This window comes from Pristis pectinata, chromosome 21 (genome assembly GCF_009764475.1).
Source record: "Pristis pectinata isolate sPriPec2 chromosome 21, sPriPec2.1.pri, whole genome shotgun sequence".
NCBI classification, from domain to species: domain Eukaryota; kingdom Metazoa; phylum Chordata; class Chondrichthyes; order Rhinopristiformes; family Pristidae; genus Pristis; species Pristis pectinata.
The window spans coordinates 2,567,014-2,849,131 of NC_067425.1; the positions used below are offsets into that span (position 1 = coordinate 2,567,014).

At 53.8% G+C, this 282,118-nt stretch overlaps 12 protein-coding genes across 19 annotated transcripts in view; 4 read left to right on the forward strand and 8 right to left on the reverse strand.

Moving 5' to 3' along the window:
* Positions 1 to 24,529: 24,529 nt before the first annotated feature.
* On the reverse strand, positions 24,530 to 52,362 carry scarf1 (scavenger receptor class F, member 1). Its single transcript, XM_052035458.1, has 11 exons — positions 52,171 to 52,362; positions 48,207 to 48,268; positions 43,653 to 43,754; positions 41,580 to 42,102; positions 38,175 to 38,393; positions 36,177 to 36,305; positions 34,138 to 34,241; positions 33,544 to 33,646; positions 27,775 to 27,899; positions 26,033 to 26,167; positions 24,530 to 25,535 (listed from the first exon to the last, which is right to left on the reverse strand). The coding sequence occupies exons 1-11, from the start codon at positions 52,269 to 52,271 to the stop codon at positions 24,631 to 24,633; spliced, it is 2,508 nt and encodes an 835-aa protein (XP_051891418.1). The 5' UTR covers positions 52,272 to 52,362; the 3' UTR covers positions 24,530 to 24,630.
* Positions 52,363 to 55,691: 3,329 nt separating this feature from the next.
* Positions 55,692 to 58,508, reverse strand: LOC127581476 (basic proline-rich protein-like). The gene is made up of 2 exons (XM_052035935.1): positions 57,824 to 58,508; positions 55,692 to 56,059 (listed from the first exon to the last, which is right to left on the reverse strand). The coding sequence occupies exons 1-2, from the start codon at positions 58,506 to 58,508 to the stop codon at positions 55,692 to 55,694; spliced, it is 1,053 nt and encodes a 350-aa protein (XP_051891895.1).
* On the forward strand, positions 58,486 to 60,502 carry LOC127581273 (thiosulfate sulfurtransferase GlpE-like). 2 transcript variants are annotated; one of them, XM_052035492.1, is made up of 3 exons: positions 58,486 to 58,617; positions 59,280 to 59,388; positions 60,066 to 60,502. In XM_052035492.1, the coding sequence occupies exons 1-3, from the start codon at positions 58,507 to 58,509 to the stop codon at positions 60,335 to 60,337; spliced, it is 492 nt and encodes a 163-aa protein (XP_051891452.1). In that variant the 5' UTR covers positions 58,486 to 58,506; the 3' UTR covers positions 60,338 to 60,502. The 2 variants fall into 2 exon arrangements, with proteins under 2 accessions (XP_051891452.1, XP_051891453.1); XM_052035493.1 differs by having other exon boundaries at positions 58,489 to 58,617; positions 60,069 to 60,502.
* Positions 60,503 to 72,580: 12,078 nt separating this feature from the next.
* Positions 72,581 to 77,081, reverse strand: LOC127581272 (tRNA uridine(34) hydroxylase-like). The gene is made up of 3 exons (XM_052035491.1): positions 76,950 to 77,081; positions 76,182 to 76,290; positions 72,581 to 73,069 (listed from the first exon to the last, which is right to left on the reverse strand). Exons 1-3 carry the CDS (start codon positions 77,058 to 77,060, stop codon positions 72,798 to 72,800), a joined length of 492 nt encoding a protein of 163 aa, XP_051891451.1. The 5' UTR covers positions 77,061 to 77,081; the 3' UTR covers positions 72,581 to 72,797.
* A 1,822-nt stretch (positions 77,082 to 78,903) lies between these two features.
* On the forward strand, positions 78,904 to 91,796 carry LOC127581477 (uncharacterized). The gene is made up of 5 exons (XM_052035936.1): positions 78,904 to 78,971; positions 83,555 to 83,706; positions 85,359 to 85,519; positions 89,280 to 89,388; positions 90,036 to 91,796. The coding sequence occupies exons 1-5, from the start codon at positions 78,904 to 78,906 to the stop codon at positions 90,305 to 90,307; spliced, it is 762 nt and encodes a 253-aa protein (XP_051891896.1). The 3' UTR covers positions 90,308 to 91,796.
* Positions 79,283 to 83,803, reverse strand: med31 (mediator complex subunit 31). Its single transcript, XM_052035494.1, has 4 exons — positions 83,594 to 83,803; positions 81,153 to 81,227; positions 80,564 to 80,660; positions 79,283 to 80,467 (listed from the first exon to the last, which is right to left on the reverse strand). The coding sequence occupies exons 1-4, from the start codon at positions 83,622 to 83,624 to the stop codon at positions 80,275 to 80,277; spliced, it is 396 nt and encodes a 131-aa protein (XP_051891454.1). The 5' UTR covers positions 83,625 to 83,803; the 3' UTR covers positions 79,283 to 80,274.
* Positions 91,797 to 94,116: 2,320 nt separating the features above from the next.
* On the reverse strand, positions 94,117 to 127,875 carry LOC127581259 (Na(+)/citrate cotransporter-like). The gene is made up of 12 exons (XM_052035463.1): positions 127,657 to 127,875; positions 122,952 to 123,080; positions 120,901 to 121,037; positions 119,536 to 119,735; positions 117,589 to 117,781; positions 116,073 to 116,195; positions 114,000 to 114,215; positions 105,009 to 105,130; positions 101,686 to 101,807; positions 98,700 to 98,861; positions 97,013 to 97,150; positions 94,117 to 94,447 (listed from the first exon to the last, which is right to left on the reverse strand). Exons 1-12 carry the CDS (start codon positions 127,756 to 127,758, stop codon positions 94,319 to 94,321), a joined length of 1,773 nt encoding a protein of 590 aa, XP_051891423.1. The 5' UTR covers positions 127,759 to 127,875; the 3' UTR covers positions 94,117 to 94,318.
* A 16,869-nt stretch (positions 127,876 to 144,744) lies between these two features.
* Positions 144,745 to 165,585, reverse strand: LOC127581258 (solute carrier family 13 member 2-like). Its single transcript, XM_052035462.1, has 12 exons — positions 165,463 to 165,585; positions 163,168 to 163,296; positions 160,360 to 160,496; positions 159,446 to 159,714; positions 156,929 to 157,115; positions 155,100 to 155,222; positions 151,764 to 151,979; positions 151,545 to 151,666; positions 148,335 to 148,459; positions 148,096 to 148,257; positions 146,321 to 146,458; positions 144,745 to 145,538 (listed from the first exon to the last, which is right to left on the reverse strand). The coding sequence occupies exons 1-12, from the start codon at positions 165,562 to 165,564 to the stop codon at positions 145,410 to 145,412; spliced, it is 1,839 nt and encodes a 612-aa protein (XP_051891422.1). The 5' UTR covers positions 165,565 to 165,585; the 3' UTR covers positions 144,745 to 145,409.
* Positions 165,586 to 183,039: 17,454 nt separating this feature from the next.
* On the forward strand, positions 183,040 to 196,700 carry LOC127581262 (proton-coupled folate transporter-like). Its single transcript, XM_052035469.1, has 5 exons — positions 183,040 to 183,333; positions 187,370 to 188,207; positions 190,472 to 190,555; positions 194,496 to 194,652; positions 195,631 to 196,700. The coding sequence occupies exons 1-5, from the start codon at positions 183,058 to 183,060 to the stop codon at positions 195,734 to 195,736; spliced, it is 1,461 nt and encodes a 486-aa protein (XP_051891429.1). The 5' UTR covers positions 183,040 to 183,057; the 3' UTR covers positions 195,737 to 196,700.
* A 139-nt stretch (positions 196,701 to 196,839) lies between these two features.
* Positions 196,840 to 222,350, reverse strand: sarm1 (sterile alpha and TIR motif containing 1). 2 transcript variants are annotated; one of them, XM_052035460.1, is made up of 9 exons: positions 221,580 to 222,350; positions 217,960 to 218,575; positions 213,371 to 213,583; positions 212,027 to 212,118; positions 211,021 to 211,256; positions 208,975 to 209,074; positions 207,538 to 207,727; positions 204,982 to 205,103; positions 196,840 to 199,638 (listed from the first exon to the last, which is right to left on the reverse strand). In XM_052035460.1, the coding sequence occupies exons 1-9, from the start codon at positions 221,903 to 221,905 to the stop codon at positions 199,530 to 199,532; spliced, it is 2,004 nt and encodes a 667-aa protein (XP_051891420.1). In that variant the 5' UTR covers positions 221,906 to 222,350; the 3' UTR covers positions 196,840 to 199,529. The 2 variants fall into 2 exon arrangements, with proteins under 2 accessions (XP_051891420.1, XP_051891419.1); XM_052035459.1 differs by having other exon boundaries at positions 210,991 to 211,256.
* Positions 222,351 to 233,602: 11,252 nt separating this feature from the next.
* On the reverse strand, positions 233,603 to 247,874 carry vtna (vitronectin a). Its single transcript, XM_052035470.1, has 8 exons — positions 247,713 to 247,874; positions 244,851 to 244,967; positions 242,647 to 243,114; positions 240,640 to 240,779; positions 239,069 to 239,225; positions 238,828 to 238,980; positions 234,643 to 234,882; positions 233,603 to 233,839 (listed from the first exon to the last, which is right to left on the reverse strand). The coding sequence occupies exons 1-8, from the start codon at positions 247,771 to 247,773 to the stop codon at positions 233,730 to 233,732; spliced, it is 1,446 nt and encodes a 481-aa protein (XP_051891430.1). The 5' UTR covers positions 247,774 to 247,874; the 3' UTR covers positions 233,603 to 233,729.
* Positions 247,875 to 249,099: 1,225 nt separating this feature from the next.
* LOC127581462 (ribosomal protein S6 kinase-related protein-like) overlaps positions 249,100 to 282,118 on the forward strand; it is a 35,345-nt gene continuing 2,326 nt past the window's right edge. Inside the window, exons 1-14 of one of the 6 annotated variants that reach the window (XM_052035913.1) lie at positions 249,142 to 249,214; positions 249,455 to 249,730; positions 250,872 to 253,730; positions 253,911 to 254,125; positions 256,655 to 256,906; positions 263,982 to 264,065; positions 264,822 to 264,890; positions 268,005 to 268,074; positions 271,155 to 271,262; positions 271,928 to 271,968; positions 272,501 to 272,528; positions 273,279 to 273,368; positions 273,590 to 273,678; positions 274,626 to 274,736. In XM_052035913.1, coding sequence (XP_051891873.1) covers positions 254,099 to 254,125; positions 256,655 to 256,906; positions 263,982 to 264,065; positions 264,822 to 264,890; positions 268,005 to 268,074; positions 271,155 to 271,262; positions 271,928 to 271,968; positions 272,501 to 272,528; positions 273,279 to 273,368; positions 273,590 to 273,678; positions 274,626 to 274,736 — 969 coding nt within the window. In that variant the 5' untranslated portion in view covers positions 249,142 to 249,214; positions 249,455 to 249,730; positions 250,872 to 253,730; positions 253,911 to 254,098. Of the gene's footprint in view, positions 249,215 to 249,270; positions 249,731 to 250,166; positions 253,731 to 253,910; positions 254,126 to 256,654; positions 256,907 to 263,981; positions 264,066 to 264,821; positions 264,891 to 268,004; positions 268,075 to 271,154; positions 271,263 to 271,927; positions 271,969 to 272,500; positions 272,529 to 273,278; positions 273,369 to 273,589; positions 273,679 to 274,625; positions 274,737 to 282,118 lie in introns of those variants that run through there. The other 5 variants (XM_052035912.1, XM_052035915.1, XM_052035916.1 and 2 more) reach the window with 5 other exon arrangements.

Genomic DNA, 282,118 nt, shown 5'->3' on the forward strand with positions numbered 1-282,118 from the left:
CACCCCCTCCGTGGCAGGTCTAGGAGCCTGGATCTGCACCCGGTGGTCCGGGGTGGTCTCACCAAGGCCCTATACAGCTGCAGCGAGATGTCCTGCTCCTGCCCTCAATCCTCTGCCATGAAGGACAATGTGCCGGCTGCCTCCCGGACTGCTCGCTGTCCGTGTGTGCTTCCCACCAGTGACTGGTGGACACAGACCCTGGTCCTGTGGTACATCACCGTCCCTCCACCTCTCTCCATTTAACGACCCCCTGCCTTTCTACCCGTGGATAACTCCACATCTGGCCGCGACACACCGCATCTGCCGTGTGTTTGCTGCCCACCACTTGTCCACGTCACCTGAAGCCTCTCTACACCTCCTCACAACTCACGGCCCCGCCCGGTTTTGTGTCGACAGCAAACTCAGAAATTCAGTCCCCTCCCCACACCGTTGTGTACACTGTGGGGTCCCAGCGCTGATCCCTGCCGTGTCCCACCCCTCACCTCCCACCACCAGGATAGAGTCCTGTTTCGTCCCATTCGTGTCTGTCGACGTTCTTGGTCCATGCTGGTGTATCCCCCGATCACGTTACACACCACCCACCCCATATGGCACAGCACCTGACACTCCATCCGCTCGCTCTCCCTCATCCATTCTGACAGTTACATCCTCAAAAACCCCCAGAAGGTTTATCAAACACCATTTACCTTCCTTAAATCCATGTTGACTTTATTTACCCCACTGATATTTTCTACCCGTCCTGTTATCACAGACAGACATTTGGTGAATAATCTGCAGTTTGCTGTTTCAAACCTTGGGGTCACACTTGCCACTCTCCGATCTGCAGGAACCGTTCCACAGGGGACATGGCCCCATGGCTCCCTCCTCCACTACTCTGGGATGCAGACTATCAGGCGCTGGGGATTTACTGGAACTCAGCCCCATCCATTCCTCCAGGACCGTTTTATAGTTAACTCTTCCTTTTCTTGGTTCTCTCGCATTTCTGGGAAGTTCTTTGTGTTCCCTTCTGTGAAAGCAGAACCAAGGTATCTGTTGAATTGCTCTGTTAGTTCATTGTTCCCCATTATAACTTCTCCCATTACTGACAGAAAGACACCCACACTTGTCCTCACTAGTCGTGTCGAAGCTTTAAAATCCCACTTTTATGTTCCTTGCAAGTTTACTCCTTATTTTTGCCGTCTGAATCAACCTCTTTGTCCATCGCGGGATGGAGGACAATTTGCTTCCTTGTCGGGTCGGTGACTGACGGGACACGCAGAGTTTGTCACGGTGAGGTGGGCTGGGGCTACTTCTCCACTGTCAGCACCCATGGGCAAGGATTCCCATCCCCTTGGATGTTGGCCAACTAGATGGATTTCTACAACAACCCAGTGGTTTTGTTACCATTAGCTAGTTCAGGATTATGAACTGAATTTAAATCTGACAGCTGCTGGGGTGGGATTTGAACTCAGGTCATAGTCACAGAGACATACAGCACGGAAACAGGTCCTTCGGCCCAACTGGTCCATGCCGACTGTGTTGGCCAGCGAGTTGGTCCCATCTGTCCGTGCTTGCCCCGCAGCCCTCTGAACCTCTCCTATCCATGTATCTATATAGATGGCTTTTAAACGTTGCTAATATGCCCGCCTCAACCATCATTTCTGGCAGCTCATTCCAAATACACACCACCCTTTGTGTAAAGAAGCTGCCCCTGATGTCCCTTTTAAATTTCTCGCCTCTGATCTTAAACCTATGCCCTCTTTGTTTTTAGCACCCCCTCCCTGGGAAAAAGACTCTGTGCTTTCTCCCTGTCTATGCCCCCCATGTTAGGTGTCTGGGTTGTTAGCCCAGGCCTCTGGGTTAACCAGTGTGGTAATTTAACCTCTGCACCACCAGCACACCTCGATAGCTCAGAGTGTTGTTCACTAATCTGAGGGACACTTCCCCCTGTTTAGGCCCAGATCCCAGATTTCCATGAGGGAACCTTGCCCTTGCACCTTTGACTTGGATGGGCTTGATATTTGATCATTCGTGGAATCATGGGATCATACAGCAGGGAAACAGGCCATTCAGCCCAACTCATCCATGCCAGCCAGTGGGCCCGTATTAATCCCATCTCCCAACACTTGGCCGTAACATTCAATGCTTTGGGGATTCAAATTCTCATCTAGGCATTTCTGAAATGCCATCAGTGTCCCAGCCTCCAGCACTGTCTCAGCAGTGTGCTCCAGGTATTCCCCACTCTCTGGGTGAAGAGGGTCCCCCTCAGATCCCCTCTTCCCCCTTCCTCTAAATCCATGTCCTCTAATTTGATCTACCTCTGATATGGGGAAAAGTCTCCTGCAGTCTACCCCACCTATACTCCTCGTAGTTTTATATCTCAATTACATCCCCTTCTAACCCCCTCCACCCCAGGGAGAACAGCCCCCGCCTCTCTAGCCTCTCCTCATCACTGACCCGCTCCATCCCAGGCTACACTCTGGTGAATCCCCTCCACACCCTCTCCAGTGCAGTCACATCCTTCCTGTAGTGTGGTGACCAGAACTGCACACAGCACTCCAGCTGACATCTGAATCTGAACACACAGAATCTGAATAAATGTTGTTTATTTAAATACAATAAATTATCACAAATATATAAATATAGGTCAAGTATACCAAAAATGTGTGAATCTTTGCATTGCTTCCTGATGTGCTGGGGAGGGAGGTGCAGGGTCAGTTGTAGGAGCATCAGTTGGTCTTGGTCTTCAGTACTTGCTCTGTAGGAGGGTGAAGTCTCGGATGACTTTGTTCAGGTAGGTCTCCAGGTCCCGGAAGATGATGTACCCTTGCAGATTGCTGAGCCAGTCACTTTCAGTGCTCGGGGCCCTGAGGGAGTGGCTGATGTTGGAGGAATCCAGCACGGTAGCAGCATTCAGCGCCAGGATCTGGAGGCAGAGGGAACAGAGAGGCTGAGAGGACAGCAGGACAGAGGAGAAGCTCACGTACCCATGGGCAGCACGGGTGACGGGGCTCATTACCAGAGGGAGAGAGACGTGGACCAGAGTTTGGTCACCCACCTAGAGACTGTGGGACAGTTCTGGCCGTGTCACAGGCAGGACACTGAGGGAGTCGAGAGATGTGGAAAACACCAGGCAGAATGAACCCAATCCTCAAAGTTACGTCCACCAAATCTGAGGGGCAGGGTCTCTCCCTCAGAAGGGGAAGAGCTGAGGGCTGAGTGAAGGGCAGTTCACTTGGCAAGACACACAAGGAGGTAACAAAACAAAGGAGGCACCAGTGACCGCAGACGCTGGGATCTGGAGCAACAAACCACCTGCTGGAGGAACTCAGTGGGTCGGGCAGTGTCTGTGGGGGGAAAGGAACAGTCGACGTCTCGGGTAGGGCAGAAGGTCGAGGGAGGGGGAGGAGCACAGGCTGGCAGGTGATAGGTGAGTCCAGGTGAGAGGGGGAAGGTAGGTGGGTGTGGGGGGGTGATGTGAACAGATGGATCAAGGTGCGGGGAGGGAGGTGTGAAGATAGGAGACAGTTGCTGGATGAAGATAAAAGAAGTCCCTTCTCACAACTGTAGGTGAATTTGGATCCTCTTTAAGCAATCCATTTTCTTGTTCTATAATGTGCATCAGGATGGTAGAGAAGGAGTCCACCTATCGGAGTGTCCAGGCCATCCCACACCACCACCCTTTCCTCGTGGCCCTCACATTACTCTCAGTCCTGTTCTAGCCATTCCCTTCGGAAGGGCCCTGACTGGTTCCGTTTCCAGTGAGAGATCAAGTATCCTCACATCTGACATCGGAGTTATGGACACAGCTCAGCACATCATGGAAACCAGTCTCCCCTCCTTGGACTCTGTCTTTACTTCTCGCTGTCTTGGTGAAGCAGCCGGCATCGTCAAAGACCCCACCCACCTGGGTCATTCTCTCTTCTCTCCTCTTCCATCAGGTAGAAGATACAGGAGCCTGAGGGCACGTACCACCAGACTTAAGGACAGCTTCTACCCCACTGTGATAAGACTATTGAACGGTTCCCTTATACAATGAGATGGACTCTGACCTCACGATCTTCCTTGTTGTGACCTTGCACCTTATTGCACTGCACTTTCTCTGTAGCTGTGACACTTTACTCTGTACTGTTATTGTTTTTACCTGTACTACATAAATGCACTCTGTACTGACTCAAGGTAATTGCACTGTGTAATGAATTGACCTGTACGATCGGTTTGTAAGACAAGTTTTTCACTGTACTTTGGAACAAGTGACAATAGTAAACCAATACCAATACCAATACATCCCCCTAAATCATCAGTTCCAAACCTCAAACCTGTGTCCCCCGTCCCTGGTTCCTGGTTCTTGGACCATCTGCCACTAACTGTGTGATCTAAACCAGTCATCGTCTATTTTTTTATATTTTCTTACAGCAGAGACGGAGGCAGTTCGGCCCCGAGAACAATCCCATCGGTCCCACATTTAACCGCCTCTCTCTCTCACACGGCCATCAACTCCCCCGAGTCCTCCTTCCACCCAGCAACACTGGGGGCAACTCACAGCAGCCAATTAACCTACTGGGTACGTCGTTGGGATGTGGGAGGAAACTGGAGCACCCGGGGGAACCCACGCGGTCACAGGGAGAACGTGCAAATGGTGTACACACACACACACACACGCACACACACACACGCACACACACACACGCGCGCACACACACACACACGCACACACACACACGCACACACGCACACACGCACACACGCACACACGCACACACACACACACACACAGTACCAGAGTACCAGAGTACCAGAGTACCAGAGGTCGGGATCGAACCTGGCTCTCTGGAGCTGTGAGGCAGTGGCACCAACCACTGAGCTGCCACCCATCACCCAAACCCCCTCCCAACCAATAAGAAAGGCTTGAACTTTGCAGATCCACACGTGGGTTAAATGCTTGATGTCACAAAACAGAAACAGGAGTCATGATCTACCCTGGGACTGTAGCAGAGAGCACAAGTTGTAAAGGAAGAGCAGACCACAGAATCCAAGAGAAATCTGGATGAGGTAACAATGCGTGGTCAGGGAGTGGGTTTTAGGGAGACTGAAGGGAGGTGAGAGTAAGGTGTGGAGGGGGAGGGACAGTACTCTAATGTCAGAAGGTCAGCTCACAGTCTGGTCAGAATGGAGATCCTCGGCTGGTCACAACGGGCAGGGCCACTGGAGGAGTCAAACGCGGCAGCTTGTCCACAATGGCTGGCTCACACGACACAACTGTAATCACTTTACACAGGTGGACAGGGTGGTGAGCATGCGGTGGCATGTTTGCCTTCATTGGCCAAGGCACTGAGTGCAAAGAGTAAGGTGTCACTTGTGCAAACAGTGGGTGAGAGCACACCCAGAGCAGTGTGGGCGGTTCTGGTCACCCAGCTACAGGAAGGATGTCACTCAGCTGGAGCGGGAGCAGAAAGATTCCAGGACTGGAGGGCTTGAGTTATGGGGAGGCTGGACAGGCCAGGACTGTTCTCCCTGGAGGGAAGGAGGCTGAGGGGTGACCTTATGGAGGTTTATAAAACCATGAGGGGCGTGGATAGGGAAGATATTCACAGTCCTTGCCCCAGGGCAGGAGAGTCTAAAACCAGAGGGCAGAGTTTGTGAGAGGGAAGAGGTTTAAAGGGGACCTGAGGGACAGGTTTTCCACACAGAGGGTGGTGGGTATATGGAACGAGCTGCCAGAGGAGGTGTAGAGGTGGGTACAGTTATGTTTAAAAGACACTGGGACAGGTTCATGGACAGGAATGGTTTAGAGGGAGATGGGCCAAACGCAGGCAAATGGGACTGGTGTAGACAGACATCTTGGTGGGCATGAACAAGTTGGGCCGAAGGGCCTGTTCCCGTTCTGTGGATCTACAAATCACTTCTCACCTGTTTTTTGAGCTGGGAGATCAGGTCCCTGAGGTCCAGTGAAATGGCTTCCATCAAATCCGCCAGGGTTGATCCTATTGGCTGGCTGAGCTCATGGAGTCGTTTGGTGTCGACGTGCGTCCAGAAGGCCTGGAGATCCTCACAGTCCAGCCTCAGCCGCTCCTCGTCCTGGAGAGAGGAAGGGAGGTTAGAAGGTCCGGTGCTGGGGAAGAACTGGGGAGACTGGGAGAGCGCGTGGGGGGAGGGCCCTGTACCTGCATGTCCACCCAGTGTGTGTAGCTCATCTGGTTGCTCGGGAGGCTGCTCAGCAACAGCGTGTGGTCCTCGAACGATGGCACCCCAATCCTCACTTCCTTCTGAAACAGAGAAAGGAACTCAGTTTGACTGGGGAAGATTGACGTGGCTGATCGGCCTCTGGGACGGGTGGTGGAAGAGAAACTGAGAGTCACAGAGTCACAGTTGCATGGCACAGAACAGGCCCTTCGGCCCACCATATCCAGGCCCACCCTTCTGCCCGTCTACACTAATCTCATTTGCCTGCACTCGGACTGCATCCTCCTGTACCTCTTCAATGTAGTGACTGTATCTGATTCCACCAGATAAGAGAAGATTTCTTTATTAGTCACCTGTACGTCGAAACACACAGTGAAATGCATCTCTTGCGTAGAGTGTTCTGGGGACAGCCTGCAAGTGTCGCCACGCTTCCGGCACCAACACAGCATGCCCACAACTTCCTAACCCGTACATCTTTGAAATGTGGGAGGAAACCAGAGCACCCGGAGGAAACCCATGCAGACACGGGGAGAACGTACAAACTCCTTACAGACAGCGGCAGGAATTGAACCGGGGTCGCTGGTGCTGTAATAGCGTTACGCTGACCACTGGACTACTGTACCTGCCCTACCACTTCCTCCACCACTTCCTCTGGCAGCGAGTTCCAGATATCAACCGCGCTCTGTGTAAAGAAACTTTCTCCTCAAATTCCCTTTAAAACTCCTTCCTCTAACCTTCAGCCTGTGGCCTCTTGCTTTTGATATGCCCACCCCTCTATCAGGTCACCCCTCAGCCCCCTTTGCTCCAGGGAAGACAGGCACGGCCTCTCCAGTCACTCTACGTAACTGAAGTCCCTCACTCTAGGCCACACCCTGGTGCATCTCCTCTGTGCCCTCTCCATAGACCCAGCCCTGCAGCCCTTCACGGTGCTGGAATCTCTGCTCCAGGTGAACCTTATCTCCACCTTCTCCATCTCGCCCCTCACCACATCCTCACAAGGGAACGGAACCCCAGCCTCTCCAGCACCCCCTGCCGTACGCTGTGGTCCTGTTGGAGTATAGTGGGAGGTGTACACTGCCCTGGGTGTGGTCCTACCACACCAGCAGGGCGCTCACTACTCCCAGTGTTGGCTGAGCTTCAGTACAGAGGTTGATCCCAGTCACTTCTCTGGTCACACTTGGCTGAGGAGATCTAGAAATCCATCTCCTTCCTTTCAGATGTGTTCAGCAACATCTGCACAGCCTCTGTGGTGGAGAAATGCTCCTCATCTCAGTGTGAACTCTCTTACGCCATGTGTTGGGACTGTGACCCCTAGTCCTAGCCTGCCCCAGCCAAGGGAACATCCTCCTGACATCCACCTTGCTGTGGTCTCCTCCCATTCTCTTGTACAAGTTCACACTGGTAAACAGGAGCAGAGGTAGGTCACTCGGTCCCTCAAATATGTCCCACCATTCAACGTGACCGTGACTGATCTCCGCTGACCTCATCTTCTCCTCGGTACAACTCCCTCATAGTTCCCAATCTCTCAAATAGTTATCCTCCTCCTCAACCACCTCCAACGATCCACCCCCTATGACATTCAGGGTAGAGAGACCCAGAGATTCACCACCCTGACCCCTAGTAAACACACTCTCTCCTCAAGGAGCTGATAGCCCCTCCCACCACCCCAGTCCCACCCAGGAAGTTGCCCCTACTCACGTATTTGGTGAGAAGTGCCTGCACATCCAGCAGGACCTTCCTGGAGAGCTCTGCACTCTTGCGGAAGGAGCCCTGCAGGCTGCTGAGACCTGAGGGAGCCGCGGTGGCAAAGGTTCCGAGTGTGAGGAGCAGGAGGGTGAAGGCGGTCTTCATTGTGTGGCCTGGGGTGTAGAGAGACAAGAGTTACTGAGCCGTGTAGGCGCCCATCAACGGCCAAGGGACAACACCATGGTTACCCTAACCCCAACCCACACAGTCGAGGAAGAAGAGGGAGTGAAGACAGAGGAGGAAAGAGGGAGAGGGGGAGGGAGGGAGGAACAGAGAGATGGGGGAGAGAAAGAGACACAGGGGTGAGAATGGTCAGGGTTGGCCTGGGTTGGGAGGGTTCAGGGGTTGCGTCCAGCTGGGAGACATTCCATCTCATCCTGGACTGATTATTGGACCTACACCACGGACATGATGGGCAGAGTGGACGCCCTTGTGGGGTGTCTGAGTTCATCTCACAGGGGAACAATGGGGGCCTGGATAAGGCCAATTCAAGGGTGGAGGAATTCAAACAGGGAATGGTGGGAACAAGGGCCAAGGACTTTGATCCATATTGTTGGAGGAAGGACCCAGTCAGGGATCCTCGATGTAGAGACACAGGAGACTGCAGGCACTGGAACCTGGAGCAACACATCAGCCGCCGGAGAAACTCAATAGGTTGAGCAGCTGAGTTCTTGCAGCAGATTGTTTGTTGCTGTGGAATCTCAGAGTGTTCCCTCGGCCAAGACAGAGGAGATACCAGTTCACCTCTGCAATCCCACAATCTTCCCCTTCCCTTCCTGGATTTGCAATCAGTGCGCAGTTCGTTACTGCACAGGATCCCCTCGACTGGAATGGATCATTCTACCCCACATCTCTCACAAACTGCTGGATCACTCACCGGTTTTCTGCGCTGGTTCCTGGAGTCGTGAATCCCTGACCGGGCAGTGACAGTTGTCCTGTGTCTGGGCTGAGCTGTGAGCTGAGGTTCCTGTGTCTCTTAGGACGATCACCCTGTGGCTCTCTGGTTCCCTGTCTCGATTTGAAAAACTGAGCACAACCTGCCCCCTTTTGTAGTTGTTGACCCTCCCACACACCATGAAAAGATTAAATTTTCTAAATTTCGCAAGATCTCAAGTTTCATTTATTCTGGGTGTTTTAGGTAGAGCAGGTTTCAGATCTGAGGAAACCCCAAGACTTGATGTGGAACACTTTCCCTTTCTCCCACTCCACGGGAACCCCAGACTTTCCCCAGTGCCTCTTCAGCAGCTGCCCTGGTGTTTGATACACAGTCATCGTCCTTACCCACTGTCAGCCCCGGTCTATCCAACCCTTCCTCACCCTCACTCCCCTTCTATGTGTTCCCACCCCTTCCTTCCTTCTGCCACTCGTCTACCTCTCTCCCTCTCTCCCTCCCTGCCCAACTAACTCACTCGACCTCCTAGCTTCCCGGCACAAGGTGAGAGGCCTGAATTGTTGAAGCAGGCCATCCGAGAGGAACCACCTTTCCCTGTGGGAGTGTGGGACATTAGGCAGCGTGTGTCAGGATCCTGTCCCGCCACAGGGTTTCAGGGCAGAGAGCTGCGCACTTCACAACTGCTGTGTCATGCTGCTGCAGAGAGCAGTGTATTGATGCAACTGTGCATGCAGAGCAACCGTGAGCCCCCACCCTTCACCTCCATGGGATGTCCCGGACCCACCAGGCTGTGAGCTTCTTGGGAAGAAATCTCCTTTTCCATCAGCACTGCCCTGAAGGGGTGTAACATTGCCAACTCTGCTACGGTGCTGTGCCTGCAAGGAATGGGCTTGGAGGTGTGAAGTGTTGAAACATTGAACCCTGACTCCCTGCACCTCTCCACTTACTGGGTGCTCAGCCAGAGATTACATAGAACATAGAAAAACTACAGCACAATTCAGACCCTTCGGCCCACAAAGCTGTGCCGAACATGTCCCTACCTTAGAAATTACTAGGCTTACCCATAGCCCTCTATTTTTCTCAGCTCCATGTACCGATCTAACAGTTCCTTAAAAGACCCTACCGTATCCGCCTCCAGCACCGTTGCCGGCAGCCCGTTCCACACACTCACCACCCTCTGAGTAAAAAACTTACCCCTGACGTCTCCTCTATACCTACTCCCAGAACCTTAAACCTGTGTCCTCTTGTGGCCACCAATTCAGCCTGGGATGCAACCTGCAACCTTTACCTGCAACCTCCTGAGCCAATCAGGAGTCAGTGACCTGTCGCTGTGTAGCAGGTAGTTCCCAGTGATTTCTCCAAAGCCCAGCCCTGTCCTCATGACTCTCACGTCTTCCCCCTGTTTCTGAACTCCCAGCTTTTTGTTTTACTTGTAATTCCTCCTCTACCCCTGTAGCTCAGACAAGAGCCCCCCCACGGCCCCATGTGAAAAGTCCCAGATATCCCAAGGCTCAGTCTTTCTTAGAACAGAGGCGGTTTAAAGTAAAATCCTGGACAGTGAAATTAAGAGATGAATTTCTTTCCTGACACTTCAGTGACGACAGAATCCCTTTGAACTTTTCTCATTCTGACTGCTGTTTTGTGTCGAGGTAGGCATCCCTCATATGAGGGCTTCCCCAGTTCCCTCCCGGATCTCAGAGATCTCTGGAGGTTGCAGTCTGACACCATGGATCTGACACTTCCTCTTTATCCGAAACTCTTTCATCAGTCTCAGAAAACCCACGATGCTATTGTTGAGTATCAACATTTCGTTTTCCTGTTAATCTGCCTGTGGTTTCCTATCACATGATCACAACAGAGGCATTTCTCTCACAGTTAGTGCCACAGTCTGGCATTCACTGCTGTGGACAGCTGGCAGATGCTGGTGTTCCCTGCACCTGCTGCTTTGGCCAATCCTGGGTGGGAGAGGTGTGGGGCTGGGACCAGAAACTCAACCGGACCAGAGGCTGGGGAACCTGTTGTGTGACTCAACTCTTGACACCTCAAACCTTTCCACCATCTACCAGCCAAAATCCAGCAGTGTGATGGAACACTCACTTACCCTTGGAGGCGGAGGAGGTGGGCGAGCAACTAACTGAGTACTTTGCATGGGTGTTCACCAAGGAGAAGGACGTGGAGGACAGTGAGAGCAGTGTGGGGCGTGGTAACGTGCTGGGGTAAATCCTCAGGGCCTGATGGGATATACCCCAGGTTAGTGAGAGAGGCAAGAGGAGAGATCGCTGGGATCCTGACGAAGATCTCTGTGTCCTCACTAGCAACAGTCTCAGAGGACTGGAGAGTAGCCAATGTTGTTCCTTTGTTCGAGAAGGGAAATAGGATAACATGGGAAATGATAGGCCGACGAGCCTCATATCAGGGGTGGGGAAGCTACTGGGGAGGATTCTTAGGGATAGGATTTATGTGCATTTGGAAAACCATGGCCTGATTAGGGACAGTCAGCATGGCTTTGTGTGGGGCAGGTCGTGTCTTTTAACTTGATTGAGATTTTTGAGGAGGTGGCCAAGGTGATTGACAAGGGCAGGGCAGTGGAAGTTGTCTACATGGACTTTGGTAAAGTGTTTGACAAGGTCCCTCATGGGAGGGCAATTCAGAAGATTAAGATGCACGGGATCCACGGTGACTTGGGAGTTTGGATTCTGAATTGCCCGTAGAAGACAGAGATGACACCTTACAAAACTGACACTATGGAAAAATTTTTGGTTTTAATCCTTGTCAGAAGGGCTTGATAGCAATAATCTATGATTTAATTATGAAAATATGTCCAGAATCACTGGACAAAATTAAGGATGAATGGGAAAGTGAACTCCAGACATCTATACCTACAGAGACATGGAAGAAAATTCTTCATTTAGTTAATACATCCTCAATGTGTGCCAGACACCCATTGATACAGTTTAAGGTAGTTCACAGGACCCATGTCAAAAGATAAGTTCGCCCGTTTTTATCACCATATAAATCCTACATGTGACGGATGTAAATCGAATGCGGCTTCTTTGACACACATGTTTTGGTCCTGTCCTCTTTTGGAAAAATATTGGAAAGACATTTTTAACATTATTTCAAACGTATTGAAGATTGATTTACAACCTCACCCTATCACTGCAATTTTTGGATTACCAAGGATAGAGTCTGGCCATTTATCTGCTTCCGCTAACCGTATGATTGCCTTTGTTACATTAATGGCCAAACGATCCATTTTGCATAAATGGAAGGATCCAATCCCCCCGACTACTTTTCAATGGTTTTCTCAAACTATATCATGTTTAAACTTGGAAAACATTAGGAGTGGTACTGTTGATCCTTCGCTTAAATCTGAAGATATTTGGAGTCCATTTATTCAATATTTTCACATGATGTAGATCCCCTTTCAATAACTTTCCAACTTAGAGGAATGGAGTTGATGACATAATATTGCTCTGTTTCTACTGAGAAGTTTTAGCCCAGTCTCTTTTTTTCTTTTTTTCGTTAGTTTTTTTTGGAATTTTTCTGTTTAGTTTAGCTTGGTTTGATATATTGTTTATAATTTTTCTTATTTGGGTCTTTTTTTCTTTTTTAAATTTATATAATAAATCTTTTTCTTTCCTTTCTTTTATATTATATTCATTTACTAAGAGATTGTTGGATCTACAGTTTTTTGTATATTTTATTGCTCTCTATGATTATCCATGTCATGCTTGTTCTCCCGATCTCTTTGTATCACATGTACAAACACTGATGTTATATATCAATCTGTATTAATTTAAAAACTAATAAAAAGATTGAAAAGGAAAGAAAGGAGACAGAGGGCAGTGGTGGGGGGAGTTATACTGGCTGGAGGTCCGTGACCTGTGGTGTTCTCCAGGGATCGGTGCTGGGGCCTCTGTTGCCTGTGATATATATAAATGGGTGAAAATGTAGACGTGTGGGTTTGTAAGTTTGCAGACGACACAGAGATTGGTGGCGTTGTGTTAGAATTGGTTTATTATTGTCACTTGTACCGAGGTACAGTGAAAAACTTGTCTTGAATACCGATCCTACAGGTCAATTCATTACACAGTGCAGTTACATTGGGTTAGTACAGAGTGCATTGAGGTAGTACAGGTAAAAACAATAACATAGAACACAGAACAGTACAGCACAATACAAGCCCTTCGGTCCACAACGTTGTGCCAACCTTTAAACCTCACCTAAGACTATCTAACCCCTTCCTCCCACATATCCCTCTATTTTAAATTCCTCCATATGCTTATCTAGTAATCTCTTGAATTTGACCAATGTACCTGCCTCCACCACCACCCCAGGCAGCACATTCCATGCCCCAACCACTCTCTGGGTAAAAAACCTTCCTCTGATATCTCCCCGCTCATTACTTTAAAGCCATGCCCTCTTGTATCGAGCATTGGTGCCCTGGGAAGGAGGCGCTGGCTGTCCACTCTATTCCTCTTAACATTTTGTACACCTCTATCATGTCTCCCCTCATCCTCTTCTCTCCAAAGAGTAAAGCCCTAGCTCCCTTAGTCTCTCCTTATAATGCATAATCTCTAAACCAGGCAGCATCCTGGTAGATCTCCTCTGCACCCTTTCCAAGGCTTCCACATCCTTCCTATAATGAGGCGAGCAGAACTGGACACAGTACTCTTAAGTGTGGTCTAACCAGTTTTATAGAGCTGCATCATTACCTCGCGGCTCTTAAACTCAATCCCTCGACTTACGAGTGCCAACATCCCATAAGCTTTCTTAACTACCCTATCCACCTACGAGGCAACTTTCAGGGATCTGTGGATATGGACCCCCAGATCCCTCTGCTCCTCCACACTCCCCAGTATCCTGCTATTAACCTTGTACTCTGCCTTGGAGTTTGTCCTTCTAAAGTGTACCACCTCACACTTCTCCGGATTGAACTCCATCTGCCACTTCTCAGCCCAGCTCTGCATCCTATCAATGTCCCCCTGCAATCTTCGACAATCCTCTACATGATCCACAACACCACCAACCTTTGTGTCATCTGCCAACTTGCCAACCCATTCTTCTACCCCCTCATCCAAGTCATTAATAAAAGTCATGAAAACAGAGTAAAGTGTCACAGCTACAGAGAAAGTGCAGTGCAATAAGGTGCAAGGTCACAAGGTAGAACGTGAGGTCAGAGTCCATCTCATCGTATAAGGGAACTGTTCAATAGTCTTATCACAGTGGGGTAGAAGCTGTCCTTAAGTCTGGTGGTACGTGCCCTCAGGCTCCTGTATCTTCTACCCAATGGAAGAGGAGAGAAGAGAGAATGACCCGGGTGGGTGGGGTCTTTGATTATGCTGGCTGCTTCACCAAGGCAGTGAGAGGTAAAAACAGAGTCCAAGGAGGAGAGGCTGGTTTCCGTGACGCGCTGGGCTGTGTCCACAACTCTCTGCAGTTTCTTGCGGTCCTGAGCTGAGCAGAGCAGTTGCCAAGCCATGATGCATCCAGATAGGATGCTTTCTATGGTGCATCGATAGAAGTTAGTGGTGTCAAAGGGGACATACCGAATTTCTTTAGCCTCCTGAGGAAGCAGATACAGATACGTCAAAGGATACAGCAGAATATAGATCAGTTACAGATATGGGCGGAGAAGTGGCAGATGGAGTTTAATCCGGTCAAGTGTGAGGTGTTGCACTTTGGGAGGTCAAATGTAAGAGGAAAGTACACAGTTAATGGCAGGACCCTGAACAGCATTGATGTACAGAGGGATCTTGGGATCCAAAGTCCATGGCTCCCTGAAAGTGCCTGCACAAGCAGATAGGGAGGTAATGAAGATGTGTGGCATGCTGCCTTCATCGGTCGGGGTACTGAGTATAAGAGTCAGCAAGTCAGGTTGCAGTTGTATAAAACTTTGATCAGGCTGCACCTGGAGAACTGTGTGCAGTTCTGGTCACCCCATTACAGGAAGGATGTGGAGGCTTTGGAGAGGGTGCAGAAGAGGTTCACCAGGATGCTGCCTGGATTAGACGGTATGTGCTATAAAGAGAAACTGGACAAACTTGGGTTGTTTTCTCTGAAGTGGCAGAGGCTGAGGGGAGACCTGATAGAGAGGCACAGATAGAGTAGACAGTCAGTCTTTTTCCCAGGGTGGATATGTCAAACACCAGAGGACATGCATTTAAGGTGAGAGGGGGAAAGTTTAAAGGAGATGTGTGGGGCAAGTTTTTTACCCAGGGAGAGGTGGGTGCCCGGAACGGGCAGCCAGGGGTGGGGGTGGAAGCAGATACGATAGTGGCGTGTAAGATGTTGTTAGACAGACTCATGAATGTGCAGGGAGTGGAGGGATACAGATCGTAGGCAGAAGAGATTTTGTTTAATTCGGCACAGACGTCATGGGTCAAAGGTCCTGTCTGTGCTTTACTGTTCTGTTCCAGTACTCTCCATGCCTGGGTGAGTACAGCTCCTACAACTCTCTGGAAGCTCGACACCATCTTGGACAACACAGCCCAGTGATCGGCACCCCGTCCACCACTGTGAACACTCCCTCCCTCCCTCCACCACTGGCGCACAGTGACTACAGGGTGCACCGTCTACGCAATGCCCTGCAGTTACCTGCCCGGGTTACTCCGACAGCACCTCCCTAACCCACCATCTGCAGCCTCCCCTCCAAGTCACCCACCATCCCGACTTAGGAATCGATCTCGGCTCCTTCATCATCGCTGGGAACTCATCCCAGCAGTAGTGCGGGGGCACCTTCTCCAGAGGACTGCAGCAGCAAGAAAGTGTCCCCTCACCTTCCAGTGACAGATGGGCAATACATTTTATAAAATGATCAATGTTTTGTCAAATTAAAATACATGTATATCAATGAATAAAAATCTGCTTTTATCTCCAGTTTCATTTACACAAATCTGGTCTATATTTTGACTGTTAAAAATACCCTGGAACCTCAAAAGCAAAAGTTGCATTTTTCATTTTCAAATGCCTAGTTTTTTGAACAATGGGATTTTCAGAAGACTCTGTGGGAAGGGAGGGTCTGGAGATCAGACCAGTATAAATCTCACTGTTCGGATTCGAACATTGCACCTTCTCCCTTCTCCCTTGATAGGGCCATCTCAGTCAGAAGGCAAGGCTAACGTGGTGAAGTTGTGGTGGTAAGTTTTGATCACCGGTTCTTCTGCTTCCGTCTGTGTGTCATGTTGTGAAAGATGTTGTGTTTTTCTAGCCTGTAGCTCTACACTGAGTAGGGGCTCCAGCCCCACTCCTGCAAACTGGCCGAGACTGCTCCCTCTAACTGCAGGATGGACCTCAGGTTCCGTCTACCACCTGGACCTTGGTCTGTAACACTGTGGGAAGAGGCTCATCCATGTGGGGGGTGGTACTGGCTCCACCGCCCTCTTGGGCAGTGGGTACCAGACCTCCAACACTTGTTGAGGGACATAATCTTTTCTCAGCTTCCCTCTCGTCCTCCGTCGCTGCCCCTGTTACTGACCTCCCTGCTGAGGGGAGTAGGTCCTCACTGTTCCCCTTGTCCAGGTCTCCCACAGTCAGACCTCCCCTCAGTCTCCAGAGAACAGACCGCGCCCCCCCCCCCCAGCCGGGACAGTGTCTCCTCACACTGTCGGCCCCCCAGGCCTGGTCCCTCTCTGGTGCATCACCTCCCTCCCACAGTGTTTCTCCGAGATGTGCATCCAAACTTACCTTGGTGGGTATTTGCAGGTCGGATTCATGGCGGGATTCCTGCTCCTGGTTCTCCCAGTCACTCTCCTTGTTCCATTGGCTGCCGATCCAAGCGTCCACAATGTCCCTTTCCAAAGGAGCCTGAATCTTTCCAGGAAGATCCTGCAGGATGTTCGGGATCTGCTGATGACTTATGTAAGGACCACAGTTCCCTTGGCATTTTTTGTGGGAGGTTCGAACCTTGTGTCGTGGGGAGGGTGAGCTCAGTGGATGAGACAACTGTGGGAGGAGAGGCTGGACAAAGAATGCGTTACCCAGTGGGTGCAGGCCATCGGGACGGTCAACTCTTACCGCCACCCAGCCAGGTGTCCGCTCCAAACCAATCCAGGCAGAGGGGCAAATCAGTTCCCCACTGCCCTCCCCGCCACATTGCAGGGGTGTAGCTTGGGGACGTCATGGCTGGAGGGAGTCAGGAACATGGGAAAGAACTTTGAACTTAGAGGCCGTCCTTCCACAGGTGAAGCAGGGCAGGAAGTCTCTCCGCTGGGGACCTCCTGACGTGGGGGTGATGTTGGAGTGTGGGGCAGACCTCTCACACCAGACACTGATGGTATTGGGGGATTGAGGTGGGCAGTGGGTGTAGCTCAGCCACGACCAGTGAAGGGTGAGCAGGGGCCAGGGCAAACAGCGTCCTCCTGCAGGAGTCTCTCTCTGACCCACCGCCATCCTCTGATTAAAGAAACGAGAGAAGATTGGAAACGCCGCTTTCGAGGATTACAACCTGGACATGCGGAGCCTGCCACGTCCCAGTAACGTGTACAGCTATTGGCTGCAGATGCAGGTAACCTCCCGCTCTACCTTCTCCTTGTCCAATCCCTGGTGGCCGAGGATTCCGCTGCTGCTGCCCGGGTGCTGAGGCCAACGTGGGAACTGAGCACTCCTCCGCAGGCGGGGTGGCTGCACTGTTTGTGAGGAGGCATGCTCTTGCCACGTTCCTGTGAGCTCCCGAGGCGCCGGCTCCAGGTTCTCAATCCCCGCCCCAGGCCGCCTTCTCCACCTTCAGCGGTGGTGGGTCAGGGGTTCCCGGGGGTCAGCGGGGATGTTGCATTTCTTCCAGGAGGCTTTGGGCACCTCCTCAAATCCTTCCCTCCATCCAGCCGGTGACCACGTCCTGTCACCACGTCCCGAGCTCAGAACGGAGTGTCATAGATCGTAGAACAGTACAGCACAATACAGGCACTTCGGCCCACAATGTTGTGCCGACCTTTAAACCTCACCTAAAAAACTATCTAACCCCTTCCCCCCACATATCTCTCTGTTTTAAGTTCCTCCATGTGCTTATCTAGTAACCTCTTGAACTTCTCCAATGTACCTGCCTCCACCACCACCCCAGGCAGCACATTCCATGCCCCAACCTCTGTCTCGGGAACCTGGTGTCGGGTGCCTGAGTGACCTGGCCCGCCCGGTGGAGCTGACTGAGTGTCAGCAGAGTCTCGGTACTTGTGGACCTGGAGGGGTTGCAGATCTGGGAAGCCCAGGGCTCAGAGGTGCACATGGGAGGGCCTGAGGTTCTCCAGACCCCACTCCCTTGGTGCCCACTGCATCCTTCATCACCCCGACCCACTCATCTCCGGGAACCTCGGGACACCCCACACCAACCCTAACCCCACCACCTGACTCCCCAATCACACCCACGCTGCACATTGACCCCCACCCAAACCACCCTGCAGCCCTTTGGTTATCCCCAACAACCCCCTCCCATAACCCCAGTCCCACTCTGGTCCTCCCCAGCCCCAGCCCCTTGCCCAGCCCAGACACGGCTTGCTGCCCCGCTCACAGTCTGTTGTCACCTCTCCTCAGGATGTGGAGCGTCTGCTGCGCAATGCCGAGGACCTGCACGTCTTCTGGGTCCACGTGGACTTCAAGCGAGTGGACGAGATGGGCGAGTGCCAGCAGTGTGCGCTCAGCAAGTCCATAGAGGTGGTGTCCCTGGACCTCAGGGATCTCATCTCTCAGCTCAGCTCTCAGGTACCAGGCTGAGGGTGGGGGTGGGGGTGGGGGGGGGAGTGCTGAGGGTGGGGAGGGACGTGGGCTTCATCTTGTTCCTTTGTTCAGTGACTTCTCTCTCTTGAATGAAACCCCTCAACCCACTAAAGCTCAGGAGGGTGACAGTGAGGCTCCCAAGGCACAGTGTGGTTTGACCACACCAGTCCTTGGGGTATGTGGTCTTCAGCGTGGGGAGTGCCAGGTATCGGTGAGGTGGGGGTGATGGTGACCAACACTGGTCAGTGCACCTCAACACTGCGTTACATTGGAGGTCGTCGCAAGGTCAGCAGCAGGTTGGTGAATATCTGGTGCATTGATCAGCTGGAAACATGGGCAGAGAGGTGGCAGATGGAGTTTAATCCAGGCAAGTGGGAGGTGTTGTACTTTGGAAGGTCAAGTGTAATGAGAGAGGATACAGTTAATGGCAGGACCCTTAGGAGCACTGATGTACAAAGGGATCTTGGGGTGCAAGTCCATAGCTCCCTGGAGGTGGCAACACAAGTGGATTGGGTGGTGAAGAAGGCATCTGGCATTCCTGCCTTCGTCAGACGGGGTGTTGAGTATAAAAGTCAGGAAGTCAGGTTGCAGTTGTATAAAACTTTGGTCAGGCCACACTTGGAGTATTGTGTGCAGTTCTGGTCGCCCCACTACAGGAAGGATGTGGAGGATTTGGAGAGGGTGCAGAAGAGGTTCACCAGGATGCTGCCTGGATTAGAGAGTTTTAGCTATAAGAAGAGGTTGGACAAACCTGGACTGTTTTCTCTGGAGTGTCGAAGGCTGAGGGGAGACCTGATAGAGGGTTATAAATTTTGAGATGTGTGGATAGACAGTCAGGGCCCTTTTCCTGGGGTGGAAATGTCAAACACTAGAGGACTTGCATTTAAGGTGAGAGAGGAAAGGTTTAAAAAGGGCCTGAGGAGCAATTTCTTCACACAGAGGGTGGTGGGTGTGTGGAATGATCTGCCAGAGGAAGTGGTAGAGGTGGGTACAATTTATAAGACACTTGGACAGGTTCATGGATAGGGGTTTCGAGGGATATGGGCCAAACACGGGCAAATGGGACTGGCTTGGTTGGGAATCTTGGTCGGCATGGACCAGTTGGGCCTGTTTCTGTGCTGTATGACTCTACGGTCTACACTTGCTCCTGAATCGTCTGTCCTGGGTCCTCGTCTCTGACCTCACTGGACCCCACCTGTGCCTGAACTCACCAGCTGCTGGGAGCCTTACCCCCACCTCTCAGCACCAGGCCGAGCTCCCTCACCCTACTCCCCGTCCACCCCCAGACCTCTGCTGCCTGTCCCCTGACTTGCCCCGAGGGTCACTCCCCTTCGCCCTCCACCCCGCCCGCTGACTCCCATTGCGTCAGTCCAGCACTGCCCTGATTCCAAAATCCTCTGGTCTTGTCCGTTTCCTCTTTGCCTCTGCTGTCTCAAACCCTCTGCCTCTCTCTCCCACTCTGTAAGACCTCTCTTATTTTGCCTCAGAGCCAATTTGATCACTGGGGGTATCTCTTGGCTAAAGATGCCCAGGCAAGGTGTTGCTTTGAAGTCTGTGAACTCTCCGAAGGTTTGGCTCACACTCCACAGAGTATTAAAGGAGGTGGAACTCCCAGCAGAGGGGTTGGCAGGGGAGGTACACACAGGCCGGAACTGAGGTGGAGGCTTCATTGTTGGGTATCCAATGTTGGGATGGATGGACACTGAGGAGCTTGAGGTCCCCAAGGCTGACTCACAACAGTCCCGTGTGGCCCCCTCCCTGCCCCCCTTTCTTCCTCCCCACCCTCCCCTCTGCCCTGCTGGCACTCACCCTCTTTAATCTTTGTCTCTCCAGATCGTGGCCCTGGACAGCAGCCCCCCTGAACCCATGGACTTCAGCCTCCCCATCAGCACCCCAAGCGCCAGTAACAAGTGGCTCAGCAGTCTGCAAGGGTACATCATCTTCCGGGACCTGGAGATCTACCTCAACAAGGTCGTCCGTGACTTCACCCTCTTGAATACCAAGTACCAGGCCTGACCTCTGAATGCTTTGTGCTGTTTCAGGAAACATTCATGTCTCACGTCAATGTTTGTCATTGAGGAAAACAAGGCCTTCTGTAACGTTAGACAATCAAATCCTGCACTTAATTAAAGGTGATTTTTCTTTATCATATCCTTGGTGTTTCTGGTTATTCCACCTGTGGTCCAGCTACAAGTCTACCACACTGGTGTGGGGCTGGAGTCACATAACGCAGGCAGCTCCCCCTCTGAGGTCCTCAACCAGACTTGTTTTACAACAAGCTGTGCTCACACTTCAGACTGAAGTCTGTGGAGCTGGTGGATCAGGGATCTGTGGGATGGAGGAGCTATCCCATCCACACTTCCCCTCCCTCAAACAATCGCACACAGATGGTCATGGATGTGGATTAAGGGCAAAAGAACAACCAGGGAGAGAGTAGGGGTCATTGGGGTCAACGGGGGCAATCTGTGTGTGGAACTTGACGGTCTGGGCAGGGCCCAAAATGAACACGTTCCACTGGGTATTCACCACGGAAATGGTCTTCGTAGTTGGAGAATTTAACAAAGGGGGAGGTGAAAGTCTAGCGAGGTCTCCACAGATAGAGAGGAGGCACTCGATGCCTCGGCAGGCTTAAAGGTGGATACATCCCCAGGGCCAAATGGGATGTAGCCCAGGCTGTTGTGGAAGGAGAGGGAAAAGATTGCTGGGGCTCTGACATGATGTGTGTGTGTGTGTGTCTGTGTGTGTGTGTACTTGTATTGGTGTGTGTGTGTGTGTGTGTCTGTGTGTGTGTGTACTTGTATCGGTGTGTGGGTGTGGGTCTGTGTATCCGTATCGGTGTGTGTGTGGGTCTGAGTACTTGTATCAGGGTGTGCATGTGTGTGTGTGTGTGTGTGTGTTTGGGTCTGTGTATCTGTATCGGTGTGGGTGTTGGTCTGTGTATCCGTTTTGGTGTGTGTGCGTGTGGGTCTGTGCATTCATATCGTTGAGTATGTGTGGATCTGTGTATCAGTATCTGTCTGTGTGTGGGTCCGTGTATCCGTATCGGTGTGTATGTGTGGGTCTGTGTATCGGTATCGGTGTGTGTACTGGTCTGTGTGTCTGTATTGGTGTATGTGTAGATCTTTGTATTGGTATTGGTGTGTGTGTGGGTCTGTGTATCAGTATCGCTGTGTGTACATGTGGGTCTGTGTATCAATATCGGTGTGTGTGTGGGTCTGTGTATCGGTATCAGTGTGTGTACATGTGGGTCTGTGTATCAGTATCGGTGTGTGTGTTGGTCTGTGTATCGGTATCGGTGTGTGTGCCAGAAAACCTTTCCTCTATTTTGCCCGGGGTTTGTCGGATTTATCGAGGAGATGGCAAGTGCGGAAAGCCCGGGGGAGAGGTACTGAGGAGGGAAGGGGTGCTGACTCCTCTCTCAGACAGCGGGCAAGGCTGAGACTGCAGGAAACTCCAACTGATGGAAAGTTGCAACCTCAATAACTGGTTTATTGAAACAAAGCCCATTTTTAATCAAAACCATTTCAACAAACCCAGGGTTACAAAACATCGTTAAAGTGTGGCATTGAAATAAAGGAACTGAAATCCAGTATCTTCCACAGGGGAGGTCTCTATGTCAAAGGGCTGCTGCACACCAGAGAGATGGATGGTGTGTAAAACGGTCTGCTTCCTCTCTATGGTGTTGTGGTAGAGACAGAGACATCTGTTCCAGGAGCTGGAGACCATGATACACACTCGTACACAGCATCACACACACACACACACACACACACACACACACACACACACACACACACACACAGCATCACACCACACACACACAGAAATCACACCGCACACAGAATCACTACACACACACACAGCATCACACACACACACACACACACACACACACACACACACACACACACACACACAGCATCACACCACACACACACAGAAATCACACCGCACACAGAATCACTACACACACACACAGCATCACACACAAGCACACTCACACAAGAATTACACCACACACACATACACACACACAAAGGACAGAAACAATCTCTCTGTCTTTCACACACACACATACACACAAACTGAGACAGCAACTTACAGCCTCTCTCACACACACACCAGAAAAACACACATACAGAAACACAGACAGAAACACAGAGTCTCTCACACACGCACAGACAGACAGAGAGACTTGCATACACAGACAGGATCTCACACACACAGTCTCTCTCACACAGGCAGAAATATACACAAATACACACACAGTCACATACAACATTCACTCACACAGGCACTCACTTATGCATACGTGAGCACAAACGCACATGAACACGTGTGCACATAGAGATCGCCAGGTGCTGACAAACACCCCACACACTGGCACACTGACGGTACCAGAGGGCAGCACCGTCCGTTGATGTTGGGACAGAGGATCCAGGCTCAGTCCACGGATTCCAGCTCAGAGGTTCACCCCCCCGCAGTACTGAGAGAGGGTCACACTGTGGGAGGGACGGTACTGAGAGAGGGTCACACTGTGGGAGGGACGGTACTGAGGGAGGGTCACACTGTGGGAGGGGTAGTACTGAGGGAGGGTCACACTGTGGGAGGGATGGTACTGAGGGAGGGTCACACTGTGGGAGGGATGGTACTGAGGGAGGGTCACACTGTGGGACGGACGGTACTGAGGGAGGGTCACACTGTGGGAGGGATGGTACTGAGGGAGGGTCACACTGTGGGACGGACGGTACTGAGGGAGGGTCACACTGTGGGAGGGATGGTACTGAGGGAGGGTCACACTGTGGGACGGACGGTACTGAGGGAGGGTCACACTGTGGGAGGGATGGTACTGAGGGAGGGTCACACTGTGGGACGGACGGTACTGAGGGAGGGTCACACTGTGGGAGGGGCAGTGCGGGCGCGGGTATTGGTTTCGGCCGGGTTGTCTCTTTCTGTATTCGATGTAGTGTGTTTGCTGTTGGTTGTTTTGTAGTGTTTTTGTTTTAAACGAATAAACGTTTTGTAAACAAAGAGGGGCAGTACTGAGGGAGGGTCGCACTGTGGGAGGGACGGTACCAAGTTGCAGCCCCTCTTTGAGCATCTGCGGGGGCTGCTGCTTAAGTTCTGGTTGCACTTCAGCCCGGCGCTGTTGGTCTACGGGCACCCGGTGCGGCGCGGGGAGGGGCACGCGGCGGATCTCCTGGTGGGTCTCCTGCTGGGCCTGGCCAAGCCGGCCATCCACGGGACGCGGCGGCGGGCGGCCTGCCCGTCTTCCGCGCTTACGTGTGCGCGCGGGTGTCGTTGGAAAGGGAGCACGCGGTCTCCTCGGGCGGGCGCCCTGGCCGAGTTCCGTGCTCGGTGGGCCCCTCAGGGGATCGAGTGTGTCGTGGATGAGGCCGAAGCTATTTTGATCTGAAGTGTTGTGTGTGGCGGTAGCGGGGGTAATGTCGTATGTGTGTTTCACGGGTGTTAGTTTGCATTATTCTCTGTAGTTATGTAGTTGCTTCGTTGTTTCTTTCTGTATTAGATGTAATGTATTGATAATGGTTGTCTTTCGTAGTGTTTTTAACGAATAAACGTTTTGTACAAAAACAAGGGGCAGCTTGGCTGAGTTCCGTGCTCGGTGGGCCCCTCAGTGGTGGTGGACGAGACGGACGCGATTCTGGTGTGAAGTGTCGTGCGTTTTGCGGTTGCGGGCGCAGCGTTGTGCGGGTATTGGTTTCGGCCGGGTTGTGTCTTCTGTACTCGATGCAGCGTGTTTGCTGTTGGTTGTTTTGTAGTTTTTTTTAACGAATAAACGTTTTGTACAAAAAAAAGGGGCGGTGCGGGGGTGGATGTGACCATTTACTGGGGCAGTTGACAGGGAGCATCGTGCCACACGATGCACCCACAGAGGGCAATGCCGCTCTATTGCTGCCCCTCCCCTTGATCCTCTCCCCCCCAGCTCCCTCCTCCCCCACCAGAACCCTCCTTACCCCCCACCCCCCTGTATTCACAGTCCCACCCCCGCTAGCTCTTTGGCCCCTCCTGCCCGCTGCTAGCCCCTGTCCCGAGGGGCCGTGCCTCGCTGTAGGGAGGGGGGGGGGGGGTCAGGGTGACAGCACCCCACCCACGTCTCATCAGCCGTCCTGTGGGGCCGGCCCGGCGGTGTGGGGGCCCGGTTGCCCCCCCTCGGCAAGCCCCCCCTCCGGGGGCGGCACCACCCCCAGCCGGGCGCCGCCGTCCTCGGCCACGGTCGCCACCAGCTTCCTGAGCACGGGGGTGGTGGGGATCAGGGGCTTCCTCCCCAGGGAGCCGCAGGCGCCGGGCGACGGGGGCGCCTCCCTGCCGCCCGCCGGCGGCGCGTTGTCCGGGGCGGCCCGGAGGGCGCCCTCCCCCCGGGACCTGGGAGCGGCCCGCTGCCTCTGGAAGCTGCCGAACCTCCGCAGCATCGCCTGCACCGTGCCCGACCCTCCGCCGTCCGCCGGGGCGCCCCACCCCCGCGACCACCGCCTGGCCTCGCCCCCACCCCCGGCGGCCCGGCCCTCCCCCGGGGGGGCCTCGCCCCCACCCTCGGGGGCCCGGGCAGCCGAGCTGCCCCTCCTGCGGTCGCCAGTCCTCGGCCGAGCCCGGGGGGAGGGCTGGCGGTCGGCGGGCGCCTGGGGCGGGCAGGTGCACCCTTGGGTGGGCTGGGTGCACCCTTGGGTGGGGTGGGCGTCGTCTCCCGCGGGCTCCGCCTGCGCGGGGAGCAGCCGGCTCAGCCTCCAGGACAGTTTCCTCTTCCGCGGGGCCTGGACTCCGGGGACCCCGGGCTCCGGGCGACCCTCCGCCCCCGACCCCGACCCCCGCCGCAGCTCCGGCCCGAACTTGGTGCCCTCGGCGAAGGAGACGGACGGGCGCTTGGCCTTGGCGATGCTGGAGGTCCGGGGGATGTCTGCCGGCTGCAGCCGCTCCTCGCTGCCGGGCTCCCAGCCGTCCGCCGGCAGGTAGTTACAGCGGGAGCTCAGCTCCGGGAACCCGTCCCGGGCCGCCGGGGACGCGCCGTCTGCGGGGGAGCGAGGGAGAGGACCAGAGTTAGCGGCGGCGCCCACCGCCCCGTCACCCCCCCCCCCTCCCCGCCCCGTCACCCCCGCACCCACCGCCCCGTCACCCACCGCCCCAGCGGGGTGTGGACACAGCCCCCCGTCACAAACTGCCTCACCCCCTTCACAAAACGCCCCCCACCCCCCTCACAAATCGCCCCCCCCCCCACTGACACCCTCCCGCTGCCTTGGGAAAGCAGCCAATGTAACCAGGGTTTGAGGAGAGGGAGAGGGGGAGGAGGTGGGGAGGGGTTGAGGTGCGGAGGGGAGATGGTGAGGGAAGGTTGATGGGGGATGGGTGCTTGTTGGTATTGTTAACTGCCCCCTGCCCCAAATGCCCTCTCCAGCCCCTCCAACCCTCAGCTCCTCCCACCCCATCCCACTCCCCTTCCACCCTCCATGCCCCCTGCCCCCTCTCCCTCCCTCCCTCCCACGCCCCCCGCCCCACCGTGCCGCTCACCTTCCATGGGGGGGGTGCAGTACACGGGGGTCTCTGAGTCCGTGTCAAAGGAGGAGAACGAGGCCGCGTCCCAGACAGCCGACGGGGAGTCGATGAAGCTGCAGTTCAGGCTGAGGTCAGGGTCGTGGTGCAGGACTGGGGGGCACAGGAAGTGTTACTGTCACACTCACACCCGCTGCCCACTCTGGGCCACACTCACCGCACTGACACACTCACCACACTGACACACTCACCGCACTGGGACACACTCACCACACTGACACACTCACCGCACTGGGCCACACTCACCGCACTGACACACTCACCACACTGACACACTCAGCCCTCCGACACACTCAGCCCTCCGACACACTCACCACACTGACACACTCACCACACTGACACACTCAGCCCTCCGACACACTCAGCCCTCCGACACACTCACCACACTGACACACTCACCACACTGACACACTCAGCCCTCCGACACACTCACCACACTGATACACTCACCACACTGACACACTCAGCCCTCCGACACACTCACCGCACTGGGACACACTCACTGCCCCTCGGACACACTCAGCTCCCTGAGTGTTTCTGGATATTAGAGGAATCTCGGAGTTAGGGACAGTGCTGGAACGTGATCAGCCGCGGTCTTGTTGAACAAGTGCACGATACCACGGCAGGTAGTGCTGCTGCCTCACTGCTCCACAGACCCAGGTTCGATCCCAACCTCCAGTGCTGTCTGTGTGGAGTTTGCACGTTCTCCCTGTGACCACGTGGGTTTCCCCCCGGGTGCTCCGGTTTTCTCCCACATCCCAAAGGCGTGCAGGTCGATGGGTGATTTGGACACTGTAGATTGCCCCCAGTGTGTGGGTGAGGGGTAGAATCCGGGGAAAGTTGATGGGAATGTGGGGCACAACAGAGAAATAAATGGGCGTGAGACTGGTGGGAAATGGTAATTCCCATTCTCCCTCCATAGGTGCTGACTGGTCTGTTTTTATTTCTGATTTCTAGCATCTGCAGTTTTTTATTTTTCCACCCCAGTGTTTACTTTAACCCTGCCCACGCCATCCAATCACTGGCCCGCAGCCCACACCATCCAATCACTGGCCCGCAGCCCACACCGTCCAATCACTGGCCCAGGTTCACTCTCACCTGTACCCACTCCGTCCAATCACTGGCCCAGGTTCACTCTCACCTGTACCCACTCCGTCCAATCACTGGCCCAGGTTCACTCTCACCTGCACCCACTCCGTCCAATCACTGGCCCAGGTTCACTCTCACCTGCACCCACTCCGTCCAATCACTGGCCCAGGTTCACTCTCACCTGTACCTACTCCGTCCAATCACTGGCCCAGGTTCACTCTCACCTGTACCCACTACGTCCAATCACTGGCCCAGGTTCACTCTCACCTGTACCCACTACGTCCAATCACTGGCCCAGGTTCACTCTCACCTGTACCCACTCCGTCCAATCACTGGCCCAGGTTCACTCTCACCTGTACCCACTCCGTCCAATCACTGGCCCAGGTTCACTCTCACCTGTACCCACTCCGTCCAATCACTGGCCCAGGTTCACTCTCACCTGTACCCACTCCGTCCAATCACTGGCCCAGGTTCACTCTCACCTGTACCCACTCCGTCCAATCACTGGCCCAGGTTCACTCTCACCTGTACCCACTCCGTCCAATCACTGGCCCAGGTTCACTCTCACCTGTACCCACTCCGTCCAATCACTGGCCCAGGTTCACTCTCACCTGTAATCTTTGGCAGCTTCTGATTCCCAAGGGAGAGGCAGGGAATGGTTGAGCCCAGGTTGGCCAGAACACCCTGCACGTGATGTTTCATCCTCGCTATTGGCGTGCTGTCATCATCCACAACCCTGGATAGATCCGACAGGACAGCTGCTCAATATTCCGGGATACTTAGGTCAGGGAAGGGAGAGGCGAAAGGAGTGGGAGTCGGTGATAAAGGTCGGGATAAAGGCAATAGGGAAATCAGGAGTGGGCTCAGCTGAGGGACAGCAGGGGGCAGAAAAGGTGCTGGGAATTGTGTACGTGGCAACGTGGAGCAAATTGGGGAATTAGAGGGGTGTGTGACAGGGGGAACAGAGACAACTTACAGCCTGTTAATCCACTGATAGTCTGTGTAAAGGTGTGAGGGAGAAGTTTGTGGATGTGTGCAGGGTGGGTTTCAGGGTCTGTGTGTGAAGGGGAGGAACCAGAAAAGGAACAGACTGGTTAACCTCTCGCATTGTACAATGAGAAAGGGTTCACTGGTGGCCATGTAGTTGGAGAGAGTTCAGGGAAAAGCAATCAGAATATTGTAGAAATTTCCAGTAAGAATGAAAGTTCAGTTTAGTCCAAACCAAAATGAGGACCTTAAATCTAAATGAAGCAAGCTGTGAACGGTTTGAGGTGTGAGCTGGGAGATCACAATGAACTATATAACAGAAATACCTGCAGCAACCAACATTTAAATAGTCAATGAATGGTTTACTACAAATACATATCCCTTCAATAAAGCAGAACTTGTCCTTTCATCAGAGGCTCATTAGGTGGTTTGATTAAAGGTCTTCCACCTGAAACACTGACCCTGTTTCTCTCCACAGACGCTGCCCGACTTGTCGGATTTTATTTCAAGCTTTTGTAGGACTTTGCTCTTCACATCTCCTCAGGGGTGGTGAACCCAGCGGGGAACAGGTACAGCCATGGGTAGCAAGGGAAATGAAAGGCCACGTTAGATCAGAGGAAAAGGCTTGTAATGTGGCCAAAAATCGCAGTAGGTTAGAAGACTAGGAACATAGGCAAGGCCTCAGGGAGAGTTGTAGAACAGAGGGACCTTGGAGTGCAAGTACATGATTCACTGAAAGTGGAGTCACAGGTAGACAGGGTGGTGAAGGCAGCTTTTGGCACACTGGCCTTCATCAGTCAGGTCATAGAGTATAAAAGTTGGGAAGCCGTGGTGCGGTCGTACGGGACGCTGGTGAGGCTGCACCTGGAGTATTTGTGTTCCGTTTTGGTCGCCCTGCTGTAGGAAAGATGTTATTAAACTGGAAAGAGTGCAGAAAAGATTTACAAGGATGTTGCCAGGACTTGAGGGACTGAGTTATAGGGAGAGGTTCGACAGGCTGGGACTTTATTCCTTAGGGTGTAGGAGACTGAGGGGTGATCTTATAGAGGTGTAGAAAATCATGAGGGGCACAGATAGGGTGAATGTACTCAGTCTTTTTCCCAGAGTTGGGGAATCAAGAACCAGAGGGCACCGGTTTAAGGTGAGAGGGGAGAAATTCAATAGCAACTTGAGGGGCAACTTTTTTACACAAAGGGTGGTATCTATGTGGAACGAGCTGCCAGAGCAAGGGGTTGAGGCAGCTACAATAACAATATTTGAAAGACAGTTGGACGGGTCCATGGATCGGAAAGGTTTAGAAGGTCATGGGCCAAACACTGGCAAATGGGACTAGCTTGGGTGGGGCATCTTGGTCAGTATGGACCAGTGGAGCTGAAGGGCCTGTTTCCGTGCTGTATAACTCTGTGACTATTTCAAACTCAGCAAAGGGAGAGTGAGGCATTGAAAGTAAAAGGGAGAGCACAGGATAAAGTGGAACGTAAAAAGAGATGAAATGCTGCAAAGTGGGAAAAGATTTGGAAAAATTAACATGGGTCCCTCACAGACTGAGGCAGGAGAAACTGATATAGAGCAACACACAAAATGCTGGAGGAACAGCGGGTCAGGCAGCATCTGTGGAGGGAAATAGACAGTCGACGTTTTGGGTCGAGACCCTTCATTAGGACTGAGGTGAGGACCAGGGGATCTCTGGTATGTCTGGGGGGGGGGGGGGGAATAGAAGAGATGCGGGTCGATAGCAGTGGGGGCGGGGGGGAACGACATACTCTGTTTTCTGAAAAAGGAGGACATCTAGGATGTCCTGGAGTGGAAAGCCTCATCACAACAACAGATGCGGCAGAGACAGAGGAACTGGGAGAAGGGGATGGTGTCCTTGCAAGTGACAGGGTGGGAAGAGGTGTAGTCGGGATAACTGTGGGAGTCAGTGGGTTTGTAGAAGATGTCGGTGATTAATCTGTCTCCTGAGATGGAGACAGAGAGATCCAGAAAGGGGAGAGAGGTGTCGGTGATGGACCAGGTGAACATGAAGGTGCAGGTGAAGCTGATGGCAAAGTTGATAAAATTGATGAGCTCCACACAGGTGCAGGAAGGGTCACCAATGCAGTCGTCAATGTAGCGGAGGGAGAGTTGGGCAGCGGTGCCGGTGTAGGTTTGGAACATGGACTGTTCCACATAGCCAACAAAGAGGCCGGCAGAGCTGGGGCCCGGGCGAGTGCCCATGGCTACACCTTTGGTCTAGAGGAAGTGTGAGGAGCCGAAAGAGAAGTTGTTGGAGAAGTTGTCTCCATACGGCAGAGAACTTAACCAGATATTTTGTGTCTGTCTTCACTGAAGACACAGGAAACCTCCCAGAAATACTGGAGCAGTGTCAGTTTTGAGCAAATGAGGACTGTGTTACATAACTAGAACTGGAGAAGTTAGTGGGTGTAAAAGGAGGTAAATCTCCAGGGCCAGGTGACCTGGATCCTGGGAGATCAAAGGAACTGACAACAGAGATAGTGGATGCACTGGTTGTTATCTTCAATGGATTCTAGAACATTCCCATGGATTGGAAAGTAAGAAATATAACTCCACTGGATGAGAAAAGGAGAGCAAGGGACAATGAGAGACTACTGGGAGTGAGGCCGACACCAGATTATATCTTTAAGGAAGTTATAACAGAGGGCTCAGAAAATAATAATGCGATTGGGCGGCGTCAACAGGGCTTCTTGAAAGGAAAGTTATGTGATACAAATCTTAAGAGTTTTTCAAGTTGTAGCTGGCAGAACCAGTTGGTGTATTGATCTTTCGGGAGGCTTCCGATCAGGTACCACCTCTCAGGAGGGACTAAACAAGAGCGCATGGTACTGAGGGTAAGATACTGGTGAGGATTAAGGATTGGTCAATGGACAGAAATGGGTTGGGAGACTGTATGGGAGTGGGTGCCTCAGGGATCGGTGCTGGGACACCAACTGTTCACAATCTGTGTCGATGATTTGGACAAGGGGTTCATATGTAACATATCCAAATTTTCTGATGAGTGGCAGTGTGGGCTGAGGGGAGGATGTAGGGAGGCGTCAGAGGGATATAGACAGGCTGTGTGAATGGGCAAGGACATGGCAGGTGGAATATAATGTAGAAATGTGAGATCTTTGGCCTTGGTAGAAAACATTGGAAGGTGGTCTATTTTTGTAAACAGAATTGAAAGGTTTAAATGGACCTGGGTATCGTTGTACACAAATCAGCCCAACAAACAAGCAGAAAGGTAGGTTGGCCATCATCACACGGAGACTTGAGTTCAAGAGCAAAGAGGTCTTGCTCCAGTTACAGAGAGCCCCCAGAGAGAACACATCTGGAGCAGTGTGCACACATCTTCTGTCCCAGCCGGGGAAGGATACGCATGATAAAGTGCAGTGAAGGTTCACCAGGTTAATTCTTGGGATGCCACATGAGCAGAGGTTAAGAGCTGGCACCTGTACTCTCCAGAGTTTGAAGTAATGAGAAGTGATCTGTACTCAATGGAGTTCAGAAGGATGAGGGGGGATCTCACTGGATACTGAAAGGTCTGGATAGAGTGGAGAGGATGTTTCCATCAGTGGGCGAGTCTCGGATCCGAGGGCACAGCATCAGAATAAAGGGACATCTCTCTAAATCTGAGATGAGGAGGAATTTCTTCAGCCAGAGGAGGAATTTGTTGCCACAGAGGGCGGTGGAGGCCAAGTCATTGGGTGTATTTAAGGCAGAGGTTCCTGATTGGTAAGGGGGTTAGGGGTTACAGGAAGAAGGAGGGAGAATGGGGTTGAAATATAAATCAGCCGTGATTGAATGGTGGAGCAGACTCGATGGGCTGAATGGCCTAATTCTGCTCCTGTGTTTTATGGTCTTCTGATTGATGGAAATGTACAAAATTCTTGCAGGACTTGACAGGGTGGAATGGGGAGTGGATGTTTCCACAGCTGGGCAAATGAAACCAGGGGTCACAGCCTTGAAAAGAGGGGTGAGCCGCTCAGCACAGAGATGAGAGGACATTTCTTCACCCAGAGGGCTCAGCTGCTGAGCGTGCTCAGGACAGAGACCCAAAGGTTTCTGGATATTGAGGAATGTGGGGTTAGTGCAGGAGAGAGCAGCCGAGCGAAAGGATCAGCCATGTCAAACTGAATGGCAGAGCAGGCACGGGGGACTCATTCAATTGGAACTGGTTTAGTTTTGTCACTTGTACCGAGGTACAGTGAAAAACTTGTCTTGCAGACCGTTGGTACAGATCAATTCATCACAGGGTGCATTGAGGTAGTACAGGGTAAAACAATAACAGAATGCAGAATAAAGTGTCACAGCTGCAGAGAAAGTGCAGCGCAGGTAGACAAGGTGCAAGGTCCAAGGTCCATAATGAGGTAGATTGTGAGGTCAAGAGTCCATCTTATCGTACTAGGGGACCGTTCAATAGTCTTATAACAGCGGGCTAGAAGCTGTCCTTGAGCCTGGTGGTAGGTGCTTTCAGGCTTTTGCATCTTCTGCCCGATAGGCGGGGGGAGAAGAGAGAATGTCCGGGGTGGGAGGGGGTCTTTGATTATGCCGGCTGCTTTACCGAAGCAGCTAGAAATGCAGACAAGAGTCCACGGAGGGGAGGCTGGTTTCCGTGATGCGCTGGGTTGTGTCCACAGCGCTGCAGTTTCCTGCGGTCCCGGGCAGAGCAGTTGCCGTACCAAGCCGTGATGCACCCGGATAGGATGCTTTCTATGGTGCATCGATAAAAGTTGGTGAGAGTCAAAGGGGACATGCCAAATTTCGTCAGCCTCCCCCGAGGTGGTCGAGGCGCTGGTGAGCTTTCCTGGCCGTGACATCAGCCTCTTCCTGTCCCATTTATTGTGCAACAGCATCACCAGGGCAGGGAGAGTCAGAGTGGTGACCAGCTGGAGGAGACTTCCCAGGGATGAGGATGGCGGATCCTATGGGGAGACTAATAGTTCCACTGCTCACACACAGGGGCTGCGTCGAGTGTGTAAGGAGGAGAAGTACCCACCGCACACATCGCCGGCCATCGGCAGAAGGTCCGAGGGGACATATCCTGCGGTGGGTGATCAGGGACACACTGCCTGAAATCTGCAGGGACTCCCACAGGGAATTTGGAGGGATGTCTGCAGTGGAGTGAGGCTTGGAGAACTTCTCAAAGGGCTGGCACCATCAGGATGGGCAGAATAGATTGCTGGGACCTGTTAGTCCCTTGTCTCCCCACGCCGTGTAACACACAGGTAACTTCGGACAAGGTCAGTCACGGCCCAAAGCTTCAAAGAGGACTGTGGCCAGTCCTTCCTGTTCCCGATCCCATGTAATCCCGGAGACTTCCCACCCAGTCCAGCTCCCCGCAGCTTCCCCTTGACCTCCAGAAACCGCTGCCCCAGTCGCCGGTGACGTCTTACCTGCTGGTGGGATCGTCCGGGTCACCTCTACAGCAGCAGCACAGAAGGCAGAGGAGCAGGAGGAGGGAGAGCAGAGCAATGGTTGTCACCACTCCGGCTGTACCTGGGAAGCGGGGGAGAAAACATGGAATCCTCAACCACCGTAAAGGGGAAGGGCGAGCCGGAGGGGTTTGGGGAGGGAATTCCAGAGCTCGGGGCCGATGGTGGACGTGGTGGGCATTGAGGGGGGTTGGGGCAGGATTGGAGGGGTCACTGACACGGGGAGGGAGCAAAGCAAGGTTCAAACGCACAATGGACTGGGAGTCAGTGTAGGTCACGGGGAGCTGGGTCCCGGCCCGTTCCCACTCTCTCATTCATTCCCAGATCCCTGCGGTCAGGTGTCAGTATCCAGGAGGAAAATCCCTGTGGGATTGTCCCTGTTTGGCGGCCCATTACTGGCATCAGGTTCAGCAAGGAGCTGGAGGAAGCTGGTCTGATCCCAGCTTGATGTGGAATCCAAGGAATAGTGGGAAGCAAATCCAATCCCTATCCAACGTGGGATACCTGGTAGCACTAGGGTCTGGCCCAATCCCAGTCCGATGCCGGATCACTCACTGAGGTGGCAGCTCCCGGTCACGTGGTCACAGGACACTCCCAGACACCCGCAGGCCGCCGAGCAGTTCATCCCGTGCGTTCCCGCCTGGCAGCTGGAATTACAGCTGGAATACAACAACAACAAGACTCAGGGAGCACTGTGAAAAGGTGGGCAATCTGGGAGAGAATCGACCAATGGACACCACAGTGTGAAGAATGAAGGATAGACGTCGGTAGATAGTATCGGCATAGATGGGTGAATGGTCACAGTCCTTTCCCAGAGTTGGAGATTCAGGAACCAGAGGGGAGAGGGGACAGAATCAATAGGAACCTGAGGGGCAACCTCTTCACCCAGAGGGTGGTCCGTACATGGAAGGAGCTGCCAGAGGTTGGAGCAGGTACAGTAACAACGTTTAGACCGCGCTTGGACAGGTCCATGGATAGGAAAGGTTTAGAGGGATGTGGACCAAACGTGGGCAAATGGGACCGGCTTAGATGGGAGTCTTGGTCGGCATGGACCAGCTGAAGGACCTGTCCCGTGCGGTGTGACTCTGAGGCTGTTCAGCCCATCAAGACAACTGTACAATGACACAAAGGTCAAGGGTGGTCACATCCCGGCCTTGCCTCCAGTCTCTGGCCTGTTCTCAACCCTCCACTGACCTCAGAACTCATGATTCTGTTTCTAAGCAGGCTGCTAGAAACTCTGTACAGTTACACAGTGAGTGACCCTCACCCTGAATAAACAGTGACTGTACAGTTACACAGTGAGTGACCCTCACCCTGAATAAACAGTGACTCTGTACAGTTACACAGTGACCCTCACCCTGAATAAACAGTGACTCTGTACAGTTACACAGTGAGTGACCCTCACCTTGAATAAACAGTGACCCTGTACAGTTACACAGTGACCCTCACCCTGGATAAACAGTGACTCTGTACAGTTACACAGTGAGTGACCCTCACCCTGAATAAACAGTGACTCTGTACAGTTACACAGTGAGTGACCCTCACCCTGAATAAACAGTGACTCTGTACAGTTACACAGTGAGTGACCCTCACCCTGAATAAACAGTGACTCTGTACAGTTACACAGTGAGTGACCCTCACCTTGAATAAACAGTGACTTTGTACAGTTACATAGTGAGTGACCCTCACCCTGAATAGTGACTCTGTACAGTTACACAGTGAGTGACCCTCACCCTGAATAACCAGTGACTCTGTACAGTTACACAGTGACCCTCACCCTGGATAAACAGTGACTCTGTACAGTTACACAGTGAGTGACCCTCACCCTGAATAAACAGTGACTCTGTACAGTTACACAGTGAGTGACCCTCACCCTGAATAAACAGTGACTCTGTACAGTTACACAGTGAGTGACCCTCACCCTGAATAAACAGTGACTCTGTACAGTTACACAGTGAGTGACCCTCACCTTGAATAAACAGTGACTTTGTACAGTTACATAGTGAGTGACCCTCACCCTGAATAGTGACTCTGTACAGTTACACAGTGAGTGACCCTCACCCTGAATAACCAGTGACTCTGTACAGTTACACAGTGACCCTCACCCTGAATAAACAGTGACTCTGTACAGTTACACAGTGAGTGACCCTCACCCTGAATAAACAGTGACCCTGTACAGTTACACAGTGAGTGACCCTCACCCTGAATAAACAGTGACTCTGTACAGTTACACAGTGAGTGACCCTCACCCTGAATAAAAAGTGAGTCCGTACAGTTACACAGTGAGTGACCCTCACCCTGAATAAACAGTGACTTTGTACAGTTACACAGTGAGTGACCCTCACCCTGAATAGTGACTCTGTACAGTTACACAGTGAGTGACCCTCACCCTGAATAACCAGTGACTCTGTACAGTTACACAGTGAGTGACCCTCACCCTGAATAAACAGTGACCCTGTACAGTTACACAGTGAGTGACCCTCACACAGAAGGGACAGATGAGGACTGTGTGACGCTCACAGTGACAGTGTAACTGTGTGGATGAGTGGGTGTGTTCCCAGCTCCGTGTACGTGGTTGTGAGGTGACCACTGACCTGTCTCCAGTATATCCCAGGTCGCAGATGCATATCCCTGTCACGTGATGGCACTCTCCGTGGTAGCACTCTGGACAGGGTGATCGACAGCCAGCGCCATACGTTCCGGACACACAGGGGGTGTCACACCTGGGCAGTAACAGTAAGAATGGTCACTGAGCACACCACACAGTGATTCCCAACAGTTACAGCCTTCACATCCGTGCACAGGCTGGAGAACCGCGCACCCGCGTGAGACCGCGCACTGGATCACAGGAACGTGCACTGGACCGTGAGACCGCGCACTGGATCACAGGAACGTGCACTGGACCGTGAGACCGCGCACTGGATCACAGGAACGTGCACTGGACCGTGAGACCGCGCGCTGGATCACAGGAACGTGCACTGGACCGTGAGACCGTGCACTGGATCACAGGAACGTGCACTGGACCGTGGGACCGCGCGCTGGATCACAGGAACGTGCACTGGACCGTGAGACCGCGCACTGGATCACAGGAACGTGCACTGGACCGTGAGACCGCGCACTGGATCACAGGAACGTGCACTGGACCGTGAGACCGCGCACTGGATCACAGGAACGTGCACTGGACCGTGAGACCGCGCACTGGATCACAGGAACGTGCACTGGACCGTGGGACCGCGCACTGGATCACAGGAACGTGCACTGGACCGTGAGACCGCGCACTGGATCACAGGAACGTGCACTGGACCGTGGGACCGCGCACTGGATCACAGGAACGTGCACTGGACCGTGGGACCGCGCACTGGATCACAGGAACGTGCACTGGACCGTGAGACCGCGCACTGGACCACAGGAACGTGCACTGGACCGTGGGACCGCGCACTGGATCACAGGAACGTGCACTGGACCGTGGGACCGCGCACTGGATCACAGGAACGTGCACTGGACCGTGGGACCGCGCACTGGATCACAGGAACGTGCACTGGACCGTGGGACCGCGCACTGGACATGTTTGTTAAAAAGGTCGGTCATTGCCCAGATACACAAGCATGCAATGAAGGCTCAACCTCCAGTGAATCTGTGGGAGGGGCGGTACTGAGGGAGCGCCGCAGCTGAAATATTATGCCACACTACAGGAAGGGTGTGACTGCGCTGGAGAGGGTGCGGAGGGGATTCACCAGGGTGTAGCCTGGGATGGAGCGGGTCAGGGATGAGGAGAGGCTAGAGAGGCGGGGGCTGTTCTCCCTGGGGCGAGGGGCTGGGGGGAGATCTGAGAGAGGTGTGTGAAATTGTGAGCGGCACAGATAGGGTAGTTAGTGAGAACGCTTCCCTCACACCAGAACCAGAGGAGATGCGTCTGGGGGAGGAGTGAGAGAGACAGACGGGATCCACGAAATGTTTTCACACAGTCTGCTGGGGGGCCCCAGAGGGTCGGGCAGCATCTATGGGGGGAGAGAATTGTCGATGTTTTGGGTTCAGATTCTGCATTAGGACAGACGCAGAGTTTCAACCTGAAAGTCGACTCCCCCCCCCCCCCCAAACAGATGCTGCTCGACCGTAGAGTGTGTGTTGCTCCAGGTTCCAGCGGTGTCTGGTGTCTCTCTTCTCCCCGGGGGTGGGGAAGGTAGAATGTGGATCAGTGCCTGAGGTGGGGCAGAGACCACAACGTTTCTCCCGAGGGCAGAGGAGGATCGGAGCTGGGGATGGGATCAGTGTAGTTGGGCACCTGGTGGTCAGTATGGAGGCGGTGGGCCGAAGGGCCTGTGGTGTAAATCTCTGCCCTCCGGCTGAGTTATGGAAATGCAAAATCTTCACTCATTATCTTCAAAAACCGGGAACGAGCGTGCCCGGGAGCGCGCGGGGCCGGGAGAGAGCGGTGCCGGGAGCGCGCGGCGCCGAGGGTGCGGGCCGGGGAGAGCGCGCGGGTCTGGGGAGCGCGTTATGTCGGAGGCGCGCGGGGCCATAGCGGGTCTGGCAGTGCGCGCGGGTCGGGAGCGCGCACCGTGTCGGGAGTGCGCGGGGCCGGGGTCACGTACCTGGGCCCCGTCCATCCCGGGTCGCAGGACCGGCAGTGGCCGGTCTGGGCGTTGCAGGGTTCCCCATCCCGGCACCGGGGACACGCCTCCGCGCACCGCTCTCCGTGGGAACCGGCGGGGCAGGGCTGGTCACAGCGGCTCCCTGTCCAACCCGCTTCACACACAAGGCAGGACCCGTCGGCAGGGGAGCAGGGCTGGGCTTCCTTACAGCGGCCGCACCTGGGGGAGAAACCACAGTCAGCAGTCGGCGGACACTGGGTATCGGGCACTGGGGCTGGACATTCGGGGCTGGACACTGGGCACTGGGGGCTGGACACTTGGCACTAGATGCTGGGTACTGGACAATTAACACTGGGCATTGGGTACTGAGTACCAGACACTGGGCAGTGGGTGCTGGCCACTGGATACTGGGTTCTGGGCACTGAGCACAGCACTGGACACTGAGCACCGGACATTGGGCACGGCACTGGGTACTGGACACTAGTAATAACACTGGATGTTGGGCACTGGGGGCTGGATGTTGGGTACAGCACTGGCACTAGGCGTGGCATGGGATCCTGGACACTGGCGCCAGGCAGTGGACTGTGTGCTGGACACTGGACCCCACCAGTGGGCACTGGATACCTGACACTGGGACAGAGCAGCTCAGCTCACATCAAACCAGTGGGTGACCAGCCAGCCGGGCCGACACCTCACTGCGCCAGCTGAGGGGGACGGTTCAGGAAATCATCATAATGCAACTCCAAAGGCAACTTCATTTACACAGGGCCCGCGGGGTAGCACCAACATCCCAGTGCGCCGTACACTGGCAGTAACAGCTACTGTTTCAGGGGTGAGCTCTGTTCCTCTGTCCTCAGACGCTGGCCGACCTGAGCGTTTCCAGTCGTTTCTGGTTTTATTTCAGATTTCCTGCATCTGCGTTTTTATGATTCTCAGTTCTCGTTGACTTTTAATTTCAGACTTTCTTAATTCACTGAATTTAAATTCCCCAGCCGACCAGTCTGGGGTTTGAACCGGTGATCCCAGGTGGCTTTTTTATAATTTCAAAAGTAAACTTTATTCATAATAACATATAGCACAGGGCAACCCTTTACGTTCTTTGTGTCGTTTGGTCAATACATTCAGTGGGGTTAACACTTTTTTAAACCATAGCACGATTGCAACTTTCCCACCCACCTCTGCCCCACCGTGTGCGGTAGCGGGAGAAGCCCAGACTGTGGACCTTCCCCACAGAGCCTTTGCATTGGCTGCACCAAGCTTCAGTACATCCCTCAGCACGGACTCCTGCAGCCGGGACTGTCAGTCGGCAGTGTTCCCTGATGGACATCTCGCTGTGCTGGTTTCGGGCAGACCAAAGGATGTCCTTCACCGAGTTGATGACCTTCTTGTGACCTTGCACCTTATTGCACTGCACTTTCTCTGTAGCTGTGACACTTTACTCTGTACTGTTATTGTTTTTACCTGTACTACATCAAAGCACTCTGTACTGACTCAATGTAACTGCACTGTGTAATGAATTGACCTGTAGGATCAGTTTGTAAGACGAACTTTTCACTGTACCTCAGTACAAGCGACAATAATAAGCCAATACCAATACCTTCCGGCAGCATCTGATGTCTGTCTTGGTGTGCGTTCCCGGGAACAGCCTGGAGATCAGAGTCCTCTGTCACACAGCTGCTGAGGATGAACCGGGACAGACCCTCACATCCGTCTCCACACCCTCTGGGAAAACCCACAGTCTGCAAAGAGGTGGGTGACCGTCTCCTCCCCACTGCAGCCCTCCCGAGGGCAGCGTGCATTGGGGATGATGTGTCGTCTGTAGAGGAAAGCTCGGACTGGGAGGGCCCCTCTCACCGCCAGTCAAGTGAGGTCTTGGTGCTTGTTGGTCAGATCTGGCGATGAGGCATTCTGTCAGATGGTTTGGACCATTTGCTCAGGGAACCAACCCACAGAATCCACAGTGTCCCCGTCCCACAGTGTCTGCAGGACGTTCCGTGCTGACCACTGCCCGATGGACTTGTGGTCAAAGGTGTTTACTTGGAAGATCTCTTCCACACAGGACAGGTAGTGCGGCAACGTCCAGCTGACCGGGGCTCACAGCCTGATCCCTCACACGGGGGAATCGTTTCCAAATCAGGTTCCAGGAAGACTAAAAAGTGATGTTATTTGGGGCAGCAAACAGTCTTCTCAGGGACAAGACCCATGCACTGACAGGGGCCCGGGGATTTTGTAAATATAGCATGAGCCAATGGGCTGAAGGGCCTCTTTACATGTCATAAGTTTCTGTGCACCTGGAAACCAGTCTCGTCAGGAAATTTACCTTTTGGAAGTTTCCATGGAGCTGATTTCACCATCTCCACACCATCCCCACCCATTTCCCATGGATAGGGTGAATGCACACAGTCTTTCCCCCAGGGTAGGGGAGTCAAGAACTACAGGGCATGGGTCTAGGGCGAGAGGGGAGAGATTTGACAGGAACCTGAGGAGCAACGTTTTCACCCAAAAACGTGGTCCGTGTATGGAACGAGCTGCCAGAGGAAGTGGTCGAGGCAGGTACATTAACAACACTTGGACAGGTACATGGATGGGAAAGATTTAGAGGGATATGGACCTAATGCAGGCAAATGGGACTGGCTTGGATGGGGCACCTTGGTCAGCACAGACCAGTTGAGCCGAAGGGCCTGTTCCCTGCTGTGACTCTGAATCTAGCTCCCCTCCAGGCTCTGCTCATCACCCCGCAGACCCCCACCTTGGGAAACACGTGTACTCTGCCTGAACATTTCATGGAACACCTCCATCAAATCAAATTTCACCTTAACCGTCTCAGCTCCGAGAACAACCCAGATTCCCCTGTCCCTCCACGAAACACGAGGCCCTTATGCTGAGACCATTGCAGTCAAAACCCTCCATACTCAGCAATCTCTACCCCATGAATACCCCAATGATAATATATAAAGTTATCTATATATCTGTGTGTGTGTGTGTGTGTGTGAGAGAGAGATAAATGTGTCAGTAAGTATATGAATTTGTGTGTATTTGTCTCTGCGTGTGCGTGTCTTTGTGTGTACGTGTGTGTGTGTATTTGTGTATGCCTGTTCCTGCCTCTGTGTGTGTGTGTGTGTTTGTCTCTGTGCGTGTGTCTGTGTGTGTATGTCTGTGTGTGTGTGGTCTGTGTGTGTGTGACTCTGTGTGTGTGTGTCTGTGTGTGTGCGTGTCTGTGTGTGTGTGTGACTCTGTGTGTGTGTGTCGTCTGTGTGTGTGTGACTCTGTGTGTGTGTGTGTGTGTGTGTGTGTGTGTGAGAGAGAGAGAGAGAGAGAGAGAGAGAGAGATTTGCCACATACTAAGCGCCAGAAACGCAGGATACCCGCAGGCAGCACCGGCCGACAACGCAGTCTCGCCCCTACCTGTTCACGCAGCCCTGTCCGTAGAAGCCGGCGGAACACGGTTCACCGCAGTTGTGGCCCCGGTATCCCGGGTGACAGACACAGCGGCCGTCGCTGGGTCTGCAGCTGCCGTGCAGGCAGACACACTGCTGGTCGCACAGGGTCCCCCACCAGCCCTGGCGACACTGGCACTCGCCGGCGCGCTGGCTGCAGGGTGACTGTCCGCAGTAACACGGGATGTTGCAGCGCTTGCCCCAGAAGCCGGAGGAACAGTTACAGCGGCCGGTCAGCGGGTCGCACGTCGAGTGCTCCTGGTGGCACAGGCACGGCCGGGAGCAGTCAGCGCTCCACCAGCCCGGCTCGCAGCGGCAGTGCCCAGAGCCCGGCTCACACTGCCCCCGGACGCAGCGGCAGCGCCGGCCGCACCCGGGGCCCCAGCGGCCGGGCCGGCAGACGCAGCGGCCCGTGGCGGGGTCGCACCGGCCGTTCGGGTGACATGAGCAGAACTCTCGGCAGTCGGGGCCCCAGAACTGGTCCGGACACCCTGCGGACACAACACACCTGCGTTGGTATAGCGCCTTCCTCCCACAGCGCAGCGCTCCCTCATCCACCCCTCCCACAGCGCGGCGCTCCCTCCTCCACCCCTCCCACAGCGCGGCGCTCCCTCATCCACCCCTCCCACAGCGCGGCGCTCCCTCCTCCACCCCTCCTACAGTGCGGCGCTCCCTCCTCCACCCCTCCTACAGTGCGGCGCTCCCTCCTCCACCCCTCCTACAGTGCGGCGCTCCCTCATCCACCCCTCCCACAGCGCGGCGCTCCCTCATCCACCCCTCCCACAGTGCGGCGCTCCCTCATCCACCCCTCCCACAGCGCGGCGCTCCCTCCTCCACCCCTCCTACAGTGCGGCGCTCCCTCCTCCACCCCTCCTACAGTGCGGCGCTCCCTCATCCACCCCTCCCACAGCGCGGCGCTCCCTCATCCACCCCTCCCACAGTGCGGCGCTCCCTCATCCACCCCTCCCACAGCGCGGCGCTCCCTCCCACAGTGCAGCGCTCTCTCCTTCACCCCTCCCACAGGGCGCTCCCTCCCACAGCGCAGCGCTCCCTCCTCCACCCCTCCCACAGTGCGTTGCTCCCTCCTCCACCCTCCCACAGAGCGGCGCTCCCTCCTACAGCGCGGCGCTCCCTCATCTACCCCTCCCACAGTGCGGCGCTCCCTCCTCCACCCCTCCCACAGTGCGGCGCTCCCTCCTCCACCCCTCCCACAGTGCGGCGCTCCCTCATCCACCCCTCCTAGTGCGGCGCTCCCTCCTCCACCCCTCCTACAGCGCGGCGCTCCCTCCTCCACCCCTCCTACAGCGCGGCGCTCCCTCCTCTCCACCCTCCCACAGTGCGATGCTCCCTCAGTACAGCCCCTCCCACAAGGATCTCTCGGGTTCCTTCATCCCAAGGAGAGAGAGTGTGAGTGTGAGTGTGTGCGAGTGTTTCCAGGGAGACGGGGGAAAGGGAGGGGGAAGGGGATAAGGGGGGAAAGGAGGGAGGGTAGATGGAGGAGGGAGGGAGGGACGGGGAGGGAAAGGGGAACAGAGAGGAGGAGTAGGATGTGGGGGGAGAAAGAAGGTCGGGAGAAGGGGTAAGAGAGGGGTGGGGGAGGGGAGGGGGAGGGGAGAGTCTGGAAGAGAGGCGGAGGAGGAGGGAAGGGTGTGGAGGGGAGGAGATGTGCAGAGGAGGGAGGGGAAGGGAGGGGGAGAGGGAGGGTGTGGGGAGGAGAGGCAAGGGTGTGGAGGGGAAGGGAGGAGGAGTGGAGGCGTAGGAGGGGAGGGGAGCGGAGCAGGAGGAGGGATGGGAGGGGAAGGGTGTGGAGAAGAGGGAGAATGAGGGGGAGGGGAAGGGTGTGGAGGGAGGTGTGAGGGTAGAAGAGGAGGGGAGGGTAGGAGGGAAGGGAGGAGGGAGTGGGTACGAGGGGAGGGGTGACGGTGTGGTGGGGGGTAGGAGAGGGGAGGGAGGGGTGAGGGTTTGGTGGGAGGGGAGGGTGTGGTTGGCTGGGTAAATACGGGTGCAGGACTGGGGTTCACGGGGTCCCTGCCCCACTTACGGGTGACACAGTTGGCTCCGAAGTATCCGTGTGGACAGTGACACTCTCCGGGTCGGACACAGACCTCTCCCTGCCGACAGGTGCTCTCCCCGTCACAGATCGCTGCAGGACAAGACAGACACCGTATTTCCACCGGGTCTGTGGCTGTCCCGTCACGAATACCACAGAAACAGGGGCGGGGCTGGTCAGTGTGGAGACCGTAACCCCCCCATCTCACCCCCCCATCTCATCCCCCTCATATCACCCACCCATCTCACCCCCCCATCTCACCCCCATCTCATCCCCCCATCTCATCCCCCATCTCACCCCCCATCTCACCCCCCCATCTCACCCCCCCATCTCACCCCCATCTCACCCCCCCATCTCACCCCCCATCTCATCCCCCCATCTCACCCCCCATCTCATCCCCCATCTCACCCCCCATCTCATCCCCCATCTCATCCCCCCATCTCACCCCCTATCTCACCCCATCTCATCCCCCCATCTCACCCCCATCTCATCCCCATCTCACCCCCCATCTCACCCCCCATCTCACCCCCCATCTCACCCCCCCATCTCATCCCCCATCTCACCCCCCCATCTCACCCCCCATCTCATCCCCCCATCTCACCCCCCATCTCATCCCCCATCTCACCCCCCCATCTCACCCCCCCATCTCACCCCCCCATCTCACCCCCCCATCTCATCCCCCCATCTCATCCCCCCATCTCATCCCCCATCTCATCCCCCCCATCTCATCCCCCCATCTCACCCCCCCATCTCACCCCCCCATCTCATCCCCCATCTCACCCCCCATCTCACCCCCCATCTCACCCCCATCTCATCCCATCTCACCCCCCATCTCACCCCCCCATCTCACCCCCCATCTCATCCCATCTCACCCCCCATCTCACCCCCCCATCTCACCCCCCATCTCACCCCCCCATCTCACCCCCATCTCATCCCCCCATCTCATCCCCCCATCTCACCCCCCCCATCTCACCCCCCCCATCTCACCCCCCCATCTCATCCCCCATCTCATCCCCCATCTCATCCCCCCATCTCACCCCCCCATCTCACCCCCCATCTCATCCCCCATCTCATCCCCCCATCTCACCCCCCCATCTCATCCCCCATCTCATCCCCCCATCTCATCCCCCCCATCTCATCCCCCCCATCTCACCCCCCCCATCTCATCCCCAGCCACAGCAGTGGGAGGGAGTGATGCTTCGCACTCTGGGACTCAACACCTCCCTCTGTAACTGGATCCTTGACTTTCTGACCAACAGACCGCAATCAGTGAGGATAGGCAGCAATACCTCCGGCACGATTATTCTCAACACTGGTGCCTCACAAGGCTGAGTCCTCAGCCCTCTGCTCCCTATACACTCAAGAGTGTGTGGCCAGATTCTGCTCTAACTCCATCTACAAGTTTGCAGATGGTACCACCGTTGTAGGCCGTATCTCAAATAACGATGGGTCGGAGTACAGGAAGGAGATAGAGAGCTTAGTGATGTGGTGTCATGACAACAACCTTTCCCTCAATGTCAACAAAACAAAAGAGCTGGTCATTGTCTTCAGGAAAGGGGGCGGTGTACATGTACCTGTCTACATCAATGGTGCTGAGGTCGAGAGGGTTGAGAGCTTCAAGTTCCTAGGAATGAACATCACCAATAGCCTGTACTGGTCCAACCATGTAGATGCCACGGCCAAGAAAGCTCACCAGCGCCTCTACTTCCTCAGGAGGCTAAAGAAATGTCCCCAGCCACACTCTCCAATTTTTATAAATGCACCATATGGCAACTGCTCTGCCTGGGACCTCAAAAAACTGCAGAGAGTTGTGGACACAGCTCAGGACATCACGGAAACCAGCCTCCCCTCCATGGACTCTGTCCACACTTCTCAATACCTTGGTAAAGCAGCCAACATAATCAAAGACCTTACCCACCCCGGACATTCTCTCTTCTTCCCCCTCCCATCGGGCAGAAGATACAAAAGCCTGAAAACACGTTCCACCAGGCTCAAGGACAGCTTCTATCCCGCTGTTTTAAGACTATTGAACAGTCCCCTGGTATGGTAAAATGGACTCTTGACCTCACAATCTACCTCATTATGACCTTGCACCTTATTGTCTGCTTGCACTGCACTTTCTCTGTAACTGCAACACTTTATTCTGCATTCTATTATTGTTTTCCCTTGTACTACCTCAGTGCACTGACGTGATGAAATGATCCGTATGGATGGCATGCAGAACAAAGTTTTTCACTGTACCTTGGTACATGGGACAATGATAAAAATAAGTAAGCCCTCCCACAGTGGGACGCTCCCTCAGCACAGCCCCTTTTTTACTTTACAAACATTTATTTGCTGAAAGCACTACAAAAGGACGTCCAGTGTCAAAACTACTACAACTAATACAGGAAAGTAGAAGAAAAACTATGCATCTACATAACTGCAGCAATGACGCTACCTAACACCCGCTAAACACACACGCAACACTTCAGATGAGAATCGCATTCTCCCCGTCCACGACACACGCGATCCCCTGAGGGGCCCACTGAGCGCGGAACTCAGCCAAGCTGCCCGCGGAGACCACATGTTCCCTCTCCAAAGACACCCACGCACGCACATAAGCACGGAAGACGGGCAGGCAGGCAGACCGGCCAGTACCCTCCGCCACCCGCCGCTGCGTCCCATGGATGGCCAGCTTGGCTGGGCACAGCGGAAGACCCACCAGGAGATCCTCCGCACGACCCGCCCCGCGCCGCACTGGGTGACTGTTCAGTACTGCCCCTCCCACAGTGCGACCCTCCCTCAGCACCGCCCCTTTTTTTTGATAAAACGTTTATTAGCTAAAAGCACTACAGAAGACTACAAATATCAAATACATACATCCAATACAGAAAGGATCAGCTAGTCAACTACAGAACTTCAGAGATTACTGCAAACTAACACCCGCGAAAACACACATACGTCACTACGCCCACCACCGCAACACTCAATACTTCATACCAAAATCGTATCGGTGTCGTCCACGACACACGCGATCCCTGAGGGGCCCACTGAGTGCGGAACTCGGCCAAGGTGCCTGTGGAGACAGCGTGCTCCCATTCCAAAGACACCCGCGCACACATGTAAGCGCGGAAGACGGGCAGGCAGGCCAACTGGCCGGAACCCTTGGCCGCCTGCCGCCGCGTCCCGTGGATGGCCAGCTTGGCCAGGCCCAGCAGGAGACCCACCAGGAGATCCTCCGCGCGCCCCGCCCCGCGCCGCACCGGGTGCATCAGTACTGCCCCTTTTTTTTGTACAAAACGTTTATTTGTTAAAAAACACTACAAAACAACCAACAGCAAACATGCTGCATCGAGTACAGAAAGAAACAACCCGGCCGAAACCAATACCCGCGCAACACTACACCCGCAACTGCAAAACGCACGACACTTCACACCAGAATCGCGTCTGTCTCGTCCACCACACACGCGATCCCCTGAGGGGCCCACCGAGCGCGGAACTCGGCCAGGGTGCCCGAGGAGACCGCGTGCTCCCGTTCCAACGACGCCCGCGCGTGCACGTAAGCGCGGAAGATGGGCAGGCAGGCCGACCTGCCGGAACCCTCGGCCGCCCGCCGCCGCATCCCATGGATGGCCAGCTTGGCCAGGTCCAGCAGGAGACCCACCAGGAGATCCTCCGCGCACCCCGCCCCGTGCTGCACCAGGTGCATCAGTACTGCCCCTCCCACAGTGCGACACTCCCTCAGTACTGCCCCTCCCACAGTGGGACACTCCCTCGGTACTGCCCCTTTTTTTGTAAAAAATGTTTATTTGTTAAAAAACGCTACAAAACAACCAACAGCAAACACGCTGTGTCGAGTACAGAAAGAAACAACCCAGCTGAAACCAATACCCGCGCAACGCTACGCCCGCAACTGCAAAACGCATGACACTTCACACCAGAATCGCATCCGTCTCGTCCACCACACATGCGATCGGTACTGCCCCTTTTTTTTACAAAACGTTTATTCGTTTAAAACAAAAACACTACAAAACAACCAACAGCAAACACGCTACATCGAATACAGAAAGAAACAACCCGGCCGAAACCAATACCCGCGCAACACTACGCCCGCAACCGCAAAACACACGACACTTCACACCAGAATCGCATCCGTCTCGTCCACCACACACGCGATCCCCTGAGGAGCCCAGCGAGCGCGGAACTCGGCCAGGGCGCCCGAGGAGTCTGCGTGCTCCCTTTCCAACGACACCCGCGTGCGCACGTAAGCGCGGAAGACGGGCAGGCAGGCTGACCTGCTGGAACCCTTGGCCGCCTGCCACCGCGTCCCGTGAATGGCCAGCTTGGCCAGGCTCAGCAGGAGACCCACCAGGAGATCCTCCGCGCGCCCCATCCCACGCCGCACCGGGTGCATCAGTACTGCCCCTCCCACAGTGGCCCTCCCTCAGCATTGCCCCACACATTACTAATACCCTTACCGATTCACTGTATAACAACACCCAGCACAGCATCACCACCCGCTGCTGAGGTTTACTTTGGTGGGGAGTTGGATAGAACACTTACCGATACTGCAGTCATTTCCCTGCTGTCTCCACCCGGCACAGCAGCTCAGTGACGGCAGGTCACTAGGAGGCAAGCAAAGTATGAACATTACTGGCGATACACGAGGGAAGATAAGATCTCCTCAGCCAGCGTCCCCCTTCCCCAGCTCCAGACGTGTCATTCATTCCAGAGGTGTGGGCTCCGCAGGCTGGGCCAGCATTTATTGCCTATCCCTAGTTGCCCCTGTGAAGGTGGTGGTGAGCTGCCTTCTTGAACTGCTGCAGTCCTTGAGGTGTGGGTGTACCCATAGTGCTGTTGGGGAGGAAGTTCCAGGACCTTGACCCAGTGACGGTGAAGGAACGGCGATATATTTCCAAGTCAGGACATGTGTGACTTGGAGGGGATCCTGCAGGTGGTGGTGTTCCCCTGCCCCTGCTGCCCACACTGTCTACATCAACGGTGCTGAGGTTGAGAGGGTTGAGAGCTTCAAGTTCCTGAGAGTGAACATCACCAGCAGCCTGTCCTGGTCAAATCACGTAGATGCCACGGCCAAGAAAGCTCACCAGCGCCTCTACTTCCTCAGGAGGCTAAAGAAATTTAGTTTGTCCCCTTTGACTCTCACCAACTTTTACCGATGCACCATAGAAAGCATCCTATCTGGATGTATCACGGCTTGGTACTGCTCTGCCCAAGACCGCAAGAAGCTGCAGAGAGTTGTGGACACAGCCCACCGCATCACAGACACCAGCCTCCCCTCCTTGGACTCTGTCTTTACCTCTCGTTGTCTTGGTGTCGCAGCCGGCATAATCAAAGACCCCACCCACCCAGGACATTCTCTCTTCTCTCCTCTTCCATCGGGTAGAAGATACAGGAGCCTGAGGGCACGTACCACCAGACTTAAGGGCAGCTTCTACCCCACTGTGATAAGACTATTGAATGGTTCCCTTATACAATGAGATGGACTCTGACCTCACGATCTTCCTTGTTGTGACCTTGCACCTTATTGCACTGCACTTTCTTTGTAGCTGTGACACTTTACTCTGTACTGTTACTGTTTTTACCTGTACTACATCCATGGACTCTGTACTAACTCAGTGTAACTGCACTGTCTATTGAATTGACCTGTACAATCGGTTTGTAAGACAAGCTTCTCACTGTACCTCAGTACAAGTGACAATAATAAACCAATACCAATAGCTGCACCCATCCAAGTAAACAGTGAGTACTGGGATGTTCTGAGCCAGGACACTTCCCACAGGAGACCCAGTCCCTCGCTGTTGTGCACATGGTATTCATGCAGCTGGTACTGGTGAGTTTCTGCTCACTGGTGTTGATATCGATGGACTCAGTAACGGTAGAATCATCGAATGTCAAGGCCAGGTGAGTAGTTTCTCACTCGTTGGAGATGGTCATTGACTGGCAACTTATTGGCGTAAGTGTCACTGCGTGCAGGCACGGGCTGCTTCATCTGCTGAGGAGCTGTGAGTGGAACTGAACGTGGTGCAATCAGTGAACATCCCACTTCTGATGGATGGAAGGTCGGTGATGAGGCGGCTGAAGACGGCTGGGCCCAGGACACTGCCCTGAGCAACTCCTACTGTGTTGTCCTGGGACTGGGGTGATTGATCTCCGACTCCCACACCCACCTTCCTCTGGGTGAGGTCTGACTCCAGCCCCTGGAGTGTTTCCCCTCGATGCCCACTGACCTCTGCTTTACCCGGGGCCCTGGGTACCACACTGGGTCAAACACTGCCGGGTGTCGAGGGCAGTCACCCTCACCTCACCCCTGGAGTTCAGCTCTGGTCCGTGATTGGACCCAGGCTGTGACGGGGTCTGGAGCCCAGTGGTCCTGGTGAAACCCAGGGAGCAGGTAATCACCAGGTGAGTAAGCACCACTTGATGCCACAGTTGACAACGGCTTACGTCACTTTGGTAGGGGGTTCAATGTTTACAGCATGTGCTTGGATGTCCAAGTGGTAAAAATGGGTATCCACAGATAACGGCTATTTATCTAGGTGCTGAGGATTAGATCTCTGTATTACATTGCTTTATCAATTTCGTTAACTGACCAACAGTAACCCCCTCACTGCTTTACATCTCCTGGAAGTGAACTAATCAGGCGGACGGATTAGGGATAGTAAGCATGGCTTTGTGCGTGGGAGATCATGCCTCACAAATTTGATTGAGTTTTTGAAGAGGTTACCAAAAGGATTGACAAGGCCGGGGTGGTAGATGTTGTTTACGTGGACTTTAGCAAGGCAATTTGACAAGGTCCCACATGGTGGGCTGGTCTGGAAGCTTATCTCACAAGATCCAGGGTGAGATAGCAAATTGGTCCAAAGTTGGTTTGGCGGTAGGAGGCAGAGGGTGGTAGCGGAGGAGGGGTGTTCCTCAGACTGGAGGCCGGTGGCCAGCGGTGCGCCGCAGGGATTGGCGCTGCAGGGATTGGCGCCGGGTCCCTTATTGTTCATCATGTGTATTAATAAATTAGATGAGGATGTGGGTGACGTGGTTGGTAAGTTCGCAGCGACCTCCAACACTGGTGGTGTGGTGGGCAGTGAAGAAGGTTGTCCAATGTTACAACAGGATCTGGATCAACTGGGAAATTGGGCCAAGGAGTGGCAGGTGGAGTTTAAGTCGGACGAGTGCGAGGTGTTGCAGTTTGGGAAGTTAAACCAGGCCAGGACATACATTGTGAATGGCAGGGCTCTGGGGAGTGTTGTCGAACAGAGAGACCTTGGGGTTCAAGGACACAGTTCCCTGAAAGTGGCGACACAGGTAGACAGAGAGGTGAAGAAGGCGTATGGTCGGATTGCCTCCATCGGCCGAGGCATTGAGTGTAGGAGCTGGGATGTCACGTTACTGTCGCACATGTCGTTGGTAAGGCCGCACTTGGAGCACTGCGCGCCGTTCTGGTCGCCCAGCTACAGGAGGGATGTGACTAAGCTGGAGACGGTGCAGAAAGGATTCACAGGACCGGAGGGCTGTTGTTACAAGGAGAGGCTGGACAGGCTGGGGCTGTTTTCCCTGGAGTCAAGGAGGCTGAGTGACCCTTTCGAGGCTTATAGAGTTATGAGAGGCGTAGGTGGGGTAAATGGTCATGGTCTTTTTCTCAGGGGAGGGGAGTCTAAAACTAGAGGATATAGCTTAAGGTGAGAGGGGAAAGATTTAAAGGGGTCCTGAGGGGCAATGTTATTCACTCAGAGGGTGGTGGGTATCTGGAACAAGCTGCCAGAGGAAGTGGTGGGTACATTTACCACTTATAAAAGACCCTTGGACAGATTCATGGATAGAAAAGGTTTAGTGGGATATGGGCCAAAGGCAGGCAAATGGGATTTGCATTGATAGACATCACAGTCAGCATGGATGAGTTGGGCCGAAGGGCCTGTTCCACTGCTGTATAACTCTAAGTCTATGAATCTATGTCAGACTCCAAGTCTTTCAACAATTCAACCGTTGCTGCACAGTGCAGTTTCTCACCCTCGTTTCCCCAGTTTCAGCAGGTCAGACTCAGCAGGTCAGGCAGCGTCTGCGGAGGAGGGGGATTGTTAACGTTTTGGGTTGGGACCCTGCATCCTCAGATGCTGCCTGACCCGCTGAGTTCCCCCAGCAGATTGTTGCTCTAGACCCCAGTTGTTGCTGCAGGCGCCTGTGTTCCCCCCAGTTTCTCCATCACTTTACCCAGAGACAAGCTGATGTTTGGGCTGTGTGTTGAACACCTCGTTCAGTGGGAAGCATCCCAGGACAAAGAGGGAAGTTGTGGGCCCATACCGGGAGCCACTGAGCATGGGACACAGCAGTGCCAGGGAGAGAGAACAAACAGGCAGGGGCCGGCGCACTGAGAGGTGGGCAGGGGACAAAGAGGGAATGGCAGAGATTGGACGTAGTAAAGGAGAGGCAGAGGCAGGGATATCCAGGGGGGGAGAGAGAGAGAGTGAGAGAGAGAGAGAGAGAGCCACACAACACAATCCGATGATAGAATTACCTTCCTGAGTGACACACGTTGACACCGTCAGGATCGAGAGGCTGGAGAACTGAAGCCCACAGCAACGGGCACAGACTGACCAGGAGGAACAGGGTGCCCATGGCTGGCCTGTGGATGCCCGGGCATGGGACTCCTGGCCTGGTCTTGCCAGCTCTGCGTCTCCCTGTCCTGCTGTAGCGAGCAGGCTGTTTGCCGTCCCTTGGAGTGGCTCAGATCCGGAGATCAGAGTCCTGCTTCCTTGCAGGAAGTGCGGCTTGTTCCTGGGGAAGCAGGTCTGGAGGCCCAGTTCCTGCCTTTCAGCTCCTAAGGAACAAAGAAACTTGACAGCAGAGGCCAGATGTTTGTGTTGGAGCGAGCATTAAAACCTCAGGGATGCTCTAATTCACGGGACAATCTCCAGACAATCCTGGAATCACTCCGGCCCATGGGAGACCATTCAGCCCATCGAAGCTTGGTGCTGGGGAGCTGGATGAGCTCCACACTCAGTCACATCCCCGCAACCCTCTCCGATTCCCATCTGGGAGCTCATGATCGTGCTGCTTCTGCTGTCTCTCAGGCAGTGCACTGTCTCAGCAAACCTCTGTACCCTTTGCCATCTCCTTCCCCCCAACGTCAGTGAACCATCAGTTGCTACCAATCTACCCGACACAAACCTCCGTCGGTAAATCTCCCCTTCACCATCAAGGGGAGCGCCCAGCTTCTCCAGGCCACATGGAGCTAAACTCCCTCATTACAGGGGGAGCCCCTCACACTGTGTGATCTACCACAGTGTGACCCTCCCTCAGTACTGTCCCTTTTTTTTTGTACAAAATGTTTATTCGTTAAAAACACTACAAAAAACAACCAACAGCAAATACACTACACCTAGTACAGAAGGAAACAACCCGGCCAAAACCAATACCCCCGCAACACTATGCCCGCTACCGCAACACACAACACTTCATACCAAGATCGCATCAGTCTCGTCCACAACACACTCGATCCCCTGAGGGGCCCACCGAGCACGGAACTCGGCCAGGGCGCCCGTGGAGACCGTGTGCTCCCGTTCCAAAGACACCCGCGCACGCATGTGAGCGCAGAAGACGGGCAGGCAGGCCGACCTGCCGGAACCCTCGGCCGCCCGCCACTGTGTCCCGTGGATGGCCAGCTTGGCCATGCCCAGCAGGAGACCCACTAGGAGATCCGCCGCGCGCCCCTCCCCGCGCCGCACCGGGTGCCCGTAAACCATCAGCGCCGGGCTGAAGTGTAACCAGAACTTAAGCAGCAGCCCCTTCAGATACGCAAAGAGGGGCTGCAACCTCTCGCACTCTGCGTACACGTAGTATACCTTCTCCTCCCGGCCGCAGGTGACAGGCGGCCGGGGTGTCGGTGAACCGGCTCAGGAACCGGTTGCACGGCACGGCCCGGTGCAACACCCTCCACCCCAGGTCCCCGACGTACAGTGGGAGGACTCCCGTGTAGAGGGACCTCCACTGGGGACCCCCCCGCCGCCCATCGGCAAGACGGACCGCCACGGCGTGTCCGGCCGGCAGACCAGGACGAGGAAGTGAAAGGTGTGCAGGAGCAGCCCGTACAAGAACCGCCTCGGCGCCTCGCGGAACGGCACCTTCGGCGTGTCCGCCAGGCGGCTCAGGTTGTGCCGAGCCGCCTCCTGCGAGAGACGCCGGGCCCTGGGCCCGACCAGCAACTCCGGCGGGGCGGGGGCTGGTGCGGCCGGGACCCACCCGGCTTCCCCCCTGGTGCTCAGTACTACCCCTCCCACAGTGTGGCCCTCATTCAGTGTTCCCTTTACAGTGATAAGCTGTGATAATGATCCATTCAGATGATAGCTGTGCTGCACTACTTAGAGTCACTGGCAGCCCACTGCTGCAGGTCAAAGGAGGGGGTCCCTGCACTGTACCAGAGCCTGTCCATCTCTTCAGTGAAGGTGAGAGTCCAAGATTCTGGGCTCCTGGCTCCTTGGCACTGATTCGATAGTTCCTTTACTTCCACACTTCCTTATGCTGTAAAAGACCATTCTGCCCATCGAGTGTATGCTGGCTCACAGAGCAGTCTCCTTTCTGACTTACATTCCCATCAATTCTGCCACCTGCCTGCACTAATTTACAGCGGCTTTTAACCTACCAACCCACACACCTCTGGGACATGGGAGGGAACCGGAGCACCCGGGGGGAACCCAGCCGGTCACAGGGAGAACGTGCAAACTCCACACAGACAGCACCAGAGGTCGGGATTGAACTGGGGTCTCTGGAGCTGTGAGGCAGTGGCATTACCGGCTGTGCCACTGTGCTGAGGGTATGATCCCTCACATCAAACCAGAGGCTCTCACTTCTCACTTTCAGGACACACTTTAATCATTGGTCAAGAAGCAAGAACTGCAGATGATAAAATTCTGAGTTAAAAACAGAGATTGTTGGAAAACCTCAGCAGGTCAGGCAGTGTCTGTGGAGAGAGGAACTTTTCAGAGCAAAGATCTTTCAACAAGTCCATTCTGTTGGCAAATTACAGCATTTGCTGGTTTTGTTTCTTCTGCTGCTGACCCTTGGCCTTTGCTGGCTGCTTGACCAGTCTCAGAGTCACAGAGACATACAGCAGGGGAACAGGCCCTTCAGCCCAACTGGCCTGTGCTGACCAAGATTCCCATCTGAGCCAGGCCCATTTGCCTAATTTGACCCGTATCCCTCCAAACCTGTCCAAACGCCTTTTAAATGTTGTTATCGTTCCTGCCTCACCCATTTCCTCTGGCAGCTCGTTCCATACACGGACCACCCTCTGTGTGAAAAAGTTGCCCCCTCAGGTTCCTGTCAAATCTCTCCCCATTCACTCTATCTATGCCCCTCATGATTTTATACACCTCTAGAAGATCACCCCTCATTCTCCTACACTCCAAGGAATAAAGTCCCAACCTGTCTGACCTCTCTCCATAACTCAGTCCCTCCAGTCCCGGCAACATCCTCATAAATCTCCTCTGCACTCTTTCCAGCTTAATGGCATCTTTCCTCCAGCAGGGCGACCAAAACTGAACAGAAGACCCCACGTGCAGCCTCTGTGTCAGCTCTCTGTGTCCCTCACTACGGTACTGCAGTGGGCAGTGCTTCACAGTACCAGCGACCCAGGTTCGATCCCGACCTCCGCCGCTGTCGGTGTGGAGTCTTCACGATCTCCCTGTGACCGGGTGGGTTTCCCCCGGGTGCTCTGGTTCCCTCCCACATCCCAATGACATGTGGGCAGTAGGTTAATTGGCTACTGTAAGTTGTCCCTGGTGTGTGGGTGAGGGGTAGAACTCAGGGGGGAGTTGAGGGGAGTGTGGGGAGGATGAAAGATTGGATCTACGTAGCTCAGTTACACCACGTATAAGTGTGTGGTTTATGGTCAGCATGTACTCGATGGGTTGAAAGGCCTGTTTCTGTGCTGTATGACTCCATAGCTCCGTGGCACTCTCTGCCTCACTCTCTGTCACTGGTTTCAGGCTGTTGTCACTCTCTGTTTCCCTGTTGGCTCTCTCCCTCCGCCTGTCTCTCTCACTGACTCACCCTTTCACAGTTTCCATCTGTCTCCTCCACCCTTTCTGTATGACTGTCGCTCTCTCTCTGGTGCTGTGTATGTTTCTCTCTCAGGTTCCCATTTCCTGTCACTGTATCTTTCTGCCGGTGTGTACGATTTATTTGGGCGTCTCCTCTCTCTGTCACCTTCACCCTGAACTGTGTGTTAATGATGGTATTGTACAGAACCAACCGCAGGGTGCGGTCTCTGCCCTGGTCCTCACTGACGCACTGACCCAGCTTCCTCCCGGTGTCTGAGGAAACCCTGCCGAGTGAGCCCAGCCACTTCTCTTTCAGTTTCCTTGCTGTGGTAGGAGAGTAGTGAATCACCGAGAGCTGGGACCTCCCTGATGGAGGAGGACCGGGGGCGGGAGATGTGATTACCCTGCAGGAGCACGGGAAAGGTCGGTGGTTAGGGCAGCCCTGGGGATTCCAAGGACACCTGGGCGGAGACAGGGGAAGGAATCATCTGCTGGTAAAACAAAGCTGGCTTACATCTGATGTGCACACATCAGTATCAGACATAAAATAACATTGGAAACAGGCTGACTGACCAAAGCAGGAGGACAGGCAGGGATCAGGATATCAGAATCACTGAAGTGCCGCCTTCCACAGTGGAAGAGTTTACCAGTGGGCACCAGTCAGCTCAAACAGACCCGGGGGCTGAGCTGACCCTCCTCCAGCACAATGTCAGTTCCTCATTGCTGTTGGTGAGATCTTGCTGTGTAAATATTCAGCTGTGCCCTCTCACTGTGTAAAGCACAGGGTCTGTCACTGTATAACACTGGGATGCAGTACCGGTGGGGACGGGTCTGTCACTGTATAACACCGGGGTACGGTTCCGGTGGGGACGGGTCTGTCGCTGTATAACACTGGGGTACGGTACCGGTGGGGATGGGTCTGTCACTGTATAACACCGGGGTACGGTTCCGGTGGGGACGGGTCTGTTGCTGTATAACACTGGGGTACAGTACCAGTGGGGACGGGTCTGTCACTGTATAACACTCGGGTACAGTACCGGTGGGGACGGGTCTGTCACTGTATAACACTGGGGTACAGTACCAGTGGGGACGGGCCTGTCACTGTATAACACTCGGGTACAGTGCTGATGGGGTGCAGTAAAGTCTACTTTCTGGGATCTTACTGTGCGCAGCTTAGCTGCAGAGATTCATGAATTCCAACGGTGGTCCTGGTCGACTTTAAACACCGTGGCTTGTACATTTTCAAGCCAGTTTTATTTTGCTGCCTCAGCCTCTCGCTCCACGCCAGTCAGCGAGATGCCGTGTGTGAAACTTTAACAGCGGCAGCGCAGGAGATGCAGGGTCATTAATAGGTGAACGGCTACGTGACGGCCAGGGGATACCTGGTGCTGCTGCAGCCAAAATATTGGTGGAGTGGAGGGCTTGTTACCACACTGTGCATTTACATAGCACCTTTAATGTTAAAGGACTTCACAGGAGTTTTATCACACAACATTTTACGACATGACCATATCTTGATCAAAGAGCGTGGGTTTAAGGAACTCCATGAACAAGGGGAGTGGAGGTGCAGGAAGGGAATTTGGGAACTTTTGATCCCGGCAGTTACCAATGGTGGGACGATAATATTTGGTGAACTTTACCCAGCAGATACAGGACCCATTGTGGTGCAGTGATGAAAATCAGCTCTCGTCTATTTTCAGATTTCCTTATGACATTGGAGACCGTTCATCTCATCGAGTCTCTGCTGGCCCAGACCATTCCCACCAAATTACCCCCCTTATTTCCCTGTAACCCTTTCTCAAATCCCCATGTACACCCCCTCTCTCTTATTATCCCACCAAGCACCTACATTGGGGGAAATTTGCCAACCCACACACCTTTGAGAACCAGAGGACCCAGGGGAAACCCATGAGGTCACAGGGAGAACATGCAAACTCCACACAGACAAGGCTAGATGTCAGCCTAGCTGGAACAGAGGCAGCAGTGAGTGGTTGCCGTAAATCTGAAGTGAACACGAATGCTCAGCAGGTCAGGCAGCAGCTGTGGAGAGAGAAGTGGAGTCAATGTTTCACGTCGATGACATCGGAACTGGGAAGTTCTGACACAAACTGGAAGGGCTGGGTATCTGACGTTGTTGAACCCGATATCGGGACCCAAGGTGCAGCAGGTCAGACTGAGGGTGCAGGGCCTGGAGCTGGCGTTGGGAACTGTTGGAACAGTTCAGGGGGCCACAGACAGCGGTCAGGGAGGGAGTGGGATGGGGAATTACAGTGACGGGCGTGGGGTGTCCGTTCTGGAGGAGCGGAGGTGTCGGTGAGCACACGGTCCCGGTACCACTGCTCAGGGGAAGAGTGAGGGACTGCAGCCCGGTCACAGGTACCGCGCTCCCCGTCCCACGGCCCCTGCTGTCGGTGGGAGGTGATGCTGGGCTCTCCGGGTCGAGGACAGGAAGGGTTCCCAGGACCGGTGGCCACTGACCCATTGATTCCGCCGCTCCTCCCTCAGTGATGGGATCCTGCTGTGCGTGGACTCTGGGGGCGTGGTCAGAGAGGGGCGGGGTCTGGGAATGGATGGAGCCCACGGATGTGGGGCGTGTCCAGGGGCGGAGCCTGTGGAGAGGGTGTGGCCTGGGGAGGGGGTGTCCCAGCGCGGGGCTTGTGGAAGGGTGGTCCCGGGAGGGGCGGGGCCCCGGGGAGGGGAGGTCCCGGGAGGGACGGGGCCCGGGGAGGGGAGGTCCCGGGAGGGGCGGGGCCCGGGGAGGGGAGGTCCCGGGAGGGGCGGGGCCCGGGGAGGGGAGGTCCCGGGGCCGCGACATGGAGCCGGTGAGCGAGTGGATCCACCACCGCTTCCCCGCGGTGCGGAGCCTGGGCACGGACGCGGTGGAGCAGCTGCTGCGGGAGGATCGGGAGCGGCTGCTGCTGCTGGTGAGCGCGGCCCGGCCCGGCCCGGCCGTCGGGGGCGAGCGGCGGCGGGAGCGCGCAACCCGGCCCTCGGGTTGTGGGGGGGGGGGGGGGGGGGGGGGGTTTCGGTAGCTTCGCCGCCGGACGCCGGGGCTGCAGCTGGGGGGCGAACGGCCTGGGACCCCCCCCCCCCCCACCGGTCAATGTCCCAGCCCCGAGTCCCTCTCCCCCCAGGGTCTGTTCCCTCCCCCCGGGACACTCCGCCCCCCCCCCGGTCTCTCCCACCCCCCACGATAAAGCCCCTCCAGTCACGGGTGGGTGGGGTGGGGGGGTCGGGAAATCTTCCCCCAGAAACAAACATCGAACTCGGGGTCAGGCGGAATTCACAGAACCCCACCCTCACCTTTCCCACTGTCACAGGAGACCATTCGGCCCGCCGGCTCGCTGCTAGCCCCCAGATCGACCCCGTCCATCCCATTCCCCTCAGGGATTTCCTGTGACCCACACGCTCACACCAGCTTCCCCACCCCCCGCGGACAATGACCACCCCGCCCCCCCCGACCCCTCCTGTCGCTGGGATGTGGGGGGAAACGGCAGCCCCCGGGGAACCCCCACCCTCCGGGGGAGAACGGGCAAACTCCACACAGAGAGTGAAGCGAGAATCCGCTGTCTCCCTCTGGTTACAGGATGTCCGCAGTCCGGCGGAGTATGAGGTCAGTCACCTGGAGGGAGCCGTTCGCGTTGACCCCGAGACCACCGACATGGAGCAGGTGGTCAGGGAGCTGGGTCCGGCAGGTAGGGAGCACCGACAGCCCGGCGCGTCACCCTGTCAGGCTGTTCCACAGGTCCGCAGTGCCCAGGACACTGGGCTGTGGCCCTTCCCCACAGAGCCCTTGTAGTGGCCGCAGCCACCTTCAGTACACCCCTCACCACCTATCCCGGGACGGTGTCCGGGACCAAACTGTGTCGGCAGCACCAGGTCTCGGACACCGCCAGATCCCGACTGGATGTCCAGCCGATTCTCCTTGGAGATGGTTCCGATAAATACCGACCCACACTGGGCGATGGGTCCCACACACACACACTGACCCTCACTGGGGGACAGGTCTCTCTCACACACTGACCCTCACTGGGGGACAGGTCTCACTCACACACTGACCCTCACTGGGGGACGGGTCCCACACACGTACACTGACCCTCACTGGGGGACAGGTCTCACTCACACACTGACCCTCACTGGGCGACGGGTCCCACACACACACACTGACCCTCACTGGGCGACGGGTCCCACACACAAACACTGACCCCCACTGGGGGACGGGTCCCACACACACACTGACCCTCACTGGGGGACGGGTCCCAGACCGTTTAAGAGGACGGTCTTTGCAGGTGATGTGTGTTACGGGGTTTGCTGTGTTGGTCCAGTGTTGCATTGCCAGCTGTCTCACCCTCTCTCTGCCCTGTTACCTCAGCAGGCAGCTCCGACAGAGCCCTGGTCTGTTACTGTACTACTGGATTCCACGCCTCCCAGATGGCACAGAAGCTCTGTGAGTTTTTCGGCAGGGATTCGGGTCCGAGCGTCCCGGGCACGCTGAAGGTTTACAACCTGGATGGGGGCTTCCTGAAGTGGAACAAGGAGGGGAAGCCCATGGTGGGCAGCAGCAATCAGCTGACCCGCCAGGTCCACCCCTACAGCCAGCTCTGGGAACAGCTGCTGGAAGCTGACTTCAGACCGCCAGTGTGAGGGAGGTGGGGGCAGTGAGACCCGCTCTCCACTGCCAGCCTCTAGCAGACACCCTCCCCCCCCCCCCCGGCACTCTCTAACCCAGGGGTTCAGTACTTTGCACAGACCTCATCTATTTTCAAAATTAACAACTGTTGAAGGAAAATAAAGGAAAGCTGGTTTGTTTCCTGTTCCTGGCCTTGAATCTGTGGGTCAGTGCGGGCAGGGATGGAGGGGGTGGCCGTTGGACGGTGGGAGAGGGGATGAGGGGGAAGTGACTCGGGGTGGGCAATGGGAGCAGGGTCAGGATGGTGGGACAGAGAGGGGAGATGTGGGGGTCACAGGATGCTCATTCCTGGTAAGCCCGCTCCACAGTCTTCCTCCCCCCCCACCCCCCCCCCCCACCACTTCCTCCCCACCCTGTTCCCCTCTGTCCCATCTCTGCTCTGGCCCTGACCCACCCTCTGGGGACAGGGGCTCCTCCTGGATTCACAACTGGATTTATACTCACTGTCTGGGGTTTCTAGCCACAAGGTGAGGTCTCCCCAGCAAGGGAAACATCCCCACATCTGCCTCATCAGAGCTGGAAGTCTGCCACCTCTGTGGGAAAGGGACCAATCGGGTCGGCCTCTCCCGACGGTGTTACCCTCTGTCTCCACAGCACGGTGTCTTTTCCTCCAGTTCCTCTGGATCATTTCCTTAAGCGGAGTCCTGGAACTGCCCCCAGTGGTCAGTCAGGTCTGAGGAACCTGATCTTCACCGTGTGGAACTCTGGTCGAGTTCTGAACCCATTGGTGGAGCTTGTGGAGACGTGGGAACAGAATGTCTGGATGTGGGAAACACCTTGGGTGACATTGGCAAGTCCCCCTGCATTACCTCTGGAGCAAGTGCAAAGGCCTCCAGAGTTTGGAGCTGTGTGGGACAGACTCCCCTCCCTGAACCAGATCCTCATGTAGCACATGAGGCAGATCCACAGCTTTAAAGGGTTTCGTTGTCACACAGTCTCATGGTGGGATTTGTACTTTTGGAACGAGGCTCTGAGTTATTCTCCCACCTTAACTAAAGGAGGATGTGTTTACTGTGGCTTCAGACTCACAGAGACCACGGGCTGTCGAGGGAGGAGTGATTCAGTCTGGCAGCCCAGCGAGATGTCGGTCAGGGAACGCTGCCCACTGGCACAGTCCCAGCTGCAGGGGTCCGTGCTGAGGGACACACTGAAGCTCGGGGCATCCACTGCTGAGGTTCTGTAGGGAAGGACCACAGTCTGAGCTCCTTCCACTACCGCACACGGAGGGGCAGAGGTGGGTGGGGAAGCCCCTCGAACAATGAAAGGGGAGGACCCCAGTCTAGGGTCCTGCTACCATCGACACTGACGGACTGCGCCTTGTGTAACAGCCTCTCAAACACTTCATGGGTTTATCGTTGAAAGAGGAGCCACGAATGGCACTGGTGGTGTGTCGGAGTATGTATTGGTTGGGTTTGATGAGAGACATGCCGATTGTTTGGTATTTCCTGAACATATTTTTATGTATGAAGCTCATTTTTGAAATTAAAGAAAGACGAGTCTGGACTCACTGGAACATCAATGAGTGAGAAGTGATCGCTCAACACAGCAGAGGCATTGACCCAGGAGATGCTGAGGCCAATTCCTTGGGCCGGAGTGTGGAACGGGAGGGTAGGTGTCAGGACAAGGGGTGGCCCCTTTACTTTGAAGCTTTGGATCCTGTATCCCGGAGGCTGCAGAGCTCAGTGAGCGAGTGCACTCGAGAACGAGATCAGTAGGGTGGGGAATCAGGCAGAAGGTCAGCTCAGATACTGAATGTCAGAACAGCCTCGAGGGGCCGAAGGGCCTGCAAAGCCGCTGTAAATGTAGAAAACTTTTGTGAAACATTGGAAAGTAATTGAGGACCATCTGTGCGAATCTAACAAATCCATGTGAATGGAGGAAGAGCCACATGGTGCAGGGGTAGTGCTGCTGCCTCACAGTTCCTGTGACCCGGGTTCGATCGCAACCTCCAGCGCCGTCTGTGTGGAGTTTGCACGCTCTCCCTGTGACCGCCTGGGTTTCTCCCTACTGGTAGGTGATCTCACAACAGTAAAATAGTCCAGAACACAGGTGTAGTGAAAGAATGATAGGGAACTGCATGGGCAAGAGGGAGGGGAGGGGAGGGACCGAGGGAGGGAGGGAGGGAGAGAGAGAGAGAGACTGTCGTCCCGAAATCAATTTTCCCTTTCCGTCCGCTGTAAATAACACAGTACCACAAGGTCGATTCGAACAAATATCTTCATTAGCAGTGCACCACTAGGAGAATTCTCTTCACCACTCACTAAGAGTCGCTTCCTGAGTTCTCCCTGAACAAAGGGCAGACAGACATTCATACAGGAATCGTCACGCACATCCCATGGAAACGGCGCCGCGAGTTTCGGTCAAGCTATAGAGATCCCGAGACAGCTATCACACCTCTTGTCTTAGTACAATTGAGTTATAATCAAGGCTTTCAAAGGCAGGTATCACCCTTCATTGTTCAGACCAAGCCTCCACCTCGATGTTAATTACACTCAGTATCGCCACCGTCTGACACATCGGAATGGTTCATTACCCAAAACAAAGGCAGTGAACATTCCGACCTAACTAGTGGGTCAGCAGCTTGCTAGTCCTTGCTAAAGAAATATAAATGCATAGATATATATATTGTTTGCCAGTTATAGGTATGGTTGCAATTCTTAACCCTTCACTTCCTCATTCCCTCCTTTTTATCATTTCCTGATAAACTAGAGCGGCGCTGAGAACGGGGCCAAGCTCATTAATAAGGACCTTGCAACAGGTATTTAGACAGGCCAGCACCACGCAGCATACTATTATAATCACGATTAGTCCCACAGCTCCATGCTGCAGGTATGATGCCCACGACCCTCCTAGCAGCCACCCCAACCAACTTGTCCCTCCTGTAAATCCCTGTCTAAAGCTATCTACTTGCATCTGAATGTCCTGAATGGCATGGGAGATGTTGTAGGACTCGTCTCTCACGTTGGTGATACATTTGTCCCCAACTATGGCACATACTCCTCCTTGCTGAGCCAACTGTTAGTCCACAGCATACCTGGACTGCTGGGCATAAAGTCGAAGCTCTGCCAGTTCCCAGTTCACCGCCTTCAGGCCCTCCATAGTACTGTTTCCCAGTGCAGCCAGTCCACAAATAAGGTAATTCCGGTTTTTTGTGGCTATAGTTCCTGCTGAACCCCCCAGAGAGAGAGAGAGAGTATTCAGGAATCCATAGCCTAACGATGCTAAGGGAGATCCCAATGACATAGGATCCCTCCAATCCTCACAGAACTCCTCACTAACTGACCGCACCACAAGTCTTCATCGGACATGAGCCTTCTGGGGACAGGGGACCGTGACCGACCCGATCGTTCCTATTGCAAACCAGGCTGGCAGAGTGGGGGAGGCTGTGGTGTATTAATGGAAGTGCCATTAAAGAGGAACACATACCCTTCCTTAGCCCAGTAGCAGGTTACATTTCCCGATTGCCGTGGACTGGGCATTTGAGAATACCAAGAGATCCCAGCAACATTTCTCCCTTGCTCCCTCAGGTAATTCTCCCTGGTTAGCCATTCTAAAGAGACATTAGACAATCTCACGTGGGTCCCGTTCCCTTCCCCACAAACCCATCGCTCTCCTGCAAGTAACGTAGCACACCTGGTGGCAGCGCACTCACAGCTAAACCATCCCCCTTTAAACCTGCAATTCCTCTCTGTACAGGTAGTGGCGGCACATGATATCGTGTGCTGTACAATCGCTAGCCCACAACCCCACCCTGTGCCGGTGAAACAGTGGGAGATGGACTGGTGGTGGGCTGTACTACTAGGTCCTGTTACTGTTCCTTGCAAGCATTTACCCGGCAGCACCCTCCTGTAAGTTCCCATCTGTCCAACACACTTTGTTTTTGAAAATTCATACTTTAAGAGGACACTGGGGCTCCAGCTTGGCGTGGCTACAAAAAGGCCTTCCACTGACTCTGCCAAGGGGTAACAAACGGTGCGATTCCCATGTAGCTGCATATGTATTTTGTAAAACAAATTATCCTCTAACGCCCACACAAGAGTACTGGTAATGGTGAGGAGTCCGAATTTAAAAGGTATTAGCTTTCCTCCGGTGGCCATCGTTTGCAGTCGCTCAGATGAATCCAACGTTCCTGGCCTTTTACTTTCACGGCTGTCGGTGTTTGGAGTAGTATCTGGAAGGGGCCTTTCCACCGAGGTCCCAGTTTAGGGCGCTCCCAATCCCGTATCAGTACTGAGTCTCCGATTTCCAGGTCAGGCAATTCCGTGTTCTGCCCTTCAGGTGGTTTAAAGGCACTCTCCACCTGCGAATGAAGAAACTTTAAAGAGGACGTAAGTTGTCTGAAATACCTTTGTAGTTCATCCCCCATGATATTAAGGTCAACCTGTGTGGGGGGTTGGGTGGCGGCGTCCCATGGGGTTCTTCCCGGACGCCCATAGACGATTTTGGCAGCCGATACCCCGGTGGCCGAGTGGGGGGTGATTCTCATATGGTATAATGCTAAGGGGAGAACCTTCAACCAGTTTAGACCTGTCTCTGACACTAATTTGGTTAGTTTATTCTTAAAGATGCTGTTAGCTCTCTCTACTACACCCGCTGACTGAGGGTGGTAGGTGCAGTGGAACTGCTGTTCGATATGCAGTGCCTCGCACAATTCCTTATTTATTTTCCCTATGAAGTGGGGGCCATTGTCAGAACTTATCCGTCGGGGTACCCCAAACCTTGGTATAACCTCTGTGAGTAATAACTTTACCACTGTTGAGGCCTTATTGTTAGTGGTTGGAAAAGCTTCCATCCATCTACTAAACACATCAACAATAACGAGTCAGTACTTGTAACAATGTACACGCGGTAATTCAATAAAGTCGAGTTGTATGCATTCAAAAGGACCACCTGGCAAGGGGGTTTTGCCTGGGGTGCACTTCACCCCTTTCCCAGCATTGGTTTGTTGGCATATCAAACACGACCGTCTTTTGCCTTGTGCTGCTTCCTCCAATCTGGGTTGCCACCAGGTACGTAGTAAAATGTTACTCATTCCCTCCTTGCCAAGGTGGGTGTCAGAATGCAGGCAGTCAATAAGCATTGGTAACAAAGAATCAGGTATACATACTTGACCGACTGGAGTAACCCAGAGGCCGGGTAGCGCAGAGTGCGTACACCCGTGCGCCTTCCACATTTGTTTTTCTGAGTCAGGGGCGTCCCCCTGTAAGTGCTGCACAGTGACCATGTCTGGGGTGCCCGGCGTTGCTGTCTTTGGCTTGCGAACGATTTTAGACCCCTGGCGTGCTGCCAATTTCGCTTCTGTATCTGCCCCGTTATTGCCCTGGGTTATTAGGGAGGCATCTGAAAGGTGAGCGGAGCATTTAATGATGGCCAATTTGTTTGGGAGGAGGATAGCCTGGAGGAGGTTCTTTACATAAGCCGCATTCTGTATGGGGCTACCTGTAGAGGTCAGAAATCCCCTGTGTGCCCAGAGTTGGCCAAAATCATGGGCAACTCCAAAAGCATAGCAGGAGTCAGTGAAGATGTTAGCTACTTTGTCCTTGGCTAAAATGCAAGCTCGGGTCAGGGCAAAGAGTTCTGCTTTTTGGGCAGAGACTGGGGGCTGCAGAGATGCAGATTCCACACTCTGGGAGTCGTTTACCACGGCATAGCCGCTAAGGTGGGTGCCCTGTTCAGAAATGTAGGAACTACCGTCAACATACAGGTTTAAGTCGGCTGACTGGATGGCCTTATCTGAAAGGTCCAGACGGGGTGCAGTTAAAAAGTGGTTACGCATTCGACAGTCATGAGGTGGGTCCGCAAGATCCTCAGGTGGGGCGTCTAGGAAGGTGGCAGGATTAATGGTCGTACAGTAGGCAAAAGTGAGGAGTGGGTTATTCAGGAGTGCTACCTCATATCTGTTTAAGCGGGCCTGGGTAAGGTGTTGTGTCTGGTGAGAAGTTAAGAGTGCCGTTACGGTATGGGAGGAATAAACCATCACTGCCTGTTGCAGGGTTATATTGGAGGCTGCTGTTACTAGGGAATAAATGGCTGGAAGCATTTGTGAGCATGGTGGAAGTCCCCTTGCACCTGGGTCCAGCCGAGTGAAGTAGTATGCCACAGGTCTTTTCCTATCCCCATGGGTCCTAGGTAATTACAAGAGGGTGGTGGTGGTGGTCCACAAGGGGGCCCGTACACTGGGGTTCTTAAGTCATTGGGGTACAGTGGGTATCCTTTACCGGACCAGTCAACCCCATCTGGAATGCAAAATTGCCACTCCATTTGATAGCCCGTATTGTCGGAGTAGGAAGGTTGGGGCCGAGGGGGTCTCTGCACCATGTCCTGTTTTACCTTTGTGGCTTTCGTATCGCGCCTGTTACTCCAGAAGTGGACTAGCGCCCTCCTCATGGCTTGTCGTGTGTGGTCAGGCCAGTTCATGTCATTAGTGCGGATAGCTGAGGCCACTCCCGCAGGGATGCATTGTAGTAGGAGGGCATTAAACTGGGGGGAGGCATTGCCTCTGTTGTAGGCATCGTCCCCCGCATAGGTACCGTAAAGTGAACAGAAACGGTCCCAAAAGTCTGGGCCGTCCTCACCCTGTTTCGGTCGGCATTCTAAAACTTTAGTTATGTCAATAGGCTGTTGGAGGGTTTTACGAAGGGCAGTTCTAATAGTGGCCACCTGGTCCTGAGGCCGGACGGCCGCCTGAAAGGCTGTCCAGTCAGCATAGTTCCCCAGGTGTTCTTTCCACTGTGCCGCTTCATTAGTCGTAAGGGCCGTGCAACAAAGACTGAAAAGGTCTTGGGGGGGCGGCCTGATACATCTGAATTGTTCCAATCACATAATCTATGAAATCCTCCAGGTTGGTTTTACGGTTGGGCGCCTGACTCATGATTAAGCACATCTCCTGAGGCTTCCAAGGGGTGTAAATTTGGATTGTAGGATTAGCGCTGGTTTGGGCTGGATCAGGATTGGGAACACTCCTGTTGGGGAATTGTTTCTTAACCTTGGCTCCCTTAACCTCGTTCAACATGGTTGGTAGGCTGGGATCTGTAGGGTCGCCATAATCAGTGGTAGAATCAGAGTCGGTGTCTGTCTGAGAATCTATTGAAGGACCGTCCCTTGCCAGAAAGCTCTGTCGTTTGTCTGTGGCCTTAGAGCCACCCATCTGTGGGCTTTCCCTTCGACTAAGCCGTATCCTAGTTCGGGATGCAATAGGGCCATGGACTTGTCCTGTGGGCGGGACTTGGCTAGCAGTCGCTGGTGGTAGGGGCGGGACGGCTGGCGGGCTAGCCGCACTATATGGGGGCGGCAATGAAACCGGGAGGGGTAGGTAGGGGCTGTGGGTCGGACCATCCAATCCTCCTCCTCCTCGTCCGTATCATTACTTTGGAACAACGGGCACGCCAGACATGTCGGGAGGTACCTCCACTTTATCCTTACTACTTTTATTTTTATTTCTGCTCTTCTCCTTATACACCTCATTTACCTCTCCTCTCTCCCTTCTGCTCCTTTCAGCATCGTGGTCTCCACACTGAGACTTCAGGACTTCCCAACTCTTCGGATTTCCCTGTTCATCACACACACTAATTCCCCTTCTGCGCACATTATGTTCCCAGCTAGCCTGCTTAGATTTATTTGTTAGGTCTTCGGCTGTTTTTCTCCAAGTGGACATTAATAATTTCCATTTTTCCCCTGTATTCCGCTCCCAAATTGCCTTTTCTGCCTTTAGGCATTTATCTACATCCCAAGTTCCCCCCAGTGGCCATATTTCGTTTCCCAATTTCTTATCGAGGCATGCTGATAATTTACGGGAGTTACTCTCGTTCTTCGGATCATCTTTACATAACTTAGATAGTGGGGTATTGGACCCAGACTTATCGAGAGTTTATCCCATTTTTGTACTCTACCCGATCGGACAGTATGAATCGCTGCGATTACCTATAAGATCAGTCTCTTTCCTTCACCCACTTCAGGTTCCTGACCTTCCCGTGGGGATTTCCCCTCTTAAGAACCGGTCTAAGGCAGGGTGGTAGTACCGGAGAACCGATCTCAGAACTTAGAGCTCAAAACCTTGAAATTCACAACTTAAAATCCCAAACCCAAAACTGGGGACTTGAACCCCGAACAGAACTTAACTTAACTGGGGACTCGAACCCCGAACAGAAATTAACTTAACTGGGGACTCGAACCCCGAACAGAAATTAACTTAACTGGGGACTTGAACCCCTCCTTACCTGTGGCACTCGGACAGGTTCGCGAGGAGTCCGTCAGAGGATTGTCGGTAAGCGAAGGGATCGATCAGGTGTCCGACTGCCTGAGAGGGATCAAGGTGAATCGTACCTTGTGGACCCGTCCGTCTCAGGTGGCCGTTATCCCCGTCGGTTGCTCACGCCACTTCCGAAACCTCGTCTTGGACTCCTGGCTGGCTCGCCAAATTGTTGTCCGGAAATCAATTTTCCCTTTCTGTCCGCTGTAAGTAACACAGTGCCACGAGGTCAATTCGAACAAATACCTTTATTAGCAGTGCACCGCTAGGAGAATTCTCTTCACCACTCACTAAGAGTCGCTTCCCGAGTTCTCCCCGAACAAAGGGCAGACAGACATTCATACAGGAATCGTCACGCACATCCCATGCAAACGGCGCCGCGAGTTTCGGTCAAGCTATAGAGATCCCGAGACAGCTATCACACCTCTTGTCTTAGTATAATTGAGTTATAATCAAGGCTTTCAAAGGCAGGTATCACCCTTCATTGTTCAGACCAAGCCTCCACCTCGATGTTAATTACACTCAGTATCGCCACCGTCTGACATATCGGAATGGTCCGTTACCCGAAACAAAGGCAGTTAACATACTTAACATTCTAACCTAACTAGTGGGTCAGCAGCTTGCTAGTCCTTGCTAAAGAAATATAAATGCATATATATAGCCAGGTATAGGTATGGTTGCAATTCTTAACCCTTCACTTCCTCAAGACAGAATGTGTTCCAGGGAAAAATGAGGAAGGGGAGTAATTGGAAAGCTCAGGATCAGGTTTGTAATCACTGACGAATGACGTGAAATGTGTTGTTTCGTGGCAGCAGTGCAATGCAGGACATTAAAGTACTATAAATTACAGGAATAAATAGTGCAAAACAAAGGAATAACGAGGAAGTGTTCATGGGTTCACGGACCGTTCAGAAATCTGATGCCGAAGGGATAGAAGCTGTTCCTGAATCGCTGAGTGTGGGTCTTCAGACTCCTGCACCTCTGCCGAGAACTAGCATGACTCAGTGGGCTGAATGGCCGCCCGTCATCATCGGCAGTTTAAACCATCTCCAAGTGCAGCTGATGGTTCCAATAACTTCCAAGGAGCATTGAGAAGCTGAATTTGTAACTTGAGGGTCAGAGAGCAGAAGGTGAAGAGGGGAGGGGAGGGGAGGGGAGGGGAAATCAGGTGACACCAACCCTGGGTTATCGGAGCTTGCCAGAGGTTGGGAATCGAGACAAAGACTCGGTCTCCTAATCATGGCTCACAGCTGAGTGCCTGAGCACGGGTGAGGCCGAACAGTTTTTATCTCCCAGTCACATAACTCAGATCATCGTCATTAATCTAATGTGAATTACACGATCCATGCAAATTGGCTGCACCTTCTTCCTCATTACACCAGCGACCACAGTCCAAGGATCTAATGCTCCACCAGCACCATCCACTGCTTGAACCTGCTGCGGGGAAGGGTCCCCTCCCCTCCCCTCCTCTCCCCTCCCATCAAACCACTGATGACACATCCACCTCATCTGGCTGAGCACTAACACCCTCCTGAGGGTCAGTGTGTGTGTGGGACCCGTCCCCCAGTGAGGGTCAGTATGTGTGGGACCCGTCCCCCAGTGAGGGTCAGTGTGTGTGGGACCCGTCCCCCAGTGTGTGTGTGGGTGGGTGGGTGTGTGTGTGTGGGACCCATCCCCCAGTGAGGGTCAGTGTGTGTGTGTGGGTCCCGTCCCCCCCAGTGAGGGTCAGTGTGTGTGTGTGGGTCCCGTCCCCCAGTGAGGGTCAGTGTGTGTGTGTGTGTGTGTGTGTGTGTGTGTGTGTGTGTGTGTGTGGGACCCGTCCCCCAGTGAGGGTCAGTGTGTGTGTGGGTCCCGTCCCCCAGTGAGGGTCAGTGTGTGTGTGTGTGTGTGTGTGGGACCCGTCCCCCAGTGAGGGTCAGTGTGTGTGTGTGTGGGTCCCGTCCCCCAGTGAGGGTCAGTGTGTGTGTGTGTGTGGGACCCGTCCCCCAGTGAGGGTCAGTGTGTGTGTGTGGGACCCGTCCCCCAGTGAGGGTCAGTGTGTGAGTGAGACCTGTCCCCCAGTGAAGGTCAGTGTGTGTGTGTGTGTGGGACCCGTCCCCCAGTGAGGGTCAGTGTGTGAGTGAGACCCGTCCCCCAGTGAGGGTCAGTGTGTGTGTGTGGGACCCATCCCCCAGTTAGGGTCAGTGTGTGTGTGGGTCCCGTCCCCCAGTGAGGGTCAGTGTGTGTGTGTGTGTGTGTGTGTGTGTGTGTGTGTGGGACCCGTCCCCCAGTGAGGGTCAGTGTGTGTGTGTGTGGGTCCCGTCCCCCAGTGAGGGTCAGTGTGTGTGTGTGTGTGTGTGTGGGACCCGTCCCCCAGTGAGGGTCAGTGTGTGTGTGTGGGACCCGTCCCCCAGTGAGGGTCAGTGTGTGAGTGAGACCTGTCCCCCAGTGAGGGTCAGTGTGTGTGTGGGTCCCGTCCCCCAGTGAGGGTCAGTGTGTGAGTGAGACCTGTCCCCCAGTGAGGGTCAGTGTGTCTGTGTGTGTGTGTGTGTGTGTGTGTGTGTGTGTGTGTGTGTGTGGGACCCGTCCCCCAGTGAGGGTCAGTGTGCGTGTGGGTCCCGTCCCCCAGTGAGGGTCAGTGTGTGAGAGAGACCTGTCCCCCAGTGAGGGTCAGTGTGTGTGTGTGGGACCCGTCCCCCAGTGAGGGTCAGTGTGTGTGGGACCCGTCCCCCAGTGTGTGTGTGGGTGGGTGGGTGTGTGTGTGTGGGACCCATCCCCCAGTGAGGGTCAGTGTGTGTGTGTGGGTCCCGTCCCCCCCAGTGAGGGTCAGTGTGTGTGTGTGGGTCCCGTCCCCCAGTGAGGGTCAGTGTGTGTGTGTGTGTGTGTGTGTGTGTGTGTGTGTGTGGGACCCGTCCCCCAGTGAGGGTCAGTGTGTGTGTGGGTCCCGTCCCCCAGTGAGGGTCAGTGTGTGTGTGTGTGTGTGTGTGGGACCCGTCCCCCAGTGAGGGTCAGTGTGTGTGTGTGTGGGACGTCCCCCAGTGAGGGTCAGTGTGTGTGTGTGTGTGGGACCCGTCCCCCAGTGAGGGTCAGTGTGTGTGTGTGGGACCCGTCCCCCAGTGAGGGTCAGTGTGTGAGTGAGACCTGTCCCCCAGTGAAGGTCAGTGTGTGTGTGTGTGTGGGACCCGTCCCCCAGTGAGGGTCAGTGTGTGAGTGAGACCCGTCCCCCAGTGAGGGTCAGTGTGTGTGTGTGGGACCCATCCCCCAGTTAGGGTCAGTGTGTGTGTGGGTCCCGTCCCCCAGTGAGGGTCAGTGTGTGTGTGTGTGTGTGTGTGTGTGTGTGTGTGGGACCCGTCCCCCAGTGAGGGTCAGTGTGTGTGTGTGTGGGTCCCGTCCCCCAGTGAGGGTCAGTGTGTGTGTGTGTGTGTGTGTGGGACCCGTCCCCCAGTGAGGGTCAGTGTGTGTGTGTGGGACCCGTCCCCCAGTGAGGGTCAGTGTGTGAGTGAGACCTGTCCCCCAGTGAGGGTCAGTGTGTGTGTGGGTCCCGTCCCCCAGTGAGAGTCAGTGTGTGAGTGAGACCTGTCCCCCAGTGAGGGTCAGTGTGTCTGTGTGTGTGTGTGTGTGTGTGTGTGTGTGTGTGTGTGTGTGGGACCCGTCCCCCAGTGAGGGTCAGTGTGCGTGTGGGTCCCGTCCCCCAGTGAGGGTCAGTGTGTGAGAGAGACCTGTCCCCCAGTGAGGGTCAGTGTGTGTGTGTGGGACCTGTCCCCCAGTGAGGGTCAGTGTGTGTGTGGGACCCGTCCCCCAGCGAGGGTCCGTGTGTGTGTGTGGGACCCGTCCCCCAGTGAGGGTCCGTGTGTGTGTGTGTGGGACCCGTCCCCCAGTGAGGGTCCGTGTGTGTGTGTGTGGGACCTGTCCCCCAGTGAGGGTCAGTGCCTTCGAGAGAGCAGGGAAGTGTAATAATGCAAAGAACCAGTTTCAGGTGGGAAAGGCCAGTCTGTGGTGAGCAGACGGCTCTTTATTTTGATCATTTATCCACAGGCATTTTACTGATTAGTTTGCCAATGTATCAGACTCAGATCCTGTTTGTACACAGAAATCCAAGCTACATTCTCTACCTAATTTTCAGTCCCAAAATTACCACTTGCCAGGGGATGCCAGTGGGATCAGGAGCGGCGAGTCTCCGGCTGGGATCAGATTGGGGCCCTGAGCTCGGGCTCCAGCAGCTGAGCCCACACCTTGTTGTAGGGATGGACCAGCTGGGTGGGCTGCTCCTTGCCGTCCACGATGGGCTTCCTCTCGTTGGCCCACTTCACCAGCCCTCCGTCCAGGTTGTAGACCTTCGGGGACTCCTGCCCCTCCTGCTCAGAGCCCGACACGAGAGCCTTGTGGAGTTTCTGTGCCATCTCCGAACCGTGGTACCCAGCCGTACAGTAGCACACCACCTCTTTATCCTTCAAACATTCTACAACAAGACCCATCGTTAGAACAGGGAAACACATCAGTCAATCTCCTGGGAGGGGAGAATCGGGCTGGGCTTGGCCAATGGAATTCTCCCCCAATGTTTGAACCATATATTTCCACTTTCAATCCTGACTTTTATAATTGAGAAATCTATGTAATCAGTCACTGTGCGATTACACTCTGTGGCCAGTGATGGTGTTGTGCTTCAGTGTGATGTGAAGGGTGGATAATGTGGTAGGATCTTCTCTAGAGTCAGTATGGGTGGGTTAGGAACAAGAAAGGAGCAGTTACTCTACTGGGAGTATTCTATAGGCCCCTTGGTAGCAGCAAGGACACTAAGGAGCAGATCGGGAGGCAGATTTTGGAAAGGTGCAAAAATAACAGGGTTGTTATCATGGGAGACTTCAACTTCCCAAATATTGATTGGCACCTGCTTAGTACCAAAGGTTTAGACGGGGCAGTGTTTGTTAAGTGTGTCCAGGACGGAATCCTGTCACAGTATGTTGATAGGCCGACTAGAGGGAATGCCATATTAGATCTAGAATTAGGTAATGAACCAGGTCAGGTGACAGATCTCTCAGTGGGTGAACATTTGGGGGACAGTGGCCACCACTCCCTAACCTTTAGCATTGTCATGGACAGGGATAGGAGCAAAGAGGACAGGAAATATTTAATTGGGGAAGGGCAAATTATGAGGCTATAAGGCTAGAACTTGCAAGTGTGAATTGGGATGACATTTTTGAAGGGAAATGTACTATGGAGATGTGGTTGATGTTCAGGGATCTTTTGCAGGATGTTAGGGATAAATTTGTCCCGGTGAGGCAGAGAAGGAATGGCAGGGCGAAGAAACCGTGGGTGACGAGAGAGGTGGAACAACTAGTTAGGAGGAAGAAGGCGGCATACATAAGGTGTAGGCAGCAAGGATCAGATAGGGCTCTTGAGGAATATAGGGTAGCAAGGAAGGAATTTAAGAAGGGGCTGAGGAGAGCAAGAAGGGGACATGAAAAGGCCATGGTGAGTAGGGTTAAGGAAAATCCCAAGGCTTTTTTCACTTATGTGAAGAGCAGAAGGATGACGAGAGTAAAGGTAGATCCGATTAAAGACAAAGGTGGGAAGATGTGCCTGGAAGCTGTGGAAGTGGGTGAGATCCTCAATGAATACTTCTCTTCAGTATTCACCAAGGAGAGGGGTCTTGATGACGCTGAGGACAGTGTTGGTGAGGTTAATGTTCTAGAGTATGTTGATATCAAGAGGGAGGATGTGTTGGAGCTGTTAGAAAATATTAGGACAGATAAGTCCCCAGGGCCTGACGGAATATTCCCCAGGCTGCTCCGTGAGGCGAGGGAGGAGATTGCTGAGCCTTTGGCTAGGATCTTTGAGTCCTCGTTGTCCACAGGGATGGTACCGGAGGATTAGAGGGTGGCAAATGTTGTCCCCTTATTCCAAAAAGGTAGTAGGGATAGTCCAGGGAATTATAGGCCAGTGAGCCTTGTGTCTGTGGTGGGCAAGCTGTTGGAAAGGATTCTTAGAGATAGGATCTTGGGTATTTAGAGAATCATGGTCTGATCAGGGGCAGCCGGCATGGCTTTGTGAAGGGCAGATCATGTCTCACAAGCCTGATAGGGTTCTTTGAGGAGGTAACCAGACAGATTGATGAGGGCAGTGCAGTAGATGTGGTCTACATGGATTTTAGTAAGGCATTTGACAAGGTTCCACATGGTAGGCTTCTTCAGAAAGCCAGAGGCCAAGGGACCAGGGGGGCTTGACCATGTGGATTCAGAATTGGCTTGCCTGTACAAAGCAGGGGGTTGTGGTAGAGGGAGTGCATTTGGATTGGAGGGCTGTGACTAGTGGTGTCCCACAAGGATCGGTTCTGGGACCTCTGCTTTTCGTGATTTTTATTAATGACTTGGATGAGGGGGTAGAAGAATGGGTTGGCAAGTTTGCAGATGACACAAAGGTTGGTGGTGTTGTGGATAGTGTGGAGGATTGTCGAAGATTACAGAGGGACATTGATAGGATGCAGAACTGGGCTGAGAAGTGGCAGATGGAGTTCAATCTGGAGAAGTGTGAGGTGGTACACTTTGGAAGGACAAACTCCAAGGCAGAGAAGAAAGTTGATGGCAGGATTCTGGGCAGTGTAGAGGAGCAGAGGGATCTGGGGGTCCATATCCACAGATCACTGAAAGTTGCCTCACAGGTGGATAGGGTAGTTAAGAAAGCTTATGGGATGTTAGCTTTCATAAGTCGTGGGATCGAGTTTAAGAGCTGCGAGGTAATGATGCAGCTTTACAAAACTCTGGTTAGACCAAACTTGGGAGTACTGTGTCCAGTTCTGGTCGCCTCATTATAGGAAGGAGGTAGAAGCGTTGGAAAGGGTGCAGAGGAAATTTACCAGGATGCTGCCTGGTTTAGAGAGTATGGATTATGAGGAGAGACTAGAGCTTTACTCTTTGGAGAGAAGGAGGATGAGAGGAGACATAACAGAGGTGTACAAAATATTGAGAGGAATAGATAGAGTGGGCAGCCAGCGCCTCTTTCCCAGGGCACCAATGCTCAATACAAGAGGGTGTGGCTTTAAGGTAATGGGTGGGAAGTTCAAGGGAGATGTCAGAGGGAGGTTTTTCACCCAGAGAGTGGTTGGGGCATGGAATGCGCTGCTTGGGGCGGTGGTGGAGGCAGGTACATTGGTCAAATTCAAGAGATTACTAGATAAGCAAATGGAGGAATTTAAAATAGAGGGATATGGGGGATGAAGGGGTTAGATAGTCTTAAGCGAGGTTTAAAGGTGGGCACAACATTGTGTCCCCCAGTGAGGGTCAGTGTGTGTGGGACCCGTCCCCCAGTGAGGGTCGGTATTTATCGGAACCATCTCCAAGGAGAATCGGCTGGACATCCAGTCGGGATCTGGCGGTGTCCGAGACCTGGCGGTGTCCGAGACCTGGTGCTGCCGACACAGTTTGGTCCCGGGACAGGTGGTGAGGGGTGTACTGAAGGTGGGTGCAGCCACTACAAGGGTTCTGTGGGGAAGGGCCACAGCCCAGTGTCCTGGGCACTGCGGACCTGTGGAACAGCCTGACAGGGTGACGCGCCGGGCTGTCGGTGCTCCCTACCTGCCGGACCCAGCTCCCTGACCACCTGCTCCATGTCGGTGGTCTCGGGGTCAACGCGAACGGCTCCCTCCAGGTGACTGACCTCATACTCCGCCGGACTGCGGACATCCTGTAACCAGAGGGAGACAGCGGATTCTCGCTTCACTCTCTGTGTGGAGTTTGCCCGTTCTCCCCCGGAGGGTGGGGGTTCCCCGGGGGCTGCCGTTTCCCCCCACATCCCAGCGACAGGAGGGGTCGGGAGGGGGGGCGGGGTGGTCATTGTCCGCGGGGGGTGGGGAAGCTGGTGTGAGCGTGTGGGTCACAGGGAATCCCTGAGGGGAATGGGATGGACGGGGTCGATCTGGGGGCTAGCAGCGAGCCGGCGGGCCGAATGGTCTCCTGTGACAGTGGGAAAGGTGAGGGTGGGGTTCTGTGAATTCCGCCTGACCCCGATTTCGATGTTTGTTTCTGGGGGAAGATTTCCCGACCCCCCCACCCCACCCACCCGTGACTGGAGGGGCTTTATCGTGGGGGGTGGGAGAGACCGGGGGGGGGGCGGAGTGTCCCGGGGGGAGGGAACAGACCCTGGGGGGAGAGGGACTCGGGGCGGGGACATTGACCGGTGGGGGGGGGGGGGGGTCCCAGGCCGTTCGCCCCCCAGCTGCAGCCCCGGCGTCCGGCGGCGAAGCTACAGAAACCCCCCCCCCCCCCCCCCCCCCACAACCCGAGGGCCGGGTTGCGCGCTCCCGCCGCCGCTCGCCCCCGACGGCCGGGCCGGGCCGCGCTCACCAGCAGCAGCAGCCGCTCCCGATCCTCCCGCAGCAGCTGCTCCACCGCGTCCGTGCCCAGGCTCCGCACCGCGGGGAAGCGGTGGTGGATCCACTCGCTCACCGGCTCCATGTCGCGGCCCCGGGACCTCCCCTCCCCGGGGCCCCGCCCCTCCCGGGACCACCCCCCCAAGCCCCGCGCTGGGACACCCCCTCCCCAGGCCACACCCTTCCACAAGCCCCGCCCCTGGACACGCCCCACATCCATGGGCTCCTTCCATTCCCAGACCCCGCCCCCCTCTGACCACGCCCCCAGAGTCCACGCACAGCAGGATCCCATCACTGAGGGAGGAGCGGCGGAATCAGTGGGTGGTGCTGGGGGTCAGTGGCCCCCAGAACCCCTCCCGCCCTTGCTCCGCAGAGCCCAGCACCACTTCCCGCCAACAGCAGGGACCGTGGGACGGGGAGCGCGGTACCTGTGACCGGGCTGCAGTCCCTCACCCACTGAGCAGTGGTACCGGGACCGTGTGCTCACCGACACCTCCGCTCCTCCAGAACGGACACCCCACGCCCGTCACTGTAATTCCCCATCCCACTCCCTCCCTGACCGCTGTCTGTGGCCCCCTGAACTGTTCCAACAGTTCCCAACGCCAGCTCCAGGCCCTGCACCCTCAGTCTTACCTGCTGCACCTTGGGTCCTGATATCGGGTTCAACAACGTCAGATACCCAGCCCTTCCAGTTTGTGTCAGAACTTCCCAGTTCGGATGTCATCAACATGAAATATTGACTCCACTTCTCTCTCCACAGCTGCTGCCTGACCTGCTGAGCATTCGTGTTCACTTCAGATTTACAGCAACTGCTGCTGGGCTGTTGCTCAGTTATGAGACAGCCTGCAGCCACCTCTTGTGGACCAGAGGTGGATGAAGCACTACAGTGGTGCAGTGATTCACAGTGCCAGAGACCCCTGTTCAATCCTGACCTCCGGAGCTGTCCACATGGAGTTTGCACGTTCTCTCTGCAACGCCAGTGCTCCAGTTTCCTACACATCTCAATCTTGTATTGTTTATTTGGCCACTCTAAACTGTCCTTAGTGTTGGGAGTTGGTGCGAGAATCAGGGGTTAATGGTGATAAGAGAGATAACGGTTTACAGGTAAATAACCAGGGTAATTTGGTGGGATTGTTCTGAGCTGGAACAGATGCGATGAGATGAACAGCCTCCAATGTCATAAAGAAATCTGAAAATATGTAAGAGTTGATTTTCATTTTTGCTTCGTAGTCAGTCCTGTATCTGGTGAGTAAAGTTCAACAGATTTTATTGTTCCAACTACCAGGATACAAAGTCCCTGAATTCCATCCCAAACCCTCCAACTATTATTTAAATATGTTCCTGAGCTCCACTCACACTCCTTCATCAAGATTTGGTCGCATCCTAAAATGTTGTGAAGGCTATTGAGCATTTTACATTAAATGCGATATGTAAATGCAGTGTGGCCAATCACTCCCCACTCCACCAGCACGTTGGCTGCAGCAGCAGTAAAATCCCCTGACCCAAGACATCGACGATTTCTCTCTCCCCTCCACCCCTGCTCGACCTGCTGAGTTCCTCCAGCAAGTTGTTGCTCCAGATTCCAACACCTGCAGTCCCTCGTCTCTAGAAATCCCCTGACCCTCATGCAATTGTTCACTTATTAATGAACCCTGCATCTCCTCTGCTGCCGCTGTTAAAGTTTAACCCTGTTTGAATTTGCCCTTGATACACGGCCTCTCACTCGTTGGCATGGAGCGAGATGCTGAGGCAGCAAAATAAAATAAGCAGAGATTAAATAAACAGAAGAAACAGATTTGGTGATTGAAAGCAGGCATCCGGAACTAGGTGAACTGGAGCGTGTGGGGCAGTGCAGATCACACAGAAAGGGAGGGGTGACTTGAAAACAAGGTGAGAAATTTAAAACAGAAGTCAGCGAGCGCGGGGCGATGGGGCCCCGGTCGGTTTACAAAGATTGGCAGGCAGTGGTGTGTAGGAATGCAGCAACTGAGCCCAAGTAAACAAGGACAAGGGATGGAAGTGGGTGGCTGAGCCGGGCAGCGAGCAAACCAGATCACGGTTGTGAAGGGGGGGGGGGGGGGGGGGGGGGGGGGGGGGGAAGGAAGATAGGTGGTCTTGGCGACGGAGACAACAGGCTCCAACAAATCACTGCATCCGCTTCAATGTCCCATATACCCGGTCACCTCGGCCCCACAGCGGATGGTTAGGCTTGAACCCTGGTTCGACCCACCCCGCTACGTACCACCCTCAGCAGCATCAGAGCTTTCACAAATCAGACACACGCTGGGTTTTCCCCAGAGATTTCGGTTGGTAGTTAGCCTGTTGTATTAATCATAAACAAACAACTTGTGAACAAATCTACAATATTTTACAAAATAACCCAACACAAATGTAACTGACTGTACCTGCTGGCCCAGTCAATGCTGAGTGTGTTGTCCCTGGGGAAGTTTACATTGTCAGCCTTCACACATCAACAAAAGAAAAATACCCCTTCAAAAGTCTTCACACCACTCCTTCCAGTAATGTAACTGTTATACAACAACAGACCCGTCCCCAAAAGTACTGTACCCCAGTGTTACACAGCGACAGACCCGTCCCCTGCCGGTACCTTACCCCGGTGTTATACAGCGACAGACCCGTCCCCAACGGTACTGCGCCCCAGTGTTATACAGCGACAGACCCGTTCCCTGCCGGTAGCATACCCCGGAATTACACAGCGACAGCCCCGTCCCCGCCAGTACTGTACCCCGGTGTTATACAGCGACAGACCCGTCCCCACTGGTACTGTACGGCGGTGTTATCAGTGACAGACCTGTCCCCACCGATACCGTACCCTGGTGTTATACAGCAACAGACCGTCCCCACGTCACATAGCTCTAAACACTCATTACATTCACTGCTGGATTGGACAGGGAGTACTAAGTTTTTGCTGGGTGTGGACTTTCACAGCACACTGACATCTAGTAACACCACCATCTTCTATCGCTTTAAGTCCTTCTACAAATGACCAACATTTCTGGGTTCCCGACTGGGTAACCAGACAAGTCCAACAGCTTCTGGAGAGAGACGTGTTCTGTCCCACTGATATCGACTCTCAGCAGTGAATCCAGCCGATGGGGAGGGGGTTGCTCGTCGCTCTCCTTCAATCACAAGTCCGACCTGTTTATGACACAAATATCCAAGGACGGGTTCCTTCCTGCTCCAGACCCTCCTCAATGCTGCCAGAAGAAAGTCTCTGTATGTTTCCCGTGAGAGCCTTTCCTCTCGCTCTCCCCTCCCCTCCCCGGGCTGCCGTTCTCTCACTTGCTAGATGCATTGTTCTGCTGCTGCTGCTCTGCCAGGGCTTGTTGCAGCCTCACCCGCTTCCGAGAGTAATGCTGCCAGTGCAGCAGCTGCTGCTCGTCGATGAACTTGGCACACTGGGCATTGACCAGCTCCTTGCGGAAGTGCTCATACTGCAGCAGCTCCAGCATGTGGAGGCACTGGGGGTACCTTCGGGGGGGAAGAGAGAGAGAGTGAGGGAACCAGTGGAGGGACAGGAGGGGGGGTGGAGGGCGACAGTACAGGGACACAGGCCTGGGCACTTACTTCAGGTACTTGGCGTACTCTGGCTCCTTCCAGTACAGCAGGTACTTGAAGTAATTGACGAACGTTCGGTCTCTGAAATAGCCTCGCTGAGCCAAGACTGAGGCATCAAGACAAAATTATTTGATTAGACGCCAGTGACAATGATAAACTCGCCAGATGACACTGATAGACTCGAACCGATCCCACCTCAGCAACTGGTCCCTGGCTCCCTCTCCCCTCAGCCACATTCCTGGCCCCCACCACTACCCATGTTAGATCACCCCTCTTTCACCCCATCCCCACTTCTGCTCCTCTGCAGTACCACCCCTCTGAACCATCCCTCATAGAAGTTGCTCCCTACCACCCCACCACTGTCCTCACCAGTGCTGACACCCATGACTTTCAGTGAACATCATCACTCACTGGGCCCTTCCCAAAAATAACCCCCGTACCTCACTCCCTCACTGGGCCCTTCCTAACCAGACTGAGAGCCGGCAATCAGGGGCACCGAGACACTGCCTGATACATACCCCCCACCTACCACCACGGAAAGCACAGCTCTCACCAGTATTCCACTGCATTGAGGCAGTTTCCTGCCGTGAATACTCACAATTCAAGTAATTCGGGTTCGCCAGACACTGAACAAACTCCAGCTCCATCTGGAATCGCAGCTTTGCCTGTTCCTCTGAGGATGGGGAGTGGGGTGGGGGGGGGGGGGATGGAAAACACATGTTAACTGTCTCTCAGTTTAAATGCTGACGAAGTGTGATGCTGGAACCACGAGTGGACGTCGGTTCCTCCAGCTTCAACTACCGGTGCTTGGACTGCCAGCACAGCAGTAGTTGAAACATTCTCCCCACCTCCCGTCACTCACTGGGGATCCTCTACCCCTCCCCAACAAACAGCAAGATGCCCCACAGCCTCAGGGACCCGGGTCCTGACTGCCAGTGCTTTCTGTGCAGAGTTTGCACGTTCTCCCTGGGACTGCACAGGTTTCCCCCTGGTGCTCGTTTCTGCCCACAACCCAATGACGTGTGGGTTGGTGGGTTAATTGACCCACTGTAAATTACCCCTAGTGTGTGGCTGAGGGGTAGAACTTGGGAGAATTTGATGGGAATGTGGGGAGGATTAGAGTAAATGCATGGTTGATGGTCGGCACAGACTCAGCGGGATGAGAGGCCTGTTTCCATGTCTATCTCTGTGACTCCAAGATGCATTTCTACAGAATCTTCTATGATTTCAGAACACACTACAGTGGCTCACAAAGTCACAGAGAAATGCAGCTGTTGCAAGCTAGAAGGTGGGGCAGCTCACTCACACACACCAATGTCCCCAAACAAACAATGACCATCTGAGCATGAATCCCAGGCCAACACCACCAAGGGAGTACTGCAGTGCCAGAGATGCCATCTCAGAGGCAGCGTTAAACAGGCTCCCCTCAGGTCTAGGTTGTAGAATTTATTCTACAACTAAGGATTGGGGAGGGGATTGCGGGGGGGGGGGATCTGAGGGGATGGGGTGGGGGGGGATGGTGAGGTTGGAGTGTGGGGGGAGGAGGGGTGGGGGGGATGGTGAGGTAGGAGTGTGGGGGGAGGAGGGGTGGGGGGATGGTGAGGTGGGAGTGTGGGGGGGAGGAGGGGTGGGGGGGATGGTGAGGTGGGAGTGTGGGGGGAGGAGGGGTGGGGGGGATGGTGAGGTGGGAGTGTGGGGGGGAGGAGAGGTGGGGGGGATGGTGAGGTGGGAGTGTGGGGGGGAGGAGGGGTGGGGGGGATGGTGAGGTGGGAGTGTGGGGGGAGGAGGGGTGGGGGGATGGTGAGGTAGGAGTGTGGGGGGAGGAGGGGTGGGGGGATGGTGAGGTAGGAGTGTGGGGGGGAGGAGGGGTGGGGGGGATGGTGAGGTGGGAGTGTGGGGGGAGGAGGGGTGGGGGGGATGGTGAGGTGGGAGTGTGGGGGGAGGAGGGGTGGGGGGGATGGTGAGGTGGGAGTGTGGGGGGAGGAGGGGTGGGGGGGATGGTGAGGTGGGAGTGTGGGGGGAGGAGGGGTGGGGGGGATGGTGAGGTGGGAGTGTGGGGGGAGGAGGGGTGGGGGGGATGGTGAGGTGGGAGTGTGGGGGGGATGGTGAGGTGGGAGTGTGGGGGGAGGAGGGGTGGGGGGATGGTGAGGTGGGAGTGTGGGGGGAGGAGGGGTGGGGGGGGATAGTGTGGGGGGAGGAGGGGTGGGGGGGATGGTGAGGTGGGAGGAGGGGTGGGGGGATGGTGAGGTGGGAGTGTGGGGGGGATGGTGAGGTGGGAGTGTGGGGGGAGGAGGGGTGGGGGGATGGTGAGGTGGGAGTGTGGGGGGAGGAGGGGTGGGGGGGATAGTGTGGGGGGAGGAGGGGTGGGGGGGATGGTGAGGTGGGAGGAGGGGTGGGGGGGATGGTGAGGTGGGAGGAGGGGTGGGGGGATGGTGAGGTGGGAGTGTGGGGGGAGGAGGGGTGGGGGGATGGTGAGGTGGGAGTGTGGGGGGAGGAGGGGTGGGGGGATGGTGAGGTGGGAGTGTGGGGGGAGGAGGGGTGGGGGGGATGGTGAGGTGGGAGGAGGGGTGGGGGGGATGGTGAGGTGGGAGTGGGGGGGGGGGAGGGGGGGTTTGCCGCCAAGATCTTACACCTGGAGGTCAAATAATTGTTAGACAACCAGCCGGTGGATCCCGAGACACCGGACCCGAGCTGCCCGGATAGCAGAGAAAGCTCAAGGGGCCGAACTGCCTCCTCTTGCCCCGTGGGAAAGGTCCGAGGGCCCGAATGGCCTCATCCCGTTCACGAAACGGCCGCTCCGGACCGGGAGAAGCAGCTGCCCCCCACTTCCGCCCCTCAACCCCCCCCACTTCCGCCCCTCAACCCCCCCTCCCCACTTCCGCCCCTCAACCCCCCTCCCCACTTCCGCCCCTCAACCCCCCTCCCCACTTCCGCCCCTCAACCCCCCTCCCCACTTCCGCCCCTCAACCCCCCTCCCCACTTCCGCCCCGGGAATCGCAGTCCCGGTCATGTGACCACCAACTTCCGCTCCTTCCTCACCGGTTTCCAAGGAATTCGGTGCGGCCGCCATCCTGCCCTCACCCCCCACGAACAGCGGGCGGGAACAGCCGCTCTGCTCCCTCGCCGCTCGCCGTTCACGGTCACCACCCAAGGTACCGGTTACCGCGCGTTATGGGTAGAAGCAGCGCGGGGCCCGGCCGGTCAGCGAGCGGCGCGCCGCCGCCTTCACCAGCCCTCGCAGGAAGTGACGTAACGATGGGCCCTCCCTCCGGGCTGCAGGGGAAACGGCGCAGTGCCGCCCCCTGCCGGTGGGAGGACCGGCGCCCTGGGCTGGAGGACCGGTGTTACCCCCTATGTTGGCGGACCGGTACCGCCCCCTGGGCTGGAGGACCGGTACCGCCCCCTATGTTGGAGGACCGATACTGCCCCCTGGGCTGGAGGACCGGTGTTACCCCCTGGGCTGGAGGACCGGTACCGCCCCCTATGTTGGAGGACCGATACTGCCCCCTGGGCTGGAGGACCGGTGTTACCCCCTGGGCTGGAGGACCGGTACTGCCCCCTATGTTGGAGGACCGGTGTTGCCCCCTGGGCTGGAGGACCGGTGTTGCCCCCTGGGCTGGAGGACCGGTACCGCCCCCTATGTTGGAGGACCGGTACTGCCCCCTGGGTTGGAGGACCGGTGTTACCCCCTGGGCTGGAGGACCGGTACTGCCCCCTATGTTGGACCGATACTGCCCCCTATGTTGGAGGACCGGTACCGCCCCCTGGGCTGGAGGACCGGTACCGCCCCCTGGGCTGGAGGACCAGTGTTACCCCCTGGGCTGGAGGACCGGTACCGCCCCCTGGGCTGGAGGGGTGCTGCAAGTTCTTTCATTGGAAACTGACCCTGGGACTTTGCCTCGATGTTTCCAGTCTCCTCACGCACTCTGTCTGCACCTCCAGCTCTACCCCCACCCAGAACCAACCCCGACATCGTCATCAACCCCACTGACAGGGATGTGCTGTCGTCACAGGGAGGACTGACCTCCATTTCCGTCTCTTGTGTTATTTTCTCTCGGGTGGAGATGTGGGTTGTTCTGCACTGCACTGCACTGCCTGAGGTGATGTCTTCCAGTTTTACCCCCGGACCACTGATTATCCCTCAGCCATATCACTGCACGCAGATTATCTGATGATTGCATTGTGGGAGCTTACTGTGCCGAAATTGACTGCTGATCTCCCACAGTGACTTCACTTCAAAAGTTGTCTACAAATCTCTTTGAGAACTTCTGAGACAAAAGTTGTCTACAAATCTCTCCTGAGGTGGCGAAGTCAGCCATTGCCTCACAGTCCCAGAGACCCGGGTTCGATCCCGACCTGAGGTGCTGCCTGTGTCAATGCACAAGAAGTGCTGGAGGAACTCAGCAGGTCAGGCAGTATCTATGGAGGGAAGTAAACAGTCGACGTTTCGGGCCGAGATCCTTCATCAGGACTGGAAAGGAAGAGGGCAGAAGCCAGAATAAGAAGGTGGGGGGAGGGGGTAAAGCACACACAGGCAGGTGACAGGCGAGTTCAGGTGAGGGGGGATGGTAGGTGGGTGGGGGAAGTGGGGGGAGATGTAATAAGCTGAGAGGTAGAAGACGAAAAGAGCTGAAGAAGAAGGAATCTGGTAGGATAGGGCAGTGGATCGTGGAATAAAGGATGGGGGAGGGCAGATATACACCGGTCTCTCTGTCCCCCTCCTGTGTGACTGTCTCACATTTCCGAGGGAGCGTTCCTTCTGGATAACCGGTTTTGCTGAAGCTTCCTTCCTGTTTTCCGGCAGACCTGCACCTTTGCCGACCCCCCAGCGGGCAGGGGCTTTCCCCAGCAAGGATGAATCCCGTCATCTGGTGGATTCGGACCAGCTTTCAGTCAGTGCAAGACCTGGGCTCGGACCCCCTGTTGCAGCAGCTCACACAGAACCAGGGCCAGATGTTGCTGCTGGTGAGTGGCACCGAGCAATCCTTCCCCCCTCTCCCGGGAACGGCGGCCTGGAATCTGGTGTGTTGTCTCAGGACGTTGATGGGAATGGGCAGGTTCACGGAGACTGACAGGAGACACAGAGGTGTGTGTGGTGAAGTGTGGGAGAGGTGGGGACACTGAAGTGGAGAGAAACACCAGTGCACAGCGGAAGGATTTAATTCAGTGCTCTAGATCCAAGGTTGCTGACGAGGCAGTGCTGGGGGCTGTGAGGGGAGGGGGAATGTAGTCAGGCTTCATGAATGGGCAAGGCCATGCCAGATGTGTGGTTGTCCACATTGGTAGGTCAGAGAGACCTGGGGGTCACTGAAAGGTAGCATCCAGGTTCAGCAAGCGACCTGGAAAGGTACCAGTAAGTTGGCCTTTATCGCAAGAGGATTTGGGTGCAGGGGCTGAGATGTCTTACTCCAATTATATAGGGTGGAACCCTGTGTCCAAAACACTGCGCACACTCTGGTCTCCCTGCCCAAGGAAGAACGTACAAAGGGAGTACAGCAAAGGTTCACCAGACCCATTCCTGGACAGGCAGAGGAGAGAGAAAGCAGACTCTCTTGAGGGAAGAGGGCAAGGTGATCTCAGTGTAAAGTACAGACATGATGGGGCTGGACAAGGTGGATGGGATGAGGTGTCTTCCTCTGGCAGGGCTGTCTCGAACCAGAGATCAAAGCTTCAGAAGGGGGTTGGCCAGAGGTGAGGACGGAGGTGGGTCTTTGGAATTCTCGACCCAGGAGGCTCAGTCGCTGAGTTTCTTTAAGGTCAGTCCATTCTGAGACGTTGAGAACGGAGGGACATGGGGCAAGTGCAGGGAGGTGGTCCTGAGGTCGAGGATCTCACTGAGTGGTGGAGAAGGTGCGAGTGACCGGATGGCCCATTGTTGCAGAAACGATGTCCATGTGTAAGTGTGTACATAGAACCTAGAATGGTACAGCACAGGAACAGGCCCTTTGGCCCACCGTGTCTGTGCTGACCATGACACCAATCCAAACCAATCCCATCTGCCGGCACATGGTCCATACCCCTCCACCCCCTGCCTGTTCATCTGCCTGTCTAACTGCCACAATCGTGTCTGAATCCTCCACTCCCCCTGGTAGCCCGTTCCAAGCACCCACCACTACCTCTCGCCTTAAACCGATGCCCTCTAGTATTTGACATTTCCAGCCTGACTGTCTACTCTGTCTTTGTCTCTCGTAATTTTATAAACTTCTGTGAGGTCTCCCCTCAGCCTCTGGCGCTCCAGAGAAAATGTTCAGATTTCATGGCCCTGTCAGGCCTCCCTACAACCCCCTCTCTGCCCCAGGTTTGTTGTGAGAACGCCCTGCCCCCTGGGCCCAGTGTAACACACACCCCCTTGTACGGATGTCCTGGAGCCTGGCCCCAGCTGTGTGGCTGCAGCTGGATGGTTGCTCAGCCTAACGTGGTCCCGCTCAACACATCCCACCTATGTTGCAGCCCCTTGCTCGTCACGTGTCCCGCTCCCTCCCTTTGTCATTGGTCTACAGACTGGGCCGGTGTACAAGACCATGACAAAACCCTCAGCAAAGCCTTCCTCACCACATCACTGTCCCTCACCTCCTGCCCGCTGCCAATTCGAGGGCCGTGGATCTACACGACAGACGAGAAACCAGCTCAGTGTCCGTCAACTGGACATCAGAACCAAGTCATCCTGAGCTGCAGGCATCGTCAACGGTCTACGCGAGGTTGGTCTCACACTTAACCTCTGCAAATCGAAGGTCTTTGCTGACCCCACCTACTGTACATCTCCACTCTCCAACAATCCGGCGAGGCTGTGGATAAGATGGACCTCTTCCCACAGCCCAGGAACCAGCTCACAATGAAGACAGACACCGATGATGAAATTTACCACTGCCTTCAGTGCCCCAGCTTCTGGTCCATTGAGGATCAATACCTCAGACCTGGCACACCACTCATGGTCCGCTCAACAGCAGGGTATGTTTCTGGGACCTGGACTACCTCGAGCAGGTGTCTAATACTAGAGGGTATACACAGGGTGAGGGAGGCAAGTTCAAAGGAGATGTGCGGGGCAAGTTTTTTTTACACAGAGAGTGGTGGGTGCCTGGAATGTGCTGCCAGGGGTGGGAGTGGAGGCAGATACGATAGAGGCGTTTAAGAGGCTCGTAGGCAGGCAGATGAAATGCAGAGAATGGAGGGATATGGACCTTGTGTAGGCAGAAAGGATGAGTTAGTTAGGCGTTTAATTACTAGTTTAATTAGTTTGACACAACATTGTGGTCAAAAGGACCTGTTCCTTCGCCGTACTGTTCTGTGTTCAATGTCAAGGCACTGGAGAGATACCACTAATGATATCTCGGCAAAATTCACTGGAGGGATGTGAACCAATGGCAGTGTCCTCTCCCAGGTCAACACCCAGGGTATTGTGGCCCTGGTCACTCTCAGTTTCTTACCCTGGATGCCCCACATCGTTTGCATACACAACACCAGCTCCCTCTCTATTCCAAGTTGTGTCGTTGGAAGAAGTTCAAGGATGTGCCCAAAATTGCTGGTCCATGACCGTTCAAAGTAGAGGAGGATGTCCTGAAGCTGGAGATGGGGCACAAAAGATCCACAAAAATATTGCTGGGACCAGAGGGCTTGAGTTGTAAGGAGAGACTGGACAGTCTGGGACTATTTTCCCTGGAGTGAAGGAGGCTGAGATCTTATTGAGGTCTCATGAGGGGCACAGATAACGTGGACAGTCACCGTCTTTTCCCCAGGGTAGGGGAGTTTAAAACTAGAGGGCACAGGTTTTGGTGAGAGGGGAACCTGAAGGGCAACTTTTTCACACAGAGTGTGGTGGGTGTGTGGAACGAACTGTTGGAGGAAGTGGTCAACATGGGTACAATTAAGGTGTTTAAAGGACATTTGGACAGGTCCATGGATAGGAAAGGTTTAGAGTGATATGGGCCAAACACAGGCAAATGGGACCAGCATAGATGGGCACCTTGGTCAGCATGGACCAATTGGGCTGAAGGGCCTGTTTCTGTGTTGTATGAGTCTATGACGAGGAGTGCTTGAGCTGGGATTACACTGTGGGTCCATACATCGGGAGCCGACGGGCCGGTGTAACCAGTAGAAGCCCACCTGCCCTGTCACACCCCCGGCCCATCTGTGGGCCCCACATTGGCCCCTCGGATCCCACAGGACCAGAGTGGCAGCGAGTCAGCCTTGTCTCCGAGGGACCGCTGCAGTCACTGACCGGCTCTCGGTCCGTGAACTTAGTCACTGGGTGTGCCAGTGTCAGCACTGGGTGTGTGTGTCAGTAATTACACACCCACCGGTGGCAGTAATTGTCATGTCATGGGTAATTACTCAGGAGGCACAGCAAAGGATGGCTGGCAGACAGAAATAACATCCCAAAATAACCTCCACCCCTTTACAGTACAGTCAGCACAGGCACTGCGATGGGTTGGAAGTGGAACACGTTCAATTGTACCAATCCTCAGTCACATCCACAGACTTGGTGTCTCAGACACTGTTGCGTCATGGCCTCGTCAGGTCAGACACAGAGTGAAGCTCCCTCCGCACCGTCCCATCACACATTCCCAGGGTCAGACACAGGGTGAAGGTCCCTCTGCGCTGTCCCATCACACACTCCCGGGGTCAGACACAGGGTGAAGGTCCCTCTGCGCCGTCCCATCACACACTCCCAAGGCAAGGACAACGCAGCAACCCGATCCTTGTTCTTCTTGTCTCTCTCTGGCTACAGGATGTCCGCAGTCCGGCAGAATATGAGGTCAGTCACCTGGAGGGAGCCGTTCGTGTTGACCCCGAGACCACCGACATGGAGCAGGTGGTCAGGGAGCTGGGTCCGGCAGGTAGGGAGCACTGACAGCCCGGCGCGTCACCCTGCTGTCTGGGCCTACACCTCTCCCTCATCCCCTCCCTCCTCACCTCCCCTCCTCTCCCTCATCCCCTCCACCTCCCACCTCTGGTCCTCCCACCCCAGCTAGGGTGGTTTGGGGTAGGGAGCTGTGGTTGGGAAGAAGGGTGGGGTGGGGGGGAGGTTCAAGGGGGCAGAGTGAATGGGCAGCAGTTGGGTGGGGACGAGGGGGTGGGTTGAGGTGGTTGGGCTGAGGGGTAGGGAGGGCTATTAGATGAGATGGTAGAGGATGGAGTTGGGTGAGGGATGAGGGAAGATGTGGTGGGGGATGAGGTGGGTGTGTGAGGGGTGAGGGAGGGTGGGTGGTGAGGGGTGAGGTGGGGAGGGTGGGAAGGAGGTAAGGGTCAGGGAGGGGTGAGGGAGGGAGGGTGAGGGACAGTGTGAGGGAGGGAGGGGGAGGGAGGGAGGGTGAGGGACAGTGTGAGGGAGGGAGGGGTGAGGGAGGGAGGGTGAGGGACAGTGTGAGGGAGGGAGGGGTGAGGGAGGGAGGATGAAGGACAGTGTGAGGGAGGGAGGGTGAGGTTGCTCTATCCCCAGACACGTCCTTGGCCCGACCCCCCCTGACCGCCCTATCCTCCACAGACGCTGAGACAACCAGGGAAGTGGTCTGTTACTGCACCGTGGGCTACCGCTCCTCCCGACTGGCCCAGCGCCTGGGTCAGTTCCTGGCCAGTGAGGCGGGGCAGGGCCTCCGCCACTCGCTGAGGGTCTACAACCTGGAGGGAGGGCTGGTGAAGTGGGCCAACGAGAGGAAGCCCATCGTGGACGGCAAGGGCCAGCCCACCCACCTGGTCCATCCCTACAGCGCAGTGTGGGCCCCCCTCCTGGAGCCCGAGTTCAGGGCCCAGATCTGAGGGGGGGGGGGGGGGGGGGGGGGGTCCTAGATCGCTGACTCAGGGACACGGCAGCGGAGAAATGGAGGCTTCGCCGGGAATGGTCCAGGAATTCGATTGTGGTGAAAGGGTTAATCGAGTCGACATAATCTCTGCTCATGCTTCTTGCTGCTAGTTTCTCTTCAATATTAATATGTACTTTCTAACTGTCGGGTCTGATAGATGGAGGGGGCAACCAGTCACTCACTCTGTGGGTTACCTGGAGGTTTAAGACCAGGTTCACTGAGCTATTGTGTGAAGACGGACCTTAACGCTACCATTGGTTGACAGCAGAAGCTGACTCAGATCTTTCCTAATGGTATGTTGAGGAGAAAGTGGATTAAGTTGATAACTGGTTCTGCAGAAGGAAGGGTTTGCAAAGGTATCATTAACCTCAGCAGGGGGATAGAGCAGAGACAGGCTGCGGCTGTCTGTGGGACAGTGTGCAGACACAGGGCTCTCTGCTCGTTCAAAATTAGGGGTGGGGGCAGGTGTTGAGACATCGAGCAGCACTGGAACAGCTGCTGTACTGAGCACTGACTCCCCGAGGTGCCGACTCTCCCCGGGGTACGGTCCCCGAGGTACCGACTCTCCCCACGGTACGGTCCCCGAGGTACGGTCCCCAAGGTGCCAACTCTCCCTGGGGTACAGTCCCCGGGGTACCGACTCTCCCCAGGGTGTGGTCCCCGGGGTACCAACTCTCCCCGGGGTACGGTCCCCGAGGTACCCACTGTCCCCACGGTACGGTCCCTGAGTACTGACTCTCCCCGGGGTACAGTACCCGAGATACCGGCTCTCCCCGGGGTACGGTTCCTGCCTCACCCCTCCCTCTCACTTCTAACTGGCCATCTTCTCTCCACAGGAAAAGAAGCAGGAGTAGGCCACTTGGCCCCTCAAACCTGCCCCATCCTGCCATTGAATGTGACCCTGGCTGTTCTACACTGGCCTCAGCTCCTCTTCTGTGCCAGTTCTACCATTACCCTCAATTCCTCGATCTTTCACGTTTATCTGTCTCCACCTTAAATATATCCAATGATCTGGCCTCCACCACCCTTGGGGACAGAGAACTCCAGAGATCCACCCCCTCCAAGAGACAAAATTACTACGGACCTCACGTTTTAAATACCGGCCCCTTATTTTGTATCTCTGTCCCCCTGTTTGTGACTCACCCGCTGGTGGAGACATCCCAACACCCACCCTGTCATGCCTCCTGACAATCTTATCTTTGGATAAGGTCACCCCTCAGTCTTCTAAGCTTCACAGAGCATAAAATAAGGAAACATTTTGCAGCCCCATGCGCTGAGAAGAGGACAGTTGTGGGCAAAAGGCCATTGAGGGAGATTCAGAATCAGGATCAGGTTTATTATCACTAACGTATTTCATGAAATGTGTAGTTTTGCGGCAGTAGTACAGTGCAAGTTATAAAAATTACTGTAAGTTACAAAATAAATATAGTACAAAAGAGGAATAATGTAGTAGTGTTCATGGGTTCATGGACCGTTCAGAAATCTGATGGCAGAGGGGAAGAAGCTGTTCCTGAATCATTGAGTGTGGGTCTTCAGGCTCCTGTACCTCCTCCCCGATGGTAGTAACGAGAAGAGGTCATGTCCCGGGTGGTGAGGGTCCTTAGTGATGGATGCCACCTTCTTGAGGCACCATCTCTTGAAGATGTCCTCGATGGTGGGGAGGGTTGTGCCCGTGATGGAGCTGGCTGAGTCTACAACCCTTTGCAGCCTCTTGCGATCCTGTGCATTGGAGCCTCCGTACCAGGAGGTGACGCAACCAGTCAGAATGCTCTCCACTGTACATCTGTAGAAATTTGCAAGCGTCTTTGGTGACGGACCAAATCTCCTCAAACTCATAATGAAGTAGAGCTGCTGGCGTGCCGCCTTCATGATTGCATCAATGTGCTGGGCCCAGGAGAGATCCTCTGAGATGTTGAAGCCCAGGAACTTGAAGCTGCTCACCCTTTCCACTGATCACCCCTCAATGAGGGCTGGTGTGTGTTCTCCCGACTTCCCCTTCCTGAAGTCCACAGTCAGTTCCTTGGTCTTGCTGATGTTGAGTGCGATGCCTCAGGTAATGGGAGAAATATTCAGTCGTTGTGCTTCAGTATTTGTTGGGACAGGTGGATGGCATTGGATGGTGAGTAATTACAACACCCAATGAGAATGAGGGCGGCAGGGGCGGGGGGACACCACCACCTGCAGGTTCCCCTCCAAGCCACGCACCATCCTGACTTGGAAATCCATCGTCGGTCCTTCGCCGTCACTGGGTCAAAATCCTGGAACTCCCTCCCTTACGCCACAGCGGGAGCTCCTTCACCAGGACTGCAGCAGTCTGAGAAGGCAGCTCACCCCCACCTTTGTCAAGGGACAATTATGGATGGACAATGTGCTGGCCTGCCCAGTGATGCCCACATCCCAGTGACGATAATGCACTTCTCTGGGTGCTGTACAACAATGACAAAGGTGTTCCACTGGCTGGAGAGCAGTCCCGAGATGTAGGCAGTATGAATTAGGAACAGGATCGTGGCTGACCTGACCGTGATCTCAGCTTCACAGTGCCGTGTATTCCCAGTTGGAGCCTGCCTTCCCTGTGGTTTAACGCTGTGCCCAGCCTTGCTTCCAGCTGAGCGGAAGGCTGTCCTGGGTCATTTCTTGACGTGTGGCCAGCTGTGATCGGTGCTTCCCCACAGGGTTCATGCACTTGGTAAAATAACGCATTGTTTATTTTTAGGCATGTTACGGATGTTGTCTGTCCAAAGTTGGGTCTGTCCCTGGATCTAACGTTCCCCATCCATCCAGCACTGGGACAGGGCAGTGAGGTGGCTGCAGGTTGTCAGGACATCTGCTCCCTCCTGGGGGTCAGGAGCAGGGAGACTCCCACATACATCACCACTTAAATAAATCCTACATTAATCCCAAGCAGCACAAAAAGAGCTGCTGGAGGACCTCAGCGGGTCAGGCAGCATCTATGGAGGGAAATGAATAGTCGATGTTTCAGGTCGCGACCCTTCATCTGGTCAACGGTCCAATTCCCTCCCTAGATGCGCCTGACCCACTGAGTTCCTCCAGCACCTCGTGTGGCTGCAGATGCCAGCAGCTGTGGTCTCTTGTGCCTACACTCATCTCATATTTTCCCCACGTTCCCATCAACTCTCAGCGGTCAGCGTAACACTATTACAGCGCCAGCGACCCGGGTTCAATTCCTGCCGCTGCCTGTAAGGAGTTTGTACACTCTCCCCGTGTCTGCGTGGGTTTCCTCCAGGTGCTCCGGTTTCCTCCCACATTCCAAAGATGTACGGGTTAGGAAGTTGTGGGCATGCTATGTTGGCACCAGAAGCGTGGCGACACTTGCGGGCTGCCCCCAGAACACTCTCCGCAAAAGATACATTTCACTGTGTGTTTCAATGTACATGTGACTAATAAAGAAATCTTGTCTCACCTGTACACTAGGGACAATTAACCCACTGACCCATCCACATGTCTTTGGGAGGTGGGAGGAAACTGGAGCACCCGGGGGAAACCCAGACGGTCACAGGGAGAACGTGCAAACTTCACACAGACAGTGCCGGAGGTCAGGATTGAACCGGGGTCTCTGGAGCTCTGAGGCAGTGGCTCTACCCACTGCGCCACCTGTCAATGGCAGACAATGTGAATAGTTTCAGTGTGTTCATCCTTCAGTGCTTGAGGATAGGGAGAGCAGGGAGAGGGGGTCATGACGTTGTGGTGGGGATCCTCCCCTGTGTGAAATGCAGTGAGGATTCCATGATGACCAACTTCACCAAGTACACTAACTTTGCTTTATTAATTTAAATCTGTGCACTGACAAAAGGTCCAAGTCACTCCAGAGCAGCCCCAGGGTACAGGTCCTGCCAACACCTTCCACTGCAGTCAGCTGTCCATTCCTGGGCCTTTCCCCATGAATTGGTCCACCGAGTTGCATTGTCCCTGGAGCAGTCTCCCACTGGGGTCACCTCCCTGCTGCCCGTCACAGTGAGTGGGAGGTGTTGGCCCAAGCGGGGAAGGTGTCGAGGCTGAACATGGCCCGGCCCCAGGTGTTGATGGCCAGGGTCACAGAAGCCACTCCGATCAGATTGAGAGCAATTCCTGCCTTGACCTGCACAGAGGCAAAAACTCATTAAAATCTGCCCTCCCAAAGCTGGGTGACCAACCAGTGGTCCCCAATGCCATGAGGTCCCTGGGAAACAGAACGTTGCCTGGACACAGTTGTCCAGGTCCCTGAGGGTGGTTGACTGGGAATCCACGGGTTATTTACCCCACGCAGTTGGGTTAAGTTCCCCTCAGGCCACGAGTTATTCCACGTTACACACTCCAGTTCCCCTCTGGCTGATCCTGTGCTCCAGCTCACCACACCAGGCGGGAAAACATCACATCTCCCTTCTCCCTCCTTTGCCAATGACCTTAAATCTGGGTCCCACGGTTACCGACCCTCGGCCTCTCTCCTTGTCCACTTTACCTGTCCTCATCAGTTGGAAAACCCTTTGTCAAACCTCCCCTGAAGCACGTTGCATTGGATGGAACATCAGCCCAGTCTCTCTCGTGCCTGAGGACTTCCCTCCACAAGTGCTCTCACGCTTTACGGAGGATTGGTCCAACTTCCCTGTTCTGTTTTGTTCATTCCCAGGATCGGGGCCAACGTTTACCACCCTCCCTAACTGCCCTTTGGGAAGGTGGGGTGAGCCGCCTTCTTGAAGCACAGTAGTCCATCCCATGCTGGTGGGGAGAGGGTTCCAGTGATGCTGAGGAAAAGTGGTGTTCCCTTTGATAAAGCCGTGGATCTGATGTGTCCCACCACCACCTCTGAGATTTCTGCGCGATCGTTCTGCAATCTCACCAGTCCAGTGACGGCTTCAGCACTCTGCCTGTGTAGGCTATAGGTGTTAACACCACCACTGTGGTAAGAGAGTGGATCAGTTGGTCAAACAGGCCGAGGTGCCCCTTGTACCAAAGTATTACTTACCTTGTGTAGTTGTAATGGTCAAGGTGCTGGGGTTTGGTAGGTAAGGTAAGGGAAGCCCTTTAGACGGATAAAACGGTCACATTAATTGTTGGTGTTATCAGTGTAGCTCAGCAGAGGAGTTGTCCCACAGAGTACTGGAGTGAAGCTGGGGGTGAGGCATGGTCATATCCCCAACCAGGGAGGAGTTGTTGGGGGACCTCTCTGTGATTGGTTCACTAACAGGATGAGATAATTTGGACCGTGATGGAGAGGGAACATTTACCAACTGCTTGCAAGGCAGATTGAGGTTTGCACACAGTGGGTGAAGATCAGGCAGCTGACGGGCACCCTGAGGTGCAGTCTCCACACTGGCCTGGAGTGGTGGATGAAGATCGAGACAAAGGCAGTGAAAGCCAAGACGATCCTTGCTGGCACACCGTGCTGTTACTGAGCGACAGGTGCCTTGCGAGGGAATCATCGCACTGTTGGGACGTTGTGGCAATAACTTGTCATCTCTTTGTGAACCAATAAGTCTGCACTAGTCCTTGACCTTCCCGGCAACTCGGTCACCTTGGGAAGAAGTTCAAATCAAACCCCTCTGATCGTTCTTCCTCCCAGAGTGTAATGACTCTCACTGCTGCCTCACACTGCCCTGCACACTCCACCCTCCCACGCTCTGTCCCTATCCTCATTGCGAACGTCTCTGAGATTCACGCCCTCTTGAAATGACCCGCTGTGCACCTCAGGAATAATACAGGACAAAACCAGTGGGCTGTAGGGGTGCGAGGCTGGGGTGGATCTGTCAAAGGGTGAACGTGACCTCAACATGACGATTGTGTGAAGTCCAGGAGGGACGTGGAGGGCGGGAGCGGATTCTGTAAAGGCATCGGACAATGTTCCATCAAACACACTTCAGCACAATTAGTCACCAGAGTCTGGTGGGACCTAATAGATTCTGCTGCAATGCTCAGCTTTGGGCCAGGTGATGCCAGCTGGTTCAGTGCCCTCCCTGGGTCAGGGTGCCTCAGTGTCAGGGAGTGACCCTTGGTGAAGGTACAGTCGAGGGTGGCCTGGGATGGGTGATGATTTCGAGGGTGACTGGGTACCAGTGCAGAGAGTGGTACTGGGCCCTCTCACCTTAAATGCATGCCCTGTGGTGTTTGACATTTCCACCCTGGGACAAAGACCCTGACTGTCTACTGTAGCCACACATCTCTATAAACTTCTATCAGGTCTCCCTTAAGCCTCTGCAGCTCCAGAGGAAACAACCCAAGTTTGTCCAACCTCTGCTTATAGCTCATACCCTGTAATCCAGGCAGCGTCCTGGTAAACCTCTTCTGCACCCTCTCCAAAGCCTCCACGTCCCTCCTGTAGTGGGGCGACCAGAACTGCGCACAGTTCTGTCACTCTCGGGTTGGGTCAGGTCTGGACAGTTTGTGTGGGGTCTAGGTTTTCATCCCAGCGAGGGACAGGGAGCTGAAGCGAGGGAGTTTCATGACTGGGGAGAAGGCAGGTGAGAAGGTGGCCACTCGGGCCATCGTCTCTGTGCTACAGACCCCTCTGGTCCACGGTTCTGTACACAATGACCACAGGCCAGCTCAGAGACTGATGTGTGCACCGTAGAGGCTGAGGTGCCAGTGTTAAGGTGTGAGAGGGTGGGTCTCCCTGCCACCCGTCCCACGGAACCTCGAGTCCACTGTCGCTTCTCTCTCAGGCACTTACCATGTCGGACACCCTGAGCTGGCCGTAGGAGAAGACGATGGCGTTGGGCGGTGTGGCCACAGGCAGCATGAAGGCGAAGGAGGTGCTGAGGGTGCCTGGGATCATGACATACAGGGGGTTCATTCTGATCAGGCTGGCCTGGATGGGAGAGAGGGAGAGTGTGGGGTTAATCACAGCCAGGGCGCGTTCGAGGATCTCTCCATCTCAGGATCAGGGTAAGCCAGTGACAGTACCAGGCCCTACTGCAGCAACAAACAGTCTGCTGGAGGAGCTCAGAGGGTCGAGCAGCATCTGTGGGGGGAGAGTCCTGTTGCAGGCTTTTGCCCTGACAATTCGACAATTCCTTCCCCCCCACAGATGCTGCTCGACCCGCTGAGTTCCTCTAGCAGATTGTTTGTTGCTCCTGATTCCAGTGTCTGCTGTTCCTTGGTTCACAGCTTGGTACGGCAACCGGTCTGCCCGGGACTGCAAGAAACCGTAGAGCGTTGTGGACACAGCTCAGCGCATCACAGACACCAGCCTCCCCTCCATGGACTCTGTCTACACTTCTTGCTGCCTCAGTAAAGCAGCCGACATAATCAAAGACCCCCACCCACACCGGACATTCTCTCTTCTCCCCTCTCCCATCGGGCAGAAGATACAAAAGCCTGAAAGCACGTACCACCAGGCTCAATGACAGCTTCTATCCCGCTGTTATAAGACTATTGAACGATAAGCTGGACTCTTGATCTCACAATCTACCTCATTATGGACCTTGCACCTTGTCTGCCTGCACTGCACTTTCTCTGTATCTGCAACACTTTATTCTGCATTCTGTTATTGTTTTCCCTTGTACTACCTCGATGTACTGATGTGATGAAACGATCTGTATGGATGGCATGCAGAACAAAGTCTTTCACTGTACCTTGGTACATGTGACAACAATAAACCAATTGACCAATTCACCAGTTGCGTCCTCTGGGGTTTAGTGACTGACTGCGTTCAATGGATAAAGTTGAACCCACAACAAGTAGGCAGAGAAACCCGATGGTGAGATCAGGCGGGGCTAAATCTAAGGCCCGCCCCGCTGTCTGTGTGAATGCAGACAATCCCTGCATCACCATCCCTGCCCGGCACCCTGGACCACTCTCCTCCCTCAAACGACATTCAAAACACACAATCCGATTATTTCTCATTGCCATCTGTGGGATGTTGCTGTGCGGCCCGGGGTTCCGCCGGGAAGTGAGCCGAGGGAACACCCTGCAGCGATGCCACTGTGCAGCTGGAGGGAGCAGAAGTCTGGGTCACCGGCTGAGGTGGTGCCGGGGTGGGCTCCTTGCTCCTGCACGATGTGGCCTTTCCCCGGGGGGTAACTAACCGGACAGAGGGCAAAATACAAGCGGAAAATGCCGGAAACCCTCAGCAGGTCAGGCGGCATCTGTGGAGAGAGAAACAGTTAATGTTTCATCCTCAGAACTCAGACAGAGGGGGTTCCTCAGCCCCTGAGCCTGCGCTTTGTAGCTGGTGGGTATCGGATCGGGACGGTCCTGGGACAGGGACTGTGGGAGGAGCTGGTGGTGGTGCTGGGAATCGCCCAGTCACTGCCTGCACGTTACTTCCCACCCCATCCCACTGCCGGTTCTGATCCCTGCCACACGCCAGTGTTGAGCGAGGAATCGCGGAGGAGACCGCAGCCCCGGGGACCCACCATTGAGGCCAGGATCGGGAGGAAGAGGGTGGCTGTGGCCACGTTACTGGTGCACTCGGTGCAGATGGCGATCAGCAGGCAGAGGACGGCGGCGATGCTCCACGGCGGGATGTTCTGCAGGGGAAGCAATTGGTTTCCCAACCACCTGGAAAGTCCCGACTCCTGGGGAAAGAAGAGCGGGGAAGGTTTCAGCTGCTGACAGATTTTGTGCTCAGGATGTTCCAAACCCAACACCAACGCTGTGGGGGCCAGAGTTTCACCCCTCCCAACCTCACCTCTCTGCCCCTGACCTCTGCCCCGTCCCACCTCTGCCCCTGACCTCTGCCCCATCCCATCATTTCTCTTGACCTTTGCCCCATCCCATCACCTCTCCTGACCTTTGCCCCATCCCAGCTCTGCCCCTGACCTTTGCCCTGGCCCGGTGAAGCCCAGTGTGGCAGTCAGCACACTCCTCTGCAGGACATTTCCACACTGACTGCGCCAAATTGGATGTTTAATCTTGTCCTGTGGGAGTCAGAGGGGTGACTGAGGAGGCTCCCGGTGCCAGCCCCAGAGACCAGGTGTTGTTGGTGGGTCAGTCAGTGCCCACAGCCCAGTACGGAGGGTCGGGCAGCGGTTCAGGCCCATCGCTGGCAGAACAAGGAGCCCCCTACCCAACATCAAGCTTCCTTGGAAGGGCAGATTGGAATAGTGACCAGCGACGGGCCAGGATTCCATCTCGGAAACCCTGTTACACAGGCAACAGGCCATTCGGCCCAAGCAGTATATACTGGCACTTGTGCTCCGCTCCAACCTGTCCCTTCCTTTGCTCATCCACATCTACCCTCCTCATGCACCCTCCCTCCCCCATTCCTTGGTCCACCATCCCCTTAAACTTCATTGATAGATGTCCCCTCACCCACTCCCTGTGGGAGCAAGCTCCACATTCCCACCACTCTTGGGACAAGAGGGTTCTTCTGAACATACCACCGGATTTCTTACTGACTGTTTTGTATTGCTGGCCCCTGGTTCTACTCCTCCTCACAAGGGGGAGTGTTCTCTCTCCACCCTGCAGACCCACCATCAGAAAGTCTCTGCTGGGCCACCCCTGTTCTTTACTTACCAGGAGAGACCCAATCAGTTCATCCTTGCTGACATTTCCAGCACAATCCTTGCAATCTTCCCTGCGAACCCTCTCCAAATTCCTGTGTCTAACCATGGTTTCCACCAGTGACCTGTCCAAAGCAGGGCCTTGAGTCCATGCTGAACGTGCTGCCTTGGCCATCCCCTGCCGAGTGTAGAACCGACCACCACTAACGTCTCACCCCAACCTCCTTCTCTGGTGCCAAGGCAAGCCATACCGAACTCTCCCTGTCTACCAGCCAGCTCCATAGCACCCAGTCAGCACCTGCAGAACTTGGAGTAGAGGCTGAAGCGTATGCTTGACCTGGTCTAACGGGGAGCAGGTGGGGTGCCATGGGATCACTGCCCTTGGGACACCCTTTGCCAGGGGTGCTGTCCAGCATGGGGATAAATTCAGTGTCAAATGCAGCAGGTCTTGAGCCTGGTATAGTTTATGGACAACAACACCCATGCTGCCTGCACTCCCGTGTCACTGCACCGAAACTGAAGCTGCAAATGCGCCCATTCCAGGCAACTGCCGCAGCAGAGGCCGGCCTGGCCTTGGGCGGAATGGATGAGCTGGGTGGGCTCTTCTAGTGCACAACAATCCAACGACATCACACGTGTTGGACAGGTCACTGGTGCAGACACTGAAGGACATTGCAAAGGGGCTGGTCATTTCAGACTGAGGTGTGTCGAGATTTCTTCATTCGGTGGGGGGGGGGGGGGGGTTAAAATCTCTGGAATTCTCTGTCCCCGAGTGTGGAGGAGGCTGGATCATTGGATATAATTAAGGTGGAGATAGATAAATATTTGAAAAATGAGGAATTGAGGGTTATTTTGAACTGGCCCAGGAGAGGAGTTGAGGCCAGCATAGACCAGCCATGGTCATACCGAATGGTGGGACAGGTTTGAGGGGGCCGAGTGGCCTACTCCTGCTCCCTGTGCATCCCCAAAGGAATTTGGAGAAGATTAGGAGGGAAGATTGCTGGGGTGGTGCCGGTACTGTCAGGGTAGAAAGGTGTGAACAGATTGGGTCTGAGGTTAACACAATCTGCTGGAGGAACTCAGCGGGTCAGGCAGCATCAGTGGAGGGAGACGGACAGTCCAGATGAAGGGTCTCGACCCGTTACGTTGATTGTTCACTTGCCTCCACAGATGCTGCTCGACCCGCGGATTCCAACATCTGCCGTGTCCCGTATCTCCAGTGGGTCTGAGGTTGTCCACTTCTTTCTGGAATGTCAAGATCCCAGTATTAACCATACCCCGGGGGTCAGTCCACCACACCGGGGTGACCTTCCCGGGGGCGGGAGCTGGGATGATCAGCTGCTGCCGAAATCATCACCCTTTCTACAGGCTGAGTGGAGCCCTGAAACCTCGGAGGTGTGCGCGGCAGGTGGAGGTGAGAGCCAGCCCCCACCCCCACCGGCAGGGACCGGGGACACGCTAGGGGTTGTCGACTGCAGTCGGAACGCTGCAAACAGGAGAGAAACAATCATTATTTCTCCTTGGTGCCTGCTAATGAGGGGTAATCAGCAGGGAGCGGAGCATCTCCCAAGGGAGGAGACAGCGTGTCTGGCTGCTGTGACAAGGCCGGCCCTGGTAAACAGCTCACCCACTCCGAGCAGGAGACAAGGAGGCATGGAGATCAGAACACGGCACGCTGACTGTTCCTGTAGTGGGTCACTGGGCTCTGGCTGTGGGCCAGGGGCTTGTTTTTAGTACAACTGATGTTAAGTTATGGAATTGAAATAAAACAGGGAGGTGTCCCTGTGTCTGTCACGAAATGGTAGGAAGCCGTATCCCGAAGTTTTTGGAACCAAAATGAAGGGTTGTGTAATTACCTCCAACACGGAGGGAGCACAGCTAAAGAGAGATGCTTTACCTCACAGCCCCTGGCCAAGGCGAAACCTCCTCCCAACAACAAAACCACGTTCCAGGGCACCTTCTGCTGGACGAGCGTCCACTCCAGGAGCCGGGCGCTGGGCTGCTCCTTCAGCTGCCTCGCTACACAAGTGCGCGGAGAAATAACACAGCGGTCAGTTGGGGAGCAGAGACGTTGGGACATCAGGTTGGCGAACAAGGGCTCGGGTTTGAGCCGTGAAAGGAGGGGCAGAGGTCTGTCGGCCGAGTGATGTGACCCTGAGGGGTCTCAACCCCGTCCTGAAGGTACCGGGGGTGCGTGCCCCCAGATCACTGGCTCAGTAGGACGCACTCTTCCGAGATAGTTCCAATTGTCCTACATGTAGCAAGAGGCCACTTGGCCCACCGAGTCTGTGCCATTTCGCATCCCATCCCTCCACTGTGACTTATTCTCCCCTACATTTTCCTCCTGGTGTGTAGGTCAGAGATTCTACCCCTCACCCACACACCGGGGGTACCTTACAGTTAACCCACCGACCCCGCCCGTCGTTGGGATGCGGGAGGAAACCGGAGCACCCGGGGGAAACCCACCCGGTCACAGGGAGAACGTTCAAACTCCACACAGACAGCACCGGAGCTCGGGATCGAACCCAGGTCTCTGGAGGCAGCAGCACTACCCGCTGCACTATCCCATAACCCTGAGCGTATCAGAGACATGTTATGGAGACGATGCAGAGGGAGCTTACTCTGTGTCCAATCTTTCTGTCACTTTCCTTGGCTTTACTCCCAGACCTCCATATTGTGTTTGTTCCCCCCAATTCTTTTAAAATAATTTTATTATCAACAAAGATTAAATTAAAAGGGTCACAGGTATCGGGCGTCCCCAGGGGAGCTTTCCCATCCTACTGTTCCACTTTCAGGTAACCCGCTCCCCTCTGTTCCTCTCCCACTCCCACTGGTCGACCCCGGCTCTCTCCCTGTGTTCATCTTTTCCATTCCCTCCCCCCCCCCCCCGTCCCAGTTACCTACATCCAGCTCCCTCCCCCCACCTGGTTCCAACTACCCACTACCCTCCCTTACCCCATTCTACCCATCACCTACCAGCCCCTGCCTCAGCCCTCCCTCTCACCTCTTTATACCGGCCGCACTCCCCCCCAACTCTCAGCCCTGCTGCAGGGTCTCTACCTGAAATATCCACCATCCCTCCACCTCCACAGATGCTGCCTGACCCACTGAGTTCCCCAGCTTTAACACCCTGTTTATAACGTGACGCCAGACCTGCCCAGTCCATCTCCTCCTCCCTGTGAAGGTCCACGCGGCGACCTCTCCAATGTCTCGCAGCTCAGGCTGCCCTTTGTGACTGACCTTTAACATCATCAGTTCACTCAATGACTACCCCTCCCCAGCTGACAGAAACCCACTCCTCTCCCTCAGGAGACGGCACTTTGCTCGGTCACAAGTCTCTGGTCTTGGCCTTGATGGGAGCATGGTGTCTCCAAACTCCTAACCCAGGAGGTGTTCACACTCCCTTCCCAATGTCGGTGCTGACATCACCTGCTGGCCAGACCTTCTCACCCCTGGATGTGAGTGAGGCCGATAGATTCTCACAGTGACCCAGTCATCATGGGAGAGACAGGTGCTTGGGTTTCAATTCCCCAGTCACTGCCCTGGATTCCAGAGCAGAGACTGTTCGTCTGGGCACTAATTCGGTAATTTAATGGATGTACCCATTAATATTCAGGCAGAAATTGGCCCCCACAGCCTCCTGGCCCAGAGACAACAGCTTCTATCCCACTGTAATAAGACTATTAAACAGTGCCCTTGTACGATAAGATGGACTCTTGACCTCAGAATCTACCTCGTTATGACCTTGCACCTTATTGTCTGCCTGCACTGCACTTTCTCTGTAACTGTAACACTTTATTCTGCATTCTGTTATCGTTTTACCCTGTACTACCTCAATGCACTGTATAATGAATTGATCTGTACGAACGGTCTGCAAGACAAGTTTTTCACTGTACCTCGGTACAAGTGACAATAATAAACCAATTCCAATTCCTCTGAGCTGTCGTCTCCAGCTAAACCAATTGCTTGGAAACAAGACACTACAGCTGTGCAGCGGGTAGTGCTGCTGCCTTGCAGCTCCAGAGACCCGGGTTCGATCCCCAGCTCTGACGCTGTCTGTGTGGAGTTTGCAGGTTCTCCCTGTGACCAGGTGGGCTTCCCCAGGGTGCTCTGGTTCCCTCCCACATCCCAATGAAGTGTGGGTTGGTGGGGTAATTGGCCGAATATGTGGGTGAGGGGTGAAATCGGTGGGGGGGGGGTGGAGTTGATGGGAAAGTGGGGAAATTTGGGAGACAAGTAGATTCCAGCAACTGCAGTCCTTTGTTTCTCTGCATTACATGCCAAGGGTGACCTACTTTGTTGATAGAACTGGAAGCCTACTTAATTCAAAACAGGCACGGTAGTGTAACGGTTAGCATAACACTTTACAGCACCAGTGACCCAGGTTCAATTCCGGCCACTGTCTGTGAGGAGTTTGTACGTTCTCCCTGTGTCTGCGTGGGTTTCCTCCGGGTGCTCCGGTTTCCTCCCACATTCCAAAGACGTACGGATTAGGAAGTTGTGGGCATGCTACATTGGCGCCGGAAACGTGGCGACACTTGTGGGCTGTCCCCAGAACACTCTACGCAAAAGATGCATTTCACTGTGTGTTTCAATGTACATGTGACTAATAAAGATATCGTGTGTGTGTGTGTGTGTGTGTGTGTGTGTGTGTGTGTGTGTGTGTGTGTGTGTGTGTGTGTGATATGTGTGCATGTGTGTGTGTGTGGGATGTGTAAACACCAGAAGCCTGGGGTTGTGTAGGACGTGGAGAATCTAGCAGCAAGAACCAATTGTCCAAACTCAAGGTGTCGACCCCAGTGAATGTTGAGGACCACTCATCTTCTTCCCATGGGGAAGGAGACTGCACCTGTCCTGGGACAACCTGCTTCAGGACATGTGCTGTAGAAATGAAACTTGTTGTCGTGGTACAGTACTGACGGGTGACAAACACCCTGTCAACTGGGACTTTCCAATGGGAGGGGTTCACCAAAAGACCAGCGGAAGATCCGCGTGAGTGTCAGGAGTGACTCAGGACACTTCCAGAAGAGGCATAGTCGGATCTGGAGCCAGTTGTCTCCCGGAAATGGCTGAACCACCAGGAACAGGAGAAACTGGACATCAGGGAGGTCTGGTCCCTGGTCAACACACAGAGCACGGTAGCCTTGCCAAAGGCAAACACACATCACAGTGCATACACCCAAGGGCAATGGGGAGAAGTCCCCTCTCCCAGTCACCTACCTGCGATGCCCTCCTCTGCACCCTGAAGGTCCTGAGCCCAGGGCCTGAGCTGTGGTCTCTGCGACGGCATGATAAACATGAGGAACGTGATGGAGATCACCACCGTGGCATCGGTGACAAACCTGAAACAAGCAGAGCTTAGGTGAGTGTTGAGCTGACAGGCGATCTCCAGGGAACCAGGGGCAGGGAGGGGCGTTGGGACGGGTGGGGGGGGGGGTGGTGTGTTGGACATTCTCAGCTCTGGTCTCCCAGCAAAGGAAGGATTAGGATACGTGACTGAGGGAATGCCGAATGTTCACGGTTGGCTCCAGGGATGGGAGGAGATTGGTGAGCAGAGCAGATGGCGTCTGTACTCTCGAGGTTAGAGGTGATCTCATTGAAATGTAGAGAATCCTCACAAGCTTGAAAGTGTACCTGCAGGGATGATCTTTATCCCGGCTGGGTTGTCCGGAACCGGGGCTCACAGTCTCAAAGTACAGGGCCAGCCGTTCAGCTCAGAGAGGAGGAGAATGGTCCTCACCCAGAGGGAATCCCCTACCCATGAGGACTGTGTAGCCTCAGTCACCAAGGGGCTTCAAGGCAAAGGTCAATAGGTGTTTAGAAGCTCAGGGATCTGCTGGAGGAACTCAGCAGGTCGAGCAGCATCTGTGGGTGGGGGGCAACGAATTGTTGACGTTTCAGGTCGAGACTCTGCATCAGGACTGAGAGGGGAGAGGGGAGATGGCCGGTATAGAGAGGAGAGGGGGAGGGGTGAGGCAGGGGAACCGAGGAGGGGTCAGGGATGGTTGGCAGATGGAGCCAGGTGGGGGAAGGGGAGGGGGAGGGGAAGGTGTGGAGTCGGGAGATAGGTGGAGGCGGAGAAAAATGGGAATAATGGGGAGTGGTGCTGAGGTAACAGAACCTATTGAATGGTGGGGGTCCACGGGGCCTGAGGGAACCCCCCGCCCCTCTTTCTACATTCTGCCTCCAGATCACCTGCAAGATCCTGGGCTGATCTGCCCAGGGGTCCTCACGTTACATCTGCGTAAAACTCTGCTCAGGCCACACTTGGAGAACTGTGCGCAGTTCTGGTCGCCCCGTTACAGATTATGGAGGGTGCAGAGGAGGTTCACCAGGATGCTGCCTGGATTAGAGGGCATGTGCTATCAGGAGAGGCTGGACACACTTGAGTTGTTTTCTCTGGAGCGGCGAAGGCTGAGGGGAGACCTGATAGAGGTTTATAAAATTGTCAGAGGCAGAGACGAGGTAGACCGTCTTTTTCCCAAGATGGAAATGTTGAATATCAGAGGGCATGCATTGAAGGTGAGAGGGGGGAAGTTTAAAGGAGATGTGCGGGGCAAGTTTTGTTTTTACAGAGAGCGGTGGGTGCCTGGAACAGACCGCCAGGGGTGATTGAGGCAGATGCCGTGGTGCCATTTAAGAGGTTTTTAGAAAGGCCACTGAACAGAGAGGAAGTGGAGGGATACGGACCATGTGCAGGTAGAAGGGATTAGTTTACATCCGCATCATGCTCAGCACAGACGTGGTGGGCCGAAGGGCCTGCTCCTGTGTTGTACTGGTCTGTGTTGTATGTTGTATGTTCTATGTCCTGTTCCCATGCTCTCTGACCTCTTGGCTCCTTCCTGTTGGAGCGCAGACAGAATGCTGGCCCCCTGCCCAGGGGGAGATCCCGGTGTCCTCCCTCCCCCCCCCACCCCCGACACCCTCTCCCGGTCACAGTGAGGGCGATGGGACAAATCGCAGGGACCAGGGCAGGCGCCCCACGTCCGTCCCTGCTCCTCACTCTCGGACCCCCGTCTCCCCTCACCATCCTCTGACCTTCCGTCCTGCCCACCTCTCCCTTTCACCATGACTGGCGCCTGGCAACAACTGCTTGGCAACGGAACCTTCAGCTCCAGAGTTCATGCTGTGCATGACAACTAGACTGAGCATTGAAGAGCAGGGGAAGGTATGGCCCCTGAGCTGGACCACAGCCGGCTGGCACCTCCAGCTCCAACACTCACCCTGCTGCTGCCTGGAGACCCAGGGGATGGCCGAGGCCCTCACCTCCAGCTGACAACAGACTGCTGGAGGAAGCCCAGGGGTCGAGCAGCGCCTGTGGAGGTAGAGGAGTGGTTGACATTCCAAACACAGAACGTAGAACAGTGCAGCACAGGAACAGGCCCTTTGGCCCCACCGTGTTCTGCCAAACTAATTAAACTAGTAATTAAACACCTAACTGAACTAATCCCTTCTGCCTGCACAACGTCCATCTCCCTCCGTCCTCTGCACATCCGTGGGCCTACCTAAGAGTCTATTAAACCCCACTATCGTATCTGCCTCCACCCCCACCCCAGGCAGCACATTCCAGGCACCCACCGCTCTCTGTGTAAAAAACTCCTTTGAACTTTCCCCCCTCTCACCTTAAATGCATGCCCCCTGGTATTAGACATTTGGACCATGGGGAAAAGATCCCGGCTGTCTGCTCTATCTGTGCCTCTCATAATCTTATAAACCTCTACCAGGTCTCCCCTCAGTCTCTGCCGCTCCAGAGTAAGCAACCTCTCCTCATATAACACACACCCTCTAATCCAGGCAGCGTCCTGGTGAACCTCCTCTGTACCCACTGCAAAGCCTCCACACCCTTCCTGTGATGGGGCGACCAGAACAGAACGCAGTGCTCCAGATACGGCCTCACCAGAGTTTTATCTCGGATGGAGACGCTGCATCAGGACTGAGAATGAGGAGGGGAGATGGCCGGTATAAGAGGTGAGGGGGAGGGGGTGAGGCAGGAGCTGGCAGGCGATAGGTGGATCCAGCTGAGGACAGGTTGATGGAGCCAGGGAGGGGAGGGAGGGGTGGAGAGACAGAGGCTGGGAGGTACACCTTCCTCTGTTATCAGACTCCTTCATCTGCAGCCCCCTGTTGCCTCCACCGATCACCTCCCAGCCTGTCTGTCTCTCTCTCCACTCCTCCCTCCCCTCCCGGGCTCCAACTGCCGATCACCCCTCCCCAGCTGGATCCACCTATCATCTGCCAGCTCCTGCCTCAGCCCTCCCCCTCATCTCAACTCTCCTCCCCACTCTCAGGCCTGATGCGCAGTTTTGACCCAAAGCGTCGACCATCCCTCTGCCTCCACAGACGCTGCCTGACCCACTGAGTTCCTCCGGCAGCTCGCTTGGGACCGCCACATTCCTCGTCCACAGGCAGCAGCTTTGTCCCGTGCTCTCCCTGCAGCTCCCGGGATGACCAGCAGGAGCCCAGTCCCGGTAATTCCCAAAGCAAAATCCAGAAGGAGCTGACAACCTGAAATAAAATGGAGGATGCTGGAAACACTCAGCGGCTCAGGCAGCGTCTGCGGAGACAGCAGCAGAGGCGATGTTCCAGGCTGAAGACAGTCACAGTGATGGTCAGGAACGCTGTTCTGCCCTCCGCAGGCCTGCCCGAACCGTGCAGAACCCCCAGAACTTTCTGCTTCATTCCAAGTGTCCAGTTGCCCAGCCTCGGCCGAGCCGGCCTTTGGCCTCAGCACCCTGCTCTGGCCAAAATCCTGCCCGTTACCCATCCTAGGCTGGGATGTCCCACAGGGCAGACCAGACATGGCTCCCTCCACCCCCGACTGCTGGGGTTCACTGCTCGTGTTCCCAAACAACTGGATCCCATCCCCAGCAGCAGGTTAGGACAGTCACGTCCTCCACACCTCCCCCCAGGGACACCCCCCACCCCAGTACGCCTGAGATACAGATGTTGTCCTGGACTCCACACTAGCTTGGTGTGAAGACCAGGCTGCTGACTGTACCCCAGGGTGGGGCCCCTGCCACAGGCTGCACCCCAGGGGTGGGGGGTGGAGGTGGGACCTCTCCACTAGCAGCAGCAGATACCCTCACAGTTGGAGCACAGAGAAGACCCCTCCCACCTCCCCCAGTCCAGGGCAGCCTCTGGAAACAGAAGGGGAACACCTTGTGTGCCCAGCCCCCGGCCTCCCAAACTCACCCACTGAGGAGAGGACCCGGGAGGTGGGCACACAGTTCCCCTCCCAAACTCACCCACCACCCTGTCTGGAAACACGTCGCTGGTTCCAAGCCCTGGGACCCCCTCCCTAATAGCACTGTGGCAGCAGGTCAAGGAGGTGGCTCACCCCCACCCTCCCTTTCTCATGGGGCAGTTAGGGATGGGCAATAAATACTGGCAATGCCAACTGTACCTGGGTCCCAAACGATGAATGCAGTGATGAGCAGCTGTCTTGCGCCCTGTGCTTTCCAAGACACAGTCTCCGCAGCACACTGCCCCATCCTGGAACATTCGACTTGGGTTCTGGTCTTGCCTCCCGCTCAGGCTGTGTCACTGCCCACTCCACTGTTCCGGCCCTCACTGACTCAGTGCCAGCTGGAGGAGGGCACCAGGTCTGAGACAGTGTCCCTCAGCTCCGGTGATTACACTGGCTCTGGGCTGTCAGACTGCCTGTGTGGCACAGTGGGCAAGGCAAGTTTCTGGAGCTGGCACCCTGGCACACCCCGGCCTTACAACTGGCACTGAGAACCGGCTGTTGTGGGGGAAGGCAGGCAGACGACAGGACGGCTCTCGTCCGTGAACAGACCCAACCCTGTCCCAATCTATCCCTGCCGGTCGTGACCCTCTCCCCCACCCCCTCCCTCTAGAGTTGACCAGTGGTCTCATCCAAAACCAAAACCTCCGTCTCCAACTTCCGTTCCTTCCTGTTTTTATTTTAATGCAACCAGTTATTGTGGGGTGTGTGTGTGTGTGTGTGTGTGTGTGTGTGTGTGTGTGTGTGTGTGTGTGTCTGTGTGTGTCTGTGTGTGTCTGTGTGTGTCTGTGTGTGTATTGGTGCTGGTGGAGCAGGGGAGTGGGAGACCGACGGGGAGAGTCCCCTCCCCTCCCAAGGACACCGACACATCCGGTCAGGACACTGTGCCGTTCCAGGCTGGTTGGGGTATCCCCAGTGGTTCAGGGTGGGTTGTAGCCCAGAGTCTGCCTCCGTTGGAAGGTACGCTCCCCTCACACACAACTTCCCAACACACAGACCCCTTCACCAGGCAGGACCCAGTTGGAATCTCCACCCACCACAGTCCCGAGCTCCAGCTCTGGGGCGGGCTGGTTCAGCGTTGGTCTCTGTAATGAGGAAGGATTATTCAGGGCCTTGTCGTTCAAGGTCGGTGACCACGATCTGACAGAACCTCAGATGCAGTTTGAGGATGAACACCATGGGTCCACAACCAACTGAAGGAAGGGCAGTGATAGCGGTGTGAGGGGAGAGTTATCAGAGCATGGTCCGTTCCCCGCCTGTTCGAGTGTGTGTCTAAATGCCTCTTAAACACCACTGTTATATCTGCTTCCACCCCCCACCCCTGGCAGCCCGTTCCAGGCACCCACCGCTCTCTGAAAAAACTTAAACTTTCACATAGAGCTATACCCTCTTGTACTTGACATTTCCACCCTGGGAAGGAGACCCTATCTATACCTCTCTAAATAAACCTCTATCAGATCTCCCCTCAGCCTCCGACGCTCCAGAGAAAACAACCCAGGTTTGTCCAACCTCTCCTTGTAGCTCATGCCCTCTAATCCAGGCAGCATCCTGGTGAACCTCTTCTGCACCCTCTCCAAAGCCTCCACATCCTTCCTGTGATGCAGAGAGCAGAGTGGACTAGGTAAACAAGCTAAGATACAGGTCAGCAGAGGAACAGTGGCTGACAGTCACACAGCACAGAAGCTCCCACATTTGGCCCAAATCCCTCTAAACCTTTCCTGTCCATGTACCTGTCCAAATGTCTTTTAAATTTTATTGTACCTGCCTCAACCACTTCCTCTGGCAGCTCGTTCCATGTACGTACCACCCTCTGTGTGTAAGAGTTGCCCCTCAGGTTCCTATTAAATCTCTCACCAGTATTCAGACAGCTGGGCTATAGTGATCAGTAAGTTTATTCCAATCAAGAGGGATTCCATAAGGAAGGCAAAATCTGGTAAAGGATAATGTTCTCCTTGGATCTTGGGGTTCAAGTTCATAGCTCCCTGAAAGTGGCTACACAGGTTGATAGGGCAGTAAAGAAGGCGTATTGCATGCTTGCCTTCGTTAGTCGAGGCACTGAGTTCAAGAGTCAGGAAGTTATGTTGCAGCTTTATGAAACTTTAGTTAGGCCGCATCTGGAGTATTGCATTCAGTTCTGGTCGCCCCGTTACAGGAAGGATGTGGAGGCTTTGGAGAGGGTGCAGAAGAGGTTCACCAGGATGCTGCCTGGATTAGAGGGCATGTGCTATGAGGAGAGGTTGGACAAACTTGGGTTGTTCTCTCTGGAGCGACGGAGGCTGAGGGGAGATCCGATAGAAGTTTATAGGAATATGAGAGGCACAGAGTGGACAGCCAGTATCTTTTCCCCAGGGTTGAAACGTCTAATATCAGAGGGCATGCATTTAAGGTGAGAGGGGGAAAGTTCAAAGGAGATGTGAGGGGCAAGTTTTTTTTTTTACACAGAGAGTGATGGGTGCCTGGAATGTGCTGCCAGGGGTGGTGGTGGAGGCAGATACGATAGGAGCATTCAAGAAGCTCTTAGACAGGCTCATGAATGTGAGGGAGATGGCAGGATACGGACAGTGCGTCGGCAGAAGGGATTAGTTCAGTTGGGCATTTTATGACTAATGTAATTGGTTCAGCACCACATTGTGGGCCGAAGGGCCTGTTCCTGTGCTGTGCTGCTCTATGTTCTATGTTCTAAATTGAAAAGTAGGGTATACAAAGTGGCAAGGGCTGGTGGTGGACCAGAGGACTGGAAAACAGCCAATGAGGCCCCCTTGTTCTACCCTTTCTATGCTACTCATAATTTTAAATACTTGTATCAGGTCTCCCCTCAGCCTCTGACATTCCAGAGAAGACAACACAAGTTTGTCCAACCTCTCCTTACAGCTAATATTCTCCAATCCAGGCAGCATCTTGGTGAACCATCTCTGCACCCTCTCCAAAGCCTCCACATCCTTCCTGTGATGTGGTCACCAGAAATGCACACAATACTCCAAATGTGGCCTAACCAAAGTTTTATACAGCTGTAACATGATTTCCCGACTTTTATACTCAACACCTTGACCGATGAAGGCAAGCATGTGCCATACGCCCTCTTTACCACCCTATCGACTTGTGTTGCCACCTTCAGGAAGCTGTGGACTTGCACCCCAACATCCCTCTGTACCTCAGTGCTCCTAAGGGTCCTGCCTTACAGTTAACAATCTATAATTGGCTAGTTACTGGTGTCAATAATCAAAGAGGAAATAACTAATCATTTAGGAAACATTATCAAACTTGGTTTTATAGAAGGTAAATCACGTTTGACAAGTTGGGTCGAATTCTTTGAGGAATTGACAGGGAGAGTCAATAGAGGGGAACCTGTAGATGTAGTGTATTTAGATGTCCAAAAGGCATGTGGAAGGTGCAACATTCTGGTGCATCAATTAAGAGCTCATGGTATTGGAGGAAGTGTGTTGGAATGGATTAAAGACAGGCTGTCTCATAGAATACAGAGAGTTGGAATAAATGGGTCCTCTTCAGACCAGAAGGAGGTGACTGGTGGAGTTCCCCAGGGACTGGGTCTTGGTCCACAGTTTTTCACTATTTACATTAATAACCGGGAGAAAGGAAGAGTATGTGACATTTCCAAATTTGCTAATGAAACAAGAATAAGTGGAAGGGCATATTGTGATAAGGATAATGTGATTGTGCAACAGGGTATAGATAGTGTGGGGAAGTGCAAGACCATGCACTTTGGCAAGAGAAATCAAAAGGCAGATTATTATCTACATGGGGAGATACTGCAGATGTGTGAGGCTCGGAGGGATCGAGGTGTTCTGCTGCACGAATCACAAGATGTTAGCTGGCAGGTTCAGCAGGTTGTTAAGAAGGCAAACGGCACGTTGTCCTTTATTGTGAAGGGTTTGGAGTTTACAACTCGGGAGGTTGTGCTCCAGGTGTACAGGGGGTAGGTGAGGCCACACCCGGAGCACTGCGCACGGTTCTGACCCCTTACCTAAAACAAAGGATACAGTCATATTGGAGACTGTCCAAAGGAGAGTCTCCGGGGTAATTCCTGGGGTGGGAGTGTTGTCCTGTCTAGAGAGTCTGGGTCCGTTCTCCTTGGAGTTTAGAAGAATGAGGGGTGACCTTATTCCAACAGGTAAGATCCTAAGGGGGTTTGACAGGGTGGGTGTTGGGATGTTCTCATCATTGGGGGAGCCACTAACAAGGGGATGTAGCCACAAGATAAGGGGCCAGTCATTTAAAAGAGGCACCTAGAAATGTCTTTTCACAGAGGGTGGTGAATCTCTGGAACTGTCTGCCTGGGTGGGTGGCGGAAGCTGCGTCAGTTATAGTGGAGGTGGATCCAGGAACAGAGGGGTCTGGAGAAATGGCACAAGGGTCGAGGCCAGCGAAGGTCAGCCACGGTCATATGGAATGGCGGGGCAGGCTGGAGGGGCCGAGTGGCCTACTCCTGCTCCTGTGTTCTTGTGACCCGTGGGTTTCCGTCCACAACCTCTTGGCCTGGTGTAAGCTGCACCTTCCCGCCCGGTGGTTTCTCACCAATATCTGATGGGGCTTTGGTGTTGTTGCTACCCCCAGCGGGAAGCTCCCTCTGCCCACCTCCTGAGGGGGATAACACTCATTCTCCCTCCTGCCCGAGGATCACGGCCCATGGTACACAGGCCTGCCCCTGGGAGGACATTGAACGGGTGGGGATGCCCTGAAGCCGCATTGAACCGAGCCCATCCGCCCCCTCGGGTGAATGGACAAGGGCCCGTCCCATTAATGTGGGGCTCTCCTGAGATCCCTGTGTATTCCACAACAATTGTCCTTATCTCGTTGCTGTCAAGAGACCCTGGCTGTTACGGCATCAGCGGTCGACCCTGTGACGCCAGGTTGTGGTGGGGATTTCCCTGGAATGGGAGCCGTGCGTCCAGTCCTGGTTCTCCAGCCTGGCTCCACATGGATCAGGGGACCTGGCGCACGGGACTTACTCCTTGCCGTTCCCGTTGAAGAGGAGGTTGCCCCAGCCGGGCACAAAGCCGGGTTCCCTGGTAAACCACAGCAGCACCAGGAGGATGAAGAGGCTGAGGACCAGCTTCTCGGCAAAGGACATGGGGCCCAGCCTCTGGTACTCGCTCTGGATCACCCTGTAGGCTGCCTTCTCCTTGGGGGAATACTCAGGGCTGCTCCTCCATGACTTCCCGAAACTGCAGGGGAAACAAAACCAAACGTTACTGGCTCCGTTCCCCGACATCCCTGGGTGGGACGGTGGGGGGGGGGGAGGGGTTTGAGAGGAACACTGATAGTCTGGGCCTTGCTGGTCGTCTCACCTACACCACAGGCACCATCAGGTGCTCACTCCCTGCCCCAGACCTGGCCACTGACTTCACCATTCTCCTGCTGTTGGACCGGGTGCTCGTCCCGCATGGCTCTGGTCTCTCCAGACCTGTCCAGCGAGGATGTGTGGAATTACCTACCCAAGGGCACTGGTTGTCCGGACATTCGGCTGACATTTGGCAGCACTGACCATTCCCTCATCCAGCTCCGGAGGGTGGGGGGGGGGCAAGTCCCCAGGGGAGTTTCTCAGGACTTTCTGGGATGTCCCAGGGAGCGACTATGTGCGGGGTCCTGGGGGTCAGCCCGGTGACTGGGGAGATGCCCTCTCATGGCGCAGGGCAGTCAGCATCCTGCTGCCCAAGAGGGGCGGTTGCTGCCTCTTGAGAAACGTGTCTCCCTCCTCAGCACGGAGGACATGATCTTCGCCTGGATCACAGCCACTCTTCTGGGCTTGTTGCTAGCCCACGCGATTCGCCCTAACTGGTCCTACACGATCCCTGGCTGGTCCATCCAGGACAACATCCATCTGGTCCAGGAGGTCCCAGAGGGCTGGTCCATCGGTTGCCGGGAGAAGGCGTTTGACAGGGTGGATCACGGACACTGTACAGGGATTCTGTGCACATTCGGACTTGGACAGCGTTTTGTGGCCTGGTTCTGACCTTTGTACGCTGTGTCTGGTGAAAGTCAACGGGTCCCTAATGGTGCCCGCACTCTTCGGGAGAGGAGTGCGTCAGGGATGTCCATGTCTGCCCAGCTCTGTCCCATCCACATAGAGCCCCTTCCCTACCTTTGAGGAGCTGGTTGGCGGATCTGGCTCCATACAGTGCCCGAGGGTCATTCTGGCCCCGTCCAACACAGGCCCAATTGGGGGAAATGTTCTGGGCTCTTGGTGGGTCAGTGGTGGGTGGGCTACTTGGCTGTGGCCGTCTGTTCTGCCATCTGGCAGTGAGGAGGGGGTCTCTCTACACCAGCCACCTCCCCCTTTACATCAGGGACCTGAGGTGGAGAGTGTTACACAGAGTGGCGCCGTCCAACAGGTCTTTAACTGGGTTCATGAGCTCTTAGGTCACCTGCCACCTCTGTGGCCTGGGGGGTGGGGTGGGGGGTTCGTGTCCCACGTACACACCAAGTGGGAGAGGTAACAGCCGCTGCCTCACGTTCTGGTTGTACCTCAGTCCCACTCTCCCGGGGGGAAAGGGGTGGGGAGGGTGAGGGGGGAGTCGGGGACCTCTCCATCGAGCTGCTCCCGGGACTGGAGATGAATGTGGATCAACAACTCAGCCTCTCCACCAATTGGGAGGCTCGGTGGGTTGGTATTACTCAGTACTCTCCCTCTATCTCCCTCTCCCTCTCCCACTCACTCCCTCTCTCTCCCTTCCCCCTCTCCCTCCCTCCACCTCCTCCAACTCGCTGACCCTCTGAGGAGTCTGTGGCCCATCCTCCAGATCCGGCCTCCTGTGATTCTCTGGGATGAATGGATTCGTCTCCCTAAATCGTGGCCACACACAGCCCCCACCCCACCCCCTCCCCCCCCCCCATGTCCCTGGACACCGCCCAAAAACCTCTCACTGGATGGACTGCCCCACTGTCTCCTCACACCTGCCCCAGCCCGGGATGTCTCGCGGGGCTGCAGGGTTTACTTGCCCTTCCAGAGCTCCGTGGGAGATGGACTGACTGCAGCTCATTGACAGACAGACAAGAGTTAGCCACTGCAAAGGGTCACTCACTTCACGCCCAGGAACAGCAAGTGCAGCCAGATCCAGCAGAACGTCAGCATGACCAGCATGTTCGGGAAGGCAAAGCCGAACCACGACGCAAAGTTGATCAGGTCTCCGTTCTCGGGGAAGAGCCTTCAAACCACAAGTGTCGTGTCAGTAGGAGATCAGTAGAGTTCCATCACATTCTCCAGAAAACATCAGGGGCTGACAGGGAGAGGGAGAGGGGAGGGAGGGAGAGGGAGATAGAGGGGACGGAGAGGGAGATAGAGGGGAGGGGGAGGAGGGGAGGGTCAGTTTGTGCTGTTGATGAACCGTCTGTACACTGCGCTCTCAGGGGTTACAACCCTTTGGCATTTCCTGGGCCAGAAATCTGTACTGGAATTGGTTTGTTATTGTCACTTGTAGCGAGGTCCAGAGAGAAACTTGTCCTGCTCACCGTTCACGTCGAGGATGAATCCTTGAACATATTCAGAGCTGCGGTGGGTTGTTAGTTGGTCGGGGCGTGTATGGTAATGGGCAGAGGGCAGGAGAGTGGGGAGGTGGCAGTGGCCCCGATCTGATTGAGTGGCAAAGCAGCAGCAGGGGGCAGATGGTCCCTTGATCTTTCTTGGCCAGTCCAGAGCACCCCCATCCCCCACACCAAGGGATCACTTTGGAGTGCAGCACGACGGCACACCCCAGCTTCAGTGGACCGCAAAGTGTCAGCACGGGAATCAGCCAGAGCCTGGTTCTGCCGGTTGGTTGAGGCAGGGACCAGGAGAAACCTTCCCTTCCACACGCTGGACTCTGCAGCAACAAACAATCTGCTGGAGGGACTCAGCAGATCGGGCAGCGTCTGTGGGGAGAGAAGGACTGACGCAGGGTTTCCACTCCATCAGAATCAGATATATTATCACTGACACTTAACGTGACATGTTTTGCCGCAGCAGATCTTCTCTCCCCACGGGTGCCGGTCGACCCGCCGAGTTCCACCGACAGACTGCGGATCCTATCCAGCAGAACGGGCAGACACCAGCCCAACCAACACCCCACCCAACAGCCGCGCATTACGCAGGGATGGTCAGCCCGGCACCGGCACTCTCTGGCTCGGCTGAGCACTGCCAGGTAGCCGTGTGCAGGAAATAAGATTTCGTTATTAGTCACATGTACATTGAAACACACAGTGAAATGCATCTTTTGTGTCGAGTGTTCTGGGGGCAGCCCGCAAGTGTCGCCACGCTGCCGGCGCCAACGTAGCATGCCCACAACTTCCTAACCCGTACGTCTTTGGAATGTGGGAGGAAACTGGAGCACCCGGAGGAAACCCACGCAGACACGGGGAGAACGTACAAACTCCTCACAGACAGCGGCCGGAATTGAACCCGGGTCGCTGGCGCTGTAAAGCGTTACGCTAACCGCTGCACTACTGTGCCTGTCAGTGTGAGGGTGTAGTGGAAGCGGTAGAGGTGGCAGGGTGACCGATGTAACCCGGGCGGGTGCTCGGTGTGAGAGGAAGAGCTGAGACAGAGGAAAGAGAAGCACTCACTGGCCAAGCTGCCCCTTGAGGACCAGGTTGGGGCCAGTCCCCGTGAGAGTCGCCGTGCCCCCAATACTGGCCGCGTAGCAGACGGACAGCGAGAGCATCTTCCGAAGCCGCACCTGCTCCCTGTCGTCCTCGGAGGTGGAGGCTGCGGGAAGGTTCCTCTCCAGATTGGAGTCGGGATCCAGAGAGCTCAGGGCTACAGGAAGGAAGTGAAACACACCGGCCCATTACCTTAGCATCGCGGGCATAGGACTGTTCCCTGCCTATGCATATGCCGACCACGCCCGTGTATGTGCACATTCAAGGCTGGACGAGAGTGGACGAGAGGACGGGGCCTCAGAGCTCCTGCCCCCTGCTCCACACCACCATCCCACAATAAAGGTTCGGGCAAGACCCTGGAAAACATGGACCACTCCCCACGTCTCAGGAGCCACCTCTCAGAGGAGGAGGACATCAAGTTCACCACCACTTTCAATGCCTCTGGTCAGCTGGGGCACGAGTCCAGCAGGGCAGTGATCCCTGCCCTCCTGTGTGCTTCTAAGAGCTGGGCTACTGACAGCAGGAACCTCAAGGCACTGGTGAGACATGGCCAACAAAACCCTCCACATCCATGGGCTGGACAAGTGAACTGTCAGTGTTCTCTCCCAGGTCAGTGCCCAGTAATGAGGAGACAGGAGAGACTGGAGGAACTCAGCAGGCTAGGCAGCATCTATGGAGGGAGATGGACAGCTGGTGACATGGAGGCAACGAAGGGCCACAGATGGTGGGATGCGATAGGAGGAGGAGGTGGAGAATGGAATCGAGCACTGTTCACACCTCCTTCATGTGGCTCCTCTCCTAACAGATCCCACCATCTGCATCCCTATCACCTCCCAGCCTCTGTCACTGTTCCCCCTCTCCCCTCCTCCACCTGCCTATCACCCCTCCTCACCTGGATCCACCTATCACCTGCCAGCTCCTGCTCTACCCCTCTCCTCCCCCTCTCTGTACCAGCCATCTCCCCTCGATCTTTCAGTCCAGATGAAGGGTCTCCACCTGAAACGTCGACTGTCCATTTCCCTCTGCAGCTGCTGCCTGACCCACTAGTTCCTCTGGCAGGTTGTATGTTGACCTGGTCTCTCTCCCTCTGCTCTACGGGAGACCACATCATTCACCTGTCTGACACCAGACTCCCAAAACACACCCTCTGCTCAGAGGTACCTGGAGGGCAGACGAACAGATCCGAGGAAGGGGAAGGTGAAGTCCCACTCACTCCTGAGAACCTCTGGTCCAAAGTGAGGAGGGAGCATTGGGGAGGGACTGGGAACCATTGGTCCGTGGATCGGGAGCACATGGAGACCCTGGATAAGGGCAGAAGAAGGTGACCACCTCACAACCCACCCTCCTGCCTCATCTGGGGGTGTGCCTGCAGGACCCACATTGATCTCATCAGAGTGAGGATAAGTCCCTCTCGACCCCAGGGCCGAGCGCTGGTGAGCAGCAAGAACCTTCCCCCAAGTGGCAGCATCAAGTGTCCCCAGTTCCTGCTCCCCGGAGCAGAACCTGGTGCCCGCGGTTACCGGGAGGGATGTCAGAGTGATGGTTAGCGCCCAGAATATTTGCCCAATGGGGACATCACACGGCCTCACAAGGTGTGGGGTAGGGTTGGGAACAACCACCCCTTGTGTCAATGTTGGCGGGCTATTCGACTGGGGGGGGGGGCAGCTCAGATCTCACCCTCAGCAAGAGTGGCTCAAACCACGGAGGAGTTGATCAGGAGACGGTGGGGGCGACCCAGTAACCACGGACCCTTGACTAAGCCTCGGAGTGTCCAGAATCAGCGGCAGTCCAGACGACAGCCAGTTCCTTGAGAGCTTCCCCAAGCCTCTGCTCCGGGGGTGGGGGGCGGTGGCGAGAGTCAGGCAAGAGGGTTTATTACCGACACCCCATGGTGAGGTTACTACCACAGACCTGCCCCATACACTTCACAACCAGCACTCTTCTCCTCCAGTTCCACATCGTTGGTGGCCTGTCCACTCGCTGGCCTCATGCCCACGGCGTTGAGTTGGTCCAACACGGCCTGGGCGATGGGCACCATCATGGCGGTGGTCGCCGTGTTACTGATCCACATGGAGAGGAACGCAGTCACACCCATGAAGCCCATCATCAACCTGGCAAGGACACAGAACACAAGGCCAGTTGACCACACTGCCCCTCGCTGCCCCCTGCGCGGACGCGTGAACCTACCGGGGAAATCGGAGCAGGGAAGGTCAGGGAGGTGGAGGCTGAGGGATGATCTGTTGGAAGTTATGAGAGGCATAGGTAGGGTGGACAAGCCATATCTTTTTCCCCACTATTGAGCAATCCAATACCTGAAGGCATGCATTTAAGGTGAGAGGGGGTAGGTTCAGAACAGGCGTGAGGGGTACGTTTTTACTGAGAGAGTGGTGGAGGTCTGGAATGCGTTGCCTGATGGGGTGGTGGAGGCACATTCATTGGGGGCTTTTAAGAGGGGCTTGGATGGGCACCTGAATGAGAGGAAAATAGAGGGATGTGGGCGTTCTGTAAGTAGGAGGGGTTAGCTATGTCAGCACAACATTGTGTTCTGTGCTGTACTGTCTATGTTCTATGAACACTCAGTGGGTCAGGCAGCTTCTGTGGAGAGACAAGAGTGAATGCTTCCAGTTCAAGTCCCCTCAGAACTGGGAAAGGTTTTCTATTCGTAGAGAGGTACAGCACGGAAACAGGCCCTTTGGCCCATCGAGTCCACGCTAACCACTGTCCGCTAATCCTATTGAATTCTCCCCACATTCCCATCAACTCCTCCCCCCCCCCCAGATTTTACCCCTCACCTACACACCTGGGGCAATATGCATTGGCCAATTAACCCACCAACCTTGCCAACAGGTTTCTAACCTGAAACATTAACCGTTTCTCTCTCCACAGATGCTGCCTGACCTGCTGAGTGTTTCCAGCATTTTCTGTTTTTATTTCAGATTTCCAGCATCTGCAGCTTTTTATTCCATCAGCTCTCTGGTGGTAACTGCAGGAACAGCACATCGGTGACAACAGGTCCTGTGCTGTGGGCTCCAAGCCCAAGGCTACAGCTGACTGGAACACACTGAACATCAGCCAGCACTGGTTCACCATCCGCTCAACCCAAAGTCTCGACTCTCCCCTCGCTGAGATAAGCTCACTCTCACATACAGCTCCCCACCGCAAACAGAACATTCCAGATCCAGGGGTCGGGACCTTGCGCCCAATCTGCAGCAACCACCACTTTGTATTTAATGCCAGGAATACTCGTGTCATAATACAAGCAACGACGGGACTTACAGAGCTGGTCTGACCCCAGCAATGAGGAGGGCCCTCAGCGCGATGCGTTTGTGAAGGTTCCAGGTCTCGATGGCTACAGCCACCATTAACCCACCGAGGAAGAGCATGTTGGTGTCCTTCATGTACCTCTTGCACACCTGTAACAGGAAACAGCGACACAACAGTGAGATTGGTTGCTTCCGATTCAGAGGACAGAATGTCTGCACTGCCAGGGCTGGGTGGTACAGTCGGTGGTGGGTTGTGACGTCTGTTGGTACAGGCAGTGGTGGGCTGTGGGTGTCTGTTGGTACAGTCAGTGGTGGGTTGTGATGCCTGTTGGTACAGGCAGTGGTAGGCTGTGGGCAGTGATGTCTGTTGGTACAGTCAGTGGTGGGTTGTGACGTCTGTTGGTACAGGCAGTGGTGGGCTGTGGGCAGTGATGTCTGTTGGTACAGTCAGTGGTGGGTTGTGATGTCTGTTGGTACAGTCAGTGGTAGGCTGTGGATGTCTGTTGGTACAGTCAGTGGTGGGTTGTGATGTCTGTTGGTACAGTCAGTGGTAGGCTGTGGATGTCTGTTGGTACAGTCAGTGGTGGGTTGTGATGTCTGTTGGTACAGTCAGTGGTAGGCTGTGGATGTCTGTTGGTACAGTCAGTGGTGGGCTGTGGGCAGTGATGTCTGTTGGTACAGTCAGTGGTGGGCTGTGGGCAGTGATGTCTGTTGGTACAGTCAGTGGTAGGCTGTGGATGTCTGTTGGTACAGTCAGTGGTGGGCTGTGGGCAGTGATGTCTGTTGGTACAGTCAGTGGTGGGCTGTGGGCAGTGATGTCTGTTGGTACAGTCAGTGGTGGGCTGTGGATGTCTGTTGGTACAGTCAGTGGTGGGCTGTGGATGTCTGTTGGTACAGTCAGTGGTGGGCTGTGGGCAGTGATGTCTGTTGGTACAGTCAGTGGTGGGCTGTGGGCAGTGATGTCTGTTGGTACAGTCAGTGGTGGGCTGTGGGCAGTGATGTCTGTTGGTACAGTCAGTGGTGGGCTGTGGGCAGTGATGTCTGTTGGTACAGTCAGTGGTAGGCTGTGGATGTCTGTTGGTACAGTCAGTGGTGGGCTGTGGGCAGTGATGTCTGTTGGTACAGTCAGTGGTGGGCTGTGGGCAGTGATGTCTGTTGGTACAGTCAGTGGTGGGCTGTGGGCAGTGATGTCTGTTGGTACAGTCAGTGGTGGGCTGTGGGCAGTGATGTCTGTTGGTACTGAGAACAGGAGGCAACAGGCATTCACACTGTAGCTGGTGATCTCCACACACAGTCAGTGGCAGGCTGATGTTGATCAAAGTGGCAGGCGAACTCTCCTGACAGGCTGTAAACCAGATCTTGGTTCCAATCATTAAAACCCAACTCTAGCTGAGTCCATCGTCAGGCACACGGGTCCGTGTGTGCACGGCTGCAATGAAAAACTTACTTGCAGCAGCATCACAGGCACAGAGCATCAGAGACACAAGATTCAGAAGAGAAACATAAATTATACAAGAATTGTACAAGAAAGAACACAATTAGGACCAAAAAATAAACTATTTATCGTGCAAAATGGTCAAAATGTTGCTAAACTGTAGTGATTGGGGTTGTGCCGATTGGTTCAAGAACCGAATGGTTGAAGGGAAGTAGCTGTTCCTGAACCTGGTGGTGTGGGGACTTCAGGCTTCTGTACCTCCTGCCCGAAGGGAGCTGCGAGAAGGTGGCACGGCCCGGATGGTGGGGATCTTCGATGATAGACGTTGCCTTCTTGAGGCAGCGCCTCCTGTAGATACTCCCGATGGTGGGGAGGGATGTGCCCGTGATGTATTGGGCCGAGTCCACTACTCTCTGCATCTTCTTGTGTTCCTGTGCATTCCAATTACCATAGCAGACCGTGGTGCATCCAGTCAGGATACTAACCCCTTCTCTTAAACAGTTCAGGGAAAGTCTACCCCAGCCACACGAACACTTTGAGACAAGGAATTGTACTGATCGCATTACGGTTCTTGTTATCAATTTACAGTTTGGTTATTTGTGGTGGTCAAGTGAGATTAGAAACCTTACTTCTTTAGACGTCATGATTCCGAACACTGGGAAGAGTATAACGGGAAGAATGGCAGTGATGGCCAGTGGGATGACCTCTGTGCACCAGTATATGGCCATCAGAAGCACGACGAATCCACAGTAGGCTTCCTGTAAGAAAGGAAAGGAAGGCATTGGGAAAAGCCGAGCCTCCTCTGCCCCTGCGGATAGGCCGGGGATAGTGAGAGGAATCCCTGTTTACAGGAAACAGCTGATTGTACAGCATAGAAAGTCAATTTACTCAGACAACAGGTTATTTAAAGAGTAAAGGGCACGCAACACAAGAAAATACGTCAATAAAAGCAGGGCAATTTCCCATAAAATGCAGCGTCCGGGTGCCAATTACACACAGTTTGTGCTTTGGTTCAATCTGTCACTTCCAGCAAGTGGTCACCAGGTTTGATTGGCCAATCACGTCCACAATGATGTCACTCTGGTCAGTTCCTCCAGCCCTCCCTCTCCCCTGGACAAGCAGGCATGCAACTACACATGGCAGATAACCGCACGGAGATGGGGAAGGGTTCGGCAGCCGGTGGGTTTAAAGTTAGTTATGTACCGGTAGGGCCAGCATTTATTGCCCTTCCCTAACTGCCCCTTGAGAAGGGTGAGCTGCCTTCTTGAACCACTCCAGTGTCTCTGGGGAAGGTGCTCCCACGGAGTTCCAGGATTCAGACCCAGTGACGGTGAAGGAATGGCGATTTGCAAGTCAGGATGGAGGGGAACCTGAAGGTGGTGGTGATCTCATGTACCTGCTGCCCTGGTCCTTCCTGGTGGCAGGGGTTGTGGGTTTGGGAGGTGCTGTCCAAGGAGCCTGGGCAACTAAATGGAGTGAATTATTCCTCCAGGCAAGTGGAGAGAGTTCCGTCAAACTTCCGACCTGTGCCTTGTAGATGGTGGAAAATCTCTGGGCGTCGGGAGGCGAGTCCCTCACCACAGGATCCCCAGCCTGTGACTTGCTCTCAGAGCCACAGATCATGTGGTCACATCAGTCATGTTTCTGGTTAATGGGGACCATGGGGATGTTAAAGGTAATGGTGTCAAATGTCAGGAATGGGTGTTCACCCCTTTCACTGGAGGCAGTCACCTGTTACTTGCTGCTTCTCAGCCCAGTCTGACGGACCAGGTATGGTCTATTCCTTCCTCCCAGGATTTACAAACAGAAGTAAACACTGTCCAATCAACTCATGGTATGAGGAAGCTCACTGAGGAAGGACCTGAAGATGGAGATGGGAGGGAGAGGATAGTGATAGAGGGGTCTCCTTCTGACTGGAAATCTGTAACAAGTGGTGTACTGCAGTGTCCGGGACCTCGATGACCAAATGACTTCGATGAGAATATAGGGGGTATGATCAGTAAATCTGCAGATGCCATGAAAATTGGTGGAGCCATAGGTAATGAAGAAGGTTGTCTAAGGATACAGAGGGACACGGATCAGCTGGGAAGTTGGGCAGAGCAGTGGCAGATGGAACTTAATCCAGACACATAAGGTAATGCACTTCGGGAAGTCAAATTCTGGTAGGACACATAAAGTAAATGGCAGGGACCTGAGGAGTGTTGATGTACAGAGAGACCCTGGGGTGCAAGTTCTTAGCTCCCTGGAAGAGGTGAGATGGGTAAACAGAGCAGTGGTATGTTTGCATTCAAAGGCCGGGGCATTGAGTATATGGGACATCATGCTGCAGTTGTACAATACACCGGTTAGACTGCACTCAGAGTACTGTATACAGTTCTGGTCACCACACTACAGGAGGGATGTGGTAGCACTAGTGAGAGTTCAGAGGAGATTCACCAGGATGTTGACTGGAGCGGAGGGCTGTGGTTATAAGGAGAGATTGGGTAGGCTGGGTTTGTTCTCACTGGGACATAGGTTTATAAAATTATGAGGGGTATCGATAGGATAGATAGAGTCTTTATCCCTGGGCAGGTGAATCTAGAACTAGAAGGCACAGGTTTAATGTGAGTGGGGAGAAACTGAAAGGAGATCTGAGGGTGGTGGGTACATGGAACAAGCTGCCAGAGAAGGTGCCAGAGATGTTTAAAAGGTGTTTGGTTAGGGAAGGCAGCAAGGGATACAGCCTAATGCAGGCCAATGGGAATAGTGTAGATGGGCATGAGGGTCAGTATGGATGAGGTGGGCTGAAGGACCTGATTCTGTGCCTATGATTCTAACTTGTAGCAAGTGTAAAGACGTTCAGGGAGAACTAGTGGGGGAGGGTAAAGATCTCAGTATCAGCCGGGATACGGCTGGTGTCAGAAGAGGGCGTGGAATTCCTACATTGCACTCAGAACTGCTCGAGCTTGTATGTGAGGGGTGGGGGCACAATTCTGGATTTATTGTTAGGAAATGAAGCTGGCAGATGGTGGGAGCTTTAGAGTGGGTGCAGAGGAGATTTACCAGGATGCTGCCTGGATTGGAGAGCATGTCTGATGAGGATAGGTTGAGTGAGCTAGGGCTCTTCTCTTTGGAGAGGAGGATGAGAGGTGAATTGATAGAGGTGTACAAGATGATAAGAGAGATAGATCGAGTGGACAGTCAGAGACGTTTTCCCAGGCTAACACGAGGGGACATAATTTCCAGGTGATTGGAGGAAGGTATAAGGGGGATGTCAGGGGTAAGTTTTTTTACACAGAGTGTGGCACTGTCAGCAGAGGTTGTGGGGGCAGATACATTAGGGACATTTAAGAGACTCTTAGATACACACATGAATGATAGAGAAATGGAGGGCTATGTGGGAGGGAAGGGCTAGATAGATCTTAGAGCAGGATAAAATGTTTGCACAACATCATGGGCTGAAGGGTCTGTACTGTGCTGTAATGTTCTATGTTCTATCAGTGGGAGAGCAGGATTGTGGCAGGGGTCATAACTCAGTTAGAGTGGGACAGGACAAGGCTAAAATAGGAGGAAAGGTTTTAAGTCAGGGCAAGGCCGGTTTTACCGTGATTTGGCACAGGTGGGCTGGGATCAGTTGTCTGGCCGGCGTGGAATCTGGCCCAGGTTGTTGGAAGGAATAAGGCAGGACATTGCAAGGGCTGTGACCAACATTCCCCCATCCTTCCTGGCTACAGACATGGTGCTGGAGGATGGGAAGACCTTTAATGTTGTAGCAGGGATACACTGAGGAATTACAAGTTATTTGACTGTGACTGCAGACCAATCACTGGAGTCAATTGTTAGCAACAGTATCCCACCTTCATCTGAAATAAAACCTGCCCAGTTCTAACCAAGGGTCTTCAACCTGAAACATTGACTGTGTTTCTCTCTCCACAGATGCTGCCTGACCTGCTGAGTGTTTCCAGCATTTTCTGCTTTAATATTAAATTTCCAGTACCGGCAGTTTTTTTGAATTTCCACCTTCATATAGTCAGGGAAAGATTAATCAGGAAGAGTCAGTGTGGATCGGTTAGGGGAAGGTCGTGTCTGATTAATTCTTAAACGTAAGAGGCATGATGAGGGAGTTTGTAGATGATACAGATCTGGGCCCTGTGGTTGACAGTGGCGGGGGGGGGGGGGGCTTCAAACAGCAGGGGGGAGAAAGGGCAGGTAAAGGGGCAGAATGTAAGGGCGAGGAAGCTCTGCCACAGCTGGAAGGCCACAACTGTGCTCAGAGTCCAGGGTCGTGGGTGCAGAGGAGGTTCCCAGGGAAATCTGCAGGTGTGAGGGGAGGTTGGGGAGGCTGGTGGGTTCCCTGGAATAGGGGCATCTGGGGGGAGAGGAGTTGAGTGAACTGGAGGGACCGACCTCCTTGAGCAGAGGAGTCATAGCCCAGGGGACAGAGATTTAGTCAACAGTAAGAGTGGAGGGGTGATGGGGGAAAGAGTTTTACCCGATACCATTGGGGGCCCCTGGATCGTGAGAGGCGGAAACCCTCCCCACATCTAGAGAGTACGTCCAGTGCCCTCACCGGGAGGGGTCACTTGTTGGGTCACCACCCTCCCTCCAGCGGCCCCTGCTCCTACTCGGGGTCACTCAACCTCCCAATGAGTCGGACATTGGGGAAGTTGGTGGGGGGGGGGGGAGGCAGAGGTTGCCGGGGTGGGGGGAGATCACCACTGACCAGTCCCGGACCCACGGTCACTGGAGTCCCGGACACTGTCCGAGCCCACAAGAAATGCTCCACTTCCCCTCCTCCCCTCCCTCACCTCTCCTCTCCCTCTCCCCACCCCGTCCCTCACCTCACCCGTCCAGCTGTTGACAGAACCCTTTACATATTAGTTCCTCCCCCCTCCCGGCGCCCCCGAGTATGGGGCAAGTTTAGCCTCCGCGACCCCCGAGGGCAATACGGGATCAGACGTTCAACGGGGGGAGGAAACGTTCCCAAACAGCAGTCTCGGGGGGTTCCACAGGCGACAGAGCATCACCTCCCCTCCCCCCCCCCCACCGACACTGCGGGGGGCGGGCAAGGATCAACTCCGGCTGTGCGCCGGGGCAACATCTGCATCACGGGGCCCGGAGGGGGTGTCCCACCTCCCTTCACCCGGCCAGGAATCCCGATTACCCCCCCCCCCCAACAATCACCGCCACCGCCGCCCCGCCGACCCAACCTCCCACCGCAAAAGTTTCTGCAAAAGTTTCCCAAACTTTCTTCAAACTGCTCGCGCGGAACCCGGAGCGGCAGAGTCCCGGGATACGGTCGGCGGGGTCCCGGGATACGGTCGGCGGGGTCCCGGGATACGGTCACTCTCTTACCTGGTTCCTCAGGGCGAGGGGCAGCGGTAGCAGCAGCAGGACGGGCAGTGCGAGTGCGAGCGGGTCGCGGTACCTCCGCAGCGGCCTCAGGCACGACAGCATGGTCCCCGGCTCCCCGGTGTCAGCCCCCGCTCCGACACTCCGCTCCCGACCGGCAGAGCAACTCGCAGTGCAGCGGGAGGTTTCCCATATAAACGGGCAGTGGGCGGGCGCCGGCAGTCGGCACAAGGGAACCCCACCCCCGCACTAGAACCACCTCCTCCCCTTCCCCTCCCCACTCACCATCCCCTCCCCTCCCTATCCCCCTCGCCCTCCACTACCCTCCCTGTCCCCTCCTCATCCCTCACCCCATACGCCTCTCTCCCCTCCCTCTTTCTCCCTCCCCCCCTCTCCCCCTCCCTCTCCCCCTCACCACCCCTACCTCCCCACCCCCTCCCCATCCCCTCTCTCCCCCACCCCTCTCCCCATTCCCCCTCTCCCCATCCCCTCTCCCCTCTCCCCATCCCCTCTCCCCCCCACCCCTCTCCCCATCCCCTCTCCCCCTCCCCATCCCCTCTCCCCCTCCCCATCCCCTCTCTCCACTGTCCCCCACCCCTCTCCCCCCCACCCCTCTCCCCTCTCCCCATCCCCTCTCCCCCCACCCCTCTCCCCATTCCCCCTCTCCCCATCCCCTCTCCCCCCACCCCTCTCCCCATTCCCCCTCTCCCCATCCCCTCTCCCCCCACCCCTCTCCCCATTCCCCCTCTCCCCATCCCCTCTCTCCCCCACCCCTCTCCCCCCCACCCCTCTCCCCATTTCCCCTCTCCCCATCCCCTCTCCCCCTCCCCCTCCCCTCTCCCCCTCCCCACCCCCTCCCCATCCCCTCCTCTCCCCATCCCCTCTCCCCTCTCCCCATCCCCCTCCCCCCACCCCTCTCCCCATCCCCTCTCCCCCTCCCCATCCCCTCTCTCCACTGTCCCCCACCCCTCTCCCCCCCACCCCTCTCCCCTCTCCCCATCCCCTCTCCCCCCCCCACCCCTCTCCCCATTCCCCCTCTCCCCATCCCGTCTCCCCCCACCCCTCTCCCCATTCCCCCTCTCCCCATCCCCTCTCCCCCTCCCCATCCCCTCTCCCCCTCCCCACCCCCTCCCCACCCCCTCCCCATCCCCTCCTCTCCCCATCCCCTCTCCCCTCTCCCCATCCCCTCTCTCCCCCACCCCTCTCCCCCTCTCCCCCCCACCCCTCTCCCCTCTCCCCATCCCCTCTCCCTCTCTCCTCTCCCCCTCTCCCCCATCCTCTGTCTCCCCATCCACCTACCCCCCCCCACCCCCCTTTTGGTCCATGTTCAGTATGATTATCGGATCACACATTATCTGGGTAAATCTGAGCACAAGGGATGAGTAATTGAAGGTTGGCATACCAAAAGGTAAACACTCAGTAAAAAAGATTTAGTAGCCAACTTGTTAAGCAATACAAAGGCGATATTTAACATTGAGTAATATCTGTTTATTTTAACGAATGAATAAAATACTAGTTACATTAGTGATGTGTAACTGTCACACTACAATCCTGACATGTGAAGTATCAATGGATCTGTCCCCATTCCATAAATCACACAACAAATCAAATTCTGTTCTGTAAAATCTAACACTCAAACCCTGCAGATACTGCAATATTTATGTTCCTGAGTAAACCAAGAATTAACCGGCAACTGCCGCAGGATTTGGTCAGTAATGTGTGTATGTTCTTCTGAAGCATCTGGAATATTGATGTCAGCGTTGTTATTACTGTCATTACTTTAAGTATCTAAATGAGATGTTATCATGTAAAGAAAGAGAGGAAACGTCAGACGCCGGAACCGGGAGCAACACGCAGTCTGCTGAAGGAACTCAGGCGGTCGGGCAGCGTCTGTGGGGATGAAGTGGACAGTTGACGTTTCGGGTCGAGACCCTTATTCTGGACTCTTTTGTTTTGGAGACGAAGGTGGAGTGTGGAATAAAGGGGGGGGGGGTGTGGGTGACGGGAAAGAGACGGGGTGACGGGAGGAAATGGAAATGGGAGACGGGACAGAGGGGAGTGGTCACCAGAAGTCTGTGAATTGGATGTTGATGCCGCCAGGTTGGAGACTGCCCAGGCGGAAGCTGAGGTGCTGGTCCTCTGATCTGTGTTTGGCCTCGACCTGGCAGTGGAGGAGACCAGGGACAGACATGTCGGGTGTGGGAATGGCGAGTGGAATTGAAGTGGGCGGCTACCAGGAGATCCCAGCTGGGTCCAGCGGACGGAGCGAAGGCGCTCGGCAAAGCAGTCACCCAGTCTGCGTTCGGTCCCACCGATGTAGAGGAGGTCACACCGGGAGCACCGGATGCAATAAATAACACCGCGGGATTCACATGTGGGGGACTCCCTCACCTGCCAGGGGCTGTTGAGGGCCCTGGATGGTGCAGGGGGAGGAGGTGTAGGGGGCAGGTGTTACACTTTGCACAGTTACAAAGGGCGAGTGCCTGGGGAAGGAGGGGTGTCGGTGGGGAGGGACGAGCGGACGAGGAAGTCATGGAGGGAGTGATCCCCACGGGGGGGAGGGGAGGGAGGGGAGGGGGGAGGGGAGGGGAGGAGGGGAGGGGGGGGGAGGGGGGAGGGGAGGGGGGGGAGGGGGGAGGGGAGGGGGGAGGGGAGGGAGGGGAGGGGGGGAGGGGAGGGGGGGAGGGGGGGGAGGGGGGGGAGGGGGGGGGAGGGGAGGGGAGGGAGGGGAGGGGAAGGGAAGATGTGTCTGGTGGTGGGATTCCGTTTCAGGTGGCTGAAGTTGTGAAGAACAATATGTTGGGTGCGTCGGCTGGTGGGTCTCAACCCGAATGGACTGTCCGTTCCCCCTCCACAGATGCTGCCTGACCCGCTGTTCCTCCAGCAGACTGTTTGTTACTTTATAGTTTAAAGATTTAACCTGATTACAAAGAGTGTATAACTTGGTATCTAAACCTATTAAATCCAGAGGTAAACTATGAAATTGAATTGGCGGAGGGGTTGCAAATTCAAATTTTCATAGCGGTAAATCAGCAATTAGATTTTGTGGATGTTGTATCAATCCCAAACAAATACAGAAGAAATGTTTAAAGTGACTAAGGTTAATTCATGTTCAACATTGTTAAATAATAGTTACCAATGGAGGTTAAATAATACCGGAATTTGGAATGGACGGTAATAATTAGCAAGGATGATGCCAACAATCCACTTAATGGGATGGGAAAATTATACTGAGTCCAAAGGATTAAATTACTGTCCCATTGGAAGTAAGTTATGGGATCAGTGGAGGACAATCTTCATTATTTTCCTGAGTTGCCTTAACAATGGCAGAAGCGACTTGGAAAACAAAAACGATGAGTAGAGGCTTCTTGTAGACAAACGTACCGATCCCAGAGGTTAACTTGAAAGGAAAGTGGAGTCACAGCCTCGGAATAAGGGGAGGCCCCTTTAAAACTGAGATGAGGCCGAATCTCTTCAGCCAGAGGGGGTGAATCTGTGGAATTCGTTGCCACAGAGGGCGGTGGAGGCCAAGTCATTGGATGTATTTAAGACAGAGATTGATAGGTCCTTGATTGGTGAGGGGGGGTTAAGGGTTATGGGAAGTAGCTGGGGGAATGGGGTTGAAAAAAAATCAGCCATGATTGATTGGTGGGGCAGACTCGATGGGCCGAGTGGCCTAGTTCTGTTCCTATACCTTATGGTCTTGTGGTGTTTCCCCTCATGTGTCCGGTTCACAATTAAACCGTTCAATTTCAATCATAAAGGGCGAGACGTCACTTCTGTAGGTGAGGGAATGTGGGACAGTCAGTTGCCTGGTTGGCGACGCCACTCGCGGTGATATGGCCGGCAGCTGCTCCTGCGCCACCGGTTGGATACTCGGGTTCCGAATCAAATTCAGCCTCTGTCAGTGCATCAAGAGGAGTACGCCGCTGCTGAGGACAACTATGTTGTGACCCAGACGCTTTTAGTTGGGTGAATTATACCACCCAGTCTATGCAGTGTCCAGCATCAGGTTGTACACCAAAGGGCCGGCTTATCAGCAATGGTGTGCGGCCCCCAATGTTTGGGGAAAGGAAGGTACTGCGGTTGAATATCTGTAGCCTGACTCGTTGTCCCATAACACACTCCACTGCTGTAGCCTTCCCAGCAAACTGAACTTGTTTGTTTTCATTTCCCGGTTAGATAGCAGCCAACTAACTCATGCGCTGCCAAATATTTTCCATTGAAGTCTGAACTGTTGTTTCATGAGTGATTGCACCCTTTACTGGCTGAGACAGGTCGAGACAGGTGTGCCCAGTCAGGGTTGGTGTGGGGTATATCCCGGAGAAGAAGAGATGGTATCAGAGCAATAGCAGCCCTCCACAGAGGGCAGTGGAGACCAAGTCATTGGGTGTATTTAAGGCAGAGGTTAATAGGATTTGTAAGGGGGTTAAGGGTTGCAGGGGAATGGAGCTGAAAAAAATCAGCCATGATTGAATGGCGGAGCAGACTCGATGGGCCGAATGGCCTAATTCTGTTCCTATGTCTCATGGTCTTATAACCATTAACACGAAGGGCAACTCAGCTGCCCAACTGGAACTGACTTACAGAGTCACACTGCACGGAAACAGGCCCTTCGGCCCAACTCGTCCATGCCGACTGTGTTGCCCAGTGAGCTAGTCCCATCTGCCCGCGTTTGGCCCTCTGAACCTCCCCTATCCATGGACTTATCCAGATGGTTTACGCAGTAAATTTGTTAAAGTACGATTCATTCGTTCAGCAGTACCACTAAAACTGTGGACGATAAGCAATGTGAAATTTCTGGTTTATACCAAATTACGTGACCTCGCCTGTAACATGGGTGTCCTGGTCACAGGCAATAGCACGGGGTAAACCCCAATGAGTAACAATCTGGGCGGCCACAGTTTGTGCTGTAAAATCAGCTGTGTCAGTGCTTGTAGGGAAAGCCCGAGGCCATTGAGTGAGACCACCATAATTAGAATCTACCGGTACCACCGCCCCTCCCCTCCCCTCCCCTTTACAAGGCGGGAGGGACCGAATGGAATCAGTTGGTAGTGTAGCCCATGGACCTTCCACAGTTTGTTCACAGCACAAGTGATGCAATTCTCTACATAACGATGCACATCACCCTTCCGGCCAGACCGCCACCACAGGCTTCCAACCCTCTCGGAGCTGGTTTGAATACCTTGGTGTCTATGGACATGACAGATTAACAGATTACGATAGTGAATTGGCGTAATTTAGTGATCCTCCTTTAAAACTAAACCATCTTGAATACGTAATTTATTGTCCCATTGACGACAGGTGTCTGGAACATCACCTCGTTAGAAAAACTCTAAATCTTTGTCTATTTAGATTGGGACCATAAACTCCTTAAAGAGCAGCGGTTTGGAAACACTGTGGGGTGTTCCCTCTTTCGTCGTTTACATCAAATTTGTTTTAAATTTTATTTACAGCCTGGTAACTGGCCCTTCCGGCCCAACGAGTCCGCGCCGCCCATTTTAAACCCAAATTAACCTACCCGTACGTCAAACCCGTGAAGCCCTACAACTGCAGTTTTCATATCATCTAAAGAACCGCCACCTTCGTTCTGAGGGTGGGGTCAGGTTGAAAGCACGGCTGAGCTAAGACAAGCCATGATCAATGTTTCTTCCTCCCTGACATTTAACCCATACAGCACCCGCTGTTTTTTGCTACCTCTGTTATCTGTGTGACTGAATATGGGGTCCTCAGGGATCATTGGGACTGTCTGGGCTTGTTCCACACCTACCGGTGACATGAGTGCATTTGGAAGTCCCGGCAAGCATCTGTGACCCTCATTCTGGTTATACTCGCTCACCTCTTCAACAACGAACCCACAGCTTCCCCACCCTCGCTGTCTCCTGCCTTTGTTGTTTAGGTATACCAATACCAAACCAATACCAGATAAATCCCCTCCTCTCAGCTGTTGCTTCAACGTTTCAATTTCCCGACCACACTGAGCACAATCGGCCCTTGTCTCCCCATCCGCCCGATTCATCCCACGGAGAACTTGTGCTGCCGCTCGTAACTCACTGCATTTCCCTTTAGGTTTGGTCTTCCTCTTTTTTTTGGCTCTCTCCCTGATAAGTGTTTATCTCGGGATTCTTTGCCTGCTTGGGTCTGAAACTGCCGCACATGTAACATATTCATTTCTCCTCGACTTTTCCCCTGCTCCTACCAGGATTTATACTTCGCTTTTTCATCCTGACTAGTTGTTGCTTCAGGTTATTCCCCTTCACCTTCTATTTGCAGGAACAGCTACAACTGAAACCTTCGGCTCTTTCGCCCCTCATTGGCTTCAGACTGTTCCCAGCGCACACTCCCTGGGGATCCTATCCTGGACAGATCTTCCTTAACTAAACTTTCTACCCGTTTGGCTCTTTTTTTATTTAAATAGTCTCTAACAGCTCTACACCATAATCGTTTGGCCTCTGTCATTGTCTGATCTTGTGGCTGTAACGCGATTAGACTACTTGGGGCTGCGAGTCCTGGTATAACTAACTCAGCTTTTAGCACAACTTTAAATAATTTAAACAGGCAGTCCAGCTCGGGATGATTTAAAGTCACCTCTTGTCGAGCCCACTGAGGGATGCCAAAATGTTGCCAATTAAACCAACTTAAATGCTCCTGCAACTTAAAAACTTACACGCAAACCACACCACACAATAACTTTACCCATTGACGGTATTTCTTGAGTTCAAACGACTCAAAGATTCACTAAGCGGTACCAAAATAAACTTCATCAGCTTTTTGGTTACACGGCTCCTTTAGCAGTTTCACAACCTCCAAAGCTCATTAAGTCTGTTCAGACATATCCCGCTCCGAATGAACCCCGCCAGGATTCGACGTGGCGAATGCCTCTCCGAGTCAGCTCCGGAGTCTTTATCGACTATTTAATGAGCCACACTTTTATACATTTTGTTGTAAACTTTTCAGACCTTGCTTTGATTTCATAGCTAATTCTATGGCTAAAGTCGACCTGTTTTGATAGATGTATTGGTATTGGTTTATTATTGTCACTTGTACCGAGGTACAGTGAGAAACTTGTCTTCCATACCGATCGTACAGGTCAATTCATTACACAGTGCAGTTACATTGGGTTAGTACAGAGTGCATTGATGTAGTACAGGTAAAAACAATAGCAGTACAGAGTAAAGTGTCACAGCTACAGAGAAAGTGCAGTGCAATAAGGTGCAAGGTCACAACAAGGTATATTGTGAGGTCAAGAGTCCATCTCACCGTATAAGGGGACCGTTTAATAGTCTTATCATGGTGGGGTAGAAGCTGTCCTTGAGCCTGGGGGTACGTGCTTTCAGGCTTTTGTATCTTCTGCCCAATTGGAGGGGGGAGAAGAGAGAATGTCCGGGGTGGGTGGGGTCTTTGATTATGTTGGCTGCTTTACCGAGGTCGCGAGAAGTGTAGACAGAGTCCATGGAGGGGAGGCTGGTTTCCGTGATGTGCTGGGCTGTGTCCACAACTCTCTGCAGTTTCTTGCGGTCCTGGGCAGAGCATTTGCCCTACCAAGTTGTGATGCAGCCAGATAGGATGCTTTCCATGGTGCATCAATAAAAGTTGGTAAGTGTCAAAGGGGACATGCTAAATTTCTTTAGCCTCCTGAGGAAGCTACATGGTTGGACCAGGAGAGGCTGTTGGTGATGTTCACTCCAAGGAACTTGAAGCTCTCAACCCTCTCGACCTCAGCACCATTGATGTAGACAGGTGCATGTACACCGCCCCCTTTCCTGAAGTCAATGACCAGCTCTTTTGTTTTGCTGATGTTGAGGGAAAGGTTGTTGTCATGACACCACATCACTAAGCTCTCTATCTCCTTCCTGTACTCCGACCCATCGTTATTTGAGATACGGCCTACAACGGTGGTATCATCTGCAAACTTGTAGATGGAGTTAGAGCAGAATCTGGCCACACAGTCATGAGTGTATAGGGAGCAGAGTAGAGGGCTGAGGACGCAGCCTTGTGGGGCACCAGTGTCGAGAATAATCGTGCCGGAGGTATTGCTGCCTATCCTCACTGATTGCGGTCTGTTGGTCTGAAAGTCAAGGATCCAGTTGCAGAGGGAGGTGTCGAGTCCCAGGTCTCGGAGTTTGGTGATGAGTTTACTTGGAATTACAGTATTGAAGGCAGAGCTGTAGTCAATAACCAATAGTCTAACGTAGGCATCCACTGTAGACCTGTTTTGGCGGTAGGTGAATTGCAGTGGGTTGAGGTTGTCTGGGAGGCTGGAGTCGATGTGTGCCATGACCAGCATCTCGAAGCACTTCATGATGGTGGATGTCAGAGCCACTGGTTGGTGGTCATTGAGGCACGTTACCTTGTTTTTCTTAGGTACCAGGATGACAGTGGTCTTCTTAAAACAGGTGAGAACCTCAGATTGAAGCAGGGAGAGGTTAAAGATGTCTGCAAGTACCCCCGCTAGCTGATCAGCGCATTATCTGAGCACTCGGCCAGGGACACCATCTGGGCCAGATGCTTTCCTCGGGTTCACACTCTGGAAGACTGATCTTACATCCTTGACAGTGACCGTGGGTTCAGGTGCATTGAAGGCTGTCGGGTGGGTGGTGACATACCAATCCCCTTCTGCTCAAAACGTACATAGAATGCGTTAAGCTCATCAGGGAGGGATGTGCTGTTGTCAGTGACGCTGCCCGACTTCATTTTGTAGCCCGTTTATAGCATGTAAACCCTGCCACAACCGATGGCCGGTCTGGATTTTGAACCGGTATTGTCTCTTGGCATCTCTGATTACTTTACGGAGGTCATATCTCAATTTCCTGTAAAGGTCAGGGTCTCCTGATTTGAATGCAGCAGTCCTCCACTTCAGTAGGGAGTGGATCTCCCGCTTCATCTACGGTTTCCGGTTTGGGAACACCCGTATTGTCCTCTTTGGTACCCAGTCCTCCACACACTTGCTGATGAAGTCTGTGATGGTGATGACACCCCCATCAAGGCTGGCAGCTGAGCCTTTGGACATGGACAAGTCCACTGTCTCAAAGTAGTCGTGTAGAAGCTCATCTGTTTCCTCAGACCAGCACTGCACGACTCTCCGTACTGGATCCTCGGGTCTCAGTTTTTGTTTGTATGCAGGGAGAGGGAGCATAGCCCTGTCTCAAGGCTATTGCTTGATACTTGCAAATCCTTGCTGGTTCTTGTAATCACTTTAGCCGCCCGGGCCACAGCCTATTGAGTTTAGACTTGTACAATACTGTCCCTGGTGCACAGTACCTCGAAGTTGTCTGTGTCTCTGGGAATAGTGGGGGAAAACACAGCACTGTAATGTTGCTTCAGGGGGGAAATGACTGCAGCTACATCCCCACACTGACACTAACCAAATGTTCGAATGTCAGTGAAACTGCATCGTATCACCCCTTCAGCTTCATGCTGACCGTCTCTTGTTCCACTTAGCTATTTCTTCTCTCTGTGACTGTCTACACTAATCCACCCCCCCAGCCCTCCCTCCTCCTCTGCCCTTCCTCCTGTCCCCACCCCCCCTCCTTCTCCCACACTTCCCTCTCCTCTCCTCTCCTCCCTCCTTCTCCAACACCACAAAAAAAAACTAAATTATATCCAGTGCTTAGGTTCAGTTGGGAATTTACTACAGACCAGAGCAGGGAGGTTATGGGGACACAAGAGATTCTGCAGCTGCTGGAATCTGGAGCAACACACGCAAAGCGCTGGAGGAACTCAGCGGGTCAGGCAGCATCTGTGGAGGGAAATGGACAGTCCACATTTTGGGTCGAGATCCTTCAGCTGGACTGGTCCTAAAATGTTCCATCGCTGAGGACCCCTCACCATCTGGGACACGCCCTTTTCACGTTACTACCATCGGGGAGGAGGTACAGGAGCCTGAAGACCCACACTCAACGATTCAGGAACAGCTTCTCCCCCTCCGCCGTCAGATTTCTGAACAGTCCATGAACCCATGGACACTGCCTCATTATTCCTTTATTTATTTTTGTAATTTATAGTAATTTTATGTATTTGTGCTGTACTGTACCGCAAGACAACAGATTTCACATCATCTACGTCAGTGATAATAAACCTGATTCTGATTCTGAGGGTGAATTACAGCACATGACGAGGTGAATTGCAGCTTTCAGGACTGAACACTGAACTCAACAAGTTTAAACAACCGGCCTTCCATCTCACACTCACATCAGACATACGGCACATCAGCGCAGCAGGTGGTGCCACTGCCTCCAGCTCCAGTGACCCGGGTTTGTACATTCTGGGTGGCGGGGGGGTGGGGGGGGAGGTGTGTTAGTCATAGAGTTGTAGAATACGATTCCTTTAGCCCGCGGTGTCCGTGCCAACACTAATCCTGAAAGGAAAGCCGATAAAGCTGCAGGTGCTGCAATCTAAAGTAAGAACAGAAATGGTGAAGAACCCAGCCAGTCAGGCAGCATCTGTAGAGAGAGAAACCAGAAAAGGCTCTGGGCTTCCTCAGAACTGGGGGGAGGGTGGAGGGGTTACAGTTTTCAAAGCAGAGCTGGGGGGGGGGGGGGTGGTCAGCGTGAGGTGTAGGACAAAAGACTGTGCGGAGATTCAGACAGGTCATGTGAGATGGAAGGTGAGTACTGACCATCAGGGAGGGGGTTCTTGACACAAGGGGAGAAAGGGAGATAAGGCGGATGATGGGAAAAGATGAGAAACCAGAAGCTGGAGAACTCAGTGTTCACTCCAGAAGGTTGAAAAGTGCCTAGGAAGGAATAGGATGTTAGTCCTTCTAGTTTATGTTGGGCCTCACTGTATTGGTATTGGTTTATTATCGTCACTTGTACCGAGGTCCAGTGAAAAACTCGTCTTGCATACCGATCGTACAGGTCAATTCATTACACAGTGCAGTTACACTGAGTCAGTACAGAGTGCATTGAGGTAGTACAGGTAAAAACAATAACAGTACAGAGTAAAGTGTCACAGCTACAGAGAAAGTGCAGTGCAATAAGGTGCAAGGTCACCGAGGTATATTGTGAGGTCAGAGTCCATCTCATTGTATAAGGGAACCGTTCAATAGTCTTATCACCGTGGGGTAGAAGCTGTCCTTGAGCCTGGTGGGACGTGCCCTCAGGCTCCTGTATCTTCCGTGGCAGTGGAGGAGGTCACAGACGGGCAGGTCAGAATGGGAGTGGGACTGAGAACTAAAGTGGCACAGGAAGCTCAGGATGTGCGCACCGAGAGCAGGTTTTCCACAAAACCATTGCGCAATCCGCAACACCATTCCGAATTCCCAGTACGGACTGCAACCTTCCTTACCCTGGGGATTCAAGGGTTCATCCAGATTATGTTGAGAGCCTCTGTCTCCACCACCCCCTCAGGCAGTGTGTGCCAGATTCCAACCCCCCTCTGGGGGAACAAAATCCTTCCTCAGATCCCCTCTGAACCTCTCCTCACAAACCAATGAGCCCCCGGTCTTAGGTACCTCTGCCATGGGGAAAAGTCTTCTTACCATCCACCCTACAGGAGATGGCTCCGCATGGCACGTATTGGCCCAGAGGGAATTTCCGAGAGATGGCTCCTGTTGTGCGGGAGTGACTGCTAAGAAAGGTTTCAATTCTGCCCGAGGCTGGGTAATGATATACTGCAGTACCTTCCACCAGAGTGTGTCAGCAATTCGTGGATTTACCTGTAAATTGCTGTTCCTCGCCCAGAGGCGCCTCCCAGTCTGTGTCTGCGGGGACTGTGCCCATCTCTGCCTGTGAAACTTCTTAATCATTGTCTCACCACATGTGGGCGTTGGTGGCAAAGCCAGTATTTATCACACATCCCTAATTACCCCTGAGAAGGTGGTGGTGAGCCGCTGTGGTGTGTGCGATGGAGGTGCTCCCACAGTGCTGCTGGGGAGGACTTAGACCCAGTGATGTCGAAGGACTGGTGATAGGTTTCCAAGTCAGGATTGTGGGTGACTTGGAGGGAACCTGTGTTGTTCCCCTGTCCCTCTGCCCTTGTCCATCTGGATAGCAGAGGTCAGTGGTTTGGGAGGTGCAGTCGGAGTAGCCTGGGTGAAGAACTGCAGTGCATGGTGTAGACAGTCACACTGCAGCCACTGTGTGCCGGTGGTGGAGGGAGGGAGTGTTTGGAGATGGTGGATGTGTCCTGCTTTGTCCTCGATGGTGTTGAGCCTGTGTAGTGTTGGGGGAACTGTAGCCATCCCAGTCAGTGGTACTGCCATTAAACAACACAGTTCTTCTGTCATGAGTAGATGTACCTTCATCACAACTCAGCCCAACCCAATCTAATGCAATCCAACCCAACTGAACCCAAGCAAACCCAACCCAACTGATCCCAACCCAACTCAATCCAACCCAACCCAATCCAACTCAACCCAATCCAACTCAACCCAACCCAACCCAACCTAACCCAACCCAACAACTCAATCCACCCAATCCAACACAGCCCAGTTCAACCCAACCCAACCCAGTCCAACTTAAACAACTTAAACAACCCAAGCTGGTTGGAACCCAGGGGACCCAGATGTGAGAAGGCTTTCACTGCAACACAGGTGACCAAGGACACACATGCACACACGCACACTCTTAAAGATACCACGACACACCCCAGACCTTGACCTGGGCCACTGGTGGGACTTCCAGGTCACATTTTAACCTGTGATGTACCAGCCACCCCTGGTCACCAGCCACCCCTGGTCACCTGCAACCCCTGGTCACCAGCCACCCCTGGTCACCGGCCACCCACACTCCCTGCTCCTTCACAGGTTAAATCACTGGACACATGGCTTCTCCACTGCTCTGAGCCAGAAGTGAGAGTGATCCTGGGGTCGGCAGGAGGACCGGATCTGTAATGGCGTGTGACCCTACACCTCAGCCAAGGACTGAGTCTGTACAGGGGAGAGAGTCAGGCAGAGGAACGAGACCCAGCGGCTGGGACCAGGAATCTGGAACCGAGGATCTGCCTCTGGATAGTTACTGCGCAGCAGCACCTACTGAACAGAACGTCTTCAACAGAACATCAGGTTCCTCACAGGTATTCTTACCCACAAAAGTAAGTGAGAGAAATAGGAGCAGGAGAGGCCACTCGGCCCATCAAACCTGCTCTGCCATTCTGGGTGATCATGGCTGACCATTCCCCTGTTCCAGCTTTCTCCCTGTATTCCCTGACCACTCTGCCCCTGAGCGCAGTATCCACCTCCTGGAATACATCTCCTGATGTGGCTTCAACTGCTTCCTGTGGTCGAGAATTCCTAGGATCACCACTCTCTGGGAGCAGAGATTTCTCCTCATCCCAGTCGACCTGTGTCCGTGGACTGTGACCCCTGGTCCTGAGCTCCCCGCACATCGGGATGCTCACTGATTTTTACAGGTGCACCAGGGGAAGTATCCTATCTGGGTGCACCATGGCTTGGCATGGTGACTGCTCTGCCCGAGACCGCAAGAAATTGCTGAGAGTTGTGAATGTAGCCCAGCCCATCACGCAAACCAGCCTCCCCTCCATGGACTCTGTCTACACCTCCTGCTGCCTCAGGAAAGCAGCCTACATAATCAAAGGCCCCACCCACCCTGGACGTTCTCTCTTCTCCCCCCTTCCCTCCCACCAGGCAGAAGATCCAACAGCTTGAGAACACATATGACCAGGCTCATGGACAGCTTCTACTCCGCTGATATCAGACTCTGGAACGGACCTCTCATACGCTAAAGATGAACTCTTGATCTCTCAACCTACCTTGTTGTGGCCCTTGCACCTTATTGTCTACCTGCACTGCACTTTCTCTGTAACTGTAACACTACATCCTGCATTCCGTTATTGCTCTTCCCTTTGTACCACCTCAGTGTACTGATGCATGGAATGATCTGTCCGGATGGCACACAGAACGACAGTTTCACTGTATCTCAGTTCATGTGACATTAATAAACCAATGACCAATTCGATCCATCCTGAGTCTAATCTGTCCAATTCTGTTAGGATTCTGTAGGTTTCCCTCGCTCTCCTAAACCCTAGTGAACAAGCCCAATTGACCCAATCTCTGTCCAGTCATCAGTCCAACCATCCCAGGACTCAGTCTGGTGAAGCTTCAGTGAAACGTGTCTTCCTGCTCTACATTTCGTAGCTCCTACAGTCTTTGATCTGTGTCCTTCTGTCGATGCTCTCACTCTCTAACTGCTCCCATTCACCCAGTGACCAGATATCATGTTTACAGTTTATCCCCACGGTCACCCTGGTTTCACCCTATCGGAGATATCCCCTCTACCCCACCATCCCTGCAGTTTAACGAGCTTCCTGCGTCTCCTTCCCAGTCCTGATGAAGGATCTCTGACTTGAAATGTTAGCTGTTTCTCTTCCCAAGGATGCTGCCTGGCCTGCTGAGTATTTCCAGCATTTTCTGGTTTTATTTTTAAGTTCCAGCATCTGCAGGTTTTTGGATTCTTGCCCTTCCTCAGACAGGGAGACCAGAACTGCACACGGTACTCGAGGCATGGTCTCACTAAGACCCTCAGCAAGTCCATTCACAACTCCAGAAGAAGCAGCCCATGCCCGCAGGCGGCAAGACCCAGACAACAGTTAGGCCAGGGCTGAGTAGCAAGTAACATCCATGCCAAAGAAATGCCAGGCCATGGCCGTCTCGAACAAGAGAGTCTAACCACCTACCCTTGGTATTTTGTGGCTTAGTCATCACTGGCGGTCACTACTGACCAAAGCAACAGAAAGCTGGAGGAACTCAGCGGGCCGGGCAGCATCTGTGGAGGGAAGCAGACAGTCGACGTTTCACATTGAGACCCTTCACCTGGACTTCACCATCTGGGTTTTAATCCGAATTAAGGGTCTCAAGCCAAAACGTTGACTGTCCACTTCCCCCTACAGATGCTGCCGGACCCACTGGGTTCCTCCAGTGCATTTGTGTGTCGCTCAGGATCCCAGCATCTGCAGCCTCTATTGACCAGAAGTTCAGCCGGACCAGCCACACAAATACTGTGGCTACGAGCAGGGCAGGGGCTGGGGATCCCACGATGAATGACTCACCTCCTGGCACCCCAAGGCCTTCCCCCATCTACAAGTTGGGAGTGTGACGGAATACTCCCCACTTGTCTGGGTGACTGCAGCTCTAACAGCCCACAAGAAGCTGAACACCATCCAGGACAAAGCAGCCCCCTCCATTAGCACCCCGTCCACGCCCTTAACTTCCCTCCTGATACAGGGTCTTGACCCGAAATGTCGACAATTCTTCTCCCATCACAGACGCTGCTCGACCTGCTGAGTTCCTCTAGCAGCTTGCACCACTCCTTCCACCATCTACAATACGCACCGCAGTTACTCACGCACAGACTGCTCCTCCCGAGCCAAGGACCAGGGCAGCAGCTGCTGAGAACCTGCAGGTTCCCCTCCCAACTCCTGAACTTTTCCTTCGTTATCCTGGAACCCTCTCCCCAGCAGCAGTGTGGGAGCATCTTCACCAGGAGGCAGCAGTGGTTCAAAGAAGGCAGCTCACCCTCACCTTCCCAGGGGCAGTCAAGGAGGGGCAATAAATGCTGGCCCTGCTGACAGCACCCACATTCTGAGAAAGAACTTCAAAGAATCTTCTCTGTCCTCCACTATATGGTCCAGATTTTTACATTCTTTTACCTTGTTACAATATACTTTAAATTCAAATACCATATTGTACTTCCCTCTTCAAAATGTCCTTGGTTATTTACAATCATAAATTACACTTTCCTTCCAGACCTGGGAACTTTGCAGATTTATCCGCAGACTCTGGGAGTTTCTGTAAGTTACTGAATCTTCAGTGACTTTGATGCTTCTTTCTGCAGGCAGTGTGTCGGCTGCCTGGCTGGTCGCCAAGGACCCAGACCACACTGACCTGGGGCAAGAGGCCGTCTCTAGTGTGTCATTCCCAGACGGGGAGACGGGTCAGTCCCAGACGGGGAGACGGGTCAGTCCCAGACAGGTAGATGGACCAATCCCAGATGGAGAAACAGGCCAATCACAGCCAAGGATTTGAGCCAATCACAGCCAGAGATTTGAGCCAATCACAGCCAGGGATTTGAGCCAATCACAGCCAGGCAGATGGGCCAACCTCATACTGAGAAATGGGCCGATCCCAATAGGAACAGGAGTAGGCCGCTCGGCCCCTCGAGTCTGTTCCCCCGTCAATAAGATCATGGCCGATGTGATTGTAACCCCAGCCCCACATTCCCACCTACTCCCCATGAGCTTTCACCCTTCACATCAAGAATCTCTCCACCTCTGCCCTTAAAACGTCCACAAACTCTGCTCCCAGCGCCCTTTGAGTTCCAAGCAATCACCACCTTCCGAGAGAGAACATTTTGACTCATCTCCATCTTAAGTGAGTGACCCCTTATTTTAAACAGTGATGCCTGATTCTGGATTCTCCCATGAGGAGCCCTCCCCTCCACACCTCCACACCCACCCTGTCACAACCCCTCAGGAACCTGTTTCAATCAAATCGCCTCCCACTCTTCCAGGCTCCAGTGTTGGGCGCCCACTCCAGGGATTAGTGCAGTAAACCTCTGAACTCCTTCCAATACATTAACTAAGAATACCAACACCGTACACAGTTCTCCAGGTGTGGTCTCCCTAATGCCCTGTATAACTCCCCATCTTTATATTCAATTCCCCTCATAACAAACATCAATATTCTGTTAACGTTCCCCCTTGCTTGTACCTGTGTGTTGGTGTTGGTGAACCGTGCAGTGAGAGCCAGATCCCTTTTCACCTCAGAGCTCAGAGGGAAATGCTTCATTTTCATTTTGTTCCTGGCAAAATGGACATTTTCCCTGTATCCAGATGGTGCTCCATCTGCCAGATCTCTGCCCACTCCCCTCGCCTACCTGTACCCCTGGGAGCCTCCTCAACCCCTTCACAACTTTCCAACCTGGCTTTGTGTCATCGGCAAGTTCACCAGCCGCATTCTCGAGGTCTTCATCCAGGTCAGTTCCATAAATTGTCAGAAGCTAAGTCCCCGTGACACATCACAGGGGCTTCAACTTCTGGCCAACTAGAGAAAGACCCACTTATGCCGACTCTGTTAACCAGCCCATCATCCACACCAGCACGTTACCACCTGTGCCATGAGCTTTTATTTTCCACACCACCAATGGCAATGAAAATGCTGCAGTGTCAGGGAGATATTTTTCTTTTAGTGTTTCCATAATCTCCAACTCACCTAAATCTAAGTTCCCAAGTATCACCTACACTCACACACATTCACAGTCTGACACATACATTCACAGTTTGACACACACCCTAAACTACCAATCACTACACTCCCAAACCAACACACACACACGCGCGCGCGCACACACACATACACGCACGCACGCACGTTGAGGGATACGCGTGGCATTGTGCCAATAAACAGTTTGAATTAATGTGGAAGAGTTTTGAGGTCCTGGTTGAAGCCGTTGGTCAGCCTGGTGTGGGTCTGTGGATCTGGCCCCAGCGACGTCCTCAGCAGTGAGGAAGCTCGTCCACCACTGTCGCCGATGGTGAGGCAGAGTTGACAACGATCGTGACGTCAAAGATGTGTCCAGGTGTTCCAGTGACACAGACCCGTGACAGCTGATGTCACCTGGTCTTTGTGCAAAGGTTCAAACTATCCAATTTTACTCGTGTTATTAAAATTTGCAACTCAAGTGAAGGAACAGGATGACTCCATTTAAACAATTACAGCAGGATCATTGGTTGAGTTGCAGATTGCACTGTGGCCACTGCTCTGGTTGGTCAATCCAAGGGCTCTGGTCTGGTTTAGTTCATGGCTGGGCTGTGCTGTTTACCCAAGATGGTATATTGCCCAAGTCAAACATTAACATGCCCCAAGTGTTCACCGCCAGTGAGATTACCAACACACCGATCAGATTGACCATGAATCCAGCTTTCACCTGAAAGATATCAGAGAGATGGAGAGAAACTTCATAGCTCAGGGTCAAATGTTGGTGCAGCGAAAGCAGTGTTAGACTCCGCACCGTCCCGTCACACACTCCCGGGGTCAGACACAGGGTGAACCTCCCTCCACACCGTCCCGTCACATCCTCCCGGTGTCAGACACAGAGTGAACCTCCCTCCATACCGTCCCGTCACACCCTCCCAGGGTCAGACATAGGGTGAACCTCCCTCTACACCGTCCCGTCACACATTCCCGGGGTCAGACACAGGGTGAAGCTCCCTCTACACTGTCCCATCACACACTCCCGGGGTCAGACACAGAGTGAAGCTTCCTCTGCACCGTCCCATCACACACTCCCGGGGTCAGACACAGAGTGAAGCTCCCTCTGCACCGTCCCATCACGCACTCCCAGGGTCAGACACAGAGTGAAGCTCCCTCTACACTGTCCCATCACACACTCCCAGATCTATCGGAAAGAGATGAAGATGGGTTCTGCTCACCCTGGTGCTGAGCTGGGCAGAACCTCTACATGTTGGGTCAAGGTGTTGCTGAGAACCTTCGCTAGAAGGTCATCAGTGGTTGAGGCGATGGCTCCCACATCTCTCCCTGGGGCAACGATGAGTGGGTGGGAAATGCCAGCCTCACCAGCCATGCAGAGTGAATAAGGGATATGGGGCAAGAGGCTGTGACCCAGGGTCACTCTCCCCATTCCTACAAGGGATCCCAGCCCAGCCCAGTTCTCTACTGGGAACTACCTTGTGTTTGATGAGTACCTACCATGTCAGACACGTTCAGGTAGCCATAGGAGAAGACAATGGAGTTTGGAGGGGTTGCCACTGGCAACATGAATGCGAAGGAAGCACAAAGGGTGCAGGGCAGCATGACGTAGAGTGGGTTGATTTTAATACGCTGGGCCTGTGGGTACAAACACACAGCCTTCACTGAGATCAGCAGGACCAACAACTGCCCTTATTCCAACACGGGATGCCAACCCCACTGACGTCTTCCTGGAGGCTTCATCACATGATCTCCTCCATCCAATCACGATCCTGGCCTGTCTCCATGTCCCAGCATTGGCCATCCAAATCTCTCAGCAACCCAACACCCAATCCCCACACTCCCACCACCTCCCCTGTGGTACCTGCCCCCATGTCCGCCATTGGCCACCCAGTCTTCCCACGGGACCAATCAGACCTTCTGGTCCTGGACAGGGTTATTCTCAATGCAAAGGGAGGGGGGAGGTGGAGAAGGGGCTTTTGGGGCATCCCTTTGGTGTTTCTCTAGGTTTTATCCCAGAGTTTTACCTCCAGCTCATGAAGATTCCAGGAAATTCCAAAGGCCAGGCCAACCTTGATACCACACAGGGTGAGCACGTACTTGTCCCTTGGACTCTGGGTGTGGAGGGGGCAGTTTAATGATGGATGGATGTCAATCATTTCCCTGCATTTGTTTGCCCTCCTGTTTATTTGCACCCCACTCTCTTAATTTGCATCTCTTAATTTTTATCTTTCTGTAAATTTTTGCACAGGATGTGGGTGTCATCAGCAATGTCAGCATTTATTCTCCATCCCTAATTACCCCTGGACTGAGGAGACAGTTAAGAGCCCACCATGGTGGTGGGTCTGGAGTCACGTATAACTTGGCACAGATGAGGTGGATGGTTGCGGTCTTTTCCCCAGCGTAGAGGAGTCTAAAACTAGAGGGCAGAGGTTTAAGGTGAGAGGGGAAAGGCTTAAAGGGGAACTTGAGGGGCAAGTTTTCCCACACAGAGGGTGGTGGATATATGGAGGTCTGTACACAGCGTTATAGATCCATAGAGTTATACAGCATGGAAGCAGGCCCTTCGGCCCAACTCATCCATGGTGACCAGAGCAAGTCCCATTTGCCCGCATTTTGGCCCATATCCCTAGAAACTTCTCCTATCCATGTACCTGTCCAAGTGTCTCTTAAACATTGTAAATGTACCCACCTCTACCACTCCCTCTGGCAGCTCGTTCCACATACCAGCTACAATGACAATGTATAAAAGGCAATTGGACAGGTACATGGATAGGAGAAGTTTCTAGGGATATGAGCCAAATGCAGGCAAATGGGACTCGCTCAGGTCAGCATGGATGAGTTGGGCCGAAGGGCCTGTTTCCATGCTGTATAACTCTATGGATCTGTGCATGGACCTCACCAGGTAAGTCTGGCAGACTTCCTTCCGGGAAGGAACTATTAGGGAGCAATCCCAGGTTTTACCACAAGCTGTTCATTTTATGGTTATCGTCAGTGTGGCTGCCTTTAAGTAAAGTTCCAGGTTTATTTAATCCCTTCACATCACGTCCCCCAGTGACTCCACAGTGGGATTTGAACTGGATCACTGGATCAGGGTAAATCAGCCGTTGGACAGAACCAGGGAGAGATGAACAAACAGCTGGCGATCTGCGAAGAGCTAAGGGCAACCTCCCTGCTGGAAGCCCATGAAGATGGGTGGTGGATGGTTGGCACGGGCTCGACGGGCTGAAGGGCCGGTGGGGATGGTGAGGTTGCGGGGCACTGAGCCAACTCACCATCGCCGACAGGATCGGAAGGAAGAGCGAGGTAGTTGCCACGTTGCTGGCACACTCCGTGAAGGTGGCGATCAACAGACACAGCAGTATGACGATGGCCCACGGCGGGATGGCCTCCAGAGGGGTGAGCTGGTCTCCAAGCCAACTGGAAAGGCCGGATCTCTGGAAGAAACAAAGACGACCTTGAACTCCAAGCCCGGGTGTGAGGAAAGGACTTCAGTAAGAAGCAGTTGCGTTACCTCACTGCCTTTGGCCAGAGCGAAGCCTCCTCCCAACAACAGCACCACGTTCCACGCCATCTTTTGCTGGACAACCTTCCAGTTCAGCAGTGGGGGAGCAGGTCCATACTTAACCTGCTTGTTACCTGGAAGAACAAAACTGTTCACTGCACTGGGATCAGGAAGCCTTCCGAATCTTTCTCCACCAGCCAGTCTGTCACGAGGACCCAGGGGATCTCCTAGTCATACAGCACAGAAACAGGCCCTTCAGCCCAACTTGTCTGTGCCGACCAAGATGCCCATCCAAGCTGGTCCCATTTGCCAGCATTTGGACCATGTCCCTCTAAACCCTCCCTATCCTCGTACCTGCCCAAGTGTCCCTTAAATGGTTTATTGAACCCACCTCACCCACTTCCCCTGGCAGCTCGTTCCATACGCAGTCCACCCTCTGGGTGAAGAAGTTGCCCCTCAGGTTCCTATTAAACCTCTCCCCCTCACCCTGAATCTGTGCCCTCTAATTCTTGATTCCCCAACCCTGGGGAAAAGACTGAGTGCATTCACCCTATCAATGCCCCTCATGATTTTATACACCTCTATAACATCCCGTCTCAGTCTCCTATGCTCCATGGAATGTCCCAGCCTGTCCAACCTCTCCCTATGACTCAGTCCCTCAAGTCCTGGCAACATCCTTGTAAATTTTCCCAGTTTAACAGCATCTTCCAACACTGAAAACAGTGAGTGAGATCATTCCCACCTCTGGGTCAGGAATCACAGAAGCCAATTTTCCGCTCAAAGAGTTGTCCAATGGTCCCAGTCCCTGCTCTCTCCTCACACCCCACCTTCCCACTCTCTCCAGTTCTCTTTGGGAGCTTTCTGTTGGATATGCTCCTTCAGTCAGTGGAACACTCCCTGCACATCCCTGCTGGTTCCTGATGAACCCTTTCCACTCCGTGTCCTCTGGCCATCAACCTTCCTGCCCCTCGAGGTGAGTGCATGACTGAGGGTGGCACAGTGAGGCAGCAGGTAGTGGTGCTGCCTCACAGCTCCAGAGACCCGGCTTCGATCCAGACCTGTCTGTGGGGGTTTGCACGCTCCCCCTGTGACTGGGTGGGTTTCCCCCAGGTGCTCCAGTTTCCTCCCACATCCCAGAGATGTACGGGTCGGTGGGTTAATTAGCCACTATAAACTGTCCCTGGTGTGTAGGTGGTGGGATTGGGGGGGGGGCAGGGGTTGATGGGAATGTGAGACAGCCTAGGTTACAGGAAAATGTGGGGAACGGGATTGCTCTGAGAGATGACACAGACTCGATGGGCCGAATGGCCTCCTTCTATGCCATAGGGAAATATGACACAAAGAAAGATCACACCTCTTGTGTCAACCTCTACACTTTTCTTATATCTCACCCAACCTCCCCTAGTCATTTCTTGCATTGCTGTTTGTGGGATCTTGCTCTGTTCTCACATATTACACAGTACAACAGGAAAAAGCCTGAAGCAAGGTACAAAAGCCTGAAAGCACGTACCCCCAGGCTCAAGGACAGCTTCTATCCTGCTGTTATAAGACGATTGAACTGTTCCCTAGTACGATAAGATGGACTCTTAACCTCACAATCTACCTCGTTATGACCCTGCACCTTATTGTCTGTCTGCACTGCACTTTCTCTGTACCTGTAACACTATATTCTGCATTCTGTTATTGTTTTCCCTTGTACTACCTCAATGCACTGATGTGATGAAATGATCTGTATGGATGGCATGCAAAACAAAGTTTTTCACTGTACCTCGGTACATGTGACAACAATAAACCAATTTACCAATTTACCAATTTATTGATAAAGGGTGTTTTGGCACCTGACCCCACCTGTGACAGGTGCTGCGATGATACTAACCCCTGCAGGCAGGGAGCTCATGACTACCTTCTCAAGGAGAGCAGGTGACAGGGCGCTGGTGATGAACCCCTGGATTCTACCTGGATAACCAGAGGTAGCCCTCCCCAGGTTACAGACACCCAACTGATGGACACCCATACAAACAAACGACCTTCCATAAATATTATTAAATTCAAACCGGAACTAATTTTGAAGAAAACCTGTTTCCATGTAGCCTCTGCGCAGTAATCAGACACCACTGTCTCTCAAGAATACAGGCTGCCAGTTTCACCGCGGGAGGCCACTTAAGAGAGTTACTTTGGAAACTGCCAAGCAATCACTTCTATTGATACTTGTGCAACAATACCTGATTGAAAAATGTAATAGATAAAAGTCATGGAATCATACAGCACGGAAACGGCCCAGCTGCTCCATGCCAACCAAGGTGCCCCATCCGTGCGTCCCATTTGCCAGCATTTGGCCCATAACCTTCTAAACCTTTCCAATCCATGTACCTGTCCAACTGTATTTTAAAAGTTGTTCTTGTACCTCCCTCAACCACTTCCTCTGGCAGCTCATTCCACATACACACCATCCTCTGTGTAAAATAGTTGCCCCTCAAGTTCCTATTAAATCTCTCCCCTCTCACCTTAAACCTATGCCCTCTGGTTCTTGATTCCACAACCCTGGGAAAAAGACAGAGTACATTCACCCTATCTATGCCCCTCATGATTTTATACACCTCTATAAGATCACCTCTCAGATGCTACGCTCCAAGGAATAAATTCCTAGCCTGTCCAACCTCTCCCTATAACTCAGTCTCTCAAGTCCTGGCAGCATCCTTGTAAATCTTTCCAGCTTAAGACATCTTTCCTATAGCATGGCAACCAAAACGGAACACAATACTCCAGGTGCGGCCTCACCAGCGTCCTGTACAACCGCACCGTGACCTCCCAACTTTTATACTCGCTGCCCTGACTCGTGAGGGCCGGCGTGCCAAAAGTCGCCTTCACCACCCTGTCTACCTGTGACTCCACTTTCCGTGAACCATGAGCTTGCACTCCAAGGTCCCTCTGTTCTACAGCACTCCCCAGGGCCCTGCCACTCACAGTGAAAGTCCTACCCAAATCCAGTAATATTCACCAACCAATTCAAGCCCATCGAAACCAGCCATTGAGTGTGGGACAAGCTGATTCTGTTGGCATTGTAACTAGGCAGGGGATGTCAATGAGTAATGTTCGTGTTCACTGGACCTCATCAACACTGTTCACTACAGCACTGTGGAGGTGTAGTTACTGTAAGGAGTGGTTTTGTGTGTTTCTGGACATCTGTACGCACGGAGTGGGCAGGGGAACGGGCCGTACCTGCGTCGCTCTGCTGCACATCCTCCCTGTTATTGCTCCAACAAGGCAGGCGGGGCTTGTCAGACGGAATCATGAACATAATCACCGAGATGAAGATCACCACCGTGGCGTCAGTCACGTAGCTGCGGGGAGACAGGAGGACAAGTGTTGGAGGAGGAGGTGGTCACAAACTGGAGAGGGGGACTGAGGGTGAGGGGGGAGGGAGGTCGGCAGACTTACTCCGTGCCACCCTTGTTGAAGATGACAGTGGCCCATCCGTCGATGAAGCCGGGGTCGCGGGTGAACCACAGCACAACCAGCAGGATGAAGAGGATCAGCACTGCGATCTCTGCAAACGTCATCCGGCCCAACCCCTTCATCTCCTCCTTCATCACCTGGTAAGCGGCGATGTCCTTTTGAGACTTGGAGGACTGGCAGCCGAAATTCTCCTTAAAGCTGAGAGAGTGAGAGCCAGCACTGGATTACTGTCTGAACAAGGAATACCAGGAGCCCAGCTGGGTGACCCAGTACCCTGAGTGGTTCTAAACCTTTGGTTCTCTCTCCATCAGACCCCACGCTCTCTCGTTCCCTGTCCTTCTCACTGGGAATGTTCAGTGACTTCCACAGATTCACCAGGCTCTCTCCGTGAAGAAATTCCTCCTCCCGCCACTCTCGAGAGTGAGGCTTGGTTCTAGACCCCACAACATGTGGAAGCAGCCTCCCTGCCTCCCTCCCTGTTAACCCTCCCCTCAGTGAGATCACCTCTCGCTGTTTGAGTCTCTGGTGAATATTATATCTGCCTCGCTCACTCTCTCTTCGGGCCATTGAGTATAAGAGTCAGGAAGTCATGTTGCACCTGTATACAACTTTGGTTAGACCATGCTTGGAGTGTTGTGTGCAGTTCTGGTCGCCCCATTACAGGAAGGATGTAGTGGTGTTGGTGCAGGAGATGTTCACCAGGATGCTGCCTGGATTAGAGAGTATTAGCTATAAGGTTGGTTGGGCACACTTGGGATGTTTCCTCTGGAGTGTCGGAGGCTGAGGGGAGAGCTGACAGAAGTTTATAAAATAATGAGAGGCATAGATCGAGTGGACAGTCAGAGCCTTTCCCAGGGCGACAATGGCTAACACGAGGGGGTATAATTTTAAGGTGATTGGAGGATGTCAGGGGTAAGTTTTTTACACAGAGAGTGGTGGGTGTGTGGAACGCACTGCCGGCAGAGGTTGTGGGGGCAGATACATTAGGGACATTTAAGAGACTCTTAGATAGGCACATGAATGATAGAGAAATGGAGGGCTATGTGAGAGGGAAGGGTTAGATAGATCTTAGAGCAGGATAAAACGTCAGCACAACATTGTGGGCTGAAGGGCCTGTACTGTGCTGTAATGTTCCATGTTCTATGTCAAGTACTGTAGGGCATAGCTTTAAGGGAAGGTGGGAAAAGTTTAAAGAAGGTGTTTGAGACAAGGGTTTTTACACAGAGAGTGGTAGGTGCCTGGAGCGGGCTGCCAGGGGAGGCATGGCAGCAGGTAACATGGAGGGATGTGGACCATGTGCAGGCAGATGGGAGTAGTTTAGGTTGCCATCGTGGTCAGGACAGAAACTGTGAGGTGAAGGGCCTGTCCTGTGCTGTTCTATGTTCGATATTCAATAAGCCCAAGGAATGTGAGCTGCACTGTCCCGTCTTCCTCAGGTACAGAGCACAAAGCTTCCAACAGTGCTCCAGCTGGGATCTCTCCAAAGCCCAGGACAACCCCAGCAAGACCTCAAACTCTTCTCGTTAACCCTGCCTCCTGCCACACCCTGTAGCCGCGCATTAACTGTCTGTTCCATCAGTGTACACACCCGGCTTCCTCTGCCCACCAGCACTGACCGGCTCCTCACCATCCCCCCACTGACGGGGACAACCTCACGTTCAGGGAACAGGAGGAGCAGGACCAGGCCATTCGGCCCCTCGAGTCTCCTGCAGCATCCGTAAGACCAGGGATGATCTCCACCTTCCTGCCTCTTCCCCATTGACCAAAACTGGGTGTTGAATACATTCAGTGACCCCACCCACCTCCATGGCCCTCTGAGGGAGAGACGCCATCCCCAGGAGAAGAAACACCTCCTTCTTTCCCTTAAGTGTGAAACTATGGCCCCTAGTTCCAGCAACCTTCCCGGGGGAAATACTCTCTCAGCTTCCCCCCCCCCCCCCCCCGCCCAACCCACACCATCCCCCTCAGAACCGATGACTCAGTGGGATCACCTCACACCCTTCCAACTCCAATGAGTATCTTTTCCCACAATGTTCTCCGCCTGGTAGCTAGTTGTATAATCATCTAACCTTTTGTGAGGTAAATAATTGTCCACCTCTGATTATAAAGTGCCAGCTTTATACTTGCTTCAGTCTTTGTGCATTTCACTCCTGATCGAACCTCTGCTGACTCTCTGCCAGCAGCAAACTTGGGTTTGTTACAGCTCCTATGTTCTAACAGAGTGCTCCTACACTCTGCCCTCCATCCAATGACCATAGAACGTAGAACACAGATCAGAGCAGACCCTTCAGCCCACCACGTCTGTGCTGAACACGATGCTGAATTAAACTAAATCCCTTCTGCCTGCACGTGATGCATATCCCTCCATTCCCCGCATATTCGTGTGTCTAACAGCCTCTTAAATGCCACAATTGCATCTGCTCCCACCACCACCCGCCCGTTCCAGGCAGCCAGCACTCTCTGCGTAAAACAGCTTGTCCCGCAACTTTCCCCCTCTCACATAACATGCATATCTTCTAGTACTTGATATTTCTACCTTGGGACAAAGATTCTGATTGACTACCCTATCGCTGCCTCTCATTTTATAAACTTCTATCAGGTCTCCCCTCATTCTCTGATGCTCCAGAGAAAACAACACAAGTTCGTTCAACCTCTCCATACAGCTTATGCCCTCTAATCCAGGCAGCATCCAGGTGAACCTCTTCTGCACCCTTTCTAAAGCTTCCACATCCTTCCTGTAATGGGGCAACCAGAACTGCACACAATAAATGCACAATCCTCTATCTAGATTCATTTATTATCACTTTTTTTGTATTTTGGAGTTATTTGTGTGATATTAACAAATTCTTTTTAAAATCCAGATATATCACATCCACTATCTCCCCACCCCCCCTTAAACACCCTTCTATTTACATCCTCAAGGTACCTTGTTAGTTTTAACAAACAATCTCTGCCCTATCAAATGTTGCTTCACTAAACTCTATGACTTTGCCAATCACATTATAATTTTCTAACTGCCCTGTTATAAGGAATTCCAACATTTTCTAGCCAATTTATTTCAGGATCATTGGTCTATAGTTCACGCTTTTCTCTCTCCCTCCTTCCTCATAAAATAGAGTGGAGTTGTAATCCCAGTGTTGGCACTGTTATAGAATCCAGGCAATTCAGACCTACGGCATTCCTGATCTCCACAGATCTCTTGTGAACGTGATCAGTCCCGTGAACTCCTGAGGGGAAAGCTCCCACTACACTTAAACACCGTGTTCTCCTGTGGGTGGAAATAAACCTCATGTTATTGAAGAGAACAGTGATACTTACTTAAATCCCAGGAATAAAATCTGCAGCCAAATCCATGTCAGAATCAACATGATAAACATACAGGGGAAGGAAAATCCAAACCAGGTTGCAAAGTTAATAATGTCTCCATTCATTGGAAAGAGGCTGAAAGCAAAAGAACTTCAGTGAAACATGTTTGTCTGGTGATCAGAAGCCCCACTGATCCCATTTAACCTGAAGTATCTTCTGATGTCCCCCGGAATATCAAGGAATACATCTTGGCATTTAAGGACGGCACAGTGTGCAGTGGGTAGTACTACTGCCTCACAGCTCCAGCAGCTCAGGTTCGACCCCGACCTCCGGTGCTGTCTGTGTGGAGTTTGCACGTTCTCCCTGTGACCGGGTGGGTTTCCCCCGGGCGCTCCAGTTTCCTCCCACATCCCGAAGGCAGGCAGGTTAGCGGGTTAATCAGCCGCCGTAAGTTGCCCCCAGTGTGTGGGTGAGGGGGAGGATCTGGGGGAATTGATGATCATTGGGGATTCGGTGGGTGGGGGGAGTTGGTGATGGGGTAGAGTGTCCGTGGGCAGTGAGAGGTGGTCAGTGGGTGGGGGAGAGTGTCCGTGGGCTGTGGTGGGCGGGGGGTCAGTGGGTGGGGGGGAGTGTCCGTGGGCTGTGGTGGGGGGGGGAGGGAGGTCAGTGGGTTGGGGGGTAAGTGTCCGTGGGCTGCGGTGGGGGGGGGGTCAGTGGGTGGGGGGGAGTGTCCGTGGGCTGTGGTGGGCGGGGGGTCAGTGGGTGGGGGGGAGCGTCCGTGGGCTGTGGTGGGGGGGGGGAGGTCAGTGGGTGGGGGGAAAGTGTCCGTGGGCTGCGGTGGGGGGGGGGTCAGTGGGTGGGGGGGAGTGTCCGTGGGCTGTGGTGGGGGGGGGGGAGGTCAGTGGGTGGGGGGAAAGTGTCCGTGGGCTGTGGTGGGGGGGAGGTCAGTGGGTGGGGGAGAGTGTCCGTGGGCTGTGGTGGGGGGGAGGAGGTCAGTGGGTGGGGGGTGTTGGTGGGTGGAGGAATTGACACCTTTTTCACTGGAAGAATTCCCGTTGGGAATTTGCCCTTTCCCTCCCAGTTTGGGCACAGGGAGAACGCCCTCACTCACTGGTGTTCGGGACCCTTTACCCAGCCGATCAGACAAACATGTCGCCCGTTCTCAGTGCTACACCAGTCATGCTCAGGACCCTGCCCGCCAGCTCCCTGGACATGACGGATGAACTCCATGGGAAGACGTGACCTCCTCCACACATGGAAGTACGGCCATTGGGACGAAGAAGGAGTGACGCTTCATGAAGGCAGCTCTGGAGCGTTGGAGACTGAGGGAGGGGTGTCAGTGGGTGGGGGGAGAGTGGGGAGTCAGTGGGTGGGGGGAGACCTGACACACAGGCATGGACAGGGTAGATCGTCAGTCTTTTTCCCAGGGCGGAAATGTCAAACACTAGAGGGCATGCATTTTAACGTGAGGGGGGAAGCTCAAAGGAGATGTGTGGGGAAAATTGTTTACACAGAGAGCGGTGGGTGCCTGGAATGGGCTGCCAGGGGTGGGGGTGGAGGCAGATACAACAGAGGCATTTAAAATAGTTTTAGGCGGACACAAATATGCAGGGAGTGGAGGGATGTGCACCATGTGCAGGCAGAAGGCATCTAGTTTAATTCGGCATGGTGTTCAGCACAGACATGGTGAGCCAAAGGGCCTGTTCCTGTGCTGTACTGTTGAATGTTGTCTGTTGAAGTCAGCCTGGGAGGGGCCAGTGTGTGGGAAATGATGGACAGGTGGCAGGACACTGAAGGGAGGGGTGTAGGTTGGGGGAGGCGGAGGGACTACAGACACTCACTCGTCCAGCTGTCCCTTCATGATGAGGTTTGGGGTGGTCCCAGTCAGTGTGGCCGTGCCCCCAATACTGGCTGCGTAGCAAACGCTCAGGTTCATGCCTTTCGACAGATTCAGGTGTCTCTGCCTTCTCATCTTCTGCTCCCTGTCTGCCTCAGCCGTGTCCTCAGAGAGCTGAAGATGCCCGTTGGCTGAATGGTGAAGAATGAAGAGTTTTACGTTCAAAGCCAAGTCACTGCCGTGTTACTGATAAACTACTACTGGACAAAAACATTCCCGGGGCAGGGGCAGCGTGGAGGGGGGACAGTTGGTCGTGGGACCTCCTCGGCAGTCTGTTCCTGGGTCCACCTGAACCAACTGCCTGCCCCTGTCCCGAGGATACGTCTATGCCCGGGTGTTCCTGGAGAGGGAACGCTCCGTGTCCACTGGCTCTCTGGAGGACTTCTGGGACTGGCAGACACCGCAGAGGCGGCAGTGGGTCCTGCACAGGGAAGGCCATGATTTAATGTTAGATTTTTGTGAATATTGTAAGTAAGGAAACAAAGTTATCCTTTAAAAAAGCTTGCAAGGGCTGTGAGGGGAAGGGTCACAGTTCAGGGCTTTCCTGCAGTTAGACACAAATTAGTTGAAATCTGTGTTAAAACCACATGAACTATTTACATTAAGTTTATAACTGGATGGTAACTGATGATGTGCTAATGTCAAGTCAAGTTTGTTGTCCTGTGCACCAGTGTGGTGAGGTACAGGTACAATGGAAGACTTACTTGCAGCAGCAGCACAGGTACATAGGTACAGACCACACACGGAACATAAATTATACAGGACAGCGAAGAGAAGAAATCTGATTATGGGAAGGGAATTACCTGCTATGAAGTTTTTGACTTTTGTGTTTATATGTTTTAGAATCTTTAGGAATAAAATATATGTTGAGATATAATAAGAGGGTTAGACACAGAGCAGGGCTCTCTATAAAGCACTGATTCTGGTTCCTTCCCAGTGAACCTTCTTCTGAACATTGCCCAGTATCTCCTCCTGTGCGGAGTGTGGGACTGAGACTCTGACTGTGGTCCGAGCAGGGTTCTACTCAAGTTCAACAAAACTTCACAACACTCTGCACCCTAGAAGTGAATCCCAGTGTCCTGCGAGCAATTCATCAACCGAAAACAAGGTCCGAGGGGCCGTGGGACACCGATGTGAGATTGTTATTGTAAGCTGGGCTCTTCTGTGAGATATTCCAGACACAGAACTGTGCGTGCTCTGGGGTCTCCCGCACCCTGTCCTGCAGTGGCAGACCCGTGACCAGGTAGGGGCTTTTTCTCCCCAGGATGGGATGTGACAGGGAGACACGGGATGGGAGTGGGGGATTTGGATCATGCTGGAGCGTCTTTGTAATCTGCTGCTGGGAAGTAGTTGGGCCAGAGGTTGGTAGGGACGAGAAGGGTGAGGGGAGGGTGGGGGGGGCCATATGATATAGAAATGGCCCCTTGATCCTGTTCCACCGTTCTGTTACATCAATAGATCTGTGACCTGAAGTAATCTGTTACCCCGATACTGGTAACAAACTAAACATTCACTGATCTCAGCCTTGGACTTAACTCACAGCTCATGGGTGGTGATCCACAAATTCTAACCCCACTCCCCGCTCCCCACCCCCACTGGGGATGGGCTGGAAATCACTGGGAAGGTGGGTGGGTTCTGGCTGCTCTGGGACAGTGCACTGTATCTAGTGGGACTGTGTACTTGGTGGGACGGTGTGTCTGACTGGGATGGTGTGTCTGGTGGGATGGTGTGTCTAGTGGGTCAGTGTATCTGGGGGGATGGTGTATCTGGGGGGATGGTGTGTCTGGGGGGATGGTGTGTCTAGTGGGTCAGTGTATCTGGGGGGATGGTGTGTCTGGTGGGATGGTGTGTCTAGTGGGTCAGTGTATCTGGGGGGATGGTGTGTCTGGTGGGATGGTGTGTCTGGTGGGATGGTGTGTCTAGTGGGTCAGTGTATCTGGGGGGATGGTGTGTCTGGTGGGATGGTGTGTCTGGTGGGATGGTGTGTCTGGTGGGATGGTGTGTCTAGTGGGTCAGTGTATCTGGGGGGATGGTGTATCTGGGGGGATGGTGTGTCTGGGGGGATGGTGTGTCTAGTGGGTCAGTGTATCTGGGGGGATGGTGTGTCTGGTGGGATGGTGTGTCTAGTGGGTCAGTGTATCTGGGAGGATGGTGTGTCTGACTGGGATGGTGTGTCTGGTGGGATGATGTGTCTAGTGGGTCAGTGTATCTGGGGGGATGGTGTATCTGGGGGGATGGTGTGTCTGGTGGCATGATGTCTAGTGGGACAGTGTCTGGGAGTTGATGGGAATGTGGCGAGGAGGGGTTACATGTAAAATGAGTGGGGGAAAGGGATTTCTCTGTGAGCCAGCATAGACTCAGTGGGCCAAACAGCCTCCTTCCCTGCTGTGAGGATGTACGGTTTGCTGTGGCATCGCACAATCCTGTAAATCAAGCAAATAAACTGGTCTGGTCTCCTTACATTTCTCAGTGGCGTCCATGCCCACCTCCACATCATTTGTTGGTTTGAGATTCTTGGTGTCCTTGGGAATGGAATCGCCATTCTCCAGCACCTCAGCCTCCACCACTATTTTATTCTCGTAGATCTGCTCCAGCTCCACGTTTTCGGACTCAGCCATGTTGAGTTGGTCCAACACGGCCTGGGCGATGGGCACCATCATGGCGGTGGTCGCCGTGTTACTGATCCACATGGAGAGGAACGCAGTCACACCCATGAAGCCCATCATCAACCTGGTACAAGGGAGCCCACCACAACACACGTGGTTAGGTCATCGCAGCGTCCATTTCCCGCCCACCACCTTCTCTGCATTTTCTGACCTCTTTGCTCATCCCCTATCTTAATTGTTGCAGAGCTTGGCAGGAATGAGGCGGGTCCTGCAAAATAGAAGCAGGATTGGGCCATTGTGCCCCAGACCCTTGCCACACAATAAGGTTATGCCAACCATGCCTTCTGCTGCCAACCTCTCTCTGACCCTCTCTGCCTCTCTCCATCCCTATCCAAGTCCTCTTCAATGGCTCAGCAGAAGTATTGTTTGATAACGCCCCTGTGAAGAGTCATGGGTCATTCTGCCAGTTAAAGACTCTATATAAATGCAGGTTGTTGTTACTGAACTGAGAGGTTGCAATGATCAGGAGAGTCTGATCAGGGTGGACCTTTTACCCGAGGGAAGAGCTTGGTGAAGCCTGTCCCAGGGAACTGCTGACGTATGACGGGATCTGACAGCTCCTCTAAGCTTTTCCCACAAGACCGGGATTTGGAGCCACAGGTACGGGACAGTCACCAATAAATCCGATGGGCAGCTCAAGTGACTAAAGCAAACACAACCAACCAATGCCCACCTCCTGACAGTAAGCCAATGGTTAATGGAGCCTTACAGGGAGGGCTTGACTCCAACTATCAGCAGCACCCTCAGCGCAATGCGTTTGTGCAGGTTCCAATGTTCCACGGCTATGGCCACGAACAGTCCTCCTACCAACAGCATGTTGGTGTCCTTCAGGTACTGCATGCAGACCTGGAACAGAAAGCACATCGCTGTAGAACATTCCAGATACCGTGCACATTTGGAATGGAAAATAGACAGCTGTGGAACAGATGCTGTGTGTACAGCTGGGACGGAAAACACACATTTGTAGAAATCCCAAAACTACGCACACATCTCCAACAGAAAGGAGACAGCCACAGAACATACGGATGCTGTGTTCACAGCTGGAACAGAAAGTTGAGAGCATGCACATCCGGAACAGGGTGCAGACAGCTGCAGGACATTGCAGATACTGGCTGCACATCTGGAACAGGATGCAGGCAGCTTTAGGGCATCACAATGGTGCTGAGCACAGATGTGTGTGGACAGTGTACAGTCTCCATTGTAAAATAAAACCAGAAAATGCTGGAAATATTCAACAGGTTGGGCAGCATCTGTGGGAAGAGAAACAGCTAACATTTCAAGCCAGAGTTCCTTCATAGGACTGGGAAGGAGACGCAGGGAGTTCGTTAAACTGCAGGGAGGGTGGGGAGGGGGGATATCACTGGTAGAGTGAAACCGGGGTGACCATGGGGATAAACTGTGAACAAGGTTACCTGGTGACTGAGTGAATGGGAGCAGTTAGAGAGTGAGAACATAGGCAGAGGAATGTAGGAGTTGCAAAAGGCAGAGTGGGAAGACACGCCCGGCAGGTCAGTGTAGGAATGTCCTTCGTTCCCAGACAGGAGAAAGGAAGGGAAATGTGAGTCAACGTCATAGTTGGACGTCTGGTACTGACCAAGAAATCATTTACCAAGTTGTAGGATTCAATATTGAGTCCTGCAGGCCGCAAGGTGCTCAGGCAGAAGGTGAGGTGCTCTTCCTCAGGCTTGCACTGAGCCTCCCTGCGACAGTACAGGAGGTCACAGGCCAGAGGTCAGGGTGGGAGTGGGACGGGGGATGGGAAACTCAGGGTCAACCCTGCCGACTGAACCCTGGTGCCCTGCTATAAGCAATCACCCAGTCTGTGTTTGGTCTCTCCCACGGAGGCGGCCTGATCTGCTGGTATCTCCAACATTTCCTGATCTACTTTATCTTTGCAGTGCTTTTGCTTTTCACACATTCATTGAATTCACTGCCACCTCTCTCCCAGGAGTGCCAAAGTGCCCAGCGTGACCTGCCAGGCCGATCCTCCCGCAACACACGGTCTGCTGGAGGAACTCAGCGGGTCCGGCAGCGCCTGTTGGGGGAAAGGAATCGTTGACATTTTGGGTCGAAACCCCGCATCAGGATCTATCCTCCCGCTCCCACATTCCGTTGTCTATGTCCTCCCTCTGTGACTTCCCCCAGTCACTCACGGACCAGGTAACCTTGCTGACAGCTCATCCCCATGGTCAGCCCAGTTTTACCCCATCAGAATCACCCCCATCCCCACTTTACAAACTTCTTTTGCCTCCTTCCACTTCTCACACAGGTTCTCCTCCCACAGATGCCCTCAGACCTGCTGAGTATTCCCAGCACTTTTTGTTTTAATTTCAGATTTCCAGCATCTGCAGTTTTGTTTTAAATTTTCTGTCACAGTCACCATGGGTCTGTGTGATTACGGTGTCATAGAACGTAGAACACAGAACACTACAGCACAGTACAGGCCCTTCGGCCCACAATGTTGTGCTGACGTTTTATCCTGCTCTAAGATCTATCTAACCCTTCCCTCCCACATAGCCCCCTATTTTTCTATCATTCATGTGGCTATCTAAGAGTCTGTTAAATGTCCCTAATGTACCTGCCCCCACCACCTCTGCAGGCAGTGCGTTCCATGCACCCACCACTCTCTATGTGTAAAACTTACCCCTGACATCCCCCTTATACCTTCCTCCAATCACCTTAAAATTATGTCTTCTGGTGTTAGCCATTGTCGACCTGGGAAAAAGTCTTTGACTGTCCACTCGATCTATGCCTCTTATCATCTTGTACACCTCTGTCAGGCAGTGCACACGTCCCTTCCCCTTGTCCACCTATTGGAACAGCAGTACTCCACAGACTGGAGAGAGTGCTGCAGGGCATGGGCAGTTAGCAGGCTTGTCTCTGGTGTTTCTCTTGGTAAGTAGAGAAGTTATGTGAATTCTTGGAGTTATACAGCACAGAAACAGGCCCTTTGGCCCAACTTGTCCATGCCGACCCAGTGCCCATCGAAGCTAGTCCTACGCCTGAGTTTGACCCATATCCCTCTAAACCTTCCCTATCCATGAACCGGTATTTTAAACATTGTAACTGTAAACATTGTAAACACTTCCTCTGGCAGCTTGTTCCACAGACCCACCCCCCTCTGTGTGAAAGACTTACCCCTCAGGTCCCTTTTAAATCTATCCCCACTCACATTAAACCTGTGCCCTACGGTCTGAGATTCCCCTACCCTGGGAAAAGCATGGTGACCGTCCACCTTATCTCCGCCCCTCATGATTTTATAAACCTCTATAAGGTCACCCCTCAGGGACAACAGTCCCAGCCTGTCCAGCTCTCAAGCCCTCCATTCCCAATAACATCTTGTTGGGATCCCCCAACATCTCAGGAGCAGCTCTCGGGAAGTTTCCAGCCTGTGTTACTAAGGAGCCTCCACTTCCAAATGTTAGTGTCAGCCTGGTGACCACCGGCCTCTTGCGTTGCCCCCCTGCCTCTCACAGTGTGGAAGAGTAGAGTTGGGCCACACATCTCAACGGCCTACCTCTGATGAATCCATAATTCCAAACATCGGGAAGAAGAGGACAGGGATCAAGGCAGTGATAGCGAGTGGCAGTGCCTCTGTGCACCAGTACAACGCCATGACCAGGATTGTGTATCCACATCGGGCTTCCTAAACAAAGAGAGGGAAATGTTCAGTAACCACACATGCACTTTGTACAGAAGGAGGCTGCAGACCATTGGACCCGTGCTCTCTCTCAGTCAGCTCTTCTCTGTAAACCTTTACAGAGAACACAGAACAGAAGGTTGTGCCAAGCTAATTGTGAATAAACACCAAACTAAACTAATCCCTTCTGCCTACACGATGTCTGTGTCCCTCCATTCTCTGCACATCCATGAGCCCATCTAAGAGCCTCTTAAATGCCCCCCTATCATATCTGCCCCCACCGCCACCCCTGGCAGCGTGTTTCAGGCACCCACCACTCTGTGTAAGAAACTTGTCCCGCACATCTCCTTTGAAATTACCCCCTCACCTTAAATGCAGGCCCTCTAGTATTTGTATTTATCCAGTTCCTTACCGAAAGTTCCTCTTCACTCCCGTTTCTTCCATCACTCTCTCAGACAGCACAGCCCCCGTCACAGGGCCCTACCACAGACAACAAATAACCCCTCTTCTACCAACCTGCAGCCTCCAACTCATCTCATCTTAACATCTGCTTCAGTTCCTCCAGTCACTCCATGGAATGGAAATCCCTTAAACCCTGGCATCCTTCAGTAAACATTACAGTGCAGAGGGAGCTTCACTCTGTGACTGACCCCGGGAGTGTGTGATGGGACGGTGTGGAGGGAGCTTCACCCTGTGTCTGACCCCGGGAGTGTGTGATGGGACAGTGTAGAGGGAGCTTCACCCTGTGTCTGACTCTGGAAGTGTGTGACGGGACAGTGTGGAGGGAGCTCCACCCTGCGTCTGACCCTGGGAGTGTGTGATGGGACGGTGTAGAGGAAGCTTCACTCTGTGTCTGACCCTGGGAGTGTGTGATGGGACGGTGTAGAGGGAGCTTCTCCCTGTGTCTAACCCATGCTGTTCTGACAAGTGTTGGTCGTATACCTTCCCTTGTGCAGATGGGTTTGTGGGCAGAGTGAGTGTTTCCCTGAGCACCACTAAAGATGCACACACTGCATTATTTAAGGACCTTCCTGTTGATTCCAGATATTTATCAGTCAGATAGATGCAGAATACCTGCAACGTATGAGCTCACTGTGATCTGTAATAAAAGCTTTGCTCTTCTGCCAAAGGTAAAATATTAATCATTCCAGTGTTGAGTAACTATGAGAGGGACAGATGTGATTGTTCAGATTCCAGGGTTGTAGTGCAAGGGTGTTACAGGCGTGAGGAATGCAGGCACATCCTTGTGCTGAACCTGACTAGTCCCAATCATTACCTCTCCCTGTCTGTACTGTCTCCGCGCACATTCTAATGGCTGGGACAATGCTGACTGGATACGGAGTGAAGCTCCCTCTGCACCGTCCCATCACACACTCCCGGGGTCAGACACAGAGTGAATCTACCCCTACACCGTCCCATCACACACTCCCGGGGTCAGACACAGAGTGAATCTACCCCTACACTGTCCCATCACACACTCCCCGGGGTCAGGCACAGAGTGAAGCTCCCTCTGCACCGTCCCATCACACACTCCCGGGGTCAGACACAGAGTGAAGCTCCCTCTGCACCGTCCCATCACACACTCCCGGGGTCAGACACAGAGTGAAGCTCCCTCCGCACTGTCCCATCACACACTCCAGGGTCAGATGCAGGGTGAAATAGACAGTTTAAGTCTGTTTTATGGCAGCAGTTAGCGGAAAGCTATTACAGCGCCCGTGACACTGGTTCAATTCCCACCGCTGTCTGTAAGGAGTTTGTACGTTCTCCCCGCGTCTGCGTGGGTTCCCTCCGGGTGCTCCGGTTTCCTCCCACATTCCAAAGACGTACGGGTTAGGAAGCTGTGGGCATGCTATGTTGGCGCCGGAAGCGTGGCGACACTTGCGGGCTACCCCCAGAACACTCTACGCAGAAGATGCCTCTCACCGTGTGTTTCGATGTACAGGTGACTAATAAAGAAATAAATATCGGGACTCACTGACCTAGGAACCTCCGTCGCTGTTGTTGAGCGGTTCAGGGTTGGAGCCAGTGACCCGGGTCACCCGCACCTTCCCCTGAGCTGGACCCATCCCGCGGGCTGACCCCTCTGCCGGAGGAGCGCACGGCTCTCTCTCAGCCCCGCCCGCAGAGCTCGGGTCGGCGCCCCGCTCTGCGCTCCACGTCCCGTCTCCTTACCTTGGTGGGGATGACCAAGGGCAGTGGTAACAAGAGCAGAGGCACCAGGATAGTGATCATCTCGTTCCTGAAAGCCCACGCCGTCTTCCAGTGGGATCCCATCGTGGTAGGCAGGGAGCGGCGGGTCGCTGTGCCCAGAGTCTGGACTCGCGGGCAGCAGCGAGTTGAATATATCAGAAAACTCATTAAACATTAACCTGCCCCTCCAGTGACGGGCATTTCCGCGCATTGCAGAACATTCCCTTCCCGAGGCGGCAGGTGTCACAGGGAAGGTGGGACTGCCCCTCCCCACCCCCACCCCCACCCCACACACACAAACACACCCCTCGGATTAAACTGGCCACCACGCACCTGCTGGGCTTTGGGGTCCGGGCGAGGGGTCCCTGCAGCGCCCGTGGACAACGGTCCCACCCCGGGCTGGTGTGGGGGCTCTCGCCCTTCACCCGCCGGAGGAGCCGAGCTTCCAAGGGTTGCGTGTGAGCCGGGCTGGGTTGGAGCTGGGGTTGGGTTTGGGGTTTAGGGTTTAGGGTCAGGGGGAAAGGGGTCACTCGCAAAGCGGCGGCAGGGTCGGGGTCAGTAACACAGCCGGAAAGGGGATTTAGGGAACCCTGAGCTCGCTCGGGCGGGGGGTCATACAGCACAGGAGCAGGCCCTTCGGCCCAATCCATCACTGCCGACCAAGATTGCCCGGCTGTGGCCCAAACCTTTCCTATCCGTGTACCTGTCCAGAGCGACTGAAGGCAAATAAGACGGGCTGAGGGTGGGGAGTGTTGGATGTGGTGGAGGGGGAGAGGGGGCGAGAGAGGGGAGGGGCAGCTGGAGGGGAGGGTAGAGGTGAGGGAGGGAGAGGGGGAGATGGAGGAGGGGAGAGCTGAGGTGGAGGGAGAGAGGCGCGGGAGTGAGCAGAAGGGTGACCCGGGGAAGGTGAGGGGTGAGGTTGGGGGGGGGGGGTCAGATGGAGAGGGGTGAACAGGAGCGGATGTTGGCGAGGGAGGAGGGGAGATGGACGGAGTTGCGGGGTGGGGGGGGGACGGGAGGGGTGATGGAAGACCGGGAGGTATCGAGGAGTGGGATGAGGGAGGAGGGGGGAGGAGGAGGGGTGGGGAGATACCTTTGACTATTTTTAGGGGAAAGGAGGGCAGATTCTTGATCACCGAGGGGGTGAAATGTTACCGGGGTGGACAGGAACATAGAGTTGAAGTTACAATCAAATCAGCTGAGATCTTAATGAATGGGCGAGCAGGCTCGAGGGGCCGAGTGGCCTACTGCTGCTCATTGGTACATTTATATGTGACAACAGAGGGGCTGTAATAACGGTCCCAGCTCTCGGGATGATTAACCAAATTTCCGACTTGGACTGACACCAGGTAAGGTTGGGTTGGATCTAACACCATCACGGAGCAGATAGAGGTCTCCACTCCGCTCCTGACCGACGCAGACAGCTTCGCGCACAAACTAACGCCGGGACAGCGTGTTGAGAGACAGAGACAGAGCAAAAGCGCTGATGTCTGCTGGTGTTATGCTGCAACTGATTTCACGTTGACATTAGCTGTTGGGCGGACGCGACTGAAAGTGTAAGGTCTGTCTGTTGCAGTGATCCCTGAACTCTGGATCTAAGACTGATCTTAAAACAACTTCTGGTTGAATCCCATCGTTCAGTGAGCCGAGTTCAGAGCCGGTGCGTGTAATGAGGAGAACTTTTCAGTGGAGAACTAGCTCCAGGTTGAGAATACAAAGGTTGCAACACCTGTTATCGAATCAAACGCCACTGACGCCTCCCATGTTGGGGCAGTGATTTTCTCAAAGGTTACGCGGTAAGTCGAATGAATTTTTTTTCAGGATTTCCAAAGGGATTGGTAAGGTAGAGAACGGGATCAGGAGTTCAGGGAAACACCATCACACAGTTGGGTGATCCAGCACACGGAGGCGCAGCCTTCGACAGAGGGAGGGTGACCAGGGAGACCCCTTCCCCGGAGGACCCCCTCAGATCCCGGGCCTGAGGGAGGGAATTCCAGCGGACCAGTGCGTGTGGTGGAAGTTCTGACTCGGGACGTTTGGTAAATGATAAGAAAAAGCAGAAAGTGCCTTAGCGTGAGATAGTGCATTAACCCGACGGTAACAGCTGGTGCCGGGATACTTATCCCAATCACACCTCACTCCCAGCTGAAGCCAGAGGTCCATTGAGTGACGGGTCACAGCACCTTCCCCCCGCTGTGGTAACAGGCAGGCGAAGGGTCTGAGGGTGAAACCACCTCACACACCTCTTTGATCTGCCACTGAGTTCCTCGCCCGAACCCCAGCCGGGATCTGCTACAGCTTTTGATACAGTTTGTAAAGTTATCAAGTCACAGTTTTGAATGACTCTCCAGGGAGTGCTGTGTTCAATTCTGGTCACCTGGTTCGAGCCACAGGGTCACACGGCACGGAAACAGGCCCTTCGGCCCCACTCGTCCATCCTGAACAAATGCGCATCTAAACTGGTCCCATTTGCCCGCGTTTGGCCCATATCCCTCTCAACCTGTCCTATCCATGGACCTGTCCGAGTGTCTTTTAAGTGTTGTTAATGTACCTGCCTCACCCACTTCCTCTGGCAGCTCGTTCTAAGTGCAGACAACCCTCTGGGTGGAAAAAGTTGCCCCTCAGGTTGCTATTAAATCTGTCCCCTCTCACCTTAAACCAGGGGTTCTTGACTCCCCAGCCCTGGGAAATAGACTGTGTGCATTCACCCTATCTATGGCCTCGTGGTTTTATACACCTCTATAAGATCACCCCTCATTCTCCTACACTCCAGTGTATAATGTGTAGCCTGCTCACCCTCTCTCTATAACTCAGTCCCTCCAGTCCTGGCAACATCCTCGTAAATCTCCTCTCCACTCTTTCCAGCTTAATGACATCTTTCCTGTAGCAGGGCGACCAAAACGGAACACAATATTCCAAATGCAGCCTCACCAACGTCTTGCAACATAATGACCCGACTCCAATACTCAGTGCTCTGGTGAAGCTTTCTTCATCACCCTGTCTAGCTGTGACACCACTTTCAGGGAACTATGTACTTGTAGATACACAGTTACCTATGTTTTACAACACTTTCCAGGACCCTACTGTTCACTGTGAAAGTCCTAGCCTGATTCGTCTCCGGAAAATGCAACATCTAGCACTTATCTGACTTAAACTGCATTTGCCATTCCTCGGCCCACTTACCCAGCTGATCAAGATCCCTCTGTAAATCCTGAGAACCTTCTTCACTGCCTACAACACCACCTATTTGAGAGTCACCTGCATACTTACTAACCATTGCAAACTTACAATCCCTTTACAAATCATTGTTATGCATGAGAAATTGCAATGGGCCCAGCACAGAGCGCTGATGCGCACCATTCGAGGCAGAATGTGAGGGTGTTAGAGAGGGTCCAGACGTGGTGAATGAGAATGGCTCCTGGAATGTTGGAGCACAATTCCAAGGACAGATTAGAGGGGCTGTTTGGAGAAGGGGAGGCTGAGGGAGATCTGACTGGTTTATAAAATGATGGGGGTATGGACAGAGAGGGTAGTGGGAGGTTGTTCCTTTTTGTGGGGGCTTCGGGGATCAGAGATCACTCCTATATATTAAGTGGAAAGAACTAAAAGTGCCATGAGGAAAAACATTTGATGCTGTATGATTGGAGGCATGACCCACTGTGGGAATCATAGAACATAGAACACTACAGCACAGTACAGGCCCTTCAGCCCACAATGTTGTGCTGACATTTTATCCTGCTCTGAGATTTATCTAACCCTTCCCTCCCACATAGCCCCCTATTTTTCTATCATTCATGTGTCTAAGAGTCTCTCAAATGTCCCTAATGTATCTGCCCCCACCACCTCTGCCGGCAGTGCGTTCCATGCACCCACCACTCTCTGTGTAAAAAACTTACCCCTGACATCCCCCTTATACCTTCCTCCAATCACTTTAAAATTATGTCCCCTCGTGTTAGCCATTGTCGGCCTGGGAAAAAGTCTCTGACTGTCCACTCGATCTATGTCTTTTATCACCTTGTACATACATACTCGGACAAATGTATTTGGTGAAGGGAGGTTCGCAAGGCCATGGAGAAGGAGCCTAGGGCGGAAATGGTGAGCTGCTCCGGTAGAGAGCTGGCAAGGAAACAATGGGCCAAATGGCCTCCTTCTGTGCTGTAACCATTCTATGAGGCGTTTAAACACAATTACAGAGGGGCACACCTCACTTCAATGTTTCAGGTGTGAGTCCAGTTCAAGGGAGTATACATTCTCAATAGGAGACATGTCAGCTGGGGTAATAAATGCTTTAAAATTTTCCCTGCACCAAGCTAATCAGGTAACTCCCGCACGTCAGTTGTAAAGACTCTCTCTCTCTCTCCCTCTCTTTCTCTCCCCCTCTCTCACTCCTGTTTTCTTGTTTCAGATTTCTGGCATCTGCAATATTTTGATTTTCAATGACTGACCGCAGTGTTCCTGCAGGGAGAGGGAGTTCCTGGTGACCCAACCAAACATGAAACAGCAGAAGTCAAGATTTTAAATCAAAGCTGGCTGTTAATAAATGTGGATTGTTCAGGGAATGTTTGCTAAACCCTCAGAGGAACTTACTTGCCAACTCCTACTCCAGGCACCTGTCCAGATCTGAGGGCATTGACCCCTGAGATCAACACTCGAGGCTGTGTGGCAGGGGCAGGAACACAGGTGATGAACACAGAGCAACACAGGCTTTGTGTTGTCATCACACACTCCCAGAATAGGGACAGAGAGGGTCAGACACAGAGTGAAGCTCCCTCTACACCGTCCCATCACACACTCCCGGGATCAGACACAGAGTGAAGCTCCCTCTACACCGTCCCATCACACACTCCCAGGATCAGACACAGAGTGAAGCTCCCTCTACGCCGTCCCATCACACACTCCCGGGATCAGACACAGAGTGAAGCTCCCTCTACACCGTCCCATCACACACTCCCAGGATCAGACACAGAGTGAAGCTCCCTCTACACCGTCCCATCACACACTCCCGGGATCAGACACAGAGTGAAGCTCCCTCTATGCCGTCCCATCACACACTCCCGGGATCAGACACAGAGTGAAGCTCCCTCTACGCCGTCCCATCACACACTCCCGGGATCAGACACAGAGTGAAGCTCCCTCTACGCCGTCCCATCACACACTCCCGGGGTCAGACACAGAGTGAAGCTCCCTCTATGCCGTCCCATCACACACTCCCAGCATAGGGACAGGACCGAGCTGATTAATAGATTGGAGCCCCTATGGTCACCGAGTGTGCAGAGCCTGTGTGGAGCAGTGCCTTGGAGAACGAAGCGGGAGGAGCAGGGATGATGAAGGGGAGGCTGCTTTCCAACAACCTTTGCTGTGGGAAAGAGGGGAGGAAGAAAACTTCATTTCTGGACAAACAATAGGCTTTTGTTGCACTGGGGTTGATGGCTGAGCTGAGGAAGGCAGCTGTGGGAGGATGAGGAGGTTGGTGGCGTGGGGGGAAGGGGGGGCGGAGGGAGGTGCCTGCCAGATCTACGGGGAGTGTGGACTGGACAGCTTCTTGCCTACACCGATCACGCAGTGTAGGTCAGCTGGTAACGAAGGTCTGTTGAAGGTAAGGCTGGGGCAACTTTCTGATGACACCTCACCCAGTAGAAGAGCCAGCACAGGAGAGCATTGATATGAGAGGCAGAGCCACCACCCTGGGCCTCCTCTCGCCTTGTCTACATGGGATGGAGCAACAGAGGATGTGCAACACCACAGTCACCAAAAGGCCACCCAAAGGGCAAAGCAAGCATCGGTTTATTTCTCGAGGGACGTGACAATGAGGCAAATTGTGTTAAACCTGCACCAGACCCGGGTTGTCCTCACACGGGGTGCTGGGTATGAAGTCAGAGACGAGTTATTGTCACATGCATGAGTCCATGTCATGAAAATGTAATGACAACAGGTGCAAAGGAAAACTTACTTGCAGCAGCATCACAGGCACAGAGCATCAGATAAGCAGCATTCACAAGAAAAACATAAATTTTGCACAATTTTTACAATTAGAACAAAAAAAACCACAAAGTCCATGTTAGTGCAAAGTGATCAAAGTGATCACAGTGTCGCTAAACTGTAGTGATTGGGGTTGTGCCGGTTGGTTCAAGGACTGAATGGTTGAAGGGAAGTAGCTGTTCCTGAACCTGGTGGTGTGGGGACTTCAGGCTTCTGTACCTCCTGCCCGATGGGAGCTGGGAGAAGATGGCACGGCCCGGATGGTGGGGATCTTTGATGACGGACATTGCCTTCTTGAGGCAGCGCCTCCTGTAGATACTCCCGATGGTGGGGATGGATGTGCCTGTGATGTATTGGGCTGAGTCCACTACTCTCTGAAGCTTCTTACATCCCTGCACATTCAAATTGCCATATCAGACCATGATGCACCCAGTCAGGATACTTTCAACAGTACATCTGTAGAAGTTTGTTAGACTGTTCAGTAACAAGCCATAACTCCTTAACCTCCTAAGAAAGTAAAGATGCTGGTGCGGTTTCCTTGTGATGGCATCAACGTGCAGGGCCCAGGACAGGTCATCTGACATGTTAACACCCAGGAATTTAAAGCTGCTGACCCTCTCCATTGCCGATCCCCCAGTGTAGACAGGACACCAATTATAGAGACACTGTAGAGTGTGCAAAGAAGATTGCAAGGGCTGCACCAGAGAGGTCAAGGTACACACAGCGAGATAGGATACACAGACTCTTTTATAGAGTCATTGTGGTACAGTCACATAGCATTGAGTCTGTGCTGCTCACTAACCACCCATTTACACTTATTCCATTTTCATTCTCCCCACACTCCCATCAACGTCCCCAGGTTCTACCCCTCACCCACCCACAAGGGATAGTTTACAGCAGCCAATTAACCCACTGACCTGCCCATCTGTGAGATGTGAGCTGCAGAGGGATTTATGATGGTGAAAGGTTTTGATCGGGTGCATGCAGAGAGAACGTTTCCCCTTGTGAGAAGGAGCAGATCAGAGGCTGTCAATGTGAGACAGTCACCGAGAGACCCAGTGGGGAATTCGGAAGAGACTCCTTTACCCAAGCTCACTCCCACAGGGAGAGGGTGGGGCAGATAGCCTTGATGGATTTAAGGGGAAGCTGGACAAGGATGTGAGGGAGAGGGAACAGAGTGAGGTCAAGTTGAGGATCGACGGGAGGAGGCTCGTGGGTCATAAACATCAGTTGGGCTGAATGGCCTGTCTCTGTGACACATATTCCGTGTATCATTGTGTGGCTGAACATATTCAAAAATGAGCAGGATTGATTTTTGGAAACCGGGGAATCACAGGATAAAGGGAGGGGAACGGTAACTAGAAGATCAGCCAGGACAGGACTGAAGGGTGAAGCAGGTTTGGGAACTGGAACTGGAGCTGGTTTATTATTGTCACTTGTACTGAGGTCCAGTGAGAAACGTCCTGCAGACCGATCGTACAGGTCGATTCATCACACAGGGCGCTGAGGTAGGACAAGGGAAAGTCCTGCAGACCGATCATACAGGTCGATTCATCACACAGGGCACTGAGGTAGGACAAGGGAAAACAATAACAGAATGCAGAATAAAGTGTCACAGCTACAGGGAAAGTGCAGTGCAGGCAGACAATAAGGTGCAAGGTCATAACAGGGTAGATTGTGAGGTCAAGAGTCCATCTTATCGTACTAGGGGACCGTTCAATAGTCTTATAACAGCGGGGTAGAAGCTGTCCTTGAGCCCGGTGGGACGTGCTTTCAGGCTTTTGTATCTTCTGCCTGATGGGAGTGGGGGAGAAGAGAGAATGTCCGGGGCGGATGGGGTCTTTGATTATGTCAGCTGCTTTACCGAGGTAATGAGAAGTATAGACAGTATAGGAGTAGCTTAACAGACAACTTCTGCTCTCGTTTCTTATGACCTAGAGCTCCAAAAAATATTTGATAAAATGTCACATGTGTAAACTGATGTTAGAAGGTAAACCAAGACAGGAACAGGACTGTTGGGCAGGGGAATCTGTAACAAATGCTCCCACTTCCAAGGCACTGAAACACAATGATCATTTTTTTTTGATTGAACATAATTTTTATAGGCTAAGTTGTTAAATTTTATTAGTGCTATAGATTCAAGGCCAAAGCCTGAGGACACTTCCCATCAGTGCTTGTCAGCGTAATCTCCTCGAGGGCGGACCTTTGTTCCGTGCTGTCCTGTCAGGTTTATCTTCCAGCCTTCATAAAGCTGAGCTCACCAAGGCCCTGCTGTCAGTGTCCTGACATGTCCCGAGCTCCACCACCCTGAGCTCTCTGACCTACAGTCCACACCTCGAAATCTCACCCTTCCTCCCTCAACAGTCTTCACCAACCCTACAACCCTCCGAGGTTTCCAATCTCCTCCAATGCCGAGTGTTCCACCACTACCAGCCCTGCCTGGGCCCCTCTCCATCTCCCATTCCTTCTCTAGGACTACTGTTGTGTCCACCCTTTGGTCACTGGTCCCACAATTTCCTTAACGTGGCTTGGCAGCAGTTGCTGCTGGATAACACTGCCGCTGAGTGCCTTGAGATGTTTGATGCCGTGTTAGTCCTTGAACAGCGGGCTGCCCCCAGAACACTCGACGCAAAGATGCATTTCACTGTGTGTTTCGATGTACATGTGACTAATGAAGAAATCTTACCTTATCTTATCTTATTAATGTGGAGGATGGAGCTGGGATAAAACTTCCAGCCGAAAGATCAAATCAACAACAAAGTGTCGTGGAAGCTGGCGTGTCAGTGGGAGGAGAGGAGGAGCAGGGTCTCAGAAATCGGGAAGCGAGACCTCCAGCCTCCCTCCGTGAGCTGCTGATAGTTATTGGTAATTGGTTTATTACTGTCACATGTACTGAGGAACAGTGAAAAACCGTGTCTTGCATACCATCAATCCCACACCCACCCACGGCAGGTGTACCATCGCTGCCTACACCCACCCACAGCGGGTGTACCATCACTCCCACACCACCCACAGTGGGTGTACCATCGCTCCCACAGCCTGTTTCTACCCTTACAACTTCAGCCTAACGTGCTGAGTATTCCCAACACACAATTTTAGATACAAAAATAGTGTAAGTTTTAATTGAATAGAAAATATGATCCTGCATCAAAATCAGATTCTTATTGAAAGTCTCTGGTGGTGTGTAAATTATTTTATGGGAGAAATATATTGTTGACCGGCTGGTATGCGTTAAGTTGTGCCAGTAAAATACTGCAAATGATAGAACTTTGGTCACACATAACCAGCTCGCACTGCATGTAGTAAGATCACACACGTCCAAAATTCACACAAATCCACATGGATGTTTTCTGAAATGACTTTAATGAAACATCTGGGCAACACTGAAGTCTTACCTCGATTTTTCCCCCAGTTTACTCTGATTCAGAACGCAGGATGTGTCGGTGTTGGCAACCTCAGCTCAGGCGGAGCCTGGCCTCAACACCGGCACAGCATCTATGTGAAGATACTTAGCATATTTCTTAAATATTTGCTGTGTATTATATAACAACACAATATGTTGTGTATTACACTTCGGGGAGGTAGACCCATGGAATTTGGGACCCACCGGCAATGCATTGTTTAAAAATGGGAACGGGACTGTTGAGAGATTTGGCCTCCTTCAATGTTTTGGCTAGTGAAGAGTGCTGAGTGTGTCCAGCCCATCCCCACTAGAAAAGACTGTCATCTCCCTGAATCGCTGCCAACTGGCTGTGGAAAGGTTGTGCTCATCAGTGCAAAGTACCTGGCAAACTTCAGTAGCCAATAACTTGTAAAAAAATCATTAACTAACACACAGGCTGACTTCCTCATTTTAAAATGGAACATGTTGATTGTTTGAGTTATAAATAGAAGGAAAGGAGGTCAGGAGATGAGGCTGCCCCTACATTTGGTGTGTCAGCTCAGCAGGAAGGTGTCAAATATCAAAACCTATTGAGAAAAGGCGTTGACGTGTTCCTGGGCCCTGAAGGTGATCTGGTTTCTGTGAGCTTCCAAATAAAAAATTCTCATTCAAATGCTCAGATCCTTGCAAGTTGTCACCCCACAATCTCTTCAACCTGCTTACAATCTCCAAGATCTCCACATTCCTCCAGTTCTGGCCTCCTGCACAGGTAGCTGTCCCAAGCTCCAGGCTCTGGGATTCCCTCGCCAACCCTCTCCACCTCTTGAAGATGCTCTGAAAATCTACGTCTTTGACCAAGTTTTTGTGTTGTCTCCTCCAGTCGTCACGGACGGTTGGATGTGGAGGAGCCTCCTGCTGAGGGAAAGCTGTCACTGTTGGAAGCTGGACCAATGTCTGTTGAGAGAAGCCCATGGGCTGTTTGGTTTCAGAAGAGGCAGGGTGAGGACCTTCAGTGATCCTTAAAGCAGAGCGTAGACAGGTGGAGGGGCACAACAACACAAGGAAAGAGACCACTCGGCCCCATTGATCTCTGCTGGCCTCTTCTCTGCCAGTTCCCCACAACCCTCGATCTTTCAAATATTTATTGACCTCCTCTTTAAATATCTCTAATGATCCGGCCTCCACCAACCTCGGGGGCAGAGAACTCCAGAAATCCACCCCCTCTGAGAGAAGAACATCCCACGCACCTCAGTTTGAAATGACCAACCCCTTGTTTGCAGCAACGGTTTAGCAATGTCCTTCAACGTCTCCACCAGGAACCTGTCCAAAATGTGGGACCTCATCCGCAGAGAGTGTGAAGCCATTAATGAAGGCCTTTCCCCCGTTTGAAGGAATTTTCTTTCCAATTCTATTGTTCCACCTGCAGTCTCTCGTATCCCCGTCTGTACTAACCCCACCTCCCACACTTGGTCCGCAGCCTTCCATACCTTGGCCATCCAAGTGCTTGTCTGGTCACTTCTTAAATGCAGTCGGTGACTCTGCTCCCACCACTGCCCCAGGCCGTGTGTTCCAGGTACTCACAGGGTGAGAAAAATCCCCCTCAGATCCCCGTAAATCTCTCCTCCCTTACCATGTCCTCTAGTTTTACCTACCTTATAAGGGGAAAGGTTTCCTGCAATCTACCCTACCTTACCCTACCCTACCCTACCCTACCCTACCCTACCCGTCCCATTACCTGCAGGTCTTTCCCTTCAACCACTTATCCAATTCCCCGTTGAAAGCCACAACTGCATCTCCCTCTGCTGCCCTTCCAGGCACCGAATTCCATTCCTGACCGCTCGCTGCACAGAAATGTTCTCCTCAGGTCACCTTTGGTTCCTATGCAGAGACCTTGTATCTGTGTCCTGGGGTTCTCTGCCCCACACCTCTGGGGATGGTCCCTGCGTCCTAGGATTCTCTGCCCCACACCCATGGGGATGGTCCCTGTGTCCTGGAGTTCCCCACCCCACACCTACAGGGATGGTCTCCATGTCCTGGGGTTCCCCACTCCACACTCATGGGGATGGTCCCTGTGTCCTGGGGTTCCCCACCCCACACCGATGGGGATGGTGTCCCCTTGCCTGTTCCCTGTGAGCAGTTCCATGGCTGCTCCTTTGAGCCCAGTAGGTTGTGTGAGGAACATCCCCCGGTTCTGCAGCCTGTCGCTGAAGTGAAGCCCTCCTCCCCAGCACCAGCCCTTCCTGGAAATGGGAGCGATATCTTAGTTGTGGTTTATAGGGGTTGAAAACAACCTCCCTGAGTCCAGCACCGTGGGTACGATGGTGCAGGGGTTGTTACTGCAGTATAGCCAAGTGATAGAGAGACATGATGGGGGAATTTAATTCAAATAACCTTTCAATAATTATGTCCATCACGGGCACAGCCCTCCCCACCACTGACAGCATCCGCAGGGGGCGCTGCCTCAAGAAGGCGGCATCCATCGTCGGGGATCCCCACCATCCGGGCCGTGCCCTCTTCTCACTGCTCCTGTCAGGCAGGAGGTACAGAAGCCTGAAGTCCCACACCACCAGGTTCAGGAACAGCGACTTCCCTTCAACCATCAGGTTCTTGAACTGACCTGCACAACCCTAACCCGACCTCAGCAACGGGACAGTACGCACCACCTCTCGCACTGCCACCGATTTGTCTCTGACTGGGTCTTTACTTTCCACTAATATCATGTTTTCCACAGTCCTTTTTTTTCACTGTTTTGTATAATTTATGCATAATTTACGTTCTGTGTGTTGTCTGTACCTACCTGCCTGTGATGCTGCCGCAAGTTTTTCATTGTACCCGTACCTCACCGTACTTGTGCACATGGCAATAAACTTGACCTGAAATGAGAACGTAGATAAGATGGTGACCACTAGGTTGTTGTTAAAACCCACCTGGCTCAGTAATACCCTGTGGGGGGAGGTGTGCTCTCCTCACCCAGTCTGGTCTGCGCATGACCCACAGTAAGTAGTCGACAGCCTCTGCAGTCCGGGGCAACTGGGAGAGGACAACAAAGGCTGGCATTTCTAGCCATCCTTGGCAATGAATAAATTCAAACCAAGTCTCGATCCTGTGGGTCATTCCCACCTTGTCCAATGACTTGTGCACACTTGTTTCTGGGTTTCTGAGCTCATTGCCACACCTTGCTCTAGTTCTATATCAGAGTCTGGCGATATTTGCACTTATGTAAAAGCACCAAAATCTCACTGACTGCTGGCTGCTTCGATTTCAGTCGTGTAGCCACATGCCCCACTGCTCTCATGTGTCAGAGTAACCTTCATACTTACAATGTGCAGAGGTCAGACTGTGAAGTTTGACCAACTGAATACAATCAATGTTTGCCTCACCTCTCAGGACCAACAGTTGCCATGATCAACAACAAACTCTGCGGAGGTGACTGAAGTTTGGCACTTACCTGGCACCAAAGTGTAAAACGTTCACTGACAGCACTGATAGTAAGTAGGGCCACTGCTTCATAGCACCGGGGTTGGATCCTGTCCTCTGTGTGGAGTTTGCGTTTTCTCCGTGACTGCGTGGGTTTCTTCCGGGTGCTCCAGTTCCCTCCCACATCCCAGAGACGTGCGGTTGAGTGTCGTTCCTCACTTGTTCTTGAGTAAGGCCACGACATGCAGCCTATGGTGCTGTGACGTGTATGGAGGTGGCTGATTAGACCAGTCTGGGCTTGGAGGCTCCTTTCACATGGGAGAGAGACGGGAGGGCATGCAGCAGTCGCTCTTGATTTTCAAGATTCTCTTTTGCTCTTTGCTTCCTCCATTCTGGCTTTGGTTGGGAGTGAGGGAGGAGTTGGTGGGAATGTGAGGAGAATAAAATGGGACTAATATAGGATGGTGCGAATGGGTGGTTGATGGTCGGTACAGCGTCGGTGGGCCGAAGGGCCTGGTTATGTGCTGCATCTCTCTGTGACTCCATGGCTCCCGGTGACACATCGATAAGACCCCTCCTTCCACTGGTCTGACCTACATGGTCAGGATGTCACCTGTATAACTGTACAACCCTCAGCTGGAACCAAGAAATTAACCGGTCTCTTGGAAAAACAAAGTATCGGGGCTGACAAAACCCAGAACATACAACACGGAACAGTACAGCACAGGAACAGGCCCTTCGGCCCACCATCCCTGTGCCGAACTAATTAAGTGCCGAACTACCCTAATCCCTTCTGCCCACATAATGTTGATATCCCTCCACTCTCTGCACATCCGTGTGCCCATCTAAGAGCCTGGCAGCGCATTCCAGGCACCCACCACTCTCTGTCAAAAACCTGCCCCACACATCTCCTTTGAACTTACCCCCCCCCCCCCCCCACCTTAAATGCATGCCCTCCAGTATCAGACACTTTGACCCTGGGAAAAAGATCCCGGCTGTCTACTCTATCTGTGCCTCTCATAATCTTATAAACCTCTACCAGGTCTCCCCTCAGCCTCTGCTGCTCCAGAGAAAATGACCCAAGTTTGTCCAACCTCTCCTTACAGCACATGCTCTCTAATCCTGGTGAACCTCTTCTGCACCCTCTCCAAAGCCTCCACATCCTTCCTGTAATGGGCTGACCAGAACTGAATGCAGTGCTCCAGATGCAGCCTGACTAGAGCTGCAGCATAACTTCCCGACTCTTGAACTCAGTGCCTCGACTAACAGAAACAAGCATGTCATACGCCTTCTTTACTGCCGTATCAACCTGTGGAGAAGATTCCTCTCTTAATGCCCTTTGCTCTCGGAGTTGATTTATGCCAATAGAAATGTTAATTATATTAACTGAAAAGCAGATGATTCTGAACTAAAAAAAGAGAACGTTGCAAGTACTCAACTGGTGAGGCAGACAGTGGGTGCACAGTGGCACAGTGGGTAAAGCCACCTCCTCACAGCTCCAGTGACCGGGGTTCAATCCTGACCTCCTGTGCTGTCTGTGTGCGGTTCTTCCTGCATGGTTACTGACCGCATCACAGTGGTATAGCAGGTAGAATCCTGTCTCTGTCTGTGTGGAGTTTGCATGTTCACCCTGTGGCTGTGTGGGTTCCTTCTGGGAGCTCCGGTTTCATTCCACACCCCAGAGGCATGCAGGGTGGTAGGTTAACTGACTACTGTAAATTGCCCCAGTGTGTGGGTGAGTGTTAGAATCTTGGGGGGGGGGAGTGGGAACGTGGGAAGAATGTAATTAATGCAGGATTGGTGTAAACAGGTGGCTGCTGGTCAGCATGGACTAGGTGGGCCGAAGGGCCTGTTTCTGTGCTGTGTCTCTCTATATCTGCATCTAAAAACAGAGTTTATGATTTGGGTTAATGATCTTCCATCAGGTCTGAAAGATCAGCCCCATCTCTCTCCCCAGGTGCTGCCTGACCCTGTGGAATGAGACTGGCAGTTTCTATTTATGTTCCTGGCTCCACCGACCTGCGTTGTGAAGTCTCCGCCCCCACTGGGAACAGGACCAGCTCCCTCTCACTGGAAGGAACGTGTTGCAACCACACCCATTCCACTGCTCACCATCCTCCAGCACCCAGATCTCACCTGTAGAACAGATGTAAGATAAGATAAGATTTCTTTATCAGTCACATGTACATCAAAACACACAGTGAAATGCATCTTCTGCGTAGAGTGTTCTGGGGGCAGCCCGCAAGTGTCGCCACGCTTCCGGCGCCAACGTAGCACGCCCACAACTTCCTAACCCGTACGTCTTTGGAATGTGGGAGGAAACCGGAGCACCCGGAGGAAACCCACGCAGACACGGGGAGAACGTACAAACTCCCTACAGACAGCGGCCAGAATTGAGCCCGGGTCGCTGGCGCTGTAAAGTGTTACGTTAACCGCTACACTACCGTGCTTGCCCTACACTACCGTGGTGTTACCCCTGTAAAATGTATAGCATAAATATAGGATTGGGGTATTACCCCAGGGAGCCACATGTGTGGCATCAGCGTTGTGTTTTTTTTATATATAAAAAGGTAACACTAAGAATGGAACTGTACACGAATGTAAAGGTTTGAACTGTTTTATTATTGTATACAGTTTCTTTTATTATGAATAAAGTTTATTTTGTTAAAAAAAAATTGCTCTATGTTAGTTGCTACATGTGTCCTGGTGTAGGTGTGGGCAGGAGCAGTCTGCCTTTGTGGGAGTAAACGGTAGAAAAGTTATCCTTTGCACAATGCAAGTTCTCATATTTATATTTTCTTACGACACAGCAGGAACTGTTTGACCCCTTGGCTCTCAGAGTATTTTCAACAGTCCCATTCCCCCACATCTCTCTGTGATCTATTCTCTCTCACACACCCATAGACTCCCCTGGTTCTCTTGCCAACCACTTACACCAGGGGAAATTTACATATGGAGTTAATCCACTGACCTGCACATCTTTGGGATGTGGGAGGAAACCGGAGCACCCGGGGGAAAACCCACCCAGGCACAGGGAGAATGTGCAAACTCCACACAGACAGCACCCGAGGTCAGGATCGAACCTGGGTCTCTGGCGCTCAGAGGCAGCGGTACTACCAGTGGTATCAGTGTGCCACCAAGGTACCTTCCAGCGACTTAGTGAGCAAATGGTGAAAGATGCTGGAATGTGGTGTCAGGAGTGTGAGATGATGAGGCTATACAAAATAATCCACGTGCCTGAATCGGAGTACTGAATGTTGGGTGTGATCGCTCCCAATCAGGATCCTACTTGATGGAACAAATAGAGCTGCCCAGGCTAGGATCCAAGGGCACAGCTTCAGAATAAAGGGACTTCTCTTTTAAACTGAGATGAGGAGGAATTTCTTCAGCCAGAGGGCAGTGAATCTGTGGAATTCGTTGCCACAGAAGGCTCTGGAGGCCAAGTCACTGGGTGTATTTAAGGCAGAGATTGATAGGTCCTTGATTGGTGAGGGGGGGGTTAAGGGTTATGAGGAGAAGGCGGGAGAATGGGGTTGAAAAAAAATCAGCCATAATTGAATGGTGGAGCAGATTCGATGGGCCGAATGGCCCAATTCTGCTCAGTGTCTTATGGTCTTTTCAGAGGAACAGCCATAGGACCAGATCTGGAAACACAGTCTGTCCACACATGTTGTCCTGAAGTAAAGCACAAGGGATCAGTTAGTGTGGGTGCTTGTTCTTCCATTATGGTTTCCATATTAAAATAAGTGTATAACACATTATATCAGCTTATGTCATATCAGAGTGTATGCCAATCTGAGAAGCCTGGTGTGCAATCAACTAGTTGCTGAATGTTGCTGCAAAATGGCCCCTGTAAAACTCTGATAATCTGCTTTCCCACCATTCAGAGATCCCAATGGGTCGGCATCTTACTCTAGAGGGGGGAAGAAGCTGTTTCTGAATCATTGAGTGTGGGTCTTCAGGCTCCTGTACCTCCTCCCCGATGGTAGTAATGAGAAGAGGGCATGTCCCGGGTGGTGAGTGTCCTTAGTGATGGATGCCGCCTCCTTGAGGCACCGCCTCTTGAAGATGTCCTCGATGGTGGGGAGGGTTGTGCCCGTGATGGAGCTGGCTGAGTCTACAACCCCCTGCAGCCTCTTGCGATCCTGTGCATTGGAGCCTCCGTACCAGGAGGTGATGCAACCAGTCAGAACGCTCTCCGCCGGACATCTGTAGAAAGTTGTCGGTGACATGCCCAATCTCCTCAAGCTCTCAACCACAAGTACTGCACAACATCTGAAAAAAGTAGTGAAGTAAACATATGGGGTGTTATCCAATAGTCCAGAAAATCCGCTAGTCCGGCACCACCGAAGGTCTGAGCCTGATGGGTTATCAGTTATTCTTCGAACATGAGATGGAAAGCAGTGCAGCAATGGGCAAAGGGGGTGGGCAGGGGGTGAGGCAAAGGGGGTGGGCAGGGGGTGAGGCAAAGGGGGTGGGCAGGGGGTGAGGCAAAGGGGGTGGGCAGGGGGTGAGGCAAAGGGGGCAAGCGGGGAAAGGGGGTGAGGCAAAGGGGGGAAAGGGGTGGGGGCAAGGGGTGGGGCAAGGGGGTGGGCAGGGGGTGGGGCAAAGGGGGCAAGGGGGTGGGGGCAAGGGGGTGGGGCAAGGTGGTGGGGGGGCAAAGGTGCATAAATTAACATAAGGGCGGGGCAAAGGGCAGAAATTAACATGAGGGCGGGGCAAGGGGCGGGGCGGGCCCGCTCTGTGGGCGGGGCCTGGCGCGGAGACTGACAGGCGCTCCGCCCCGCCCCCTCCCCGAGATGGCCGCCGCCGCCGCCGCCGCCGAGGCCGAGTCCCCGCCGCCGCCCCCCGGTGTGAGGCCGGGCCGTGGGCCGGGCCTGGGGGCTCGGCTGCGGGGCTGCTGCTGCTGTGTGACGGTGGAGCCGGCGCTGTTCATGGCCATGCTGGCGATGGTGCTGCAGGGCCCGCTCACCACTCAGTACATCTTCCAGAGAGTGAGCGCCGAGCTCGGATTCAGCGGCAACCGGAGCCGAGGCTGCAACAGGTCCCAAGGGCCCGAGGCCGAGCTGGAGCGGGTGAGGCCGCCGCCGCCGTCACTTACCGGTTCCTCGGGATAATCGATCACCGGTAACCGATTACTAGATAGTCAATCATCGGTAACCGATTACATGGGATGATCGATCATCGGTAACCGATTCGTCGGGATAATCGATCATTGGTAACGGATTACTAGAGGATAATCGATCATCGGTAACCGATTACTAGAGGATAATCGATCACCGGTAACCGATTACATGGGGTGATCGATCATCGGTAACCGATTACTAGAGGATAATCGATCATCGGTAACCAATTCGTCGAGATAATCGATCATCAGTAACCAATTACACAGGATAGTAGATCATTGGTAACCGATTCCTTGGGATAATCGATCATTGGTAACCGATTATATGGGGTGATCGATCATCGGTAACCGATTATATGGGGTGATCGATCATCGGTAACCGATTACTAGAGGATAATCGATCATCGGTAACCAATTCATCGAGATAATCGATCATCAGTAACCAATTACTAGAGGATAATCGATCAACAGTAACCGATTACACTGGATGATCGACCAACAGTAACCAATTACTATAGGATAATCGATCATCAATAACCGATTACATGGGATGATCAATCATCGGTAACCGATTACACGGGACGATCGATCATCAGTAACCGATTACTTGGGGTAATTGACCATCAGTGATCGATTACATAGGATATCGATCTTCAAAACTTATTATGTGGGATAATCCATCATCAATTACACAGTACAGGCTGCAGAGACTGCAGACGCTGGCATCTGGGGCAAGAAAGAAACTACTGGTGGAGTTCAGTGGATCAGGCAGCATCTGTGGAGGCAAATGGATAGTCAGCAATCCAAAATGACAAAACATCAACTATTGGTATTGGTTTATTATTGTCACTTGTACCGAGGTACAGTGAAAAACTTGTCTTGCAGACCGATCGTACAGGTCAATTCATTACACAGTGCAGTTACATTGAGTTAGTACAGAGTGCATTGAGGTAGTACAGGTAAAAACAATAACAGAGTAAAGTGTCACAGCTACAGGGAAGTTCACTGCAAGTAGACAATCAGGTGCAAGGTCACAACAAGGTAGATTGTGAGGTCAGAGTCCATCTCATCGTATAAGGGAACGATTCACTAATCTTATCACAGCAGGATAGAAGCTGTCCTTGAGCCTGGTGGTACGTGCCCTCAGGCTCCTGTATCTTCTGCCTGATGAAAGAAGAAAGAATGTCCCTGGTGGGTGGGGTCTTTGATTATGCTTTTGATTATCCCTCTGCCTCCACAGATGCTGCTTGACCCGCTGAGTTCCTCCAATAGGTTGTTTTTTTGTAGCCGATCGTGAGTAACTGATTACACAGGATAATTGATCATCAACGCACCATTGCGAGTTGTTAATTATGCAGGATGATTGATTATCAGTGACCAATAATCATCCACCACAGGTGATTGACAGCCAACAAGTTAATCAATAAAATAAATGTCTAGCCAATCAAATTAAACTGCAGAATAGAAACACAGAAAACCTACAGCACAGTTCAGGCCCTTCGGCCCACAAAGCTGTGCTGAACATGTCCCTACCTTAGAAATTACTAGGCCCTCTATTTTTCTAAGCTCCCGTGTACCTATCCAAAAGTCTCTTAAAAGACCCTGTCGTATCAGCCTCCACCACCGTTGCCGGCAGCCCATTCCATGCACTCACCACTCTCTGAGTAAAAAACTTACCCCTGACATCTCCTCTGTACCTACTCCCCAGCACCTTAAACCTATGTCCTCTTGTGGCCACCATTTCAGCCCTGGGGAAAAGCCTCTGACTATCCACCCGATCAATGCCTCTCATCATCTTATATACTGTACCTCTATCAGGTCCCCCCCTCATCCTCCGTCGCTCCAAGGAGAAAAGGCCGAGTTCCCTCAACCTGCTTTCATAAGGCGTGCTCCCCAATCCAGGCAGCATCCTTGTAAATCTCCTCTGCACCCTTTCTGTGGCTTCCACATCCTTCCTGTAGTGAGGCGACCAGAACTGAGCACAGTACTCCACGTGGGGTCTGACCAGGGACCTATTTAGCTGCAACATTACCTCCCGGCTCCTAAATTCAATTCCCCGATTGATGAAGGACAATACACTGTGTGCCTTCTTAATGTGGTCGTATAAATTAATAAATCATTAAATCAGCAGGTTATTAATGGAATCCATAAACAAAACAAGTCAGTGCAGAATATTCAACCAATACCAATTAATATAAAGTAATAAAAGACGAAGTAATCAAAGTGGACTAATCCATACATACCTGAAAATGATTGCAGAACGAACAACACAGTGATTAAGTTCTGAATAACAAGTAAATAACCACAAAGTACTGATTACCTGCAGTATCTATAAAGAATGCAGAGTCATCAATAAATATATACTAGCACTCTAATTTATAGTGTCTGTAAAACATTCCATGGTGTACCGCAGAGTGTTTCCAAACAAAACCATGGCTAAGGGGAGTTTATCCATCTGTGGCTAATTAAGGATTAATACTGCATGAAAAGGATAGGTTTCTAAGTAGTGGGTCAGATGTAGGAAGCAGCATTGATTGCAGGGTAGCATTATGGAGCAAATAAACACTTCTGATAAGGATCTAGGAGTTCTGGCATAGGAGACTGGCAAGGGAACAACAGGCAGTTAGGAAGACAAAGGTGGTTGTGGCAGAAGATTAAGAATGTCTTGCTGAGATTGTACTTCTTAGCGAGGCAGCTCCCTCGGGAACGAGGATGACTCAGGCCACTGGTTTTATCCCTGATGAGACGAACAGCAGACTCTTCCACCGGCAGGGCAGGAGAGGGTGGACGGGTGGGTACTTTGTGAGGTAGTCTGTGCCTTTGGCTGCTTACACAGGGCCTCAGTGTGCTCTGGAAGCATGGTCTCTGCGTTATCGTCACCATCCCGAATTCCCCTTCTCCATTTTGAGCTGCCATGGGCCAGAGGTTCCCAGGAGTTGGTCAGTGGGGATCTTGTATCTCTTCAAGGGGTGTTTGAGCACATCCCTGAATTTTTTCCTCTCTCCGCCTGGTAATCTCTTCCCGGTAATGGAGTCATAAAGTCATACAGCACAGAAATAGGCCATTTGGCCCAACTGGCCCATGCTGACCAAGCTTCCCATCTAAGCTAGTCCCATTTACGTGCATTTGGCCCATATCCCTCTAAACCTTTCCTATCCATGTCCCTGTCCAAGTGTCTTTTAAATTATTGTTAATGTACCTGCCTCAACCACTTCCTCTGGCAGCTTGTTCCATATACGAACCACCCTCTGGGTGAAGAAGTTGCCCCTCAGGTTCCTATTAAATCTCTCCCCCTCACCCTGAATCTGTGCCCTCTAATTCTTGATTCCCCAACCCTGGGGAAAAGACTGTGCACATTCACCCTATCTATGCCCCTCATGGTTTTATACACCTCTATGATATCATCTACGCTCCAGTGAATAAAGTCGCAACCTGTTCAACCTCTCTCCATAACTCAGTCCCCTGAGTCCCAGCAACATCCTCATAAATCTCCTCTGCACTCTTTCCAGCTAAATGGCATCTTTCCTATAGCAGGGCAACCAAAACTGAACACAATAGTCCAAATGCAGTCTCACCAATACCTTGTACAACTGCAACATGAAATCCCTTTGAGTCCTGATGAAGGGTCTCGGCCCGAAACGTCGACTGTTTATTTCCCTCCACGGATGCTGCCTGACCTGCTGAGTTCCTCCAGCACTTTTTGTGTGTTACTGTGAAAGTACTACCAAAATGCAACACCTCGCACTTTTCCGAATTAAACTCCATTTGCCATTCCTCGGCCCACTTCCCCAGCTGATCAAGACCCCTCAGTAATTCCAAATAATCATCATCACTGTCTGCGACACCACCTATTTCGTGTCAGAGCTGGGATAGTGCAGGGCTTTGATGGAGCGGTGTGTGCAGTTTATTAAGGTAGTCAGGGTTGGCTAACCCAAGGATCTACTGGAGGGAGTGTTCTGAATGTTATTTTGTGATTTCCCTTGTAGGAGGTAGAGGCAATGACTTCACACTGGAACCTGTACATCAACATGGGGGGTTTTGCTGTGGGACTTTTCTCCGTGACCCTGCTTGGACCATGGAGTGACCGTGTTGGACGCAGGCCGATCCTGATCGTGCCTGCCCTTGGCTTGGCTCTGCAGTCAGCGATCTATCTCATCGTCATGTGCCAGGAGCTGCCAGTTGGTTACTTTCTGATCGGTCGCCTACTGAGTGCCCTGATGGGGGATTTCAACATCATCCTGGCTGGATGCTTCTCGTACATCGCCGACATCAGTGACAGGCAGTCACGCACGATCCGCGTGGCCATGTTGGAGTCATGCCTGGGGATCGCGGGGATGTTTGGCAGCATAATCGGAGGGCAGTGGAGCAAGGCTCAGGGCTACACCAATCCGTTCTGGCTAGTGTTGGCACTGAACCTGGCCACTGCAGTCTACAGCTTCGCCTTCATCCGGGAGTCTGTGACTGCCAAGCGACCGGCCAAGCTGTTCACCATGGAACACTATAGGTCGGTGTACCGCCTGTTCTCCAGTGGCAGGCTCAGCCTTTGGCTGTATGCACTCTCACTCTTCATAGTGGTGACCGTGCACTTTGGAGTGAAGGACATTCTGATCCTCTTTGAGCTGAGCTCTCCTTTGTGCTGGGGGTCTGACTGGATTGGATACGGATTGGCACTGGAGCACCTGACCTACCTGAGCAGTCTGTTGGGACTGAAGGTGATGCAGCCATGCATTGGTGACAGTGGGATCGCCGAGATTGGCCTGCTGTCCAACATGGCGGGCTTGGTGGTGTTTTCAGTGGCTGCAACCAGCTCTCTCATGTTCACAGGTATGTGCACTGGCCTGCGATCTCACGCGCATTTACCAACATCCCCCCCAAGCGCACAAAAATGCCCCAGGCGTTTCATGTGAACTTTATCAAACACAGGGAGATGTGAGAGCAGACCTAAGGTTTGGGCAAAGGGACCAACTTCAAGCAGTAATAAAATCAAAAACTGCTGGAAACACTCAGCAGATCAGGCAGCATCTGTGGAGAGAGAAATGGTTAATGTTTCAGGTCGAAGACCCTTTGTCAGATAGTTTTTAGCAGTATCTTAAAGAGAAGAACAGAGAGGTTTAAAGAGGGAAATCCGCAGCCCAAAGGTTAAGTTTGGCAAAGGACAAGAGGCCGGATTGGAGACCAGAGACTTCAGGGGGTGAAGCTGATTCCTCAGGGTGGCGAGGATGATGGAGGGACGAGGATGAGGATTTTACAACCATGTTGTTGCTTAACCAGTAGGTTGGAGAGCCCAGCGACCGATGAGTGGACGGGCCTTGGAGTGAATTAGTTACGGACAGCAGAGGGTAAGCCGGAGTGTAGAGCAAGTGAAGCTGGCTAGAGGTACACGGGATAGTTAAAACTGGAGGTGAAGGTATGGAGCATCACACAAAGCACTGGAGGAACTCATCAGGTCACCAGGGACTGTCCATTTCCCTCCACAGATGCTGCCCGACCCACTGAGTTCCTCCAGCATCTTGTGTGTTGCTCCAGATTCCAGCATCTGCTGTCTCCTGTGCCTCTGTGAAGGCATGGAAGTGGTGACGCTGGGTGAAGTTACAGAAGGAGGGAGTCTCGGTTACCTCACAGATACCTGCGCTAAAGACCATCCCAGAGTCAGATTTGACATCACAGTTGCAAACTGTTTGGTTTAATTTCCAGCATATGACAGGGGGAGGTGGAGTCTGAAGATAGTAATTTTACTCTTTCCAGCTTTTAGTTGGAGTAAGTTCTGCTCATCCGGTTGTGGATGTTGGAGAGGCTGTCCCAGGGGTGGTGGTGAGCGGGATCACACTGCACCTGTGGAAGGTTATGTGATTTCAGACAGGGTTTCGGGAAACATTGGAGAGTGCCAGGGACAGGCTGAGAGGGAGCAGTGCAGGCTGTGGTGGAGAAGCCCTTACAGATGGTTCTGTGGTGCTAACCCAATCGATAAGGATGTAGTAGACAAGGGCAGGGTGATGTGGTTAGTGGAGTCAAAGGCCAGGAAGGAAAGAATAAATTACCCAGGTCACAATCTGTCAGGTTAATCCAATACAAAAGTGACAGAGCTGGTCCGGGCCACTGAGGGAGGAGACAACTCACTTTTGTACGGGTGAATCAGCCCAAGAGAAGCATTGGGCTGATTCACCGAGACATCACCTAGACATCGAGCTGGAAGTTCGAGGTTAACTGAGGTATGAAATCAAAATCCAACTTGACCATGACCATGTCCAACCAAGCCCAAGGATTCAGTACTTTCCACAGCCACCCAACACGATCAGGTTTGCAAACAACTCAAAGAAAGACCTGCTGTGCTGTACGCACGTTGTTCTTGATCAGGAACACAGGACACATGCAGTAATGGTCCTGATGGGATGAGGTATTGAACCAGGCTGGATCCACACCTCGACCTGACCTGACCCCGAAGGTTTTATCTGACCTGACCCATTCGGGAATGTTCAATCAGAATGTATACCCGACCCGTAGATGCTGGCTGTTCCATTGTGGTCGGTATAGAGAGGTGGTTATAATCACCTGGGGGCTGGGAAACAACAGTGCTGCTTGAGCATTAACACACACCAGTGCCTCCCTTCCAGGAGAATAACATTCTTTAGCACAGGTAATATTCTTGATAGCAATGCCCTCCTAGTACACATTATGATGGGTTAACCATGTTGTGCGAGTACGTTAGTAACATATAACAGAACAATGCTTTAACTTAGCAATATTCTGGATCTATAGCACTGTTCTAGCATAGAGGCAATCTGGAACAGTTGTCTCGTGTAACTCTAGCACTGCAGTTTACTGGGATATTGAAACTGTTCCAGATAACTGGTGCACTGGTACAGTGAGGTTGGAGATTGATCGAGTTCTGTGCTGCCATTCCAGCTCGGTGTTGTACAATGAAATGGCTTTAGAAAAGTAATTGTTATCTTGGCGTTACTCTGACCAGCACTCCAGTCCACTGATGGAAGTTTCAGATGGAGACACCGAGCAGTGTTACTCTTGTTGTGGAATGGCTGCTTCACGATGATACCTCACTGCATTAACAAGCTCACTTCCCCCTTTCCCAGGATACGGGCTGCGGTTTCTTACTATGACTTCAACTCCGGTGCTCAGAGCCAAGATGTCAAAGTTGGTGGAGGTGACAGAACAAGGTAAGTTCAGGTGGATACAGTGGCTTGTATTATGATTTACCTGCCGAGAATAGAAATCCAAAAGCTGCAGATGCTGCAAATCTGAAATAAAAACAAAATGCTGGAAACAGCGACTCAGCAGGTCGGGCAGCACCTGTGGACAATTTCTCTTTCTCTCCCTGCAGAGGCTGCCCGGTCTGTTGGCTATTTGCTGCCCTTAAATCCACCGAGGATGGTTCATTAGGCCCAGATCACTTATGTTGAGGTGGTTAGCAGTTGTGCATACAGACAAGGATTTGGTGAGATGGTAGAGGGATTTACAAGGATGTTGCCAAGACTGGAAGGTGGTGGGTATGAGGAAAAGTTAGATCAAGTGGGATTATCTTCACTGGAATAGCAACGCCCTTGTAAATCCCTCTACCACCTCACCAGACCCTTGTCTGTATACACAACTGCTAACCACCTCAATGTTATTGGAGTAAACGAGGTAGGGTAAGGGGAGATGTATGAGGGGCCTCGGCAGAGTAATTAGGAAGGACTTGTTTCCCTAAATATCGGGGTCAAAAACCGGCATCAGAGATCAGAAGTAATTGGTAGAAGGATTAGAGGGGAGTTGAGGAGAAGGATTTTCACCTGGACGATGGTGGGGGTTGGGAACCCACTGCCTGAGAGAGTGAGAGATGCAGAGACCTTCCCCACATTTTGATGTGCACTTGAAGACCCAGTGCTGGCAGGTGAGATTAGGGTAGGTGGCTCGTTTTGGTTCAGCATGGATTTAGTGGGCTGAATAGCCTCCTTCTGATGTCAGTTTTCTGTGATGTGTCATTTTCAATCTGGTCACTTGAACTGAGTCAGATCTAGGATCCTTGCTTTATTCAGCCCAAAAGCTTAGAGGGTGCACGTATTGAGTGACGGAGAGTAACCACATGCTTGTGTAATTCCTCCAAAGAAAGACATGTCCAGTGTCTTTCATAGCTGCAGAACGTCCCAAAACACCCGGCAGATAATGGAAATTCTTTTGCTTTTGTCCTCATAGCTTTAAGCCTAGCTTTAAGGCGAGAGAGTGAAAGTTTAAAGGAGATGTGCGAGTAAGTTTTTTACACAGGGAGAGTTGGGTGTCTGGAACACCCTGCCGGGGTGGTGGTGGAAGCAGATACGATAGTGGTGTTTAAGAGGCTTTCAGACAGACTCATGAATGTGCAGTGAATGGAGGGATATGGACCGTGTGCAGGCAGATGTGATTGGTTTAATTTGGCTTTGTGTTCAGCACAGACATAGTGGGCCGAAGGGCCTGTGATGTACTGTTCTGTGTTCTGTGTTTCCCACTAACCCTTCGACTAATTACTTTCAATCTCTCATCCTAGGTTTTTGACCCCTGAGTTTAGGGAACAGGTCCTTCCTAATTACTCCATCTAGGGCACTAGGTCCTCCATAGTGACTGCAGGGCTGGGGTACGACATCCTTGCAATAACAAGCTCCCACAAAAGGCTTCCACAACAACCCACCAGGTCCTTTGGTTTAAAAGACATTTGGACAGGTTCATGGACAGCAAAAGTTTGAAGAGATGTGGGGCAAATGGGACAAGCTCAGGTAGGCACCTTGGTCAGCATGGACAAGTTGGGCCGAAGGGCCTGTTTCTGTGCTGTGCAACTCTATGACTCTAGCATTGAAGGAAAGACATTGCCTCTCCCACAGTGCGGCGCTCCCTCAGTACTGCCCCTCCCACAGTGTGGCGCTCCCTTGGTATGGCACCCAGCAATATAGCTCTCTCAGTTCTGCAGTCCCCTAGTACTGCACTGGAAGTGTCAGCCTCAGTACTGGTCTCGTGACCGGATGGTGTACAAGAGTGTCGAACCCACTGATTCCCAGCTTGCACCTTAACCTTGGATGGTTGGGGAGGTGGAACCTTTGCTGCCCCCTCTATATTGTGCCCTCAGCATATTCTGATCAATCAGATGAATGATTGCTGTGTAAGTTGTTCCCAGATCAAAGATTAGCTTCAGATTGGAGATGAGCAATCAGTATTACCTTATTTTGGGAGGTGTATTTCCTAAACATCGACAGCAGTGCTGTTATCCTTGGCTGTAAAGCACTAGAAACATAAAATGTAATCCTTAATAGACATCGAAGGAGCAAAGGTTAGTTGGTTTACAGCCCTGACCTTGTACTGGTCGATAACGAGCTCATAAAACACAGGTCTGCTGAGAATGCCAAGTGTCCCATGAAGGGTGTGGATTGGAGAGCGGTGGCTCTCTCAACACCAAGGGGGGAATTGGTCGGATCATGGGTCAGGAACTGGGGCAGTCAGCTCCTCTGCAGAACAGTGAGAGTGCTGGGCTGGGGTCATTAACAGGCTGCCTTGGAGTGTTTGGGATTGTTTCAGGAGAACAAAGACCATCTCCCCACTGCAGGATTACATCGAGGGGGAGCCAGGAAGGACCTTCCAGAACTCCTGCCGTCAGTGCACATCCAGGGGGCCGACTGTGTCAGTGGCAGCAAAGCCCACCCTCTGTCACATTGTCTAGATCCATCCACCTCAACTTACCTGGCACTTTGCATCTCTGAGACCTGACTCTCCCAGTATGCTCCTGGCTGCTTCCCCCACACTACTCCCTGTTAACACGGGGTCGTTCAAAGCTCTGCTGCTGGTGATCCCACTCACACCAAGTCATGTTCCAGCATCGCTCCATACTGTCCAACCCAGCATGAGTTGAAATCCCTGTGGGGCCTTGAAAGCTCTGTGGGGAGAATAAAATGGGATTAATGTAACTAGGTGGTTGACGGTCGGCACGGACTCGGTGGGCCGAAGGGCCTGTTCCTGTGCTGCGTCTCTCTGTGACTCATTGGGTCTTTTTCCCCATGGCTCCCGGGCTTAGTGAGCTCTTGATGTCTTTAATGTTGAATAATGAGAAGGCCATTTGGCCCCTGCAGCTCCTCCCTCCTGCTCTCAGATCATGGCCATTCTGTACCTTAAGTTCATCTCCCCATCTTTGTAAACCTTACTATCCAACTAAAGTATCAATCTCCGAATGGAAATCAGGTGACCCCCGCGACACGGCGTTCAGGTAACGGACATTCACCCTCACGGAGCCACAGTCACGTGGCCAGCTCTTGCACCAGCCCGGCCTTTACCAGCAGGTCACCACACTTTAACCCATCACCCCCCGAACTCCTCCTACACCACCTTCCTCCCGTGAACCCAATACTTGAATCCCATCCCTTTCCCTGATATCCCCACTTCCGAAACACTTTCCCAATCCACGAGCCTTGCACTTCGGAGCAAATGCCCAGCAGTCGAAGAGCATGGCAGCGCTACACCGCAAGACATCTGTGCACTTGTCCTCAGACTAGGGAGGGCACGGCAAAGGGGAGACTTGGCTGTGACTTCCCACCCGACCCATGCTGTGATATCCAAAGCCCCACTGTACTGAGTGACTAAAAATCGACAGCATTTCTTGTTCCTTTGGCACAAGCCTCGTCTGTCCCCCAAGTCTAACATTGGCCCTAGTTGGCAGTGGGTCACTTTGTCATCACTGATAAAACATGTGAGAGAAGTATCCCATAGGGACACGTCTCCACATAACATGGGATTCAGTGGGAAGAGGGGGTTCACATCACAGAAAATCATGACACAGATGTTTTTCTAGGAAGACGACCCTTCCATAACACGGGGGTCACCTGTACTCAGTAGATCTCCTGCCTCAGCTCAGGGAAAGTATTGCAGATTTCCACACCTTGTTCTCTGCAGAGATTCTTCCTGATCACTGATAAACAGATCAGTCCCAATATTAAACTTCTGCCCCCTTAATCCGGACTCCCAGACCCTGACCCATCACTGCACCCTGTGTGGGTTTGACATGTATGACTGAATCCATGGTAGTGCAGCCTGCTCAGTAACTCCAGGGAAAGAATCAGAAGGAGCTCTGTTTGAGACAGTTCTACTCTCTCTCTCTCTCCCCAGGAGCACTGTTCGCCTCAGTGGCGTGTGTGGAGAGTGCCTGCTCACTGGCATCCACAGTGGTCTTCAGCTCCTTGTACCCTGCAACCCTCTACTTCATGAAGGGATTTTCATTTCTCTTCGGTGCAGCTTTACTCCTTGTTCCAACAGCGATTATTGGGTAAGGCAGCTCGGCGTGTGGTGGGTCGTTGGGTGAGGCAGCTCGGCGTGTGGTGGGTCGTTGGGTGAGGCAGCTCGGCGTGTGGTGGGTCGTTGGGTGAGGCAGCTCGGCGTGTGGTGGGTCGTTGGGTGAGGTGGGTCGTTGGGTGAGGCAGCTCGGCGTGTGGTGGGTCGTTGGGTGAGGCAGCTCGGCGTGTGGTGGGTCGTTGGGTGAGGCAGCTCGGCGTGTGGTGGGTCGTTGGGTGAGGCAGCTCAGTGTGTGGTGGGTCATTGGGTAAGGCAGCTCGGTTTGCTCGTGTACCACCAAGCTGGTGTGTTAACTTCTGCACCCCATTTGCTTATCTCTGCGATCCCATTCTCAATTGCACGATCCTCCCAGTTTCACCACTGAGGTTTTTGGCGCACCTTTCTCAGTTTGGGCTGAGTGTGCAGTAAGTACTTTATCAGTGCCCTGTGGTAGGAACCTTCCATCTGCACTTTTAGTGCCTGTCATTAGACCAGAACTGCTGCATTGTTATCAAGAGAAGAGCACTACAAGAATAGAACAGTGCTGTCAGCAGTCAGGAATAGCCCATCTTGGGGCAATCAGCACTAGTAACTTCCTCTGAATTACCTGGAGCAGCCACACCCATTCACAGCTCGAGCACCTGGGCTGTACCCCACGTTAGGTGGGAGCACCGTACAATGAGAAGGCGGAGTCAGTGGGTCCTGCCTGGGAATGGATTGCACTGGGCCACTGGAGTTGTGAGGTAGTGGCTCTGCCCTCGAGGTAAGTGCCTTTGCCCAAAGTTATCCCAGGGCTCCCTCTACACTGTCCCATCACACACTCCCAGGCCATGGAGTTAGATGCAGATTAAAGCTCTCGCTGTACCCTCTGATGACTCGCTCCCAGGGCTGGGACACCATGGGTTGGATGCTTCTTGCCACTATCTCTGGATGTCTGACGTTGCACCTGTAAACAATTTGTTTTATCCTTTAGGATGCTGGCGTGCAGAGGGATGGAGCTGCAGTACCGCCGATTTGAAGACCCTGCCCGAGACGGCCCCCTTAGCACAGGCTGTGACTCCTCCATTCAGAGTGGGTGAACCTCCTGGGATCTTTCTCAATTACCACCCCCCCTCCCAGTCAGTGTGGGCGAACCAGCAGCACCTCAGATCCAAGCGGATCTGCCCCCCCCACCCACCACGTCAGCTTACTGAGAGATTTTCATCAGAGAATGATACAAAGGGAGGCCCTTCAGCCCATCCCCCCCATGCCAGCTCTCTGCCAGAATTACCCAGTAGTCTCCCTCGTCTGCCCTCTCCCACATTCTTTGCACTGGAATGTTTATCCAGGTTGCCTTTGGAAGGTGCAGTTCAAACTGCTTCCACCACCCTTCATAGTCAGGTCACCACTGACTGCAGAAAGGGATTAACCACTGCTCTCCTCGCTGACCGTACTCTGTGCCCTTGAATCACTGACCCTCATAGAGTCATACAGCACGGAAACAGGCCCTTCGGCCCAACTCGTCCATGCCGACCACGTTGCCCACCTGAGCCAGTCCCATTTGCCTGCACTTGGCCGATTTCTCTCTAAACCTTTTGTATCCACGTAGCTGTCTAATGTCTTTTAAACGTTATAACTGTACCCGCCTCTCCCACCTGCTCCTTCCAGCGGGAACAGATTCTGCTCCAGTCAGAACACCTCTTGTGTTTTCCCCAAGCCTTCTAACTGTCAGGGAGGCGATACACCACCCCCCCCCCCATGTGCTCCCCACGATCTGTGTTAGCCTTTGCTCAGAGATTAAGTGCCAGGCTTCTCTGGAGGAAAGGACAGTTTTAATATCTATAGTATTACAAATGAATTCTGTTAAATTTCAGGAATTACCAAAAATTAAGTACTAGAAAATCACAATTTTTTAAAATTTATATTTGACTATAATTTTGTTGCTTTGGAAAAGGCGGGAAAATGTGTGTTGTGATGGTTTTCTTGTCATGTACAAGGAAAGAAAGATGTTGATGTGTTTTTAACAGCAGATGCTGCAAATAAACTGACGCTGGGCACTGCCGAGCTGCAGCTGTTTGTACCCTGGTGACAGGCCTGGGCCCATTACAGCGGGGCAGAGATGCTCAGCCACAGGGATGGTGCAGGGATGAGCTCCTGCCTGTGGCTTTGTCCGGTTGTGAAGGTGCAGGAGTGATGCATTCAGCAGTTTCTCTCTCCCACGCCTCCATCAGAAAGTCGTGGGTTTAAGTCGTTCCCCAGAACCTTCAGTGAAATGCACATTGACACACTCGATTCTGCAATGTCAGAGAGTGCCGCAGTGTCAGTGGGGCAGTGATGGGAGGGTGCTGCATGGTCAGCGGGCACTGCCACAAGGGAACTCCTCAAAGTGCTCCCTCAGTACCGCCCCTCCCACAGTGTGACGCTCCCTCAGTACTGCCCCTCTCGTGCAATGCTCCCTCAGGACCACCCGACTGAACCCCTATCCCTTGATTCACAATATTTAAAAATCTATCATTAACCATCTTGAGTATCCTCAGCGACTGAGTCTCCACAGCCCTCGGGCGGAGAATTCCAAACATTCACTCCCGTTAGGGTGAAATTCCTTCTCCTCTCTGCCCTGAGTAGCTGACCCCTTTGGGACTGTGACCCCCGGATTTAATCACCTTACCCCTCTGTCCATCCTGAAAGGCTCCATAAGAATTTTGGTTGTTTCAATGACCGTATAGGCCAGATCTTCATAATCTCTCCACATAAAACAAACCCACTGTTCCAGGAATTAATCTGGTGAGTTTGTGAGCTGTCCCTGTGACAGAACATGTCCTCCTGTAGGTAGGGAGACCAGACCAGTGCACGATAGCCGAGGTGCAGACTCCCTGGGACAGTGTTACAACTGTACAGCACAGGAACAGCTCCTCTGGCCCATGATGTCATCCGAACACGACACTGAATTAAATTAAATCACTTCTGCCTGTTCAATATCCATATCCCTCCATTCCCTGCTTATTCAGAGCAGCAGTTCCCAGTAACTGGAGCAAGAATTCTCTGCTCTTGTGAGCAAATCCTCTAGCAGTGATCGTCAGCACACCACACCCCTTGCCGGACCTGCAGGTTAACCTTCAGTGACGTGCACAGAAACACTCAGGTCTCTGTCAACCCCTCACCATTTAAAAAATTCCCTATTTTTTCTGCCAGTGTGGCTGATCTCTTATTTTTCCAAATGATATTTCACCTGCCATGTCATTGCCTATCCACTTAATCTGTTCAATTGCTCTGAAGCTCCTCCTTGCAGCCCACACTGCCACCCAGTGTTGTATCAGCAGCAGGAGGCCGGTGTCTGAAGGTACTGTGGCAGCAATGAAAGGGTTTAAACAGCAAAGGGCAAACTTTCACAACTCTCCATGGGAAATATTGTTTAATGATCTGTGACAAAATCTCTTTCTAAAATCTACAAAGATTTTTTCATCCTAAAGCTTTTATTAGTTCAGCAGTATATGTATTGCATTATTTGAGAGGGCAACTTTAACCTACCCATCCAGGGGGCCTAGGGGGTTGAAGGGAACCAGGAGGGGTATCCAATGGTGTTACCCCTGGAGGAAAGGTAAAGGCACAAGGAACATCAGTAGACACAGAAGATCGATAGGCAACGATCTGGGTAAGTGCCAGAGTTCGGAGGGCCAGAGGCTGTGCTGACCCTGGGTTGACAGGCTGTGGTCTGGCACCCAGCACAGTGGGTGTGGGTCTGTCACGGAGGTGGCAGGGGGAGCGTGTGGTTGTAGGGAGAGACCAAGATCGGGAGGTAAGTGGGAGAGAGGCTGGATCCAGAGACAGGGAAGAAAAGGAGAAATCTGAAGAGGGAGAGAGACTGGGATTCGGAGAGGGGAATGAGGGAGGGAGAGTGGGATCAGGGAATGGGAGGGAGAGAGAGAGACAGGGATCAGGAAGCAGGAGTGTGGGGCATCCACCCAAGGAGCAGGGGGTAATGGAGAACCTGAGGAACTGGAATGAAAATCCTGAGGGTTGGAGCAAGACTGAGAGCCTTCACGTAGAGGAGTGGGGGAGGCGGGGTCCCTGTGGCTGGGGAGGGGGTAGACCGATCAGCTGGAGACACAGGGCTACTGGGGGTGGAGAGGGAGGGGACAGGGAGGAGACAGCAGGGTAAGAGGTAGGCTGTGTGAATTATTGATCCAGCGGCAGAGCACGAATCCCTGTGTGTGTGTGTGTGTGTGTGTGTGTGTGTGTGTGTGTGTGTGAGAGAGAGAGACAGAGAGAGTGCCTGAGTGAGTGTGTCTGTGGGTATGTCTTAAGTGTGAGAGTGCCTGAGTGTGAGTGTCTGAGTGAGTGTGTGTCAGTCAGTGTGTATTTGTATGTCTAAGTGTGGCTGGGAATCATCAGACATATGTGCTTGTGTGTTCATGTGGGTGAGGTATGAGTGGGGATGGGCAGGTGTGTAGGTGTGAGTGTGGGTAGTTGTGAGTTTAGGTAGGTGTGTGTGGGTGTCTGAGTTATTGTGGGTATCTGTGTGGGTAGGTGTATGTGGGTAGGTGTCTCTGGGGTGTGTCCGGCTCCCTGAGGAAACCCATGCTGCCTGCCCCAGCTGATCCCTGGGTTTTTGGTGACCGGTGTGAGGGTTTCACTGCCAAAACAAGCTGCAGAAACACCCCTCACACCCCCGTCCCCGCTCACTACAAGCGGCCAGGTCCCTGGCCAACAGGTCTCAGGGACGCCTTGCCCTCCACGTCGTGAGACCGGTGGTGCCCAGTGGTCCCCTGGCCATCCATCCTCCACGCCGTGGTCAGCGCTGACCTCCACTCGGGGCGAGGTCGGGGCCATGTCGGGCAGGAGTCCATGGGTTTTCTGTGTAGGAGGAGGACAGGCACAGGACTGAGGTCAGCACTAGGGGTGGTGCTCAGACAGGGCGTTCGCCGGGGCTGGACCATCGTTCTCAGTGTGCAGGAACCGCAGGATCTTCTCCACGCTGGCATCCTGGTATTCATGGACCCACCTGTGACAGGGAGACAAGAGGCAGCTGAAGACAAGGGGAGCAGACAGGGGATGAGGACCACGTGCAACCGGAGCGCACGGCAGATGAACGAAGGGCAGACACAGGCAATGAACTCAACCCCAAGCCCCGCACCAGCAACACGCACTGTCCCCGTCTCCGGGTTACACAGGGACAAGTACAGAGAGGATCTACTGGAATAAAACTGCAGAGTTTTCATTCATTCATTGGTTGTGGGTTCCACAGGCTGAGCCGGCGTTCAGTCACCCATCCCTGGCTGCCCCTGAGACGGTTGTTGACAGCTGTATTAGAGTCACACAGCGCGCAAGCAGGCCCTTCAGCCCAACTGGTCCATGCTGTCCATCCAAGCTAGTCCCATTTGACCCATATCCTTCTAAATCTTTCCAACTGCCATTTCAATTGCCTTCTTGAACCTTGAGTTGTGGATCTACCCACAGTGCTGTTAGGGAGGGGGTTCTGACCCAGCGACGGTGAAGGAATGATGATATATTCCCAGGTCAGGATGTGGTGTGGGTGGCAGGGCAGCTCCCAGGGGGTGGTGTCCCCGGGCTTCTGCTGCCCTGGTCCTTCCAGCTGGGAGAGGTGGTGGGTTTGGAAGGTGCCGTCTGAGGGGTCTCGGTGAGTTGCTGCAGTGCGTCCTGTAGATGGTCCACACTGCTGCTGCTGTGTGTGGGTGGTGGGGTGAGTGAGTGAGTGGGTGTGGATGGGGTGCCTGTCGAGCGGGCTGCTGTGTCCTGGATGGTGTCGAGCTTGAGTGTTGTCGGAGCTGCCCCCACCCAGGCGAGTGGGGGGTGTTCCCTCACACTCCTGACGAGCCGTGTAGATGGGGGACAGGCCTTAGGGAGTGAGGAGGGGAGTTACTGACCACAGGATTCCCAGCCTCTGACCTGCTCCTGCAGCCACACTGTGTGTATGGCTACTGCGGGTCAGCCCCTGGTCAATGCAGATGAGCTGAGGGTACTGACCAGGACAAAGATGTGGCTGAAAGTGGAGTTGGACCGGCAACAAAATTCCGGGGAAGAGTCCTCAAGTGTGACAGGAGGGGGAGGGGGACATTGCAATATTAATCCAGGAGTCATCGCTGCAGTAAGGAGGGAGAACATCCCAAAGGCTCTTTAAATGAGGCCAGATGGGTGGAGCTTGGAAACAGACAGGGGGCAATCACTTGCTGAGCATGTACCTCAGGCCCCCAAACCGTGGGAGAGGAAGGAGCAGATACATAGGCATGTCACAGAGAGTAAAAATACTCGGGTCATAATCATAGGGGATCTCACCTTCCTCAAACTGGGCACCTTGGTGTAGAAGGGGCAGAATTTTTAAAGTCAACTCTTTGAGCTGGTACATAGACCGTCCTGGAGAGAGGGTGAGACGGGACCCAAAGCCCTGGGAAGGCAGCCAGCTTCGACGCGGAGGGTGGAGAGAACATGGACCAGAGCAGAGGTGGATTTAAGACAAAGCGGGATAAATGATCAAGGGAGAGGTATAGAAGTTCTTAGAACTTGGGTCATGGATTGGGATGCAGAGAAAGTGCTTCACTCTGAGGGTGTGAACCTTTGAGATTCTCTCCACAAGAGCATGGGGGCCGTCAGTGTGCTAAAGAGCCGAGATCAGTGGGTGCTGATAGCTCAGGGGAGGGGTCAAGGCAGGAGAGCAGTCATACAGCACAGATACAGGCCCTTCGGCCCAACCAGTCCATGCCGACCACGGTGCCCACCTAGCTAGTCCCAATTTCTTGCGTTTGGCCCATATCCCTCCAAGCCCTGCCCCTCCATGTACCTATCCAAGTGCTTCTTAAATGACACTGTTGTACCTGCCTCTGGCAGTTCGTCCCATGTACTTATCACCTTCTATGTGAAAAAGTTGCCCCACTGGTCCCTTTTAAATCTTTCCCCTCTCACCCTAAACATGCCCTCTAGCATTGGACTCCCCTACCCTGGGGAAAAGACTGTTACCGTCCACCTTATCTCTGCCTCTCATAATTATAAACATTTCTATAATGTCTCCCCTCATTCTCCTACGTTCCAAGGAATAAAGACCCAGCCTGGCCAACCTCTCCCTGTAACTCAGGCCCCCTAGACCTGGCAACACCCTCGTAAATCTCTCCACTCTTTCCAGTGTAACCATGTCTTTCCTATAACAGGGTGACCAAAACTTACACAGTGCTCCAAGTGCGGCCTCACCAACGACTGCAACATAATGTCCCAACCCCTATACTCAGTGCCCTGACTGAAGGCCAGCGTGCTAAACACCTTTTTCACCACCGTCTACCTGTGATGCCGCTTTCAACGAACTACGCACTTGCACTCCGAGGTCCCTCTGTTCCATTACATTCCCGTGTGCCCTACTGTTCATAGTACAAGTCCTACATTGGTTTGACTTTCCAAAATGCATCACCTCACATTATCTGTGTTGAAATCCATTTGCCGCTCCTCGGCCCATTTCCCGAACTGATCAAGATCCCCCCGTAATCTACAAATACCTTCTTCACTATCAACAACACCTCCTGATTTTGTGTCATCTGCAAACTTACTGATCAAGCCTTGTGCATTCCCATCCAAATCATTTATATAAGTAATGAATAACAAGGATCCCAACACCGACCCCTGCGGCACACCACTCGTCACCGGTCTCCATTCCCCGAGAACAACCTTCAACCACCACCCTCTGCTTCCCACCTCCAAGTCAATTTTGAATCTACCTAACTAGCTCTCCCTGGATTCCAAGGGACTTCCAAGAGTATTGTGTTCAGTTCTGTTCACCCCATTATAGGAAGGATGTGGAACCTTTAGAGAGGGTGCAGAGGAGATTTACCAGGATGCTGCCCTGGATTAGAGAACATGTCTTATGAGGAATGGTTGAGCGAGCTAGGGCTTTTCTCTTTGGAGCAACACAGGATGAGAGGCAACTTGATAGAGGTGTATAAGATTATGAGGGGCATCGACAGTGTGGACAGCCAGCACCTTTTCCCCAGGGCGGCAATGGGCAATACAAGAGGACGTCAGTTTAAGGTGAGTGGAGGAAAGTTTAGGGAAGATGTCAGAGGTAGGTTTTTACACAGAGTGGTGGGTGCCTGGAACGCACTGCCGGGGGTGCTGGTAGAGGCTGATACAATAGGGACATTTAAGAGACTCAGATCAGCACATGGAGGCAAGGAAAGTGGAGGGTTCTGGGCTGTGTAGGAGGGAAGGGTTAGATTGATCATGGAGTAGGTTTATATAGGTCGACACAACATGGTGGGCCGCAGGGCCTGTACTGTGCTGCACTGTTCTACGGTCTATGTTAACCTTCCAGACCAGCCTACCATGTGGAACCTTGTCGAAGGCCTTGCTAAAGTCCAAACAGACAACATCCATTGACCTCCCCTCATCTACCCTTTTGGTTGTCTCTTCAAAAAGATCATCAGACTTGACCTTCCATGCACAAAGCCATGCCGACTCCTCCTAATCAGACTCTGTCTATCCAAGTGCTGGTAGATTCTGTCCCTCAGAATTCCCTCCAGTGACCTCCCCACCATTGATGTCAGGCTGACTGACCTGTAGTTCCCTGGCTTGTCCTTAAACAACGGAAAAACATTAGCCACCTTCCGGTCTTCAGGAACTTCGCCAGTGGCAAAAATCTCCACAAGAGTCTCCACAATTTCTCCTCCAGCCTCCCACAAAGTCCGAGGATGCACTCTGTCAGGCCCTGGGGATTTATCCACCTTAATGCACTGTGAGCTGCAACTACCTCCTCCCTGGTAATACGAATGTTCTCCAAAACATCTTCACTAGTTTCCCTTATCGCTTAAGCAACCATAACTTTCTTCTCAGTAAACACCGAGGTGAAATATTCGTTAAATATCCCACCCTCTTCCTGTGGCTCGAGACAGAGGCGGCTCTGCTGATCTCTAAGGGGACCTACTCTATCCCCAGCCACCCTTTTACTCCTAATATATCTATAGATCCTCTTGGGATTTTCCTTAACCTTACCTGCCAGATCCATCTCATACCCTCTCTTTGCCCTCCTGATTTCCCTCTTAAGTATATTTTAAATCTTTTTATGGTCATCAAGGGATTCACTCATCCCCGATCTCCTTTTTCTTGACCAGAGCTCAATATCTCTCATCATCCAGGGTTCCCTAAACTTGCCAGGCTTACTCTTCACCCTTATAGGAACATGCTGCTCCTGGACTCTTGCTATCTCACTCTTAAATGCTCCCACTTGTCATTCATTCCTTTCTCTTCAAACAGGCTCTCCCAATTGAACTCTGCTAGATCCTGCTTAATTCCCTCAAAAAATAGCCCTGCTCCAGTCTAGTACTCTAACCTGTGGACCTGACCTATCCTTTTCCATCACTATCTTCTATCACTAATAGAATTATGGTCACTAGAGCCAAAGTGCTTCCTGACTGCCACCTCGGTTACTTGCCCTGCCTTGTTCCCCAAGAGGAGGTCTGGTATCACACCCTCCTGAGTAGGCATCTCTATATATTGGCTCAGGAAACTTTCCAGGACACATTTCACAAACTCCACCCCGTCCAGGTCCTTAACACTCTGTCTGGCCCAGTCAATACTGGGGAAAGGCAACACCTCCTCGCTTACCTGTACCTCTGTCACACCTCTAGCATCTGTATCCTGGAACACTGAGCTGCCAGTCCTGCCCTTCTCTCAGCCATGTTTCTGTTATGGCTATAACATCCCGGTCTCCAGAGCCAATCCACGCTCTGAGTTCATCCGCTTTACCTGTTAATCCTCATGCATTTTAATGAATGCAGTTTAACTGAGTATTCCTTTCCCTCCCTGTACTGTGTCCCTGACTATCTTGATTAATAACCTTGCTCTCGCTGGCTACTGCTTAATCCCATGACTTACTCCTGTTCAGAGACCCAGTTATAATATTCACAGTGTTCTTGTTATCCACTGACTTACTATCCACGGATCTGTGGATTCACAAGGTCAGTGCTAGACTCCACGTGAGAACCGGGCCCCAAGTGAGTGGGAAGGTGTTCCTGTATTTGTGAGGGCAGTCCAGAGTGGGGCTTGGGAGTGTGGCCCAGGACGGGGGTCCAGAGAGCCTGTATGGGTCAGCGGGCTTTTACATCCATGGGGGGGGGGGGTGGGTGCGCCACACTGCCAGTGGCCTTTGTGGGATCCGCGATATTCTGTCCGTGCCCCTCCCTCACAGATAACGAGGATGGTGCTGAGGTGCCCTCCCCTGAGTTCCTGGTCACCCGGCGGAGTGAGGGTGTGGAGCAGACTGCCTGGGTGCCACCATTGTCAGCCTCTGTGTGGGGAAAGACCAGCCCAGCTCCCCGAGATGTGCAGCAGCCATGGAAACCCCACTTACTGAACGCCGTTGAACTGGAGAATGCCTCGCATATCCTCCGGGAGCAGGCTGGGGTCTGGCCAGGAGAACTGGTCGATGAGGGGGACAATGTTCTTCTTGCATGACATGGCGATGACGATCTCCTGCAACAAGTCAGAGGTGCAGATGGTTAGGCAGCCGGACAAAGAACAGCTCACCTGCATCCGCTGAAGGTAGAGCAGAAGGCCATTCAGCCACAGGGCTATTCCTGTTCCAACCCTCACCACGGTGACCCCAAGCCAACTCCACATCGAGCTCCATTTCCCTCAGGGTCTCAAACTCAAGTGTTCCCAACAATGGACGTTCTCAGTGGGGGAGCGTCCACAGACCCTGCCTGGAGAACGGCAGACTCACCTCAAACCTGTCTGAAGATGGCCAACCCCAATCCCCTCGAGTTCCAGAACTTCCACCTGAAGGTTCCCCACACACTGACCCTCACTGGGGGACGGGACCCACACGCACACTGACCCTCACTGGGGGACGGGTCCCACACACACACTGACCCTCACTGGGGGCCGGGTCCCACACACACACTGACCCTCACTGGGGGACGGGACCCACACACACACTGACCCTCACTGGGGGACGGGACCCACACACACACTGACCCTCACTGGGGGATGGGTCCCACACACACTGACCCTCACTGGGGGACAGGTCCCACACACACTGACCCTCACTGGGGGACGGGTCCCACACACACTGACCCTCACTGGGGGACGGGTCCCACACACACACACTGACCCTCACTGGGGGACGGGTCCCACACACACACTGACCCTCACTGGGGGACGGGTCCCACACACACACTGACCCTCACTGGGGGACGGGACCCACACACACACTGACCCTCACTGGGGGACGGGTCCCACACACACTGACCCTCACTGGGGGACGGGTCCCACACAATTTTATACACAGAAAACGTGAAACCAGTTCAATTCTGCCCGTTAGAGTTGGGTACAATCTGGATCCCTGTGGCTCAACACTGCCCCCTACCTGAGGGAAGCTGCAGTTCTGTGCAGCTTGAGGCCCCTTCACCATTGTAGTCCCAGGGGTGTGTGGGTGGGTTCTTCCTGTGCCTGCCCAGGTGAGGCTGGGAATTACTGTCGGAGCCCAGGTCACAGACGTTCCCTCGGTGACCGGTCTGTGTTGCAGAGGCGGGAGGCATTAATCCTCCGGGCTGATCGCCCCCCTCCCAGGGGAATCGTCCAACCAAACCCCGAATCCCAGCCTGGTTCTGTCCATTCCCCTCCCTCACCCACTGCAATGCCCCTCCACCCCCCCCCCCACCTCACTCCCCCTCCATTCCCCGACCGCTCCCTCTAACCCACCCCACTCTCCCCTCACCATGTCCCTCTGCACAACATCCCACAACTTGTGGGAGGAGGCGTCTCCCCACCCCCTCTCCCCATTCAGCCACTGCCCCCGACTGACCTGATCAACCCCCCCAAACCCCCACCTGTCTGGGGGTTCCACCCCTTCACTGTCAAGGGGGTGGGGGGTGGTGGTGACCAGGCACTAATGTAACTAACATGGCCAACAGTGCCTTGTGCTCTGCTGCTAGTAAGGGATAGAGGGAGGGGTGGAGGGGAGTAAAGGGAAACGATCCAGTTTGTCTGGGTGATGTTGCTCCTGGTGAGGTGTGGCTCACTGTACCTCCTGCCCCTGATAAAGGAGGGTCCCTTCTCTCCTCACTCACCTGGCGTCATGACAACCTTTCCCTCAACGTCAGCAAAACAAAAGAGCTGGTCATTGACTTCAGGAAAGGGGGTGGTGTACATGCACCTGTCTACATCGATGGTGCTGAGGTCGAGAGGGTTGAGAGCTCCAAGTTCCTGGGAGTGAACATCACCAGCAGCCTGTCCTGGTCAAACCACGTAGATGCCACGGCCAAGAAAGCTCACCAGCGCCTCTACTTCCTCAGGAGGCTAAAGAAATTCAATTTGTCCCTTTTGACTCTGACTAATTTGTATCGATGCACCACAGAAAGCATCCTATCTGGATGTATCACGGCTTGGTACGGCAACTGCTGTGCCCTGGACCACAAGAAACTGCAGAGAGTTGTGGACACAGCCCAGCGCGTCACGGAAACCAGCCTCCCCTCCATGGACTCTTGTATATACCTCTCGCTGCCTCGGTGAAGCAGCCGGCATAATCAAAGACCCCACCCACCCTGGACATTCTCTCCTCTTCCATCGGGCAGAAGATACAAAAGCCTGAAAGCACGTACCACCAGGCTCAAGGACAGCTTCTACCCCACTGTTATAAGACTATTGAACTGTTCCCTAGTATAATAAGATGGACTCTTGATTTCACCATCTACCTCATTATGACCCTGCACCTTATTGTCTGCCTGCACTGCACTTTCTCTGTACCTGCAACACTTTATTCTGCATTCTGTTATTGTTTTCCCTTGTACTACCTCAATGCACTGGTGTGATGAAATGATCTGTATGGATGGCATGCAGAACAGTTTCTCACTGTACCTGGCTACATGTGACAATAATAAACCAATTGACCAGTTTAGATTTTCACCTTGTGCACCCAGTCCTTTAACTCCAGGTCCCCCATACACTTGTCCAGCGCGTTGGCTGTCAGCACCAGCACAAAGTTCTTGGCCCGCTTCACGCTCTGGACAAGTTTGTCCTCGAACATCCCGGCCTCCAGCTTCTCCACGTCGATGAAAACACTGAACCCGCGGAGCTGAAGGTGAACCTTCAGGAGGCTGTGTGAGAAGGAAGGACGGCGTCAGATCAGCCCTCACACCCCTCCCCATCCGCACCATCTGCGGGTTTGTTCATTCACGGAGGATGTCCTGCCAGAGCCCCAGTGGTTCAATGTAGCTCACTGCAGGGGCCGTTAACAGGGAGACATCTGCAAGTGGGACAGGAGTCACACGTCCCCTGAGTGCCTACTGGCAGTGGGTCACTGTAGCCAGAGCAAAGGTGAGACCGTGTGCAGTGGTTAGCAGCCCTGCCTCTCACCCCCAGTGACCCAGGTTCGATCCCGACCTCCAGCGCTGTCTGTGTGGAGTTTGCACGCTCTCCCTGTGACCTCTCCAGTTACCTCCCACGTTGGCCACTGTGCGTGGGTGAGGGGTGGAATCCGGTGGGGGGGGTTGATGCGGATGTGGAGAGGAGGAGATGCAGGGGATAAGCAGAGGGGGAGGGGCCGATGGGATTGCTCCCCTGGGACCTAGCATGGACTGAGGGGCCAAATAGCCTCCTGTATTGTTATTAGATAGTTTGTCTAAGAATCTTATTTCTCAGTTCCCTAAATGCAGCATTGGATTTGTGGTCTCTCGTCCTCTGGAGGCCCCAGGCTGGGAGTGAGCCCTGTGGTCAGGTCTCAGTGGACAGGGAAGCCTCTGGGACAATTGACGGGAACTTACACTGGGCTCTATCGGTGTCAGTGTGGTCACCGATGCCGGCGTTCCCTGCTCCACAGATGTCAGTCCTATTCCTGGGACTCAGAGGATGAGAGCTCAGGGCTCAGCCTGAGCCAGGTGGAGAGGGCAGGAGCTGGCCATCCCAGCTTGTTCCCCGCTCAGGGAGATCGGGGTTGATCTCTGCCCCAGCCCCATACCACTTAACGACTTCCATTAACAATACTCCATCAGGCTCAGGTACAAAGTTAACCATTTCCCGGCCACCAACCACCATTTCTAGACGTCCACACTCTGCCTGGCTCTCATCTTTAGACTCTGCCCCAGGCTCCTGAACCAGAGGACAGAGCTCTCGCTCCATCCTGTCAGTTTTCCTTATTAAAGCAGCATCACGATCGGGTGACAGGACTAGACAGACAGTCCTGGGACAGAAGAGGAGTCCTCCTCCCTAGTTCTGAAACTTGGCCTTGTTGAGGTTTGGGCATCCAATTGCTGGCCTGGTTTCACCTCCAGCTTCCAAGCCTCAGCTTCCCCTCCAAGTGTCCACCCAAAAGGTGGGGCTGAGTTCCGTGGGTGGGGGTACAAACCTCGCCAGCTGCGATCCCGTAGACCGGCGGTAACTGATGAAGACGTCGGGACTCTCGTCTCTGGCCTCAACCTGAACGGGGGGCAAATTGGACAGCAGTTCTGAAAAGAGAAGCTGGGTGTTAGAGGGCAGGGTTGGGTATAAGACAGTCAAATCAGGCAAGGATTGCGTTACCCAGGATGTGGCCATTGGTGGTGGTTAATGCCCACCTCTAATTGCCCCTTGGGAAGGGAGGGATGTTGAGCTGCCTCCTTGAACCAGGGAGATGGGACGTCATCTCCCTGGCCCTACACTCACCTCTGGAGCATCTGGACAATAAAGACACCTACGTTAGACTATTGTTTATTGACTACAGCTCTGCCTTCAGTACAATAATCCCAAGCAAACTCATCACCAAACTCCGAGACCTGGGACTCAACACCTCCCTCTGTAACTGGATCCTTGACTTTCTGACCAACAGACTGCAATCAGTGAGGATAGGCAGCAATACCTCCAGCACAATTATTCTCAGCACCAGTGCCCCACAAGGCTGCGTCCTCAGCCCTCTACTCTCCTCCTTAATATACTCATGACTGCGTGACCAGATTCTGCTCTAACTCCATCTACAAGTTTGCAGATGATACCACCGTTGTAGGCCGTATCTCAAATAACGATGAGTTGGAGTACAGGAAGGAGATAGAGAGCTTAGTGACATGACAACAACCTTTCCCTCAATGTCAGTAAAACAAAAGAGCTGGTCATTGACTTCAGGAAAGGGGGTGGTGTACATGCACCTGTCTACATCAATGGTGCTGAGGTCGAGAGGGTTGAGAGCTTCAAGTTCCTAGGAGTGAACATCAACAACAGCCTGTCCTGGTCCAACCACGTAGATGCCACGGCCAAGAAAGCTCACCAGTGCCTCTACTTCCTCAGGAGGCTAAAGAAATTTGGTTTGTCCCCTTTGACACTCACCAACTTTTATCGATGCACCATAGAAAGCATCCTATCTGGATGTATCACGGCTTGGTACGGCAACTGCTCTGCCCAGGACCGCGAGAAACTGCAGGGAGTTGTGGACACAGCCCAGCGCGTCACAGACACCTGCCTCCCCTCCATGGCAAAGGGATAATCAAAGACCCCACCCACCTGGGTCATTCTCTCTTCTCTCCTCTCCTCTCTCCCACCAGGCAGGAGATACAGGAGCCTGAGGGCACGTACCACCAGGCTCAAGGACAGCTTCTGTCTCACTGTGATAAGACTATTGAATGGTTCCCTTATGCGATGAGATGGACACTTGACCTCACAATCTACCTTGTTATGACCTTGCACCTTACTGTCTACCTGATCAGTCTGCAAGACAAGTTTTTCACTGTACCTCGGTACAAGTGACAATAAGAAACCAAACTGCTGCAGTCCCTCTGGTGAAGGAGCTCCCACTCTGCTGTTGGGGAGGGAGTTCCAGGATTCAGACCCAGTGACGTGGAGGGGAACCTGCGGGTGGTGGTGTTCCCCTGCACCTGCTGCCCTGGTCCTTCCTGGTGGGAGAGGTAGTGGGTTTGGGAGGTGCTGTCAGAGTGGTCTGGGTGAGTAACCGCAATGCGTTGTGTGGACTGTGCACACGGCGGCCACTCTCTCTCTCGTCTTACAGTCCGGTGTCAGTACACAGTGTGGGTCGGTGTCTTGGGAGGTGGAGACTGAATGTCTTCATTCCCTTTGGATCAACTCCCAGAAGTCCAGCTCTTCCAGTGGCCGAGGGGAACGTCTGTCGGAGAGGCCAGGGGGCCGCAAGCCCTGCGGTGCTCGAATCGACAGTACGGAGAGGTGAAGGCAGACAGTCTCTGCTTCCTGCCAGCAACCCACAAAGGCAAGGGAAACCTACAGGAGGCCTCAACATGGTCGCTGGAGGAGGAGAGGGAGGGAGGCAGGAGGCACAGCGAGTCAGCCGGAGTCTGGGGGTCACAGAGAGCTGAAGGCAGGCACTTCGACTGTGCCAAGGAAGACCGAGGCAGGGGTGGGTTCCCACTTGTGGGATCTTTACCTATGTCCCAGTGAATGCCTTGCGTTTTACCCTGTCCTGCGGCAAAGATCCGGGCCCGGTGAATTCCATTCTCGATCCCACAATCCGAGATCAGTTGCTCCTTTGTCACTTGGGAGAACGTCTCCTTCCCAATCCCGCAGTGCACCAGGTTGTAGGTATACTGTCGGAAGTGCGGATCGATGCTGCCCAGCCAGTCGGCCAGGTTACTGGGGTCACAGGTGGAGTAGTTGGCGTTGGTCTTTAACTCCCTCAGTTCCCGAAGAAATCTATGAAAAAGCAAGATTGTCCATCACTAAAATGGTCAGGTTTAAAGCAACATCATACTTAAAGTAAAATGTAAACCCCTCTATACCGTCCCATCACACACTCCTGGGGTCAGACACAGGGTGAAGCTCCCTCCGCACCGTCCCGTCACACACTCCTGGGGTCAGACACAGGGTGAAGCTCCCTCTACACTGTCCCATCACACACACCTGGGGTCAGACACAGGGTGAAGCTCCCTCCGCACCGTCCCGTCACACACTCCTGGGGTCAGACACAGGGTGAAGCTCCCTCTACACTGTCCCATCACACACACCTGGGGTCAGACACAGGGTGAAGCTCCCTCCGCACCGTCCCGTCACACACTCCTGGGGTCAGACACAGGGTGAAGCTCCCTCTACACTGTCCCATCACACACACCTGGGGTCAGACACAGGGTGAAGCTCCCTCCGCACCGTCCCGTCACACACTCCTGGGGTCAGACACAGGGTGAAGCTCCCTCCGCACCGTCCCATCACACACTCCTGGGGTCAGACACAGGGTGAAGCTCCCTCCGCACCGTCCCATCACACACTCCTGGGGTCAGACACAGGGTGAAGCTCCCTCCGCACCATCCCGTCACACACTCCCAGGGTCAGACACAGAGTGACGTGCCCTCCGCACCGTCCCATCACACACTCCCGGGGTCAGGCGCAGGGTGAAGTTCCCTCCACACTACAAGCTAGAGCCACATCACAGGTCATTCTATAAGGGAGTAAGCAGAATGTTCTCGCACCTTCTGCGAGTGATGCTGGACTGTATTCCCAGGTCCTCCTTTAATTCCAAATCAGTAACCAACAGCAGGAGGTCTCCGTCAACTTGCAGGTCCTGGCAGAGAGAGAAACCAGTTTGTGGCCAGGGCAGTGGGTTTAAGGGTCACATCCCACTCGACGCACATCCAGAACTTCCTAACATTAGAGTGAAGTGTTCTGCATGGGGAAAGGTATGGGCATGTGCTGGCGAGGCCACAGTTCTGCACAGTACAGGAAGGATGTGATTACACTGGAGAGGGCACAGAGGGGATTCGTTGTCTGCGATGGAGAGCCTCGGACGAGGAGAGACAGGGTAGGCTGGGGTTGTTCTCCCTGGAGCGGGGGGGGCTGAGAGGGACGGGAGGCGGATGCTATGGAGGTGACATAATGAGAGATGTAGATAAGGAAGAAATTTTTCCTCATGGCAGTGATGTATAATATTAGGTTTGAGGTAAGCGGTAGGAGGTTTGGAGGGGACATGAGGAGGGATTCTTTCACCCAGAGGGGGGTTGGAATCTGGAACACACTACCTGAGGGGTCAGGGAGGCAGAGACTCACAACACTGCAGAAGTATCTGGACAGTTGTCACAGCTCCTATCGGGCAGGAGGTACAGAAGCCTGAAGTCCCACACCACCAGGTTCAGGAACAGCTACTTCCCTTCAACCATTCGGTTCTTGAACCGACCTGCACAACCCTAATCACTACAGTTTAGTAACACTATGACCACTTTGCACTACAATAGACCTTGTTTTTCTTTTGATCTAGTTGTGATCTTTCTTGTAAAAATTGTGTTTAATTTGTGTTTTTCTTGTGAATGCTGCTTTTCTGATGCTCTGTGCCTGAGATGCTGCTGCAAGTAAGTTTTCCATTGCACCTGTGCACACATTGGTATTGGTTTATTATTGTCACTTGTGCTGAGGTACAGTGAAAACTTGTCTTGCATACCGATCGTACAGGTCAATTCATTACACAGTGCGCTGAGGTAGTACAGGGTGCACTGAGGTAGTACATGTACTTGTGGAGATGGCATTGGACTTGACTTCGACAAGCACTTGAATCCCCCAGGCAGAGAAGGTTACAGACCCAGTGCTGGTCAATGGGATGAGTGTAGATGGGTACCTGGTGGTTGGTACGGCCATGGTTTGTGCTGGGATCCATGACTCTGTGACAGGTACGTCTATGGTTGAGGGTGTGTGTTAGTGGACCCGTGGACGGTTCACACATTCGGACCCCCCCAAGCAAATGTCCACACAGACCTTGTCATCCACGCATGGTGTGGACCACCAGGCCCCCGGACCACCTTCCCTGTGCTGGGACCCCTGCTCACCCAGAACTTCTCGCAGTACACCGCAAACCCGACCTGCTGCAGCCAGGTCTGCACCTCGACGGGCTTCCAGTTTGGGACGGTGGGAGAGAGTCTGCGCGGGATGTCCTCCCCCAGCAGGCACAGGGCTTTCTTGGCCAGGGCAGAGACGGTGGCGCAGTTGGAGTAGCTGACGATCCTCTTCAGACTGTGCGGGGCCCCCACTTCGTGCAGCACCTGAAACACACACCGTGGTCGCAGTGACAATCTAGGCAGCCACGCACGCCCACCCACCACTCCCGGGCACGGCCCACCCAGGGGAGGGAGGGGTCTCCACTGACAGAGGGAGGGGGAGGGGTGACCCATTGATGGGAGAGGGAGAGGGGGAGACCCAGGGAAGAGAGGAGGAGAGGGAGGTGTAGGGCGAGGGGGAGAACCAGTGGTGGGGAGGGTGTGGGGACAGAGGATTGATTCCCTTCACCTTGTACCTTCACATGGGGTAAACCAGCAGCCGGGCGGGTAACGAGGTTCGGCCTGAGCTCAGGCAGCTGGGAGCCGGTACTTTCAGCCTGTGGCACAGTGCAGCGCCCACTGGGCTTCAGGGAGTGAGAGGCTTCACCAAGGTAGCGGAAATGGTGCACTTATACCTGAAACTAATTAGGTTAATAACAGGCAGAGGGGGTAGCTGGATCTGCTGGAGCCCCCTCACCATCCATCTCAGTGAACCAGTCAGAGCTGATGAGCAGGAGCCTGGGATTCAATCACTGCAATGCATCAGGAAGGGAGGCGGTTACCCGGATACTCCGCTCCGGGAGGCAGTCACACCCGTTAGGATAAGGACTTCAGAACTGGTTAGTCATGAACATGGAACACAGAACAGCACAGGAACAGGCCCTTCGGCCCACCGTGTCTGTGCTGAACGCGATGCCGAATTAAACGAAATCTCCTCTGCCCGCACCTGATCCACATCTCTCTGTTCCCCGCATGTTCATGTGTCCATCTGACAGCTTAAACACCACCACCGTATCTGCTTCCCCACCTCCCCTGGCAGCCTGTTGCAGGCACCCACCATTCTCTGGGTAAAAAAAACCTGCCCTGCACACCTCCTTAAAATTTTCCCCCTCTCACCTTAAATGCATGTCCTCTAGTACTTGACGTTTCTACCCTGGGAGAAAGATCCTGTCTGTCTACCCTATCTCTGCCTCTTTTAGGTCTCTATCATGTCTCCCCTCAGCCCCTGCCGTTCCAGAGAAAACAACCCAACTTTGTCCAGCCTCTCTCTCCTTGTAGCTCGTGCCCTCTAACCAGGCAGCGTCCTGGAGAACCTCTTCTGCACCCTCTTCACATCCTTCCTGTATTGGGGCGAGCAGAATTACACACAATACTCTAAATGCAGCCTCAGCAAAGTTTTAAGACTTTATTTACAGCACAGTAATAGGCCATTCCGGCCCAACGAGTCTGCGCCGCCCATTTTAACCCCATGTTAACCTACCCGTACGTCTTTGGGATGTGGGAGGAAACCGGAGCACCCGGAGGAAACTCACGCAGAGACGGGGAGAACATACAGACTCCTTACAGACAGCGGCGGGAATCGAACCCGGGCCGCTGGCGCTGTAATAGCGTCACGCTGACCGCTACACTACCGTGCCACCCATTGTATACAACTGCAGTGTGACTTCCTGACTGTCGAACTCAGTTCCCCGACCAACAAAGGCAGCATGCCACACACCTTCTTTACCCCCCTATCTGCTTGTGCAGGCACTTTCAGGGAGCCATGGACTTGGATCCCAAGATCCCTCTGTATATCAATGCTGTTCAGAGTCCTGCCATTAACCATACACTTTCCCCTTACATTTGACCTCCCAAAGTGCAACACCTCACATCTGCCCCGACTAAACTCCATCTGCCACGTCTCTGCCCATATCTGTAACTGACCTATATTCTGCCGTATCCTTTGACAGCCCTCTGCACTGTCCACAACGCCACCAATCTCTGTGTCGTCTGCAAACTTACTAACCCACACATCTACATTTTCACCCATTTATATATATCACAGACAACAGAAGCCCCGGCACCAATCCCTGGGGAACACCAATGAGCACAGACCTCCAGCCAGTATAACACCCTCCACCACTGCCCTCTGTCTTCTACGGGCAATTCTGAATCCAAACTCCCAAGTCACCGTGGATCCCGTGCATCTTAACCTTCTGAATCGCCCTCCCATGAGGGACCTTGTCAAACACTTTACCAAAGTCCATGTAGATGACCTCCACTGCCCTGCCCTCATCCATCACCTTGGCCACCTCCTCAAAAATCTCAATCAAGTTAAAAGACACGACCTGCCCCACACAAAGCCATGCCGACTGTCCCTAATCAGGCCATGGTTTTCCAAATGTGCATAAATCCTAACCCTAAGAATCCTCCCCAGTAGCTTCCCCACCCCTGATGTGAGGCTTGCCGGCCTATCATTTCCCGGATTATCCTACTTCCCTTCTCGAACAAAGGAACAACATTGGCTACTCTCCAGTCCTCCGGGACTGTTGCTAGTGAGGACACAGAGATCTTCGTCAGGATCCCAGCGATCTCTCCTCTTGCCTCTCTCAGTAACCTGGGGATTTAGCCCAGCACGTTACCACGCCCCGCACTGCTCTCACTGTCCTCCACGTCCTTCTCCTTGGTGAACACCCACGCAAAGTACTCAGTTAGTAGCTCGCCCACTTTCTCCACCTCCAAATGCAAATTCCCTCCTTTATCCTCTCCCTGCTTTTAATGTAATTATAAAATGCCCTGGAACTATCTTTAACCCTACTTGCCAAGGACAGTTCATGGCCCCTTTTGGCCTTCCTAATCCCCTGCTTGAGCTCTTTATATTCCTCAAAGGCCCTGTCTGATTTCAGCTTCCGAAACCTTTTCCTTTTTGACTAAATTCACAACTTCTCTCGTCAACTTCACAACCTCACCTGGAAGGACTGTCTGGGACCCCGAATGGTGGTGAGGGAGGAGGTGTAGGGACAGGTGTAGCACTTGGTGCGGTTGCAGGGATAAGTGGCGGGAGGGTCATCAGTGGGGAGGGACGAGTGGACAAGGGAGTCGCGGAGAGAGCGGTCCCTGCGGAAAGCGGAGAGGGGGGGTGAGGGGAAGATGTGCCTGGTGGTGGGGTCCCATTGGAGGTGGCGGATATTGCAGAGAATGATGTGTTGGATGCGGAGGCTTGTAGGGTGGTAGGTGAGGACAAGGGGAACCCTGTCCCCGTTGTTTTGGGGGGGAGTGGGGGGGGGAAATGTGCGGGAAGTGGAGGAGATGCGGGTGAGGGCAGCATTGATGGTGGTGGAAGAGAAACCCTGTTTACTAACGGAGGAGGACATCTCAGATGTCCTGGAGTGGAAAGCCTCATCACAACAACAGATGCGGCAGAGACAGAGGAACTGGGAGATCCTTGCAAGTGACGGGGTGGGAAGAGGTGTCGTCAAGGTAACTGTGGGAGTCAGTGGGCTTGTAAAAGATGTCAGTGTTTAAGATAAGATTTCTTTATTAGTCACATGTACATCGAAACACACAGTGAAATGCATCTTTGCGTAGAGTGTTCTGGGGGCAGCCCGCAAGTGTCGCCACACTTCCGGCGCCAACATAGGAGACAGACGGACAGATCTCCATCTGTCTCCAGAGATGGAGACCGAGAGATCGGGAAAGGGGAGAGAGGTGTTGGAGATGGACCGAGTGAAGCTCAGTGTGAGGATGAGGTTGCTTCTGGGTTGGGAGGGCAGCTAATGCGGAGTCGTTGGGATGGGTGCTGGAACCCCAGCTGACCATTATCCACATCAATGGATTGGATGGGGGATCAAGTGTAACGTACCCAGGTTTGCCGATGACGTGGCAGCATTGGGATGCGAGCAGGGAGCGGAGAGGCCTCCCAGTGACACGGGGAGGCTCAGAGACCGGCTGCAGAACGGCGGAGGGAATCGAACGCTGAAACGAGAGATCACGCACTTTAAGATACGGAGGACTTCTTCCAACGAGGTGAGGGATTGGAAGGTGTTGGAGTTCAGAGGGACCCGGTGCCCCCTACACAGGGGGCTGCCAGCGGTGAGGGAGGGGAGTGGTGTGACAGCAGGAGGTAAGATGTCTGGAATTGTGAAGGATTCCGGTGAGACAACACCTAGAACAGCAGATGCACAGGAGGAGGGAACATGGGAGGGGAGGGAGCAAGGACTCGGTGACAGAGGGCGTGAAGTCTCAGGTCTGGTCCTGAACCGTTCACTGGGTGAGGCAGTGAGGGAGACCTCCTCCCCCTCCACTCCTTCTGACCTCTTCCCCCCCACCCCACCATCCAACTCCCCCTCCCCCAGGTCCCTCTGACCTCTGCCCTCCCCCTGACCTCTCTGCCCCCCACTCCCCCATACACCCCTTCCTCCCACCTCCAGCTCCCTCTGAGCCCTCTCCCCTCCCCTCCCCTCCTTCCTCCCTCTACCCTCTCCCTCCCTCTCCCCTCCCCTCCTTCCTCCCTCCTGCTCCCTCTGAGACACTCTCCACCCTCCTGCTTCCCCTGACCCTCCCTCCCCCCAACTCCCACCGAAGCCCTCCACCCCCCCCCCCCCCCCCCCCCGGCCCCATACCTGTGTCTTGTTCTGCCGGGCCTTCACGCCTGCCTCCACGCACAGGTAGAAGGTGGCCATGCACTGAGCCTCCACGCGGGAGCTGTCAAGCAGCTGCACCAAGCGCTGCAGCTCACAGGCCGTTCGGCCCTGCGAGTTCTCCGTGCTGTCCAGCCAGCTCTGCACGAACTCCTCGGGCTGCAGGGAGGCGACAAAGGGCTCGACCAGGTCCAGCGTCCCTGACCGCTCCACCTCCTTCTCGATCTCCTTGTTGGTGGCCAGGACGGTGATGGCCAGGCTGGCGTGGAACTGCACCATCTTGTCCCTGGAGAAGGCCAGGGGGAACAGCCAGTCGGCAGCCTTCTTCTCGATCATCAGCCGCTGGTTGGCATTGCCCCCGTGCATGGCGCAGTTGGCAAGGGCATTGGCGCAGTGCCGCAGGATGGTGACGTCGTTGCTGCGGCACCAGAAGAGAATGAAGTCCAGGCCGCCGTTGGTGATGAGGAGGTAGGTGGTCCCCTCGGAGTGCTTGAACATGTGCTGCAGGATCCCCGAGACGATGGCCGCCAGGGCTGCGTCCTCCCGCTCCGTGGCCAGCTGCAGGATAGCCGGCAGACCGGTGCGTGCCAGCCGGTCCCTGCCAGAGAGGAATGGGATCTTATTGTCACACGGACCGAGATACAGTGAAACCTCTGTGTGCCGTCTGGACAGATCGAGGTCGGACAAAAGGAGGACAGCATGCAGGTCACAAGTAGTGGGACAGGCACTAAATAGGTGGTGCAGTGCACAGCGAAGGTTATCAGAAGTTACGGGGGGTGTTTATCAGCTGGGGAAGTGGGCCGAGGAGTTTAGTTCGGAGAAGTGCGAGGTGTTGCGCTTTGGAAAGTCAAATCCAGTTGGGACTTTCACAGTGAACGCAGGGCCCTGGGGAGTGTTGTAGAACAGGGGGGCCTTGCAGTTCAGGTAAAACCGGTAAATTGGTTTATTATTGTCACTTGTACCGAGGTACAGTGAAAATCCTGTCTTGCATACTGATCGTACAGATCATTTCATTACAACAGTGCATTGGGGTGGTACAAAGTATAACAATAACAGAATGCAGAATAAAGTGTCCCAGCTACAGAGAAAGTGCAGTGCAGGCAGACAATGAGGTGCAAGGCCATTATGAGGTGGATTGTTAGGTCAAGTGTCCATCTTATCATACTAGGGAACGGTTCAATAGTCTTATAATAGCGGGCTAGAAGCTGTCCGTGAGCCTGGTGGTACGTGCTTTCAGGCTTTTGTATCTTCTGCCCGATGGGTCACAGGTAGACAGGGTGGTGAAGGCTGCTTTTGGCACACTGGCTTTCACTAGTCAGGGCACTGAGGTCACGGTGTGGTTGTACAGGACACCGGTGAGACCGCGCTTGGAGTGTTGTGTTCGGTTTTGATCACACTGCTATAGGGAAGATGTTATTAAACTGGGAAGAGTTCAGAACAGGATGCTGCCAGGACTTGAGGGACTGAGTTACAGGGAGAGGTGGGACAGGCTGGGACTTTATTCCTTGCAGCGTACAGAGAAACAGTTACAGAGAAAGTGCAGTGCAGGTAAACAAACAAAGTGCAAGGGCCATAACCAGGTAGACTGAGAGATCAAGAGTTCACCTTTATTATATGAGGTCCATTCAAGAGTTTGATAACAGTGGGGTAGAAGCTGTCCTTGAGCCTGGTGGTACGTGCTTTCAGGCTTTTGTGTCTTCTGCCCGATGGGAGGGGGGAGAAGAGAGAATGTCCGGGGTGGGTGGGGTCTTTGATTCTGCTGGCTGCTTTCCCGAGGCAGCGAGAAGTGTAGACAGAGTCCACGGAGGGGAATCCGGTTTTCACAATGGACTGGGGTTCAAGGAGAAACGAGAGGGAGGGGGACAAGCTGAGGACCTAGACCACAACCATAGCACCTGAGCCCACCAATCAGATCCCACCACCCAGCCACTCGGCCTCAGCACAGGTCCAGTGACCCCGACCCACCCCACCCTCCGTGGACTGACCTTCCAATTCCCTCAGCTGGTGCAACCAAGGTCACAGACCCACATACCCCATGGCGAGTTGTCCAGGCTGACACTGCACCGAGGGAACACCACGCCGCGGGGGGTTGGGGGGGGGACGGTGAGGGAACTTCACACCATGGGAGGGGCAGTGAGGGAGCTTCACACTGTGGGAGGGAAAGTGAGGGAGCTTCACATGGCGGGAGGGGCGGTGAGGGAGCGCCACACTGTGGGAGGGGTGGTGAGAGAGCTTCACACCGTGCGTTTGGTCAAATTTATAAAACTAATCATTGGTAATATTTTCCATAAAACCAGCAGATTTTTGTAAAACCCACCGTGTTCTCTGATCCCGTTCGGGGTGGGGGGTGGGGGGAGAGGTGTGCCCTCCATACCCCGTCTGGTGTGTGTGACTCCAGACCCACCCTGTGTGTCCAATGCCCTCCAAAGTGGCCTGGAGTGACTGTCAGTTGTGGACACAAACCATGAAACCAGAACATGACATTTCACATCATCGGACTGCAATAATAAACCCGATTCTGATGTTGCCAAATTAAACAAATCCCTTCTGCCTGCACGGGATCCATAACCCTCCAGTCCTTGATGAAAAACACGATGATGCTGGAGGGACTCAGCAGGCCAGGCAGCGTCCGTGGAGAAAAGCAGGCGGTCAACGTTTTGGGTCAGGACCCTTCTTCACGACTGAAGATAGGAAAAGGGGAAGCCCGATATATAAGGGGGAAAGCAGGGCAGTGATAGGTGGACAAAAGAGGGGAGGTGGGGTGGGCACAGAGAGGTGATAGGTAGGTGTGGGGGAGGAGGGGGGGCAGTTTCACACCCCCCCACCACCAGCACGTTTCCCCTCTTCCCTTTTCCACCCTAGCTTTTTTCCCTACCCTTTTACCCCTTCCTCTCCTTACCTTTGACCCATGCCCCAGGGGACCTTTCCTAGCTTCAGTCCTAAAGAAGGGTCCTGACCCAAAACGTTGACCGCCTGCTTTTCTCCACGGATGCTGCCCGGCCTGCTGAGTTCCTCCGGCATCATCGTGTTTTTCTTCTCGATTCCAGCATCTGCAGCCCTTTGTTTCTCTGCATACTCATGGGTCTGCCCAACAGCCTCCTAAACACGTCGATTGTATCTGCCTCCAACCCCACCCCTGGTTCCAGGCACCCACCGCCCTCTGTGTAATAAGACCGGCCCCACACATCTCCTTTAAACATTCCCCCCTCACCTTCAATGCACGCCCCCCTGTATTTGACATTTCTACCCTGGGGAAAAGACTCTGCCTACCCTTACCGCGCCCCTCGATTTTGTAGACCGCTATCAGGTCTCCCCTCAGCCTCCGACAACCCAGGTTTGTCCGACCTCTTGCCTTGACGGGGGGGGGGGGGGGGGGGGGGGGTGCCAGCGCTCCTCCAGGACCAGTTAGAACAACCTCAGGCCCTTCAGCAGTCAACTGCCCGATGCCAGCCAGGAGTTCCTGGGGAGGGCAGTGCCTGCCCTGTACCCTCCAAGGTGGGTTGTGTTCGGGGTAATTTGTGGTCAGTAGGGGTGGAGGGGGCTGGGAAGGGAGGGTAGAGGGGCTCCTCTCTCTATGTGACTCCTTCCCTCGCCTCACTCACCTGTTCTCCGTGATCAGCACCTGCTCCAGCAGTTTGCCCGCCTCGTACCGGGTGTCGGTGCCCCGAGCCTGCATCATCGCCACCAGCAGCTCCAGGGTGCCCTGCAGCCGGATCTCCCGGCACATGGCCGAGGCCACCTCCCTGCCCCGGGCCGGCAGCAGCCAAGCCTCCTTCACCAGGTGGTGGATGTAGGCCAAGTGGGTGCGCTTCTCCTCCTCGGTCTGGTCGCTGCGCAGGGCGGACAGAGCCTCCCGCAGGTCCTGCGCCGAGCCGCAGTCCGGGCCCGGCGCACTCGCCAACTTCTTCCGCCGGCCCTGGCTCAGCATAGTCCGGGGGAGCGGGGCAGTGCCCAGCCTGTCCGGCTCTGGACCGGGTCAGGACCGGCTCTGGACCAGGACGGGGGCGGCTCAGCACGGGACGGGACGGGAGCGGCTCCGGACCGGGACAGGACCTAGTTAGGACCGGGACAGCACCAGGTTAGTAGGTCAGGACCCAGTTAGTACCGGGACAGGACCGGGACAGGACCAAGTTAGAACCGAGTCAGGAGCAGGACTGGATGGTACCGGGTTCAGACCGGGACAGAACCGGGTTAGTACCTGATCAGGACCGGGACACTCCGGTATGGGACGGGGACGGGGACGGGACCGGGTCGGGACGGGACCGGGTCAGCCCGGGACTCTCCGGGACAGGAGCAGCGGCTCCAGACCACGGACAGCGGCCGGGACAAAGGCGGCGGAGCCAGTGCGCAGCCGCAGAATGACATCACCGGGTGCGGAGATCCTGCGGCGAAAAGCAGAACCGGAGAACGAATCCGCAACGCGGGCCCGGCCCGGGATCCGTAACGCCCCGGGACAGGGGGCAACGCCCCAGAGTGTGCGCGGAGCCCCTGCAGCAATGCAGCTCAGGAGAAAGCTGGCGAGCTGAGCCCGGTGCGGACAGGGGTGGGGCACCCACCCCCTCCCACAGCGCCGGGGTCTGTGGCAGCCCCCCCACCCCCTCCGGCCACACCAGTGACTGCAGCTGCTGGGATCTGCAGCAAGCCCAACCGTGCCCTCATCCTGGTGCCCACCTCCGCCCGGGGGTGCACCAGTCGGTGTGTGGACCCCCGGTACGTGGGCACCGAGTGTCACCATGTGCGGAGGCTCTGCCTGTCCCCGGTGCTGCGGAGGATGGGTCCAGTCCCGTCACTGGCCAACGCCCCGGTCAGCCGGACGTTGCCGCACTACCTGTCTTGTGTGGATGAGTTCTTCCGAATAAACACCATTGACCACAAGTCCATCGGGCAGTGGTCACGCACACAGGGACTGTGGGTATGGTTGGGTGGTTCCCTGAGCAAACGGTTCAAACGTTCTGGCAGAACGCCTCATCGCCAGATCTGTCCAGCAAGCACCAAGACCTCACTTGACTGGCGGTGAGAGGGGCCCTCCCAGTCAGAGCTTTCCTCCACAGGCGACACATCATCCCCAATGCACGCTGCCCTCGGGAGGGCTGTGGTGGGGAGGAGACGGTCACCCACCTCTTTGCAGACTGTGGGTTTGCCCAGAGGGTGTGGAGACGGATGTGAGGGTCTGTCCCGGTTCATCCTCAGCAGCTGTGTGACAGAGGACTCTGATCTCCAGGCTGTTCCCGGGGACGCACACCAAGACAGACATCAGATGCTGCTGGAAGGTATTGGTATTGGTTTATTATTGTCGCTTGTACTGAGGTACAGTGAAAAGCTTGTCTTACAAACTGATCGTACAGGTCAATTCATTACACAGTGCAGTTACATTGAGTCAGTACACGGTGCATTGAGGTAGTACAGGTAAAAACAATAACAGTACAGAGTAAAGTGTCACAGCTACAGAGAAAGTGCAGTGCAATAAGGTGCAAGGTCACAAGAAGGTCATCAACTCGGTGAAGGACATCCTTTGGTCTGCCCGAAACCAGCACAGCGAGATGTCCATCAGGGAACACTGCCGACTGACACAGTCCCGGCTGCAGGAGTCCGTGCTGAGGGATGTACTGAAGCTTGGTGCAGCCAATGCAAAGGCTCTGTGGGGAAGGTCCACAGTCTTGGCTCCTTCCGCTACCGCACACGGTGGGGCAGAGGTGGGTGGGGAAGCCACTCGAACAATGAAAGGGGAGGGCCCCAGCAGGCCACACGCGGCAGTGGTGCTGTGTTTGTTTGTGCTTCTCTTTACACTACTGAACGTAACGGCCATGACTGTTAAGGTTTTGTTTTTGGCACCTGTTTCTTTCTTTCTTTGTATATTTTTTTATCATGAATAAAGTCTATTTTTGAAATTAAAGAAAGGGAATCTGGAGCAAGAAACTCTCCCACCAACCACCCTATCAACCTGTGCAGCCACCTTCAGGGAGCTCTGGACTTGGACCCCAAGATCCCTCTGCTCATCAGCACTGTTCAGGGTCCTGCGTTAACTGTGTCCTGTCCCTTTGCATTTAACCTCCCAAAGTGCAACACCTCACACCTGGCCGATTAAACTCCATCTGCCATTTCTCCGCCTGTTGTCCCGTAATTCAATCCTCACTGCTGTCCGATGTAAAGTTCCACGGTGCCACGAGGTCGATTCGATAAAACACATTTATTAGCAGTGGACCGCTGAGGAGAAGGCTCTTCAGCACTCAACAATAGTCGCTTCCTGAGTTCTCCCGGTACAAAGGGGTCGACAGAGATTTATACAGGTGTTGTCACGCACACTTAATGCATCCGGCGCCACGAGTTTCGGTCAACCCGAGACAGACGTCGCACCTATTGTTTATTATAATTGAGTTATAATCAAGAAACTCAAAGGGAGGTATCACCCCTTGTTGTTTAGACCAAGTTTCACCTGGATGTTTATTGCACCCAGTATCGCTACAGTCGAGCAGATCGGGACAGATCAATACCCGGAACAAGGTATTTAACACTCTGTCTAGTGAGTCAGCGGCTTGCTTGCTCTTGCTGGAGAGGTATTTTTTCTATCAGCTATAGGTATGGTCACAATTCTTAACCCTTTTATTCCCCACGCCCATATGTGCAACTGACCTATATCCCGTTGTATCCACAATGCTACCAATCTTTATATCATCTGTGAACTTACTAACCCACCCACCCACGTTTTCATCCTAATCAGAGTTTTATAAAGCTGCAACATAACTTCCTGACTCTTGGAATCAATGCCTCAACTAATAAAGGCGAGCAGAATCAGGATCAGGTTTATTATCACTGACGTATGTCATGAAATGTGTTGTTTTGTGGCAGCAGTAAAAATAAATAAATTGTGCAAAAGAGGAATAGCGGGGTGGTGTTCATGGGTTCATGGACCGTTCAGAAATCTGATGGCGGAGGGGAAGAAGCTGTTCCTGAAACGTTGAGTGTGGGTCTTCAGGCTCCTGTACCTCCTCCCCAATGGTAGTAATGAGAAGAGGGCATGTCCCGGGTGGTGAGGGTCCTTGGTGATGGATGCTGCCTTCTTGAGGCACCGCCTCTTGAAGATGTCCTCGATGGTGGGGAGGGTTGTGCCTGTGATGGAGCTGGCTGAGCCTACAACCCTCTGCAGCCTCTTGCGATCCTGCACATTGGAGCCTCCATACCAGGCGGTGATGGAACCAGTCAGAATACTCTCCACCATACATCTGTAGAAATCTGCAAGAGTCTTTGGTGATGGACCAAATCTCCTCAAACTCCTAATGAAGTAGAGCCACTGGCGTGCCTTCTTCGTGATTGCATCAATGTGTTGGGCCCAGAAGAGATCCTCTGAGATGCTGACACCCAGGAACTTGAGGCTGCTCACCCTTTCCACCGCTGACCCCTCAATGATTGGGTGTGTGTTCTACTGACTTCCCTTTTCTGAAGTCCACAGTCGGTTCCTTGGTCTTGCTGATGTTGAGTGTGAGGTTGTTGTTGCAACACCACTCAACCAGCTGATCAACCTCACTCCTGTACGCCTCCTCGTCACCATCTGAGATTCTGCCAACAGCAGTGGTGTCATTGGTGAATTTATAGATGGTGTTTGAACTGTGCCGAGCCACACAGCCGTGAGTGTAGAGAGAGTAGAGCAGTGGGCTAAGCAGGCATCCTTGCGGTGCGCCTGTGTTGATTGTCAGCGAGGGGGAGATGTTATTACTAATCCGCACTGACTGTGGCCTCCCAATGAGGAAGTCGAGGATCCAGTTGCAGAGGGAGGTACAGAGGCCCAGAGTTTGAAGCTTGTTGATTAGTACTGACGGGATGTTGGTGTTGAACACCGAGCTGTAATCGATAAACAGCAGCCCGATGTATGTTTTGCTGTTGTCTCAGTGTTGCAAAGCCGAATAGCGAGCCAGTGAGATTGCGTCCGCTGTAGACCTATTGCAGCAGTAGGCAAATTGTAGTGGGTCCAGGTCCTTGCTCAGGCAGGAGTTAATTCTAGTCATGACCAACCTCCCAAAGCACTTCATCACAGTGGATGTGAGTGCGACTTGGCAAGGGCCACTGAGCACACACCCTGCTCTTCTTGGACACTGGTATGATTGGTTGACTGAAGCGTGCCGTACACCTTCCTTACCACCCTATCAACCTGTGCAGCCACTTTCCAAGGAGCTATGGACTTGGACCCCAAAATCCATCCTAAACCTTTCCCATCCAGGTACCTGTCCAAATGTCTTTTAAATGTTGTAACTGTGCCCACCTCTACCACTTCCTCTGGCAGCACGTTCCACACACCCGCCTCCCTCAGGCCCTTTTTGAATCTTTCCCCTCTCGTCTTAAATGTATATTCTCTAGTTTTGGGCTCCCCCACCTTGGGGAAAAGACCATGGCGATTCTCCTTATCTCTGCCCCTCAAGATTTTATAAACCTCGATAAGGTCACCCCTCAGCCTCCTTCGCTCCAGGGAGAACAGTCCCGGCCTGTCCCGTCTCTCCTCATTACTCAAGCCCTCCAGTCCCGGCAACATCCTCATAAATCTTTTTTGCACCCACTCCAGTTTAATGACATGCTTCCTGTAGCAGGGCGACCAGAGCTGTACACACTGGTCCAAATGGGGCCTCACCAACATCTTGTACAGCTCTACCATGATGTCCCAACTCCTGTACTCAGTGCCCTGACCGATGAAGGCCAGCGTGCCAAACACCTTCTTCACCACCCTGTCTGCCTGTGTCACCACTTTCAGGGAACTGTGTACCTGTATCCCTAGGTCTCTCTGTTCTTCAACACTCCCCAGGGCCCTGCCGTTCACGGTTCAAGTCCTGCTCTGGTTTGCCTTTACCAAAATGCAACACCTTGCATTTATCTGAATTAAACTCCACCTGCCATTCCTTGGCCCACTGGCCCAGTCGATCTAGATCCCAAGGTAACCTTAGTCAACCTTCTTCATGGTCCACCACACCACCAATTTTAGTGTCACCTGCAAACTTACTAACCATGTCACCCACATTCTCGTCCAATTCATTAATACAGATGACAAGCAATCAATGTTTGAAAGTTCCTCTCTAATATCGTCAACATTGGCCTTGCCCCAATGTAGGACTTTAACCTGTGGACCAGTCCCATCCTTTTCCACAACTATTTTAAAACGAATGTAATGGTGGTGACTGGTCCCTGAGTGCTCCCCACGGACACTTCAGCCACTTGCCCAGCCTCGTTTCCCAGGAGGAGGTCAGGTGCTGCCCCCTCTCCAGTGGGGCCGTCCACATGTCGATTGAGGAATGTTTCCTGAACGTACTTAACAAATTCCTCCTCATCCAAACCTTTAACATTATGGCATTCCCAGTCGATGTTTGGAAAGTTAAAATCACCGACTACAACAACCCTGTTGTTGCAGCGACACGAAGACACGAGAGATTCTGCAGACACTGGAATCTGGAGCAACGCACACAGAAAGCTGGAGGAACTCAGCAGGTCAGGCAATGTCTGTGGAGGGAAATAAACAGCCGACGTTTTGTATTTGCTCTTCTAATTCCTGCTGATTACTGGGGGGCCTACAGTACAATCCCATTAAAGATCTCAGCACATTCTTACTTCTCCGTTCAACCCGTACACCCTCACTGGATGATCCCCCAGGAATGTCCTCTCCACGTGCAGCCGTGATGTTCTCCCTGATCTACAACACAGCTCCCCCTCCCATACCCACACCTCCACCCTCCCTACACCCTCTGTACCCCCATTAAAGCCCCGTCTATGATACCCTCAGCATCACGGATGCCCCTGAGTGAGTCCAACTGCAGCTCCAGCGGCTGGATGGGGTCAGTCAGGAGCTGCAGCCGGACACACTTCCCCCAGGATGGTCACCAGGGACACGGGGAGTCTCCCTGATTTCCCACATCCTGCAGGAGGAGCACACGACTGCCCCGACTGCAATAAAGCTAAAGTGGAAAGTTAAAAAAGACGGGGTGAGAGGTCACGGCTGTTGTCCTGGGGAAGGGGGTCTGACACCAGAGGATGTAGGTTTAAGGTGAGAGGGGAAGGATTTACAGGTGACCTGAGCAGCAACGTTTTCACACAGAGGGTGCTGGGTACGTGGGACGAGCTGCCAGAGGAGCTGCTAGAGGCGGTAACATTCCAACATAGACATTTGGACAGGTCCGTGGATGGGAAAGGTTCAGAGAGATGTGGGACAAACACAGGCAAATGGGACCAGCTCGGGTAGGCAGCTTGGTCAGCATGGAAGCGATGGGCCGAAGGGCCTGTTTCCTTGCTGTGTGACTCATTGATTGAATGACTCCACCTTCTGGAGAGGGACGGTGAAGGTTCACCAGACTGGTTCATGGGATGGCAGGTCTGTGGTACAAGCACAGTGAGAAGGCCAGGCTGACGTTCTGCAGCATTTAGCAGAATGAGAGGTGACCTCACTGAAACACAATGTTCTCTGAGCTGAGGGGAGGAGGGTGTTTCCCCTGGCAGAGGAGTGTCGAAGCAGGAGTCCCAGTCTCAGAATCAGGCCTGTTTCAGTGATGGCAGTTGAGAGATGAACATTGGGCAGGACGCAGCAGAGAACTGTTTTGTTCTTCAAACCACCGAGAAGTCCATTGGCAGGAGAGACAAACCACTGTCAGCACGCTATCCCCGGCCGATATCAGGGGTCTGATTACACACAACGAACGACCTCCTTCTCTGACACAAGGACATATCAGAACCCAACTTGTGCAAGCAATAACGAGTCAAAGGGCTAATTATTGTCCCACCAACCATTACTGCCCCCCCACAGCTAGATATCGTGCATTCTACCTTAGACATATAGAGTCATACAGCACGGAAACAGGCCCTTCGGCCCAACTGGCCCATGCCGACCAAGATGCCCATCTAAGCCAGTCCCACTTGCCCACATTTGGCCCATATCCCTCTAAACCTTTCCCATCCATGGACCTGTCCAAGTGTCTTCTAAATGTTGTTAATGAACCTGCCTCAACCACTTCCTCTGGCAGCTCGTTCCATATACCCACCACCCTCTGGGTGAAAAAGTTGCCCCTCAGGTTCCTATTAAATCTCTCCCCTCTCACCTTAAACCTGTGCCCTTTAGTTCTTGACTCCCCAACCCTGGGAAAAGACTGTGTGCATTCACCCTATCGATGCCCCTCATGATTTCATGCACCCCTCAGTCTCCTACGCTCCAATGAATACAGTCCCAGCCTGTCCAACCTCTCCCTATAACTCAGTCCCTTGAGCCCTGGCAACATCCTCGGTGGGGGGGGTGGGGGTGGTGGGGAGTGGGTGCAGGGGGGAGTGGGAGGGACTGTGGACACAGAAGTGCCTCTTGTATTGGATGTTGTCCTACCTCAGCAGGACAGAAGGTGTGTGAGAACACTACTTTTTTTTTTGCTGACAAATAGATGAAAAACACGACGATGCTGGAGGAACTCAGCAGGACAGGCAGCACCCGTAAAGAAAAACAGGCGGTCAATGTTTCGGGTCAGGACCCTTCTTCAGGACTGAAGATTGGGCTTCCCCTTTTCTGTCTAAGTTTGTCTGTGTATCTAAGTTTAACACCAGAGGACTCCTGGCCCACTGATGGCCTGGCCCAGGCCAGCTGGGGCTGTCGGTGAACAAAGCTTTACTTGCCCCTCTGCCCCTCTGCACTTAGGCCTCGGCAGCCTCCAGATGACCTGGATGAAGAGGCGTCCCTGCCTGAACCACCTCCCCCCCCCCCCCCCCCCCCCCCCCCCCAATCGAGGAGCTATAAATCAACAACCACCAGCCTGGACACCTCTCTGCTTCCCAACCCCAATTCATCTCCCCTCTCCTGTCTTTGTCATAGTCACACAGCATGGAAATGGCCCTTCAGCCCAACTGGTCCATGCTGACCAAGATGCCCCATCCAAGTTAGTCCCATTGGCCTGTGTATGGCCCATAACCTTCTAAACCTTTCCTATCCATGGACCTGTCCAGCTGTATTATAAACATTTTTACACCATCTTCCTCAACCACTTTCTCTGGCAGCTCGTTCCTTTTTTTATATTTTAAAAAAATGCTTCTTCCTACTAAATCTCTCTCCTCTCAACTTAAACCTGTGCCCTCTAGTTCTTGATCCCCCAGCCCTGGGAGAAAGATTGTGTGCATTCACCCTGTCTCTGCCCCTCATGATTTTATACACCTCTATAAGATCACCCCTCAGTCTCCTCATCCCCAATGAATAAAGACCTACCCTGTCCAACCTCTCCCTGTAACTCAGTCCCTCGAGCCCTGGCAACATCCTCGTAAATCTCCTCTGCACACTTTCCAGTTTAGTAACCTCTTTCCTATAGCAGGGCGACCAAAACTGAACACGACACCAAGTGTGGGCTCACCAGCACCCTGTACAACTGCAACAACCTCCCTACTTCTGTACTCAGTGCCCTGACTGATGAAGGCCAGTGCGCCAAACACCACCTTCACCCTGTCTGTGAACTTTCAGGGGACCATGTACCTGAACTGCAAGGTCCCTCTGTTCTCCAACACTCCCCAGGGACATGCTACTAACTGAAAGTCCTGCCTTAATTTGACTTTCCAAAATCCCGACCCGGTCCTTATTTGAATTAAACTCCACCTGCCATTCCTTGGCCCCCTTGCCCTGCTGATTAAGATCCCCAATAATTCAGGCTAACGTTCTTCAGTCAGTGTTACCGCCTACTTCAGAGTCATCTGCAAACTAACTAACCCTGCCTCCGATATTCTCAGCCAAATGGATGTGTGTGACAACCAACAATGGGCCCAGCACTGACCCCTGAGGTGCACCACTAGTCACGAGCATCCGGACCAAACCGTTCCTCCATCAAGCCAATTGTATATCCAATTAGCCAGCTTTCCCTGGATTCAATGTGATCTAACCTTGCAGGGCTGCCGACCACATGCAAACTTATCAAAGGCCTTTTTGAAGTCCACATAGACCATGTCTATTGCCCTGGCTGTATCAACCTTAGTCACTTCATCCAAACTCAGCTGAGTTCAAAAGACACGATCTCCCACACAAAGTTGTGCTGACTACCCTGAATTAACCCCTCTTTCCAGATGAACATTTATCTTAGTTCTCCCTACCCTCTGCAGTGACTTGCCTACCGCAGGTGTTGGGTTAACTGGTCCATAGTTCTCAGGTTTTTCTTTGCATTGTTAAAGGCAGAGAAATCGCCGCCCTCCAGTCTACCAGCACCTTGCCCATCACTAACAATGATGGAAGTATCTTAGACCGATCCCCCGTAACTTCTCCAGCCTCCCACTGTGTTCCTGGATATATCTGGTCAGGCCCTGGAGATTTGTCTACCTTCATGCATATTAAGTTATCCAGCACCTCTACTGCAATGCAGACTATTCCTATTAATGCCCCCTAGTTCTGAAGTCTTAATGTTCTCCACGGTAAAAACGTTTCATTGAGGACCTTGCCCATCTCCTGTGGCTCCACATATCAATGTCCACTTTAGTCACTTGAGGGGGCCCTATTCTCTCTGCTTTTTCCCCTTTTAACAGAATTAATCTCTTTTGGATTCTTCTCTGTCAAAGCTATCTCGTGCCCCCTTTTCTGCCCTCCTGATTGCCTTCTTGAGTACACTCCTGCGTCCCCTGCCCTCCAGGGACTCACTTGATCCCAGCTGCCTGTCTCCGACCCATGCCTCTGTCCTGGCCAGGGTCTCTGTCTCCTGTTAGTCAGGGTTCCAGCCTGTCCCTGCTCCACAAAAGGAACATAGACCTGCAGTTCTTGCTATGTCGTTTTGAAAATCCTCCCACTTGCTGGAGGTCACTTCCCCTGTAACAACCTAGTCCAGTCGAACTTCCAGCTCCTATCAAATACCGCCAAAATTCTCTGCCTCAATTTAAAAACTGAACCTGTGGACCATTTCTGTTCCTGTCCACAAATTCTGTAACATGAATAGAACTGTGGTCACTGGTCCCAGGTGCTCCCCCACTGTAACCTCAGTCACCTGCCCTGATGTCTTACCCAAGAGTGGGTCGAGCTTCACCCTCTCCCATGCAGGGTCTGTGCATCTCCTGAGGAAATGAGGTCGGTGACTGTGGTCTGATGTCCGGTGGTGGTCCAGAGGGAGGGAGGAGGGGGCCTTTGGAACTGATGTCTGGTCTCTGGAAATGGAGGTCAGCCCTCCAGGTGACAACAGCACGTTCCTGTCAATGGGTTTGCTGAAGTCGGGGTTTGTTCTGGGTGGGCAGAGAGCTGGAGGATGAGGGAGGGGCAGATTAGACTGAATTGGAGGGTGGAAAAATTGAGGCAGTCATTGTCACGTTGGCAGTTCCCAGTCAATGGTCTAGGGAGGGTAAGAGGGCGGGTGGATCTGGAATTCTGGAGAAGGGGACGAGGTCCATGGTCTGGGGTGAGGACTGTTCCCAGTGGGATGCTCACGACACAGACCGTGCAGGTGGAGTTAAGTGGTGGGATCGGTGGTCCTCGCTGCTTGGGCTCCAGAACTGTGGAACTATTTCATATCCCTCAACAGTACCTCGGGCGAGTCAGAGATTGGGGGCTGACACCCTTGGGGTATCGGGCACAGGGAAATCACCACGCACAGGTTCCCCTCTCGGGCGCCATCCAACCTGCAGCACTATCCCACTGTAAAACCTGCTCACACTTCCGAAGATTCCCTGATGGGATGTAATTGTCTCCGGCAGAGCCCACACTTCCCACTGGGACCGTCCCTGTGAAGGTAGGGGTGACCCACTCCCGTCCTTCTGGTGAAGGGGCTCCCAGTGTTGTCCTGGGGGAGTTCCCGGGATTAGACCCAGTGGCGGTGAAGGACTGGTGATGGGTTCCCAGGTCAGACACTGGCTGAGAGGGGTTCCCTCTGGGATGTCACTTCCCTGAACTCGGACCCACTGGAGTTACTCCTGATCCACTAGTTATTCCTGACCCACTGGGTAACAGGCCTTGCAACACAGCTCCTGCTCCTAATACACGATGAACCCGGCTCCTCCAGCTGTATCCTTGGACCCAGACAGTCCCCTTTCAGAACATGGGAACCCTGGGTGTCCCCCTGACCCCACTCTGCCCTCTTCACATCCTGAAGCAGCCTGGGCTCCAGTGCTGGGAATGGGATTAAACAGGGGGTGGGGGGGCAGTGGGGACTGAAGGATCTTCTAAGATATCTTTGTTAGTCACATGTACATGGAAACACACAGTGAAATGCATGTTTTGTGTAGAGTGTTCTGGGGGCAGCCCGCATGTGTCGCTACGCTTCCGGCGCCAACATAGCACGCCCACAACTTCCTAACCCATATGTCTTTGGAATGTGGGAGAAAACTGGAGCACCCAGAGGAAACCCACGCAGACATGGGGAGAATATACAAACTCCTTACGGATCTTGCGAGATTTGGTGGAATTGGGGAGGTGGTTCAGGGAAGGGGGAAGGTACCCTGGTTTTATATTGGTTTGCTGTCTCACTGGTGGACTGACACAGGAGAACAAAGATTCCCTCATCCAGTGACTCCCAGGCCAGTGGACACTGGGCCAATGAATCCTAGTCCAGTGAACCTCTGGTGCAGTGACTCCCAATCCAGTGAACCCCTGTTCCAGCAGCCCCAGTACGGTGAATCCCCAACCAGTGAATCCTGTGGTAGTTTGATTCGAGACAATAACCATCGCAAAGGCAGGCTACTCTGGTTTTATTTCCTCGTTACTCATTCCCTGCAGCGTCACCTCCCACTGGCACACTCAAGGAATCTGCAGCAGGCATCTGTGGCTCAGCGGGTGACGGTTCTGTCCACAGCTGGCATTATTCAGACACGTGCTTGCACTTGAACCAGTACTTGGCGATGGATCGTGGATATCGGGGCCAAGCACGGACTACCCTCTTGGTCTCCAGGTCAACGCGGTAATATTCACCTGAAATCACAGTGAAACACTTCATTCTTTGCTTTGGGTTTATGATGGAGATTGTATCCTGACCACCCTCCGTGACCCCAGTCCCTGATGTCCTCTGCAGTGGTCCATCTGTCACCAGCTTCTGCCGCTCTCCAACGCCGGCTGGGAGGCACCCAGCACTGCTCCCACATCCTGAATGAGCATCTCCCTGGAAACCCCAAAGGCACTCCAGGTCTCGGACTCACTATCCCAGGAACCCTGAGCATCTTGCATGCCACCAATGGCTCCAGCCTCCCTGGGCTTGGACTGTGGAATGGGAGTGGGAGTGGGAGAAGTGGCCATCAGCAAACAAAACCTGGCAGACGTTGGAAATCTGAAATATGGACCCAGCAGGTCAGGCAGCATCTGTGGGGAGAGAAGCGGTTAACAGTTCAGGTCTGAGACCTTCATCAACCTGAAATATTGGCTGTTCCTCTCTCCGGAGAGGCTGGTTGAGTAGTTCCCAGCACGCTCTGGTTTTATTGGGAGAAATGAGCCAGGGATGTGACTTTGGTCCAGGAATCACTGATCCAGTGGCCCCAGATCCAGTGAACTTTGATCCAGTGACCACCCCCCCCCCCCCCAATCCAGTGGTGCAGTGTATGTGTCAACAGCCAAGGCTTTAGGATCCCACATCCAGCTGTGACCTGTGCCATCAGCAGCCTACACTAAACATCTGCATTGTGCTGGCTGTGTGGTGGGAAGTTTGCCTGTCCCAGTCCCCAGAGTCGGGGGGCTGGTGGGAGGAGGTGGGTGGGGAACTGGTGAGGAGCTGGCCCACTTACCTCCCACAAAGAAGTAGACGCTCTGGCTGGGCATGAGGGTGAAGGGATCATCCTCTGCACTGGACGAGTGCTGCCGCCGCTGACCCTTTGGCCAGCGTTGTCCATAATGGGGATGCTTCCTCTTCCGCTTGGGGTTCTTCAACTGCCGGATCATGAAGAGTTTCCCGATCATCGCCGAATCCACATGCGTAGGAAGCCCACGCCAGTACCGACTGATGCGGAATGGTCCGGAGGCACCGGCTGCAAGGGGAGGTACAGGGTGGTGTCAGATCGACCGGCCACGGTCACCCAGCCAGATGTGTACCCCCATCTGGGCACCCAGCACCCACAGCTGGACACCCTGGAGCCTTATACCCAGTGATCGGGAAACTTGGAAACAATCCTTGGGTGTGAGGTCGCTTGGAAAGGTGAGGAATGATTGGGAAGAGTCAACATGGTTTTGTGTAGGGGAAATCCTGCCTCAAATCTGAAGAGGTGACCAAGAGAATTGATGAAGGCAGGTCGGTAGACATGGTTTACATGGACTCTTAGCAAGGCTTTTGACAGGGTCTTGTGTGGTAGGCTGGTCCAGAGGATTGGGGCATACAGGATCCAAGATGTTTTGGCAAACTAGATCCAAAGTTGGCTTGGTAATGAGAGGCAGCTGATAGTGCTGGTGGTGGGGGGGGGGGGGGGGGTGTTCTGACAGGAGGTCTGTAACTGGTGGTGTTCTGAGGGAGTGCTGTCAGCACCTGTCATTTATGGAAATGACTTGGATGAGAATGTTTCTGGTCTGGTAAGTACGTTTGCTGATGGCACAGACACCGATGAAGTCGCAGATGGTGAGATGAATGCCCACGGATACAGAGGGAGGTAGACCAGCCGGGAAGTTGGGTGTGGAAGTGGTGAATGGAATTGAATCCAGACAAGGGTGAGGTACTGCATCTGGGTCGTCCAATACTGGCTGGACGTGTACAGTAAACGGCAGGGAGCTTGGGGTGTTCGTCCTTGGTGACACAGGCGGATAGGGTAGAGAAGGCATTTAGCTTGCTTGCCTTCATAGGCAGGGGTATTGAGTATGAGAGACGGGACCTCCCATTGCAGCTGTACGAGTCATTGGTGAGGCCACACTCGGAATATGGTGTGAAGTTCTGGCCACCACACTATAGAAAGAAGTGGTAGAAAGAATGCAGGGTGTTGCCTGGAACAGAGGGCTTCAGTTACAAGCAGAGATTGGAAAGGCTGGGATTGTTCTCCATTGGAGCGTAGAGAGCTGAGTGGTGACCTTATAGAGGTTTATAAAATTGAGAGACATGGGTCTAAAACTAGAGGGCACAGGTTTAAAGTGAGGGGGGAGATCTGAGGGACAACTTTTTCCACGTGGTGGTGGGTATATGGAACGAGCTGCCAGAGGAAGTGGTAGAGATGGGTCAATAAGAAATATAAGACATTTGGACAGGAGTGTGGGCCAACTGCAGGCCAGTGGGATCGGTGGAGATGGGCATCTTGGTTGGCATGGACAAGTTGGGCTGAAAGGCCTGTTTAGAGTCAAAGAATAATGCAGCACTGAAACAGGCCCTTCAGCCCAACTCAAGCTATTTCTGTGCTATACAACTCTGACTCAGAATGCACAGCTGGATTCCCACAGCTGGGTGCCCACAGCTGGATACCCAGGGCTTTCATCACTGCTTTGAGTTAGCAGTTCTCTCCTCATCCCGGAGCAAGACCTGGATCACACTTTGGGCAGACTTTTAACTATTGAAGAGCACAGTAAATGGGAGCAGGACGAGGCCACTCGGCCCCTCGGGCCTGCCCTGCTATCGTCAGATCTTGTCTGCGTTGTCCTGGTCGCTCGGTCAGAGGGGAGGGAACAAGATGTTTGGGCAGGACAAGGATCTCGGCCTCAATCCCAACTCCTAGGGATGGGGGGTCGTGGGGTTGTGGAGAGGACCTCCTTGGGGAGGAGGGACCCTCTGCCCACCGCACCAGGTTTCCCCACCCCTCAATGAGATTCCCCCAAGATCAGCCTTCACTCCCAGGACCCATCCCTGTCCTAAGCCCCAATTACAGTTGGATTGTCCCCAACCTCTGTGATCAGACCAAGAACCACTCCCTTCAACCCTCCTGTCCTCATCCACCTGGGCCTGTGTGTGACCAGTCCACCAGGGTGCCCCCTCCCTGACCGACCCTGTGCTCGAGGGCGGGGGGGGAGTCTTTGCTGCTAAATCAACCTCACATTCACAGACATTCTCGGGAAACATCCCTCTGGCTCACCGATCCCAAAGCCAGAGGCAACCTTTCCTATCCTCGCCTTGCTTCACCTCCCTGTCCCTCACCCCTGACAAAAGGGACACGAGGCTGTTCAGCCCCTCTAACCAGGTCCATCATCCAACTGGATCTGCACCGTTCCCAGCCCTGAACCTGAATCATGTGGCTCAGAGCAACGGGAGACTCAGGACACAGGTCAGGTTCCAGTCTAGACGAAGGGTCTTGACCCAAAATGTCAACTGTCCACTCCCCCCTCCACAGATGCTGCCTGACCCGCTGAGCTCCTCCAGCAGATCGCATTGCTCCAGGTTCCAGTATCAGCCATCTCTTGTCTCCATAGACTGGTTATTGACGGGTTGATGGGATCGATCGCTGGTGTCTGAGAGTGAACCGAGTTTACTGCTCCTCTGGTAGTGCAGCACACCCTCAATGGGCTGGTGTGGCACAGAGGTTATGTTATCAGACCGAGAACCCCGAGGCCTGAGCTAACAGTCCAGAGACGGGAGTTCAAACCCTAGCACAGCGAATGTGGGATTTAAATTCAGTTCATGATCTCGAATATATTTTGAGTCTAGTTGTTGGCATTGCTGACCACAAAACTACCAGACTGTCAGTAACCTCCCCAAGCGGAGGGAATCTGCTGTCTACCTGGTCTGACACATATGTGATTCCAGACCCACCAGTGTGGTGGGTTCTCTGCCCACTGTGGGGGGTGGCACTCGGTTGTTTCCGGACCCCCAGCACTGAATTCAGAGAGCAAAGTCCCCCACACAAACACTGGGTTGGAGTCGAGGGACTTGTCCTTGGGCTGGTTGAGCTATGGAGTGATATCACCTTCCTCACTGGATCACACCGTGCAGACCGCCTACCTGACTCCATCACACACCCTCGGTACGTCCTGTCCGAGGCAGGACAGACACAGGGTTGGTAAGGATGGCACTCCTCGAGTGACTCCACACCCCACCGTGTCAGATTGCCCCTGATCACCACCTCCAGCTGATGAATCGGGGCCCTTCCATCGCTGAACAACACTTGGAGGTAGCCCTCAGTGGGGCAAAGGCACAGAAGGTGCTCTGGGTGGGGGCTTCAGTGTCCGTCACCAGGACAGGGTGGGTGACCACTGACCTAGCTGGCCAAGTCTGGAAGTTTGGAGTTGCCAGTCTGGGTCTGCAGCAGGTAGTCAGTGAACCCCTTCCTTGTCCTTGCCTGTTGTCGGGACACACTGTGCCCATCGTTCTGCAGTCCGATGGGTTCCCCGTGGGAAGTCTCCCCACGTGTTACACTGGGGAGTGTTCCACAGCGCAGACCTGTGCAGCACAAGTTGGGTCAGACTCCCAGGCAAGCTGCCATTTCTGTGGCATGGAAGAGTCTGTGTCCCACGTACACACCAAATGGGAGAGGTTGCAGCCCCCGTCTGATTGTTTGATGGGGCTGCTCCTCAAGTTCTGGTTGGACTTCAGTCCCACTCTCCTGGGGGAGGTGGGTGGGTCAGAGGCCGGTCACAAGAACGAGCAGTGGGTCCTCGGGATCTGCCCAAACCAGCTGCCTCAGTGTCTGGATGTGTCTGGAGAGGGAACACGGGGTGTCCACTAACTCCCTGGAGGCCTTCCGGGACTGGTGGGAAACATGGGCTGGGGTGCGGCCTGGATGGTGAGGGTTGTCTTTTAATTTTGGAGAACAAAGTGTTAGATTGGAGCTCCCTCTGCACTCTCCTGTTACACCCAACACCCCCCCCCCCCCCCCCCGCCGCCCCCCACCGGGGATGGGAAAACACATACTTCGCTATCTTAAAGGGAGAGAAAATGATTAAATAAAATACAGTGAACTAAAGAAATGCAAAAGTGAGAGAAAGGAGGAGGTAAGATAGGAGAACTGGAGGCAACACTGGGGACGTGGGGAGGTCCATGATTAGCAGAACAAGCCGTTGCCGAGGGTTACCTCTCCGGGGTGATTCGAAGAGCATGGAGAAGAAGTCCTCCCAGCTGTCAGCCATGATGTAGGTGTACCTCTGGAAGGGGATGGAGATGGATATTCTCGCGCAATCCAGCTGGCTCGGCTGATTGTTAAAGACGTACTGCCAGTAGTCCCGACCTGCAGAGGAAGGGCTGGTCAGAAGCTGAGCTCCGTTGCATCTGCCGTTAGTTACAACAGTGTGATGTGGCAGGAAGGCCCACCTTACCCTTGAAGAAGTAAACTCGCTCTTTCCCACTGATGCCGGATGCTGGCAATGCCAGTGCTGCGTCAATGCTGCTCGGAATTCCTGGAAATCCATCCCTGATCAGCTTCGGGAAACCATCCTCCATGATCCCATTGTTGAAACGCCAGTACAGATTATCCTGGAGAGGGAGCAGGAGGTTCCACTAGTGCATCCACCTCAAGGCAGAGCACCAAACACAGCTCATCCGCACAGCTGGGCCAAGGCATCCAGTGAGAGCCTGCATGGCTCCCTCTGCATCATCCCATCACTCCCGCGCCCCCCTGCCCCCCCCCCCCCCCCCACCGGGGTCAGACCCTCCTCACCATCCCATCACACCCTCCCCCGGGGTCAGACACAGAGTGAGGCTCCCTCCACACTGTCCCACCACACACCCCCACCCCAGGGTCAGGCCCTCTACATCATCCCATCACATCTCCACCCCTCCCCCGCCCCCGCCCGGGGTCAGACACAGGGTGAAGCTCCCTCCACACCGTCCCGTCACACACTCCCGGGGTCAGACACAGGGTGAAGCTCCCTCCGCACCGTCCCGTCACACACTCCTGGGGTCAGACACAGGGTGAAGCTCCCTCTACACTGTCCCATCACACACACCCGGGGTCAGACACGGTGAAGCTCCCTCCGCACCATCCCGTCACACACTCCCGGGGTCAGACACAGGGTGAAGCTCCCTCCGCACCGTCCCGTCACACACTCCCGGGGTCAGACACAGGGTGAAGCTCCCTCTACACTGTCCCATCACACACTCGCAGGGCAAGAGTAGCATGTGTTTGATACAATGAATCTCCCTCTGCACTGTGCAGAGCGAGTCAACTGGTCGGATCATGAGGAGTTGCAGAGAGCCATGGTTGGGTCATTGGAGCTGCATGGGCTGCGAGAGTCCCTGAGCATTGAAGCCAAGACACAAGCTGCAGCCTCACCGCCGTGGCTGGGGAATTGTAAATTCGAGGAAGGCATTGAGCCTGGGGATCAAAACAAACTCCTCTCAGTACCAGTGGGTGTTCAAGTCCTGGGCTGTGGTAAACCACCGGGTATCGATGTCCTTCAGGGTATCCATACCCTCTGTACCCCGCCTGGTGTGTGTGACTCCATACCCACCCTAGGTGTCCGATGCCCTCAGAAGTGGCCGTGAATGACCATCGTTTCAGAGGCAATCGGAGACAGGCAATGAACGCCGGCTCAACAAGCACAATTGAGTTAAACTGATGTGCTTGGGTTGAGGACTTGGGGTCATTTGTTGGGGGCATTTACACGATCCCATCACAAATTCCAAGTATGTGGGTCAGACACAGCGTGAAGCTCCCTCTACACTGCCTGATGCCAGTGTCATGTGACTCTGGACTCCAGGACCACTGATGTGGACCACCCTTGGTCTGGGATGGCCAATGGGTGACCCTCGGTTTTCTCTCCCCATTGTTCCTCCGTCTCCACCTCTCCTCACCGTGGAGCTCAAATAAAGTGCAACTTGATGCAGCAAAGCGATTCAAACAGAGCAAACCAGCCCAGGGCATGTCCCAGCCCCTGGTGCCTCGGACCTTGAAGAGATAGGTCTTTCCCTCGCAGTTTATTCGTGTGAAGGCAGCGTCAATGGGACCCTGCAAACCCCACACGGCCTGAATCAGCTTGGGATATCCAGGAGCAACACCTTCCTTATCCAGTTCGTAGAAGTGTTTTCCTGGGGAGAGAGAAACAAAATGGGTCAGACACTGTGTGAAGTACACTGTCCCGTCACACACTCCCGGGGTCAGACACAGAGTGAAGCTCCCTCTACACCGTCCCATCACACTCCCGGGGTCAGACACAGAGTGAAGCTCCCTCTACACCGTCCCATCACACACTCCCGGGGTCAGACACAGAGTGAAGCTCCCTCTACACCGTCCCATCACACACTCCCGGGGTCAGACACAGACTGAAGCTCCCTCTACACCGTCCCATCACACACTCCCGGGGTGAGACACAAACTGAAGCTCCCTCTATGCCGTCCCATCACACACTCCCGGGGTCAGACACAGAGTGAAGATCACTCTGCACTCCAAGGAATAAAGTCCCAGCCTGTCCAACCTCTCCCTGTAACTCAGTCCCTCAAGTCCTGGCAATATCCTTGTAAATCTTTTCTACACTCCTTCTAGTGTAAAAGCATCCTTCCTATGGCAGGGTGACCAAAACTGAACACAAGACTCCCAAGGTGTGACCTCACTAGTGTCATGTACAGCTGCACCATGACCTCCCAATCTTTATACTCAACAAGGAAGCCAGTGTGTCAAAAACCACCTTCACCACCCTGTCTACCTGTGACTCCACTTTCAGGGAGCCATGTACTTGTACTCCTAAGGTCCCTTTGTTCTACAACACACGCCAGGACCCTACTGTTCATTGTGGAAGTTCTACTTGATTTGAGTTTCCAAAATGCAACACCTTGCACTTATCTGAATTAAACTCCATTTGCCGTTCTTTGGCCCACTTAGCTGATCAGAATCCCACTGCAATTTTTGATAATATTCACTGTCCACTATACCCCCTATGTTAGTGTTATTTTCCCTGGGACTTTATCAGAGTCTAGGGCAAGGTACCCTCCAATCGAAGTGCTTCCCCATTGGCAGATTAGTTCACCCCGGCTCTGCGGCCGCTGTCTGAGTGTTTGAAGGGGCTGCCCCCCATGTTCTGGTTGCACTTCAGCCGCACTCTGCTGGCCTAAGGGCACCCGGTGAGGAGGGGGGTGGGTGGGTCGCAGAACCTCCTCATCGGTCAGCTCCTGAGCCTGGCCTAGGTGGCCACTCGTGGGTCCAGGCAGTGAGCCGTCAAGGGTTCTGCCTGAGCCGCCTGCCTGTCCCTCTTCTGAGGATACATCCGTGCCTGGGTGTCCCTGGAGAGGGGGTACGTGGTGTCCACTGGCTCTCTGGAGGCCTTCTGGTGGGCACTGCAGTGTATCCTGGATAGGGAGGGCAGCATTGTAATTTAACCAAGTTGTCAGTGATATCTTAATATCAGAGAAAATGGGCTTCTCTTCCACTGACACTGGTCACCAGTGGCTGAACCAGTGTCATCCCAGGAAATGTGGGCAGTATTGGAAGTTATTCAGCTTTGGTCGTGTGTGAAAAGCAAACTTATTGTCAAGTTCCAAGTTTGTAAATAAGAAACAGGATTGGAGTGAGGCTGCTGAGGCCCGTCCCAGCAGCTTTGTTCTGGTGGTTGGTGCCAGGGTGGGGGGGTAAAGTGGCTGCTGGGGGCAGGGCTGTGTGTGGCACGGTGTCACCAGCGTCTGCCCACAGCCAGCAGGCAACAAAGGTGTCCAAGGCCAACTGAGAACACGGGCAGAGGCATGCAGACACAAGCCTGGCGTGACTCAGTGGGATCTCCCCGCACCCAAAGCGGGAGCCAGGGAGTTCAGGCTTGTCAGCTGCGAGGGTGCAAGTCAGAAGCTCTCTCCCCTACCATCCTGTCCATGATGCAGAAGAAGGCTGGGAGAGTGGTTGGGGCAAACGTGCACATCGATCGCAACGGTGGAACAGGCTCGAGGGGCTAAATGGCCTTGTCCTGCTTACCCTGGAAAGCAAAGATCGATCCATTCTTCAGGTCGGTGAACGCATCAAATGGGCTTTCATTGAAGCACACGTTCATTGGTTCTGGCTCTGGCTCCGGTTCCAGGCTCGGCTCCAGTTCTGGTTCCAGGCCGGGCTCCGGCTCCGGCTCCGGCTCCGGTTCCAGGCTGGGCTCTGGCTCCGGTTCCAGGCTGGGCTCCGGTTCCAGGCCGGGCTCCAGCTCTGGCTCCGGTTCCAGGCTGGGCTCCGGTTCCAGGCCGGGCTCCAGCTCTGGCTCCGGTTCCAGGCTGGGCTCCGGTTCCAGGCCGGGCTCCAGCTCTGGCTCCGGTTCCAGGCTGGGCTCCGGTTCCAGGCTGGGCTCCAGCTCCGGATCGGGATACTCTTCAAACGTCCCATTCCCAAAGAGATCAGAGTCTCGTGTTTCAAAACCATCAATCTCATCCTCAGGAATGGCAAACACATCCCCACGGGCTGACAACAGAGAAAACATTGTTAGTCAATGCTACTAAACTAATCATTTTCTCAATAGAGTCAGACACAGAGTGAAGGTCCCTTTACACCGTCCCGTCACACACTCCCGGGGTCAGACACAGGGTGAAGCTCCCTCCGCACCGTCCCATCACACACTCCCGGGGTCAGTCACAGGATGTAGCTCCCTCCACACACTCCCAGGGTCAGACACAGGGTGAAGCTCCCTCTATGCCGTCCCATCACACACTCCTGGGGTCAGTCACAGAGAGAAGCTCCCTCTACACCGTCACATCAGATAAAATCCATCATCAACTGTAAGGAAGTTACTCCAGCAGTTTGTTTATTGCTGTGAAGACCCATCTGGTTCACTGAAGCCCTGTAGGGAAGGAGATTGGCCGTCCTTACCTGATATGATCCACACGTGACTCCAGACACACACCAGTGTGGTCGGCACTGAACTGCCCTCTGAAGTGTCCCAGCAAGCCAGTCAGTTAGTAATAGAGAGATACAGCACAGAAAGAGGCCCTTCGGCCCACCGAATCTGTGCTCTCCATCTGCCATGCACTTACCCTAACCCATTTCATTCCCATCAACTCCCACCAGGTTCTACCCCTCACCCACACACCAGGGGACAATTTACAGTGGCCAGTTAACCTACTGACCTGCACATCTTTGGGATGTGGAAGGGAAACGAATAAGATAAGGCAAGAAAGATTTCTTTATTAGTCACATGTACATCGAAATGCACATTGAAATGCACCTTTTGCATAGAGTGTTCTGGGGGCAGCCCACAAGTGTCACCGTACTTCCAGCACCAGCATAGCACGCCCACAACTTCCTAACCCGTACGTCTTTGGAACGTGGGAGGAAACCGGAGCACCTGGAGGAAACCCACACAGACACGGGGAGAACGTACAAACTCCTTACAGACAGCGGCCGGAATTGAACCTGGGTCGCTGGCGCTGTAAAAGCGTTACGCTGACTGCCACACTACTGTGGAGCACCCGGGGGAAACCAGTGGTCACAGGGAGAACGTGCAAACTCCACACAGACAGCGCCCAAGGTTGGGATTGAAGCCGGGTCTCTGGAGCCGTGAGGCAGCTGCACTACCCGCTGTGCCTGTATCTCCAGCATGGAGGTTCTGACGTTGATCAACCAGCTCCACAGAGAAGCAATGTCATCCACCCACATAACTCCCAGGAGCGACACCCGCATGTACGTACATATGTGTCCATGTCTGTGTGTACACGGATGTATGTGTGCCTTCCGCATGTGTGTGTGTGTGTGTGTGTGTGCGCGCGCGCACGTGTCAGTGTGTGTGTGCACGTGTCAGTGTTTGTATGTGTGTGTGCATGTCAGTGTGTGTGTGCACGTGTCAGTGTTTGTATGTGTGTGTGCATGTCAGTGTGTGTGTGTGCACGTGTCAGTGTTTGTGTGTGTGTGCACGTGTCAGTGTTTGTATGTGTGTGTGCATGTCAGTGTGTGTGTGTGCGTGTCAGTGTTTGTGTGTGGGTGTGTGTGTGGGTGTGAGCGTGTCAGTGTGTGTGAGGAGTGGTGTGTGCGTGTCAGTCTGTGTGTGTGAGCGGATTTGTGTGTGCGTGTCTGTGTGTGTGTGTGTGCACGTGCGCGCATGTCAGTGTGTGTGTGTGTGTGTGTGTGTGTGTGTGTGTGTGTGTGTGTGAGGAGTGGTGTGAGTGAGTGTGAGGTGGTGTGTGTGCGTTGGGAGCACTCTTTACTTTTCACACAGACGGAGTAGTAATCCTTGCAGCAGCTGGCGTAGAAAGCACAGAGGGCATCACACTGGCACTTCACCGCCGGCTGGAAGCCCAGGTCACAGCGACCAACGCAGGATCCTGTAAAACACACACAGCGCAGGGAGCTCAACACAGGGCACCACTCGCCAGTCATCGTGTCAAAGCAGGTTCAGTCCTAAAACACTGTGGGAAGGGCGGAACTGAAGGAGAGTCACACCGCCCCCCCACAGTGTGACCCTCCCTCAGTACCACCCTTTTTTTTATTATAAACATTTATTAGCTAAAAGCTCTACAAAAAGGACAACCAGTGTCAATACACTACATCTAATACAGAAAAGCAGAAACTACGCAACGACAGAACTACAGTAGAGAATGCAAACTAATACTAACGAACACACACGCAACACTACACCCGTTAACGCAACACGCGACACTTCAAATAAGAATCGCGTTTGTACCGTCCATGACACACGCGACCCCCTGAGGGGCCCACCGAGCACGGAACTCAACCAGGGTGCCCGTGGAGACCACGTGCTCCCTTCAGTACCACCCCTCCCACTGTGTGACCCTCCCTCAGTACCGTCCCTCCCACAGCAAGGGAGGAGAAAGACAGAGAGAGACTGAGAAGAAAGGAGAGAGTGAGTGAGAGGAAGGAGAGAGAGAGAGAGAGAGAGAGAGAGAGAGACAGAGAGACAGAGAGACAGAGAGACAGAGAGACAGAGAGAGAGAGAGAGATGGAGAGAGAGCCCTAGCTGCACATTGACCCACAGCTCAGGTTTCTATAGTCACGAGTGACTGGGAATCTCTGCTCCATGACCACTCCCAGCGGGGACAGAGGGTCCGAGGTGGGATTGAGGAGCTCGGTGCTGAGATCTGGGAGCTCCCAGAGCCCCAGGATCCATGACAGAAGGAGAGCACCACCTCACAATCTACCCGCCCACCCATCACCCACCTCCTGGCCCGTCTCCAGGAGAGTCTGTGGCTCCCTCATGGGCCTCAGCACCCACAGAACCAGAGTGGAAGGGTCATCCTGGATCCCAGGGGGAGGAATCGTTCCCACTGGCAGCAGCAGGACTGGTGCCTGGGACATGTGCATGCTCAGATGGGTCTCGAGCCCTCCCTCCACCCTGCCCTGTGCTTTGACTGACCTTTGGATCTTCCTCTGTTTGCATGCTGGGGAGGGGGGTGGAGGGAGGGGAGGGGAGGGGAGCGGAGCAGAGGGTGTGCTCAGCACCTCCACCACATAGGACCTCTGCCTTCAAGCAGCCACCCACCTCTGCTTGAAGCTATACCGGTCACTCCTGCATCGTCACTGGGTCTGAATCCCAGGACCAATGCTTCCTGCATGGAATTATAGAGGGATCCACCACAGAAAGAGGCCCTTCAGCCCATCGAGTCCATGCCAACCATCAACTACCCATTTACACTAATCCTACATTAATCCCATTGTTTTATTCCCCCCCCCCCAGATTCTACTCTCACCTGCACACAAGGGGGCAATTTACAGGGGGGATTAACCCACAACCCCCCCCCGTCACTGGGCTGCAGTCCTGTCCCCCTGCAGGCAGGAGTGATTGACAATGGCAGCTCACCAGCAGCCCCTCGAAGTCATTGCCAATGCGCGGACCCTGAATAGACAGACGAGGACGTGTATCTGGACAAATCACCAAGGCAGAGAGGGCTACAGACCCACGGCTGGTCAATGGGATCAGTGTCGATGGTTACCTGATGGTCAGCATGGGCAGCCCAGCCCAGCAGAAGGACATTTGGCCCATCTGCCTCATGCCAGCTCTCTGCAGAGCGATGCACGTGGCCCAGTTCGCCTCACTCTCCCCCCTTGGACCCACAGGTTGACTCCCCTCCAGTGCTGATCTAATTTCCTTCTGAGATCATTGACCGTCTCCACTCCCACTGCCCTGACCCCCCCCCCCCCCCCCCACAATCCCCCCTGGCAGAGGTTGCAGGGACATTAACCCTCGCTGTGCCAGGATGGTACTTGATGTATCCACCGAAACCTGCAGTTGTGCCCACGGTCCTTTCTCATTCGCCAATCCTCTGGCACCTCCCCATATCTGGAGAAGATCAGGGGGTTACTGGACCCCTTCCACTCTCTCCACCATCCACCCCTCCCTAACCTCCCTTCATAACCTGGGATGCAGCAGGCAAGTTGTCCTCACTGAGATGGCCAGCCTTTCCCGTACATGGTGACCATCACTTTTCACCCCACCCACCCCCTCCACCACCTCTTCTGCTGGTACATTGTCCACATTCTCCTCCTTAGTCAACACCGCACAAAGTGCCCACTGAGGCCTCCAGCCTTACCCCACACCTCCAAACATGCATCACCCTCTTGGTCTCTAATGGGCCCCATCCCATCTCCCACATCACACTTGCTGTTCACAAGCCGATGGAACATCCGTGGGTCCGCATTCACGTCACTCCTCACCAGCCACCTTGTCCTCTTCACTACTCCCCTTATCTTACGTACTCGGCTGCTTCTTGGTTGAGGACGTTCCATCACTCGCAGCCTTTCTGTAGTTTCATCGTATCCCCTCCAGCCCTCATCGAGCCAGGAGCCCGGGGGATTCCCCTGCCCTCCTCTCCTGTACCTGACACATCTTCTTGAAGATCCCTCACAGATCTTCCACCGATCCTTGGTCATCTTGTTCTTTCGTTTCCCCCCATTTTCTGGTCCCCTTATCACAACACCTGACTAAACTGGGTCTCTCATCAATGGATACCTGGCCTGACTGAAGTAGGCCCCATTTTCAGTGGTCTCACTAAACAGGGCCCAGGGTTACTGCCAGAAACCCGGCTGTGAAAGGGGCAAAGCATTGGGGTTACCTTCGTCTGCAGCCACGGCGCTGAGGCACGAGAGGGTGAGAAGGACGACCAGCAGCTCCATGACTGAACATCCGCTGCACTCTGGAACGGGACCTCAGGATTTAACCTCCCTGTGTTTGCGTTGTTGGGACATTTGTTTAAACTGTCCTGTTGACTTCCAGTAATGTTTAGCGAACATTTGAAGCCTATCGATTTTTGATTTTATTCTTGTAAATTGCCAAAGTTCTTTGACGTGGGTTTGGAAATGAAGCTTTCTTTATATTGAGCCCATCACTGGGGGTCCGCTCTGTGCTGTGCCCCAGAAATTCTGGGTGAACATCTCAAGCCCAAACTCCACAGGACGTGCCAGAGAAAGAGTTGTTTCATGCCTGAGTAAGCACAGGGGTTCGCTTCATCTGTAAACCAGTGACTCAGCAACATACGGCAATGACTGGGGCCACTTTTGGTGCCGTCATTTAAAAGATAAAAATATTTTAATTTTCAGTTTTCCTGTACCTCTGGCACCCAGGACATTCCTGGGGTCCTGGGAGATTTGGAAGTGTGGTCACTGTGGAAATTTAGATATACAGTGGGAAAATCCCTCCGTACTGCCCCTCCCACAGTGTGACCCTCCCTCAGTACTGCCCCTCCCACAGTGACCCTCCCTCAATACTGCACCTCCCACAGTGACCCTCCCTCAGTACTGCCCCTCCCACAGTGACCCTCCCTCAATACTGCACCTCCCACAGTGACCCTCCCTCAGTACTGCCCCTCCCACAGTGACCCTCCCTCAATACTGCACCTCCCACAGTGACTCTCCCTGTACCACCCCTCCCACAGTGCAGTGCTCCCTCACCACCCCTCCTATAGTGTGACTCTCCCTCAGTACTACCCCTCCCAGAGTATGACATTCAATGTGTGTGTGTGTGTGTGTGTGTGTGTGTGTGTGTGTGTGTGGGACCCATCCCCCAGTGAGGATCAGTGTGTGTGTGGGACCTGTCCCCCAGTGAGGGTCAGTGTGTGTGTGGAACCCGTCCCCCAGTGAGGGTCAGTGTGTGTGTGTGTGTGTGGGACCCGTCCCCCAGTGAGGGTCAGTGTGTGTGTGGGACCCGTCGCCCAGTGAGGGTGAGTGTGTGTGTGGGACCTGTCCCCCAGTGAGGGTCAGTGTGTGTGTGTGGGACCCGTCCCCCAGTGAGGGTGAGTGTGTGTGTGGGACCCGTCCATTACGAGAGTCATTTATCAGTGTGTCCGTAGTGCATATTGAAGTTTTGATTTGCTTTACAGGATGGTATCACCAACTTGTGAAATAAATAAACAATGTTACGTAAGATAAGATCTTTATCAGTCACGTGTACATCGAAACACACAGTGAAATACATCTTTTCCGTAGAGTGTTCTGGGGGCAGCCCGCAAGTGTCGCCACGCTTCCGGTGCCAACATAGCACGTCCACAGCTTCCTAACCCGTACGTCTTTGGAATGTGGGAGGAAACCGGAGCACCCGGAGGAAACCCACACAGACACGGTGAGAACGTACAAACTCCTTACAGACAGCGGCCAGAATTGAACCCGGGTCGCTGGCGCTGTAATAGCGTGACGCTAACCGCTGCACTACTGTGCGTGTTGCACACTTGGGGCTCAGTGGGAGTTTGCTGCTGTCTGAGAGAACAGTATTGAGACAAGCTTTTTAATTGTTTTTTTGGGGTAGGGCATTCACTGAACTTTTATCTAACGGTGAAACTGAAAGAAAAATTTCCATTTCCAGGACACTTCCAAGGACATCAGTGCTTTGTGAAGCACGTTATGGCCAACCACATACTGGTGAGGTGCAGCCACTGTTGGAGGAAAGCTGGAGGCCGAGTTAGGCACAGCAAGCTCCCACAATGTGATTGTCCATTGCTGTGTCACCGATGGATTGACAACCATTGGCCAGGGCCCCAGGGAGGAGGGGCGGACAGTCGAGGCTGCAGGTGCTGGAGTCTGGAGGAACAGGGAGGTGTCGTGGAGACTGTGGTGGTTGGTGGGCATGTGGTGGGCAATGGTACGGACCTATCCAGTAAGACAGACCATGGGGGGGGGGGTGGGTGGTCAGAGACCATGGAGGGTGGGTCAGGGACAGACCGCGGGGGAGGGGGGGGCACGGTTCAGACAGACCATGGGGAGTGGGTCAGAGACCATGGGGGGGGGGGGCGGTGAGACGAGGTGGAGAATGGCAGCAAAAGTGATGAAAGCATCGAGCTGTGAGAGGCTGGAGCTCACGGCACCAACACAGTCAAGATGCCGCAGAGTACTGAGGGAGGACCAAACCCAGGACCTCTCTACGCATCCGATGAAGGCACCGTCACAACCTGGATCCATGGGAGGTCCCATTGCTACTCCTCTCATTTGGAGAGAGTTAAAGAAAAATATTCCTCAGAGTGAGGATGATTCCGGGAGGGGGAGGGTGGGAGGGAGACAGGTTGAAGGTAGAAGTGAAGGGTCCTTCAGCCCATGAGCACTGTGCAGGGTTGGAGGTCTTAACTCCAAACACCCTTCCTCAATCAGCCAGAGGCTGTGCTGGCGCTCTGGATGCAGTCGTGGAGTCCACCAGAGGATTATGACCGGAGAGGGCACACTCCAGGGTCGTCCATCACCGCCATCTTCAGCAGGCCCAGCGTGAGGTGTCATTGTGTCTCCTCTCCCATCCCATCCCCATCCTGGGACACAGGACAGCTCGTCCTCCACCACCCACTGGTCCTCCACCATCCCAGAGATCCATAGGAAGTGGTTGGTCCTCCACCTTCCCAGAGATCCACAGGAAGTGGTTGGTCCTCCACCATCCCAGAGATCCACAGGAAGTGGTTGGTCCTCCACCTTCCCAGAGATTCACGGGAAGTGGTTGGTCCTCCACCATCCCAGAGAACCTTGGGAAGTGGTTGGTCCTCCACCATCCCAGCATGTCATGTGAAGCTAAGGGATAATGAAAACAAGGCACTACAGACCAGGTCGCTCACCATCAGGAGGATAGAAACACTGAGTCTATTATCGATAGATAAAAGGGCACTTTAAAAATAATAACGGGATGTGGTGAACTCAACGTGGATTTATGAAAGCGATCATCTTTGACAAACGTGTTAATAGTTTTTTTTGAGTCCAGATGAAGGGTCTCGACCTGAAACGTTGACTGTCCATCTCCCTCACAGACGCTGCCTGACCCGCTGAGATCCTCCAGCGTTTTGCGTTGCTCCAGGTTCCAGCATCTGCAGAATCTCTTGTGGGTCAATATTTTTTTGAGGTTATAACAGGCGGAATAGATAAGGACAACCAATTGATGTGGAGTATTTAGAAGACCTTTGATTAGGCGCCATACAGAAGGTTATTAAACACAAGCTGAGCACAATTTGATGTGGGGGAAACTAATTTAGTAGAGGACTGTGCAATAAAACACCGTAGGAAGGATTAGAGAACAGTAACAGGAGGATAAAATGTTGGCACAACATTGTGGGCCAAAAGCCTGTACTGTGCTGTCATGTTCTATGTTCTAACAGTGAGAAACAGCACGAGGGGGGAGAGAGGGAACATGATGGTCTGAGAAGTTTACAAGGTATGTGTAGAAACACGAGAAGTGTACGAGATTGGTGAGCTGCCGTCACAGTTAACCACGTGGGATTGTGATGCTATAACAGTAACAGAACGCCGGCTGATAAAGTGGAATTGGTTGAAATATTTCCGGACACTGATGTTCAGCAAAGATGGGGAAAGGGAAGAAGGGACAGGACTGTTGATATTGATCATGGAACGTATTGTAGTACTGGGGAGAGAGGGTGTCCTGGAACTGTTTGCTTAGACTTAAGAATCCACATGTGTGATTAACTTACTGGGACTGTTCTATAGACCGCTGACGTGGGAGAGATATTTTCGGGGATGAGAAAAGTCAAGGAACTAAAGCTAAGCCACGATGGATGTTAAGAGCAACAACCTAAAGGGCAAGGAGGGGGAAGAGTTTACCTTGAGGAGAACTTTCTTGATCAAATGTGCTTCAGGCAACAAGGGAGCTGGCATGGCTGGACGTGGGTTTGGGAAATGAGCCACGTCAAATGGAGAAGGTATTGGATATTGGAACATACCGGAAACACTTACCATCGTAAGGTTTGTAATGACTACGGCAGAGGATGTTGACCAGTCAACGTGTTTGTTACCTCGGAGGAGAGGCAGTTGCAATGAGGTGAGGACAGATCTGTCCAGGGCAAACTGAAATCAAAACTCGACGGGTAAAATTATACATTAACAATGGGAGACCCTTAAAGTGGAGATGCTTCATCTGCAGCTACCCCAGGGAGAAGGGGAGGGACATCAAAGCCACAGCTGCTTCCATGACCAAAAACATGAAGAGTAAATTAGTGCAGAAATAACGAAGTAGCAGGTTGTCAGCACCAGGCTTATCACAGAAGTTCAATGGGGAAGTGAAAAACGGATTTGAGAGGCAAAGAGGGATCATGAGGAAAGAAAAACTGACAGCAACAGAAAAGGAAGTCCAAAAAGTTAGTTGAGTTTATTGCCATCTGCACAAGTCCATGTGTGCACGGGTGCAATGAAACACTTAATTGCAGCAGCATCACAGGCTCACAGCATCGGATAAGCAGCGTTCACAAGAAAAACATAAATTAAACACAATTTTTACAAGAAAGATCACAATAGAATGTGCAAAGTGGTCACAGTGTTGGTATACTGAGTAGTGCTTAGGGTTGTGCAGGCTGCTTTAAGAACCAAATGGTTGAAGGGAAGTAGCTGTTCTTGAATCTGGTGGTGTGGGACTTCAGGACACGTGAACAGGAACAGATCTGTAATGGAGTGATGAGACAGCAGTTCGAAACAAAAGCCATTCCTGGAAGCAAAGGCCATGCTGAGGCACTAACTGAGTACTTTACATTAGTGCCTGGTGTTCCTGTGCTGTACTGTTCTCTGGTCTTCACCAAGGAAGGTGTTACCAAAGGAAGGTGTATTAGTGATTTGGGATGGTCTACAAGTTGGTAAAGAGGAGTCTTTGAAAGATTAATTCCACAAAGTAGATAAATCACCTGGTTCAGATGGGATTGGGTGGTAGAGAGAAGGAAGAAATTGCTGAGGTCCTGGCCATAATCTAACAAACATCTATAGACTTGGGTTGCCACGTGAGTCAGAAATGAAATTTAAAGCCGAATAAAGTGAAGTTAACTAGGAAGAATGAGAAGAGACAGTATCAATTACAGGGAACTGTTCTGAAAGGGATAAAAGAACAGAGAGGCCTGGGAATACCTGAGCACAGTTTATTGAAAGTGGCAGGGCAGGTCGAGAAAATGTGTTTAGAGCATCTGGGATCCTGGGTTTTAGAAGTCAATGCAAAGAGAACAAGAGCAAGGAAGTCATGATGAACATTTACGACACACCGGTTTGGCCACAGCGCAAGCACTGTGTTCAATTCTGGATGCCACAATTCTGGAAAGACGTGAACGTTTTAAAGATGGTGCAGAAGAGAATTACCGAACTGATTTCAGTAATAAAAATGGAAAATGCTGGAATAACTCAGGGTCATCTGTGGAGAGCGAAACAGAGCCAACGTCTTCAACGATTCCAACTGAACTGTTAACTCCGCTTCTCTTCCCACAGATGCAGCCTGCCCTAAAGTCTAAAGTCAAGTTTATTGTCATCTGCACAAGTACACGTCTGCACAGGTGCAATGAAAAACTTACTTGCAGCAGCATCACAGGCATGGTAGTGTAGAGGTTAGCGTCACACCATTACAGCGCCAGTGACCTGGGTTCAATTCCGGCCGCTGCCTGTAAGGAGTTTGTACGTTCTCCCCGTGTCTGCGTGGGTTCCCTCCGGGTGCTCCGGTTTCCTCCCACATTCCAAAGACGTACGGGTTAGGAAGTTGTGGGCGTGCTATGTTGGCGCCGGAAGCGTGGCGACACTTGCGGGCTGCCCCCAGAACACTCTACGCAGAAGATACATTTCACTGTGTGTTTCGATGTACATGTGACTGATAAATAAATATCTTAAACATATTCTGCAGTCTGTCCAAGGTGAGGCAGGGGTGAGATGGGGAAGGGGGAGGAACAGGGAGCTTGTCCTCAGCAGGGACTGAATGGAGGGCTTGGGAGAAGTGGTCACCGCATCTGCTTTGGTTTCTGCAATGCAGGGAAGGCAAGGCAGCTTGAATCAGAAGGGGTTTGAAGCATTTCCCTGTTCCTCTTTGCACACAGCGGCTGAGGATTTCCAGCATCCGCACTTGGTCTGCCTTTGCATTTGTAACCCAGGGATGCGGTGGTCCTCCAGTATCCCAGGCTGCCGCGGGAGGGCAGAGTCGGTCCTCCAGTATCCCAGGCTGCGGCGGGCGGGGCAGCCCCGGTTGCCCCGGGAGACGTGAGTGCCGGCGGCCCGGTCTCCGGCCATGGGCAACGAGCGGAGCGCGGCCCGGGTAGGTGAGGGTCCGGGACCCCCTCCCACTGACGCTGCTGTTACCTCCCCACCCACCAACCCCCCCTCCCCCTCCCCACCCCCTCTCCCCCCTACCCCTCCCACCTCCCTCCATCCCCCCACCTCCCTCCATCCCCCCCACCTCTCCCCCAACCTCCCCCATCCCCCACCTCTCCAATCCCCCCTCCCCTCCCCACCTCTCCCCTCCCCTCCCTTCCCCACCTCTCCCCTCCCCTCCCCTCCCCTCCCCACCTCTCCCCTCCCCACCCCTCCCCTCCCCACCTCTCCCCTCCCCTCCCCTCCCCTCCCCACCTCTCCCCTCCCCTCCCCTCCCCACCTCTCCCCTCCCCTCCCCACCTCTCCCCTCCCCTCCCCACCTCTCCCCTCCCCTCCCCTCCCCACCTCTCCCCTCCTCTCCCCTCCCCTCCTCTCCCCTCCCCACCTCTCCCCTCCCCACCTCTCCCCTCCCCACCTCTCCCCTCCCCACCTCTCCCCTCCCCACCCCTCCCCTCCCCACCTCTCCCCTCCCCTCCCCTCCCCACCTCTCCCCTCCCCTCCCCACCTCTCCCCTCCCCTCCCCTCCCCTCCCCTCCCCACCTCTCCCCTCCCCTCCCCACCTCTCCCCTCCCCTCCCCTCCCCACCTCTCCCCTCCCCTCCCCTCCCCTCCTCTCCCCTCCCCTCCCCACCTCTCCCCTCCCCTCCCCTCCCCTCCCCTCCCCACCTCTCCCCTCCCCTCCCCACCTCCCCCCTCCCCTCCCCTCCCCACCCCTCCCCTCCCCTCCCCACCCCTCCCCTCCCCACCCCTCCCCTCCCCACCCCTCCCCTCCCCACCCCTCCCCCCTCTCCTCCCTCCCCTCCCCACCCCTCCCCTCCCCACCCCTCCCCTCCCCACCTCTCCCTCCCCACCCCTCCCCTCCCCACCTCTCCCTCCCCACCTCTCCCTCCCCACCTCTCCCTCCCCACCTCTCCCTCCCCACCTCTCCCTCCCCACCTCTTCCCCCAACCTCCCCCATCCCCCCACCTATCCCCATCCCCCACCTATCCCCATCCCCCCCACCTATCCCCATCCCCCCCACCTATCCCCATCCCCCCACGCTCTCCCCACCTCCCCCACACTTTCCCCACCCCCCCCATGCTCTCCCCCTCTCCGCCACCTGTCCCCATCCCACCCCCAGCTTCCCTGTTACCTCCCCCAATGCTCTCCCCACCCCCTCTCCCCTGCCTGTCCCCATCCTCCCCACCCCCAGCTGTCCTGCTCCAGCCATGTCCCCCACCCCCTGCTCTGCTCTTCTGTCCCTCACCATCCTCTCCTCCACCCCTACCATCTCCCCCTGCTCTTCCCCCACCCCTACCCTACTCCTACCCTCTTCCCCCACCCCTCCCCTACCCTACCCTACCCCACCCTACCCCACCCCTACCCTACCCCTACCCCACCCCTACCCTACCCCTACCCTACCCTACCCTCTTCCCCCACCAACCACCACCACCACCACCACAAAGCTATTTCACCACCACACTGAGTGCTCCACAGACCAGTCACGGATCTTGGATTCCTGCAGTCCCCCCTCCTCAGTGTTCCCACTCCCTCCACTGACACCAGCCCCAACTGCTCACCTGAGCCACCAGCACCACCTCCTGGGATCCCTCCCACTTCCAACCAGCAAATCCTTTATCAGGAAGAAATATTAAGATAATGGTGTTTAAGAGGCTTTTGGATACATTCACAAATATGCAGGAATGGAGGAATATGGATCATGTGCAGGCAGAGTGGACTTAGTTTAATTTAGAGACAAAAGTCTGCAGTTGCTGAAATCTGGAGAAATGCAAAGCTGGTCAGGCAGCATCGGTGGGGGAAATGGACAGTCAACGTTTCAGGTTGGGACCCTTCATCTGGACTGAAAGACAGACGGGAGATAGCCAGTGTAGAAAGGTGGAGGGAAGGGGTAGAGCAAGGGCTGGCAGCTGATGGTGACAAAGGGCTGAAGATAGTGGCATCTGTTAGGAGAGGAAGGTGGGGAGGGGAGCCAGTGGGAGGAGTGTGTGGGTGATGGGCAGATCGAGAGGGTGGGGGAGGGGAAAGAGAGAGGGTGTTGGGGGCCAGGTGGATCAGGAGGAGCAAGAAAAGAGACGGGTGGAGGGGGTTTGGGAGGAAGCAGTTAGTGGAAGTTTAGACCATTGGGTTGTAGACTGTCCAGGAGGGATATGAGGTGCTTTTCCTCTAGTTGCATTTAGCCTTGTCTTGACAGTGGAGGAGGCTGAAGACACGCGTGTCGGTGCGGGAATGGGGAGGACAATTAAAATGGCTGGGAACCGGGAGCTCCAGGTGGCCACGGCGGACAGACTGCAGGTGCTCGGCGAAGCAGTCGCCCAGTCTGCGTCTGGTCTTGCATGTGTTTGGCACAGACGTGGTGGGCCGAAGGGCCTGTTCCTGTGCCGTACTGTTCTGTGAAGTGTTCTCGTCTGTGAGCGGGTATTATTTTACAGTCATGGTTTGTGTTCTGTTCCCTTTTGCCTCCTTCTCTCACGTAGGGCGGCAACCCCTCCGGTCAGTTGGTGCCCACCTCTAGATGGAAGGGGGCTTTGTCCAAGGTGGGGCTTTTGCTCTCAAGCTGGTATTCAGCAACCTTCCAAACAACTGGGAATCACATCCAGGAACAGCTGGCCGAGGCACGAGGCGGCCCCGGCTACCATGGAAGCACGGGATGGCCCTTTCCTCGATTCATCTCGCTCTTCTTTCCAGTTTTTCCCTACAAGTCTCAGCGAATGGATCAGGAGTTCCAGGTACCTTGTAGTTCAAGCCTATCGCTCCTGTTACCCTTCCTTAAAGTGGGTAAATGTGGTTGTCCACAACTGCAGGGAAAATAAAAGCAGTGCATTATCTAAATGGTGACTGTGACAACTGGCCTGGTCCAGATGGCTTGCGTCCCAGGTTGAAGGGAAGTTGGGGGGGGGGGGGGGGGGGGGGGAGGGGTGGATGGTGGAGGGACTGGAAGGGCTTCTGTAACACTGATCCTCTCTGGAAATGGGGGAGGTGCTGGAGGATTAGGAAGTGTCAGAATGACTGGGGGCACAGTTTAAGGTTTTGGGTAGAGACTCATAGATTATAGAGAGTCATAGTGTGGAAGCAGGCCCTTCAGCCCTACTTGTCAATGCAGACCAAGATCTAGGCTGATCCCATTTGCCTGTGTTTGGCACATATCCCTCTTTCCTATCCATGTATCTGTCCAAACGTTGTAATTGTCCCAGCCTTTTACCACCTCCTCTGGCAGCCCATTCTATACACAGGTACTCCTGGGGTTATGAGAAGGTTCTGTTCCTGGGAACTGTTTGTAACCCCAGCAGTTTGCAAGTCACAAATGTGGCCGCCCAACAATATATTTAAACAAAAACACCGGCTAACCAAGGGCAGCGTGCAGTTAAACCAAGCTGCTTAACTCAACCATTCAGATTTTTCGACAAAATGCAATGATGTTGCCTCGAGCCAAGTTCCCACAAGGCAGAAGATGCCCGCAACCCCTCGGTAACTGGCAAATCCATCCCACCAGTCCCCCAAATGCTTATTCGTATGTACAGGCGGTACGTAACCTGGAGAGAACTGGTACCCACCACCCTCTCTGTGGAAAAACTTGCCCCTCAGGTGGGTTTGGGCAATGTTGATGTACAAAGAGATCTGGGTCTCCTTGTTCACCAGTCACTGAGAGCAAACCAGCAGCAGCAAGCATCTAAATTGGTAACAGTAAACGTTGGTCTTCATTGTGAGAGGCTGTGGACACAGGAGCAAGGATGTCTTCCTGCATTTGTACAGGCCCTTATTGAGCATCGGTCCCGTTGCCTAAGAATGGATATTCTTGTTGTGAAGGGCGTGCAACATAGACTGATTCCAGAGACGATGGGATGTTGTATCAGTAGAGATTGGGTCAACTATCCTCTACAGCTTAGAAAAGTGTGGCGTGGTCTTATTGAAACTTCGAGTTCCGACAGGGCTCAACAAGCTGGATGCAGGGAGGTTGTTTCCTCTGGTTGGGGTGTTAGAACCAGGGGCCACGACCTCAGTAGGTAGGGCAGGAGACTTAGGACTGAGATGAGGAGATGTCTTCACCCAGAGAGCAGTGATCCTGTGAAATTCTCTACCTCGGGGCTGTGGGGACTGAGTCACTGAAAATATTTGAGGAGGGAGCAGGTAGATTTCTGGACACAAGGGCTGTGGGAGAGTGGAATAGAAGCAGAGGGTCGGCTGTGATCGTATGAGACAGAGCAGGCTGGGAGGTCTTTTATGTTGATTACATTGGGGAGATCTGAGGGGCAAATTTCTCACGCACAAGGTGGTGGGTATATGGAACAAGCTGCCAGAAGTGGTGGTAGAGGCAGGTACAGTAACAACATTTAAAATATATTTTGGACAGGTACATGGATAGGAAAGGTTTGGTGTCGAACCAATTACATTAGTAATAAAATGCCCAACTGAACTAATCCCTTCTGCTGACACAATGTCCGTATCCTACCATTTCTCTCACATTAATGTGCCTGTCTAAGAGCTTCTTGAATGCTCCGATCGTATCTGCCTCCATCACCACCCCTGGCAGCACATTCCAGGCACCCACCGCTCTCTGTAAAAACAAAACTTGCCCCGCACATCTCCTTTGAACTTTCCCCCTCTCTCCTTAAATGCATGCCCTCTGATATTAGATATTTCAACCCTGGGAAAAAAATATCGGCTGTCTACTCTATCTATGCCTCTCATAATCTTATAAACTTCTATCAGGTCTCCCCTCAGCCTCTGCTGCTCCAGAGCGAACAACCCAAGTTTGTCCAACCTCTCCTCATAGCACATGCCCTCTAATCCAGGCAGCATCCTGGTGAACCTCTTCTGCACCCTCTCCAAAGCCTCCACATCCTTCCTGTAATGGGGCGACCAGAACTGAATGCAATACTCCAGATGCGGCCTAACTAAAGTTTTATAAAGCTGCAACATGACTTCCCTACTCTTGAACTCAGTGCCTCGACTAATGAAAGCAAGCATGCCATATGCCTTCTTTACCATCCTGTCAACCTGTGTCACCACTTTCAGGGAGCTATGAACTTGGTCCCCAAGATCCTTCTGCTCATCAACACTGTTAAGGGTCCTGCCTTTGACAGCGTCCTGTCTCTTTACATTTGATCTCCCAAAGTGCAACACCTCACATTTGGCCGGGTTAAACTCCAGCTGCCACTTCTCTGCCCATATCTGCAACTGATCTCTATCCCGCTGTATCCTTTGCCAGTCTTCTGCGCCATCCACAACACCACCAATCTTCTCATCAGCTGCAAACCCACTAACCCACTCATCCACGTTTTCATCCAGTTCATTTATATACATCACAAACAGCAGAGGTCCCAGTACGGACCCCTGAGGAACACCGCTAGTCACAGACCTCCAGCCAGAATAAGTCCCATCGACCACTGCCCTCTGTCTTCTACGGGCAGGCCAGTTCTGAATCCAAACAGCCAATTCACTGTGGATCCCATGCATTTTAGTCTTCTGGCTGAGCCTCCCATGAGGGACCTTGTCAAACACCTTACTAGACACCATGCAGACAACATCCACAACTCTACCTTCATCAATCACCCTCGTCACCTCGTTAAAAATCTCAAGTTAGTAAGGCACAACTTGTCCTGAACGTGCTGAATGTCCCTAATTAGGCTATGGTTTTCCAAATGCTCATAAATCCTATCCCTAAGTATCTTCTCCAGTAACTTCCCTACCACTGAGGCGAGACCCATCGGTCTATAGTTACCAGGATTATCCCTGTTTTTCTTCTTGAATAATGGAACAACATTAGCTACTCGCCAGTCCTCCAGGACCTCGCCTGTGGCTAGAGAGGACACAAAGATATTGGTCAAGGCCTCAGCAATCTCATCTCTTGCCTGTCTCAATAACCTGGGGTATATTCCATCAGGCCCCGGGGACTTATCCACCTCAACATTCTTTAAGAGACCCAACGCTACCTCCTCCTTTATCTCAATGCATTAGCATATTAGCACGCTCCACACTGATCTCCCCGTCCTCTACATCCTCCTCCTTGGTAAATAATGATGCAAAGTACTCATTAAGGACCTCACCCACATTCTCCGCTTCCAAACACATGTTCCCGCCTTCATCCTTGAGTGGTCTTTCCCTAGTTATCCTGTTACTCTTGATGTATATATAGAATGCCTTGGGATTCTCTTTAATCCTTCTTGCCAAGGACTTTTCATGGCCCCTCCAGGCTTTCCTATTTCCCTCCTTGAGTTCCTTTCTGGCTTCTTTACAATCCTCAAGTGCTCTGTTTGATCCCAGCTTCCTAAGCTTTACATACTTTTCCCTTTTCTTCTTGACTAAATTCACCACCTCTCTCGACATCCAAGGTTCCCTTCCCCTGCCATTCCTTGTCCTTCCTTCTCACTGGAACATCCCTGTCCTGTACTGTGCAGTTGGTCGTTAAACACCCTCCACATGTCAGATGTGGACTTGCCCAAAAACATCTGTTCCCAATTAACTCTCCCTCGTTCCTGCCTAATGCTCCCGTAATTTTCCCCTGCTCCAATGTAATACTCTCCTGCAAGGTCCATACTTATCCTTATCTATAGCTATCTTAAAACTTAGGGAGTTGTGGTCACTGTTCTCCCACTGAAAGGTCAGTCACTTGGCCAGGCTCATTACCCACCACCAGGTCCAGTACGGCCCCTCCTCTCATTGAACTATCTGCATATTGATTTAAGAAACCCTCCTGGGTTCTGCTAACAAATTCTGCCCCATCTAAACCTCTTACACTGAGGAGGTCCCAGTTTATATCGGGGAAGTTGAAGTCCCCCATGACAACAACCTATTAGTTTTACACCTTTCCCTAATCTGCCTGCATATCTGTTCCTCAAGGTCCCGGTGGCTATTGAATGGCCTGTGATATAATCCCATCAGAGTGATTGCACCTTTCTTATTTTTGAGTTCTACCCATATAGACTCAGTGGACGAGCCCTTCATTATGTCCCCTCTGAGTGCAGCTGTGATTTTGTCCCTGATTAGCAGTACAACTTCCTCCCCGCACCCCCCCCCCACCTCCCTCTGTATCTTTTCTAAAACATCAAAACCCTGGAACATTAAGCACCCTTTCCCATCCCTCTCTCAACCATGTCTCTGTTACAGCCACAACATCATAGTTCCGGGTACTGACCCACCCTTACCCATAATACTCCTGGCATTCAAATACACCCACTTCAAACTGTCCGTCCCATCGTGTCTGTTACTTTGCTCCTGCCTGTGTTTACCGGCCCTGACATCTCCCTTGCTCTCAATCCCTCCACTTTCTGGTTCCCATCCCTCTGCCAAACTAGTTTAAACCCTCCCGAGTAGCACCAGCGAACCTCCCAGCCAGGATATTGGTTCCCCTCCAGTTGAGGTGCAACCCATTCTTGCATAGGTCGCCCCTGCCCCAGAAGAGGTTCCAATGATCCAAGAACCTGAAACCCTGCCCCCTGCACCAGTTCCTCAGCCACTTAAGCACCTGTTCTATCATCCTATTCCTGCCCTGACTAGCACGTGGCACTGGGAGTAATCCAGAGATTACTACCCTGGAGGTCCTGCTTTTCAGCCTCTTTCCTAACTCCCTATACTCACTGCACAGGATCTCTTCCCCCTTTCTACCTGTGTCATTGGTGCCAACATGCACCACGACCTCTGGCTGCTCACCCTGTCCCTTGAGGATATTGAGTCTCCTATCACTATTGCTCTGCTTGACTTTACCCTTCCTTGCTGAGCCACAGAGCCGGCCACGGTGCCACTGACCTGGCTGCTGCTGCTGTGCCCTGATAGGTCATCCCCCCTAGCAGTATCCAAAGGGATAGACTTGTTGCTGAGGGGTATGGCCACAGGGGAACCCTGCACTAACTGCTTACTCCCCTTGCTTCTCCTGGTGGTCGCCCATCTATCTGAAGCCTGTACCCTGGGTGTGACCACCTCGGTAAAAGTCTCATCTATTTTCAACTTCCTGGGTGGTCCTGAGTACATCCAACTCCAGCTCCAGTTCCTTGACCTGGTCAGTCAGGAGCTGCAGCTGGGTGCACTTCCTGCAGATGTAGTCACCAGGGAGACGGAGGTTCCCTGACATCCCACATCTTACAGGAGGAGTTCAGATTCTAAACCCTGTTGACAGGTGTTCAGCACTGAAGTTATCCCTGGTCCAATATTTGGCTCTTATACTTCAAATAATCTCTCATTAATGGCACATTGAGGAGAAAGATACTCTTTTAAGTAGTTTAAGTAAAGAACTGACATTACCAGAGCATCTTTCACGACCCAAGGAAGTACTAACGTTTTACAGGTGAGATTTTGAAGTCTAGTTACTGTTGTTATCTGGAGCCAATTTTTGTTTAGCAAGTTTCACAAACAGCAATGTGGTAAGACTAAATAATCTTGTTTAGAGGTGTCGACTGAGGGATCAATGTTGGCTCCAGAACTCCCTCACTCTTCAGAATGGTTTTGTGGGATCTTTTACATCTACCCAAGGGAGCAGGCAATGTTTTAGTTTAACCATCGAACCAAAGCTTTACCTTGGATGTGGGAAGAGAAACAGTTAATGTGTTTCAGTATTTTCTGTTTTTATTTCCGGCAGCTGCAGTTTTCTTTGTGTTTTTTTTTATTATTGTGGACAGTGTCAAGTTCCTTAGCTGTGACCACATTGGATTACACTTCTCTGTCTACACTTCTCGCTGCCTCGGTCAAGCAGCCAACATACCCCACCCACCCCGGACATTCTCTCTTCTCCTCCTCCTGTTGGGCAGAAGATACACAAACCTGAAAGCATGTACCACCAGGCTCAAGGACAGCTTCTATCCCGCTGTTATAAGATTATTGAATGGTTTCTTCTTACGATAGGATGGACTCTTGACCTCACAATCTACCTCGTCATGGCCCTTGCGCCTCATTGTCTGCCTACACTGCACTTTCTCTGTAACTGTAACACTTCATTCTGCATTCTGTTACTGTTTTCCTTTGTACTACCTCAATGCACTGGTGTGATGAAATGATCTGTACGGATGGCATACCTCTGTACCTGTGACAATAATAAACCAATTACTGAACATGTGACACAGAAAAGGCCATTCGGCCCAACCAGTCCATGCCGGTGTTTCTGCTCGGGTCTCCTGTTGTAGTTCCTCATCTTAATCTCTCAGCAAGACCCCTATCGTCTTCGTGGCCTTATCCAGTCTCCCCTTAAGTACATTATTCACCTCACACATTCCCGGTGAGAGTGAGCTCCTCATATTTACCAGTCTCTGAGTTAAGGAGTCCTGTCTGAATTTGTTATTGGATTTCCTGTTGAATATCTTAAAATTGATGATGCCTAGTTGTATTCTTCCCATGTGGAAACATCCGCTGCATCGGAGAGAACTGTACGAATGGCCTCCTATGCATAAGGAAGTGTGAGGATGTGGAGCTGGTCCCACGGTGAATGGATGGATGGGCTTAGGGGGAAGCTACAGAGGAAAAGGGAATGGGATGATGTGGTGATCGGAGGGGTGAGGCTGACACAGAACAGAGGGCCCAAGTGGCCTGTTTCTGCACTGTAATGTTTACCAGGAATATGGGAGTCACTGGATGACAATAGATTCAGCTTCATCCGTTTTTATTCCAGATTTCCACATCTGCAGTTCCTTGCTCTTCTAGCTAGTCATGTGATATGATCAGAGTCCAAAGCAGACCCAGGCATGAGATGAGGAAACACTGGTGTTGGAGAGTCTTGGGTATTGGGTCTAAAGTCCCATCCCCCTGAATTCTTACACTCCATATACATCGGCTCAATTGACTCCTGGTAACAATAGGCTGCCTCTGCTTCTTCTATAGGACATTGAGTTCATTGCGAAAGGTTCCTTGGGACCTATTCTGAAAGTCCGTCAGAGGACCAATGAGAAGATTTACGCAGTGAAAGTAAGTAAATACACGGGAAGCAAATGTTTAAGTGTAAGCTGAGCATTCCCAGGGCAGGGACAGCGTGGGTCAGATACAGAGTGAACCTCCCTCTACACCGTCCCGTCAGACACAGAGTGAACCTCCCTCTACACTGTCCCATCACACACTCCCGGGGTCAGACACAGAGTGAACCTCCCTCTACACCGTCCCATCACACACTCCCGGGGTCAGACACAGAGTGAACCTCCCTCTACACCATCCCATCACACACTCCCGGGGTCAGACACAGAGTGAACCTCCCTCTACACCGTCCCATCACACACTCCTGGGGTCAGACACAGGGTGAAGCTCCCTCTACACTGTCCCATCACACACTCCCGGGGTCAGACACAGAGTGAAGCTCCCTCTACACTGTCCCATCACACACTCCCACAGCAGGGGTTAGATACAGCATGAAGCTCTGTCTGCCATATATTAATTGTCTGCTTTATTTGAACCAAAGTTCCCAGTTTTGCAGCAATTATGATATTTTCCATTTCTCAAACTTGCCTGCTGACAGTGCCTGTAAAATTGATTCACCGGTTCTGGTCGATGCACTGTGATCACTCCAATGCATTGGGAAGAGGTAGGACAGGAATAGTGTTCGATGAGGTTTGTTGTCAGCCTCAGGTTAAAGTCCGCCCTACTTGATTGCCTTGCTGTGTGTTGAACAAGGTTTATCCCGTCCACAGCCCCCTGCTGCAGGCTCTGATCATGTCTGATGTTTCTCCCAAGGTGCTGCTGAAAGCAGAGGTTGTGCGACAGGGAATCCTACAGCAGTGCATCGATGGAGTTGTCATCCAGGTAATGAACCGGCATGGAAGTGGATCGAACAGCTGTCTGTCAGATCCTCATCTGTCTGTTCCCCCACCCCTGAACCTACACCAACCCCCAACCTACCCACATGGTCAAACACAAAATTCTCGTGGATTATCAGAAACAAACTTTTATATCTCAGCCCTCTAATCAGGAGCAGACCAGGCAGCATCTCGAACCTGCTCCCCCACTCCTGGTTGATATAACCTTAGCCTCAGCCAATTTCCTTCTCTCACTCCACATCCCTGGACTCCCTTGTAGCTCAAACACCTGTCCTTCACTTTGAATGGCCCCACTGCTCCCTGTGAGTTCCACAGATTCAGTTCCGTCTGAGGGAAGAAACTCCCTTCTCATCATTGGCTCTTATTCTGAATCTATGCCCACTGGTCTTTGACACCTGCCTTGGGGAAATGCCCTCTAAGCATGCAACCTCTCACTCCCCCTCTGAATCCTATCACCTCTCATTCTTCTAAACTCCAAACCGCTCAAAATTTCTGCCTATGTCAACCCACTGAATCATCCTGGTGACCTTCCTCTGTGCTGCCTCCAACGCAGGCACATCCTTCTCTAAATACAGAGACCAACACTGTACTCAGCACTCCAAGCATGGTCTCAACAGAGCCCTGTAAAGTTCATCAAGCTTTCTTACTTTCATGCTCCAATAAAAACCACCATTCCATAGCCCTCCTAATTACGGCGACCCTTGTGTTGCAGCTGTTCTGGTAACGGAAATTTGCTCTTACAGAATTCACAAATGACTACTCACAAATTTAAGATATGGAATAAAATTCGCTCTTGTAGAATTTATGTGGAAAAAAAAAGTAAATAAGAAAACACTTTTTTTCAACTCTCATTTCTTGGCACGGCTTCACGCTCCAGAAAACTGTGACGTGGACCGTGTTCTAGGAATGCAACCCCCCCACGTAACACAGGGGTCACCTGTACTTCCTTTCCTGCGTGCTAACTCTTTGTGTTTTATGTACCAGGACCCAGATCCCTCTGTACTGCAGCAGTTTGTAGTCTCGCTCTATTTAAATAATTATTTAAATTTTTCTTCTTTCTTCCAAAGTGGAGAACCTCACATTTTTCCACGTTATACTCCAGCACCTTGCCCCTTCACCTTCCCTATCTATATCCCCCTGAAAGCGCTGTTTGTCTTCACAACCATTGGTTAGCCAGTCCTCTGTTCATGCCAATATATTACCCCAATCCCGTCTGAACCACCAAGGCATGGAAGGCAAGGAACCAAAGTGCTGGAAGGTGGGATTAATACAGATAGGTGCCCACTGGTCAGCATGGATGTGGTGGGCCGAATGGTCTTTCCTCACTGTATGACTCTATCTGCTGTTATACAGTAATCCTTTTTGTGGCACGTTGTACGTCTTCTGCAAGTCTAAATACATCCCATCTACTGCTTCCCCTTTATCCACCCTGTTTGTTGCGTCCTCAAATGACTCCCGCAAATTTGTCAAACGCCGTTTCCCTTCCTAAAACCACATCGATTGTCATAGGATTTTTTAAATATCCTTCTCGATAATGGATTCCAGCATTTTCCCAATGAATGATGATAGGTAACAACCTACACTTTCCTGCTTTCTGACCCCTCTTTCTTGAATGGTCAGGTCACCTGCAGTTTTCCAGTTCTCTGGGACTTCTCCAGAATCCAGCGAGTTCTGGCAGATTACAACCAGTGCATCCACTATTCTGCAGCCACTCCCTTTAGGACCCTGGGATGCAGACCAACGCATCCAGGGGACAGTTGACCTTTAGCTCTATTAGTTTGTAATGTTCTTTTTCTCCTGTGATTGTTTTAATCTCCCCCTCCCTATCGCCTCTTAGAGTCACATAGTTGTACAGCATTAGTTGTGGCGTTTTTTGTGTCATCAACTATGAAGACAGATCCAAAATAATTATCTAGAATCTGTGTCCTTTCTCAGTTTCCCATAATTAATTCCCCTGTCCCATCCTCTAAAGGACCAACATTTACCTCTTCCTTATTATACAGCAGCACAGCTCTGTTCTTGGATTATTTACCCTTGGCCGTGATGTTTAGTTGGGATCCATCCTCATAACCCTAATTCCTGTTTCTAAAACCAGACCTCCTTAGAAACAAACTGCTGGCTCAAGTAAACTCCATTAGTTGCTATTCTGTGTCGCTCCTCTGCCAAGGAGTGAAATGGGTTTGTTTTTTCAAAGGAAGAACTGTCACTCTCTTGAATTTGACGTCTTTCTTGAGGCAAAATGTTGCTGTCTGCCCTGGGCTTGAGGCAGTGACCTTGAACCTAATCGATGTCCCGTTGCTGGAATGGGCCATAGGGAAGAGGCTGCGGTGTGAGGCGTCGAGCTCTGCCTCGGGGCAGGAGGAGGGCTGCCCTCCCTGGCTGGGACCTTCCCAGGAGGTGTCACCACATGACCTCCATCCATCCTGCCATTGGTCGCTACGTGTCTGTCCTTCTGATGTCATGTTTTCCCTGTGGCCAATCAGAAAGCCAGTTTGTTATCTGGCCCATCATCCTTCAGTCTCAAGTCAATAGAGGCCCAATTCCCATCCGGGGTAAAGGGGGAATGTTTGAGGTGTCTGGGACTGGGGGCTGTGGGACAGGTTGGATTCCTCTGCCAACCCTGACACGATGAGCCGAAAATCCCTTTACCGAGGGGTTCCCTGTAAAAGAATTCAGTTGCTAGAAGTGGTGAGCTGTGGAGGGAGTGTTGGGACCAGGCTGCTGGGGTGGTGACGTTACTTCTGACATGAAGAGAAATCAGGATGAGGCTTTTCCCGGGCGGCGCAGGAATCTGGAGCTCTCCAGCAGCGGGCTGGGGGTGCTGGGGGCAGCCTCTGGTTGGTCAGAGTTTTGTGACACGTGGAGCCAAAGCAGGGTAGGAGGTGAGCTACAGATCTGCTGGGAGCTGGGTGGGGGGCTAGTCGGTGGGTGAACCTGCTGCACCTGTGAACCCGGTTACAATCTGCACCAACCCCCTCCCATCGTTCCTGCTGACTCTTTAGCCCGGTGTTTTCCCCCGATATTCCCCCCTCCCACCCCCACCCCCGTGCCTCGGGAGCAGCTTCTGGAAGTGCTTTCTTCTTCTCGTTCTCCTCCTCAGAAGCAGGTCCTCCATCCCTTCGTGCAGGGATTGCGGGAATGTTGGCAGACTTCACGGCTGCTCTTCATTAGTGAGTTCACAGGCGTGCCAGAGGGCTCTCGGCACCGGTGTGGTTTTGTGGTGCTGTGTGTGTGTGTTCCGGTTACCAGCCCCTAGACTAGCCTTTCCTGCTCCTAGCTCCTTAGTTCCCTCTGGTGGATTACGTGAGATCGCTCTGGTCTGCTGAAGCAGAACCAGCAAAGGGAGCAACTGAGCAGAGCAAACTGTCAGACTTGAGTGCTTTGGTATTTAAAACCCAGGTGAGGCTGCAGGAAGGTTCACCCAACAGAGGGGCTTCAGCTGGGCGTCAGTGTGGTCACTTGCTGGAGCCTGTACTGGAAGCAGGTTAAACCGTAAACAAATATGAGCCGAGTTAATCTTCTGCACGGTAGGGAGGAGAGAAAGCAGGGAGTGCGATTAATTGGATGGTTCCTCAAGGAGCGAGCATGAGGTTAAAGGGCCGAATGTCCCCTTGTGCAAGTTTGAGATAAGGTGGGAACACAGAAAGTTAAGGGGAGATTTAGTAAAGGAGTTAAATTCTGAGGGGTCGATATCGTTAGTGGCACCTGGCTGTTTCCAGTGATTTGAGATCAGTGATCATCTGTTCTCTACGTGGAGAGACACTGCAGAACGAGCGAAGTTCGGAGAGATCACGGTGATCTAGTGTACGAGTCACACAAAGCGAGCAGGCGGGTCCAACAGGTGGGTAAGAAGGCAAACGGCACGTTGTCCTTTATTGTGAAGGGGTTGGAGTTTACAACCAGGGAGGTTGTGCTCCAGGTGTACAGGGTGTAGGTGAGGCCACACCCAGAGCACTGCGCACATTGTTGGTCCCCTCACCTAAAACAAAAGATATCTTCACATTGGAGCCAGTCCAAAGCAGATTCCCTGGTGTAATACCTGGGATGGGAGCATTGTCCTGTCTAGAGAAGCTCGACAGTTTGGGTCTGTACTCCTTGGAGTTTAGAAGAATGAAGGGTGACCTAAGGGGGCTTCTCAGGGTAGATGTTGAGATGTTTCCACTAATGGGAGACTCATGAATAAGGGGTCATCACTGTAAACTAAAAGGTTGGTCGTTTAAAACTGAGGTGTGTAGAATGTTCTGGTTCCTGAGGGGAGTAAATCTCTGGAATTCTCTGCCCCCGAGGGCGGTGGAGGCCGGATCATTCGATATATTTAAGGTGGAGATAAATATCTGAAAGATGGAGGAATTAGTGGTTATGGGGGAGCTGGCACAGAAGAGGAGCGAGGCCAGTGTAGATCAGCCATGGTCATATGGAATGGTGGGGCAGGTTTGAGGGGCCGAGTGGCCTACTCCTGCTCCTGTTGTCCTTGTGACCAGAGGACTGTGTCGTGGTCACAGGCAAGAACTGGGGCTCCTTGCACCCACCGCAGTGAGAAGGGTGGAGCCGTGCACACGAGTGCGTGGGTCAAACACTAGTGCGTGTATGTGTGCAGGGTCCCGGCCCTTGCTGCTCCACTGCAGCCCACCCTCTGCAGGGCATGGCCTGGGGCTCCTGCCGAGGGTTAGAGTGAAACAGGAGGGGGCCAAAGCAGAGAGGGACGTGGCTCTGGGACTGTTCCACCTGGTGGAGAATGGCCCCACCTTCCTCCCCATCTCCATAGGCAGGGTCCTGGGCACTGAGCAACTCCCCGGTGTCCGATTGCCCTGACCCAGCCTGTTCCCAGGCCTCGGGCCACAGGAGGTGGAACCTTCTGTTCAATATTGGCCTCCTCTCATCACCGCAGGGGGATGTCCACTCAACCCATCACCCCCGGACAAGTGAGGGCAGAGATGTACAACCCAGCAGGGACTCTGCCTCGAGCCCTGTCCTGTGTCTGGTGGTGAGAGGGGTAGGGAGGGAAATGGAGCAGGGATCAGCTGTGTGCCCAGTGGGCACCATCCCCCTACACCTCTTCTCCCCACTGTGGAGGGTAGAGAGTCCATCTGTACAGCCCCCCATGGTTGAATAGCCCACTGACAAAACGGGGTACAGCAAGCTGGCGGGGATGCTGAGGGTGGGGAGGGGACGATAGCAGAAATACCTCCTTGGATCAGGAGCAGAGGGCATTCCCTGGATTGGATGCAGGGAGGAGTCTCGTGGACACACTGGAGAATGAGTAGAGTGGTAGGGGCTGCAGAGTGGTGCCTGCAGGCAGCCCGGGCCAGGATAGAGCGGGGAAGCCTGTCTGACCCAGGGTCGGGCTCGGGGGGAAGCCTGTCTGACCCAGGGTCGGGCTCGGGGGGAAGCCTGTCTGACCCAGGGTCGGGCTCGGGGGGGGAACCAGCAGATGCAGGGGGAGGTGGGGAAAGCGGTTGCGGTTTACACCGGGTCTGCTGCCTGTGGGGAGGGGAAAGACGGTGCAGTAACTGGGACGGGAACCGGGAGAGTGGATGAGACAAATGGGTCTGGATGTGAGGAAGGAGTGGGGAGTGGGACTGCATCGTTCCATGATCGCTCCGTGTCCAGGGTCGCTCCGTGTGTGTGCTGGATGTTCACGGGTCCAGCTGCCCACAGACTTTCCTTGGCTCGGGGTATCTGCCGGGGTGGGTTTGGCTTCAGGCCCTGACTCTGCTGATTCAGGCTGCACTCTGCTGGGTGGCTGAGGTGGGGGACTGTGAGATTTCAGGCTGGACCTCCCCTGAAGCGTTGGATCTCAGCGTGACCCTGCCCCCTCCTGCAGTGACGGCCCTCTCGCTCTGATTCCCCCCCCCGTAGTGTGTGATTCCCACAGTGACGGCCCTCTGGCTCTGATCCCCGCTGTAGTGTGTGATTCCCACAGTGACGGCCCCCTGGCTCTGATCCCTCCCCGGTAGTGTGTGATTCCCACAGTGACGGCCCTCTGGCTCTGATCCCCCCCCGGTAGTGTGTGATTCCCACAGTGACGGCCCTCTGGCTCTGATCCCCGCTGTAGTGTGTGATTCCCACAGTGACGGCCCCCTGGCTCTGATCCCCCCCTCGGTAGTGTGTGATTCCCACAGTGACGGCCCTCTGGCTCTGATCCCCGCTGTAGTGTGTGATTCCCACAGTGATGGCCCTCTGGCTCTGATTCCCCCTGTAGTGTGTGATTCCCACAGTGACGGCCCTCTTTCTCTGATCCCCCCTGTAGTGTGTGACTACCACTGTGCCGGCGACCTCTCGAGGCTCTGGACTGCCAGCAAGCCACTAGCCGAGAGCAGAGTGCGAGTGTTTGCAGCTGAGCTGGGCTCTGCCATTGGTGAGTATGTGAGGGGGGCAGTACTGAGGGAGTGTTGCCCTGTGGGAGCAGTGGTACTGAGTGCGCTCTCCCATTGAGCTGATAATGGGATTGTGTAAATCCAAAGGTGCAGTTGTGGAGCATGTTGGGTGGTGGGGGAGTGTGGGTTTCATCTGGAGCGGTGGGCTGGAGCAGTTTTCTTCTTGCAAGGACTCTGTTTTGCCAGGTGTTGGAGTCTGTATTCCGAGCGCTGTGGGAGGGACGGCGCTGGTGTTTCATCACACGGACTGTCTGATTATCGGGGGAAGACTCCCAGCTGTCCTTTCTCTGCACTGCCCCTTTGCAATAAAGGCAAACTAACTGTTAAATTTAAAAAAAAGGGGGCAGTGTGAAGGATACACTGGGCAGAGTTGCCTTTGGAAGTGATGTTAATCTGAAGCCTACCTGCCCAGTCAGGTGGAGTAAAACCCTCCAAGACTGACTGGTAGATGAGCAGGAGACCTCTCCCCAGTGTCCAGGGACCAATAGTTCTCTCTAAACCAACACTACTAGAAAGGATTATCTCAGTCTTATCCCATTGCGGTTTGTGGGATCTTGCTGTGTGCAGGGTGTAACAGTGACTGTATGAGTGAAGTACTTTGGTTGGGACACGTTAATGGGAACACCGGTTGTCTTTGACTCCTCAGGTTTCCTTCATGATTTTGGAGTCATTCACCGGGACGTGAAGGTAGGAAGAAACTTCACTCCACTCTGCACCGTGCCCCATCGCTCCCGGGTGGGTGGTCTGGGGGCTGGTCTGCAGGGTGACCACTGAACGGCGCAGAGGATCGGCTGCCAGCTGATACCCCCAGGGTGCAGTGGTGACGTCATGGGGACTGGGCAGGTAGATGCTGAGGTGTTGCCCTGTTGGGGGGTTGGAGCCAGGGTGGATTGTGGAAGGCCAGAGTTCCACGAGTCCTCTCTGTACACAGTCCTGGTTTGTTCACGGCTATGACCAACACTGGTATCGGGGACAAGGTGGTAGGACCAAGGATCGGCCTGGGACGGCGGAGCAGCAGCAGAGGTGGTAAACTGGGCCACCTTGAGGTGAGGGTCTGTGGATGGGGTGGAGGCAGTGGGTGGGGGCGAGGTGGAGTGCGCGGTGGGGTCAGGGTCCCGAGAACGAGCTGTTTCTACAGGCAGTGACCTGCCTCTGGCCACGTTGTGCAGTTTGACACCTGTCAGATCACCTGTTGAAACCTGACCTTTCACTCTTGCAGATGGAAAACGTTCTTCTGACGGAACGAGGTGAGAGGGAAACCTGCCGATTGTGTTCAAGTTCCTGAACAGCAGCAGGCTGCTCGGCCCATCGAGTCCATGCTAGCTCTCTGCAGAGTGACCCACTTGGTCCCATTGCCCCCCCACCCCTGCAGGTTCACTCCCCTCCCGCGCTGATCTAACATCCTTTCGGTGTCACTGACCGTCTTCACTTCCACCCCACTGGTGGGCAGTCAGTTTCAGGGCATTACCCCCCGCTGTGCATGGACGTTCTTCCCCCACCCCCTGTATCTCCACCCACGGCCGCAATACTGTGCCCCCAGTCCTCGTACCAGCTTCACCCGTAATCAGGATCTGTGCACCTCGATCAATTCTCCCCTCAGCCGTGCTTGGTCCAAGGAGAGCAACTCAGCGTCCCCAGCCTAACCTTGCAGCTGAAGCCCTCACCCCTGGAACATCCAAGTAAATCTCCCGCACTCTCTCCCGGGGCCCCGCTCACTTCCTGGCACGCGGTGACCAGACCTCGATGCAAAACTCCAGTCGTTGCCTCACCAGAGCTTCATAAAAGTTCCGCAAAACTTTCTTGCCTTTGTACTCAGTGCCTCTGTTTACGAAGCCCAAGATCCCGTGCGCCTTGCTAACTGCTGTCTCAGTGTGTCCTGCCAACATCACAGATCTATTGACCCAGCTTCCTGCTCTACAGAACAACGCCATAAAATCTACAACGCCCCTTCCCAGGTTCTGTTTTACTGAATTACTGAGTATTCTCCCCTCTCTCAGGCCACCTCATGTTGACGGACTTCGGGTTGTCGCGCAGACTGTGGCGGGGAGAGAGGGCGCTCACCATCTGTGGAACCGTTCAGTACATGGGTGAGCTCGGGGAGGTGGGGGTGCGGGGAACGGTTGAGGGACTGGGCTGCTTTGCTGTGAGATGTTGAGGGACTGGGATGGGGTTGGGTGGACACCGGGACACAGCGCGTGGGCACCGACGGGATGGTAAGGGCTCGGCACTGCACCCGCTGCTGCCTCCTATCACTGCAGCTCACCCCCGCTCAGCATTCTCCTCATGTGTGACCTGGTTATGTTCACAGCTCCTGAAGTGTTGAGGGGCAGCCCCTACAATCACTCGGCTGACTGGTGGTCCCTGGGAGTCCTTCTCTACGCTCTGGTTGCCGGCAAGGTAATGATTGGGGGGGGGGGGGGGGGGGGGGGGGGGCGCAGTGGGTCTGCCCGTGGGCTGTGACACCAGGGGTCGGGGTGGATGGGGAGGTGAGGAGAACCACCTCTCTGCTCCTGGGTTACCCCGTCCCTGCCTGACACTCTGCCAGTAACAGCCTGGCCCCTGGAATCCCCCTCGCATCTGGCTAACACTCTTTGAAGATGCTCTTCACAGGTGGGCTGTCTGTGATCCACACACATCTCTCCGCACTGTGTCCCAGTGTGTGTGTGTGTGGACACACTGTCCTTCCTCTCCCCACAGCGGGGAGAGGGGCGGTGAAAGTGTGTGCAGCTCGGGTCCTGAGTCACAATACGCCAGGGGATCTCCCCCTCACTCTGGAGGGGGTGGGGGGGTGCTCTGCAGAAGGCGAGAGGAGATTGGCTGATGTGGGCACATTGCAGGGTTGTGGTCACAGGACGTCACAGGATCAGTGACACAGGCAGCCCAGCGTCTCTCAGACGGCCGTGTGTCTGTGCTCCCAGTGGATCCCGCTCCCCCAGAGAAGAATTCTCCAGCCCCCCCCCAGCTTGGCTGCTCGGCCGGTGCGGTCAGTGGAGGCACGCTGCAGGAAGGGTGGCGGTGCTGCAGGGAGATCGGAATACACGAGGGAACAACCCCCAGCGAGCCCACACCCGGGCTCGTGTACAGCCATGGTCTCCCCCACGAGGGATGGTGTCTGCTGTACACGGGCCCGTGGGTAGGGGCAGGAAACCTCCTCCCTGCAGGGGCAGAGAAACCAGCTTCAGAAATGTTTGTGTCACTGTTCTAATGTGTGGTCTCTCTCCTCTCTCTGCCACACCCCTCTCTTCCCCCCCCACTCCCCGCTCTCTCTCCCCCCCACTCCCCCGTCTTTTCACCCTGCTCCCCGTCCCTCTCTATTCACCCCCCCCTCCCCCCCCCCCCCCCAGTTTCCAGTGGACCCCCAGTGTGACCACACCTCGATGCTGAGGAGCTTGCAGGAAGCCCCCGTTTCTCCGCTGACCTCCGTCAGTCAGGATCTCGCCTTCCTCCTCGCCGAGGTACCCTCTCTGCCCGTCCGGGGTCTGTACCCACACCCTCCCTGTACCCGCCGTCACTGACCGGGGTCTGTACCCACACCCTCCCTGTCCCCGCCGTCACTGACCGGGGTCTGTACTCACACCCCTCCCTGTCCTCGCCGTCACTGACCGGGGTCTGTACCCACACCCCTCCCTGTCCCTACTGTCGCTGACCGGGGTCTGTACCCACACCCTCCCTGTCCTTGCCGTCACTGACCGGGGTCTGTACTCACACCCTCCCTGTACCCGCCGTCACTGACCGGGGTCTGTACCCACACCCCTCCCTGTCCCCGCCGTCACTGACCGGGGTCTGTACCCACACCCTCCCTGTCCTCGCCGTCACTGACCGGGGTCTGTACCCACACCCCGCCCTGTCCCGACCGTCACTGACCGGGGTCTGTACCCACACCCTCCCTGTCCTTGCCGTCACTGACCGAGGTCTGTACTCACACCCTCCCTGTACCCGCCGTCACTGACCGGGGTCTGTACCCACACCCTCCCTGTCCCCGCCGTCACTGACCGGGGTCTGTACTCACACCCCTCCCTGTCCCGGCCGTCACTGACTGGGGTCTGTACCCACACCCTCCCTGTCCTCGCCGTCACTGACCGGGGTCTGTACCCACACCCCTCCCTGTCCCTACCGTCGCTGACCGGGGTCTGTACCCACACCCTCCCTGTCCTCGCCGTCACTGACCGGGGTCTGTACCCACACCCTCCCTGTCCTCGTCGTCGCTGACCGGGGTCTGTACTCACACCCTCCCTGTCCCTACTGTCGCTGACCGGGGTCTGTACCCACACCCTCCCTGTCCTCGCCGTCACTGACCGGGGTCTGTACTCACACCCCTCCCTGTAAGTACTGTCGCTGACCGGGGTCTGTACCCACACCCTCCCTGTCCTTGCCGTCACTGACCGGGGTCTGTACTCACACCCTCCCTGTACCCGCCGTCACTGACCGGGGTCTGTACCCACACCCTCCCTGTCCTCGCCGTCTCTGACCGGGGTCTGTACCCACACCCTCCCTGTCCTCGCCGTCACTGACCGGGGTCTGTACCCACACCCCTCCCTGTCCCTACCGTCACTGACCGGGGTCTGTACCCACACCCTCCCTGTCCTTGCCGTCACTGACCGGGGTCTGTACTCACACCCTCCCTGTACCCGCCGTCACTGACCGGGGTCTGTACCCACACCCTCCCTGTCCTTGCCGTCACTGACCGGGGTCTGTACTCACACCCTCCCTGTACCCGCCGTCACTGACCGGGGTCTGTACCCACACCCTCCCTGTCCTCGCCGTCTCTGACCGGGGTCTGTACCCACACCCTCCCTGTCCTCGCCGTCACTGACCGGGGTCTGTCCCCACACCCCTCCCTGTCCCTGCCGTCACTGACTGGGGTCTGTACCCACACCCTCCCTGTCCTTGCCGTCACTGACCGGGGTCTGTACTCACACCCCTCCCTGTCCCCGCCGTCACTGACCGGGGTCTGTACCCACACCCTCCCTGTCCTCGCCGTCACTGACCGGGGTCTGTACCCACACCCCTCCCTGTCCCTACCGTCGCTGACCGGGGTCTGTACCCACACCCTCCCTGTCCTCGCCGTCACTGACCGGGGTCTGTACCCACACCCTCCCTGTCCTCGTCGTCGCTGACCGGGGTCTGTACCCACACCCTCCCTGTCCTCGCCGTCACTGACCGGGGTCTTTACCCACACCCTCCCTGTCCCCACCGTCACTGACCGGGGTCTGTACCCACACCCTCCCTGTCCCCGCCGTCACTGACCGGGGTCTGTACCCACACCCTCCCTGTCCTCGCCGTCACTGACCGGGGTCTGTACCCACACCCTCCCTGTCCCTACCGTCACTGACCGGGGTCTGTACTCACACCCTCCCTGTCCCTACCGTCACTGACCGGGGTCTGTACCCACACCCTCCCTGTCCTCGCCGTCACTGACCGGGGTCTGTACCCACACCCTCCCTGTCCTCGCCGTCACTGACCGGGGTCTGTACCCACACCCTCCCTGTCCTCGCCGTCACTGACCGGGGTCTGTACCCACACCCTCCCTGTCCTCGCCGTCACTGACCGGGGTCTGTACCCACACCCTCCCTGTCCTCGCCGTCACTGACCGGGGTCTGTACCCACACCCTCCCTGTCCCCGCCGTCACTGACCGGGGTCTGTACTCACACCCCTCCCTGTCCCCGCCGTCACTGACCGGGGTCTGTACCCACACCCTCCCTGTCCTCGCCGTCACTGACCGGGGTCTGTACCCACACCCCTCCCTGTCCCTACCGTCGCTGACCGGGCTCTGTACCCACACCCTCCCTGTCCTCGCCGTCACTGACCGGGGTCTGTACCCACACCCTTCCTGTCCTCGTCGTCGCTGACCGGGGTCTGTACTCACACCCCTCCCTGTCCCCGCCGTCACTGACCGGGGTCTGTACCCACACCCTCCCTGTCCTCGCCATCACTGACCGGGGTCTGTACCCACACCCCTCCCTGTCCCTACCGTCGCTGACCGGGGTCTGTACCCACACCCTCCCTGTCCTCGCCGTCACTGACCGGGGTCTGTACCCACACCCTCCCTGTCCTCGTCGTCGCTGACCGGGGTCTGTACTCACACCCTCCCTGTCCCTACTGTCGCTGACCGGGGTCTGTACCCACACCCTCCCTGTCCTTGCCGTCACTGACCGGGGTCTGTACTCACACCCTCCCTGTACCCGCCGTCACTGACCGGGGTCTGTACCCACACCCTCCCTGTCCTCGCCGTCTCTGACCGGGGTCTGTACCCACACCCTCCCTGTCCTCGCCGTCACTGACCGGGGTCTGTACCCACACCCCTCCCTGTCCCTACCGTCACTGACCGGGGTCTGTACCCACACCCTCCCTGTCCTTGCCATCACTGACCGGGGTCTGTACTCACACCCTCCCTGTACCCGCCGTCACTGACCGGGGTCTGTACCCACACCCTCCCTGTCCTTGCCGTCACTGACCGGGGTCTGTACTCACACCCTCCCTGTACCCGCCGTCACTGACCGGGGTCTGTACCCACACCCTCCCTGTCCTCGCCGTCTCTGACCGGGGTCTGTACCCACACCCTCCCTGTCCTCGCCGTCACTGACCGGGGTCTGTCCCCACACCCCTCCCTGTCCCTACCGTCACTGACCGGGGTCTGTACCCACACCCTCCCTGTCCTTGCCGTCACTGACCGGGGTCTGTACTCACACCCTCCCTGTACCCGCCGTCACTGACCGGGGTCTGTACCCACACCCTCCCTGTCCCCGCCGTCACTGACCGGGGTCTGTACCCACACCCTCCCTGTCCCCGCCGTCACTGACCGGGGTCTGTACCCACACCCTCCCTGTCCCCGCCGTCACTGACCGGAGTCTGTACCCACACCCTCCCTGTCCCCGCCGTCACTGACCGGGGTCTGTACCCACACCCTCCCTGTCCCCGCCGTCACTGACCGGGGTCTGTACCCACACCCTCCCTGTCCTCGCCGTCACTGACCGGGGTCTTTACCCACACCCTCCCTGTCCCTACCGTCACTGACCGGGGTCTGTACCCACACCCCTCCCTGTCCCTACCGTCACTGACCGGGGTCTGTACCCACACCCTCCCTGTCCTTGCCGTCACTGACCGGGGTCTGTACCCACACCCTCCCTGTCCCCGCCGTCACTGACCGGGGTCTGTACTCACACCCCTCCCTGTCCCCGCCGTCACTGACCGGGGTCTGTACCCACACCCTCCCTGTCCTCGCCGTCACTGACCGGGGTCTGTACCCACACCACTCCCTGTCCCTACCGTCGCTGACCGGGGTCTGTACCCACACCCTCCCTGTCCTCGCCGTCACTGACCGGGGTCTGTACCCACACCCTTCCTGTCCTCGTCGTCGCTGACCGGGGTCTGTACTCACACCCTCCCTGTCCCTACTGTCGCTGACCGGGGTCTGTACCCACACCCTCCCTGTCCTCGCCGTCTCTGACCGGGGTCTGTACCCACACCCTCCCTGTCCTCGCCGTCACTGACCGGGGTCTGTCCCCACACCCCTCCCTGTCCCTACCGTCACTGACCGGGGTCTGTACCCACACCCTCCCTGTCCTTGCCGTCACTGACCGGGGTCTGTACTCACACCCTCCCTGTACCCGCCGTCACTGACCGGGGTCTGTACCCACACCCTCCCTGTCCCCGCCGTCACTGACCGGGGTCTGTACCCACACCCTCCCTGTCCCCGCCGTCACTGACTGGGGTCTGTACCCACACCTTCCCTGTCCCCGCCGTCACTGACCGGGGTCTGTACCCACACCCTCCCTGTCCCCGCCGTCACTGACCGGGGTCTGTACCCACACCCTCCCTGTCCCCGCCGTCACTGACCGGGGTCTGTACCCACACCCTCCCTGTCCTCGCCGTCACTGACCGGGGTCTGTACCCACACCCTCCCTGTCCCCGCCATCACTGACCGGGGTCTGTACCCACACCCTCCCTGTCCTCGCCGTCACTGACCGGGGTCTTTACCCACACCCTCCCTGTCCCTACCGTCACTGACCGGGGTCTGTACTCACACCCTCCCTGTCCCTACCGTCACTGACCGGGGTCTGTACCCACACCCTCCCTGTCCTCGCCGTCACTGACCGGGGTCTGTACCCACACCCTCCCTGTCCTCGCCGTCACTGACCAGGGTCTGTACCCACACCCTCCCTGTCCTCGCCGTCACTGACCGGGGTCTGTACCCACACTCTCCCTGTCCTCGCCGTCACTGACCGGGGTCTGTACCCACACCCTCCCTGTCCTTGCCGTCACTGACCGGGGTCTGTACCCACACCCTCCCTGTCCCCGCCGTCACTGACCGGGGTCTGTACTCACACCCCTCACTGTTCCCGCCGTCACTGACCGGGGTCTGTACCCACACCCTCCCTGTCCTCGCCGTCACTGACCGGGGTCTGTACCCACACCCCTCCCTGTCCCTACCGTCGCTGACCGGGGTCTGTACCCACACCCTCCCTGTCCTCGCCGTCACTGACCGGGGTCTGTACCCACACCCTTCCTGTCCTCGTCGTCGCTGACCGGGGTCTGTACTCACACCCTCCCTGTCCCTACTGTCGCTGACAGGGGTCTGTACCCACACCCTCCCTGTCCTCGCCGTCACTGACCGGGGTCTGTACTCACACCCCTCCCTGTCCCTACTGTCACTGACCGGGGTCTGTACCCACACCCACCCTGTCCTCGCCGTCGCTGACCGGGGTCTGTACCCACACCCTCCCTGTCCTCGCCGTCACTGACCGGGGTCTGTACTCACACCCTCCCTGTCCTCGCCGTCACTGACCGGGGTCTGTACCCACACCCTCCCTGTCCTCGCCGTCACTGACCGGGGTCTGTACCCACACCCCTCCCTGTCCCTACCGTCACTGACTGGGGTCTGTACTCACACCCTTCCTGTCCCCGCCGTCACTGACTGGGGTCTGTACCCACACCCTCCCTGTCCCCGCCGTCACTGACCGGGGTCTGTACCCACACCCTCCCTGTCCTCGCCGTCACTGACCGGGGTCTGTACTCACACCCTCCCTGTCCCTACCGTCACTGACTGGGGTCTGTACCCACACCCTCCCTGTCCTCGCCGTCACTGACCGGGGTCTGTACCCACACCCTCCCTGTCCTCGCCGTCACTGACCAGGGTCTGTACTCACACCCCTCCCTGTCCCTACCGTCACTGACCGGGGTCTGTACCCACACCCTGCCTGTCCCTACCGTCACTGACCGGGGTCTGTACCCACACCCTGCCTGTCCTCGCCTTCGCTGACCGGGGTCTGTACCCACACCCTCCCTGTCCTTGCCGTCACTGACCGGGGTCTGTACTCACACCCTCCCTGTCCCCGCCGTCACTGACCGGGGTCTGTACCCACACCCCTCCCTGTCCCCACCGTCACTGACCGGGGTCTGTACCCACACCCTCCCTGTCCTCGCCGTCACTGACCGGGGTCTGTACCCAGACCCTCCCTGTCCTCGCCGTCACTGACCGGGGTCTGTACCCACACCCTCCCTGTCCTTGCCGTCACTGACCGGGGTCTGTACTCACACCCTCCCTTTACCCACCGTTACTGACCGGGGTCTGTACCCACACCCCTCCCTGTCCCTACCGTCACTGACCGGGGCAGCAGAAGGTGAGGGGGGGAGGTGGTTGGGGCCTGATGGGCCAGTTCTCCTCCCACCACTCTCCCCACACGCTGTCTCATCTCCTGCTGGGCAATGCGACAGTGGGGGGCATCGCCGGTGTGTGCACTAGTCACGGCAGCAGGCCAGGTCACAGGTGTGAAGGGGTCAGGAGTAGGGAGCCCTTCCCACTCTCCCCATGGGCCCGGACAGCAGAGACCGGAGGTAGATCCAATGGGTTTGTACCAGGAACTGCTCACCAATCTGTGCCGGGCGTTGGGGGTGGTTGGAATCAGTGCACCCCTCCCCTGGGGTGTGTAATTGAACATAGAACAGCACAGGAACAGGCCCTTTGGCCCACAATGTGGTGCTGAACCAATCACATCAGTAATAAAATGCCCAACTGAACTAATCCCTTCTGCTGACACACTGTCCATATCCTGCCATCTCCCTCACATCCATGTGCCTATCTGAGAGCCTCTTGAAGGCCTCTATCGTATCTGCCTCCACCACCACCCCTGGCAGCGCATTCCAGGCACCCATCACTCTCTGTGTAAAAAAAACCCTGCCCCATACAGATGTGAACTTTAAACATTCCCCCCTCACCTTAAATGCATGCCCTCTGGTATTAGACATTTCAAACCTGGGAAAAAATATTGGCTGTCTACTCTATGCCTCTTATAAACATCTACCAGGTTTCCCCTCAGCCTCCGCCGCTCCAGAGGAAACAATCCAAGTTTGACCAACCTCTCCTTATAGCTCATGCCCTCTAATCCAGGCAGCATCCTGGTGAACCTCTTCTGCACCCTCTCCAAAGCCTCCACATCCTTCCTGTAATGGGGCGACCAGAACTGAATGCAATACTCCAGATGCAGCCCAACTAGAGTTTTATAAAGCTGCAACGTAGCTTCCCGACTCTTGAACTCGGTTCCTCGACTAATAAAGATGCCTTCTTTACCACCCTATCAATCTGTGCGGCCACCTTCAGGGAGCTATGGACTTGCACCCCAAGTTTCCTCTGCACATCAACACTGTTCAGGGTCCTGCCATTAACTGTGTCCTGTCCCTTTACATTGACCTCCCAAAGTGCGACACCTCACACTTGCCCGGGTTAAACTCCAGCTGCCACTTCTCTGCCCATATCTGCAACTGATCTATATTCCGCTGTATCCTTTGCCAGTCTTCTGCGCTATCCACAACACCACCAATCTTCTTATCATCTGCAAA

Bases quoted from the DNA above. Each gene is read 5' to 3' on its own strand.
- scarf1 (XM_052035458.1), bottom strand. From the start codon at position 52,271: ATGGGCACCCTGTTCCTCCTGGTCAGTCTGTGCCCGTTGCTGTGGGCT. The intron at 42,103-43,652 runs GTAAGTGGGGCA...TTGTGTCCGCAG, and splicing joins CGGAGCCAACTGTGTCACCC to GGTGTCCGGACCAGTTCTGG. The intron at 34,242-36,176 runs GTCAGTGGTCAC...GTTGTATTCCAG, and splicing joins CTGGGATATACTGGAGACAG to CTGTAATTCCAGCTGCCAGG.
- LOC127581273 (XM_052035492.1), top strand. From the start codon at position 58,507: ATGGAGCCGGTGAGCGAGTGGATCCACCACCGCTTCCCCGCGGTGCGG. The intron at 58,618-59,279 runs GTGAGCGCGGCC...CTCTGGTTACAG, and splicing joins GGGAGCGGCTGCTGCTGCTG to GATGTCCGCAGTCCGGCGGA. The intron at 59,389-60,065 runs GTAGGGAGCACC...CTGTTACCTCAG, and splicing joins CAGGGAGCTGGGTCCGGCAG to CAGGCAGCTCCGACAGAGCC.
- LOC127581476 (XM_052035935.1), bottom strand. From the start codon at position 58,508: ATGTCGCGGCCCCGGGACCTCCCCTCCCCGGGCCCCGCCCCTCCCGGG. The intron at 56,060-57,823 runs GTCAGATACCCA...CTCCTCCATCAG, and splicing joins CCGATATCGGGTTCAACAAC to GGAGGTCCCAGCTCTCGGTG.
- LOC127581272 (XM_052035491.1), bottom strand. From the start codon at position 77,060: ATGGAGCCGGTGAGCGAGTGGATCCACCACCGCTTCCCCGCGGTGCGG. The intron at 76,291-76,949 runs GTGAGCGCGGCC...CTCTGGTTACAG, and splicing joins GGGAGCGGCTGCTGCTGCTG to GATGTCCGCAGTCCGGCGGA. The intron at 73,070-76,181 runs GTAGGGAGCACC...GTCTTGTTGTAG, and splicing joins CAGGGAGCTGGGTCCGGCAG to AATGTTTGAAGGATAAAGAG.
- LOC127581477 (XM_052035936.1), top strand. From the start codon at position 78,904: ATGGGGCCCCGGTCGGTTTACAAAGATTGGCAGGCAGTGGTGTGTAGG. The intron at 78,972-83,554 runs GTAAACAAGGAC...CGGGAATCGCAG, and splicing joins AATGCAGCAACTGAGCCCAA to TCCCGGTCATGTGACCACCA. The intron at 89,389-90,035 runs GTAGGGAGCACT...TATCCTCCACAG, and splicing joins CAGGGAGCTGGGTCCGGCAG to ACGCTGAGACAACCAGGGAA.
- med31 (XM_052035494.1), bottom strand. From the start codon at position 83,624: ATGGCGGCCGCACCGAATTCCTTGGAAACCG. The intron at 81,228-83,593 runs GTGAGGAAGGAG...CCCCATCCTCAG, and splicing joins ACCGAATTCCTTGGAAACCG to AGGAACAGGCAAAGCTGCGA. The intron at 80,661-81,152 runs GTGAGTATTCAC...TTGATGCCTCAG, and splicing joins GAACCCGAATTACTTGAATT to TCTTGGCTCAGCGAGGCTAT.
- LOC127581259 (XM_052035463.1), bottom strand. From the start codon at position 127,758: ATGCTGTCGTGCCTGAGGCCGCTGCGGAGGTACCGCGACCCGCTCGCA. The intron at 105,131-113,999 runs GTAAGTCCCGTG...TGCTTGTTTCAG, and splicing joins TTCAACGGGAACGGCAAGGA to GTTTGTCACCGATGCCACGG. The intron at 101,808-105,008 runs GTAGGTGACTGG...GCACTTGTGTAG, and splicing joins TGCAGAGGAGGGCATCGCAG to CGAGGCAGCTGAAGGAGCAG.
- LOC127581258 (XM_052035462.1), bottom strand. From the start codon at position 165,564: ATGGGATCCCACTGGAAGACGGCGTGGGCTTTCAGGAACGAGATGATC. The intron at 155,223-156,928 runs GTGAGTGTCTGT...TTTTGCTTTCAG, and splicing joins ATGAAGGGACAGCTGGACGA to CCTCTTTCCAATGAATGGAG. The intron at 151,667-151,763 runs GTAAGTCTGCCG...GTCTCCCCGCAG, and splicing joins TTCAACAAGGGTGGCACGGA to CTACGTGACTGACGCCACGG.
- LOC127581262 (XM_052035469.1), top strand. From the start codon at position 183,058: ATGGCCGCCGCCGCCGCCGCCGCCGAGGCCGAGTCCCCGCCGCCGCCC. The intron at 188,208-190,471 runs GTATGTGCACTG...CCCCTTTCCCAG, and splicing joins CAGCTCTCTCATGTTCACAG to GATACGGGCTGCGGTTTCTT. The intron at 194,653-195,630 runs GTAAGGCAGCTC...TTTATCCTTTAG, and splicing joins GTTCCAACAGCGATTATTGG to GATGCTGGCGTGCAGAGGGA.
- sarm1 (XM_052035459.1), bottom strand. From the start codon at position 221,905: ATGCTGAGCCAGGGCCGGCGGAAGAAGTTGGCGAGTGCGCCGGGCCCG. The intron at 212,119-213,370 runs GTGAGCAGGGGT...TCTCTCTGCCAG, and splicing joins TGTACTGCGAGAAGTTCTGG to GACCTGCAAGTTGACGGAGA. The intron at 211,257-212,026 runs GTGCGAGAACAT...GCTTTTTCATAG, and splicing joins TCCAGCATCACTCGCAGAAG to ATTTCTTCGGGAACTGAGGG.
- vtna (XM_052035470.1), bottom strand. From the start codon at position 247,773: ATGGAGCTGCTGGTCGTCCTTCTCACCCTCTCGTGCCTCAGCGCCGTG. The intron at 240,780-242,646 runs GTAAGCAGGACA...CTCTCTCCCCAG, and splicing joins ATCGATCTTTGCTTTCCAGG to GAAAACACTTCTACGAACTG. The intron at 238,981-239,068 runs GTAAGGTGGGCC...CTTCCTCTGCAG, and splicing joins GCGAGTTTACTTCTTCAAGG to GTCGGGACTACTGGCAGTAC.